Below are 222,444 nucleotides of genomic sequence, written 5' to 3' on the forward strand. Positions count from 1 at the left end.
GCGCCGCTGGAAGTATCCGCCGCTCCCCTCAAAGTTTCAGGCACACCTATATGTATATACAGAACGGTTCCCCGTCTTCTCGCTCTGCCGTTTTTTTAGTTTTCAGTTTGCCCAGCGGCGGCGCTTTTTTTCGGTACGCTAGCGCGGTTACAGATGACTCGAGAGAGTGATCGGGGGGAAAGAATTACGGTATCGTGGGTATAAGAGATACATTGAACTCCCCGAGGCCACGCTCGACCGATTTCGAAAGTTACACCGTGAATTGTATTTTGAGTCACTCTTTACACGTTCCAGAGATGGGCGAAATTGTACGAGAACAAAAGATGACTAACGAGAAAAAAAAAGAACCAATAATCGAACTTCAAAGTTGTAAAAATTTTTGTACAATTTTAACAAAATGATTTTGAATATTTTTACACGAGATAAATCGTGTATACTTCTTAAATAGACCAAAACCATGCGATAAAAAATTGTCTAGGCTAGAACACCACCATAAAAAGAGTCACAACCCTACTTTGCAAAGTAATAAAGAGGAAGTCGTGTCTATAGCGATTAATCTAGAGTGTGGCGAGTGGCCTCGAATCGATGGCCAGTCAATCGATTTTGTTCGAACCGCAACGCCCCCGAAACGTATAGAAAATCATCCCCCTGTTGATGATCGACGCTCGAGCAGCGTCCGAGTTCGCTGTATCTCTTCTACTCGCTACACGCGAATAACACCAGCCATTTACCTACGTAACAATTACTAACGGCTATATATACAACGAATCGCTAATGCAGACGCCGATTGCACCGGAACGAAAAATCGAAGGCGAGCCTTGTCCCGTGTTTGTACGGGGCGACGAGCGGAGAAGGTGTCGGAGAAATAGAGAGATTTAGAGTATAATAATTAGAGAGTAATATCACGGAAAACGTCCAGCCTCGAGAATTAAATAATGTGGCACTGTTTTGTTGGGCGAACCTCGTCCCGCCGACTGAAAGAGTGTCAAAAGCGGATTGGAATCATAGTTTCACGCGGTTGGGAGGGTACGATAGCCAACAGTTCGACATCTCCTCGACGCGGAGCGACGCTCTTTCTCTTAACTGATTCGTAAACGAAACAACAGCAGCGTAAAATCTAAAAAAATACGTGGTCGGGGGTCGACGGGGACCCACGCGCGGCAATATATTACACGGAATACTATAAAGTGGGAGGCGTAAATCCGAGAATAAAAATAAATACGTCTTCGAAACACCGGAGACATCGACGCGTGTCCGCGCGGTTCGCGAGCGAAGAGAAGAACCGAGTAGTTAACATATCTGTATACGTTTACGTTTTGTTTAGGACGTCGCGAGAGAAACGGGGTATTTAATTGCCTCCTACGCTATTCGATGTGGTTCCAAAAGAAGGAAATAAATTTTTGGAGATTGGTACCGGAGACCAGCGGTGCTCCGTTTCTCGCGCGACATCCCGTACATTAAATTGTACCTTAAACGATAGCGAACGCGAGACGAAATCAAATCGCTTTAGTTCTTTTGTACGTAACGCTCGACGCCTTTGGGGCCATCCTCGATCCGTTCGTCGAGGCGTCGAAAATTGAACGTCGAAGTCCACGCTATTAGTAACTACTGATCGTTCCGCGGACGACAAAGGAACCGTGAACACAGGCAGAAATAGAAGCGTCGGTGCGCGCACGCTGCTCGACGAATTAGGTAATATTTACGACGCGAAGCAACAATTTTTAACATCCTGATCGCTGACCACTCGCGACCACAGACGGGCAAAACTCTAATTTCCAATACAGTGAAATGAAATTAAAAATGGAAACGGATCGCAACTAGATCGTTCGATCGATCAAAGGTCGTCAATAAATTGCTTCGTGTTTTGTTAGTCGTTTATCGTTGGAATAAGGATTCTTGCCCAGCTCTGCTCGCGCAGTGGTCGTCTCGGAACTTTTGTATTTCTCGACTTCGCTCTCTTTGTACAGCTACGCGCGCTTAGCAGAACACCGTAGTCTCTAAAATCTTTTATCGACTAACGTCTCGCCTCGCTCGAAGCACGCTCGCGGGGGAATCATTGTGCTTCGACTTCAAACGGAAGAAAATACGCGCGGCTTTCGAGTCCTCGTTTTGCGAACGCGACCCCGACGCTCGTTCCCCCTTCTCAGGGGGCGTCTTACCACCCCTTTTCTCGCCCACCGTTTCAACGTTCGATCACCGTCTTGGAAACTGAACAGAGTCAACCTTGAATTTTTGCCAAATCCCTCGACTTTGCTCCGGAAAAGACGAGTTCACTCATATTTAATATTCATATAAAGAATTTTCTGAATGATCGAAGTTAGTTACCACCTTTCTCGAATATTAAAAATATTAATAAACTGTCAAGGAAATTATTCACAGCTTTGAAAATATGTTTCACAAGCCTTTGCTATCCAACTGTGTAAACTGTTGGCCCAATGTAAATGTACCTAAGGATTATTCAACCAGATCAAATAAAAAGAGGTTCACGGATGCTCACGTTTGGTCTTCTCAATTTTAACGCTGCTCGAAATTATCAGGGAATCGCGTTTCAATGATCTGTGTATTTTAAGCGATAATTTTTTTACCGCGCGTCTGGCTAATTAACATTACCACGGAAGTTTATTATAGAATTATCAACGCCAACTAATGAATACGAACTTCCGTTTATAAAACAGTTTGCATTAGATTATAGTTATTATTACCTGTTATTTCCATATGGAACAAGCGATCCATCAAGTCGTAGTCGACGATCAAAGTTCTACCATGTGGAATGTTAACGAATCCCCCCCCGGAGTCGCTTAGAAGGTGATCCTGTAATTATTTCGAGCAGCGTGTCGGTATAAATTACACGGTGCAATAACTATTGTCATTCTGGTAAACACTGCGAGAAGTCAAAACAACGTAATTGCGTCAGAACCTGTTCAACTCTTTTTGCGCATCTCGACAGTTGGTTTATCAATACCCTTCAACACTTTGACTGCCACGTCACCCATATGTGGGTAACAGTGAAACTAAAACAATTAATTCTCAAGTGAAAGTGTTAAAGAAAATAAATTTTAACAGGCTTCGTAAATTTTAACGAGGTTACGAAAGTAACTACTACAACTTTTAAGTTGTGTAATTTACAATTATCTAAAATCAAAGTTTTGGTCTCGTTGACAATTTTAGGATCTTAGACTGGCAGTCAACGTGTTAAGAAAATATCTATCTTTACAATTTCTTGAGATAACTAACTGCACCAGTGCTCGATCATACTCGCCTTTTCTAGGGATTTTATCGAGAGACCTAATCCACGGGTGAAACAGGAAGCGTTCCCAAGCTTCTAGGCGGCGAGGAAAAAAAAACTTAACCCTTTGCACTCCTATGTCGAGTCCAAACCAAATACATACACTAAAAATTATAAAATACAGCAATAGTGTAAATAAAACAGATATTCGATTGAATTTATTTGCTCTTCTGTTTGTTTAAATTGCTCTGTTTTTTAGTTTAAACAAAATTGAAATATAATTCGGAGTGCAAAGGGTTGCAAAGATGAATCGAGAGGAATCGGTGATCGGTTTCAACGTGAGCCAGCTACGAAACTGAACAAATGATAATTTGGGGGGTCAACGGGCGTCGGGGGGTGTAGCATTCGCGTCGTGTTTCGTCGGGTGTTCTCCGTCTCGACGATTCCCTCGTCCGGCATACATCGTGATCGCTGTTCCTCGTGACTACCGGGGCTCGCTGGCCTCGTAGACGAGCTCTGGCACCAGGGCCAACGAGAACGTGGCGCTGGTTTGTCTAGCGTACTGCCTCCTCGTCACGATAGCTTCGTGTTACCTATTGTTCTCCTCCATCACCACCTGCTTGAACACACCGGCGGGCATCTGGCTCTTCACCTCGTGGCTACCGAGCGCGGTCGTCCCGTCTTTCGCGATGAACAACTGAAGCCCCGTCGCTGCAACAACGCAATCACATCGAACGGTTACGCTTGGACCGAGTTATACAACATTACGCAACGTCTTTGCTCTTAGGTAACCGCAACCGGACGCGTTGGTCCCACCTCTGACGTTTCAGTGACTTTGAAAACATGTCATAGACTGTGTCTTAACCCTTTGCACTCCGAATTCTATTTCAATTTTGTTACCATGAGCTCCCAAACGCCTTTAAGTTATTAAATAATTTAGTACGATATCTCTTTGGTTTGGACTTGAAAAAATGTCTCCTAAGATAAAAATTGATGTCGAATCACGCTCGATATAGGAGTGCAAAGGGTTAAGATGTATTTTGGTACATATTATGGTAATTCTTATGGTGGAATCAGAGAGCAGAGTGGATGAAACGTACTCTCGGAGCTCTCGAGATCCGTCTGCTCCAGATTCGTTGCTTTGATCAGCTCGTCGATGAGGGAGTCCGGATTCGGCCTGGTGACCTCGACCCTGCATAGCACGGGGTTCCCCGTCCCGTCCTCGGCCTTTTTCCTGCGCTCCAGCGCGGCCTTTGCCCGGTCCAAAGATCCCGTCTCGCTGAGGCCAGAGCCGCCGGATGGATTTCTGCGAAAACAAAACGGCGGACCGTAATAATCGTCGGCGTTTTGACGTCTGTTTGCCCGGGCACTGGCGCGAAAAACAGGGTACCCTTGAATCAAAAAACCGCTGTGATCGCTCGAAACGACGGTGAATAAATTTCGCGCCAGTGCCCCCTGGGGGCCTCGCGACGCGGCAGAATCGAAATAGTTGAAATTCCGGGCGACACACCGCGTGCAGAAACGAGCACGTTCGAAGCAAACGGGGTAAAAAAGAACAGGGCACAAAACATAAAGAGATGACGAAAGGAGCGCGTTTTTGGTGCTCGAACGCGAACGAGACGAACGCAAGGGGTCGCAAGCGTGTGTGTGGGAGTCCTCGACGCACGCTGTTCGAGATGATTTAAGCGCCGTGGATCAAGCGGAAGAAGATTGTGCGCAGAAAGCTAGCTTCTTTTCTGAGCTCGTGTGATTCCCATGCAACGGCGTAGCCATTCATAATGAATTAATAATGAATCGTACCGGACCTGTCCATTTTTATCAAAGTCAATGTACATCAATAAAATTGAACGTAAATCGTCAAATGATGGGGATCCATGTAATATTTGACTTCGAGAATTTTCGACAGGTCCGGCCCAAATTCCGCTGCAAATTGCAGGAAGTTTCCACGAACGACCAGGTGAAAAGAAAAAATTGTTTATCGGTTTACGTGGACAGCGGGAGAACTATGAAATAGACTCTGACCGGTTGCACTGTTACAATGTATTTGATAAGGAACGTGGTTGGTCGTTCGTGGAATCGTGAATATGGAAATCCAACACCAAAAAAGAAACGCAAACGCAAAGAAAAAAGTTACGTGACGTTGTAGAAACCGTAATAAATAAAAAGTTCGGATCGTTGAGTCAGCTGTGCGCACAACAACAACGTAAAAAATAGATTTCCAATCACGTTTCGCGCTGGCGTCGATGGGTGGATTTTGTAGACCAGTCCCCATACGTTTTAAGAAACCAATTGTAATTTAATATATTTCATGTTATGAAAAAGAATTCGAAGCTGAGGAACCTGCTGCATTCTTCCAGTCTTTGCGTTATAGAATAATGATAAAAAGACTGGAAGAATGTGTGCAAAATGAAATATATTAAAATCATATGTAAACGCTTGTACTTGAACAAATGTACATGTACAATAAAATGTTTGTTACTGATTACGGTGTTCTTGTATCGATCTTTTACCTCTAGGGACTGCTCTATTAGACAGCTTGTTCATTCCAGGGGACATTTAACACTCCATTAGGGTTATTAATCACGATTTTTCTGATTAAAACGGTCAACGATTTCGCAGACATAAATTGCAGCGAACCTTGCACACGGAGACATGGAGGACGCTGAGATTCCTGAAAGCCTTTGGTCAAACATTGACACTATTTTTATACGTTCATTATCATTTCGTCAATTAACACTCGTCGTCGGAATTTGTCGGACAGTTAACACCTTGCGGACAAATTATTAACGATTCCTCGTTCTAAGAATCCCTCGACTATATGCACACTTTGGAACGACGTAGGATCGATGCAACTTGAAATATAATACAAAAATATCTTCCATTGTTCCGATCTGTTTGTTTTATGAATAATTCTTTCAACACGGAACGCTAAATATGGTCGGTGGATTCATAGTAATGAATTTCTAAGCTAATCTTTTCATTGCAAGTAAAATAGAATCATATGAAACCAATTTAAATCTATGTAATCTATTTTGTATTAATTGCAACCTTGTAAATTTTTTTTCATTGTCTAATAACAACTCGTAAATCTAAAACCTGTATCAATCTAGAAGTTTTTGTACTAATATATTCCAATAAAGTATTTACAATTTTTAATGATAATTGCTTTTTTTCGCTAAATAAAGCAAACCATGATTAACGACATGAGATCACAATTTTTCTAACCTTCCGACCTCTCGATCATTAAGAAAATAGCCAAGCAAACATACTTCTCTCGCTATCAATATTAATATTTTCTTTTCTTAGCGTGATAACAACTCGTAAATCCTCGACTCGTTATTTAGTCATTCCCCAAGGCAAGCGTCATGGAACTTTATTCTAATCCGAATGTACATTTTTAATTTTGAAACGCAATAGTCCGCAAAGTGTCGACGCGCGTCGTTTCCGTCCATCGTTCGATTCACGTGTCTCCGTGGAAAAGGGGGCGAAAGCTGAAGGAAAACACTAAGAGAGACAGACACACAAACGAAGGACAGATTAAGAGACGAAAGCATGGACTGACGGTGGGGTTATGCTGTTTCGGTGCTGGGAGCTCGGTGGAGCGACTTCCGGTACCCCCAAGGAGGACTCCTCGGAGTCCGCTGGGCTGGTGGCGACCGTAGCCAGCTTGCCCCCCGTCCCGTCCAGCAACTTCCGGTGGCCTCCGCCAATACCCCTGCAAGGATTCACAAAGCCATCCAAACTGGAAGCAAAGCTACACCTCCTCTCTCCTGCGCTCTTCGTTTCATTCTCGTTTCTCTACGTTCAACCACGTTCTGACCAGAGATGACAAAAATTTCCCAAAAATTTAAACAAAAACTCCAGTTTCGAGTCATTCGATAACAAAACAGTTATAAAAAGTTTGCTCATCTCTGGATCCAGGATGTAAGTCGCAAGACCGCTTCGACAGCTCCATCGCCGGAAGCGAGAATTGCTATACAAGGGATTACTATACTCTGACAGCTACAGAGAATGCTTCTAAATGGAACTCGGACACAATGATCAGAGTTTTACAAAAGTGCTATGTTCGTCTCAACTATTATCATCTCAACTATGGTCAGAACTAGAAACTAATGGCTACTACCATAAAAATGCAGTCTATAGGAGTGGTATTTGTTTCTATCATGAATATCGCTCAGATGCATTCTTCGTAGCTTCCTACAGGTGTCTTACAGATTTTTCGACAACCAACCGATCGACAGAGTTAGGAACAAATAATGCATCTTTTCACAGAGTTATCCAAATATTAACATTTCTATCAATTGCCCTAATATAATTTATGACCGGTAGTGTACGGTTTGAGGTACGATGAATCTACTTTGTTTCGCGACCGGTTCCATCAATTTCTCCTATCATATTTTATTGAACTGGGGACCCCCGTATTTCCTCCGGGTTCGGTCCCGCGCAGAGCACCGCCAGGCATAAACGGATTAAAATCAGCGGCTGTGAAAGCGTCATGCGAAATACATCCTCTCTCCACCTCCATAATATATTAACTGTATTCTAGAGTCACCCTCCACGCGTCTCCCTTCTCGCCACTGACCCGTTTCCGGATGTATTCCGTTAATATTTCATCGGGTGAACTTTTTCAAACAAACATTGATTCTGGCTCTGGCTGCCCGACAAGATATTGCACAGGGCTCTATGAAAACACAAATTTCGAAACTGATGCGTTGACTCCAATGGGTCCACCACGCGTCAACTGTAATTCATTCTTAATTGTAGATTTGCTATGTTTCTTTTTCAGAAATGTTATTGAGAAATTGTTTCATAGACTATATCTTTATTTAACCAATCACTAATTATTTTATTATCGAAAGAACAACTTAGCAGCGCTTGGACCCTTGGCGCCAACTCTGGAGCTCTATTGGCCACCATCTTAACGAATTACATCCTTTCTTAAGTGTGCGTGTTAAATACAGTTGCCCTTGCGTTGGACCTTAACGCGATACCTTACAGGTACGCAGCAACGACGGATCAACTAATCGCGGTTCCCACGAACGCAACAAAGCTTCCACGAACAAGGCGCAGCGTGTAGGAAACAACGGATTCAGACTCTTCTGAACGATCGTTAACTATCGGCAAGCAATTCTCTTTGACGTGGTTTCGTGAGGAATGAAACGCGTCGTAGACGATCGCGAATCGTGTGGAGTTTAGCAGTTTCTAGTAGACTCGTGGTTAACGGAAGCGAAGCGGTAATCTCGCAAGCTAGTGTGTTGTGTAGCGGGTGAGAATTCGACACGTTTGATTACGGAACTTTTGATCGAACAGGTCTCTGTAGGCGTTATAATACAAAGAGGATCGTGTGTTCCTGACAGAATATAAAACAAAAGAAAAAGGCAACGGAAAGGAAGCAAGTGGTTACTCGCTGAAACACAGAGAGAGGAAACGTTATTTATTCACCGGTTTATCATTTGTCGACGATCTACGGGGTACAATGCGATTATCGAGGAGCCCGTCGAAGCAATGGCGGCGAACGTTAACAAGGAACAAATAATAAGTTTGGCGGAATCGAACGCACAAAATCACCTCGAAGAGGGGGATACAAGGTGTGCCCCACTGGAAACAGACCACCATAAAAATACAAGAATCAAATACAAAGAAACTCATGAAACTCGACCTCGAACATACACTAGGGTAATAATATTTTCGAGCATCGGTGGTGGTGTTCGTTTAAATTTCAAGTCTCAAGAAATTTAAGGGTAAATACAATAAAGTAATAGTCTACCAGATCAATGCGTGAAAGGATTAAAATATCTTAAAGCTTAGCTCTTATTCTACGAACCGTGTACTTAACACTAGAACTACCGACAATTACAGTGTGCTTATTTGTACCAAAGAAATTAAATCAACAAATGTGTAAAGAAATGTATAATACAATGCTAATAAATGTTTATTCATTCTTTTATAGAAAATTATGGTAAATTTTTATAAACTCGGTAGAGTAAATTTTTTATAAGTTTTATTAGAAATTGTGAATGGATCATTTTGACTGTTTTGGTAGTTCTAGTGTTAAGAAACCGGATGTATACAAAGTACAAACAGCTGAAGGATTTTTAGTTTGTGATTTCTAGTGGGGCACCCTGAGCAGACCAGAGGGACGAGGGAACGTAGCGAAAAAGACTCGTAAGAGAGTAAGTTCGTTGATGAGTGAAACCTACCTGAGGGTTTGAGCGGTGGTCGCGGAACGTAGCGAGGCTCTGGGGTTATCGGGCCTATGAAGAGGATCTGGGGAGGATACAGCCCTGGCCTGATCCACCAGTCGCAAAACCGGGCTGGTCTTGCCCTTCTCGATGCAGTCGCAGGTCTTCGATATGCTTCTCCAACCTGGCTGACCGATTCTCGGCTTTGCGACCGGCGCGATCGCGACGCTACTGTTCGGTTGTTGGCCGTTTCTGTCCTTGGACGTAGACCGCGCGGCGTTAAGCTCGTTTCGCGCCTCGAAGCTGCTCCTCTCGTAATTCTTGCGCGAGTGTCGCGGCACGTCCTGGGCTCCGGGCACCCTGAACACGACGGCGCGGTTCTCGTGGACGTCGCCGGTGTCGTTCGCGACACCGTTTCTACGCGACGACGCGCGATCGTGTTCGTCGTCGTGTTCGTTGGACGTAGGACGAACGGCCGCGACACTCGTTCTCGACCTGGTCGAATTACGCACGTCGGACTTTCCATCGCGGGACGAGAGTGGACTCGACGCGGACCAGAACCGGTTACGTGGATCCAACAGCATCAGGGAAGACGTGGAGGGGGACTCGGTGGTTTCGAGACATGTCTCGGGTCTGTGGGGTTGCTGGCTGGCGGAGAGATTCTGGGAAGGGTTGGGGATGCGCGGAGCCCATACCGGCCAGGAGGGTGACCTATAAAGATCACAACACAAATATTCAAGCATGCAAAAATTATAATAAACTCGCGTGTTTGGCGACACGCCCGTAAATACGGAAGAGGGGGCCAATGCAAAGGGCGGAGGAGAGAAAAAAAATATGCACGGGACGCAGCCTGACAGCCATTTATGGCCATCGAACGAAACTTTATTGGGTATCGATTGTCATCAATACCAATAAATTTTTGTCCAAAGGTCCTTTTCGCGGTGCAGGATACGCCCTTGTATACGCGCGGGAAGAGAGAATCCAGAGTCTCTAGTCAAGGATTAATATAAGTGGTTAAAAAAATAAGTTTTCCTCGGGCAATCCTGATGCTTTGTCGGACGCGGGTTGGATCCGTGATAGTATAGTTGTAAAGTGGTGCAGCGTAGCGAATGGTTAAACGCGAGCGTGTGTGTGTACCTTTGTTTTTGTTAGGCGAGATTCTGCGAGTATCCCAGGTTTTAATAACCAAATTTTGCCTGCGTGCTCTATGGGGCTAAATAAGAAAAGGAATATAAATAAATCATCGAGATGTTCGTACAATATTCTTTTTATATTTATTCCTATAGAACCGATAAAGTTTGGCCATTGAAACCTCAGAAACCCCATACAGAAGAGAGACTATGGCAAGATACAGAGTCAAGCGCAGAGTTTTCGCAGCGAGATAGTGAACGCGACCGATCGATGTGTAAAATGGCGATTCGAGAAGTTGTTAGTTGCGACTGTTAAGAGCACGAACGTCGCGACGATCGTCCGCTGCGTCTTCTCACGGTTATCTCGCGATTATTGAGCCGGTCGTTCAAGCAACTGTATTCTTGTTACCGAGTTTCCTCCATGAAGATCCCATATAGAACACCCATGCTCGCTTATCGTCTAAGCGACACCGTGAAAGTTAGAGAAGGCACCGATCATTCTTAATCGAGAGAGCTCGACAGAACGAAGGCACTCATCGAACGGTGTAATAAGCGATTAATGGAGCCCGCGAGAGTACTCGAAATGTTCTGTGTTACTGGAAGTATCGAGAAGAGAACTCTGGACACGGTAGTTTAGGACGGTATCGGGCTACTGTTTCAAACTGACGTTCATTGATCTCTCTTAGTTCGGTTTTGGCTAACAGGTCCGGAGAGTTCAGTTTTCTTATAGAGTCCCGTGTACCCAGGAGGCCGCGGTGGCTTTACCTAATGTGGCCACTGTCACCACTACTGCTCTGCCTACTGTGCTGACTGTGTGAATTCAGTGACCCGTAGCCCGAGCCTTTGCTCAGCTGGCTGGTGTTGCTGCTGTTGCGGGAATGTCCCGACTCCGTGTGCGCTTCAACCAGAGTCTCCACTGGAAGAGCTGACGGTACGATCTCGCTCAAGGTCATGGGATCGTACGACTCCGCCCCGCTGAGGAGCTCTGCAAGAAGAACGTTCCATCAGACTTGGTGTCAAGCAAAAAAGGATCAACTTCGAAGGAGAGAACATGAGATGTTACCCGAGGAAAAGAGGGCAGGCCTCTTTTTGGGAAGACTGCCGAAACCGCTGCTGGCGCTGGCTATGCTTCCAGCCAACGACCCGCTGGAAACATAGTCCTCTCGGTTGGTGCACATCTCCGACGCGGCCACCTCGTCGGCTGTCACACCAGGAATACCTGGACCGCCTGGCACCGCTAGTTGCGTCTGCTTCAACGACGGGGAGGGTCTAAAAAAAAATAGGTTACGTTCAATCCAAGGTTCGATGTACGAAGAAGGCTTTCAACGAATTAATACTCACACTTTGAACAGAATGTCTCCCGACAACATGTTCATCTTAATGGCAACGCGTAGCATGGAGTTGTCCTGCCGATGTCTCGCGTCGTAACCTTCCAGAAGGCACCTCGTTCTGCAGAGTCCAGCTCCAGCGAATTCGGCGAGGTTCAGGTCGGTGAAGCCGAGCTTCTGGAAGGACCTGCCTCCCTTCAATTCCTGGAAAACGGATCGCTGGTTAGAGAAGGGAACGGGACAGAGTCGAATGACGCTGGAGGCTGTAACGGGGTTACCTTTCTCACGGATATCCTCAAGATGCACGGATCGAGGACTCCGGTGGACGCGTTGGCACTCATCTTGCACAGAAACTCGAATCTGGCATTCCACCTGACCGTGTGCTCCTGCACCTCGTCCCTGAAGAGCAAAAGAAAACAATACGCGTGAGAAAATGTTCTGTAACGAGACGACATGTATACTAAATCTCAATAAAAAATCTCAAACGAACTATTGGACTTTGTTAAACACTGCAATTCCCTTCCCGAAAGACTAAGATGCCTTAATAATCCCACTAAACGCACGGAAGACTTTTACGAGGATAGTAACTTGGCTCGTGGACGTTACACGTCCGCCATTATATCCGTGACCTCCGTGAGGTCCTCGACCCCAGATTAAAAACCGCAGAACTAGAATATTGTCTTCGCGGAAGCAAGAAATCCGACGAGGGACGAGAATGACTCACGCGTTCCGAGCGACGCCGTTTGATCTGGCAGGTTTTCTTTTTTTTTTTTGTCCACCGTGTCGTATCGATGAACCGTTTATATGAATATTCAGCGTACTTTGCTTCCGGCAATGGGGCTTCCGTTCGTCGATCACGCACGCGTCGCGTATCGAATCGTACAAAGGGCCGAATTATACGCTGTAATTGTTTATGCCACCCATGGTGAATTTCTGACGCGTTTACCGGCCGCCTGGCTCTTTCATTCGTTGACCTACAGAGGTCGTGGCAGCGCTCCTCGCCTCTGTTTACGCGTCGAGGTAATTTTTTAGCGGACTCTCGGACACGAAGGTTTCGATCCACGATGTTCGGGGTCTAAATAAATCTTGAAGGGTTTTCGTGGATTTTCCGATCCACTTGACACACCCGTGGTCGTAAATGTCATCACAGCACGCACCCTCCTCAACATGGAGTGCCGCAGTATCGACCTTGCGAGAAGACCAAAGAATTTCCAAGTACAAAACGCTGGGCGAAGAACGACGGAATAATACAAACACTCGTTCCAAGAAAGGACGTCTCGTATTACACGGGACTACTTCTTTTTCGTTCCAATCCACACACTTGGTCACTTCGATACTTATAGATTATGTTCTTTTACGAATTGGTCAGGTTATCTTTCGTCAAATCTCAGTTAGAAAGATCGTGTCTCGTGGCACTTTTTTTTAGAATCGTAGGAATGGTGATTATTGTTGCTTTTAAACGCATGATCGAGCCCGTGTTTTCCCCGGTGCTGGGTCCGTTAACGAGATTGGACAGCTTAGCAGTATTATACCTGGATGCATGCACCGACGAGTCGAAAAGTCACGCGGTTATTTCTATCTACAATGAGATTACCCATTAAATGCATCGTACACGAAGCTGAAAGAATTCCAGAGTCGCGCACGATCGAGTTGTACGAATTCGCGGAAAGCTTTTTCGACGCTAACGAGCTTTATGCTGCATTCGAAATTAATTAAAACTAAATCGAAGTACAACTTGCTCTGACAAATAATTGAACTCTTCGATCCGTCGAACGATTCTTGGAGTAAGCAGAGGGTAACTAATCTTTAACAGTACCACCCTCCCTATTCCAGGGAAATACTTTTACAAAGAAACCGTTTTCTTCGCGGAGCAAATTTCCGTCGAGTTTCAGCGAAGATGAAATTAAGCGAACACGACGGGCGGTGATTTTTCTTAGAAAGTTTTAATCGAAGAAGCATCCTGCCGGCTCGATTAAAGATCGGACAGTGGGTCACGAGGATGGGACGCGATGATTCATGCGGCTGGGATGATAACCGATAAGAATCCAAGCGTGGTTGCTTTTGTCGTTGTGCCAGGAATTTAATTTTTTAGCGGTTATTAATCCTTGAAACTTTTAGGCCTTATCATTTTCTGTACAAGCCTCTCGGTAATTCCATTTGGCATTCTGACTGTCGCAAATTTATATTTCATACTCATCGATCGTTGGTCATGCATAAAATGCACTTCATATACAGGGTGTTCGATCACTCACGGGAGAAATTTTAATGGGGGATTCTGGAGGCCAAAATAAGACGAAAATCAAGAATACCAATTTGTTGATGGAGGCTTTGTTAAAAAGTTATTAATGTTTAAAGTTCCGATAGTACTGAATTTTTTTCTCGAAAATGGGTAGGATTTCGGGGGTATGTCTATTCACCAAAAATGATTCACCAATAATTTTTTCAGAACGATTCGAAATTTTTTTTTTCCGTCGAGAAATTTCACTCCTCGAATTTTTTTCTAGAAAGTGGGTAGGATTTCGGGGTTATGTCTAATGACCAAAAATTATTGTAATTGACCCCCGCAACCGAAAATAATTTTTCCAGGACGATTTGAGATTTTTGAATTTAATTGTTAATAACTTTTTAACGAAGCCTCAAACGAAAAATTAATATTCTTGATTTTCGTCTTATTTTGATTGTTGCGCCCAATATTTTTGGCCAAAATATTCACCTGTACAAAAATTAATGATTTCGGGACAGAAATGGGTTAAGATCGAACGAGAGAAGAGTATTATTAACGACTGGATGTTTCAAAAAGTAATTAACCGAGGTCCGCTTGTACGAAGTTTCGTTGTAACAAACGTTCAAGGTTAATTAACTTCAACGTCCGTCCAGAAAATAGGAATTGCAAATGAGTTTGCAGGTAGCGAATGGGGGGGAAACTGGGCCAACGGATTCCAAGGAAACTTCGAAAGATACACGGGTCCATCCTTCTTTTTTTCACCCCTATAATTTTCGGTGGCGGCGCGTTTTTAACGAGCCCGAAGCCCAGAGCGAATCAGGCGCAGAACTTTTCCTCTACCTTCGGTGGAACGATGCTTTGATCTTCGCGCGCGACGAAAGAAGTCGGTATTTCCGGCCGTATCTCGGCCAACGAGAGAAAAAGGATTCGTGACGACGCACCGGGTCGACGAATTATCGACGAATGGAGGGAGACACGTCCGCGAGAACCCGTGAATATCGATGTAACGAGACCAACCTACGCCCCCTAGGGGCGTCAATGAGAAAGAACCGTCGTTGCATGGAACCCCGACGTGTAACTGTGTGTCTGCAATTCCGGCCGACCCTAATTCCACCGTATCTTCCATTTGCTCGCTCGAATTTCTCGCGACGCCGACCTCATCTTCGATAAACTGTACTTCGTTCCTGTAACTTTCATTCAACTCGGTGTCTAAATATATCAATTTCCGGACCCAAAACGAATTTCTATTTTGAGAACATTTATAAAATCGAGGACATAAATTGTTAGAATCGATCGAAGAGTCAATCGCAGCGAACAATGCCCTTTGTAAAAAGAGCGAAGGGCCAACAAAGTTTTGTCAGAAGATCGCAAACGAGTTCAAGGGCAGTCAGGCGATTCGATTACGGCGTCGATCGATTCTTTTTCGCGGATGGCGTAACACCGCTCTCTCGTGACACACGTACGTGGCCATTACTCGGCCAAAGAATTTGATTATCCGGACGTAACCGATGGATATTGTGGCGGCTCGTGAAAAGCAGGAGGGCGTTTAAACGAAAACCCTGTCAACACATTCCCCGCGAGGCGGCCCGTCGATCCACAGGATCTACCCGACGGATTAACGGAGGGCCAAGGACAAACTGTTGTCCAGCCGACCGGGACAAGCCCAATTACCGTGGGAAACCAGGACAACGTGTCTCTCGGCGTGTCCAAAAATTTGGATCCTCGACGAACGAATTTCCAAACCCTCCCCGCGTGCTTGGAATCAACGATACGATACTAGGGACATTTCTTTCGCGAACAAGAAATAAAAATGTTTGATTCGTGCATCGACGCTGGCTCCTTTCGACGTTGAGAACCACTGCGCCACCGAGACGTAAACAGAAGCTTCGCGAACGTTGGGAGTTGTAACATGACACCTCGGAATGTCCAGCCAGGACTCGACGTTAGCCTTGAGACACGCTCTCGATAGATTTTAACGGTTTTTTAGGAGAAAGCAGATGCATTTTAGCAGAATATACGCGATTACGTGCGGATCTTTGTGTCACGGAATTTCAGCGAGCGTGGTGTCTCGTGTTTTATCAAGGGCTGCGTGTCTCGTGGCAACGGCCGCACAACAAAAAGCACGCGCCAAAAGCTATCGATTCGTCGATAAAAGGCACGCGTATCCAGGGTATCGAGACGACCGGAAGCACGATTAACGTGTTTGCGCGCGTGTCTGACGATAGCCACCGCGAGTGTACACGAGAGGCGGTCGTAAAATGATATTGGCATTGCGGTGGTCGAAAATCCTAAACATCTGGCCACCGTGCTCCCTCGAACTTAAAAATCTGACAGTGGAAATTGCACAAGTTATCGATACGAGCTTAACGATCAGAGTCGATTATTTGGATCGGTTATGTTTCTCAAGTTGGCCATATCGATGACATTTCGAGCTTCATTAAAGTCTAGACTATAAAATAGGTATTGATCATATTAATTTCTAACTCTAGGAATGCCTATTATGGACACTTAGAGAGACTGTCTTCACACGATCAATTTCTTATAATAAATATAAAAAATTAGTTACCAGCGATATCAGTATTTTTCCAGATTTTTTGGGATTCCCGAACCATCTTGGGAATCCCCGAGATCGTCGAGCACGGCGATTACCGTCGACGGAAACTTTGTCCAGGAATCCATTTGCGTAAAACGAATCAGAGTTTTCATCTTGTCTCGCATTCAATTTACGGGAAGGAAAATTGTCGGTCGTTCGCTTTATCCGTTTCGCGAATTAAACTCCCCGCCCCCGGATGATCGTAATCGTTTGTCAACGACAGCCGTTAAGAAAGTGGCGTGTCTCCGACCGGGGAACTTCTAATTACCGCGGCTTAAGAGGCGGGGGCTTCTTTTCGCGACGGAAAGACCCCGGTAGGACCGTGGCCTGAACGAATTTCACGCGGGAACGACTCGGAACGGCGATGATTAAATTCAACCACCGTGCTCTGTAATTTGATCGTTGATCCTAGCCTGCGACAATTGCCACACGACTGCCATCAGTGTAGAATGTCAACAGGTCTTTGCCACTGCTAGGAATCTACGTGCTCTGCTTCGTTACGTCGTGCTTTCTTCCTCGGTGCTGTTCAATTTCACCCGATATCTTCACTCTCCTTTCGCGCAAAAGCTTTCGAAACTGTCTGAACGGATCTAGGACAATCTCTTTCCCTCGAATATTTCACGAAGCCCCACGGTTTTACCAATACATAATTGATCAGTTACAGAAATACAGGTTACAGAAATGAGACAGAAAATGAAATTACAGAGACACTTCTGGCCATACATTGTATTTGAGGTTAGGAATTTTTTTCTCGATCGTGCGTAGGATTTCAGGGTTATGTGTGTTCACCAAAAATGATTGTAATTGATCCCTGCAACTAATAATAATTTTTCCAAAGTGATTTGAAAGTTTTCGATTTTGTCGAAAAATTTGTTCATCTTCCTGAATTTTTTTCTCGAAAGTGGATAGGATTTCGGGGGTATGTCTATTCACGAAAAATGATTGTAATTGACCCCCGCAACCGAAAATAATTTTTTTAGAACGATTCGAAATATCTCAATTTCGTCGAAAAATTTGTCCACCTTTTTGAATTTTTTTCTAGAAAGTGGGTAGGATTTCGAGGATATATCTATTCACCAAAAATGATTATAACTGACCCCTACAACTAAAAATAATTTTTCCAGAACGATTCGAAATTTTTTGATTTCGTCGAAAAATTGGTCCACCTTCCTGAATTTTTTTCTCGAAAGTGGATAGGATTTCGGGGGTATGTCTATTCACCAAAAATGATTGTAATTGACCCCCGCAACCGAAAATAATTTTTCCAGAATGAATTGAAATTTTTTTTTCTCGTCGAAAAATTTCTCCACCTACTATTATAGTAATTCAGATATTCCGGATAACAGGGTGCCGGGGATAATCCGGAACTTTATTGTAATTCGAACCGGAGCTTTCGTGACAGACAACTGGCTGGTTTTAACGAGATAACAAGGGCCCCGGAGTCTGTTTTTTGTTTCCACCGAGCGAGCACTCGTTGGACAAGCAGCGTCACCTTTTTTTCGGCGTCGCGGCGCACCACATTCGTCGACGTTGACGTATTTAGAGCAACGACATTGCACCCGGTGGTCTGAAACGCAGCCTCGTGCGACCGAAATCTAATTTTCTAACATTTGCACTAATCAGAACGTGTTTGTCTCCCTATTAAGTTCGGATAATCGACGATCTTTTACCGATACCTGAGTAGATGGTTACACGTCTCGAGTGTTGAATAAACAGACATAGGTTATTCCGTGGCAAACACACTCCTCCCGTTGTAATCGTAAAATGATTTGAAAGCTTAGCCAAACAAAGGGTCCCCCCGGTCGCCCACGCACGCCTGACATTTTACCCTTCCACGGGATTAAAGTATTTCGTGAAATCAATTCGCAGACAATGAGCGCCGCGTCCTTGCCACGATTAAGCGCTATCCATGGAGACCTATTAAGCTGATTATAGTCACCGCTTTGGTGCAGACAGATTTACATGCAGAAGCATGAAGCGCAGCTATTCGTCCAAATCTGCAGAGAAATCTCATTTAAATATTCATCTGTTCGCCATTACTTGCAATCGTGATGAATTCGTCTATTATTAACAGTTATTATTCTCTTTGGTTATTATATCTAATCCCACATTATTTACTGCGTTACACAGACCTAGCTACTTAACGTTATCGGTCTAAACAATGTTTGAGGTTAGTTTCGTTTGGAAAGATATCGAGACATGGTTTAAATAGGTTAATTATAATATTTAGCCACAAAAAAATTCTCTGACACGCAGAGACGCGTTTCGAAGATCGGTGCGGAGTTTCTGCTGACGATTTCGCCGAATCGGCCATGGCGCCGATATTGTTGTCGTCCAGCCGCGGCGCGACTTTCACCCAGCATCACCCGGTATAATCTACGGATCACGAACGACTGCGAGAATTGCATTAGCCGTGGGCAAGGCTGCTCCAAGGCTGTCCGGATTGTGTGTCATTCGCGGTTTCGCAATCCGGTTCAGATGAAAACGTAGGCCTAGTCGGCCAGCGTGTGTGCACCTTGCTTTTCCTACGACGCGTGCACCGATTCTCGGCGCACTTTCACGCCTGCTCGTGATAACAACGTTCGCCAGGTGGTGTCACCTATTATCAGAATCGATCGCGTTTCCATTACGGCGCACCGAATCTAACCTTTCTATTTACTTAACAAGTTGCCAACCGACTGAGATCTCTATCTTTCCGCCATATTGGATTATGTCCTTACGAGCTTAAACCCAAGATTTAACACAAACTTCCGCGATGGAATTAATAATTATGCAACGAAACTGACGCTTATTTATTCGCATGAAAATTTCGACGAACGTTCATATCAGACCCAACTCGAATCACGGCTATTTTCGTTTCATTACCACCGAATCGTCGGAGAAACGAATCGATAGAAACCCGTGACTGGGAACGGTAAAATCCCAGCAACTATTTTAGATTCACCTTGCACGTGAACCTTCGCCGTGACGCGCGGCACAATTGCGCGATATTTCAACGTACTTAATTCCTGCCTTCGATCGGGGGCCTCCTTGGCCATCTCGCGAAATTATTTGACGTTATCGTACCCGTAACACGCCCTTATAAATTAATCCCCGAACCTTATCCAACCGTAAATCCCGTCCTCTCGAACCGGAAGTCTAACGAGCGTATCCAACGGCGCCGAACTTAAACGATCGATTACCAATATCGTGGGGACTTCCGTTGCATCTCGTACCGATCGAGAGTTTCACGCTTCCGTCTACTAAACGACAGAAATTAATTATTTAACTACGAGAAAATTTTTAGATAAATTATATTTCGATTCGCCATTGTGTGTTTGAAATTAGTAACGTTTGGAAAAAAGTGTGTCGGGGATCTCGTATTGACCGATGGCGACGATCACGTCTCAAGTTCACGTCTCGATCACGGGGATAGTCGAGCCATCGAGTTACGTAACCTCAAAGCGGTAAATTCTGTGCACAGAGACTCGCTGAACGGCACGGCCCGTTAACTAATGACACGGACAGTTTGTCACTACGCCCGGTGAACGCAGACACTGTCACTGGTTAGCGAGTTTATCGCGACGATTAACGGGGTCTATCGTCGAAGAATTCCGTGCAAAGTCGAGAAGAGACTTTAAGGCGGCCTCTGACGCGAACGCCGCGAAACGAAAAGCCACTGGACGCGAGGACCGCTCCCGTTGAAAGGAGAGTTTAAGTGCCGCTTCTGTCGGCGATAACCGGCTAATGTATGATAATTACAGGCTTATCTCGAGGTCGAGCCCGTTTTCTTTTGTTTTAATCCCTAAAACTATCGGGACACTTGTTTCGGCTCTCAGCCAGATACTGCAATTAGCATGCCCCTTGCATTCTTTATTGGAAACACCTAAATAATCGACCAGTAGATTTAGCATTTATTATTTAATAAATACTCCACGGTTAAAAACACGAATGATGTTTCTATTAGGTGGTGTTTGAGGTTAGGTCGTGAAACAGCCTTATTCGCTGAAACTCGCCCCTTCGCGCCGCTTGACATAGTTCCTTTATGCACAGTTTACGTTTTTTGGTTTTTATCCGGCGAATAAAGTCGTTAAGTAGAGAGAGAAAGAATTTTAAGGAATGCACAGCAGCGTGTAAACCGGCGCGATGCTAATCTCGTAACGAGATAAGACCGGGAACTTTTGAAACTGGGTAATAAAAAGATCTCCGGTGCTTCGAAAAATGCAGAATTGCAAAAGATAAAGGGACATTTTGACGTGAACTATACAGTAGTGGGCCATCTATCACCGGCAGAATTGGATAAAATCAAGGCTATGATCGATGGCGGTCGCCTCGTGACTTACGAGATTGCTATGGCACTGAACGTTGCTGTTTCGTGACATTTACGCAAGCTTGCGGTCGACAAGCTAGGATATTTGGGCGCCGCGTCGTTCGAGCGAAACGAATTTAATGGACCGAATTCCTCCGCGCGATTTGCTACTGAAAACGAGTTTTTTTTTCCTCGAGTCGTTGCAGGGGACAAAAAGTCTCGTGCGCGTAAACAACATTAATTGGATGAGAAAGATCACAGCCGCGAGCGACGATCGTAAAGACTGGAATGCATCCAAAGAAGGTCACGTTGTCTATCAGATATGTTTAAAAAAAAAATTTCAATAGCGATTCGATAGTTCGTAACGCGGAAACGACGGAGAATGTAAATGAATTGCGACGAATTGAACGCCGATACGCAACACCGCGAATAACCCGGCGTCGAGATGGCACGTTTCCGGTTAGCGTTGCGAGAGCCAATATGCATTATCTAGAAAGTGTTCTGTTGCATCGATAGCTGGACGCGACAACTTGACTCTGAAAGCCGATCGACGACGAACGTGCTCGGGCGAAAACCGTTCTGTACTTGGAATAATGCGACTAACTGTAAACTCGGAGCTGTAATGTATCGGGGATTCACCTGTCGGTTACGCAACTTCGACGACGCCATATTGGAAATTTCGAGAGACACCTACTCCCTCGATTAACGAATTCCCGGCGTGAAACAACCGAGAAGTCTAAACCGAGTGAAAACATCGTACGGTGATTTATTCCACACCTGTTCGTCTCTAATCGATTGAGATATGGTTTTTTGGTAGATCTTTCGTTTTCTGTGGTTATTGTTTGAACGTCGAAACGCAACGAAATACCTTTGCCTTTTCTAATCGTCGCGATAATCAATTTTTATCGGGTTGAAATCGATCTCGTGCTCCGACGATAAGTACGAACGAGATAATGTCGAGAAACGAGAAGAACTGGTTGCCGAAGCGAACGAGCGTTGCGTCACGTGTTCCGCGAAATGCACAGCCCCATAATAAAGCAGACTGTTTGCACAGACGGTTCGTGTTTGTTGGTCTTATTCAGGGAATGTTCCGAGGATGATCGAAAACACGCCGAAAAAGAATTTACGACGCATGGACGATCTCGTAGGGTCGGCAACCCGACAAGGGAAACGCAGGGATGTGGAAATCGCTTTTAGAACAGCATGTGGAAATTCTAGTGCACGTGCAGCGTTACACAGAAGCCTCGTAGGGCTTTCCTTTCTGAGATATTTTGATTTAAACGTTGCATGGATCTCGAAAGCAATGCATGCTTCGTTTTGCTCGTCTCGCTAATCCGATTCAATATGTCGAAAATGGCTGACGCTCGTGGATTCTATGCACGTCTCGATCGAGCAGGAAATGTAATATTATATGCGCGACTTGCCGAGAGCAGACTGCCCGTGAACCTAGCAACCACGTCTGCGAGTGATTATGTCAGTATTATATCATTCCTCGTAATCGATGCTCGCCCGTGCGAGAAGACGCACGCCGAGGAACGATAACACGCGTCGAAGATCGAACACGATATTCACTGCCCGTTTTATCGTCTCGATATTAATCTAGGAAGAAAAAAGTCCCTACATTGCGAGCAGTATCGAGTTTGACGTTACTTTTTACGTGCTCTTGCAAATGGGAAGCCCTGAATCTCGATTTGTTGCACAGATACATTCCTAACCTCACATTATATTCTAGGTTAGGAATTTTTTTCTCGAAAGGGGATAGGATTTCGGGGGTATGTCTATTCACCAAAAATGATTGTAATTGACCCCTGCAGCCGAAAATAATTTTTTGAGAACGATTTAAAATATTTCAATTTCGGCGAAAAATTTGTTCACATACTCGAATTTTTTTCTCGGAAGGGGATAGGATTTCGAGGGTACGTCTATTCACCAAAAATGATTATAACTGACCCCTGCAACTGAAAATAATTTTTCTAGAACGATTCGAAATATTTCAATTTCGTCGAAAAATTTGTCCACTATTTGAATTTTTTTCTCGAAAGTGGATAGGATTTCGAGGGTATACCTCTTCACCAAAAATGATTGTAATTGACCCCTGCAACTGAAAATAATTTTTTGAGAACGATTGGAAATTTTTTTTTTCGACGAAAAATTTAGGTATCTACTGTTTCCTCGATCGCGAGCAGAATTGAATTTGATGTTATTGTCTATGTACTTTTGCAAATGGGAAGCTCTGGACCCCGATTTGTGGTAAGATTCTGATGCAATTCTTCCAGGAACAGGACCTGTGACCGAACATAGGACGATGTCGCAAGGAAACGCACCTGGTGCGAGAAACTCGGCGATTTCGCGTGCCTTAGCAAAGAATTCCTAATCGAGGAGCAGTCGAGGAGGCAAATATCGAGCGGTGTCGCGTAAGTGGCGCGCGATTCCGGGCCGACCAGTTTCCACGCCACGGTTCGAACAAGGAGCGGACTCGATCTCGAACGACATCTTGGGAATCCAACAAACTCGAGAGCAACCCCGTAATGAGATCTTCTGGGCTCGTCTCGTTCTCGAAAATCAATTTTACGCCGCTGGGGCGCGAAAGAGAAATCTAATAATCCGATCCATGGAAACGAGTATCGATTGGACTCTGTTCACCATTATGGCCCTAATTTCGAAAATAAAAGTTACATCAAAATATTGATTCTAGCTTTTCCGAGCACCGTCGATCGAAGGTGTCAACCCTAATGTCCTAATGTAACCCCAATCGCTAAAAAGTTGGCGGCCCGAGCAGGAAAAGGTCAGGAAACGAGTCCTCGTTTGCGTCTGCCCGAAGAGGATCGACGGAGGAGGGTCTGCGGTTACCGGGGATCAAGAATCGTGGCCGAGATCGACGGCGAGCCGGAAGAATTCGAGTCGGCTCGTCGAGGACGGACGATTATCGAGTTGACTTCAATCGAATCGCACGCGTTTGAATCGCCGGGAGGAAACGCCGCCACGGAAGACCGTAGCAGTAGCGCGCCGCTCCAAGAAGCGGGACAATGGAGGAAAAGAAACCGCGGCCTTTGGTGTTCGCTTCCGCCGCCCGGTGAACACGTGTACGCACTAATAATAAGACGACGCTAATTATAAGACGACAATTAACCGAGACCTTACCACCGTCTCTCATGATTTCGAAATACTCAGGCCAGTGGTTCTTAACGCTGGATAGTTGGAAAGTTAAAAAATTCAACAAGTGTTACACATATTTATAATTTGCCCCAGTTTTACGACTCGCCTAAAATATGCAACCAACCCCTGTTGGATCAGATAATCCAGAGAGTTAAAATTTTAAAAAGAGAAAAAGCAAAACGGGGATTCTCTCAGTTAAATTCGAGATCCGTTTAATCATGGTTTCACCGTACATAAATATTGGAAAAGCTCGCAGACGACAAAGGGCGATTGCGTGCTTCCAGTAGCAAGCTTCAAAGGTTAAACGGCGCTAATTAAAAGCATTCGTGCCTCGACGCTAAAACGCGTGCATCAGCGTTGCACACACAGCTGTCCTTCCTGTCTATCACCGCGGCATAATTTATCGGATCTCTTCGAAAAACAAACCCCCTAGGTGCAATCACGTCGCGGCGATACGTATTAGATTTATTCCAGCGATTATTTACGACGTCCGACTTTCGAGACGATAACGGCGAAACGACGTTATTACCGAGGACGCACGCGTTTTCCGAGAACGTTATCAGCCGCTATCAGCCGGGCTAATTATCGGTAACGACGGTCGCGAGCCGCATTGTTCGAGTACGACCGATGTCTCGACGCCGAACGAACAATAATTACCATCACTTAAGGTACGTCCGCCACCGTCGCGACGGTTATGTGTTATTAATGTAACGTAACAATTGATCCGTGTGAGACATTGTTGTTCCCTTGGTTCGCACGACCAACACGAAATCTTTCTCACGACACTTACACGCTTTGCGACAACTCGACGAATCTTGGGGATAGCCCCGTATAATATTTTCTCGGTCGATTTACTTCTCCTGTGTCTATGAAACCATCGACGATAACAAAAAATGTTTCTTGTGCAAAGTTTAGGAGATGATCGAGTTCACGAATCCAAAGTTGCACGTCGAACGATAACGATAAGAATAGATTAGTTTGCTATTAGATCGGACGACGCACCTTGAATTTAATCTATTTCTGAAGTAGCAAATATTAGTTCCCCACTTATGGGCGCTCAACTTTCCCGACGACGAACTTCGGAGTATTTCCATGGCGGATGGACGATTAAAACGTTTTTCCCGTCGAGTCACGAATGTATATATTTTTTAAAATTTTAGGTTTCCACGCGATGGACGCGAGAAACGACTAGAAAGTCACGGGACATTTCTTCCGGCGAGGAGTCGTTGGAACGCACGCGCGCGGTTCCGAGCGGATCGTTTCGCTTCCGGTGCGAAATTCAGCCTCTTCTGGCCGGCTCGACTTGCGCAACGTCGATCACGGAACACGTAACAATGACGAGGAGAACGCGCGTGCACGCGGCCGCCCCGGGAACAGCCTCGAAACAGAACCAAAAGCGACGAAAAAAATGTTAATTAGGATGCAAGGGGTCCTACCCCGCGCTAGGAATCCCCGGTTTCCCGGTAGAAATTTATTAGAAAGCCGCACGTTTGGCACGAGGCGCGAAAAGGGAAGCGAGAACGAGTTCGAAACACGTTCGAACGGGAAGGGACACGATAATCGACTGGCCAGGTATAAATTACGAACGCAATACAAATCAGACGTTGACTTTGGGACCAATGCCAAAAACGGTGACATTCTAATCGAGGCTGAAAAGGTTTCTAAAAATGTCAAAGATTTTGTTGAAATAAAAAATAAAATTATTCTAGGTTTATAATATTTTACTATATGTGCTCTAGATACGACGCTTTTGTATTCTTTCGCGACGCATCTCAAGGTGATATGCATCGATCACGCGCAAATACGCAACACCGAAACGTCCCACGTGTCGCCGCGACATTGCTGCGTGCGTGATTATCAACGTCGTAACGTTTGTTTCGCTCCTTCTACTCCTTTTATGTCCCCGACGCACACAGCCCGTGATCTGTTTTTCAATACGTTTTCGAGAACGTTTCTACTCCGACGAGATAAATTATAATAGAACATTTTGTTTCTTTACGTGACAGACATGTGGTCCAATACGCCGTGGTCCGATCAAAAATAATAATGGGGCCAAACCTGCAACAGAAAACGAATAACGAAATTAATCAAAATTGTACGCGATCCGTAAATAAATAAAATTTTATTCAAGTCGGAGAGGTTAGTTTCTGATCTATTTGTTAGAACGCTTCTTTAACGACGGACCCCAATAATCTCTTCGCCAGTTTAACGAGCGAGGTAGCTGTTTTCCAGCAAACGCGGCTGCGAAACGGTAAAAATACAAGGGGGTAATCCGGCTTTCGTTCCTCTCTCGCGTAGTTCCCGACAATTTCAGCCGCGTCGAACTTCGTTCCAACGAAAATAACGAAAACGTACGCCCCTCGCCGCCAGCGCCAACGGAAAGTGGAGCGCACGATGTTGCTGCGCGCGCGTTCCCCCAAACTGTGTGCAAATTCTATTAAAATGGAAATACACTGCGGTTTCGCCAAGTGTCGTTGCCGCACGAAAAACTGCATGCGCACGCCCGGCAACAGACGCTTTGCAAACAAACGACGTGTATAAACAAGTTTGCCTTCGGACGTCTAGACTGGATATTCAATTTTTACGAAGGACCGCTCCTCGAGTCGAAGGCTCGATCGATTATTCGTCGTCGGTGAACCGTTCGTTGCTCGTCTTCGTTCGGTTCGACGCGGAATTATTTAGCTTCGTTGCCCCAACAAACACGAGGTTCGGGGGATCAAAACGTGTCCGGATCAGTAACTGATGAATCAGAATTCTTTTCCACGGAGGAAAAGAAAATCCGTAATAATAATGAAACCGTAATTCTTGGCCGAGGAAACACGCTCAGCCGTAATCCTTTTTAACCCCTTCGGCCTGATAAACATGACGTAACTATACCGTTCGTATTGTTCGACGGGTTAAGGCACTTTGCGAAGCAACACGAAGAGATAATGGGATTATTTTTTGCAAATACTGTTGTACACGGTTGGGAAAGAGAAATTCGATGATTCGTTCGAGAATAATCCACGCATCGCGCGGAGGATTGGTCAACCTTGCGAAGGTGAAGATTATTAGCGATCGGGAGTGGCGAGAAAAGAAATCTGCCGATTCAATTGCAATTTCCGCGCGGAAAATGGAAGATTCTCGCGCTAAGTATGATTCAATCGTTGCGTAACGTTGCCTATTTTCTACGTAGTGTTCAGCGGTCGGAACAAATTTTAAATTGCACGCTGACGAAAGAGTGCCTGAACGCGGTTACATCGGTGGCTGAATACGATTCTGGGTGAAGTTTAAACGAGACACAATACTATACAAAATAGAGAAAATTATTAAGTATTAATTAGCATCAAAAGTAAGAGACATATTTACGTGAAACGAATACAGAACCATAGACAAACTGTTGCAAACATGCAAACATTGCAAGAAGTTCTGACGCTATCAATGCGCAACTTGTTTGAGCAGAAGTATGGAGGCTATGTACTACAATAAGACAATGCTCCTTGTCGTACTTCAAACAAAAGTAACAAATGGCTCCCTGAGAAGACACAATACGTACACATGCTTAATGTTTTAAACACGTCTGTAATAAAGGAATAGATATGTAAGACAATACCTGTAACTTTGTTCCCTAATAGTTCTTCCACGCATGGTCGAGATAAGATGGCGGATTTATTATATCCACTATATCTGAATGCGACTGTTTTTTAAAGTCTGCACCGTGTTACGATCGAAGAGTAAAAATATGCACGCTAGATTCGCGATAGGAGCAATCAATCAAACAACGGGGAAATACAGCGACGTTCGATCCCCCATTGGCCCGTACAAACGCGATTATAATTCTATAATTAGCGTTACGGTCGCGCGCGTGGAAATGTTATACAATCGGGCTAACGATACGCCGCCATTCGACCACGAATTGAAAGGAGTTATGGCTTGTTTAACCTACAAACGATCGAATTAACGTCCATCTGGAAACTTCCAACGGTCTCTTAAACGTCAAACGTTGAAACATACCGTAGTTCGCGTAACGACGTCAAACTCTTAAGTACAGTTATCTTGCAAACTGATTCGACGTAAACTTTTGCTCGAGAAAAGCTGACACAACGCACAAGCGAAGAATTCAATTACCCCTTTTTTCAAGATTTCATACCGTGCGTGGAAATTGTAATAACGACCGTCCCCTGTTTCTTTTCTAGACGACAGTGGTATTATGTTCGTTACGGCTGAAACGAAAACAACCTCCGTCTCGCAGATGACCCTTCCACCGTTAAGACTGCAGCAGAACACTTGAAACACGACACCAGCGCTATCGACCATCGACGTCTGGCACGCCGAGGACATCATTGTTGCGTCTGGGGTATTCGTTTCGCTGGAATTCCCCGAAACGACTCGACGCGATGGAAAAATTTCGACTTGGAATCCCTCGACACCGTCCAAGTCGAAACATTCGCGGCGAGAAACGGTACAGATTGCCTTAAGTGCATTCGAGTGTCGAGCACAACGCGAACGGTGCAGCGTTTAAAGGCGACCCCCGTGGCGCAATGGTGTACAACTGGCCCAATTTCCAACCGAGATATAAACAAACTCTCGAACGCATAATTAACGAATCGAATTGAACAGAGCAATCGACCGAAACCCATTCGAATAAAATGTCGCCCTAACGATCGTACCCGATTATCTCGTTACGCATAGCCAAGCCGTCGTTTAATTTATCGGTACGTTTTCGTCGAAACGGAATAATCTACTTTCCACTCGTTAATTAACCGTTCCAAAGCCGGAGCGAAAATTTCGCCATTACCGATACGCAGACAGCGCCTCGATTCTTGCGTCGATCCGCGTTAGAATCATATTTGCTTACGATCGAGACCCCCCGTTCCATTTCCAACGGTTCAAGAGCAAACGGTGACCACGATGATCACATTTTTTTTTTTTTTTTTTTATTATCGATGAGGTCATAGCCGATCGACGAACATCTGCGGCACATAAAAGTGCAATTGTTCGCAGAAAATTCCAACACGATGTGTCAAGTCCGTAAACAAACTGTGCATCAGAGTGCAACCTACGTAAAGGTCCGCTGGTGTCAGTGGCTATTTAACGGCCGATCGTCATCGTTCGCGCGGGAACGAATGGACACGTGCAAAGGGGGATTCCTTCGACTCGATTCCGAGCCAATTGGCGAGCAGAAAGTATTTTTCTGGGATCCGTTAGAACCGACTATTTACACGCGCCCGCGATCGTACAAATACGTTTCGAATAACCCAGCTCGCTCACGGAAACCTCTACCGTTCCTGCGTTGGTGCATTTGTGTGTATATTTGTCAAATAAACGTTCTGTATATGTATACGATCAATAAAGTTGTTTCGTTACAACGCATTTATTGTTTTATTAACCTGACGTAACATTGCACATCGATGTTTTATATTCTTAATAGGTAATTGAGTCCCAATTTTTAGGTTAGGCGGTTCTAGGTTAGAACGCGCCACAGTCAATGGTTTAATATGTATGATAGGGCGATTAAAAGGCACTATTGTCTCCTGGAGGGTTCTTGGCCGTAAAAGGAGTATAAACAAATGAGGAGAGAATGAATCGAAGCGATCGTTACGCGTATGCGACAGTATGGGTAGGAAAATGCGCCAAGGAGAAATCACGATGAGAAACGAGCATCGAGAGAATTGGGTCGCGCGCTGGCTCGAAAAAGGAGCGGAAAGGAACGAACAAAAACGCGGCTTCGACGATGGATCGTTGAAATAGAAAGAAATAAAAGCGAGCGAGTAAAAAAAAAAAAAAAAACGGGGCCCCCCAAATACCGTTCGCCATCCTCGTATCGCCATTTACGCGCACAGTTCGCTCGTTGTACTCGTGCGTTTCTCGATTAATTAATTTTTCAGTTTTTTCTCGCGACGTCGTGAAATTTTATTTCTAGCCAAGATATTAAAATAGAGAAGCTCTCTTTCTCAGAGATCTCGCTTTTAACCTGGCCGAGCGAAAGGTGTCGAGGGTAAAGAACCTGTTCGAATACGTTTCGTTACGTGTCCGCGACAAAGTGGACGTAATACGTTACGCAACCTCGATAAAACGAAACTCGAACGCGCCGATACAATCATCGCCCGGTAGAATTAATTAAACGCTTTTTGCGAAACGCGTCATCCGTGACCTCCATTGTCAAAAAATTAAATTACGGTCCCGATCGTTTCTACGCGATAAACTTTTTACGCGGCGATTTATCAGCTCTCGAATATCCATCGGCAAACTTTCGAATATCAGATGACAATTGTAACGGAAAAAATCGATTTTACAATACGGCGAAAAGCAAAGCACTGTGTTCTGCTTCTGAGAATCGAATTGATAAAGCGATAACGTTAAGCTTGACTCTGATTTTCAACGAAAATAAAACGCTCATATTTCTTTACGAATCTACTTTAAGATTGATCCGAAAAAAGTTGACGACGCTGCAACACGGCCAGAAAAGTGCAACAAGTGCAGTCACGAACGAGCTAGGAGACGAGAAGAAGAAGTTCTCCATGGAAAATCGTTCCAACGACGCGGATCGAGTTTTGGCGTGTGAGTGAGAGATCCGGCAGAACGAATTAACAACGTCGAACCCGTCTGCCGTGCAAAACGATTATAACGCGTGCAAATTAATTGCAATAACATCAACGCCGACGCAATGCTGCGCCGCGACCAAATAATTAACGACGCGATGACGCAAACCGGACTTCTCGCAACTTTTCTCGTCGATTCTGGGTAACAAAGAAAGATTGACCAACAATTGGTGCTAATGGCTTTCAGTGATTATCCTTTTAATTGAAAGAGAACCGCCTTCGAGAATATTACGTCAGCTTCGCGCAATACCGCCATCTTGAACGAATATTAGATCAGACAGAACACTCCTTTCGTGGTTCGATTTTTAAGAGGAATTGAAGATTTAGATGGCAAAGGAATATTTACGAATTCTGTGTAATATAATCAAGAATATTAACTCTGTATCTTGATTTATGTTGCAACTTCGAATCCAAGTACCGTTGGGACCAATTGTCGATTGGCCTTGGCTTTGACTCTCCGCAGAGTATAAAGTATAGTCGTTATCAATCACCTAGGCACGGTTGATACCACGGTAAACACACACACAAAAGAAAGACTTGTTGCAGTTGGTGGGAAAGCACTTGTTATTTTTGGCCGAAGTGCAGCCACGCAGAATATTGCTGATCCGTTGCGGAGCTCGAGGACCCTTGCTATGGACCAGTGTTTCTCAAACTGTGGTCCACCCCAAGCCCTCGAACAGAAAAGATAGATAACCTTTAACCCTATAAATGCGACGGGCTTAGTCGCGAGTACGACGCTATATAATATTAAATAATTGTTTGACAGTGCACGCTAAATTTTAATGACAATAATCACTGTCAAATGGGAACGTCCAAGCGTGTCGAAAAGGGTTAACGATGTCCCGTAAATCTAAAACTGGAAAGATTCGTCTTTTTCGCGTCCTCTAAAAATACACAGGTTCAAAGATCGCTCGCCTGTGGTATCGTTTGGCTAAATCTTTCCAAACGCTCGGGGTCCGGCGCATAGCCACGAAGAAGGAAGGACAAGAATACGAGATATGAGAATAGCCGCGCAAACACGCGAAACCGAAAATAGCTTCTCGTTTTCATTTAAATACCGGTTTCCCGCGAGTCGCGTTTCCACGGCGAATCCCGCTCGATACGAAACACGCTTTGAAATGCGACGAGAGGTAATCGAAACCGCGCCGTGGTTTCAGCCCCACGGCGTAATCGACGTTCCTCGAATGTTCGCCGCGAATCAAAAGATAGAATACGTTGCATCGCGATAGCACGGTCGAGTCGGTTTTATCCCACCCTTTATCACTTCTCTTTTACGATGTTTTCTTTACCTTTATGAAATAAAAAATTATATCGCCAATATCGAGTGGAGGTAAAATTTTGTTTGCTGGTACCGTTCGGTGATATTCGTCTTCTAATCGTGCTCGTAACACGGAGGGTGCAATTGCTCCCTTGAGCGTCCCCTGAGCGCCCCACTGATCGACGAACTAAAAATATCTCCTTTTTTTTACGAAACGTGGCACGTCCAGTACGCGAGGAAACACCTCGCAGAAAACCGTCCCAGAAGCGCCTGCAATTCCGTTAAAGCGAAACGCTGCCAAGAGAGCTCGCAATTCCCTGAAGTGCGCCTCTCTCTTCTCGTTTATTTCACGGAAACGAACCAAAAACGGAACTCCCAGAATCGCTGCACGTTTGTTCGACGCCGTGTCCAGCAAACGTCGCTCTTGGTTCTTTCTTCGATAAAGAGTTCCTACAGGTGCGTGTTCGGCTGGCATTAAAGGCGATGCATTTTAAAGTGTGACATTTCCACGGAATTTAATACCGTGACATTTGTCACCAAGAACGTGGTGTTAACAACAATTCCCGTTTCAGAAAAGAATGGGGGAGAAAGAAAATATACACAGAAAATTAGAAAAGTATCTTTAATTCATTGGTAAATTTACCTTGTTAATCACTCACCTTGCACTTTAAAACTCGTCCCGATAAAACGAAACAGAGACACGAGTCCGTCGGAAAAATATTCGTGTCAACTTGTCCCGTTAACGAACCAAACAAAAAAAAAGAAGGAAACACGCGCTCCACGGTCGATTCATGGAAACGAACAGAGAACGACCAGTAAAAAAGATAGGGGTTATCGATCAGCGAAGACTTCGGGTGACGAACGGAAGTAAATTGCCACCGTGAAAGATTGTGACACGAGGAACCGTGGAAACCGTAACGAGGCTACGTCTTCCTCGAGATTCTTACCGTGCACCGACAGCCGCAAGGTTTTTTACTGATTAAAACGTCAGAAGACTCTTTAGTAGATACAAAAGTATTAAAAGAGACTTAGCGTCTCGCGCGACGGGAACAGGTTGCCATCGAACGTCTCCAGATGTCGTATTATTAGGTCTGGCCGAACCTAACCTCCTGCCGCTGTTCGAAAGGTGATAAAAAAATCTGCGTCGCGCCTCGTTGACCTTGTCGGTCTCGTGTTACAGACTCGACGAGATGGGCCGACTTTCTCCGGCGGAGATCGTTATTGAAAAGTTTTTTCGTCGAAGAAAACTCGTTATCTGTCGTCTGGGCGGGTTACGCACGGCGAGGAGGGATGCACGAGAGTTAAACGAAAGGAAGGAAGAAGAGGGGGGGAGGGAGCATGTGCGCGGCCGACACCGACGCTTCAAATCAAGTTGAACGGTGTGCAACGCTGCGTGTGCGTGTGCATGTGCGTGTCGTACTAATCAATAAGTTTCTCGACTGTCGACTAAACAATGTCTAGCACACCGGGTCGCCGTGGCTCTCAAAGAGATTTCGAGACGAGTCATCATCTCTCCTATCGACCGTCACGATCGCCACGAAAACGAGACGACGAGCGGACGGGCGATAAATTGCGCCAGAAACCGTTGTCGAAGCCCCGATATTTGCTCCCCCTAGCGCGAGGAAATTGAAACTGAAACCAACCGTCGGCCCCGTCTATCAAAAACGAAAACACGATTGTCGGGAGCGACTTCTTTGAGCCGCCGTCTGCAGCGTCCGACGATCGAACTTTGCCAATATGTTCCACGGCTAAAAACGACGGAGAAACGTTACGTAAACACAGCTGCGGAAGCGCTTTATTAAAAAGTTCTTTTTTTATTAGACGTTCACCCCGTTCCTCGTATTTGTCCTTCGTTCTTTAACCCTTTGCCGACACACAAAGTTCGAACACTTTTAACACACGACCTTTATTCAGAGAAGTGTAAAATCCTATTTTCTTATATTGAGGTTATGTTTGTAACGAAACATTTATATACGACGATAGCACCGGTCACAGTCGATACCATAGAATGTAGAACTAGGTCGACGATCTTATCTAATCTGTTTATTCTAGCCAAGTTTACTATTTGAAATCATTGAAGGTGATCAGTCCTGATGAAGTTCGTGAAAATTAAATCACCGTATTTTTCTTTCTTTTCCGAACGTAACACGATAATTCAATTTATAAAATATACTATCAGAGTTTGATCGTTTAACAGTGGATTGTTCTGTATGTATCGGGAATCGAGTTAAATAACGCACGGTGAAATATCAATCAGAGAAAATGGCGGGCCAGGGCGACATGATTGCGTTGCCTAGCGACGTATCACGTACCTATCCGTTGTGCATCGGGTATTCGAATACGAATTCCTCGCAGGTGAGAAGACAATTATCGATACCATATTTTACATACGAGAATAATCGTGGGTGCAGTGTTTTAAAAAAATATATACGTTTCCACGAATCGTGATACTTTCGCGGATTAAAAAAAAAAAAAAAAAAAAAATCTCTGCGAGAGACGGGATATCCATGGAAAGCGATTCCAAAGCAAATTTGTATCTCTCGAAGTCGCGCGAGCGTCGAAGGCCACCAGGAGATAGAAGTGTCGGTCAAGGTCAAGCAATCGATGCTGGTCCAAATGGTCGCTTGGCACCGGGCCCTGGCGCGGAGCGTTACACCCTTACGAGAAGGGGTTGCTTGCAAAACGACCCTTTCTTTTACGCGTATGTGATTTTACTATCTCTGCAAATTACGTCCAGACGAACTCTCGATATTTTTGCGTGGCAATGGCGATTTAAACCTTTGAATCGTTGCTTTTGGACGCGAGATGCGAAAGAGTGGATGGAACAGGAGCGAATCAATCGACGAGGGAAATTTCGAGTTCTCCAAGGACGGTTTCCGGGGCGCGTGGACGACGCTCGCGAATGTCCGGGAGCAGAGGCGAAACGGCCAAGGTCGGATACGACCGACACTGAAAATCCCTCTGACCCTGCAATTATTTGGCATTGCACTGTTGCGAGCCGCGCCCACGACCCTGGTGCGTCAAACTACCGACGTACGTAGTTTCCACGGCTCCTGGTCCGAAAGTCTCGACCGTAGAAAGACAAGTTTCCGGAGAACCTGCTTCAATGAACCCTAAAATATTTCTGAACTTTAATCGTTAGAAAGGAATATTTTCACGAAGTCAAAAAATCAATGGAATGTTTCCTGGATCCGGTAGGTACCGATTGTTTTAACTGCGTCTTCTAACGCAACAAATTAAGCTCAACGGAGAAATTGGATGGTACTTGGCTCGAACGCGTAGCGACGGATCCGATGAATATTCAGCCGACACGAGGATCCTCCAACGAAGCGAGCACTTTCGAAAAGTCGTTTTTCAACGATGGACGCGAACGATCTTCGAATTCCTGCGCTTGTTTGCCGATTTTTCTCTACTCTGCTTATAAACTCTATTTATTTAAGATCGTATCGATTTCGACTTTCTTCGCGGGGCTAAAATGAATTGCAAAAGGAATGATTTTTTTTTTCGCGAGGGTAAAATAAAATTCGTACGACGGAGGGTTAACCTTGGCTGGGCGAGTAACGAGCACGGATTTTAAATTTGAGGGAGAGAAAAAAAGGCAGAAGGAACTGCGATACGTTCAATGAACCGTACACGACTGACCCAAAAACGCTTCGCGAATCGTCGTTTTCCCGGTGCGCACGAGTGGACCGTGTGTACAAGGTGGAGCATTTAAGACAGGTCACCTGGATAACTCGTTTATATCTCAAGCTAGAACAGAATGTTCGAGACAAAAATCGTTTTACAACCTCCAAGGACACGGTCGTTAATTTTTCTTAGCCCAAAAGATTGTTTCCATATCTTGTATACATAATTTGGATAGCTTTCCTTCGAGACTGAACAGACACCGTAGAGCTGCGCGTATCGAAGCAATAGAATAACCGCTGTAAAATTAACGTCTGGTCTACTTCCGTATTACGAAGTTACGACTTTCAAAGGCGAACGAGCGTTTCCTGGGCTGGAGAACGGGAAGAAAACGAGCGCCGACTTCCTCCTCCGGCTGTCGGCTCTGCGAATTTCCAGGGCCGCGAGCCACGGAAAATGGCTAGAAAAGCGGAGGAGGATCGCGCGGCCTCGGCGATAGAAAGAATAAGACACGGTGAAAAGGGAACGTGAAAGAGAGCCGGGGAGGGAAAAAGTGGGGTAACAAGTTCTGCCTCGAAACTCCTCGCGCCCCGAGTATTTACGCCCAGCCAACGAAATACGAATCGCGGCGACGAGATGACGTCCACGACGGACGAGACGACAAAGGGACGAAAAGAACCCAAAGTACACATCCCCCTGGTAGACTAAAAACGAACCCGATAAAGAGAGCTGATCATTTTTCATCCGGTTCCGCTCGGTAATAAGTAAACGAATAAACGCAAAATCGGTGGAAAAGCGGAGAAATTGAAACGCGTTCGTTCTGGAATCGATCCAGACCCGGAGAAAATTTCAGTTTCACGCGAGTGTACTTGGTAGCTTACCAAGTATCCCGGGAACGTTAAACGTTCTCTTTCTCGAGCTAAACACGCTCGGTATTCCCCGGTTTCAGGAGCTTTTTCCGTTTCGAACGGAACGCCTCTGCTTTCGTCTCCGTTCCTCGTTCTCGAGATGCCACGAACGCCACTCGTTCGAAAAATACCACGACGGAGAGATTATAACGGTTAACGATCTTAAAAGAGCAAGTTGGAAACGGCGAGAACGAGACAAAGTTTTACGTCTCCGCTCAGGACGACTCGTTAGTAATCCGAGTCCGACGACGCTGGTCGCGCATCGAAAATAGCGACGGGGCTCGTTCCGAGGCAACAGTTCCGAGAAGCGTGGCGGGCATAGCTACGTGACGGTTATGGAATGGAGTTCTGCGACACTTATAGACGATTCATTCAGGGTAGCCGTGCGTGTTAATCGCACGGGTCCCACGGGTGCAAGCGTTTCGTCATCGCGTCCCTCGGGAGTTGCCAAGAAATCAAGTTTAACACGAAAATTCCGATAAACGTTGGGGGGAAAAAAAAGATCGAGCTGGTTCCACGGCCAACTGTTCTTCATTCTCCAGTCTTCGGGGCGAACGCGGATCGATCGAGGTCCGCCGATAAAGTATCCTGCCAACTCGGCCACCCGAACACACACACACACACACACACACAGAAGTCTCGGATTCGCTTGGAAACTCCAGCGTCGGTTCGTGAAACGGCCGAGAAATGTGGGCTAACCGTGTGTCCCGCCCATGCTTTTTTTCCTATCGTCGATAGACTCGGCGGCAAAGCTGAATGGAAGAGCACACGAGGGAGAGAAGCTCGGCTGTTCGCGCATGCGCGAGCGTGGCGCAATTTCAAACGATCGAACCGGACCACCCACGCACCAAACGGCTCCTTTTCGTCGACGACGACATTCGCTACGGACACGTGATTTCCTGAGGACAGTGTCAACGATAGTTACCGGTGTTGATTGTTACGATCATTATGATTAATGTCTCCCCCCGCATTAAATAATTCGAGGATGAACTTCGCCACGGGGTCGAATCTCGCGCGTAAAATCGTTTAATATAAATTAATTTTTGTTTCGATGGATGTCCTGGTATAATGTGCCCCACATAGAGTGTACGAACATGGAATAGAAAATCATGCGTCGCGCGATAGCGAACGTGTCAACAGGTTAACCGATAGGGACCGGCAGAAAGATATTTTCGAAACGTTTTTTCTCCCGTGGAATTGAATTAAACGTATCCCGCCGGTCTGTTACGTTCGAAACGAATTTTCATCGATTCGCAGCCAGCTGCAGCACCGTCCAACGATTCCACGAACGTTCCGACGTTAAATTCGCACGTGATAAACCTGCAAAACGCGAACACTATCGTTCCGTGATAGTTCAACCTCGATTTCAACTTCCGAATTTCAACGCGACCGTGGAAATCGTTGCAGTTGATTCTTTATCGAAATATAAAATATTATTAGGATATAATGATTTTACCACCGTTTCCAGGGTCGTGTTCAATGCTCGAACCCCGGGCTCTAATTTCAGCGTCACGTTCGATCATTCAATTTTACCAAACGCGGGGGTGGGTAAAGAGTAGCGGGTGATTCTTATGTATTTCGTTGTGGACGTGCCGTAGCCGCATTGTAATCGATTCCACGCAGCGCTCCGTCGCGTAGACGAGCACGAAAGAGAGCTTCATTCGTTCCCGTTACATAATTGCCACGCGAGATAGTAGGCAAAGTAAATAAAATATATGTAAGTGGCGTGCGTTGATAGAAGGTTTTCGTCCGTATCTCTGACCACATGAGATAACACGAACGTTAGAAAATCCCCGAACAAACAACGATCGTCGAGCAGCCCGTAGCAGGTGCGTGCGAACGATTAAATCGGCGGTATCGTGTTCCGAAGACACTCGTGTAACGCGACCCCTCGGCTCGACTCGACTCGATAGAAATCAGGGGTAAAAAGCTTCTGGGTTTGCACGCAGGATCCCCCGACGTCTCTCCGCCGACCCTAACGCGCGCGGCTCGTGCCCTAACCCACTTCTTCTCCGGCAAATATGTGCACGGTTATACGATCCAATGGCGAGCGGTGGGTATCGACGTAATCGTTCCCGTGGATACACGCAAAAATATTCTTGCAGCTCGGTGGTAGCCCGGAGCGTTGTAATCGGGTGTTTCCTCATCACGACACATTGAAGCGGTGTCAGGTCCTCCGCATTGGCCACTCCGCTTCCACATTGCCCGGGACACCGGACGACAGGACATTGTCCATTATCGTTCCGCCCTCTTCTTCCCGCCTCCTCTGTCTCACTCTACCACCCTCTTTTTCGCTTCGCCAGTGCCACGACACACGGGCTCTCCCCCCCCGACACGATCCGACTCTCGTTTTTTACCACCGACTGGGAACACGTCTCCCTACTTCCGACGCGCGATTTTCGCGCCTCGTGAATCAGGACGAGAATCAACGTACTTTCTAAGCGCTAACGGCGCCCCGGAGAATCGCGTTTACTCTCCAGCGACCGCTTCCCACTGTCGCTTTTCATCGCCGCGACGGAAACTTTCCACCAACTTTGCAATTATTTACTCGATTCTTAAAATTCATACATCGGGTGAAACACGTCCGCTGTCCATGACCCGTATATGGGTCACAGCATCACGCTTTGGAATACGCCGTTCAGAGACCGGACAGTGAACGCGTTAATAAGGAGATCGTTTTGTTTTATTTGTTCATATTCGCCAGTTTTCGAGTATTCAGCAGCTCGGTTACCCTCCGTACGATCGAGAAACGGCCGATTTCTAATTCGACGCTTCTTTGGCGCGCTCGTTCAACGAACTGCGTGTGCTCCTTTCGCGAAAAAGTCTCCGGTTTCCTTGCTTTCCACTACCCCCTGTGCGCGTCTGGAGAACTTTCTTTCGCGTTTTCTCCCACGCGACCCGAACCGTTTCGTATCAACGTCCCTCCGGGGGGCTTCTGGTTCTCCCCAATTTGCATACTAATCTGACCGATGCGATCTCCGGGGCACGTTGGCTCTCGTGACGAGACGCGCTTCATTTCGAGTCCCTTATTCGGCGTTCCACCGATGCCACGGAAGGTCATGGTTCAAGGCGGAGTCGCCAGCGAATCGACGCCTTGGATCTCAGGCTAACCCCTTTCATTCCCAACCCAAATTCGTTATTCCGTTTCGAAGTACAGTGAAAACTCGATAAATGTCCGCAAGAGCTGTTCCGTAAATGGTACACATTTTTATCCCCACCACTAGGGGGATCCCCCTTGAATTTAAAAATCTTTATTGCCTTCGTCGTCTTCGTTTAAATGCCCCTGTCGGTGTGACCACACTACCGTACAAGAAAATTTTTTATTTTTTACTTTTTTTTAATCAAAATTTTACCATCATGTGGTGGAGATTTTTCTAATTAAAATGAGACTAAACGCGATATTAATTTGTCAATATTTGTTAGCATAATATTGAAGTAAATATAAATATATACTTGAGAATCTTTCTCTCTTTGTTTATCCTTCTTGTGATGTCCTTTTCTATCTTCGGAAACATCAAAGAACGACGGATCGAGGTGCTCACTGTACCTCGTGTACCGGAATATTTTATGGACGGAGGAACGAAGAAAAATTAATTCCAATCGCGTTGTGGTATCGATTTTTTGGTATTTCGAGTACGAACGAGTTAAATCGAAATGCTTGTCGGGAGAACTGATAGCGAGCGGGATGCACAGAGCTCCCGGAGGATGAATCGGCCCCCGATGCTCGCGTCTAATTAATTTATCGTACTGTATTTCCCCTGGCGATGATCGCGCGACATGCATCTCGCGGTCGCCTCGATAAACCAGTTTCGTAATCGCGTGTGCGCGTGATTAAAATTCCCTGCAACGAAAACACGGGTTGCAGTCGCGTCGGGGAATTGCTACGCGACGAAAATTACGACACGAGCGAAGATTCTACGGATTTTCTTTAACGAATTTCCACTCTGGCGGGGGGAAACGATCTTCGCGCACACGGTCATTCCCAGCAACTGGGTCAAGCTGTACCACTTTTCTCAGCGAAGATACACAATATCGATACTACCTTCTGATATCATCTATATCGTCTCAAATCTTATAAAATTTTTGAGACGCCTCATCGTTTAATAGTATGTTAATAATATTCAGAGAAGCTTGCATCAGTGGAAAAGGTATGGGGAAAGACATTCGTGGAGGGAATACTTGGCGAGATATTTCAAATTCTTCGATCGCGTGGATCCCGTATTTACAAACATCTGGCCGTGGACTATTTTAACATCTTCTTCAATGAAGGATAAGATTTATCGCCGTACGTTACCAGCGGGAGAAGTTGAACGGAAATTCCACGGCCGGGAGCGAGTGCCCTCGATATTCAAGTTCAAAGTTTCGCTGCAACGCCAGCAATTAGCCCCGTTTTTCGTTGTGTCGCTATTTATGCTCCGCTTTGTGCAATCGAACGGAACTAAAGATCGCTCGGTGAATTTATCGGCTCCCTGTAACTTCTCGCTAAAATAATTGCTCGAAAATCCTGGAGAAATTGGAGGTTGCAAAGCGTACCATCTTTTACATTTTGATGCTCTTGATTTAACGGGTATAAAGTTTCTCTTTCTTTTGGAAGTTCGTAAAGAGGTATTGCCAAGGTTAATGGCGCGAACAAAAACCCCAGGATGCATGTATGATCGATCGCAAGAGGGGTACAAGTGTCAAGAACACCGGAGAGAAATCTCGTAGAAACTTATATCGTTCTCACTGACATAGATCCGGACGAATCGTGTTTCTCCAGGATGACTTTACGTTTTCACGAGCGCGAAACAGCATAGAAATCCATGCACGCTCTACGACTACTTTGGAAATGCATTTAGCCAACGAGCGCGACCCCCATACGATCCGAACTGGAATCATCTGGAAGCCGCCATTTTATCAATTCTGGCCAGTGTCCACCCATTGGCAAAACGAACCCCGCTCTTCTGGAAGTTATTAATCTGCACGGACCACCCGGATATTCAAAGTACTTCAAACCACTCTGCCACACTCAACTTGAACGGTTTATCCACGTAGCTAATGCCTCGCCGGACTTTCGGTCTGGTTTTCGTCAGGCATTATATGCTCGACCACCACACTCGCTCGCATCCTCGTTCCTCGCCACACAACACTTGTTACATTCGCTGGATTCCACGAAAGCCTTGATTCCGCTGGTTGCAAAATTACATTTTCACCGTACGCCTAGTCATAGATTCGCCCATACCTTACGCAATTCGACCAGCGTTATTTTCATCGACGTTCGCGATCCACGATTATCTAGTTTTTACGACCTCGTTGCTCCGTCCTCGGGGCTCGTATTATTCAACGTCCACGCGTTAATCGTGCATAATATACGCAACATTATTCTCTACCCGTTCCTAAATTCCTTTTGTACTATGGCCCTTGTCTTTCGCCCCCTCGCGTCGTAAAACTCTCGTCCCCGCGTCTCTGCACAATGATCGTAAATTCGATCACGTCTTTGAAAAGTCTGGCTCGGGGGGGGGGCTCGACGCTAAGCAGAAACGGATCTTCCATCTTTACTGCCTCGTCTATGAAACTCTTAACACCGGTTCCGTCCCTCCTTGGCTCGCCAATCTTATCCGCGCCAATCTTTCATATCTCTCCGGCTAACTCTCATCCTACTCGTTCACAGTTATCTATTCCAACTCCACTCCGCCATACTTCGAAATTCCAAGCCTCATTTTCCCATCTTTCTTCCCGATATTACAACTCCCGCCCACCTCGAACTCCCGTAATCTCTCATTCTTCTTCGCTTTCACCCGTACCCATCGGATCTTTTATTCATCGACTTTTTTATTTAACTTTTTCCGCCACGAAAACCCCTCGACTCTCGGAGTTTCGGTCATTCGCCGAGACTACCGATCCACCAAAGAAACGAACCAATTAATTTTATCCTAAAAAAGGGGAAATTTTCCAGCGCGACCTTTTCGCTGATAATTACGAGCGTCTGAGAAACACTGACGTTTCGATGTCGTGGTTATAAATCTAGTTACGACACACGCGATCCTCTTAATCGCATTATTGCCTCTGCTAATTTCCGCGCGGGCAACATCGATTTCTCCTTCGATACTGTATCGTCGATTCGAAAGCAATTAGCATACGATTTTATGTCATGAGCGCGGAATCGCGTCGTATTAATGTCAAGTTACGAAGCCAGCCTTCGGGTCCGTTGACGTTGCACAATATACAGGGTGTTCGGCATCACGGAGCAAAATTTTAATGGGACAAACTTTTCGACGAAATTACAAAATTTCAAACCGTTCTAAAAAAATTATTTTTAGGTAGAGTGGTCAATTATAGTAATTTTTGGTCAATACACATACCCCCGAAATCCTACGCATTTTTGAGAAAAAAATTCAGGAGATGCCCAAATTTTGCGGTGAAAAAAGAAATTTCAAATCGTTCTAAAAAAATTATTTTTAGTTAGAACGATCAATTACAATCATTTTTTGTTAATACACATACCCTCGAAATCCTACGCATTTTCAAGAAAAAAATTCAGAAGGTACCCAAATTTTTCAGCGAAAAGAAAAATTTCAAATCGTTCTAAAAAAATTATTTTTAGTTAGAGCCGCCAATTACAATCATTTTTGGTGAATAGGCATACCCCCGAAATCCTACCCACTTTCTAGAAAAAAATTCGAGAAGGTGTGAAATTTTACGACGAAAACGAAAATTTCAAATCGTTCTAAAAAAATTATTTTTAGTTAGAACGGTCGATTGCAATTATTTTTAGTCAATACACATACCCCCAAAATCCTACCTACTTTCTAGAAAAAAATTCGAGAAGATGTGAAATTTTACGGCGAAAAAAAAAATATGATATCGTTCTAAAAAAATTATTTTGAATTAGAACAGTCAATTACAATCATTTTTGATTAATACACATACCCCCAAAATCCTACTTATTTTCTAGAAAAAAATTCGAGAAGGTGTGAAATTTCACGACGAAAAAAAAAATTTGAAATCGCTCTAAAAAAATTATTTTTAATTAAAGAGGGCTATTACAATCATTGTTGGTCGATACACATACCCCCGAAATCCTACGCAGTTTCGAGAAAAAAAATTTCTAACCTAAAATTTCTAACCTAGTGTATGGCCAGAAATCTTCCATTAAAATTTTTCCCAGTTGTGGCCAAACACCCTGTATAATAATAATGTTATTTTCTATATTATTAAACGCGTAAAAAGGGGCGATAATCGTTCGTTCGGACACGGGCCGTCTGCCTCGGGTTACAAAACAATATTCCATTACGGCGGGATAAATGAAAACAAGAGTTTCGCCTCGTTCGATTCGCGAAAAGAGACATTACGCAATATAACCCCATAGTCTCTCGTTCTCTTTTCTATCTACCTTGTTTTTTTCCATTTTCATACGACGAAGCAATCACCGTGATCCGATTGTCCCTTCGCAACTCCAATATCCCGGCCTTGTTTCCTTGTAACCCAGTTGCCCCGCCATTGAAGGTCCTTCCCTCGAAGGTCGTACCTCGTCGACGCGGGAAACTCTCGTGGAAACTTCCCATGGCCGTAGTTGGGCAAATTCTGCTCGCGAATAACGAGCACAAATTCAATCGTGGGCAAACTTTTGCTCGCGATGTCTCTTTAAAAAATCAGGTTACGAATTCTAGGTTAGGAGCGAAACGTTAATGAAAGTCGCTTTGCAATTATTGCAAAAATGTGGTCGGTCGAATTAAATTTCAATATGAAATATATTACGTCCAAAATAAATACTTAAAACATCACAGAGAGCATTGGTATGTTCTTTAAATAATTTCTTTCGAGTGGACGAATCTTAACCTAAAAATCTATTACCGTGCGTCGAGGGGTCAAGGTATAAGAATCGTTTATTTGGACGACAGGAACGCAAAGGAATATCGTACGCGTGTACCAAGCGACCAGGAAGCAACTAATTATGCGTTGACCGGTTGGCAGGCTTGTGATTAAAGTTATCGGTCGAAAAAGCTAGCGGTCGGACCAGTGTAATTAGGCGCCTAGGGGCGGAAGCTTTCGTTTCGTCGACGGCTGTACATAAAGGGCGTAGTTCGCGAGACGCTCGATAACAGGACGATTCCACCCGCGCACGTTCCTATCTATCGTTCATCAAAGTTGCGGTGTACATTAGGTTTTTACTGCAACGCCGGGACGACCCGTCCTCTCCTGCAACGCGAAACAAAAAAAGATGTCGCGAGGTCTCGGCGCACGCACGGTTACGATCGGCGGAGCGACGCTAGCGACACCACCACGCGTTCTTCCGATTGGAAGTAGGGCCGACTTTACCATTCGAATATTTGACCTAATACAGTGGACTAACGGTCGATTTTTATCGTACAGTCGGTGAAAAGAACGACGTACAATGCGTGTGTAGGAATTTTTTGGACGCACCTCGTAGTTATATAATTCTGTCCCAACGACGGATATTTCTCGCGAAGAAGCACGTCTCTGATTTTGCATTCTCCCAGTTGGGACGTCGGTACTCGTATCACTTATCGTAGTGTAAATCGAGAAGTTTCGCGAAATAATAAAATCACGAAGCCCGCTGGCTATCGGGGACCTCCGTTCGCTTTGGCAACGGTCCAGAGAGCTTTCGGGGTATTCCCTTACCAACGGCGAAGGAAACGACGGGGAAGATGGTCCGAGCACTTTTACGAGAGAACAATATACCGCGTACGTGACTCATTTCCCTCGCTGATTTTCTTCTTCCCACGGGACGGACGTCCCGCGCCCATTTAATCCCGTGCCAAAGGATTTCAGATAAACTCGAAACCGAGCTCCACCGTGCAATTAAAAATATCAAATAATCACGAACAAGAAGAAACGTTAAAATGCAAAATGGTCGTCGCGACTATACCTACGACGTACGATTTAGAATCTAATTATGTCGTCGAAGAAACAAATTGTACTCCGTACTTTCGAGACACTTTTATCGGGTCGACGAACCCGTTCGCATCTATTATTGATTGCGGTATAGTGTGCTACACTGTTCTACAGGGTTGCCCCGCTAAAATGAATAAATAAAAGTAAAAGGCTATCTCCTTTAACCGAGACACGTCCGGTCGAACGCGCCATGATCGAAATGGTTTACGATCCGCGGTCGGAATTTATGTCGCGTGCAACTCGCACACGTGCGGGAACGTTATATTCTGTTCGTTGAAGGAAGCACGATATCGTACGTAACGCAGCCCGATGCAAATACCGGACGACTCGTGCACCTCGCGATACATCGCTGCTGGATATCGATCGACCGCGAAAGACAGAATGCAATCGATTGCATACGATTACGAAGCGTTAAGATCCTCCAATAAAACATCGATAAATATTGATATTAATTTAAAAATAGCAAAGCGATACCTTTTTACTTAACTTTCAAAAATGAAAAGAATGGCGGAACTTGTTCAGCTCTGAAGCGACGCGTCATATTTTAAAAGGTTCTTGGCGGAAGCGAGAATGAAAATTGAAAGGCTAAATTCAGGCGCATAGACGATCAATCATTTTCGAAGGAGTCAAGGGCATAAAGGTGTCGATAAATTTCCAACTTGACGTACCTGTAACTACGCATTGGCATCTGGTTAGGTGTGTTGAAGAGCAACAGTTGGTTAATCGTTGGATTGTTCGACGACACGTTGTTTTTTTCCGCGTACGAGCCCGGAGAACAATACTTCTACTTCTGATACTTTCATACGCAAGGATGGCCAGAACAATCGATCTATTTAACCCTGAAGCGCGCTTATATTTGTAACGCAAATAGACTTTGCGCTGGTCTGCGACGCTTTGCATTTGTTTTATTTTTTATCGTAAATAAACACGAGTACCACTTAAGTTAACATACACTGGCAATTAATTAAAATTAAAAGAAAATATTAACTCTGCGCGTGGTAATAAGAATGTACTATTATTATTATAGCGAGAAACATTATCGATTCCGCGAAACGATTTGAAATAGTTTTCCATCGAACGGGAACGAAATACGAAACGTAGAGATTTCGTGGAAAAGCTCGAGCTTTTCGCCAGCTAGAAATTTATTACCGTCGCCGGGACGACAACCGGGGTGACGGAAGATTTCGATTGCTTTCGCGATGACGCTTTGCTTCTGAGAATATTAGAGAATTTCCGGGAAATGGCGTTCCCACGAACGAGGGGGGAAAATATATACGCTCGAACGTTTGCGGTTGGCACGCGACACGTGCGTTTATAGCGCGTGCACGAGTCGAGCGCGCTCCGCGAATCGAATACGTAAGTACAGTCGCGAGCAAAAACTATCCAGACACCGTGTATACGTGTTGACCCTTTAACGACGGGTCCCATTGAAACGACCGACACAGATTTCACCAACCACGATTCATCGACAACGGTACTGACCGACAGCAGAGCATTAATACGTCAAAACGCGATGCCGGTTCCGAGGAACCGACGCCATATTTGTTACGTTTAGGTGGCGCCGGTCCCTGGGAACCAACGGTACTAAATTCTAAATACACGATTCACACGATGCTAAAAAATATTTTTTATAATTACAGTTACTGTCAATAATAAATACACCAAAATTTTCACAGATTATACAAAAAAAAATCGTCCTTGTTTCGCTTTCTAATGATTTCTGGACGTACACAAATTTGTTACTGGGAGAATTCATTCCATGACTAATGTTCGAATACTGGGGAACACGTAGCCGACTATATCGATGCTGAAACGGCGAATCTGAATCGACACTTTCACTCCACCGAAAGAGTAGCATGAGCCACTCCACTGGCCTTGAAAACAGTATTTTGTAGCTGGAAATATAAGAGTCGCGAGTCCGCGGGACCTCGTTACGGGCTTTCACGATATCTGCTTGCTAGGAACAATTAATTTTCGTCGACCGCGCATGTTTCATTCACGGGCGATCCCGACCGACGTAAAATCCAAGTTTAAACGAGCTTCCCATGCACTTTCTGGGACGTACTTTCAACAGGAGCTTAATAATTCAACGTACGCTTCTATCGTTCTTTGTACTAAACACGGATCCGACGTTTATAACATCGAGTGTCGTAAACCGCTGCGCGCTTAACCGCTTAATGCTCATTCCGCGGGTATACCAAGCATTTGAAAGTTACAAGCAACGGGAAACCCTGCTGAAAACGTACAAAAGAAGTGCTTGCTTTTTTGTAGCGTTCGTAACGTCGGTAACGTTATTCAGAAATTTACAAGAATCAAGATCGTACGAGCTTGTACGCGCGATACAAAAGTTGTACAAGTTTATTAAGTCTGTATGGATATCCGTGTTACGAGAGGGTCGAGTACGCTATGATCGCGTTCTTAAGAGATTCAAGATGGTGTCGTTAAATTATACAGAGGTACTTTCTTATCGAGGTCAATTGCTTTAAGTCGCATTAACCACCCCGCGCTGTATAGATCTGCAAACTTATTTTTAAATAGAAAACGGGACCAAAACGCTCGAGAGCGTCGACGGATAAAGGAACTTTCTAAAAATGAAATTAAACGCAGAAAAATGAACGATCGGGGAAACTTTCGTTCTCGTGAATACGAACGTCCTGTATCGGGCATATCGAAGCGGATGGTACGTCGTACACCGTGTGCGATTTAAAAGGTAACTCTAACGAGCCGCAGGGGCGTATAGACACGCGATCGTCATTAATGCGAATTAAAAAATTCACGGTGCTAAATATACTCGTGTTCGTGGTTCGCCAACGGAACTCTCGTTCCACGAATACGCGTCTCCGGGAACAAAGAAACCAATGCCTCGAGAACAGCGCCGGGAAAGTATTGTCCAAGCCCAAGGACGAGTTCGAGTTCGAGTTCGGGTGGGACCCCCTTGGACAAAATATCGTTCGTCTGCGATCGTAACTCTTAAGGGGTCATTCCCTCTGTAAAGTAATATCTGTTCCGAAGAACCGTAACCGGGGATATAACATGCACGGGGGGCGAAAGTTGTTTACAATCACGACCTTGATAAAACGTGTCAAGGTCGTTGAAATCGACGACGACTCTTTCAAGTAATTATCGAAGGGTTACGTAAAGCCAAAGAGGCTTACCTCGTTGAATGATCGACGAAGGAACCGCCGTCGAGGAGCCGTAGCTTCGCGAACAGAACCGCGTTGACGAACGGTACCGCGGTGAGCTCCTCCAGGTCCACCACCACCGAGAATTTGTACTTCTTCTTCTTCATCATGAAGGCCATCTCACCGAGACCGGGACACTTCACTTTGATCGCGTTTCACACGCTCGCGGGGGGCACAACAAGCTAACTCCGAACGGGGGGGGAAAAAAGGACTCGAGAACGCCCGGTTATCACGGTTCACCTCCAGCTTCGATCGAGAAAGCTCCTTCGACGCGCGCCAAACAGCGAGGATTCCGCGTCTAATCCGACCATCAACGCCGACTCTTGCGACGAATCGTCCCACCAAACGTTTATCAAAATACTCTGCTTTCGAGTTTCTATATTTACTTAAGGCAATTCCAACGAACGTCGGTTTCTTCGTTTCTCGTCTCTTCTGTTCTCTGTCGGTCCAGGAACGGTGGTCCTGGGTTCCCAAAGTCGTCGATCCTTTAACGCTGAGTTTCTTCGGACCTGTCTCCCGTAAAATCGTCGATCCAGCTACGAAGTCGAACGCTTTGAAGCCCGCAGAACAGATCTCGTCCGAAGCCTCGCCGACATCGTTCCACTACTCGCAGCACGGACGTGATGGTGTCTTCCGCGATCCTCTCTCTGTCCCCAGCGATCAAAAGCAGCAATTACTTTTGCACGCCATCCTCGCCGTCGAGAACTGGAAATTAAAGAGGCGTTTCAGTAACAAAAACTGGCGAGCCTCGAACGTTTCACGTAACGCGTGTTTACGTCTTTGAGAAACCGTCTATGTAATATAGGCCGCGGCGCGCGAGTTCTGGAAACTTTCATGAGAGCTGCAGAAAAAGCGAGACGATCGAGAACGATATACTGTTTCTGGTCCCCATCTGGCTAGGCTCTCGTAACAGATGGTCGCCTATCGGGTTACCGTTTCGTTTCACCATTCGCCCGAACGGACCGAACTTTGATTTTTACATCGGCAAACCCATTCGTTCCCACCAGTACGTGACCGGCGGTATTTACAATCTGCATCGATCACGCGTCTCCAACATTTTTAAACGATCGCCGATTCCGTTCCAACATTTTCACGATCGATTATGCCACCGTGAAGCAACGACGCTCCCGGCAACAGCTGTTTCCGAACGTAAATCTGAACCAGCGGGCCTAACTCTGACTTAAAAATAAGACGGTCGCGTCATAATGCTCTTAAGCGTAAACGGGAAGGGAAAACGAAAGAGTTATGGGAAACGGAAGCGAATAAAACCACGGGTACTATGTTTTGTCCATCGTTGCAGATGGCACTATTAAGAGGAGCTTTTCACCGTTTCAGTAATTTAAAAAATTAAAAATAATATTTTGGAATTATACTATAAATAGGTTAGATAATATTCTGCATATTTAATATATTTTTTCTCATAAACATCCGCAGGCTATTATTTATTAAGTAGCAATAGCTATTAACGTGACGCGATATTAAATAAAAATATGATGTAAAAACAATGATATTCAAGCGTAAATATGTCAAATGGTATATCGTGATTTTAATAACTTCCATAACTGTGACGATTCTTGCAAAGTTCCATTCCACCCCGGTGAACCCAATTTCCGTGTCTTTGGTGTCAAAACAATCCTTTATAGCCGCGCAGTGAATTCCACCGGTCGTCACGCGACTTTGAAAGTTGCGTTAGAACTGCAGCCGGGAGAGAGTGAACGGCGCGAACGTCAATTGTTTTGGAAACGCTAATTGCGGCTGGAAATGCGAGCAAAGCGAAAACGATCGCGGTCTTCCTGGTGTCGTGTTTCCAGCCGTAAAGTAGGTGACCGTAGCCATCGAATACGGTGACTCTAGAAGCGCGTTGCACTCGGTGAACGAATTATTAACAGCCCTCTACTACTCTTTCATGAATCGCACGATCATTGACACAAAATGCTCCGTCTACTACACGCTGTACACGGTGTAAAATCAAAAGTCTGATAGTCTAGCGCTTCTATGGACAGTTCGCGACTCTAGCGTCCCGCCGCCTTCGATTTTACACCTTGTATTACACGACAACCCTGGGAAAAATTTTAACGCGAGATTCTGGAGGCCAAAATAATACGGAAATCAAGAATACCAGTTTGTTGATCGAGGCTTAGTTAAAAAGTTATTAACATCTAAAGTTCCAACAGTACTGAATTTTTTTCTCGAAAATGCGCAGGATTTCGGGGGTATGCCTGTTGACCAAAAATGCTTGTAATTGACCCCTGCTACCAACAATAATTTTTTTGGAACGATTTGAAATTTTTTAATTTTGTCGAAAAATTTCACACCTCGAATTTTTTTCTCGATAGTGGGTAGGAATTCGAGGGTATGCCTATTCACCAAAAATGATTGTAATGGACCCCCGCAACTAAAAATATTTTTTCCAGAATGATCTGAAACTTTTTAATTTTCCCGAAAAATTTCTCCACTTATTGAATTTTTTTCTCAAAAGTGGGTAGGATTTCGGAGGTATGTTTAATGACCAAAAATGATTGTAATCGACCCCAGCAGCCGAAAATATTTTTTCCAGAATGATTTGAATCTTTTCAATTTCGCCGAAAAATTTCAATCAACAAATTGATATTCTTGGTTTTTGTCCTATTTTGGCCTCTAGAATCACCCATTAAAATTTTTCCCACAGGTTGCCGTACAAGTTCTAACAAAAATAATTGATCAATTCATAAGGTCAATAAATAATATTCACGGTTCAAACTGCCTCGTTTCTTATTTAAATTTGTATAATAATTATTTCCGCTCCTGTCCTCGATTGTATGCATATTTAGGCAGAGATGGTCAAAATTCTTACGACGGTGAAACGAGAATTAAATTTCAAGACGACGATAAAATATTTCACAATGAACTATCGTCTATTATCTGTATGAAATTTCCTGCGATTGTTATCAACATTGTCACACCTGTTTCCAATCTTGCTACAAGCCAGACAATAATTTCATTGCACAAACTTGTTTCTTTCGCGACGGAAACAATGACAACGTACGTCGAACGCGTATAAATTAAATTTGATTTGATATAAAAATTAAGAGGCCCGATAACGAGAGATTATCGGTAAGTTCAGTAAACCGGACGTTGCATAAAACTCGGAGAAAAGTGCGAGCATACGGTAATTTGTTTCTGATAACGTTATCGATGTGTCGTGGTGAAACTTACGCGCGTTGAAAGTCGAATGGAAGCGGAAAGGCAGCTGCGTTCGACTCGACGCTTTCCGTGTTCCTCGTGCGCGAAACGAGAGCAGACTGCGACGAGCAAATTTAACGCGATTCACCGAAATTAAGCCGACGCGCAAACAAACGGCCAGCCTTGAGCGCTTTAAAAACGCGAAACACGAAACACGAAACAAGCACGGTTTTTCTCCCCGGAATAGAAAATTGGACTGACGGGTATAAGCAACGTTTAGGATATTTATACTAGACACGGCGAGTGGAGGGGGAAGTTTGTAATTTAAAACGATAAGATAAGTGTTTACAGTAGCGAGATTGTTTGAAAATGATTCGTTGCAGGTTGCCTTCCGCGGGCCAGTCCCCGGGGATTTAAAAAAATGCAATAATTACGAGCAAACATTTTGTCGCGTCAACAGAACGTATCTAGTTTACTTTTAATTATTCCATTTTTTATGCTCGCCTACCGAGATTGGGTCTGCGCTTTTAATAATTGCCAATCTCTTATCGCTACTTCGTGTACAATAAATTTCCAGGTTAGCGTTCCGAGTGACTAAAGTTTCGATCGTCGGGATCGAGATAATCGAAATCGCCTATCGACGAGTCACGCAGATAAGATCGAAGGAATAATTGAGTCTTCGTTAACTGTATTAATTGACGGTGATAACAAAACGTCGTCATCTTCGTTACCTATTGTTCGATGCAGCTTCTTAGAATGCATCGTCGGAGTTTACTCGCGCCATTAATTTGTTCTGAATCGTTCTGAAAATTTTACGCCAATCGAACGAAGCTAAAAATGTTCAAAGACGGGCGAAAATTCTATCATTTTTTAAATAACGTATCACGTTTTACATTTTTTTTTTTATAATTATTTTCGTATATCGATAAAATATCTAATGAAGTTGTTTACAAACATTGCACACTCGTTACGGCACGTGGACATGATCGTGCTGATAACATAAAATATTTACTTTTCGTTTATCTAACCCCAAGACCAGTTACGCACTGTTAAACAAATCGACAGCATTCAAGATTAACTACCATTACAAATAATAAATAAGTCTTTAAAATAATATGCATACACCTTCCTTCGCATGGAATCGTTTATTTCGTTTCCTAGGAAAGTTTAAAAAATTAATATCTCGCGATAAATCGCGAACGTAAGTCATGTCAGAGATCAACGCACGACCTTTCAAAGACAGAAACTCTAACGATCAACGAGATTCAATTAGATACTAAATCCTATGAACTGTTTCTTATTATTAGACACGAAAGAACGAACGAGTTACTTCTGCTACGAAAAAAACGTAAAAGAATATGGTAAAAAAAAAATGGCTCGATGCATCGTTGTTGATCGAGCACCCTGTATAAACTAGAGGTCGATCCCAGTAGAGTTAAACGAACTCGGTTGTCCATAGACGTTTTATCGAAGACACGGAGGGTAATGCTTCGCAATTACGCGAATGGAAGGTGCAAAACAACGGCTTACGAACGAATCGATGAATTTCTCAACTTTTTACAGGCACTGTTTTTCAGGCTACAATTTTTCAACTTCCGAGAACATTGCAACGAACGCACTCAACATAGAAACATTCAAGGGGTTACACTGTCTTCGACACGATTTTAATTAAAAGCAAGGAAGGGTACAAACAAGTATGTTAACGACGTAAATGCGCGCATTTCCATCGATGCATTTCATTTGAATAAACCACCTATCACGTGTCTGTGCTGTGCTTCGCTGGTACAGGGTGGTCGACAATCGTTTCTAACCTCTAAAAACAAAAATAATGAATAATTTTTATGGCAACTTGTTGACGGTTAAAAATTTATTAATCTCCACCGTAACTTCTCTCGGAGTTATTTTATTTAATATCGTTACGATAAGCACTCTGTATATGCCTTATGAGACGTGAAATACATACAAAGGTTATGGTAACTATGAGAAATAAAAATGAAACGAACTTACATACGAAGGATCGAAGAGGCAAAAGTTTTTCAACATTATCGTAACTCTGCTGATAAATAAGAATTCGATTCATTTTGTGAATAGGTTTAACGTGCATACGTATTCCTGTCGCGGAACGACGATCGTCCGCGACGTTCAAAAACCGTCTGTTATTTATTTCGGGCCTAGACCAACAAGGAACGTGGTCGGCTAGAAATGACGCGTGAATAATCGCGATGACATTTTCGAACTGACATTGAGCTTCTTTGAAGATAAAATTACACGAGGATGAACCGCGCGATATATCGTTTTCACCGGTTCCATCCATTGCTATGACAGTTTCGGGGACAGCAATTTTCGGGCTCATCGATAAAAATTCCGCAACGACACTCGTTGCAACTCCTCCCCTCGAGCAATGCAACCTTATCAACGACGACTGAAACGCAACGATCGCTGCATCACGTATTTGTTGTCAGTTTACGTGCACCGCAACTTTTTTTTTTTTGTTGCTTTCTAAAACTATATGCAAACAGAGCACTCGAAGGAGCGCGTCGTAAAGTCACGATACTCTTTTGAACGATCGCGCACTGGTCCCGAGGCACACTACGCGGAACACGAGACACGCCGAGAGACGAGGAACGCTTCGAGAGTCAGCGATTCGATGCTTCGAGGAAATACAAAACTATCGTCTCGTAATGGCAGGTGCAGGACAATTTCCGCCTTTGACTTTATAACCTCTCGTCTCGTCTCTCGGTTGACGTTTCGAGCTAGTGGACGAGTCCGTGGCTATCGAATCTGTCAGATTTCACGAGGGAAACGGGAGGGACAAGGCGGTCCTCGATCTCGACGTGATCACGGATACGATCGCGAGATTATCAATGACGACACGCGACGCCCGCCTCCGAAAAAGAAGCAAAGGGAAAAAAGTCGTGAATTCTCGGTGAATTGTACTCACTCGTTTACGACTTGTTCTTAATTTCCCGCCGATGCTAGCCGACCTCGCACATTCTCACACTTTTCATGATCACCAGCTCGCCCTTCGGAAATCGCGAATCTCAACGACGTGTATATCCGATGCGAGAACCCGAAAATTTTCTACGGACAAAAAAAACTTCCGCTCACATTCGACGGAACGGAGGTCGTCTGTGAACTGACGCGTCTTGATAGCAGCTTGCTGTTCAGCGTCGCTACGCCACCTGTCGACAGTTCTGCACAGGCTGCGTTTCAGCCACCATTTTATTGGTTCCAAGATTGGCGCGCAATGAACGAGATGCGTTCTCTGATTGGTCGTTGTTACGTCGTTCCCAAGAAACTTTAGAGCTTATTGTTACTAGCATGAAACGACTATAGTTTCTTCGATAACGATGTTTTTTCCAATAGCAGTAGCTGTTCAAAAAGAAAACGTACGAAATAAATATAAATCGATCACTGCTTTTTTGTCGGATCGAATTTACTGTATTTAGCTACGAAACTGTAACTGCAGCGTCCTGTGTTTTATATTTTTTTTTTTGCAAAGATGGCCACCCTTCGATTCTATTACTAAAATTTGTCATTTACGAACTATCTCATTAGAATCTGGTAGGGTAAAAGACCCAATTATTGTTATCCAAATGATGAACCATAACTTCATGGAATTGTTTTTATTTATTAGACAACTACGGAAATATGACGAATTCTTCGTATTTTAGAGTCTTCACCGAAAAAGGAAAAACTAAAATTATATTATAATTTATAATTGCCTTCGTTAACGTATGATTGGCACTTCGAACATATTTCTTTGACTTCTGAATATTCGAAAATGATGTATACAATAACGACATGCTGAATATTTATACGTTTCACATTGCAATTTAGACAAACGTTAACGTGTTAAATGTAATAGTTATTCATAAAATTATACAATAATATATATATTTCATGTTAAATATATTACATGAAACATTTCTTTTCATAACTGGAACACGTTTCAATGCGAAAACCCAAGTATCTAGAAACGAAATATTTATGACTTACGTCACGTTCATAATTACAGACTAATTAATGTCGACGGCCAGTAGCATGCTACACCGATTTACACAAATCATAAATTAGCAACGGAAGTAGAAACACTATAAAATTTACCGCGCGAAATGTTCAATAGAGTAACCAAATGAAAACGTGTCGCGACGGTGGGCTACGATTTGGTTTGGTTAGATTATGATCGGACTTAGAAGCACATATTATTAACATATTCTCCGGTGATTGCACGAGGTTCGATCATACTCCGTCAGGGTCTGATTCCATTTACAAGTACCGCTGTTGTTTTGTCGGAAGGACTCGGACAGGATTCGAACATGTCTTGCGAAGGTTCGATACTGCATATGTACCTTGCGATACGTTTGATCCCATCGCTAATCGTTATGTCATGCATCGTGAACGACGGGAGCACTCTCGCTTATAAATAAATACAAGATCCACTCGGCGAAACGTTTAATCGTCGAAGCGGATTCGAAGTTGTTGCGCGCTTCGGGACGGTTTGTCCGCAATTCGTTGCAGCGAGGCAGACTTCCGGGGACCTTAGTGCTCGAATGGCCGACGTCAAGGTTGTCTTTTCTGTCAAACGAGATCGTTTCCACGATGAGTGAAATCATGTAAACGTTCACGGTTGCTTCGTTAAAAATCGCACGAACGTTGATAGATCGGTGTAAGGATCGCGGGTGTGGGGTGTGTCCGTGGTTTTGATGAACGGTTACGCGAGGAGAGGCACCGGTGTCCCCCGCAAAATTTTGGATTCATCGAGAGGGTAATCCCTGTTCTTCGCTGGGGGTGCAACGGGAACCGAGCGAATAAAAAATATATCGTAACGACAGGGAAAACCGAAGACACGATTCTCGGTCCGTTCGAGAATGAATTTCAGATGATTGACCGAAACGTACGACTGGCGATTCGACATTATGAATTCGAGTTAGTATGCTTTTCAACGACGTTGTGTCAAACCTTGTCACGCGCGAATCTTGCTTTACGTTTCGACTGCGAGCCTGTTAATCGTGTTCCAACGAATCCACGCTGATAAATCGCGAGGGTGACGCTCGATCTTTTAAGGAATTCCAATTGAAATCCTTCTCCCATTGTTTTGCATCGAATTCGTCGCTCAAATGGTACTGCGAGTCTACTAAAAATAAATGATTAAATTATACGTTACAGATATAGCATGTAAAGTGCAATCACTCGTGAGAAATACATTCCTCCTTTGATTCTCTGTTATTCCATAAATAGAATGCAAATGTTGTGTATCTTTTGTGTCTGCAAAGAGCTTCTTTAGTTTTATCATTGTATTTATTTTACAGTTACGTGTAACATCGATCGGATGCTTGTTTCTTTATGTCTCTAGTATTTAGTTTGTATTATAATTATTGTATCCAAGGTAAATACACGAAGCTTCCTACATGCATATAATTAACAGATAATATTTACACATACGTGTGCATTATAGATATAGTTATGGAGGATAGTATGAGTGTTAAGTCAATGGAATCAGTGGCAACGAGCGACGAATATGTGTTTGTAAATGACAGAGGGAATGGAAAACAACAACAAGCAGTACTTGAATTACCAATGTTAAAAATTGCTAATAACGGTAACCTGGAAGATCTACAAAACAATCTTCGCGAGGTTTGCATACATTGCTCCTGCTGTTGATTGCAGAGGCTCTAATCTTTTTTTATCTTTGTTAATTATGCGTTGGTACATGTTTAAGCAACTGATAAAAATCATAGGTATTATCAGAGGACTCGAAAATGGAAAGTAACGAGTATAAAATTGTAAGCAGCGTACAACAAAATCAACCAAAGACAAAAAATGTGGGATTCAGTAAATTTTATGATACAAGTTCTTGTATGGTTTCATCCGAAAAACAAGACATTATGAAACCAGAAGATTTTATCGACGAAGGTATAGATTACTGCTATTTTTTTTCCTTTAAAAACTAAACTTTAACTGTAAAAGACAGACTCAAAGTGCTATTTATACTACAATGAAACAATCCTTAGCTCATGTCCAACAAGAGTGTACTATTTTCAATGGTGTGACTTACTTGGGATCAACAGCAATAAATGCACCGAAATCAGAGTGTGAAATACAGCTCAACATGAACATACTAAATGCAGAACAGTCCCTTAATTTAGGAATCAAAGTGTCTGTATCTGTACCTAGTAGTTCTCAAGGTTCTGTTGTGTACGTATAATTATCGAAAATTAACGCAAATTGTCGAACAATTGTAATGCATTTAGTGTCATTGCTTTGTGTGATACAGTTTGTACGACGCTGGTACACAACAGCCAATTGCACATTACGAGGTGCAACGAATTTTGTTTTACGCACGCGGTGAAAATACCGGAGCGTGTGCGGCTTGCTTTGCTTTTACATGGTCTCACGGGGACACATTGGAATCTGCCATTTATCAGTGTCATGTTTTTCGGTGTGACATACCGGAAGCGGTATGTTTAACCTATAGTCTAAACGATGGTTGTTTTAAAATGCAATCAACATACCGTGGTTTTGATCTATTTTAGGTGGGACAAGTCTCTGCTTGTTTTTCCAAAGCGTTTCACAGAATACCGCGATCGATGACTAATTCTTTAACAGGGAGCGATTTTAATGGCTTTAACAATGGGAGCGAAAAAACGAATTCCCGTGTATTTATTTTCGAAGTGACAATGGAAATAAAGGAGGAGGATGGAAAAGGGAGCTTCAGCACGGTTCCTAAAGACAGAAATTGTTTTAAACTCCGAAGTAATATACCTAAACAAGTATGTTTAAGTATTCAGCAAGTATCTAGCAAGGAAGGCGGAATTACACTCGAACTTGAAAGGTGCTTCGGTGTTCTTGTTAGCCCCGGTCGCAACGTTAAGCACAGCGATATGAGACTGCTTGAAATGGTAATATAAAAATACATTCTACTCTTGTAACATGGTTTCTAACATTGAAATGATGTTTTCAGCAAATCAATGCCGGTCCATTAGTACAAGATAAACAATGTTACAATATGTGTGGGCTTTGGGATCCTGCAGATCCAGCTTTGGAAACTCTTAACGTAGAGACACCCAGGGAGGGGAAGATTTTCATAACAGTCGCCGTCGATTTAGTGATACATTGCATTCGGGAACCCGTGAGATTTATAATAGAGACGTCGGTTAAAGTGTTTCCACAGAACGAGAGGTTTTGGTACTTTAATAAACGAAGCCTCGTACAACAATTTTATCTTAATTCAAAAGAAGTAAGAAGATACGAAATAGTTTCGCATTAGTACGAACGGTATCCGCCCTGCGTGTCTAAATCATTAACTTCTAGATAATATCCGGGGATGGGACGGAAGTTCATTACGAAGTACAAAGTATAGAGACATCAGGAGAATTAGACAGAAACAGATTGAACCTTGCTCTGAATTTAGCGTCACTGATTCGATCACCGTCGTTAACTAGTATCGATACTCTCACGCCCAAAGAAGAAATAGATTCAGGTTTAAAAAAAAAAAAGTCTCAAATTTCTTGTATCTATGTTAACATGTTCGCCGCTGTGTCCGCACACGCTATCGTCGTTTTATTTTCGAATATTTTTATTTCTCACCGTAAAAGTCGTAAGTGTACCGGCAATGTCACAGCGTTGATGGTCTTTCACTTGGTTCACAGGGAAAAAGCAAAAACTTGTAAGCATGGAAAACAGCGCCACGCGCGGAGAAGCGGCTGACACGAAGTCTCGGCAGCGAACGTGTTAACAGACAGAAATTATGAGTGCACTAATTGTACCTTTACAATGTTACATAGATGGAGATGAACCGATGTTAAGCGGTACAGGTGAAGTGTCGAAGGATTGTTCCGCAGATGAGCTAGCTAATTGGGCGGAGGTTCTGATTAGTTGGTTAGTTAACGAACAACGCCCGAAACTTCTTATAAAACTAACGAAACAAGGCATTCCGGAAGCTCTACGCGGCGAAGTATGGCAACGTTTGAGCAATTGCGACAATTCGAAAGAAATGATGGACAAATATAAAACTTTAATCACCAAGGTAAGTTGATATAATGTACGAGGTAGTAAGTATGTTTTAATGTAATAATCGTGTTAATGGCGCATCTATAGGAAAGCAGTTGCGAAAGCGTTATTTTAAGAGACATTAATAGAACATTTCCTGCCCATGACTATTTCAAAGAAACTGGCGGTTTAGGACAAGATTCTTTGTACAGAATAAGTAAAGCGTATGCGGTGTACGACGAAGAAGTCGGATATTGTCAGGGACTTAGCTTTTTAGTCGCTAGTCTACTACTTCACGTAAGTTATTGTCATCTAGTTTGTTACGTTTGTAGGGAGCATACCTATAGTTACGATACATTAGGGGGTTGAAAGACAAGAAAAACGTCAAGTGTTTCTTGTAGATGCCGGAAGAGCAAGCTTTCTGTGTCTTGGTTAAGTTAATGTACGACTATGGTTTAAGAGACTTGTACAAGGATAGATTCGACAATCTCCATATGCGATTTTATCAGCTTAACAGATTAATAGAGGTAGGCGACACACGTTCCCCCATTCGATGCTATATAATTACGGTATTCGATCACTTGTAACCACTATCGATTTTTTTAGGATCAATTGCCAGAACTGTATAAACATTTCTGTGACCGTGGCGTGGAGACACACATGTTCGCCGCACAATGGTTTTTAACTCTGTTCACAGCCAGATTTCCACTTTATCTCGTTTTCCACATTCTGGACGTATTCTTTTTGCAAGGACTCGATACATTGTTTCAAGTCGCCCTGGCGTTGTTAATGGTAAGCCTTCGAAACATATTTCTTTAAATTTATTATTTTTTTTTTTGCATAGAAAATGCAACTGGAAAAAAAAAAAACTGTTTTCTTTAGTTGTGCAAAAAGGAACTGCTTCAGTTGGACTTTGAGAGTATATTGAAATACTTTCGGGTGCATTTGCCGAAACGTTGTCGCAACGAAGAAGTGTCGCGCTACGTAATGAAGTTAGCCTGCTCGGTTACGTTAAAGAAACTGAAGAAATATGAAGCAGAATTTATAACGTTAAAAGGTAACTTCATATTTTATGTTTGAACACACACTCACTAATGCCGCTGTACATCTGACAAAAAAAAATCCTTTGACACCACGGAGGGCAGTATTGTCTTAAAGTGCATGTGCAGTTTGCATAAAGAACGTGAAGACATTGTCAGGTGGTTGTAAATTTTATTTACGTTACACTGAAGCTTCACGCGATCAGAGCTTCGTTTTGCTGTTTTTTGAATCTCAAGTTTTGTAAAACACCGAACCCGACCGACACACACTCACTTTCTCAACGTTGTGTGCTTTTTACTTGGGAGTTAACTCACGCGACCCGTTCACGGATAGAAAGCAGAACAGACCAAATAGCTTACGGTTTCGATTCGTCCCGATTGCTTCTTCCAATTAAGTCGTAACCATTTATTGACCATTAGATAATGAAGATGCGTTGCTAGTTTTTTTTGTTACGTAGTTTGTATGCATGACACGATTTTGTGCTTGTATAACAAAGCATAAACTGTGTCTTTCTAGTCTCACGAAGGAACAATCATAATTTACCTTCGCAAAAATCACTCGATATTACAATGAAATTAGTTTTACTCTGTAGTTGAGAAATAATTTATTGCACAATACAGGTGGTGGTTGACCGCTATAAAATTCTCGACATTTTGCGGATGTTAGAATTCTATGGCAGAATGTAATTTGCAGTAAAATGGAAAAAAAAAGACATAAAACTGTTATATAATATTATTGGTGCACCACTGAATGAGATTCAGCATTGTTCGATAGTGATTGATAAAGTTTTCTACACATTGTTTGATGTGCTATCGAGCAAATTTATTTTTGCCTTCGCACGTGATATATTTCATTCGATCTCTTACGATTAATTTCGTCATTTCTTGGACATTGTCAGTCTTAGCGGTGACACACATGCGGTGCATACGGTGCTGATAAAACCGCGAATTCAGTGATAACCGTGTACGATTATGAGATTTCAACCAATTGACGAATATACACACATATATATATATATATTTTTGTTGTTATTGTCGTGTATTTTTATCGGTGTTCAATTCTTCTTAAACTTCGTTAAATAGGAAAAGCGTTTATCGCGACTAGATCTAGCAATTGCAATAAGAAAACTTTCATCGGATTAAAACTCGATTAGCTGAAGTCTCAGGAACCGTTACCGTGCAGAATAAATGCAATTCTTTTCGTTGATTGGTTGTGTTACGCTTAAGTTGTCGCAACTGCTAACTTAGCATAGAATTAATAGCATCGCTTTTTGTTCTAGACAAAAAGCATCATTTCCTGAACGTTGCGTTCAGTTGTATATCTTTGTTCTCGATCAGATTTCTTTATTGAACTTATTTATTTTGTAATATTTGTAAATTCCTATATGATTCTATGTTGTGTGTATAATAAAATATTTTCTTGCCTACTCGGCCGCACATTGCTTTGTACACTGTCTTGTATTGACTTTATATATATACATATACATATACCCAAGATTATTTATTATTTCTTTATTGGAAATAAATTGTCCGTTTAGAATATCGTTTTTCAGTTTTTTGTCAATTTACCTGTGTTCAAACCCTGTCCCTCGATACTTTTGGTTTCACTTCCTTGCTTCAGTTGGAAAATGCATGCAAATTACGGTAGTTGTACGAGAGTACAAAAACGCTTATAGCTTTTATTTTTTTTTTTTTTTATTTTATTTTACTAACTACTAACTGTTTTGTAAGGATTTCCAAGAAGTTTCTATCCGGGGGCTAACACTGTTTTCGCATAAACGCAAATATTATCCAAATGCTTGATAAGGGAGTCTGTTTACAATGGCTGCCGGGATTGGCGGGAAATTGTACAGAAATGTTTCAGCATCGGCTGGCAATCCATATCGTTCTTTAGCAACGAATCGATTTATATTTACGTCGCACGGTCACTTTCTCGTAATTCGAACGTGTTCAAATTTCATTTATCAGCGCTGTTACATACACATTTGTGCGCTATAGCAGGTAACAAGCGTATCTAAACAGCTGTGCCAGCAGTTTAAAATTGGCCATGGTATGTTTTGCACAAAGGGAGTGCGTAGTGGGACATTGCTATCTGCTTTTATAAGATATCGCACGTTCGCCAGTAACGTTGATGTTATCCGTTTTTAACATTTCATTGTCGCCACGATGAGCCATACTGTAAAGGCATCGATAAAGAGTAAGCAAGTACCACTGGAACTATTGTGTATCTTCAAACATAATATTCTACTCAATAAAGTAACGATACTAATGCAAGCATTTCTATACAGTCTGTCTAGATAGACACGATTATATAAACCTGTTTTATACATTCTGCTTTGTTTATGTCGTGCTGTATCTTGATGCAAACTGAATATTAATGCATAATATATGTCTTTATGATATAGAAGCGCAAGAGAACGCGGATGAGTACAGTAACGAGGTGGAACAACTACGTGGCACCGTGGCCAGGAACGAGGAAGAGAAACAAAGATTAGAAGCTGAGCTGGTTCAAGTTAAAGAGATGCTACAACGAGAAGTAGCCAGAGCGGACGCGGAGAGCCGACGCAGTACCGTCATTATTGCTGATTACAAACAGGTATACACGGATAGACAATTGTTCTAGCGTAATTGAACTACTTTATACCGTAAAACTACTTTCAGATCTGTCAACGTCTGGAGGATGACTATAACGCTGCGAAAACAACGCTCAGCGAATTACGGGTAAGCAGTAAAAGATAACTCTGGAGTCCCTAAGTTCTCACGGAGCAAAACTATTGTACTTTACAGTCCAAGGTCTCAAAGTGCGATCAATGTAGAAGTTTCATCGCGGACTCGTCAAACATACTGGCAGATATCTCGCATCCTCTAGAGAACCGGATAGATCCTATGCTGCACAGAGTACAGGAGAGGGTACGCGAATTGGAATTAGAACTGGCCCAAACCAAGCTGGCCCACGTCGAGGCCGAATGCAGAAACCAGGTACATAAACGTCCTGCTTATATGGATGATCCAAGCTAGAGCTTCTGTAAAATACATCACATTTTGTAACCATGTCCTCAACTTTTTTGGTGAGTGCTGTATGTACCTTGAAGCTTGGACCATCAATTTTAGCATACCTAGAACCTCTACAATTTTTTATGGAACCTCTGATCACATGTTCGACCTCTTTTCATAGGATTTAACGCATCAGTTGCACGCGACTGCATCTGAATTGCAAGCTGCAAGAAACAGCTGGCCATGGCTGAGCAAAACGCTGTCCAGCATAAAAGAGGCGGCGAATAAAAGAGAAGCCATGGCACCTCCTTCTTTGATGAAGGATCTGAGGCGGGACAGCGCGCCCGTAGGTGAAATGCATCACTTGATACATTCCCGCAGTCGCGAGACTCGCGAAAATCTAAAGAAAGTTGTGTGATGCAGCAAGTCCCTCGATTCGAACGCGTACGTGTACCTGCGGGTACGCGATAAAACGTACGTTGAATCGGAAGGGAAAACCCACGACCATGATATTGAAAAGACAGGCTGGGTCTACGTTTCAAAGTAATGGTTGCTTTTTAACCAGACAGAACGGCGGGACAACGTACTTTACAGGTGACTTATTTCAGACGCGAGACCGAATAAGCAATTTACATCCACGATAACACGTAGATTATTCCACTTGATCTGTTAAGAACACGCGTGCTCGACGCGTGCTTTTTAGCGATGGCAGCTTTACCCCAACGGCGCTGATATTCGATTTTGAGTTACGTCTTTGTTCAAGTTTTTTTGTTACTTTTTTCGAATATACTCATTTTTACCGAAACTTTCGCGGCGCGGAAGTTGGTCGTTATCGTTAAAAAAAAAAAAATGTTTTTGTTTATTCCTTTTGCGCTTCAGCGAAACGTTTCACGCGAAGTTTTAGAGAGTCATATCGATAAGCGATCGATTATGCAAGTAGGACGCGTTACGATAACACGAAGGACATCACACGATAGACGTTAGCGATAAGTACACTACGTTTTGTATGAAACTAGTCTAAGATGTGAACGATAGAAGTGCTATAGAATTCTACACTGTACATACACGATACTCTCAGGCACTTAACGAACATGACAGACTGCAGAAAATCGGGGATTCCACGTTCGATGGATCGCGAAACGTCTGCGGTTTCATTTACTTTTTTGTACCGATTCATTGCGACATTCCAATGTAACGCGAGTACGTGTTTTTTTCCCTTTATTCGAATACCCCTGATATTTCAAGCCAGACAAAAAAAAAGGCGTTTGTAAGACGCCTTGCACTAACTCTTTAAATCGCCACGAGTAACGTTCAGCCATTGACGAAGCTCGCGAGAACAGAGAGAACGTTTCTGTTTAATTTTTATACAAATTCTTGCTATCTCAACAGTGTTGATAAACGAACGATTAATATGGTAACAACGGTACGAAGTAACGTAACGCGAGACACGTAATCGTATTTTGCCACACGAGACATACATATCTTTTTGTCACTCGTTCTTTCGCGGACTTTGGTTATGTAAATTAACGGAGATTTCGAAAATACTCGGAAGCACATTTAACTTGCCATTTACGTTTCGACGGAGGGCCATAAATTACATTAAGGCACTAATCAAGATCGGAACTTAATTGGATACTTCCTAAACACACTTTTGTTACGCGAATAACGAAACGAAAGAACACACCCGTGAATGCTCGAAAGCACATTTTTAGGTTATAAATTAGTAATTAGTGCCATTCGTTCGACGAAGCTACGCGCGTTAATTCCTTTCGAATTCCTGACAACGTGAACCGTATTATCATGGTCCACAATTTCAGCAATTTCATATTACGTTATGCCATTATCTTTCATCGTAACGTTCACGGAAGAGACGTGGCGACGATAATTTCTTTCGATAATTTATTTTTGATATTTAATTGGATTTTCGTTCAAATAATATTTGTCGAATAATATATACAGGATCGAGAGCGAAGATTACGATCGCTCTAGAAATTCATACAATAGTTGAGCAATAGTCCTGCATCTTATATGAAACAAACGATATACTTTTCTGTAAATACTAAAAAAATAATATATCTATACGGATAAATTACTAACAGGTCATGTAAATGATTTAGAATTACTACGTATATATCACTGTACACCTTGTAATGTCATTCCACTATTATTGAAATAAAGAAGAATATCGTATCTGTCTACATTGGCGCTGGGCATCTTTAAGGTTAAGAACACATTCGCAACAACCCCTGTTTTCGTTTGGAAGATACATTTTTATTTTATTTGTCCATGTTCGGTGTACCGTGGAAACGGAACGATATGCAGAGTTTTCAGTCTTAGATAGATTTTTCAACGTTACAATGCAAAAACTTTCATCATAAATTAATGTAATGGTTTATTTAAATAGGGGTAATCGGGCGAACATACGAAAAAAAACGTAACGTATTCGATAAACTTCGTAAGCCATACACACAGGTAAAAACAGCACCTCACAAATCTTACGATGCTTAAGTAAACAACATGACGAGGAAGTCTTGAAAATCGTAAGAAAATATATGTATATATCTTTTTCAAATTCGACACCTTAATTGCTTCGAGTGGTAACAAGCGGATCTTATTAATAGTATACAACCGCGTGCAGGTATTATTGGTACTGAAACACAGTTTCGATTTTACCAGAGACGTTAATTCATCGATAGACGGGATGCAAAGACAACCTCAACGAGAAAAGTACATAAATAAAAGGAGATAAAAAAAAAAGATATATATATCGAGAAAAAAAAAAACAGAAACAATTCATTTCTTTCGAAAAACAAAAAGTAAAAAAAAAAAAAAAAAAAATATCTTTTTCGCAACTTTGCGACAATACTCGATCATTGCTCTTCGTAATAATATACTGGAGTTTACGTATTAAAAAAAACCAAAACAAAAAACACATTCACGTAACGAATAGAATGTGAAAAATATTAAATAAATACTGTCCACAAAGTATTACTCTCACATTGCTATTCGCAGATTCGTAAACATACGTGAGTACGATATGTGGGATCATCTAGATAATAATTATTTCAATAGTATCACGTATCACCTGTAGTCCACCGATCGCTTCCGCTATCACTGTGCGAACCATTTTCGCTATCCGTCGTCACTGTTGTTCTCGACCTCTATCTCATTGTTTTCTAAATCGATATCCCCTTCCTCGGAACTACTATCGAATCCTTCGTCGTGATCTACGTTGACGTACCTGACGTCGCCTCCTACTTGTACAGAAAATTAAATACAATGTCAGTGTCCTAACAGAGTGAAATATATTAAAAAAATACTAGCAAGAATGATCAATTACTATGTATCCCGTCAGGAAACCTCGCTTCTCTACGATCCCTGATTTGCATTTCGACGTCGATGGGGTTGGCCATGTCGAGGATTCTTAACAACCAGATAGGAAAATCATTCTCCATCGCGTAAATGTCATTCTCGTTTTCAAGATCGTTTTCTAGCACGTCGATCAGCAACAGGTCTTCTAACTCGTCGTTCAACTCCACAGCTATCATGTTATTGCCCTCTCCGTCTCTGTTGTTGTTCACTAGATCGCCATTTTCAACCTCAACCGGTTCGAGGACCCCGAGTCTCGGCGCTTCTGCTATACTCGGTGGTTCTGAATCAGATATGTGATCTTGTGCTATGCTCGACAAGTCATATTCCGGCGTCATATCCTGAGCGGAGGCTGAGTTCGGGTATCCGGAGTCCATCACTTCCGGGGACCTGCTGTTTGGCGGCGTTTCCACGGCTTCCGGCGAAGAAGGCTTTGCCTCGATGTTCTCCACTATCTCTAAATCGTTAGGACTCGCGTCTTTACATTTCAATTCACGATTGTTCGCGCTACACTCGGCTGGTCCATCCTGTCTCGATACCGACGTAGACTGAACGCGGTTTGGCTCTTCGTCGTACGCGTTGGACACGAGAATTATACTCTTTAAATTGCTAACATCTTTGGCATGGTTGCAAGAAATTTTGGTACTATCTACAGGTTCACGAGTATCCTTCTGCGATACAGACTTCGTTTCAGTATTAACGCCGTCGCTGGTTTCCGGTCGAACGATTACTTGTTGCCCGGCTAACTGAAACTTCGTATCACAATTTATCGACTGAATATTATTTGGGTTTATTGCAGCAGTCTCGTTTTGTTCGATCGTGGTGAACATTGCGCTTTCGTCCTTATTAGGAGACTCCGTTAAATATAGTTGTTTCGACGTTTGTTTGTCATCGTTGAACGAAGCGGTTAACGTTGACGCGTCGCTATCGGTAAACGTACTATCGTTAGAATGATCCACCACATCGTTCCCGCAATCTATCCCGTATACAGGATCCTGTTTTTCGTTGCATCGCATATTTATTGCGCTACAGCTAACGTTTGACATTGTACGCACATCGACATCGGTATTACTTTGCAAAGACGCGTTGTTAGTACTCTCTAATGAATTATTGCTACTAAGTCTTGTTAGTTGAAGTTGCTTTAACGTGCTTAACGAATCGCTATTGTTTCTTTGCTCGCTACGATCAGGGGACCTTCGCTTTTTACCTGTGGTATTTACCTTTACATCGATTTTCGGGGAGCTCGTAAATTGCGGCTGACTATCTATCGTAACACTATTAAAAGATACGCTGTTGTTTAATTGTAATCTATCTTCTCTTGGAAAGTTACCATCTTGTTGAACACTTTGCGTTTGATTCGTACTGGAACATCTCCCGCTTGCGTCTGCGTTACTATTTACATTTTTAGATTCGGAATCTTCGCCATTTCTATACGACGTATTTAAATATATGCTACATAAGCTATTAGAAACATCTAGATCGTTCTTTGGTGACAACTTCTTACCTTTATCATCATTTGCATCCGAAATCGTATCTTTCGATGCGTCTGACCGATCGAGCGAATTGTTCAACATCCAGTAACCGCTCATGCTTTCATTACACAGACTATCGTCCCTTAAATGCTGGCCCATTTTAACAGTTTGCAATAGGTATGGTTCGGGTGAAGTAGACGCGCGCGAAACGGACATGTGCTCCTGAAAATCTAACATACGACTTAGTTTTTGTGCGGTGTTCGACACTGCGCCGTCTTGCGCGCTCAAATCGATTGACGAATCTTTCGTGTCTTCTAAATTCATATCGAGAGAAGTACCGGACAACACCATCGATTTATTTAAATCTGGTGGAACGTTATGGCCCAACGATAAATCGTTCGAATCGTCTACGATCATACGATCGACGTTGCTCGAAAGCGAGGGTTTTGCATCTAGATTTCTTCTGCTGTTAGTTTCGATATATTTTTCTAAAATCTCAAAATCTTTCGTCGTGTCTGTGATGCTATCTAGTAACATGTTTTCTCCGTCGAAAAGATATGTGTTGTTTTCCGCGACAGAATTGTTCTGTGGGATAATAATACTTGGTTCCTCGTCCCAGTTCTCGTTATTCCAGTCTTCCGAAGACAGATTTTCTTCCCAAAGTCTGGAAGAGTTTTCAGGTGGACCAGGATCTCTGTCCCAGTCATCCTCGCCCGTGATGGATGAATCGTTAGACCAAAGTTCGTTTTCTACGTTATTGTAATCGGAGAATGTGGATTGCGGTGGCACTTGTATAACTGGTCCAAATTCACGGTTCACAACTGACCAGCCAGCCTCTTCCAAGATTGTTCTTAATATGTCTATTGAAATGTGAAATGATTTCAACATTTCCCATAATTTTTTCAATGGCACCTCTTCGTCCATGTTACAATCTTGAAACGCTAAGTGTCGGATGTAATACGCGGCCTCGTCGAGGATCTTTTGCTCGTCCGAACGATTATCCACGTGAAATGGATACTCGTGTCTGGCAACAGTTTTGAATAAACCTTCGATGCCTAAATTACAGCTATCTTTTTCGCTGAGACGATGAAACACTGCCATTTGAGTGCAACATCCTAAGTGCTCCGTACCCTCCGGCCCTTTACAAATACCGTGGAAAGTTACTATATAATCTGGGTATCTTAAAACGATATTATCAGCCCTGTTAATAAAATTATGTATTTAATATAGTCTTATATACCTAAAGTTCTCAGACGAAACTAATTGCTATTTACCAATCTTGAAACTGTTGTCTAGTCCATTCGAACTTATGATCATGATGTCTGAATCCGGAAAAATTCGGAAACAGTACATTGAAATCCGCGTTTGGCGTTGTTATGATCGCCACCTTTGGCTTTATAAACCCAAAAATATTGTAAGGGAGGTCGTTTAAAGTATCCGGATACAAATGCTCGATCCTGAAGCATCAATATATTTGTTGTACCTTCCATAGAAAAATATGTGTACTTTAGTTTTCCGATAGAAAACTAAAGCCAACGATGTAATAACTTTTCTATGTTAAAATATTGACTCACAATTCTATACAAATCACAGCATCTGTCTTTTCTAATTTTTTGTCATTATGAGTAACACTACCTTCGCACACTTCGATTACAAGGGGTGCCGTCCTGGTATGTACATATTCAGAGATCAATGGGATACTCTTATCTTCGTGAGCCTCTAACAATGATCTGTCAATATCTACACATAGTACTTCCTCTATACCATCCGTATTCTTTAGATAGACCAAAAAATTAAGATCTGCGCACCCAAAGTCAACGACCTATATAAAGAAATTTTTACGAAAACAATACAGACTATAGAGAACGAAATTTGATTTCCACTATGATACAATCGGAGTGACCCTAATAAACGGCACAAGTCTTTTACGGTTTTTCACGAAACATCCTATACAACCGATAAAATTATACGCTTTGTACAGAAACAATTCCTGAACATTTGCAAACGACAACACAATTTGCGAATTCGAAATGTTGTCGATAAGAAAAAGTATCTGCGCGGCAATCTGATCGGCGAGGGACAGTAATGGTGAACTAAGGTACCTTGCGTAATGTTCCTCGATACTTTGAACTGTTGAGTACATCACTCACGGCAGTGTATCTTTGCACGTACGCGGGCGGGAAGAATCTTATAGGTTTTTTGTTGTCGTCGTACTGAGGTGTTTCGGGATCAACCATCAGATAAATTCTCTCAGATATTTCGAACGGTTTCTCCGGGTCCATCACGGCATCATCCACGGCCTTTTGTTTCTTGGCACCGTAATTTTGATACACAAACTTTCCGAGAAGATAAAGTATGTGGAATACCACGATGATCATGTCAGTAACGAAAATTAATTATACTTTTTTGTAATTGCCGATCAGTCTTCAACAACGCATTCCGGTTAACACTCCGTTGTGCGTAGTAGCGGCCATGTTGTTTTGTTTTGATGAGCCGCGATCCGCGAGTACCCGATTGGCTCGAGCCTTTTGAAACGAGCCAATCAGGTAACGATACTATGGGAACACCATATTTTTGCTATTTACCTTGATCTTTGTCGTTTTAAGGAAATATAGACGTAAATAACAGACGATAGACCGGTGAAAATTGCATCTCTGCTTACGCAAACTAATGCACGAGTTTGCGTTTGTGAATTCTGCACTACGGACAGCTTCGGTGAATCGAGAAAGATGGCGAACGTGAGCATTTCTTTGTCGCTCTCGAAACATCCCTAGTTCGATTTGGCGGCAAACTGAGTAAATGGACCAATCACTAGATCAGCTTAACACATTAGGGCAGTCTATTTTAAATATTGTCGTGACACGACGTACTTAACTTTTAAGTTTTCGATCTTCAATCCTCAAGACTTCATTCCATAGCCCATAATTATGACTTACAACATCGAGGAATGTTTCGATCTCTTGATACTTCTTTTCTTCGTATTCCACATCAGCGGGACGGATGTGAGTCTACATAAAATCCAGAGATTAGTCCTTTATTGATATTTTACTCGAATTGTTCAAAGCAAGCCAAATTACATTTCTCTCTTGGAATGGGAGACCTTGTTTGAATAATAAGTTTAATAAGCAGAGACTTGTCGTTATCTTTGACGATCAGGGAATCGAGAATTTTTGGTATACGCGGTGCCTGAAACTCGAAAAGGGGAATGAGCCACGCGACAGGTTAGCATTATAATTTATTTAAGATTTAATAATAATTAAAATAATAATGCAGTAATTATTGATATCGGTAGCAGTCTACTAATTTCCTAAGAAAGCGACGGTATACACGTTACAATGTTTTACATAAATTAAAATAACGATCGACTTTCTTTGCGGCGCCGATTCGCGGCGTCTGTCACGTGTATACTTGCACGCATGCGTACCGATGCGATCGAGTACTCCATAACGATTCGCGCGTGTCGTTCACGATGTTCGTTCATCCGTTTCATCGTCGATAGTAGACTCAAGTACACATTTTTTTTCATATAATATTTCATATACATATATATATATATATATATATATTTATATATTTATATGCACTTTTATTTATAAGTATATGCATTTATAAGCGCGCAAATATATTATGCACGAGATCTCTCGGTGGCTGTTATGCAGCCTACAGGAACATAAAACTCGATTCTCTATCGTTAAAATTTATTATTCTCGCTAACGCGACCTATCTACATGATAATCTTGCAGAATTTCGAGGATTTCTTAACGTAGTTAAAATATTACATACGGGATTCTTTCGTCTTATTTACAAAAGAACTTGCCGGTTAGTTTTGTTTTTTTCCTTTTTTCCATTTTTTTGTTGTTGTTGTTGTTGTTTAAATATAATATATGTTTTCTCGTTACTCTGTTTTTATTTCAAAAAGTGGGGATTGTCGATAGCTTCCTTGTACCATTTTCCATTCGAGAACGCGGCGCATCAGGAATCGAAAAAACATTCACCTCGAACGGAACGCGGAAATAGAAAACGTTCTATCGTAGTTTTAAAATTAAGAACAGGTACCCGCAAGAAGAATTTTCCTCGCCTCGATAGAACCACGCGAAAAATTAAACGACGCGTGCGGAATTATGCATTTCTTCCTCTCTCTCTCACACACACACACACACACACTCTCTCTCTCTCTCTCTCTCTCTCTCTCGTACCGATAAATAAAAGAGTACGCTCGTGCACGTACATTATCGTACACGACGTGTAGAACGATCGAAAAATATCGTTACGCTACTGAGTGACTCGTGTCCCGCGAATAAATGTAATTGCATCGGAAGAGGACTTTCGTAAATTTCGAAAAATAATCCGCGTTATTGAATACCCTATAAATGCATCGTATATATAAATATTGATTATCTCCAGTTCAGATATTCATTCCACTGGGCTAGCCGGAACAATAACACTCTGATTAAACATTTGTTGCGTAAAATGCACGATCGAAGGTTTTCACAATTGTTTAAATAAATTAATGCAATACATAGAACGTGATTCTAATTCGATTGTTTTATATTAGAAAATAGAAGTTTACGACTCTGAAATAAATAATTTCGCTGTAAAATGTTAGTTGCCCCGATTAGTCCAGACGAATCGGTGAGCAAGTTCGCAACGAAATCTCGATAGAAAAGTGAAGAGTGACACGTTCCGTACCGAAAAACGCGCGCGATTTGTCCGTTGAACGTCGTAGGAAAGAACACGCACCCGAAAGGATATCGTTTTCGCATTTGATGCACCGAGAAGATTTTTCTTTCGCGCGTGGACATAGCGCGTAGGCGACGAAAAGATTTACGCGGAGCGATACACGCACGATGGACCGTTTAAACGAGACCGCTTAAACATTTCGGTTGCTTACAACTATCCAGGGTGACCCACTCCTTTCAGAAACCATTACGGATGGCGACAAATCGTTTTATTAGTTTCGTAGGAAGACTGGGAGAAAGGGTTAATTGAAAGTTCAACTTGTACAATAATCACTCTTACGCACGAGCATCGTAGATCTTACAGAGATATAGTTTATGTTGATCACAGAGAATTGTTTGTAATTTTAAAAAATATATTAGGAAGCACCGAAAATGGATTCCGCCGCTATCCCTAACAGTCATCTAAACAAGTTACGCACAGTTCCCTGAAACAATTCCGTGGTATGTTCATACGCAACCGAGACATTCGTATGTTCCCGTTCAGAACGATCCCCGGATCGGTTTGTATATAGCGTTTAGAAAAATTGAGCTGAGTCCTGTTCGACGATGCGACAGCTTGCACAAAGATCTTTCCCCATTTTACACACATTTGTACACACTTCACTCGGACACTGAGCGTTGCGTCGATCGACCATCGATCGTATAACGGTCGTAATTGACAAAAATGGGAACCATGGAAACGGTAAAGCTCTGGGTGTCATCGCGTGCGCGCAAACATGGCGTCGAGATGGAAACAAGAGAGAAACGGTTAATATATATATACATATATATATATATCACCGCGTAGCTCGCCGTATTAGAGAAAATAACACGGATGCTCGTGGCGAGAAACGCGACAGAAATGTTGATTGTACAATTTGGCAACGCGGTTTCGTGATCGACGCTGAGTTACGCTCGCGCGGAAGGAAGAGACGGGGACACGAGGACAGGAAACGATCCACCGATGGATATTCTCCTCTCCCGTGCCCTGGTGCCCTCCACGTTTCGCGCCATCTTCGATCGCGACAATTACTATCACTAATAACAACCGTGCTCGTATTACAATAGAATCATTATATATATCACAAGTGGGTGAAAATCGTCCACGCGTAACGCGCGATCGCGTGAGGTTCCATTCTAATTTTATTCTCGAGACACTACAGTAAATATCACATGGAGCGATGAGAATTTCAATTAAATACACCGCCGCGACGACGATCCCCGTACCGCGCAAGAGCGAAGCAGTTTGTAATCAGCGTTGGTCGATCGTGATCGCCGGATTCGAACAAAAAAAAAAAAAAAAGAAAAAAAAAAAAAATAACAAAAAATTCCTACAATATACTTTCAGGAGGTACGGGCTCTCGCTCAGGCGTAAGACTGATCCAACGATATAGCGATCTTGTTCCCCTTCTCCACCCAATTCCTCAGACGTCCCCTCAGCTCCTCCAGGCTCTTCGACTTCGCTTTGTTTATCCTCTTGTACTTCACGTCTTTCGGCTTCGTGACTGATCTGTGATTGCTCATTACCCTGTTGTACGTGACCTGCAACCCACCAAACCGTACGAACGCCATTTAGCAACCGATTTGAACGCTATTTCATCGGTCACTGGCAACTGTTGTGCGTTTGTTAGCGAGGAACACGCAGAATTCGCTTCTGCGTTTCTTGAAAAGGACCCCCAACGTTAGCGAAAGCGTTGCATCGAGATAGAGCAGTAGAGGATCAAAAGGAAAAATGCAACGGAGGACTCATCTATTATCGAGCAGGATGATTAATTAATTTCGTGTCTTGTTTGCAGGAGGGTCGGGATAGAAGGCTGCTTACTTGCGCCTGCTGGCTTTCATCCCTCGGCCTCTCGCTGGGTGGCGAGTCCGCCTCCTGTGCGAGTCTCTCGAAGCTACCGTAAAGATCTTGAAGCCTGCCCTTTCCGTTCCCCAAGTGTTTCGTCCGTCTTTCCTCGCACTCGGAGTTCTCCGTCGACTCGGACGGGTCCTGATTGTTCTCGCTATCGCCGTCCTCCTCCACCGAGTACACCGTCTCCAGGATTTCCGGCCTCCTAAGGAATCCGTTGCACCGTCGCATCGACGAGTATTTGCTCGACGGCTCCACCGCGTCCGACACCGACCGGATCACCGTCACGTCGGTGATGTTCGAACGAAACCTGAAACCCAAACGAGAGAACGTCTTTAACACTAGATTGCCCAAGGAAGTCATTTTGACTGCTTTTTAATTTCAATTAGAAAAACAATTATGTATATAATGACACAATTTCTTAGAATTTTGTGACTTTTTGTACAACATATAAATGCGTTTATTAATAATTTCTTATACGACCAGTTCGACTCTGTATTGAAATAACAGTTTTCATTTTTGTTACGATTATCAACACATGATAACATACAAGTACATGATAAATTGTCGATTTGGGCTTACCTAACCCAGACCTAACCCAGACCTAATCCAGATCTAATCCAGACCTAATCCAGATCTAATCCAGACCTAACCCAGATCTAATCCAGATCTAATCCAGACCTAACCCAGACCTAACCCAGATCTAATCCAGACCTAACCCAGATCTAACCCAGATCTAATCCAGACCTAACCCAGATCTAACTCAGATCTAATCCAGACCTAACCCAGACCTAACCCAGACCTAACCCAGACCTAATTCAGACCTATTGATAAATTACAGTTTCTGAATAAGCTAAAGTAGTACTTGTTATTCGAATCTTTATGCAGTGATACTTGTTCTAACAAGTTGTTTATTTTATTTCTGCGCCCTAAATTCATAATATTATAACATAATATTAAAAATTAATTTTAAACAAATTTCTTTACACATTAGTTATTCTTTCACGATGCAGTCATTTTGACTGCTTTTGGGCAATATAGGTATATACTAAGTTTCAGTCTTTCTAGTGTTAAAGAAGATTTACACAGGGCGTTCACCGATTCCTAGCTCGACTTTGAGGCTATCCACCTATCATCGATCCAGAGACTGATTCTTTAAATTTGATCAATTATTAGTCACTCCATGCGATTCCTTTGCTTTTGTTAACAGTCGAAACTCGTGAAAGATGAATTTGGGTACCGTAAAGCACTACGCTGGAAACGTGCCACATAGATCGACGATCATATTTCACGGGAGTGAAGTTGCATATGGTTAGCTAAATTTTCGACGGACTATTTGTTCGCTTTTCTCCGCCCCGAAGCAATCGTTAACAAAGTTAAAAAGCAATTTGACCGCCGGTCCTTCGCGTTTTTAAACGATAACGCGTTAAAGTTTCGCGCTACGCGAGTAGGGACGATGGTTAATATTGGAAAACGATGGCAAACTGCGTACTGTTTCTTCATCGATCTGAAAGCCGGCAGTTGGCCGGGAAAATGTTAAGGGAGACATCAGAGAGAGAGAAGATCGGGTGAAACGGGATCAGAGGAAAATGGACAATCGGAAAAATTATGGACGATCGAGGAAGCGAGCCATGGATGCCACTTAATCCTTGCTATCTTCGGAATACTAATAGCGGATATAGAAAGATAATCGCGGAAAGGATCGCGTAGAAGTAGAATTAATGCGGAAGAAAGAAGGATAAAAAAATTCGAGATGGAGAGATTGGAGAACCGTGTCGAGAAGTAGCTTAAATATCAGTACTTGAGATTTATCTTAACGAGGGAAGCGAGGGAATATTAGTATCAAAGCTGCAGGACGAATAAAACACATGTCGGAGGATGCAAACGCAATACTCGAGCAAATACGGAGGGGATTGGCGAAGAGGAATTTTAAAGATCGCCTCGAGAGAACACGCTATAGTTTTTTGGCCGTCTGATACTGCTGGTCATGGCATACGGTACTCGAGATCCTGGGTCTGGAAGAACGGACGAAAGTAGAAAAAGTACACGATCTATCTCTGTCATACTCTTCTGAATAAATTTGTTTTTCGTATTATAACGCGTGGTTTCATTTTAAAATAATATCCACGACCTTAACCCTTTGCACTCCCGAATTATATTTCGATTTCGTTACCAGCACCACCCAACGCTTTTAAGTGTTTTATTTGAAGTTTACGTTGACTAAAAAATAGGAAAATTTAAACAAATTCAATTAAATATCTGTTTCATTTACGTTACTGCTGTATTTTGTAATTTTCAAGTGTACGATATCTCTTTGGTTTGGACTTGGAAAAATGTCGAGTCAAAGGGTTAAGAAACCTTTTTTTCCTATTGTTATACACGATCCTTGGAAGGTTCCTTTTCCACCAGGTACCGGGTAAATAAAATATTTAACCAGTAAGGAAATGGAGGAAGCTCCAGAGAAAAACAAGCAATAAGAGTGATTTAATCAGAGGAGGTAACTAAGGGGGAGGTTCCGTGGAACGAAAAATGCGGAAATTAGATGGTATGGAAATGGAATAGGCGGAGGGATTAGCAAGGAAAATAGATTAAAGGAAAAAGTCTGGCAAAAAGTAAGACGCGGCTGGGGTAAGAATGGAGGAAAGGTTGTGGAATGCATGTCGAAACGAAAGGATACACCGGAATGTGTGCCAGAATGTTTTAATGGAATGGGTGTAGATGGGCGGAAACTGAAGATAGGACAAGTAATAAACAAGAAAGGGGGAAAAGGAACGATCGATGGGATGGGAGAAGCCAAGGAACAGAGAAATACGGGGGAAAACCGACGGAGAGAAATAGCGAAACAAATCAATCGGAAACCGACTCCTTGTTCTTGGCAATTGGCCGAACGATAAATAAATCTGGCTACCACCGTTAATAGTGGCCGCTGTGGTTGGGCCATATTCGTTAATCGTTCGTATAATCACGTACCAGTAAACTATCGAGCAGCTGAACGAATCCTAAAATAACTTTATCGAGAATGTTACATATGCAATATTAAAAAAAAAAAAAGACAACCCTAGATATGGAAATCTATCTTCTATCCAATATATTATTTACCAGAGTCTTTCTTAATGAACCGAGGGTCTCTAAACAGATGTGGTGGCTTCTGAAAGGAGAGTGAACCTTTATCGATCTCTGAGAGGTCCTGGGGCATAGGTGAACGAACCCGGATGGTGTCTCGAATTTGTGTAATAACAAATTCGATGCTCGACGTCTTAATTCGCGAACAACAATTGCCTCGAATTTAATGCGAAAGAGCCAAACTAATCTACGAAGATTTTAGCGAAGCTAGCCCGACTACGGCAGAAAGTTCGTCGTTTAAGAGGAATACAGGGATTGTTGCAAGATCATCCCGAGTTTATAGTTCCCAGTATCTTTCGGTGCATTGTAGAGAATAATCCGTTGCATAAACATCTCTACAAAGGTAACGCGGCAAAGGAGACTTCATTATCTATAGGACCTACGCGAAGTAAATTTGGATCACTCGGTGTTTCGGCTCAAATCCGATACAAACCTCTACTTCCATTACGCCCGGGATAGAGTTGAAAGCCCGGAGCTTAGTATGAACGCCATAATTTTCGAAAGCCTCCCCCGTACGCCTCCTACGTCCTAGATTTCGAAGCAAGCATCATCGTCGTCAATGTTACGCCAAAATTGATTAAAACGATCCCATTCTTGTTCCACGTTGTTCGATTGCACACAAGTCGCTCGAGAAAGTTGGGAGTCATAGGTAATTATACTCCTCCTTTCAGAATTAACGAGCCTCCATTACGAACTTTTCTTATCGTCAAAGGGCAACAGAGATATTCCAGTGTCTACGAAACACCCTATAGATTCGTTCTTGGCCTGGAAGGCTTTTAAAACCGTGCTGAACGTCGGACTTTTGTTATACGCCCGGTAAGCCAAAGTGGTCTGAATTCGTCTCGATGAAATATTAACGATAATGGAGTCTTCTTTGTACTCGGGGATTCAGAAGTTCTTAAATATTTAACAACCTGAACAGTGATTTGCGAGTAGCCTGAGCGAGGGAGAGCGAGTTCTATAGTAATTAAAAACTAATAAATAAACGATAAGTGTTATGTATTTTAGAGATAAGAAGTCTCTGGTATCTGTTTACCAAACTTTTAAGAAATATTTTTCGTTAGAATTGGAGTCGAACGAAGGAAATAGGAAGAAGAGTTCGAATACCTTGGCGGAGCTAGGTCGTCGGCTGTTTCCTCGAGGACGACGGCGCTGTCGCTGTCCCCCAGGCTGTCCAATCTATCGAGGGCGTCGCAAGGTGGCGAGTCCCTTGTGCCGGTGTTTCTTTCCGCCAATCTGCTCTGCAATTGCCGAATCACCCTCTGTTGCCTGAGAATAATGGACTCTCGTTGCGCGAGGCTGGCCTCGATCTCCTTCTGTTTCCGGCAGAGCCTCGACTCGAACAACAGCAGCTGCGAGGATAACGTACGTAGCTGCTCGGCCTTCTCCCTCGTCAGTCGGGCCACCAAGTCCTCCTGAAACGATCCCATTATTCTATAAACAAACTTACAACACCGGGAACTTCTCAATTCGCTAACGCGTACAGCCACGGAGACACCAAGTCCCGCCAAACGTTCATTAAAAACCAATAAATAAAAATACTTTATCCTGGTAATTACACTGGTAGAATATCTCAACCACCCAGACTCGAAAGACAAATCTTTTGCACAGTTTCAAGACGATAAAACTGGTCTCTGTTCAGCTATTAAAGAACGCGTTGTTTTCAAAGGCTAAACATTACTCACCCCGTGGCGTTCAACTACCCCGGCGACGATTAATCACGGTGTCTCGTTATCAATAGCCAACGGGGTACAGAAATTTTCGTGGAAGCTTTTTTATCTCGCGGATGAAAAGGCTCGCGAAGGAATATTTCGTGAATAGTCACGAGCTACCGCGTTACGGTCGCATAAATTTGCGGCTACGCGAGATACGCGCGGGTAATTAGCCGAAAGATCGCGTCGATAGGCGGGAAGCAATACGTACGCCGCTGCACCCCACGACCTAACTGTAATGCATCCTCACCGTAATTTGGAATTAATTAGGAGACTCGGTGGGTTTGCGCGCCGCCGTATTATTGGTACGGACTGTACTGGCAAACCGCTTTATCGCGTATGTTGCTCTTCCGTTTCAATTAGACCGAGTGTGTTTCGAACGCAATTAAACGAACCAAAAGCAATCGAACGACGTAAATAATCTACGGGCTAAATTGACGGCGAACGGCCGTCGCAATTTCGTGCTCGATACGAACGCAACATTTCGAGCAGCGCTCAAAAACAACGCTATCAACAAAATACAACAGTCCCAAGTTCGATTATTTTAACGTTTGGAACAATATTTCGTTGTAAGGTCTTTGTTTTCTCTGTCAACGCTAAATAAATATTTCTACGAAAATAGTACGAACAATTCCCACCACGGATCAATAAACCGTGATCATTCCCTTTTTATGGTTTCCAGTTATGGCGTGGTACGACCAAGGTGCAAGGATGCTCCAGAATTTAGAACCCTTAACTTTCCCAATAACTCTCTAACGTCTGGATGGTGGGTGTGATATCGCCGCGACGCGACGCCCAGAACGCTCGTCGTCAACAGCAGAACCGTCACCGAGGACTAGGATAATCGTTCAAGTTGGCAACTTCGTCGCACGCTAGATAAATGTTTCGATCCGGCCACGACGAGGGCGAGTTCGAGAAACGTTCGGCGATATCCATAACTCGAAAGTCAAGCGCCCACAATGGACATTAATACATATATAGTGGGCCTAAACTCGTAGATTTACTCTAAATGTGTATACTTGTTACTTTAACCTCGTACAGAAAATTTACAGACTATCCTGTACACAAATTTAAATTAATTTTCAATCAAATAAACAATTTATAGTCCACTTTTATCCCACATCAGTCGTCACGGCTTAATTTTCAATTTGAGAATACAGAAACAATTGTCTTACCCACCAGTAATTATACAAACACCCTGTATACAAATTTCAATTCATTTTCAATGAAATGAACAATTTATAATCCATAGGAATTGCTAAAACATCTTTGGGTATGTAGCGTAAAAGTAAATGTGAAAATAAACATAGAAGACAGCATAAATTATACAAGTGAGTATGGTCATAGGATAGAGGATGAAATGCCCTTTAAAATGAGCGTTTGTACGAGTCGATAGCGTAATTAGTTCCAGAGATATCGCGATTTTAATTTCAAGTCGATGCGGTGGCTAGTTTCGGAGATAAGAGGGTCCGAAGCGTTTGTTTACGTTCATTGACGCGAGGTGAATGAACTCGCGCGCGTAAGTAGTAGCGCGTAGTAAATTCTTGGAAACACTACGCGAAACTAGGTCACGACAGTCACGTACGTGGGGTAGGTCAGCGCGATGCACGTGCGAGCGAGAGGTCCGGCGCGCTAGACGAAGACAGAGAGAGTCGAATTAAAAAAAATTACCTTTTACATAAATTGCGATATCTCGGAAACGGAAAGTCCGATAGTCAAAAACCAAAAACCACTTCAAAGGGGAAGGTTCACCGCCGCTAACGGTGGCTCAAAAATGGATAAAGCACTGGTAGTTTCGGAACTGCGCGCGTCTAAAGTTTTAGTATTTTTAATACGCGTTAAATAGGCCTTTCCAAGCGGAGAGCGCGTGGACAGTGGAATGTAAAAAATTACCTTTCACATAAATTACGATACCTCCGAAACGGAAAGTCGGATCGATAAAAACCAAAAACCATTTTAAAGGGGAAGGTTCACCGCTGCTAACGGTGGCTAAAAAATGGATAAAGCACTGGTAGTTTCGGAACTGCGCGTGTCTGAAGTTTAACAATTTTTAGTACGCGTTCTTAGACTTTTCTAAGATAGTGGAAGCTGAAGATTCTGTCGTTTCACTTTTGTTACATATTTATTTTCCATTTACATCGTAAGCTAACCAGAATTTGATACAAAATCTTGTCTTGTCGTGAGTGCAAAGCCTGCAGATAGTAATAAGTGGAATAAAGACGTGGATAAAGGAGACTTCGGTGTTTCTAAAGAATCAGCGTTATTTATCAACGCGCAATAAAGCAAATGGCCGGCGTTGTAGCTTCCTGGAGGCAACGCGGGGGCCAACCAGCCTGAAAACCCGCATAAGCCGCGATGTGTGTCAAGTAACCAATCTGTTGCGAGGTATCTCGTTTGAGGGAATTGTTGGAAGCCGGGAAGAGAGGATACAGAAGAGCGGAATTACTCGCTGCGTGTCTCTGACGTTGCTTTTCCAGCTGTGCTTGGCCATAGGGGGTACTAGACGTCGCGAAAAGCATTTCATTGTCGTTTATAAATTCCAGCCGATTATTATGCGCGTGACGGGGGCGAGGGGGGACGAGAAACTCCGTCTCGGTGGAATATGTTGCCCGATCGAGGCTGAAAGGACCGTTCCGTGTACCTTTTTCTACGAGCCGTGCATAAGAAACGCGACCGTGCGCTCGCGCCGTGGAAGAATGCAGAGTGGCCGTCGCGTGGCCATTTCACGGGGCTGCCATTTACGCGAGACAATGCCAAGAATAATGGAGTCCTTCTTCGGCGGATGGGAAGGAAGGAAGATCGTAGTTCATGCAAAGCAGACCGGATACGCGTCGCGTTCTGCGAATATGTCGGTCGTCGTGCAGCTCTGCAGTCCAATCCCACCGAGAGCTTCCGCCATCTTACCCTTCTATCGCTCCGCTCGCGGCATAAATTTTACGACAATTACGTACACAGCTTGACGTTCGCAAATCCTGCTTCCTTATTTCCTCCAGGCGTCTCTCTTTCTTACGTAATCCATAAATATTGCAAAAATCACCAGTTTTGCAATTTCTCTAACGTGTGGAAAGTAAAAGTGTTCGGTCCAAGAACGAAGCCAAATCGTCTGTTTCGATGTAAGCCACTGGGTGAGGAGCTTTCGATTGCTCGTCGCGAGAAAGCGTGAAGCAGACAACACAACCATTTCCAGTCGCGAACAACTTCCGTCAGGCCTCGTTCGCACGTCCCTCACGCGAGCGGGTCGTTGCATCTAATAACGGGCCATTATGCCGTAATTAAACGCTTCTCGCGCTGTTTATTGGGACGTCGGCCTCTCGAGGATCTCGAGCACGTGACTGTCGCGTGCTGACTGCCTGTAACGATACAAATCATCGACAGCTCGCGTCGGTAACGAGCTTCGTGTTTGAACAGAGCGTGTAACTTCCGCGCGGTTCTCGAAAACCACGAGATTCCAGCTACGTGGATTGCTTCATCGAGCTGTAATTATTTTCTATCCAACGAGGAAAGCAAAATGTAGAAAATTATGGTCAAACTTAAATGCTCGAACGCCGCGTGCAGCTCGAATACGAGATCGTGAATTTATTCCATCGCGCGAGAGGGCGATCAGACAAGAAACAAACTGGTTGATCGAGAAACGAGCACCGGGTACCACGGCTCCGACGATTTGAATGAAACGTGACAACGAACACGAGCCAGGCATTTCGCCTTTTCTCTTTTTTTCCGCCATCCGCGATGGACATCTCGTTTCCAGAGCTATCGCGTCGCATTAATATTAAACAGGCTTTAGGGCATCTGGTGGTTGGTGGCTGCAGCGCCCGGGACCGGAGTTCAACTTATCTATACCAGCCAAGTCCCTTTAACGTCCTCAATATTAAACTCTTCAAAGTGCCAGCCCGAGGGATTCAGTTAAGGGAGACAATTCCGTATTCAATAAGCGTATCACGGAACATCGTTGAATATGAAGTTCATCGCAAGGATTATCAAAGTTTGAACGTGGGTGTGCTTGGCGCAATACAAGAATGTCGATACAATGTCGTCCAGGTTTCGACGACGAATCATTTTTACAACTTTTGATCAAATTTTCCCGCCTTCGACGCGACGCTTTTAATCGATTAAACAGCCCCTCGTTGCTCGATAGTTTATCAGCACATAATTAGTTCCCACAGATTACGCAAACCACTTAACCGCCGCGCACGAATTAACCCGGGGAATGCAGTCCGCTGGATAAACAAGCGAGATCAAGTTTAACGACTAAATTAATAAAGAAACTCGATCAAGTGGAAAGCTCGCCAAGTATAAAAATGCTTAAGAAATTCGCATCGAAGGCGAAAAATGAAAAATGGTCGAGACGAGTCGACGATAAACGCCGCTATTCCAGACATTTCTCGATTTTACGGACCAGTCGGTCCCTAAATCGTGTCCTCGGACATGAAATCCTTTAATTTATGGCGCCGTGTTTGTCACCTCGACCGCTCCAGACACCTTTGCACCGAGTCTTTTTCTCCGTTTAACCGTTTCCCCGCGTTTTGTTCTCCCAGAGTTGCTGTTTTCATTGCTCCACCGCACACACACCGTTTACCGAATCGATAAATTAATTAACGGAAACCGCAAACGCATCTCGTCGGTGGTTATTAATGGACGTCCTCGAGTGTATTTGAAAAAGTATTCCAGCATCGAGTACCTTGCTGATTTGTGGCCCGTTTGTAATCCGATGCTTTCAGCGTTCGTGCGTTGTTTCAGGCTCTGCAGGATCCGATTATTCGGATTTCCTCGAGGATATACAATATATAAGCATTTCGTAATTGCTTCATTAGCGAATGCCAAATGTATGGCTTTTCATGTTCGATAGAGGAGCGGGGAAATTATATTTTATTCGGTGAATACAGAAACACTGTTGCCTATCTGCGCGATTCGTTATTCGAGGGTCCGTCCTATTCAATCTGGTCAAGCTCCCTGGTTTTATACACGATCAAATTAGTAATACGATTCGAGGGACGCAATTAATATTTTTAACGTGGAAATTCGATCGTAGGACCACTCGTACGTGTGTATCTTTTGTTCTCGTTTTTAGTTAGAGCAGAGTGCATCGTTCGAATGCACTCGAACGGGGGCTATGTAATTCGGTGCATTGTCTTCCCCCCGAAATTCGTGTTAGCAAACGCGTTCGTGAGCATTTATTAATGTCGCGGCGCATTTAATCACGGGACAGAGAGCGTTTCAGGATGTATCTGGCGCCGAAACATCGATCGGTCGTAACCGTGGAACGGGGAATCGAGTACGAAACGTAAAAGCTCGAGAATTTGACGCACTGGTAAGTTATAAATTTCAATCGATAGAAAATATCTCCATCGACCTGAAAATAAAACCACACGCGTTATTGCATGCCAAATAATTTACTTCGCGGTCACCAAATGATTGAAAACCAAAAATCTTTTAAACGAAATAATTGCTTCACATGACTGAACTATTATAGAAGATCGAAGGAACATTGATTCCATCTATCTCCCTTCAAAGAAAAGTTATTCTTCGTGGGTGACACCGAGCTAATGACAGCAATCTTATACATCATGCAAGGGAAGAAAGACATCTCTACGTTTGCTAACTTTACCGATTCCATTAGTTCAATCGACCTCTGGTTTTTTATCAGCTCGAGTCCTCGTCGTGTCGGAACCCTTCGCGTATTTTTAGGGCCACCGACCCATCGACGCGTTGCGGACCCTCGCTGAATTTCGAGGCAGGTTATTTTTCGCTACCGTATCCGCCACGTTGAATCGTAGATCGTTCGCAGTCACGCGAAGCCAGAAACGAAATCGACGGGGGTCACGAATACCGTCTGGCCTGTCCCGGAAGCACGCGGACTCCTCTTCAAAGTTTTACCAGATAATGGTTTTAATCGGCTGCCGAGCCACCCTCGATAATTATAGATACGCCTGCATTTACCCAGCGTTCGTTAACAACGGCGTAGCTTACCTGCAATTTCAGGGTCCTCCGCCAAGCGAGCATCTGATGCGCCTGTGCCCTTTGCCTCGCTCGCAGAGCCGCTATCACCGACTTCGCCTCCTCCAGCGACGTCACTTCCGTCTCGATGCAGTCCTTCGACGGATCGCTCGTTCTTCCCTCGGTGATCGCCGACAATGGACAGCTGTCCATCGACGTCTCGTCGAAGCTGCAATCAGAATTTCGAACCGTCAGTCTTCCCTTCGAAGAGATTACGATTTTTACAAACGATATTGGACAGATGTCGCGCGATCTACTCGGCAAAAAGAGCTTAGGCATTTCGTTCGAGACGCGAGGGTAGTTAGCCCAACATACCAGAATTGCATATTAGCCCCAAATTCTTCACTAATTATTAAAGTTCCATTTCTCGTTTCTATGGCCTCGACTTTGTTACTCAACTTTGCCAGCGTAATGTGCAATTTTTATTTCTGTTTCTCCCTAGGTATATTCTGTTAGCTCAGCCTGCTCCGCGTATGGGGAATGTTTGCGAAGGAAAACCCTCCGCGGTTGATGGGGATCGTCCGGACTTCTCTGCGAGTTCCCGGGGACGTTATTAAATTACAGCTATGTACAGAATCTCTGTAAACAATACAGCGGAACCTCCAACCGGGGTTGGAAGAAAATCGAGCTCACGATTCCTGCAATTATCGAGATGGCCGATTCGATAAGAAGGTACTACGCTTGCACGGTGTACCCTAACTACCGATCGCCCATGTTTTATCCCTTGTGTAATTGTTGGTCTTTTGTTAGCAATTTGTCCCGCGTCTCGGGACTTTCCACTTGCAATCTCACTGGGTTACCTCTTACTTGTCCAACGGAATGCAACGAAATTCGCTGCAATGTCATAAATTTATTGCACCAGGGGAACGTCGAGATTGACCCCATCACCTTTGGGGTTAGAATATCGGAACATGTTCGACCCCCGCTGAGAATTATAATCGATCAATCGAATCTTAAATCTCAGAAAAATACAGGTCTACTTTCCCTGAAATTAAATGGATTTTCTATTTAGCGAACAAACATTATAAATGCATTCTTGAACGCAATAAAGTCGACTCGAAAAGGAATTCCAAGCGATCAATTGGCTGAGAAATTCTGTTTGGCGCGCTTCCAACGAGATCTCGGATTATATTATAGTTTACGTCTTCATAAATATTGGCAATGACCGTTCCGAGATCGCGAGAGATGCAATCTCCATGCTTGTAAATTCGACGCGACATTATACTCGAAAGAATTCTAAGAGGATTCCCACTGGGGAAACGATTCGGTCGTTTCAGCATTCAGAATTTCTCACGGAATGGTACCCGGTACTGTTGCTGGCGCGGATTGGCATAGGTTTTACGACGCTTCGTTACGATTCCAGATTGGAAAAGAGACTTTTTCGGAGCTCGTCCACGTTGGTGCGAAAGTGTGAAATTCCGTCCACGTAAAAATTTCTTCCAAGAACACTACGTTCTTTCTATACGTGGCTCGCATAGAAGATCCTCCAGATCCTCCTCGATGAGATTTTTAATCCCGATTCGTCGTTCGTGTCGATCTCGAACAGGTATTCGGGGAAGCGACCACAATGCAACGTTTTGTCCAACTTGTAAGCTTCTGCAAACATTCTATAGAAGTATCAGTTCGCTCTGATTCTTTGAGAAACTTTTAATTACGCTATATAACGTACACGATATCGATTCCTATACTTTCGCAAGTATTTCCATCGTTCGGAATTGGTTACGCTCGCGGCAGCAAGATTTTCAAAGTTCCCGTCCGATTTATTTATTTATTTCTGTCGTTCGAAAGCGAGCGGTGTTTCAGCCAGCTTCGAGCTCGTTCGAGGATCGCCGTGATGAAACGTAAGATGAACCGCAACGATCGATCGTGATCGCGCGCTTTCGTCGCGGCAAACCGAGCGTATTGAATATCCGGCGAAACTTCCGTAGCTTTCGCGATCGAGGACCCTGGTTTCTCCGCGCCTACGAGGATCTCCACGGCACAAACTTCGACGTTTTATAGCTTCCTCGAAGACGCTAACTGCTTTCGCCAGAATTCTGACACCGGGAACGATCCAACGAACGTACCGGAGTCCCCCGACGCATCCACGAGAGGTGAATTCTCGATTCTCTGAGACTCTTTTGGCAGGTTTTCAGATTTAAATGGCTAAACTTGAGACACAGAACTTGTAAATTTTTCTCTCGAAAGATTTTCTGATTTTACTCGGTGCCACGCGGGTCGTTGGCCTAGCTAAAGACCGGACTTAGAACGCTGGCTTTTAAGGGAACAGAGTAACGACGACATGGCGGGATTAGCCGACCTGGGGAATTCTGACTTTTTACTAGAGGGAAGCCCCCCCGGAGTCTTTTGGTTATTTTTCCTTTTAAAAGAGCGCCAGAGAACTCTCCGTTTTTCAGAAATAAATTCTTAAAAATGCATCTCCAGACGGGATTCCTCTTTTCATCAAAACGCGTTTACCTGCGCAAGCTACTCTTCCGTTCTCGATATATAAAACGAAAAATTCGGAGGGTAGTTTCACCTCCGTGAACTCTATCGTTAAGGGAAGCACCGTCGTAAATCTTCAAAGTCTCATAAAAATCCGAGTCTGTTAGTTCTCTGGAACTATTGCTCGGAAAAGCGTCTGGTCGAAAGGAGGGTTGTTTACGAAGTTGCAGATTCTATTGATAACGACGCTATACTCGATTCTATAGGCACTTGGAGGAGTCTTGTTAGCACAGGGAATACCCCTGAGAAATTTAGGCAGATGATCGTGCCGCTCAGTAATTTAACACGCTCAGTGTCCATCCACCCATAGACAATCCTGGCGTGGCAGAGTGTATTCAACTCGAGTCTAGCTGCTAAAAATTAATTCCTCAACATAAATAACACGTGCATCGACCAGCCTTCTAAACCAATAAAAAAAAAACCTCAAAGAATCTTCGACGGTACAGTTTTCGATGTTCCAAACTGCATTGTTCGATCGTGGAAATTCGCGAACCGTAATCCAAACACGGTTTGGCCCCCGCGGGACAACGTATGACGGAAAATACGACTTAATATCGCCGATGTAAATTCAAACGAACCGTATCGAATGCACGGGGCGACACGCGCGAACGCTTGTACACTTTATTTGCGGTCGATTCATATTCGAGATTAACGCGCCCGCGATTTCGAGAGTCGAGGATCGACTCGCTGGTACCACGACCGCGGCGGGGGGAAAGGGTAACGGTTTCATTTACAATTTCAGAGTACGAATTTGCATAACACAGCTGCACTGTGTTTATGGAAACCGCTGCTTTTTCTGCACGCCACCCCGGCACGTCTGTTCGCTAATTAAGTCGAAATAAATTATGCATGAGTCACGGAGTGACTCACCCCCCCCTCCCGTTCCGTTTGATGTTTCCCTTCCGCTCCTCGATCGATTCGCGCGCCGTCCAGCGACCGAGTGTTTCGCACGACGGTCCTCCGAGGCGTCGCGACGCCCGAGAAAAACGACTCGACCCTCGACCGCTGTCGTGTTTATTCATCCACGCTGCTTTTACGCTTTATTTCCATATTTACGAGAGGCGACGTCGGGCCAAACTTGCACTTGTTTACCGATCGGTTTACCGAGCGAACTTCTTCAGAGTGCACTTAAGCGGTACCAAAATGGCCGCTAAATGGTCGCCTCGACGAACAGAGTAATCGACGGTTAACGCGAAGAGACGGTGTGGTGCAGCGGTCTTTTCCTCGGTTCTGAGTGATCGATCGGTAAGAGCGAAATATGCACAATTTGTAATCGCGTGTACCTACGTCGATTTTATCGTCTCTATGTTTTTGGATGGAACGAACCAATGAATAAAATTAAGCTTCGTCTTGCAGGATAACCAGTCAACGTCTAAACTACTTTGCATACCGTGTCGGGTATGTGCACGCGATAGATAATAGAGCGAGGAAAGGGTACTAAAATATATTCAAAAAGTAGACGTTTGATACCACGAAGCTACGAAATGCAACGCGAACAATATTGAACATTCTCAAAGACGCGTCATCAATAATCCTTCTTTTATCCGAGAGTGACAGTTCCCTTGAACGTTCGCCAAAAAGCCTCGCCTCTGGGAAAGATACCTTTGAATGTTATTTTCAATTCCATTACCAGAATTCTCTGTAAACCACTATTCCCAATATCCATATTGGCTTCTGGAATTCTTCCGTTCTCCATAGCCATTATCCACAGCACTCGGCGCTATTATTCGCAAATAATAAGCGAATCTAAATTCCATTTTTCAAGACTTGGTACAAACGATTTCGACAAAGGAACTTCTTTTCCTCCGTATCAAATGCAAATTTCCTAGAAGCGAGAGCACGGAGCAGCCCATTTAACACGACGACCGGGTCGAAAACCATTAACTGCAAGGGCCCGGAGACCGAGCAAACAAAGTCGTTTCTCAGCAGCCCTGGCCCTCGACGCCATAATTCTTCCCTGAAACTGTCCACGGTGGTCGCGCGTGCATCGCGCGATTTTCCGCGCTGGTTTACGAGTCCGTCAGCCGTACGCGTTACGACTCCTGGAAATTCCTCTCAATTATCCGTTGACAATGCCGAGTCAGGCTGTTTCTTGCGCAGCCCTCCCCCGTTCAGCGGGCAAAGGGAGCTGATATCGCGAGGTACGCGTATTACGCGTACCTCGTTACTGCATCTGCACGTGTGTCCAGCTGCCAGACACCACCGAGCCTGGGCAAACCTTCACCCAGGAATTACGGCTCAGGTGATGTCAAATAGGGGCCCCCTCCGGTAACTACGAAGGGTTCTTTGAGTCGGGATCGCGATAACGACCGACTGATACCGCAACCCCGTGTATCGACCATAATGTATGCACGAATATTTGCAACAACTCTCCTCGGTCCCTCGATGACTAAACAGAGTCGGTCGATTTCTACTCAGGCTTTGTGCACGCTAGTTTTTGCAACTATACGATCCACGGAGAAACTATATTCGATAGCTACCGGTTGGAACTGGAGAAAAATGGCGTCAGAGTTCAGTTTCGTAGTATTTCAGTCGGGTCCCCCCAAGCGTGGAGCATTAACCCTTTGCACTCCGAATTATATTTCAATCTTGTTACCAGCTGCTCCCAATGCTTTTAAGTGTTTTATTTGAAAGTTACGTTAATTAAAAATTATTGTATTTTATAATTTTCAAGTGTATATCTCTTTGGCTTGGACTTGATAAAAACTGATGTCGAGTCACATTCGACATAGGAGTGCAAAGGGTTAATAAAAGGTAAAAAACAGTTTATTGACACCTACAAATGTAGTCGATTCTTCGATGACTAAACAGAGTCACTTGATTTTTACTTAGGCTTTGTGCACGGTGTTTTTTGCAAGTAAAAATAATGCACACAGAGGAACTATATTCGATAGGTACGGTTGTAACTGGGGAAAAATGGCGGCTCGTCAGAGTGAAGTTTCGTAGTATTTCAGTCGGTTCCCGCGAAGCGTGGAGCATTAATAAAAGGTAAAAGACGGTTTATTGACACCCACGAATGTAGACATTTGTCGGTGAAGCCTCTTTCCGGCTCAAGGAGGGGGGGATTCTCCATTCCTGACTCTCGAAGCGTATTGGCGGCACCAATCGATCAGACCACTTTACGAAAGAGGCGCAAGAAAGGGTACTTACTGTTGGATCCTTTCTCCTCCGGCTTTCCGGGTGAATTATCTCGATAATTTAATACGAGATCTCCGAATATCCCGCGAGAGAGAAATTGGCGTGTTCCGTGGTCGCGAATGACGGAAACGAAATCCCTAAATTTCTTCGATGTCTTTTGCAGTGTTCGGAAACCCTCGTGAGGATCGTATACTTCGCCGCCCCCGTGGCTCTAATATTAGCCTACCCTCCGGGGCATATAACACGCGTTAATTGAGACCGAGGAGAACGTCTGGATGTCGCAAACGTTGTGAAGAGACGATTCGAGAACCAGGCTCCGCAATGCGCAGTCGTAACAATCGTGAAAGGAGCTATCCGTCTTACGAGCTACCGAGAAATACGCCCAGGGTCGCCTAACGCGAACAGGGTCACCTAAATCATGCTCTTCGATTTTTTTCTCTCGTCGCACGAAACGGCTAATAAAAAGTTTGCGTCGTGGGCGGGGACCCAGATAGTTTTTGGTCGGGGAGCAATTTTCGTGAAAGAATCCCCCCCCCCCCTACCTTCGCTGCTTTCGAACCAAACAACGTCCCCGCCGTTAAAAGGTTCCGCGCGTAATAATAACCGCCTGGACGACGAATAATTTTCAGACCAGCTTGAAACGCTAATTATAAGCGGTACGATTTTCGCGAGTTTCCTTCGTGATCGTAGCCGGGGTACAGGACTAAACACTTAAGGGAATATCCGCGGAAACGGGCCGATTAACGCGAATGAAATACCGGTGCTCGTAAAAATTAAAGTTTCAGGGAGCACGAGGAATGGTCGTCTTGTGTTCTCCCCGTTTGGCTACATTAGTCCACCGTCCGACCACCGGCAGCTGCACTTAAATCCACGCGACGGCCGTGAAGACCGCGAAGTGGCTTTCTAAATACCGAGTGCTTCCCGGAACAATAAAGTTCCGTCGTGGAACGATCAATTCGCTAATTGTCTCGAGGGAGCTCTCGATCGCGCGGTCGTGGGCGAGAAAATAAATCCCGGGGAGACTTTTCAACGACCGGGGTAAGGCAAAGGGAGAGAGAGAAAAAAAGAAAACGGTTGGAAATCTGACGTGATGCGAGTTACTTTCGCGTGCTTTGTAATTGGAGCGGGAACGGACGTCGGGAGCCGCGGAGTAAAAATTTCAAAGCGTACGAAAAGTGCTTTGTTCGGCTGAAAAAGCTTGTTTGAAACGCTGCCGCGGCGCTTTTCGGAGTTACCCCCCGGGGGCGATGGAACTCTTGCAGTTTCTTGCGGGAATGAGGGGTGGGAGGGGGTGGCAGGGAACAACGGATGGAAATTATGTTTCGTCCTAGATAGTCCAACGTTATAATATCCATCGCTGTCAGCGGCGTCTGAGAGCCAGACGGGGAACCGAGGAATGCAATTTCACGATGATGTGCACGCTAACGTTCGATCGAAAATAACCAGCTGTCGGTCCAATAAATTACAACATCGAGGCTATTCAACCGCCTCGGGTTTTGCATAATTTTGGCCTTCGTGCTCTCTACCGGAAATAATAACGTCGAATCGCCGTGTAACGTTCGAAACGCGTCTGCGGTCGAGGATCTTCCGTTTCACCCCTGACGCTCGTTAACTTTCTTTTCAACCCTTTTTCTTCCACTTCCCTTCAAACTTTTGCAAACGTTCACGCACGCGTCTATACGCTCCAATTTGAAATTCTGTTTCTCATCAAACTTCTACGATCTTTTAAACACGAGAATCTAGGGGGCATTGTCTTTGGAGCACAGTTAAAATTGGCTGGCCGGATCGAGGCCGTAGTTTTTTACGTTTGCTGGTTTCTAGCCCATCAGTGCGTATCCCAGTAGTCATATGTCAGCCTCGTGCAGAGTTAATTACGACAGTTGTACGGGGAAAAGAAGTACACGGCCGTAAAGCTGCATTCGTTGACGCCGAAAAGTTTGTTCCCGTTTACGAGCAAGGAAATGGGCAAATTATCCAGGTGCAAACGGGGAACTGTTCACCGACGTTACGCCCAATATCGCAGCTGTCTTTGACAGGGCTTGAACAAGCTCTAAGTCTTCAACGTCAACGTGGCGTACACGCTATCGTTCGTAATTACTCGAATGGCCGTATCTGTTACCGTTTCGCGTTGCCAAGGTAGGACTACTAACAATTACATCGATCAGAAATTAAACGAAGCCAAGAACAATGGTTGTGATAACTAACAATTCTCCAGGAGCATAGAACGGAAGATTGGCGATCCGATTAAAAATTTTGTGGCGGCGAAAGATCACGTTCCGTTTGCTCGTGATATTTTCTGGCGACGCGCCAAAATTATTCTCGGCCTCGACCGGAAACGGTATTTTCTGGACGGCGTAAGAAAGCCCGTGGAACCGCGGGCCAAGTGGATTATGTTGAAAAATAATGTTACACGCTCTATTCGCACGGAGATAAAAGAGTATCGCAATTATTGACTCTCGCGTGATAAATGCAACGTCCTTATGAAAGTTTGCACAATGGCGGCGACCCTTGCATCGATCGAGCGCACAATGCACGAGGAACAGAGATCGATCGTCGACGGAACGCGAGCCTGAAGAAACTGCTAACCGAGGGGCAATGGAAATAGCATACTGCAGCTGCAACGTTGCACCCAACAAAAAAATTGTATCGTCGAAAGATGGCTTAGAAAGCTCTTCGACTCTCATCAAATTCAAACTATAGACACCAGACTGTAAAACTAAACCTATAACGAACAGATCGAATCTATCGTGTTTCATCTTTGGAATTAATTATTCTCTTCGCCGTTCGAGAAAAGCGTTAACAAAGCCGATCGGCAGCTACGACTCCCCAAACTTCACCGATACGGAGATATCGACGTAAGACGAACCGGCTGGATCGAAGTTAGAAGACGATGTCGTTAGTATAATTATACACCGGCGACGTACGCTTTTGGAAAGTCTGGTAAACTACGAGTTTCATTACGATAACTGGCCCGAGAGACGAAAACTTCACCCGTTCGTGGAAGAATTGCTCGACGAGACGCGATCGTAACCGATCGATCCGTACGGCTAAATATCCCTAACCGAGTTTCCGAGAACGAGGCGGGTACGTCGTTCATCCCTGATAACGTCTTCGATAACCGGCAATTTTCAAAGCCTACAATGTCGCTATTCGCGAAAGAACACGCGGTCAGTTTTAACGATCGTCGACGAATCGCCGGTGGAGGCCGATTTCGCGTAATTTCGCGTGCCGGAAATCATGCGGGTCGTTCGTTATTCCCGCGAATGGCTCGTAAAAAGGCTCCCGGTTACGATTGCGATTAACATGATCACAGAGGTTGGCCCGCAACGATCGCCTTCGAGACGCTACAAAATGGCTTATTTATCGTTACGATTGGCCTGGTTCTCGATCGCCCTCCGACCGACTTCTGACTTCGCGAACGTCCCCCCCGACCCCTCGTTCGGGTTTTCGGGCACGAGGACGCGGTCGTCGAAATAAATCACGGCCGGAACGACGCCGGATATCTCTTAATAGGACGTCGTATTTGCCAACTTCGACGGCCTCAACAAAATCGTCCTAAAACCGTCCTCCGCTATCTCGTTCCGACGGACACGTGTATTGTTTTTGCTTCGAATTGTCCGGAGAATTGCTTTGGACGGCTAAAACGGATCGGTGGGATATTTGTCTTACTCGGGTCCGGTCGAACAGCGGTGTACAATTGTTTTTTGAAAGCGTCCACGGGTCCTCGACGACCGAGATTTGTAGATAACGTGGTTTTACGCTCGCCTGCTATCAATTCGAACGTAAAGTGGGGTTTGCTGTTATTATTTATTTACAGGCAAAGAATCAACGCGTCTGACCATCACCTGCTGTTTCCACTTGCTTCGATGTATGTAAACATCGATGGCGGTATGGTATTATCTCTTTTCTCGTCGATCTTCCAACCATGTATTTCCGACCAGTTCCAAGAGATAATGGCGGTCGTAGTCGACGTTCCAAAACGCCGCTGCAAGTAGAAACAGTGCGTAATGGTCGGACGCATTATCGAAATTGTTCCCCGGTTGCGTGTTCGTCGAACGTTTCGAGACCGATTTGCACGAAATCGATGCCAAGAACGAGAAAATTTCATTTCGCGAACGGTTTAAACGGGGGCTCCTGAGGGCGAATTAACATGTTGCACTTGTTAAAGGCTTTTTTTTATAATATACATAAATAATACTGTGTATTTATTACCGACACACGTTGGAAGAAAAGTCTCGCTCATCAGGATCTAAAAAGACCAAGTTTGTCAACGAGAATTTTCGATGAATGATAAACAGTTCACAGAGAGCTTTAAATCAACACCGCGATTGTTATAAATATTGAAGCCCCAGTCTACTGTTTGCGATCGTCCCGTATGATTCGAACCCGATATCGTTTGGATCCCCGTCCGGTCGACGGTCGTCCAAATTTGATCGCCGAGCTATGTATTCGTCGAGTTTCGAGAGATCGATTCGTCGGCAAACTGGTAGTCTGTTTGCTCGCGAGTTATCGAGCATAGCCGACGACGAACGGAAAAGGGAGCGATAAAGAATGTCGCGTACGATTTTTCCGGTCGTTTGACGTGCGATCGTAATTTTCAATGGCACGACGGTCCTCTTATTTATCTCTGTGGCCCCCCCTTGAACCGCTCGTGATTGCCTTTGGTAAAAATAACAGAGCACCAGGCTTCCGTAGAATAGATTCGATTCCGAAAAGATGGGACGACGAACAATGCTGCGCACGTAACATTAAAATCGAATCGAACGTTTGTTTCTCGCTAAGAAACAGAGATGTTAATAATAACATTCGTTAAGAATTCCTGATTTAAGCGTCTCGTCATCCCGATCTCTCGGAACGAAATTTCCCAATAACATTCCATAGCGGAGTTTCCGGAAAAGAGGGGGAGAATGTATATTGATTCAGGACGAAACATTGTCCCCGTTGCATTGACGCCGACGCCGAGAATTAAAGAATTCGGCTACGTGCTTAAAGAATTTCATTATTGCAGAACGAGGCGAACTCTTTGGACGGTAGCGAGCGATAAGATCGGCCACGGTGGCGTGAAAACGTGCTGAAATACCGTGCACCGAATTAATATATTTCTATGAAGCAACGTGTTAAAGGAATTCCTGAATCAGATTAAAAAGAAAGGCCGCCCCCGCGAGGTCGAGGATTATATTTACAAATAAATGCATTCAAATATACCTCGAGGCTATCTTGGCTATTTGTATTTATAAATGTAAACGCTGTGAATTATTTGTTCCGTGCAATTATAATTAACTCCCTGTAAAACGTCGATCAGCCCCTCGAAAACGTATCGAAAGAGATTTCCTTTCGAGGGCTGGACCCACCGTGTTTATTAACTTTGCGAATCAATTTGGCAAATTAATCGGCATGCTGCGTTCCCTGGCACTGTGAATTATTAATCCAGCCGGGTGCCAGCGTTGATCATAATGCAATCGTCGCTGATTGCCACGAAATCGATCAAAAATACGTCCTTGCGATTATTAAAGTATATTGTTCCTCTCAAGCACTCCATCGACTGTGTATTCTCATATGCAATTTGAAGAATCCCCAAGGACTACGACGAGTGAATTAATTACAAGAAAAACTGTATTTCAAATGTATTTTAAATTCCCCCCAGCATTGAGAAAAGATCCAACAAGTTTCCCCAGGACGCGTGAATCGCGGGAAATATTTGACCACCAGGACGATAAAATAAATTCCAGGTTAAACGGAGCGAAGATCTATCCTAACGGCGATGGAAATAAACAATCCGGGGAGTCAAACGGAGGATCCTCTTTCCCAGGAAATCGTTTTTCCGTCCCAGACTCGAATCCGTTCACGGGTAATCCATTTTGTAGGTCGCATAACCTAACCGCGAGGACGGTTTTACGGGGTGCATACACGCCCCCCGGTCATATACATTTCGAGCACGATCTATCAATTACAACCCCTCTCGTTCGCGGGATACACGGGAAATCAATAACGCTCGATCATACACGCGGCCCGGCGGCGTTAAAAAGCTCGCGTTTCGAATTCTTCTGCCATCCGATTTCCCGCGGACTGCTCGTCGAATTAATAACGATCGTTTTTATTAAAATATATCGCGGATTGGCAATTTCGCGAAAAGAAAAAAAAAGCGGAAGAGAATTAAATCTACCGCCGTCGAGGAAATGGTTGGACGTGGGTGAACGAACTTTTCGAGCGATCTGACCGAAGATTTACCGTCGAGTATCGATTACGAGAGAATCCCAATTAAACATTTTGCCCCAGCGGCTGCTAATATGGCCGCGTGCTCGTACAATTGAATGAAACATCGTGTCTGATTCCCCTGTCAGGGAATTCGCGGGCCAAAGGGAACGTGGGGACACGCTGAAAAATAATTTGCAGTGATTAAAAACATCAATGGGAACCGCGGTTCGACGAATGTTTCGAGTTGACCCTTCGCCGGGGAACGAGCTCCATGGGCACTCGAGGTCTCTGACCAGTTGAGGATTTACCCTTCGCGGATATTCTCTCTCTCCGACCTTTCGTTGCCTTTGCGGACCTCTGGGTACTCGCTTATCTTGTTCGGCTTCGCGACGACACCTATTCCACTCCTCTCGACTCTTTCCACCCACACTCTGCGCCTCTAATTCCATCAGGCGCCCGGGTCCTCCCGTTAATCGCGCATCTTTTCTTCCGAAGTCGTCGAAACGCCGACGCCAGGCGTTTTTTCTCCGCTCGTTATAAACCAAAGGTTGGCGACCTGCCATTCTCTGAATTATCGCAGCATCGATTTATTTCAATCGCCATTTTTGCCGCGAACCCTCGAATATTAAAAATATGCAACTTATATCGGTTCTATGCAGTAACATAAGTTTTATTTTATCCATAGAATTCTGGCACCTAGGAGCCTTGAAAGGCTGCCAACACTTCGTCTTCCCCTTGAGATTCACCGACGATTGGATTCGTTAATACAGGCCATTCCTCAGAGCCAATTTAGAAGGTCGTCCCGAAAGATTTATCTACGAGCTAGTAGATCTCGCGGAGATTTCTTCCATCTGAAAACCCTATTCGTTTGTTAATATTTCCTCCCCGACGCGTACAAAGGTGAAACGTTTGAAATTGAACAGATCTCGAAGACAATGCGCAGACGTTTGCAAACTTCGACATCTTAGACAGCCTTTCGAACAGAACTCGCGTACGCGTGTCGTTTCCGCCTTTGAACCCCTCGACGCTTCAGACACTCTCGTTTCGTGCTCGAACCGCCCTCCAAAATCGACGCAAATATTTGCCAACGAAAACACATAAGTTGAACGTTTGAGGGACACTCGTCGTGTTTACAATACCCCGGCGACAGCCAGACTCCACGGGGGACACGGGATGAGAGATCTCGTCGACGAGAACGTCTTAATAAACATAACCCCCCGCCTTTATTTCGCGCCCATTGTTTCCAGTTTCAATCCGAGCTACGCAAGGGTCCGAGAAAACCCGGAATATTTCGTTCGTTGTTATTTTTCACGCAAACCTACCCGCGAGTGTCGTTAAACGCTGCATTTCGGGGACAAAGTTCTGCGCCATTGCGGTAGATTCTTTTACTTGTTAAATTTCAACGCCCGCAACAGACAACTGCTTCCTTTCTCTACCAAGTTTCCATAAAGGGGAGCTCGACGGGAATTTTTAATAACAATTTCGAAGTCGTAGTCTTCCTGGACCCTTCGCTGCTTTACATTTTTATGAATTGCATTCGTTCCGCATCGATTTGCAAACATGTATGCGCGACAAACGTTGTTCGTCTCTGGCCAAAGATCGTCCAGTGACACGCAGATCGACCGACCAAGAGAATACCAAATTGGTGCTCGAATACGAACGAAATCCCTTTCCAGTGATTTCTCCCTCACCGAGTTGGATCGGTTGTTCGGTCCGTTGTAGGTGTAAACTCGTTACCCGGTAATCGGGGTCTGTTTTTCGCGCAACCGTGTGTTAATTAACGGGGGAACTCGCTCAAGGCCAGGAGCGCGTTAAACGCTCTTGTCCGGTGATTTTTCCGAGGGGGGGCGTGCAACAACCACGGGAGATTAATGGAGGCCGGAACGCGGGCGGGTTTGGATGCAAAACGTCCGTACAGGGTTTTGCAATTATCCTCGCCCGCGGGCTGATCGTCCAACGGACGGATAAAGGAGCCGAGTGGAAAACACCGGTTTGGCTTCCTTTCGCGGACTCGACGAAAAGCCTTTGCCCTCTTGCCAGCTGACGGAATCGATAGCCGAGAGGATTACCTTTGCACGAGCTAGAACCGGCGTCCCGGCGACGTGGTCCGGAGGTGAACCGACTCGCATCCTGCGCGAACGAAAAAGGAGAATGACGCGTCGTCCGTGCTCCGTCTCGCGGTCCGAGTTTCGACAAACGATCCCTATCTTTGTCCGGTGACAATCCCTCGTTCATGAAAAGAAAATCAACGAGGAACGAAGCAACTCCACGGACAGGGGGAACGATTATCCACTTAAAAAACGTGCCGTTCGAATAACTCGCACGCTTTTAACGAAGGGAAAGAGAATTGGGAGAGACCAATTTTACTCTCGACGGGGGACGTTATCAGACATTGATTCGGTGTAATCGAGAGAGCAAATTGTAATGGGTGGCGTTCCATTCGAGTCGCAGAAGTTACCAAAACAAGCTGTTGTAGCGTACGAAGTGTGGAGTGGCTGATAATCGAACGAGTAAAAAGAAAGAGAAAAAGAGCCCACGCAAGATTGGTCCAACGAATTCTTTTTCTATCGCCAGAAGCGAGCGAGTTATTCGCTCGAGCCGTTTTTAAACGACGTTTGTATTCTCTCGAGGCGACGGAAGCACAAAGGAGCGCGATGGCGAGGTGTCGCGCGAGCAGAAAAGCGGGGAAAAATGTGCAGAAGCTCGGGGCCCGGTTGGCGCGATATCGCCGTCAGGCGAATAAGCGAGAGACAGAGAACGCTGAGATGCAAACACCAGGCGTGCGCGATTCGCGAGAAAAGTCAACGGAATGTGAAAAAATGTAGCGACGGGACCGATCGACGCGAGTAATTGATATTAACGAATTAATTAACGAACGTACCGAAGAGAACCGGTAAATATTTGTCTTATTTACATATTTATGACGGACGCGTGGCAGGAAGCTAGCCCATAATAATGCATGGGAGCGAGCGAAAATTGTAGAGCCGCGTCGAGCGTAATTTATTTACTCGACGTCACCGGAGACTTCGAGTACAAAATTAATTAAAAACAAGGTTCAACGTAATTACGGAGGCATCGATCAAGCAGCGCGGGTTCGAGTAAACAAGTTAGAAAGGAGAAAAGTAGAAAAATTGCACAATGGTGTAACGATCCAAGCGAGTACTCGATAGAGCGATTATTGGAATTAATATCGACGATTCGATTTAAATTCTGCCCGATGCTAATTGACCTTATGCCGATAATCGCTGTAGTTTGGTTAATATCTTTCCAATTAAATTCAACTTTCTATTTAATTAATTTTATACTCGAAGGGGGCCTCCGAGGAAGAGAGCCGGAACGTCGACCAAATAAATTACTCTCCACGGCTGTGCTTTGTAAACTTTTCACTCGCCCCCTTCTCTTTCGACCTTTTCTACGGGATAAAACTATTAACGACCTTTGGTTTTATGAAATTCGTGGATAATGCGAATTCGAGCAACGTACGGCGCGTAATTTCAGGAACAATGCAACTGTATTAACGCTAAACGTAATAATTCACCGTATTCGTATAAACTTTCCACTCCTTGGTTCACGGTTATTAACGCTAACAAGAACGAGCTCCGCGATGTACGAAATATCAAAGATTCAACAAATTCACGAAACTCTAACCTCGGAAAGAACTAATTACGGTCGCAGTTCGGATTGATCGCTGCCTGCAGTTCCCGATAAGTTCGGGGCGCAATTAACCCTCAGACGGCCGCGCGGGGTCCGTCAGCGGGCTCATTAATACGTCAACCGACGCATTGACTTAATCGAATCGCTACTCGACGTTGTAAGTAATCCTCAACTTTCAACTCCTTCGACCTCGTATTCCCTCGAGTCGTCTTAAACCCCCCAGGACTCTCTATACATAGAAATATAAAAATAACAGAACCGATATTCTCGATAAAACCAATTGCATTCCGCGTTTCCAAGTCCACGTGCGCGACGGCGTAAAAAGCGAGGGGTCCCGTCGCTAAACGGAAGATAACGAAACGAGGCATCGAAGGGGGTTCCGTGCCAAGGATCGTTCGGTTTTACGGGCCTCGATCGATGCGTTTTCGGTAAAACGGTGAGACGCGTGAGACGGTGAAGGATTCGAGATCGAAGCTCGCGTGCGTCCCGGTGTGCGTCGCGGTGCTGTTCCCTCGAGACGGTCCGAGACTCTCGGCTTCGTGCCAATGGACTCCATTCTACGGGCCGGTTTTTCTCTCACGTCTGCTTTCTCTTTCCGTTCAGGCATCGCACCTCGGTATTGTACCGTTATCTCGCGACGATAAAGCATGGTCGAACGTTGCATTCGGCGGCTTCAGTCCCGTTCCATGCGCAACTCCGATACGGCCTGAACGCTCGCCCACCACCACCACCACCCCCCCGCCGCGTTTATAAACACACTCGTGCTCTTTCGCGCCGCTCGTGAATTCCGTTTGTGCCTCCGTTTATGCGAAACGATCATGCACGCGATCCACGCCGGTCCCACCAAAGGGATACTCATCTGTTGGTTCGCCAGTCTCCCAGGACGTTCTCCATCTTGCCTGCTCCGCGTCTCCTCTTCGACCTCCGGGGCCAAATGGTTCACCGAACGCGCCTCCTCGGAACGGTCACGCACGCTGCAACTTTCGACCATTGTTTTTCTCGAGGGGATGTTCCAGTCCGCGACTTGTTCTTGGATCACTTCACTGAGCAGTGACACGGAGTGGTCGCTAGAATTTGGAATTGCCAGCGAACGGATTCTAGACATTTCGACCGCTCAACGCCATTCATACGCGACATTACTTCTTGGATCTCGGGGGGACCACGGAACGGTCACTCCAATTAGAAAACGCGGCTCGCCTTCTCGCAGAAACGGCGAATGCTCGACGTTCAAAGTGAATTCGACGGGCCAGTGAACGAATCCCGGGAGTTTCGACCCTTCGACGTCGAGATCCACCGTTAAGATACAGCGAAACCGACTTTTCTGGTCATTTTCTGGAACGACAGGTCTGGAAAGAGCCACGGAATGGCTATCCAAAGCGGAATCCAGCTCGTGTTTTCAAAGAAACGAACCGAGAAGCTAACTTCGAGGGACGCTTCGTTTTCGAAACACAAATTCGTATTCTCGAAGAAACGATCCCGGAATTCTAAAAAGTTCGACGGTTCGACGTGCTTCGCGGGCGATATATCGCGGGAACTATATTTCCGAGTCCCTTTGTTGGAAGGATGGGGACGTGGAAACGGATGCTCCAACTTGGAAATGCAACTCGCGTTCTCGAAGAAACGAACCGAACACGGGTCAGTCAGGCTGGTCAAAGTCGATTCGACGAAAACGACTTCTTGATTCCCTTTGTTCAACATTGCAGTGCCTTTAAAAAGTCGTGGAGTTGAACGATTCAATTTTTCGAACTCCCGTTTCCGAACAAATAAATCGAGATGTCGCGCGGGCTGTTCGAATTTGACGTTTTTAGGGGGGGGGGGGGCAGAAATTTCTGGAATTCCCTGCGGTCAATGACGAGATTGATCAGCGAAATATCGAGTCGACTGCAGACCATTTCACGCCTGATCACTTTTGTATCTGACGGGTCAGAAATTTTGGACACTGAAATATGTAGTCCATATGAAACCAGCGTTTGTTCGTTTATCCATTTTCGTAATGGAACTTTGAACTATGAAGTTAGCAGAGATACGATCGATATTCTTTTTTATTATTTATTTTAGATAGATTACAGCTGACGTTCGTCGCAGTGTCCTTCTTAATGACTGTAGTCGAGGCACGGTGCCAAAAGCTGCGATACATCTCGCCCCAAGTAGATCGAGTGCCTTGGACGAACGAAGTAACAAGCGTTATAAATTATGTTTTTTTTCGTGAGATGGAGTTCCGGTCATTTCTCGCGATGCTAAATGTTCCTTGAAATCGTAAAAGCTCCTCGTAGAAGCTGTTAAACGCGACAACAGATTGATACCGACAGATGAAACTCGCCACGAGTTACGAGACTATCAGGATACGAGAAAATAATTCTATTAACGATAATGTTATTGCCGCATCGTGCTTGAAGTACAGCTTTGTTAGAACACGATTCTTTCACATTTGTCGACACACGTTTTTATTAATTTGTATCGGGGAAAGTATCGGTAAAATTCCATTTTTTAAAAGGAATTAGAAAGAAGAAAGTTGCAATATGTTCTGCTATAATTTCTTGGAACTTCAACGCGAGAGGAACGCTTCTTCGAGTCATAGATCAAACTGTTTGCAGTTCGTTCATTTCGCGTAGAAATCGGAGGATCAAAAACTCATTTATAACGCATAGATATGCTAATATTGAAATACGGCGTCGATCCACGAGACAATAAAGGAAGATCCGTCCACTGTTCCAGGATCATCGCGTCCGATAGGACAATTTATACGCATTATCGAGGCAAGAAGAAATCTACGGGAACATTGTGTACCGGTCACTGTAGGAAATATTCCGTTTCGCCAACACGAACGACAATTTATCAACTTGTCGTTTGACTTCTGCGGAAGCTAGTCGCGAAACGTCGGAACAATTCCTCCAAAGGACACGGCTTACACCTGGAAATCTCAATCAATAATAACTGTCAGAACTCCGGGGCCGCGAAAGCTTCGATATTGCGCGTTGCACATCCGTCTTTACATCTTGACGTGAAAAGAATAACAAAAGAAGCACGACTTGCCTTCTCTGTGTTTTACAACTATCGTACGAAAAACATTCGCCGATAATTGCACTATAAATTTCAACGATACGACAAGCAGTCACGAAACAATTTCTTGCCATTTTGGACCGCGAGAAAGTTTAAAATGAATCGACGAATAGCAACTCTAACTCGGACATGCAACACGCGTTTCCAACGAAACGAACCGCGGAGGCGCGTGGAATTTTCTAATTTTACGTCGGCGACAATTCGAGCTTCCGGAAGAGACTGTCCACTCTATTGCTCGGCCACGAAATTGGAAATGCAACGCTCTCGAAGAAACTGACCAGAAATTCGCGCGAAATTTAGACTCGACGTTGGTCGGGCGAAATATCATAAAAAATGCAACTCCAGATCGACAAATACCAGAAAAGCGTCTTCTCGATTCACTTCACTGAACACCAGTGGGGCAAATAATAAATATATTCGGTAAACACTCTGGATAAACACTGGGATTTAAAAAAGAAACGTCAATTTCGATTGTTCTCTTCACTGATCACTGGAAACCGGAACTCGCGATGAAAGACGAATGGCGAGCGAGTCCTGGACGACGTCGTCGAGCTGGATATCGTTGCTCGCGACTCCGGTTCGCCGCGTTTCGAAATTCGCGTGGCCAGGAAGCGAGAGGAGCGGATGTGCCGCGCAGACGCTCGAAAGCGAAGTAAATCCGAGGAGCTGGCGGCGGGCAGATTAAAGCTGCGCGGGCAGACGGTTCGCGAAACGGCGCAGATGGGATCGCGTCCGTAGCTAGGGACGCGCGAAACGCAACTGCGGCCGGAATTCGCGGGGCTCGTCGGCTCGCGTCGTGCAACATGCTTCCCCGAATCGGCCACGTGTCGTAATAACAGGCGGCGGCGGCAGATCACCGCGATACGCGATTCCCCGGACAACGGAATCGACCCATCGAACCATTGGATCTCGCCACCGGTCAATGGACGAGCCCCACCACAGTGTCCGGTTCCCATCCAAACCATGGAGGAATGGGCGAAACAGAGTGCCTTCTCGCTTTCCTTTCACGAGTATCGATATCTGCGATCGCAAACGTAATAACAGCAGCGTTTCCCAACCCTTCGCCAACTACAATCTTCATTTTATAATAATCATGCATCTCGAGGAACTTTGTCTAGGATGGGAATTACCAATTATATTTCCATTTTGTTACCAGCAGCTCCCAACGCTTTTAAGTGTTTTATTTGAAATTTACGTTAACTAAAAAATAAAGCAATTTAAACGAATTCAATTAAATATCTGCTCAATTTACACTGATGTTGTATTTTGTAATTTTCAAGCGTATCATATCTCTTGAAACTTGTTTCGCAAAAAAAAAGATTGATTTCCTTTCTTCCTTCAGGTATTTCTCTGTTTGAGCAAACTGTACAAACTTTATGCTTTCTTTCGGAATGCACGAAAATGAAATTGAATTCTATTGATTTGAACTTGAAAAAATGTCAAGTGGGACTCGACAAAGGAGATCCTGACATAAGAACTGATGTCGAGTCACGCTCCACACAAGAGTGCAAAGGGTTAATGTCTATATAAAAGAATAGGGGGCCTAAAAATTTTCAAAATAGTTTACGAAATATACATCGAGATTTCTAGGGAATATGCCGGGCCAAATTTAATAAACGGAAAGGGAATTTGTGGAAAAGCTGGGTTTTATCGACGGACCGGTGATTGAAATGGGTATTAAACCGGAACCTACATGGAGGTTGCAATTTCTGAAAAGCGACACGCCTTGAAAATCCGTCCCGTGGATTTGAACCTCGCGAAATTTGAATCTCGTGGTAATTTGCGAACGAATTTGGTGTACGATGCAATCGCGGGGCCGATTACACGCAGAATATCGGCTGAAATTTAGGAGATACAATAGCAACGGCGTCATTAACTATGGATAATTGGCAACGACATTACCGCGTTACGTGTTACGCGCGAACGTAAATCAACGATGGCGCCCATGGACGCGAAGAGACGCTTGGAAATAGGTCGGGACCGAGTTTCGAGACGAAACGATTCTCGTGAAAAAGTTAACGATAGCGGAGGACGCGGGCATAAACGTAAAACACGATTTATTAGACCTTGCGAGCAGATTTTTCGAAATATTCTTCTCCGTTATGCAAAGCGCGCTATCTGTGTTAATGGCTGTTCTCGATAACGAGGAATAAAAAGATATTCGTTCACCGATCGCGACAAGCCGGTTCTCGGTATTCGAAGAACTAAAAGTTTCCGCAAAAATATATGTTGGAAGCACGATACGAAGCACAAAATGCAGAAGAAATTTCTAAATGCAGAATGGAGTTGTTATTCCTCGAAATAACATATTATCCTCTTAAAGTAATGCGTGTGCTCAGCGCGATGACGAATATGTTTTCGTTTCCCTCCGTCCTGGCTATCCTCCTTCCACCGAAAACTGAAGTTATTTTCAACCGAGTACGTATGGTTCATACTTCAAGGAGAATTTAAACCAGCGCCGTATTAATTTCGCGTATATTTCACGACTCCATCAAGCTGTATAAATATTATCGCACCACCAACACCGAAACGTTCAATAAATTATACGCGAACGGGGTATCCGTTGGTAAGTTGCTAAAACTAAACCGTTGTACCTGCATACCGCTCGTTCGGAGGTGGTTTTGCCAAGTAGGGTCCGGGATACCTGGGACTCGTCAATCTTGTTTCACTCATAGGAGCCACGTTGCAGAAAATAAAACGAATGACCTTACTATCCACTCGAAAGTATATCAGATCGATTGGTACTGGCAGAAGAGGAAAAATTGTAAGCGCAGTATCGCGGATCCCGGTACTAAACATTGATCAATAACAGTTGGAAACGAGAACGTACCTAGAAAAGTAAGTCCTTCCTGCAACCGTCAAAAGGAGCTACGGAAAACGCGGTGTTTCGACGGAAATTCAAATTCTTTCACCCCGGAGAGACGCTGGGGAGAAAAAGATCGTGCATCCGTTAATAAATCATATTAATGGAAACCGTGTAAAAGGAGGGTCAGGTGTAAATCAAAGTGCAAATTGGCTCTGGTGCCCCGAGCTTAAACATTTCCGCGCTGCTGGAGAGAAGCGAGAAGATAAAAGTTGAAATATAGGCCAGAGGTCGTGGATCCCAACGCGGCTGGTAAAATCCGGCGAAACAAAGGAGCGGAAACTGAACAATTAGATGCGGCTAGGCGTTTTTTCCGCCCGGTAATTTCGCGTACCTGCATAAGGGGAGTGCAACGTACTGTGCTTACGCGAAAAGAAGCCTGTGTTGATATCCACACGCTTGATAATCTAGTCTCTAATTACGAGATCGACACGGACCGTCAGGACAGAAATAAATCGTTGGACGTTGGTCCAGACCCTTCGCCAACAACGTACACCGAAACTACGGGAGTTTCAACAAACCGCTTAACAGAACCCTCCACTAATTTCCTAACTTTCGTCCTGGGCGACCAACGTGCAGAGAAACGCGTCGATTGCACGACCATGTTCGTCTAATCTAGCGAAATTCTGGCATACTTTAATTTACTCGACTGGTATTTGCACAAAATCGTCATCTGTCGGATGAAACAAATTGAAATCGTTGCTTCTTAGGATCTCGAAAGAAATTCTGCGGAAAGGGATAAAAATATTCCATTTATCGGGGAACCCGGCTGCAATAAAATCCGCCCGCTAATCGAAAGCAAATTTTATCCAGAAGTTTGGCGGATTTGAATTCGGCATTCGATTAAGGTCGACCCGCTTTGCGGCGTCGAACGGGGAATTTACTGCAAGGGATCGAATAAGAATTTTTGAACGAGCCTCGATATTTCATGACTCGAAATCGAGACACCTCCACCAAATCGTTTCGAGGAATTGCTCCATTTTCTATTTTTCCCTTTTGATTCGCGAGCCTTTGGGAGCAGTGCAAATATTATTCCGTATCACTCCGTAATTTCAGAGTCACGTAAATACGAATGGAACCGGTGGCTGTGGGAGTAGGAAATTTCAAAAGTCGAAACGTAGTCTCCGAGTTGGGCAAAAGTTCCAACAAAATCCAAGAGTTGGCGACGTTTCTTGAAGATACTACTCCCCAAAGTTGCAACGTTCTCTGCTCAGTTTCCGGTCATCCGATTTCGTTTAATTAAATTTTGTCAAGGTTACATTGTGCGTGACATTGTTCGTCAGTTTTTAATTTGCAGTGGAAGAATCTTACTAAAAAACTAGACGATGGATGTTTAATTGTTCCACGTAATTTATCAACGATATTATTATCGAAACAAATACGCGTAATGCTAGATACGGTGTTCGTAATCTGAATTTCAGGAATTCCCAAATCATGGGAAACAGAAAATCTCAGGGGAGGTGCAATCGTTAGAGGCGAGGAGTGTCGGAAACTAGGGTAGTTTCTCGCATACTCCGGCCAGAGAATATTAATAGAAGCCACCGGTGTCCGATTGGCAAATTAGCGGAAGCGTACACGGCTTGCAATTAAATTCCCCGCAGGAAGATGCAATTTCGCGTTGGCGATCGTGATCGTGGCAACGAGGTGCTTGCAACGACGCGTGGAACAAACAGAAAATGGAGTATCGACCGCCTTACAGTTTTCTGAGTGAGAACCACAGACGAAATACACGAGTAGACCTTACATCCAATGCATTTTTTTGCCCCATTTTTATGGGGACTCCAGAACCCCATTTTGAAAGTTTAAAATCCTCCAATCCGTTCCAGAGTTATGATTTAAACACACAAATTTCAGGGGAATCATTCGTTCATGGTCAGACACTATATTTGCAGTAACGAATTTTTTTCTCGAAAAAGGGTAGGATTTCGAGGGTATGTCTATTCACCAAAAATGATTGAAATTGACCCCTGCGACCGAAAATAATTTTTCTAGAACGATTTGAAAAATTTTGTTTTCGCCGAAATTTTCAGCACCTTCTCGAATTTTTTTCTCGAAAGTGGATAGGAATTCGGGGTATGTCTATTCACCAAAAATGATTGTAATTGACTCCCGCGACCGAAAATAATTTTTCTAAAACGATTTGAAAAATTTTGTTTTCGCCGAAATTTTCAGCACCCATTCGAATTTTTTTCTCGAAAGTGGATAGGAATTCGAGGGTATGTGTATTCACCAAAAATGATTGAAATTGACCCCCGCAACTGAAAATAATTTTTTCAAAATGATTTGAAATTTTTTTTTTCCCTTGAAAAAATGAGGCACCTACCCCCTGTCGATTTATCTTAGAAATTCGTTTTTCATTTTTAACCAATTTGTTTGACGCTGTACGGAAATATTGTTCAATACTTTTTTGTAGGTATCCATGAGCTCTAGTTCCCCTGAAAATTTCATTGAAATATATTCACTATTGTAGGAGTTATGAACATTTGAAAATTGGACCACTTTCATGGGGTTTTTTTGCAGTTTACGGGGTTAAGGAACGACTTTTCGAATATTTTTGGAATTTCTACATATTCTACACTAAAATACGCGTTGTTTGCCGTTTGAAACATTAAAATCGTCCAATCCGTTCAGAAGTTATGACATTTTAAAGATTCGCATGAAATTTCGGGAGTGCATTTCTGGCCTCACATTAGATTTTCGATCAGGATTTTTTTTCTCGAAAATGCGTAGGATTTTGGGGGTATGTGTATTCACCAAAAACGATTGAAATTGACACCCGCAACTAAAAATAATTTTTTTAGAACGATTGGAATTTTTTTTTTTCACCGAAAAATTTAAGCACTTACTGAATTTTTTTCTCGAAAATGGATTGGATTTCGGGGGTATACCTATTCACCAAAAATGATTGTAATTGACCCTTCCAACTAAAAATAATTTTTTTAAAATGATTCGAAATATTCCAATTTCGTCGAAAAATTTCTCCACCTTTTTGAATTTTTTTCTCGAAAGTGGATAGGATTTCGGGGGTATGTCTATTCACCAAAAATGATTGAAATTGACCATTCGAACTAAAAATAATTTTCTCAGAATGATTTGATATTTTTTAATTTTGTCGAAATTCTGCTTGCTGAAGTGAGAACTTTTTAACGAAGCCTCGATCAACTATTCTTGATTTTCGTCTACATTCCTGTTACCGAATGGCTAATAAATGATATTCCCGAGTTCCGTAACCCTGAAAATGGGGTTCGAGACCCGTGAAATCGACGACTTCCGTAAATCTAGCGCCAGAACGAGTTTCCTCGACGGTGTTCCGTGAGTTTGCGATTAGAAAACGTGTCCTTTCTTCGGGGAACGCGTGGGCGAGTTCTCGCCCGACGGCCGGAAGTTCATCAAAGTCGACAGAACCCGCGCGAACTTCCCTCCGTTTTCCCGAGCGGTTCGTCACGTTCGCGGCGCCTCGTAATCTTATCGCAGCAGCCCCGTTCAATTTTCTCCTCTTCTCGCGCCTCGATTTACACCTCCTCGTCTAGACGCGCGCACGATCGCCGGGTACACGCGAAGAACAAGACCCTCCGTCGTTCGAATTTACGTCACGTTCGCGGCTCGTGTTCGTTTTTGCGAGGGCACCGCACGGAACGCAACAGCCCGCCATAACGCGGGCTTTTATAAAAAATTCACGAGCCAAGCTGCGCGCATCATCCTTTCGAGAGGTTCTTGGCCGACTGAGATTCGTCCAGACCTCCCGCCATTTCCGTTTCGTTCCTTCTTCGTGGCCGTCGTGAATAATCGAAATTCCAGCGGACGCTCCCGGCTCTCTCGGTTGCCATCTTCGTGGTTTTTCGACGTCCCGACTCGTGCATCTCAAACTCGAAAGAACTTTTAGCTTTCAAGATCCTCTTGAATCGCGCGGTCCCTTGGGGCGGAGGGAAGATCTTAGTTTAAACGACTGTTTCGTACGAGTTGCCTCCCCGAAAGCTATCGTTAAACGCTTGCGGTTCCACTGGATGAAGTCCGCGTCCAAACAAACGGGAAAAATGGCATCTTATGCAGCTGGTCGTTCCATTTCCCGGTCACCAATCTCGTCACTTCGTGCCTTTCACCCTCGATGATCTCAACGTCCCGCGCGTTCCACGAACGTGTCTCATCGGCGGGGAAGCAACTTCACCTTGTTTCAAAGGCGAATGAAAATTCCACGAAATTTCTGAGTGCAAACACGGATGCTCGACGTCCGTCTTCCAGTTTCCTCGCTAAGTAGCCTCCATATTGCATCGAGAAAATATTTCGTACCGCAGATGAACGCGTTGGGCCAATAATAAGAAGATCACTGTCGATAGTATCCATTCTACATCGTCGATACATTTTCATTTTCTCGAGGAGCTATCAGCTTCGTAGACGGCGATGGAGTGGCTGCCAAACTGCGTTTCCTCTCCTTGAAAACCGAACAACGTACCGAAACTCCCCAGCGACCATGAATTAAACGCGGCTCAGGAGTCGAGGTAGCCGCGATCGTAGCACAATGGATCCACGTCAGAGACGGGGAATATTATATTCGTCTAATAAATTACGAATAAAGCCAACGTGCAAGCGATCCATTCAACGGCTAGAATTTTTATTCGTTCGTGAAATATTTCGAACTTTTGCATTCTGCGAAGAGGAAAGGCAATATCGCCAAACTCTGTTAAACGTTCAGGCTTTTTGGTACTCGATGAAAGGGAGTATGAATTAAATTTTGCCAAGAGACACGGAATTAATCGACCACTGGCGAACAGACTTGGCGCGAAAGGTCCGTTTAGCTTGGCATTCTCCGCGGAGTTTCTTTCCCGTTCTCTTTAGAATACTAAATGTAAAGTATTCTCGTTGAAAGTATAACAAAAAAATGACCAACGGATGCTTACAGCATCGTTAATGGAAATCCAGCCCCGTTGGTTATCAGTTTCTGGACAGATCTATGGTTCCCCGGCGAATCGACGCTCAAAATGCAAATATTTCGCGGATTCTCCGCTGTTCAACGGTGTCATCGGTCTGCCACAAATGGCCACAAACTCGCCACCGTGCGCAGAAACGATTCGACCAAGATTCACAGCCCGATTTGATTTACGATTCCTGGCGAGGCGCTCGATCTTTCCCACCGAGCGTTCGTTAACGATTAACGAGGGATATTGTTCCGTCGAAACAACGATATCGCACGGTAAAACAACGCGAAAATAACACGGGACGAAATATCGCGCGAAATATTTCACGAGAAATTATAACAGCCAAACGGACGGGAAGATTAACGAGTCGAGCATAAATGTGCCACGAGTCCTTGCCCACGTTTTGCAATAATATTCACCAACAGTATCGAATCTGTGCGATTCAAACACTATTCGAGAATATTTTACGGGATAAACGCGAGCAAACGTATTTTCTCGACGTTCTTACAAGTTTTAAACGATAGTTTCTTTCGTCCAGACCGTCTGCAACGGAAATACAAATATACTTCTCTTCCTTCCAGTGTTCCACGCGAGCTGTTTCCCGGTCATTAAACAACAACTACGATACGAATCGAGCGTAAATCTTCCGTTTTAGTTAAAACTTCGCGAACCGGACCATCGTCGAAGCCAAATTCTCCCACCACCATTTGCATTTTAATATTCTAGTCGATTGCACCGACTGCGAGTTCATACCCGACGATTTCGAAGGATTCGAATTCTCTTGGTTACTTTTCAGGCGTTTAAATTCCTCGAGTCCTCGGCAATTATCGTCGTAAGTCCTTGGAATTTCAAGTATTTGGGTGATCGTTCTCCAAGTTTAAAACAGAATTTAATACCTCCCCGCGTCCTCCCAGGCTTCAAGTTCCGCTCAAATATTAACTTTCGAACGCGGCGTTCATTTCTATTATTGACACTTTTAAAAGTCGATAAGTTGGACGCACTTTGATTTTCTCATTTGCGTCCTCGATGCGTTCAAGCTCGACAGAGATAACAGTTAGCAATTAACAACCGCCTAGCTGGCGAACGTTAACGAGGGATCATTGTACATCGAATCGATTAGGCGGCTCTGCACAGATACCGCACCCTCCGTCGTCGTCGCGAGAGTCGTATAATCAACGCACCCGGATCCGACAATTCTCGAATTAAAATCAACAAACGTTAAGGAGGGTGATTTTCCTCGTGGAGAAACAGATTCCCGTAGACTTCTTTCGATCGATCTTCGTTGACGTAACTCGCAATTATCCGGCTCGTTCTCGCGAGTCGGATCATTAACGCGATCCGAGTGGTGAAATTAGGGGTCGTTTGCAAGACCGTTCTCGTTAAAGTTGTAGGGAAACGGCGCGATTGGAAACGACGTGGCTATCACGAGATCCTACAACGGAACGCGCAATTTACCATCGACGCCGTGTCTACCAACCTAATAAGCGAAACGCCCCGTTATCGCTTAGGCCAAGCAGGCCGGTTCGATCGACCGTTGCGCGATCCTTTCGAGCTGTTCGAGTCGCGCATGGATGCTCCACGGTTTTATTTCTTGGTTCGCTGGTCGACACAGGGTGGCTCGTGAATTGATCATCGTACTTGGCAATTTAGAAAGAGAAAAATAACGATCGAGAGGAATTATTTTCTGTTACGCGATTGGAATTTTCCGAGCTTTTCTAACGAACCGTAGGGAGGTCGAGGATCGAGCGGGACATCTCGTGACCACCAACTCGTGGATCGTGCTTTCACTACAAATTAAATTACTTTTCGGATCAGATAATTTAAACGACGCACGATATTCCATTACCGAATTGGTATTTTGCTATTTAAAGAACACGAGATCGTTTCGTGGAAAGAGGATATTTTGGTTTTTGCCAACGAATTTCCGTTCGACTGCGCGAATCGTCTCGAATATCGTGACGGTCGATACACCCTGTTATTGTGTTTTCATAACGAATTCGGATGAAAATCATTCAGCGGTAAATACATTGTGTGGCCATTCCGTTCGAAATAAAAACACGTAAATATTGCAAGCCAACGCGTATTTGCCGAACAAAACCAACCTTTTATTTTAAACGGATGGTCGGCGGGTTCCCTTCATTATGGTCCCGTTTTAATCCATCATGGCGGGATTATTCTGTCCTGCCCTCCGGTTTCCTGTCACTTTCGGCGTCGAATAGTTTTTTGGAGGAAAGGAAATATCGACGAACGGCGCTCGTTTGGAAGTCGCGTCGCGGGCGCCAAAACGGACGCTTTAAGAGGATTTCGAGCGGCGGCTGTTCGCAAGAAAGGAAGGGATTCCTGGCATTCGAGTCGCAATTTCGAGAATGTCGATCACGCGTGACGTGCGTGTGCATGCTGGATGCGGCTACCAGACACCGTGAACGTGTTCCCGGGAGTTGGCAGCTGATTGATAAACATCCTCGACACGCGCGATGTTATGTAAATCAGTTTTTCGTATCGACGCGCGCCACTTTTCGACTATTTACGACCGACAGCGACCCTCATTTTCCACGCCGATCGCGGGACCTCGTAAAAAGATCAGCCAGGAATTCCACGAGACTTCCGATAACCAAAGAAACGATCAATTTTTAGCCTTCCTCGTTGCACGCTAACGTAAAATTGTTTCGGTGTGAAACACCATTTAGAATCGCGGAAGATACAGTTTCGTTTCGGTGGGGGTGTCTTTTGTTGAATACACTTTAACGGTTGCCAACGTTCAGGCCATTATCCTTATCTAAAATGATCAAATCGAAGGCCATTTTGTTCGGTAATTTATATTTTATTCCCATTACCACGGATAATCGAGTCTCCAACGAGCTTCCAACTTTTCCACAGATTACACTTTATGTTCGAATGCAGCTCCGTTGATGAGAAGAGTACACCTTTTCTACACTGCTCGTTACTCGAAACGATCAACATTTTTTTGCATTTTTTGCGATACCAAAAGGGGCAAACTTGCATTGTGTCCGTGAAAATGGGAAAGTGGACGCGTTGAATTCTTTCGAAATAATTGGGTCCAAGGATCCGCCATTTTACGGTTACCTCGATGGCGGAGGACGGGTGTATGGGGACCAAAGCGACACTTAATTACCGACCGTTGTTTCCGATTATCGTCGTGGAGAATCTGGGGCTTCGACGAGAGAAACAAGAGGTCTGGCGTGAAACGAGACGTAAAAGGACGCTTTTATTTTTACGCCCCCGCGCATCGTTTCGCCAGGGCGTCCGGCTAGCACGAAATATTTACTCGAAACGACGTCGCCCTGGCTTGGAGAGGAACGTGGAAGCGTAACGACGTGCGAGGGAATAGCGAACGCCAACAGAGATTTCTGCACCGGGGAACGACGTCGCTCGCTTCCTCCTCGAGACGCCATTCTCGTGGTCGTGTATCCTACGAACACAGCCACGAGGACATGAAATATTTTCGACCGGTTAAAAAAGCATCGTGTCAGGAGGAACGTGCCACCACGATCGAAAGTTCGTGCCTCGAGTGTCCTTATTCAAATTCCTCCGAACACTCCCTTACCCTCATCTTGTTTCTACTTTTGCACGTTGGTAATTTTCTCCGTAGATTACTGTTATCAAAAACAGAGTATAGTTGCTGATTATTTTAAAATATTGCACGGAAAATAACATCTCCGACGCGACGGAGAACTCTGAATGGACGTGGGTGGCTGTAAAGTCGGAACGATCCGAGGTTTTCTCGGGCCGTGAGAGGTAAATGCGCGGAAAAACGAAAGAAACGAGCGCTCTACGGTGGAAGGAAGTTATGAATCACGTATCGCGGGGATCGCGGAACGTTTAGCCTCAAAGAAAGAGCCACGGTTGAAATCGACGATGGCGGGGAATAAGCCATTCGTAAAGTCCCGGTCAAAGTAATTGAATTTCCCGCGAGGCATTCAAAGACGTTTCTTGAAAAAGCTTTTCACCAACAAGTTTTTTATGCCGTTTCCCTCGAGCCACGGGGATGATATATCTTTCTATAAAAAATACCATCGAGTCATAACGTATCAAATTGCATATTTACCGGCTTCTTTCGATTCGACCGGACATCTCGGGAAACCTTAAATTTTCATTGTACAGCTTCGCCGATAATAGCGTTAACGACCTCCGTACTTAGGAGTTCATTTCTAACTCGACTGTTTTTTACGTTCTTAACCATAGTTCGCGCCATTTCCATTCATTCGAACGCATAGTTGTTAACTCCGGGTAACGTTTTCGAAACGGTTAAAATTGCACGGAAAAACCTAGAGACACGTCAAACCCGACTGGCCATAAATCAAAAGGTACACCAACCACCATGAGAACTTGATTAATTACTATGAACCACGCTCCCTCCCTTCCCACGATTTTTCTCCGCTGCTTCCGCGTCTCCTTCGCGCGATTTCTACAATTTTCAGCGATCAATCCTGTTGCCTGACCACACCCAATATTTTCCTGCGTCCCGAGTCTCGTCCGCCGATTAAAATCGAACGAAATTTAAGATAAGCGTTGCGTCTGCGATGGAAAAGTAAATGAAAGACGCAGAAAGGATGATCGCGAAACCTTTTTTTCAGGTGACTGATCGATGCTCGGATGTCGTAATTCCTGCCTCGCGGAGCGTCGAACTTTACCGGGTCTGACGAACGGGAACGTCGATATTCGAGTGTCTTCCATCCGTCGTGTCGAGGAATTTTGCCCGATTAAACGTTCGTATTTGCCACGTTCGACGGCCGTTATCAATCAGCCGTCCTCTCTAACCGATTTGACGGGGCTTCGATCGCGATCTAAGTCGCGCCTTTGACGAGGCCGGTCGCGCGAGAATCCCACTCGAAATCGTTAATGTTTTCGGGGATCGCTGATATACCGCGTGGGTGATTTATGGCTGGCTAGATGCGACCCCGGGCTCGTAAATCAGGCGAAACCTTTTCCAACTATGCACGCAGGTTCGTTCGCCGTGTTTGACGAAGAAAACGGGAACACGTATGCGCGATTAAATCGCGAACACGCTCCTGCAACGTCACGCCTAATCGGTCATTTTTGTTTAACGACGAAACCTCTGCTCGATCGAACACGCGAGGAACCGGGTAACTTTCAGTAAACTATGTTGGACTTGCATAATTTCTTTCGTTTACAGCGAATCACTATTCCTATTTCTTTAAAGAAATCGCTTGACGATCTTGCGAACGGTATTTTCCGCGCAAACACGCCGTCGATTGAAAATTGTTGATTAGACTCCGCTCTGAAATCGAAGCTGAAACGATCCAATCCCGATTTACATACGCTCGAAACCTGATACAGAGTCAACAACCTCGAACGACGTTTCTCTCGCCAGCGTCGATAAATGTAAGCGAAGTCGGTGTAACGTTTAATACTTGGCACACCTTTTTCCATCGTTAATAAATCAATAAAAAGTTTAGGATCCATAAGCTCCGTTACCGTCGATTTTATGCACCCCCTCGAGCACACCGATGCTCTTCGAACAATCCTCCCGTGCCTCGTACGATACGAACGATTTCCGGGGCTCGAATTTTATTACAAAAGGTTCGATATAAACTCTGATTGGCTTCGAATTAAGCTGCACCGCCAGTACGACCGAGCATAATTACGATCTTATCCGTAATGGATGCGATACGCAAACACGCTGGAAGCTCGCGGTAACTTCACCGACGTTTATAAATATCTACGCGATCAAATAAACAGTTATTGCAACCTCGAACTAATTTTACTCGGCGCTTGCTCCGGGGCTCTAAGACTTTCTTCGGGCCAAACTTTATCACAGTCGGAGGAATACTCGCGGAAAACTGCTTGGATTGCAAACTTTCGTTCCGTTTTAAAAATCTCGGTAATTGCTTCCTTTTTTTAAATAGTGCAGGATACGTCTGTTAATTTGAACGAATAAATATTGTATCTCGACTTCGTCTTTGCTGTTACAGTTATTGTATATGCGCACGAGCACGTTAGCACGATTCTAATCTGCTTAAACGCGACGGTGAAACGTAAACAGTCGCATGCAAGTATCAGACAACGATAACGATAACGATAACAATAACTATAACGATAACAATTCACTAGGCGACGCTGGGAACCTCGTATCCTTGCCTGGAGGTGCTGTTTGGAACGTTTTGTAAGCTTACAGCAACTTGACGACGAAATATTCGTAAATCTATATTTACGTGATACTTTCTTCACAATTTATAATCAGTAAAATTAGGGGAGGCATTTCAGAGTAATTTTGTATCATCGATGAAAGTAGATAGAGCGAATAATGGTCAGACAGAATCGCGTGCCCCCCAAAAATTCAAATCCAATTATCTCGAAAACTAAGCATCGTTCGAACAAATTTTACACCATATTTTGAACTAATTTTTTCGCGTAGAATTCCTCTGCATAGATAGATTTCTCCTTCGGAGAGTCAATTTAGCGTTATTTATCGAACGTCGTTAAAATTCGGCGGTCGGTGGATCCGGAGAGGCTAATTTTGTGTTTCCAACTAATGGAATCGAAAATACCGCGTGTTCCGCGAGATTGGATAAGCAAACGTTCCTCTGTGTACACGAATCAGCGAGCCCGAGTGACTGACAGGTTTGCACAACCGCGGAACGCGCGTCTCGGCGCGGCCGTTTCGCGGATCTCGTCGAAAAAGAAAATTGCCGGTTACGTGGCGCAATTTAAAACTGCGCCCATCGCGAACCTCGACAAATTTAATTCACCGTCACGAACAGAAATTAGAAGCGACGAATTCTCAGCGCCGACGGAATTAAATTCTTTGTGAAAATATTTGCGCGCCCCAGAAGAAAGGGAGAAGGTTTTCATCAGACTGCAGGAACCTGAACGAAAGCAGTGATATTGCTCAACACAGAGTTCTGGTATTTTTCTCGCTGGTATCGTTGATTTTATTCCACGATCGTTATTTATATTTTGAAGTACACGCTTTTGACAGAAATTCCGGAAAATTGCGTTGAAATGTATCTGAAAATCTTGCACACACGGCGGCTCGTGCGAGTCTGGTGATCGAAAGGCAACGAACAAACGCGCAGCGGATACGGACAATTATCGAAATTGAAAATTCCCTTGCAACACGCGGGAGGAGGGGAATTAGGATCGATCGAACGAAACGTCAGCGTTTGTGGACAGCCCGTAATGCCCTCGATATCGATAATATATCGATACGACGAACGCGAAACAACGAATTTACCATCACGTCGAATTACAAATACGGCTCGAAGCGGGGGTGGATAAACAGAGAGACGGGGCGGGCTTTGGTTCGCGTCGAAAATTAAAACAATACGGTATATTTGATATTTTTCACAGGAATGGGAGGGAGAAAAAAAATGGTGGTGTTTTTCCGGCGAATATCGACAAATTATTCGGCCTTTATTTGCGATGGCCGACAAAAAGGGGGATCGGGAACGGCCCAGGAAACGGATGCGCCGACATAACAATTAATGGAGCACGTCCCGTAATTAATATTCCGTTGTGCGCCGTGCCACGTCCACGACGCGTGTTTGTCCGCGAAAAATAAGGGCGACCACGCTCGCGGGTTTTCTCCGCTCGCACAACGACGAGGAAAAGTGCAAACACGCGATCCTAATATCGTAATTAACCCTCCTATGGTCGTGTACATTTTTCCAACGCTGAAACTTCATCGTTACCGTTATCCCCCGACGTGCATGAAAATGTATTTTTAAGTTCCACGGTGGAAGACGCGCGTTCATTTTGGAACCAGTTCCCTTTTTTGTCCCTTTCGCGATGGCGAACTTTCTGGATGACTCGAATCGATGAAGCGAACTGAATATTTCAAAGCGTACTATCTTGGTAACTCGATTGATTATTAATTTGAAATTCGTGTCGAACTGTAATCCGCAAGGTTACGCGCCACGGAGCAAACAGCGCAGTTCGCGAATTTCCGACATTGTTTAACCAAGACGGTTGTCCCTGGTGTTCGGAACTGTGTCCGCGGTGCGCACCACTTGCTAAATGAAATTTGCCAAGCAAAGCGGAGTGCATTACGCCGATGAAGCTGGCCCTAATTTCCAAAGCACTTCGAACCTCAGGCACCAGACCGGAGAACCGTTTTTCTTGCCGATTGTCTTCCGCGTTTTTAGTTTTTAATCCACTCAGCCATCTTTCTTTTTGACGAAACAGACATTTTAATTGATCGTCTAGTCGAGGAAAACGAACAAAAAAAAAAGGTAGCTAAAAGGGTTTCTCAAAGTTTTTCACGAAAATTACTAGACATCGAGAGTTTCAACTTTTCATCGATCGTCTTGTCAGAATTGTATTTGCATATGGTAGGAATCTTTTCTCAGTTTTATATATGATATTGGTCAATGCACATATAGAATTATTATTTCAAATATCGAAAAAAAAATTGAAGTTAGAGCAAAAGCCAATGTGACTCCACGGGTACCAAATATGGCGAATCGGAGCAAGGTAAAGGGGTTAAAAGTTTCGGTTCACCGACGACTATCGCCATCTAGCGGCGAGGAGGGTGAACTCCGGCGATGGTACCGGCGACGCCCGGCGTCGTGGTGGTCGGTGTCGGCCGTCGGTTCGTTTCGACCGCGATGACGACGACACGGTGCGCTACCGGAAGGGAGGCATTCAGCGCATCAACGTTTCCGGGCGTGCACGCTCCCCGTAGTTTCCTGCCCGTTATGCGCGCTAAGTTGTGCAACGGAAAAAAACCCGAGCCTCGATGCACGGGCGTAGGCGCGATCAATCGACTGTTTACCACGCGCCTACTCCGACCATTCAGCGAAATTAAACTGTTTCTAGGTTCTCTTTAACCCACGCGGTTCGACCATTCTAGCGTTCGAACCGTTATCCGATACCAGGCATCGAAACGAAAATAACTGTTTCACATTATGATCGAAACTGGTTCCACGGAACTGTTACGGAGTACAGAAATTTATGTAGGTCTTTCGAACCTCCGCGATTGGCTAAATCGAGAGCCCCCAAGGTTCGTTGAACAAAGGAACTGTGTTTCGCCGTACCATACACCTATTCCACCACCGAAATGGCTGTTAAAAGTTAATTCGAGGGCCATTCACGACACTTCGCTCTGTACATGCTACAATTGGAAAAGTTTCGTCGCTATCGGCGAATGTTCCTTTGTCGGGGAGGAAGCAAACTCGCGTACAGCGTGGACAAAGACCCCCCCATTAATCAGATCGGTAACGCGCGAGTTCGAGTCGACGACGAAATGATCAAAAGTGACTCTGAATTACTTACACCTGCCGACGCGGCCCTCCATGATTCACCTCGACTCACCTGTAACCAAAAAGAAAAGGGACATTGTCATCACCGGGAGTATAACAAATGGAGGATCGAGCATCGGTCGCGTTATTACCAAAACACTTTTTTATCTTGCAACTTTACAAGCCTTTACGTTGGTATCGGTACCAGGTGGCGCAGCATCGATCCCGATCTCGATCTCGAGGGACGTCGTCGCGCGAATAAACGTCGGAATAAAAAATGGCCGACGAGTTTCTCAGGGAATATCAAGATTCGCGAAGCAGGAGGCCGTGGAACGACCCTGACACGCTTCCAGATCTCATCTAGCTCGTGCTAGTCGCGCGTTACACGGGTCCGAACAGTCGTTTGCACGCCGCGCCATAAACAACGCTCTGCTCTTTTCTTAATCACGCGACCGTGTCGCGTCTCGGTTCCCTATGGGGAAATCCTGCTCCTGAAGGAGGAACGAATCGGAACAATAAAGTTGTTCGCCGGATTCGCGAACACGAGACCCGCTCGTTTCTGGAGACTTTATGTCACGCGACATCGCCGATCGCCGCGACGATTAACACATTCGCCACGTCAGCCATATATGGGTTGATTTTTCATGGAAAACGGGGTTTGATACGGAAGTCATTCGTGTCTTTTATAATCGAGCTCTTTTCCTGTTTGCAAATTTGGAAACTGTTTCATGCATGTGTGTCTGCGGGACGTAACGAACGACGAGCGTCGCGATTAATCATCGCGTTTCGTTTCAGAGGCTAACGACACCTCTCCAATGAAGATTTATGATAGAAGGAGCACGTCGAGGGAAGACGTTTCCAGGGAAGATCGAGGCAATTAGCCCTGAGAACTTCTCGAGGATCGAGCCTCCAAGTTTCCACGGAAATCTTCGTTTCCGATCGACGACTGACAGCGCGCTTGAAACGAGATTTCGTAAGTTTCGCGAGCATTCGATTCCTCGTTAGCAATTCCCTTTTAGGGATTTCGACCGTATGCCGAAGTTCCGAAGACTTCCATTCTCCTGCCGCTAGGAAAGAAGACCTTGGAAATGGATTTGAGTTTAAAAGTACCAAAAGTATCGTTGTTCGTCGATTAAAATAGCTCGAGAGTTAGAAAATCGAGGACGTCGATGTCCGTTCTCGAGCTCGAAGCAATATCTCTCGCGATTTCTCTCGCCTTGTTCCAACAAACGGAACGACGAAGAGTTCGTGACAACAGTTTCCGATAAACACCGTCAGACACCGGACACCGGACACCACGAGAGCCAATAAAAGCGCACGGCGTGAAATCTTTCACAATACAAGCCAGAAATAAATGGAAATCATCGGAGACGCGAACTCCCACGTGATGAAAGACGAGAAAACTCTCGGTTTTCACGCGATTCTATGCTCGGGTTCGAAACAACGACGAAACGAGGGCGTGTTTCAGATGCATCGACGTCGCGAAACGCGATCAAGGGGCTCGCGTTTCCTCCTCGATGGCTGAAAATATCGGAGCAAAACTCGGAGACCGTACACCGCCTTAATTTCCTTCGTTACCTTGCCAATTATCCGGCGCTTTCTTCCGATTTTATCGGGTTTCCGGGAAACGCCGTTGTTTCCAGCCATCGTGGAAAATTTCGCAATGCTCCAAACGCTTGGTTTAGATCTAATCACTATTTGGTTCGAGCGTACTTTAATTTTTTTTATTGCTATCGTGGCGTAAGAGACATACTCTGATAATATTGTTACATAAGCAATAATGTTTGACTATGTAGATCCATATTTGTAGTTCCTTGCTTATTACACGTTAATAAATGAATAATAATAATATTTTCTCTAGTATAATTTTTAAACCATCCCCATCGGAAATTATAATATACAGATCGAGCAAGACTTCGTGGCGGTTCCAATAATGTCCCGACGCGTTTGCAGCACTCGATGCAACGATGTTTCGATGTCTGTGGGCGCTCGTGCATCGATGAACGCGGCACGAACGCCCACGAATGTATAATTTACAAACATAACCAACTAACCGCCTCCCCCCCCCGCGGGATATGTTTCGACTCCCAGCACCGAATATCCATTACGCTCGCGTTAATTCCGAATCGTCCACGTCGTATCAGCATCGAAAACGTTACGAGCGACGTTAATAAATAGTTCGAAGTCGCGAGAGAGCTCCGTAATGGCGTCCGTTGTTCCGGGATCGTCGAGGAACTTCGGGAATGTCGGAAACTCCGCGCGTTTGCGGCGTCGGGGCGATAAAACGAGCCGGAAGTTCCATCGGGAATAGCAACACAAACGAAACGCAGGTGTGCGCCACGGGGCGATTTCACGGTTGCTAATTATCAACACACTCTATCGAGAGTATTCAAATGCTTTGAACTTAGAATCAAGTACAGAGTTTGCAGAAGTTCTGCGACAAATCGTGGACAATTTAACGCGAGAAGCTTTACAAAAATCGAATCAAAGTTCAATGGAGGAACCGTTCTTGATATTGCCCGCCACACTGGCCGTATTTCCGTTCGAGTAATTCCTTCGTCCGATCGTTACCACCCAGTCGCAGAATGCGACTCGGCTACTTCCCCGGGATTATGTAAGATTATTGGAATGCACGTGTAACCGGATAACGAAGTCGATCTGGAAACGCGGCTGCGTTTATCTCGATCCAACGACGTTCTTATTCCTCGCCATTGTCTGTTATTACAAGGGGACAAAGTGGCTGTCTTTTTAAACCGGTCAACGCGTCCTCGGTCTTTGCTTCTCTTGTTCGTAAAATTCTATTCGAGACCCGTAGACAGCCGGATCTACATTTTCTACGCGAACGTTGCTCAGCGTCGGATTTATCATCTCTGTCGCGCGCAGGTCGCAAAGTTCTCTAGGCCAGGCTTTCTAGGAGATGTACAAGCCACTGGTTGACTCGTGTACTTCTTGGCAGCCGCGACTCCGGTGGTCTCGCTTAATTTCCCGGGAAAAATTAGCACGACGACCCGCGGCAGAGTAAAAGAAAAGTAACGTTGCTCGAATCGTTGCTGTAAAGCGAACGCAAGACCGTCGGTTGGTGAAAATGATCGCGAATCGAACGGAAAACGGTGCAGGTCGGAATGGTCGGATCGATCGTCGATCGAAGTAGAGCGAGGCGACGATCATCCTTCTCGCGCGAGTGCACGCGGAAATAAACGCACGTTCGCGCACCAATACGAAGGCGAAAGAGTGCCATAGCCGGCGGCTAGGCCGTTTCCCGACCTTGCCAAGCGGGATTCCTTAGACGCGAAGAACTTGGCCATTTTTATCGGTCGTTTCCTCTATCCTCCTTTTTGCCCCGCTTTTTCTTCGCGCTCGATCTAATCCCCGCCGCGACAACCGTAATTTATTCCGGGGCAGAAATATCGTCCGGCCAACGTCGCGTTCCCCGGCGCGTTTAATCGCGAGACCCGACCCGCTCGTTAAGGAAATTAATTCCCCCCGCCTTCCCCCCCGGCCGCCCTTTATTCGCGATTCGAAACGAAACCGCAATTAACGACGCGCGCCGCCTTGGCCGCTTTTGTCCCGACGACCAACTCCGACAATCGCGATCGCTCGCTGGCCGACTTTCCATGGAAACTGCCGCTGGGATCATCCGGGAAGTAATTAAAACTAAGCAACATGGAAGGAAAGACGCCCACCCGAACGGACCACCCGTCTCTCGACCCAAAATATCAATTTTTATTACACAAACGGAGATCTACGTATCCAAAGAAAGATCGAGTAAAAACGTACGAGCCGCGAGTATTTTACGTATCAGTTATAGCGAATTAAACGATGGAAATATCACCGTAGGCCAAAACGCCATTAAGCAAACCGTCTGGTTTGTTTCTCGATTTCGTTCTCTCGTCGAGCACTTTTCCGGAGGGATTTTCCATTTTTCTCGCTATCGTGCCATCTGCCCCGGAGCGGGAAACCGGTGAAACGTGAGAAATTCGTTTTGGACACGAGGAAATAGACCGGAAATAAAACGGAGAATTTCTCGCGGCGATCCGTCTTGTCGCGACGCAAATCTAAGAGAACATCTTCCTCGGTCTGAAACATTTAGCGATCAAGAAATTTGGAAACTTCGGAGGAGAGTAAGCATTCTGAATAAAATTTCAGTTGCACGAAACGAAGGTTCGATCGGCATTGGAACGTTAAGGTGTTAAGAAACGGCGTGTTTTATCGTGTATCTGAATCCATGACGAAATAACGGGGCCGTGTTGTGCGGTGGAAACGGAGAACCGGTAACGCGCGACACGCGTGTAGAAGCGATAAGGTAGGGGTACGGCGCGAAACCATCGACCATCGGGCAGCGATCGTCTATAAACTGGGGTAGCCGCTCCGTGGCGGTCGGCCGTCGCGATACACGTCGATTTTACGATTCTAATCACGCTTCGGGGCCCCAGAGATATACGATCGCCGATCTGAAAGGGAAATCGAGCGTACGACACGCTTCCAACAGATTACTTGGACGATCGAGCAGCGGTTTTGCGCCGCGTCGTGAGCTGAAACCACGACTAGATATCCCGAGACCGGTACTCGACCCTTCCCCTCGCCGATTTCTGCGTTATTTATAGCAACAAATTCAACTCTCGAGTCCGCCGTTCCGAGGAAAAACCAAACTCTTCCTCCTCGAATGGAAGACATTGAAATGACGCTCCTAATTTACTAATTCTAGTCTCCTCAAAATCAAAGGAAGAATGGACCGAATAGGCTACTCTTCATGGCTGACGTCTGGTTTCAAGCACAATGTGTCTTTCGCGAACTTCTGAAACTCGCGGCCTCCATTTCGGGCGGCGCGTTTCTTGTTTGGAAAACACTCGACTGGCCGATATTGCCCTGTGTACCGTTCCACGGAAATGCTTTGCACGTTTCGAGGACTCTCAGCGCTCAACGAGAGCACGGGTCATCGGTTGACAAGCCGTTACTTCTGCCATAGCCTGCGGTAAACGCGTAAAGTCTCGAACGCAACCACGATAAACCTCGAACGCGTCTGAATCTTAAACAGCCGTTCCGTTTCTGGACGAACTGGCACTCTGGGTCACGGGAGCTCGAGGAATCGACGCCATTTTGGCTCCGCGCAGCCTCCTTTACTCATTCCTAGACTCGATTTCCAAATATTTAAGAAAATTTGTCTTTGAAACAAAGTTGACGTTTTGAATTATCGATTAACACGACGAAGAAAGTTCGAACCGAGAGAACTTGGAGGAATCGACGGAGGAGCGACAAAGATGGCCGCGTCTACCCCGAATCGCGTGGTCGAAAAACCGAGCTCGATACTACGGCCCGGAGCGTGTTATTGCTTCATTATTCGGCGGAAATTCAAGCCACGGATCGAGCCCCGAGAGTGCAGCTATTTATATAAAACCAGATCCCGGCACAATAGCAACTTTCTACTCCTACACGAAGAGCGGCGGGGCACGGTGCACGCGTGCGTTCGCGCGCTTGCTGGACCGTACGACGGCCGAGAAGCCGCGAATGAAGTTGTGCGAAATCTCCAGACACCTCGGGGCTCCGTAATTTCCGGAACACACCGGAAGATCAACCGTGGTTACGTTGCGAAGTAAAACGATCAGAGACCACCTAACCCAGACCTAACTCCATTTTCCGGGCCACGTAGGTTACAGAAGTTGCTTTTCAAAGCGTTAACAGTCGATGAATCGTATTACACGAGGGATACCACCGTTTTCTTTCACATCGAATCGACGATAACGCGTCCAGTCCGACCACAGAGAGAACGATGAAAGAGTGGAAATGTAATTTCCCTTTGATCGCGAGTCGCAAAGAGCAGACGGTTTCCGTATCCGCGACAAAGGACGAGTCCTGTGGGTACACCTCAAAGAAGACCCATTCTTCGGCGGCGGTTCAGCGCATTAAACGCGGACGAAAGGGTGAAGATCGTCGCGGCGACAAACGTAAAGCCGTCTGCGCTCGCACGGAACATTACTCTCTGGTCTTTGTTGATCCGCTGGAACTCCTTGCTCCTCGGCACGGAGGGGACTTTCAGCGTCCAAGGGGGAAAACGCTGCACACCCACACGAGGCGATTCGCACGCTTTGATATAAAGGGCGAGTGGGAGGGCCCCGGGGTGGCAGAAAAATGCGCGACACCGACGCGCATAAATTTCAACCGGACGCGGCGAATCCGCCATCCTTGCGTCGCTCGCAGCAGATACCTGAACGGAAGAGCCAAAGCAAGCGTCTGGCAACTACCGAACACCATCCCCCGTCGAGACACGGAACAGCAAAGAAAGGGTGACCGTGCAACGCGTAAAAATTCAGAGGATCCTCGACCCTATAAATTATACTAAAATTGCTACCACAGAAACTGCGGACGAGTCTGTATTTTTGAAACACGGAACGGTAAAGAAAGGGTAACGCACAACGCGGAGGATCCCCGAGGGATTAAAAATGGAGGCTGGTACGCGGAGGAAGAGATGTGGGACGAGTCCGGACGATCAAGGATTCAACGCTCCGCGTCCCGTGAATGCGGTCGGCGCAGTGGAGCGTCGTTTATTATTACGTCAGGACGAGACGCGTCTTCGCGCGGACAGCCGGCGCTCGTTTGCGTATTTTTTTTGCTCGACCGTGGACCGGTACATTATGCAAGAGACCGGGACGCACGGCGATCGTCTCGGTCGATTCAGCCCCGCGGATACATTCTCACGCGCGAGATGCTCCGCGGGCCCTTCGGGTGAAAATCGCGTGTCTCGGGCCCTGCACGTACCACCAGCCCTCGAGCAGGGCCAGGGTAATTTTAGCTTAATGCGCTGTTTCCCAACTTTTTTCCCCCCCGCGTTCCTCGATCGACTTCTTGACCCCCGTGGATCTTATTATTTAAATTATTCGATATTTCGAAAATAAGTGGTAGGAATGACTGTGCCTCTCTTGGTACTCTTTTTTTTTTTAAAAAGCAGCAAGAGTTGGAATTTTGGGAGACAGCCCTGGGTATTTTAATTAAAAGTGAATCGAACCCTTGTAATTCGGCGTGGATACGCACGAGAGGAACGTTCCGCGTTTACTACCGCGGCGGACGATCGGAATTACGCAGTTTCGTCTCACGGATGGCTACTAAGTACCGTCATTATCGACCATAGAGGTTGATCCTCGATCGATCGCCACGGGTGAAGTAATATTTTCGTTATTAACGGCATCGAGGACGCCCGGGTTCGGCGCAAAAGCTCGCACGCTGTGAATAATTGCGCAGTTATCGTAAAATTATCGTACACGCCCTTGCAACATTCTAGCCCCGACGATTTCCAACGTCTGACGAATTGCCACGGGCTGGGTGGCGGGAGACGTCCATAAAAATTCGGATCGATGCTATATCTGCGGTAAAACTAACAGGAAACGTTCTCCAAAGTGTTTAAATTACGCTAACTTCACGTGGAATAGATTGCAACGTTGTTATAAATAAACAGTTTCAAGAGAGCGTATTGATTTTTTCCAATAGAGGGGACTAGAAAAGGTGCAACATATTTCTACATTATTATAATCATCCCTTGGACCATAAAATTAAAGAGAAGAATTTCGTATATTTTTTTGGAATTCTTAAACAAAAGGTTGTTCGGCATAAATGATTCAACGGGAGGGTGAAACGATGCTGGAGGATCCTAGTGTAGAGGTCATCCGGTGGCCAGAAAGGGAAATGGCTCGGGAGCCTAAAAATGCAGTTGGGTCAAGGCACATATAATAATTCACGATAAGTCGTGCTGGTCGCGGTCACTTAGGCCCTTATCTAACTAGGAAGAGCCAAGGGCGGCCATTATGCGCTCGCATTATCGGTCGTGTCTCTACGTTTTGCATTTACGACCTCGTGTCGACCCTTCCCCTCACCTATTCCCCGTTCCCTTTTTATTCCACGACGACGTCGACGGCTCCCTCGCGTCCTGGTGTTCTCGTCGTGCCAGGATTTACCGTAACGAGCGACCTAGAGGGTCGACCTAGTGTCGAGAAACCTTAGATCGGCTCGACCTCGTCGGTTGCCCTGATAATGGCGTAAATAATTTAGAACGAAGCTCGATCGAAAACCAGTGTAAAGCGATTACGATCGCCGAAGGGATGCCGATGGCTCCTCCGATCGGGAGAAAAATATTGACGCGCGTTGAGCAGCAACCACGGGATCGAAAGTGATGGCAAATGAAGCTGTTTCGATCCGAAACGCGAGGATCCTCGATTTTAATGGACTGTCAAGCGTGTAAAATATGGGCCAACGGTAATTAAACCGTATACAGGTTCGCGGGTAATTAATAAACGTCCGACTGGAATTCGATACTCGATCTTCCAGCGTTTTCATCCTTTCGTAACGAAAGATCTGCTCGGGATCTTCCTTATGGGAGCTCTTACGGGAGTTTTATCGAAAGCACGTTTGCTTTTAATGGGAAACTTCCCTCGACTCGAGCGCTCCGATCGGATCGGGGAGGATATTTCGGGCAAGTTCTCCGCGTACGAGATGGCCTCGGCTATCAAGGGAAGTCGGAAAGTAGTTTACAGTCGGCTAAAAAGTGTTGAAAATGGCGGACGGAAAAAGGTAGTGGCCGGCCATCAGCATTAACCGAACGCGAAGAAGAGCAATTTTCCGTGCTGCGTCGAATTCGTGCCTAACAGCGAGGTAAATTGCTCCTGAAACAGGCATGAAAACCGGCGTTAGAAACGTGCGTCGCCGTAATTCGAACGTAGGAACACCGTGTACGGGAAAAAGATTCAAAGGACACCGCCGTCGGCAGTACGCAACAAAATGGATCGTTTAAGCTTTTCAGAGGTACACATTCTGCGGGAGGAAAAAAATTCCCGGTATGCGGTGTTCTCGAACGCGAACAAAATTTCATTTTTACGACTCGGATGGCTTTCGCGGCGAGCCGTTTAAATCACACTGGGACGCTGAAATTCGTTGACTATTTATCCTTCTAACGAGCAACCACGTTCGACCATATCGCGCGTAAGCTAACATCGAATAAAAATTGCAACGCGACAGAAACTTACGGCACGAATCTCCGAACGGTGCTGGTAAAAATGTTTCTCTCGAAATGCTGGGTATGAATACAAATTGAATGAAACAAATTACGGGAATACCGAGAGACGAAAAATATGGCGCACGTTTCTCGAGTAACGGCGAACGACGAGGAACTGCTCGTAATTTTTGGAAGACGACTTCCCGGGGTCGTCGTTAAATTATGCAACGGCGCTCGATTTTCAAGGAAGGAGATCCGGGAACCCGACAAAGGGACCTTAAAGGCGTCCATAAAGCTCGATCCCCTTCGTTATCTGTCGATCGCGCTTTCCCGTGCGCCGCGTTAAAACCGTCGATAGCCATCGCATGCAAATTAATAGAGGCTGGAGTGACCGTCGAACCCTCCGACTTCGCCGTCTGCCCGTGGAATTGCTCCCAAGTTTACGACCCACTTTGCCAGGCACACGTCAATTTTACGACACCGAACCAGCCGCTCTAACTTGGCGACCGCGCGTTCCTCGCAGTACGAGGGACGAACCTCCATTTTGCCTCCGAACGATCAAAACTGAAACGAGGAGCGGAAACTTTGACGTTTCAAAGTCCCCTGGCCATCGATTATAACATAAAATACAGCCTTTCGAAGTGGAACAACGCGTTAAAAAGTTGTGACTTGGCGATGGTTTTAATGAGGCATTGGGGATGGTCAACAATGGTCATCGATGATCATAGCCAAGAGGCCAAATCTGATAGCCCAGTACAATGGTCCCAAACACCCATTGTAAAGCGTAATCGCATTAAAGAGTCCCGAGACCTCATATCTCTGTTCAAAACGCATCTTATCTCACCGTTGCTGGTGTATGCAAACAAGATCGGATCGCGTATAATCTAGGATCATAGTAATTTGCCACGCGGTATCGGACGTATTCGACAACGGAGGATCCTCGATTCACGAGGCGTTCCAAGTACACGAGCCACGGATTAGCCGAGCGCTTAATCAACGGCTAATCGACCGTCCGTTATCAACGACGTATTAATCAACGATACTAATCGATCGTCCGTCGTCCATTATATCCTGTATTGACGAGATTAATCGATGGGGGGGGGGGATCGGTTTCTCGTTAGCCCCGCGACATCGCGGATAATCGTGGATCGCGCGCGTGGATCCATAACGACGCGATTTACGCGCGTCTCGCGAGATGGAGGCGCTCGGTGATTCCGCGCCGGGAAGAACTCATTCGCTCCGTCCTCCATTCACGGCCGCCTCGTTTTCATTCATCGTTTCTTATTTCCTCCCCGTTAGCGTTTTACCTTTTCTTTTTCCACGGTCGCCTCCCGGTAACGAACCAATTAAAACTCGAATTCCGGGACGAACGTTTCCCGAAAATCGCCGATACAACGTTTCCCGTTCTTTCGATTGGTAATTAACCCTGGAAGGGCAATGTAATTCTCCACCCCTATCTATAGCTATATATAGATCGCTTGATTTAATAATGGCCAACGAAATCTCCGATATTTTCCACGACGAACAAACCGCGCGCGAGTTAAACAAAAATGTTTGCGTGCCAGTTTCCTGCTCGGTGGTTTGGCGTTTCGCGCAATTAAAACATCGTCGTGCCCGCGCAACGCTCCAGTTATCCCATCCTTCCTTAAAAAGAAAGCTTTCCGGGAGATACAGTTTTTACGCGGCGCGTTATATTTTCAGTTCTCCGGTTTTCGAGAGATCCAACCGAACACACCGCGAGCGTACCGTTTAATCGAGAAACCGAAATCAGGGCACGCTCGAGCGCCGCTGGGACGAAGTTTCCCTCGCCAGACTCGGTAATGTCGCGTACAATCGCGTATAATCGCGTTCGAGCACGGGTAAACGCGATTATTTTCACTTACAGTCGGCGGCAAGAACTAGGCTGAACGCTATTATCGCCATTTATAATCACTCAAACGCGATTATTTTCGCTTATAACGGGTAAACGCGACTAGTGTTACTTTTAATCGCGGACGAACACTCGAACGCGATTATTTTCACTTTCAAACTCGATCAAACACGATCATTCCCAGCTTCCAGTTTGGTAGACTGCTATTAAATGCACGCTGGTCGGTGGTAGTTCCGTGTCCCTGTATCGAACGGCCCGGGGAGAATTGGTAGCTTGTAACCTGTTGATAAATTCCCGACCCCCTCGTTTCGACTGGCCGCGTTCGAAACCACCGCGCGTTGTACAAAGTTCCAGCGAACCGTTTTAAACGCGGGCAATTATGCCCGCGGATCGATACCCGATCGGGCCACCGTCGACGAAACAATATTTGCTCCCAGGACGTTCGTAACAGGTGGCAGTCGCAACTTTCCCCGATAATAGCTGCGAAACACGGAGCAGCGCACTCGAGGCCCCCGGGACCGTAAACGTCAAAGGTTTTCATTATTCGTCCGAGAGGATGGGGGAGGAAGACGCTTCGGCTTTACGAGAGGAGCCTAATAGACTTTGCGTCGCCTTCAAACGCAACTCGATTTCGAGGACGTCAGACTTTTCCCTGAGCACGATTTTGCATTCAAACGAGCTACCATGGATTTAAAATAAATCATTCTTTGACTGTACTTTATCGGTGTTTACGTTCGGTGACGAGACGTAAAATATTTAACGAAAATTCGTAACGTCAGCGGAGGTCCTTTGGTTCTCTGTTTCGTTCGTAGTTTAAAGTCTAACGACGTTGGACCGTTTCCCTGCCACCTAATTGCGCGAATTTCACCGGTGGCCCGTCGACGGACGGATTCAATTACTCGTTCCGTAAACGTTTTCCAGGCTCGCGAGTGCCCGAGCGGCTTAATGAAACGATAACGGAGCAGGAAGCTAATAATTTTATCTCGCGTTCCGGCCGACGAGCGACGAGCGGAGAAACGCGTCGGGTTGCATGTCCCGCCTCGCAATTCGCTTCGTTTTGGTTTTCTTTCCGCACGCGTCGTAACCATCGTTAATATCCGATAATATCCAGCTCGGTAACGAACATTCCGGGCTGTCGATAACAGAGTCGCGGGGTTGTTTCGTTTCGCTCGAACGTGCCCGATGACAATATTAATCAACGTGGCGTGCAGAGCTCCGCGAGGCGGACCGCTGGGAAACGACGCGATACACGGGGGTCTGCGGTGAAATGAAACTCGAACTACTGTCGATATCGAATCACGCTGAATTACATCTCGAAACTACGGAGTTTCTAGCCGCCGCGGCGGTGTCCTTCGACTCGAACTGTCCTTATTTCACGAACGCACAATGCTTCGCCACAACCTCCCATTTTAATCCAAGCGACAATCGATAGAGGCTATCGAGCTTTTTTTTTATTTGGTTCTCACTTTCCAAGTGCTAAACTTTTCTAGACACTGACGATCCAAGAAAGAGCGGAGGAACAGTGGCCTCCATTTTGGTATTGGTAACAGTTCTAATACTCCGAAGAAATGTTCAATTTGACCTAAACAGCGGGTTAATTAACGGAGGTCGTTCTCATCCTACGCTTATCCGGTGCGCGAGTAATCGCGATTTCGTCACAATGGTAATTATTATTCGAGGTAGAATGCGAATTTCTGGGAAACAACTGTTGCGCCAACGAATCCGTTACGCGCGGCGGTGAACAAATCGTTCGTTCGTAGAAACGTTGGAAAAGGTGAAAAGCGTGAACGGTGTGTGTGGTTGGTTGCCTACGCCGCAGGAAAAGTCGTGGGTGTGTAATATCGTTCCCCGAACGGAGAGTCGTCGTCCCACGATTCCTATGTCGGTAATTAAATAGGTCGGCGTAATTGAAATTACCCGACCGGCCTGCCGTTCGCAGTTTCACGTGACCAAAGACAATAAGGCACCGAGATACGAGGAGACACCGTTGTCCTGGTTTCCAGGATCCAACTTCCGGCCTGGAAGCGGCCGCTGTCGCTGAATCGAAAGACGCGCCAGAGAAAACAAATGGCGCCGCGAAACCCGATTCCCCGCCATTTTCATTGCTCGATAATTTTTATTTTTGACAAATTAACTATCAGAGAAATTCATTCCCTTCGTTGAAGCTTTTGAAGCTCGTGTTATTCAAATAGCTTTTGAAAATGACGATTGCAGCGGTGATAATGAAAAAACAGTATTAAGTAGGAGCGTAATGACTCGCAGCGACCGAGGAATGACTTTTTAATAATAGATTTCATGCTGTTTCGCGACCTCGGCCATACAAGAACGCGGTTCGTTAGCCAGCTAAATACTAGAATTAGTGGACTGGCTGTTAAAGCAATAAGCTAATGATGGCACAGTAGCAACGGATTAGCTGACCGGAAGTCTGCCTTACAAGGGGAACCTGCCACGGCGCGAGTATTTTATTCACAGAAAGAATAATCATTTCTATTAACACAACCTGAAAGCCATAATCTACGGTCTGAAACGTTCGTTAAAAAACAATAAAAGCGAAGTTAAAAAATTGTTAATCCCTGCCGAGGCTCTTTCGCGCCGCCGAATTATTCCATCGTCGAGATCCACGATATGCAAATGCGTTTTATTTCCGGAAACAGGGCTGGATTACGACATAATCGACCCCCCCTCCGTGTTGTGTACTGTTACGTGGTCGGTTATAGGTTCGCTAGACACGGATCTCGCTACCCAAATTCCGTTATATCACGTCGTCGAATAATTGGCTTTCCTTATACGGCTAATATTTCGAATTCCCCGCGTCGATGGTGCTTTTTTTCACCGACCCGGACTGAAAGTCGGCTTCGTAAATATTCATGGAAATCGAGAGGACGCCTACGCGGATGTGGATCGGCGACCTTAACCCACTGACACTTTCTCCTTGCTTCCCTTTTTCGGAAGGATGCGGTAGAAATTCGAGTGCGCTCGTATTGGTCGGAACAAGGTAATAACTCTGTAATAACTCCGAGCATGTTGCTGGCACAAATTGCCTCCCTCGACTTCTGTTCCACTCTCTCCCTCCTCTTTGCTCTTTGCCTCCCTTCCCGATCGTGTCATATCGTCAGCCCACACGCAACGGAAAAGAGGAACTCCGATTTATGGGCCGATTTTCTCCGTCGAACCGGCCTCGAACGTCCAACGAAATTGACCGTGCATCGAACAAATACAGGATAAATTCAACGATTACGGAACAGCTTTATTAGATACCATCCACCAGAAGACAGACCCCGCAGGTAGTGATTTTATTTCGTTCCTCCGCGTCACGGTCTCGCGACACGACCCACGAACCGTGTGGTCGACGAGCCTGTTGCATCAGGTTCCACCGATGTTGCATAATCAACAAACCGCCTGGAACCATCGCTCGAGATCGTTTTGAAGGAAGGACTCCAAAGTTTAGAGGCAGTAAACAAACTGGACCAGTTTTACGAAGAGAAAGTCTAACCCTCGACACTGGTCTCTCGAGAACGAGCACGACCTTTGACCAAGTACGAGTTCAACCTGAGAATTCTTTATTTTCAAGCTCGGGGTACACGTTCTAGCGAAAATATTAAAATTAATAGTTCGACAGACAGGAACGTGACAAAATGGCCGTAGAAATTTAATAAAGGACGAGAAGAAAGAATGCGAGAACGACGGGCTTATGATTTCTGGGGCTATTCGAATAATTTAATATTCGAATATTTTTCAGGTACTCCGAATATTATTTCTATATTTGCGGAGTTTGCATAGCGAAGAGTAACGGTCGGTGCATTAATATTTCAATATTATATCTCGTTATCGGGCGATTCGGGTCACGCATACGGATGAACCGTTGCATCGAGTGAAATCGATGATACTTAGAAGATGATCAGTAACCTCCATGCATGCGATTATAAATATATTAAAAGTTGGTCAACGTAACCTACTTGACTCGCGTGTATATATTTAGACGGTCTAAGAAACGAATCGATTACGAATAGAAAAAGTGTAACAGTACAAAAATAACCTTCTTTTAGAGATTGCAAAATGTCCGGTTTCCAGTCTGTGTTTCAGGCACATTCAGGCCAATTTTCTAATTTAATTTTCGTTTTTGCAATTAGAGCCACCAACGGGGACCACGATTGATCGCTCTGCGTTACGTTTCGGTGCTTTATATCGCCGGTGGCCCCAGAGATTTATTCTTTGCTCGCCTATCAAGATGGCCGCTACTTTATAAGAGTCCGGACAGAAAATACAATTCACTTTTCTTCCCCGTGGCCTCTCGAAGCGCAATAACGTTCGTTCGCCACTCGTTTCTCATCGTTCCACGGTGGCCGTATATCTCTTCCTGCCCCAGGATCGAAACGACCCGAACGGGAAACCCACCCCCCGCCTCGGATATCCGCTTCTCCGCGTGTCTGAACCGGAACCAGCTCGCTTCCTTGACATCCGATCCGCCAAAGAACCTCTGGGAACAGCTCGACAGGATCCCGACAGACATATTTTCGTACAGAGTTTAGTCCTTCCCGCTCCATCGAAACTACCTCGTTAGCGGAAGCAGGAAATTCTCCTGGAAAACTTCCATTTAACCGTCGCGTAGAAAACATCGTGAACAAGCTAAAGTTCCAAAGCAAACGTTGTCAAACTCTCATCGTTTCGAAATTCTTCGGAATTCTTAAAACTTATATAATATCTCATTGTTCTTCGTCTTTTCTTAACGACACGTTTAACAGTTTGTTCGTACAACGCAGGTATGCGTGCACGTTCACTCTCCGGTCGATCAAGAGTCCAATAATTACACTCTGAACTGAAAATTCTTCGCAACTTTTAATAGCTCTGTTTTTTAGTTCGATAGCTGTTACATCGTAGCTAATCGGTGCAAAACAAATGCCACCGAACTCGATCAAAAATACAAGACTTATAAAAGATTCTTTGGAACGGATCGTGAGAGGCCAACAGCGCAATAATTCGAAAAAGATCGACGATAGGGACGATTCATCGAACAACACGGATCTCTATTTATCAGTCAAAGGCGCCCCTATTATTAATATTCCCGTGACGTTCGAATAATTTCAGGATGGAAGGGTTAATGGGTTCGACGTCGCCGAATGTAGGTCGAACGCGGAGGGTTAAAACAATGACTGGTTTCGATTAAATGGTAACGGAACGGGCCGATTAATCCGGACGCGGAGCGTGACTCGGATTTCTCGTCGAATTATTCCCCGGCACGAAACAGCAACGAATTTCCATTCGACTTTCTTTCGACGATCGGTTTTTTTCCCCCCCGTCAGATAGAATCGCACTTTGTCGGCGTTTCTCGCGTGCTGGTTTCCTTTCGTTCGTCTCCGGGGATTGTTTAGCTGCATTAACGCCGGGATTTTATTTGGCCGCTTTTGAAGCGTCTCTCGAGCCCATTGTGCTCACTCGACCTCCTTGCGCGCAGGTGGATATAGCGTCGCGGCTTCCTCGTATTTATGCGACGTTCAATCCGCGATCGTATATGTACAGCGGTACGCGAGTATATTTAATGGGACGTGTACCGACTGTCGATACGCCGATGCTCCTACGCCACTGGCACAACGCGTCTCTTCGTTGTCCAAAGCTATACAAAACGCTAGGGAACATGTCCTCGAAAGTATACACTTCAATTTACACGAGAATCTACTTGAACTTCTAAACTAGGGGACTCTGTACTTCCCATCTTCGAAATAATGGTACCTATCAACAGATGGCAATTTTTACATCCCCCAAGTTTCAAGATATTTCAATTACGACGAGCGGGAAAATTGGTTTGGTCGACGATGAAGATTTCTAAGAGACGCGCGAGGTCCTCGGGGTACGTCGAGGGTCCTCCGGTCCACGGGTAAGGTGTCTACCAGGAACAAGAAAGGGGGAGGGACAAAAGGGGTCCTATTAAAATTCGAATAAACAGACCGCCTCTCGTGAAAGAGACCCGGCCAGGATAAAAAACAAACGGAAGAACCAGTCCGTCGGGTTTCTTGCCTAACCGAGACGCGGCTCTTTCTCACCGGGATGGTACATTCTCACGACTTTTCGGGCCTGGCTCCGGCCACGGGATTCAAATAGGTTCGAGTCGGCTCGAGTCACGAACCGAAACTCGAAACTCGAGCCCTCTTGCAGAGTTATCACCGACGAGCTTCAAAGTCACCCAACACTCCCGAATACCCATTGACTCCGGACGCGATCTTTTATGAACTGGACATTTTCAGGCAATACACTTTGTCGCTGACGCTGGAACGAACCAACGGACCATTGTTAGATTTTCGAAAGCGTTGAACTCGGTCCCGGAGACCCGGAATCCCGATATTTCGAGGTACGATAATTCCCGTCGAACGAGGAAGAGCGGAAGACAATCGAGAGATATCTTTCGCCTCTTGTCCCTCGTTTTTTTCCTCCGCCCTGTTGGTCGAGTTGTCCGAGGGTCGTTTTAAATTCTGAAACGAGCCGCGTACAAAAACTTGCCCGGAAGACCAACGATCGCGCCGAGCGTCCCGGGTACTTTCTTCGTATTGTTTCGAGGCTCATCGCCGATGCGGCTGGGCCCCGCCATTAACCGAACGTTGCGTGTCCCTTTGCCTTTTTCCGTTTTCACCGCTGACGCGACCGGGAACGAGGATTTCAGCTCACGCGAAACCCGGCTCGCATCGCGTGGCTCCGGCCGGAATCGATTATCTTTTTTTCGCCGCTCGAAAATCGGCTCCGCGAACGACGATCGACCGACGATACCCTCGGCTTCCTCTTCCTCCGCGAAACTGGTTAATCGGTGCGTTGGCTCCCACAGGGGTTCGATTATTCCGCGGGCAAAAAAAAAACCCCCGTTTGCAAACACAATACGAAACTATATCGTAAATACGACTCGACGTCCGCGATAAATAAACTGTCCCGTTATATTCGTAGCAAGGCGATTCCTCGTGAAAAAGGAGGAATAAGATTATTCCTTCATTCGATCGTCTTCTAATATAGTGATTCGCAAGTTTCAGATAGTAATCACGGGCCAAAAATCGTTTTGTTTGTTATTATTCCGATGAGACACGCAACAGGCCGTGCAGCGGCGTAAACGATACGATTTTTTGCTCCAATAATCGCAGGCCCGGTCGCATTTACAATTCAAAATCACTTATCCGGGCGGCGGGCTGCAGTCCGCGTCCGAGCTAACGGAGCGTAAAATTTCTCCATCGAAGATCGGACGGGGCGGTCGATGGATCGTGCTGTCGCGCGCTCGACTTTCTAGATCCTTTTTCCACCGCTCCCGGTAGCCTCTCGAAACGTGAAGAAAGAACCGGAACGCCCCGGCGACAACCATTTGCGAACGATTAAACCAACGTTTCCGTTTCCATCGACCTTTCCGCGAGCGAAGAAACTCCGCGCGTTGCTTTCAGGAATCACGAAACCGATCTCGAAAGAATCGCGAGACACGCTTGGGAACTCGATAGGTCTCGGTGTACGCCGTTTAATCGCGAGCCTTGCGCGCTTTTATTTCACTGGCAATTTGAAAATAATTGCATCGATCGCGTCGACTTGGATGGAAATTCTAAGCAAAAGAATTCTTCTTTTATCAATTGAAATTTATCGAGCTTGTTAAGGAGCTCTCCCATTGTCGACGTTCCAGTTGCGAGTAGAATTAATATTCAAGGAAAAGAAACCAATTATCGGTTATACAACGTTATCGTAATTCTTCTCGTGGAATAAACAAATAATGCATTCGATAAATACTAGCGAATTACGGTTGGATAACGTATCATTGTTTCGTTCTCTGTGTTCGAGGATGCAATTAGAGGAATAATGGGGTGGTTGGTCCGAGGGGCAATTAAATTCCAGATATACGTACGTTTTGGTAGAATATGCTATTCAACAAGAAGGTAAGAGAATATTGTAACCGTTACGCTACCCCTAAACACGAAATAAAGTTTCATACACTTCCCGGAGTTCGCTATTAATTAAGTGCCTTTGCCAGTCGTTCCAACAGTCTTAACCCTCGACAGAGTGGACAAAGTTGCACGATATTTGCTAGCTGGCGCAGAAAGTTCGAGCGGAATGCGGCAAGTTGAGCGCGGTTGACCAGAAGCATCCCCGAAGCCGAGGAACGCTCCTTGGAAACAAGGTCGAAGGAAGCATATGTTCGTCCGATATTTGGTTCGTCGTTCCCTGGGTCCCGGGGATTCGTCCAGTCGACGCGATACCCGCGGGTTACGACGCCACTCTGTATAATTGATTTCGTCCGGGCGCTATACGCTCGAGCTCAGTATGCAGATGCGTCGCGGCCATTTCGATTACGTCCACCGCGAGAAAACCTGTTCCCGGATCTGTTCCGGGACGGGTTTCCGTTTCCCGACTCGTTAAGGGGTTGTCGAGCCGCGGCGTTTTAAACGTCGACCTTCCTTAAACTTTCAGACACTTTAAGATCCTTTGACGTTACTTGGAACGCTATTTTTCAAAAGTTTTCAGACAATTAAACTTCCATGCAATCCCCTTTCTATAACGGAGACTACTTTAATCCCTGGTACCTCGTCGAACGTTCGACTCACCGCTAATTTGTCTCGTCCGTGTTAGTTAAATCGTTAGATTAAGTCGATTTATCGCGACAGTTCGAGTAATCTCGTAGTCGGTTCTTGTAACAGAGAGGAAATCGAAGCCGCGACGAGACACGAACGACGCGGTCTGATTAATTTTTAAAACGATCCACGGCACGCTCGATCTTCGCGAGTCAAAAGGAGAACAAGTCCCGTTCTTCTTCGCGGAATATTAGAATACAGTGAATATTTATTCGATAATTCACACGTTCGTGCACTTTTTCGACTTTCCTAATAGTTACAAATGGCCGAATGGTGTGCAATTTTCATGCAGTCGAGTCGATTTACTTCGTATGTTCCATTCCAAACGTTTCTGTCCACCGTAGGCCCGCGTCCTCGACCTTTTCATTTTTCAAACGAACTATAATGCGTTCTGCAACCGCATCGTCGCCTCGAGCTTTCTGTACACCGCGCTATGACCCAGTTTGGACTTGTGAAATATCGCTATAAAAACGGGGGTGCAGATAAACGTCCCGCGGAGTAAAAACCCATGATTCCGCGAGCAAAATGAATAGAAAAAGACCTCGCTGTAATCGATCGGCGGAGAAGAACGAGCATGTAATAATGTTCTTTGGAATTTATCCAATACTCGGACTACGAACAGCGGACGGTGGACTAAATGGCACGTTTCGATCGACCATTTATTTCCATCCGAGCTAAAATACACGAGTTTCACGGTCAAGGCGTTCGCGTTGGACGACACTCGTCTCGAACGAAAATTTCTGGCGCAGCATCCCGAAACAGAGGCACCAAGTTGGAAGTTCCAAGGATCCGGGGACTCGTTGGTGGGAAAGTAGGTTTCGGGGAAGTCCGTGGCGCGGCGCGTTCGATAACGGAGCTGCATTATCCGTGGCGATGAACGTGCTTAAAAGTCGCGGGACGGAGAGTCGACGGTGGATAAGGGACGCGCCTCCCGGGGTTATTGGAGAAACGACGGATAAACGGAGGGGACGCGAGAACGCCCACAACAGGCTTACGCACTTTTCTGCACGCGGAACAGCATCCGCTTAAAGGGACCCTTTCGGTTTCGAATTTCAAAATCGTTCGTTGTATCGTTTTAATTTCTTTGCGAAACGCGAGCCTTGAAATTTTGCAAAGAACAGGGCGGCTCGCGGAATAAAATACGGCGCGAAAGTATTTACGCGGCTTTTCCCTTATCTGCGCGATCGAAGCGCGTACAATGGCTGGACGATGAATTACGCTCGGCAGTAACGCGTAATACCAAGAAATAACGCGGGGGTCGGCTCGTAGGCTGGTCGTAAATAATAATAGAGTTAATGTTCCGTCCGGCTAGCCATGGACGATTTATCAAAGCGAGCACACGCGCGTACAGGCCACGGTGTAGCCGCGCGGGTAAAGACGACAACCGCGCGATAAATCCCGTATTTCGAGGCTGAGTCCGCCTCGAACAGGAAGGAGGCGAATTCCCTCCGGGAGGAAACGGATCGAAAAACGTACCGTTGAATAATCAAACGGGTCGGCAATTAAAGTATCATCGTCTTTCCCCTGGAGCGAGCGCGATCTTAAATTTTGCATCCGCCTCGGACGGGATCAGTGGGTCAAGGTCGACGACAACCGTTTATTCGCGCCACGGGCTTTCGAATCGATATTATTTACTCTCGAATCGAACCTCCCGACAGTCGAGAGCCCGTCGAGGTCGACGCGGCTGTAACACCTGGACAGTCTCGCGGCTCCGAGAATAGAAAAGAGACTAATAATCGAAATTTCTTGGTCGAAGCAAATTAGATTTCTGCTCCGGATTCACCCCCTTGGAATTAGATACGAAATATTCCTTGGACCCGCGGGTAGCAAACGTTTCAATGAAACGGTCTATTATACAAGCGATGGAAGCAGTCCCCCTCGAATAAATAAACAACGACGAGTACCGGTCGCGCGTAAAGCTGCCAGCCGTGCCGGGAGTAGCGTAAGAAAACGAGGGAAGGAAGCGAGCGAGAAAATAAACGGAGATTCGAGGAGACAGCGGCGACCCGCAGAGACCAAAGACAGCCTGGCGTTGCAGTTGCAGTTGCAATTGCGGCGACCGCGGATCGGCGGTTCGTTCTCTCCCACAGCACGGCGCTAGAGAGTGGGTGTTCGAGCGGCAGGAAAAGTGAAAGCCGCGGCGCGTAACGATCTAAACTATATCTCGTTTTAGAGATAGGGAGACCGAACAACGGAGACGGCACGATGCTCGAGCGGACCAGAGAGAGAGAAAGGCAGAGGGAAGAGAAACGAGCCGACCGACACACACACAGCGAAAGAGGAAGAGGGAACGATCTGCACTCTTGAACTATCGGGACGAATGTAGACCACGGGAGGGTGTCGCAACGTCTGTCTCCTTCACCGACTCCTACGCTTCTTTCCTCCGCGTAGATCTACCTTTTATCGAGGCCCCGGTGTGCTCCGTTCCCTCAAAACTCGACGAGCTTCGGAAATATTCCCGATATATACCTTCCCGACCCTCGCCTTACACGCTCGAAACCTTGAGCCTTGGACTTTGGCCCAATGTCACGACCCACCCTCGCGAAGCTCACTTAAAGATTGCAGCGAACGCGTCAAAGTACTGCGAGATGCCTCGAACAGAGAACTGTATTTTATTTGCCCCAAATTATTTTATATCGCGCCGCGGGAAAAGTATCCGGTTCTTTTCGCGGGGATCGTTCTCGACCGAGTAATAAGAGGTTTCGTCGGCACGCAAACACGAACCGGCGGCGTTGCAAAGCAGCCACGAGGTACTTATGCTACTTGCACGTCGGTGCAGGGCACGCACGTGCGAGTAACAAAGGGGATTCGCACGGTCCGGTTGCGGCCTGCCTTCCGGAAGCCGCGCCGTGGCCGGACATTGGCTTTCTCGGTTCAAGCGCGATCAAAATCGATCGAAAAATCCCTCGTCCTCGTTCCCGGGGACACAAAGAAACAAGGATCCCCCCCTGGGTGTCCCTTCGTGAAAGTCAAAGTTGCTCGGTCGACTTGCACGAAAGTCTAAACCGCAGCTGCGGTATCCGTACACTTTCACGGGGACGTACCTTTTCTCCAAAAATGTCTTTTCTATATTCCTTTGCTCCACTCGCGTCGAAGGGTTATCGGGTCTTTTCCTACCCAAGACACAACGTCAGGGAAAAGAATCCTGTGCACAGTCGTAAGACCTCAAAGGGTTGAATAATGAAGAGAGCAAAGAAGAAAGAGCCCGGTCGTTTTCTAGCCGGTCGCGCGCTCCGCGTACAAACGTATCGCGATCGCAATTAAGCCGCGTTCTCTTTTAACGTCTCGGGGCGATAGCGTCGATTTCCCTCGATGCGTTTCGCGCTCCGGCACCCGGTGTAATTAACGCCCGTCTCGCCGGGAAGAAACGGCCAACGGCGCAACATTTAAATACGCGAAAGTGTCGCTCCGCCGGAGATCTCCGTACGGCCATCGAGATCCAATTAACCGAACGATCCAACACTTCCACAACCACCGCCGAACGCTGTCTCGTTTCAATATCTATCGCGTTCGTTGGTAGCAATTTAATTACTCGAACGGAACAAAATTGCAAATGTAATCGCGGAGACGCAAAATGCGCAACGATTCGGAGGTTCGCCGTGCTCGCGTGGTCGAAGGGAGGTTTCCCGGGGCCGGATAAAAATCGCGAACCGGAACAACGACGCCGAGAGATAGAATCGCGACGTTGTTGAACGCTATCAGGCTTATCCAGTTTATCTCCGGCGGCAGGAGTCGGCGCGCGCGTGTACGCGCCGCGGCTGAAGGGACAAGATAATAATAAAGAGAAGGAGATTTAACACGCCGGTGCCCGGCGTGCTCGAGTAATACAGGAACCGATCGAACACGAGTCCCCCGGTTATTTATGACCGGTGTTCAGCGACAGCGAATCTAGAGGCGGCTGCATTGAGATCTCAAACCTGTCGATGGGCCGGCGCAACGAAAAATCGGTACAGTCAGGCGTAGAATCTCGTGGAAACGAACTGCAAACCGCCCCGTAGGGTCGAAGGTTCTAACAACCGAGAGCATTGTAGGAATAATTTCTACGTGGCGATAATCTGCTCAAAATACGAGATATTGAAAACCAACAGACTCCCAAATGCGTGGCTCGCCTTGCAAACACACTCACCTACTCTACTAATTTCTTCGTGTATTGCACTCCGCTTACCAGCAACGGAAACGTTGAGACACAATTTTAAAACAACCTCCGACGACGAAATCGTAAAGCTGCAACTTACAATGTACTGTACGGTTTCCCAACGCCTATAACCGACTCGTATCGTGAATGACATATTAAGCCGCTCACGCTAGCGCGACGGACGGCGACAGAACGACATTTACACGCTCGATATCCTCTCTGTACTATTTCGAAGAAAATTCCTGATTTCGTTCGCGAAGAAGCGATCGACTGTATCGGTTTAAAGAAGAAACGATTTCGTAGAATGTTTCTAAACGCGCCCGGAGCCGTACGAACTGTTAATTATCGTTAGTCACTCGACTTCCTCGACGCGAGGCGTCGTAAACATACGCAACGGACCGTGCAATTATCGCCTTTGTAATGCGCTTTCATTAGCGGCTGCAAAACGGTTCGCGGTCCGCATTACGCGCGTTAAGCATCGGGGGATCGACGTTTCTCGAGCGCTATTTTCCACGGCTCGACTCGCGAACAGGGGAGCAGAGAAGAAGTCGAGGACTCCGTAGCAGCCGAAGAACGATTATCCGGACGACGTACGGCCACCGGTGATCGATGGCGGTTCATCTCGATCCCCGAAGAAAAACGAGTGTTTCAGGGTTTATTAAGGACTCGTTCGATGGCTATCGGCTTGCTAATTGGACGACGAAACGTCACGATAACTATAACCGATCGTTCGTCAGGCAACGTCTTGCCTCCCCCCGTACACTCGGACCGCCTTCTTCCTGTTCCATGCTCGATTATTCATCGCAATTAACGACTATTAATAACGTTTGGTCCGCGTATTTTCCCCGCTATTAGAGCACAAATAATACCAGCCGTTTATGGCTACCTCATCCGCCATTCGCGGACGAAAACGCGCTTGAAAAACGCTCTCGAACATCGACAAGGACGACGCCATTTGCATTCCCAGCTAGGATTTAAGTCCCGCGGACGGAGAAAATATTTCCTCCTGTTCCGCGCGAGAACTTTTATCCTTCTTACAAATTTTATTCAAACTGAAACTTGTATTTGCCCGTTCCCGCCGAAACTTATAATGCGGCAAGTTTTATAATAAAAGTTTTGTCTCGATCGCTTCAACGGGACCTCTCGAAAAGTTCCATAACTGTTTCGACCCCTTTGAGCGTATTCCGTCCATTCCGGGAACAAATTAGCAGACTGTTTTAACGAGGACTAGTCTTCCGATCGACAGCTTGTAGAATCAGAGGAATTCTATGCGCTCAGTGGCATCAAATAAAATCGGTACGCTGAGTTTACAGCAACGGAGACCGTGGAAATTGAATAAATTAAAATACTTTGATAGAGTTTCTCTTCAAGATTCTAATTATCGTACACGCGAGCTTGTGTTCGCATTGAAAATTTAGAAATTCGAGCTTTTGAACCAGGCCACCCTCGTTTTTGCCATTCCGCTTTTCACAGGAAGTTATTACTAGAATATTCAGGGCGCAAATGCTATTTTTATCCGCCGTGGGCCGACGGTGAAGCTAGGCGGAAGCAACGTTGCGAATCTACGTGGGATTTACGCGGGCTCGGTCCAATGCATCCACTTTCGACTCCATAAAACCGTGCTCTTTTTAGCCGGTCGGTGCTAACATCGACTGGTAATCTCCCTTCGACCGGATCGCGCTATTAAAATGTTTTTTCGGCGTCCTCGTTCGTCCGACACACGCTTTGCATTCCGCGCCGTTTGAAGGGCTAATTGAAAATTAAGAATTCAAGTCGACCTCGCATTTTTCACCCGGGCGCAACACCTTTGGACGGCGGTCGCGGGGAATCCCGTCGAATCGCTGCAATTTCCGCCGCCGAGTGGAACTTTATTAAAAACTCCAAGTTTAAATTAGGTTATCTCGTCCCACCAGCGCGGCACAGTTTCGCGAAAAATTGAAGAAGCTCCCCTTTCGTTCTCTTTTTCGTCGTTTACACGAAGCTACGGACGTTCGATTCATTTTAATTTAAATCCCTTTTCCCCCGTGGGTTGCTCGAGAAACGACTGAGAGTAAGATCCGAATTTCTTGAAACAAAAGAGACTATCTGTTTCTAAAAATGGCGCGTGAAATTCCCTTGTACGGTCGGTTTTCCCTTTCGCCGCGGTTTGGAGGAGCGTACACGCGGAAGACGGTTCGGGGAAAAATGACGGGATATACCGAGGGAAGCGAAAGGATAAAGAAACGAGGATAGATCACGTATGAGGGCTGATTGCGGGGTATGGGCCAATCATGGAATCAGGTACACGCGCAGTACCAGACGGTGTACCGTAGAATACGTCTTATTATAGAACCCATGGGGTTTCCAGCGGCCGTTCCGTCGACGAGGAACGAGAATACGCGAAACGAGGATGGAGCCGGGATGGAAAAGAAACGACCGAGGAACGAGCGAGAGGAGAAACGAGTATATTGCAAGGGTGTGTCTGCCGACCTACGAGGTCAACATTGTTACCATCATTATTGGTACCAGGGTCTGGACGTTGCATTCGCTCCTCTCTCTCTCTCTCTCTATCCCTTTCTCTTCCTACGGTCTCTCCTCTCGCGTTAGACTTTTCCAAGAGGCATTCTCCGGCGGCGCTTCCACCGACACGATTCAAAAAGAAGAAACAGAGATAGCAATAAATTTTCCCGGCTCCGCGAGCTGTCCCTATATTTTCTTTATCCATCGCGAAACCGATACACACCGACCACGTGTATTTATTTATATATATATATATATATATATATATATATATATATGTCTACCCGCGGCGTACAATGATACTGGAAAAAGCGTGGGATGATATATCCGCGCTGCCGTGCAATTAATTATTCGGCTTTTTCCTATACCGCGCCGGGATTAACGCCGCTATCTACGCGTTACTATCTAATTGGTGAACGCAACGGAAACGCTTGCGGGGCCCGCTGTATACGCGCCGTGTGCGTGGCGTTTAACCAGCGGAGCCCGCGACTTTCGATTACACGCGTCGCGTTTCTCGCGATGTTTTCGTCGTAATTGAAATCCACGAACGTCCCCAGCGTTACCCACGACTCGTAGATTCGACGACATCGTCGCTTAACCCCGTTGACCTTTCCTCCCTAGCCCCCTCGATCCAAGATGGACGACCAGCAATCGACCACGAGGCGGTTGGCGAACAAAAAAATGGCACCATTTACGAAAACTTAAAACTACGCCAAGCGTTCCATATTCTTCCAGAAACCAGGAAGCAGCGTTTTATAGCGACGTTAATTCTTCGTTACTCTTTCTAGGCGGCTCGGGGAGATATCAGGGGAGCGGAGGCGTCGTTAAACATTTTTCATTTCCGGAAGATGCGGACGGCCTCGACTCCGAAGTCTCGCGGCCAGCGATTTATCGTCCACGCGGCAAATACATAATCTATCACGGCAGATAAGCCCGGATTAGTTCCCTTAAGTCTTATCCGAGCCTCGTATCTCTACGGTGTGTGTGCAACGACGAACATTCTACCCGGTGTTGCTTGGATCCCTCCACCTCCCCGTCGACCGGATCATCCTTGCACGCTCGTCGCGCGTTGTCGCTTTCCGCGCGAGCCCGTGTAATCCCGTCGCGCGGAAAGAAAACGCGGAACGAACACTTTTTTCCGCGCGAAACTTTCGACCGCTGCGCGGGCAACCGTCGGGGCTAATTAATTAACTAATTAACGCGGAGCGCGGAAACCGCGAGCGTCCGAAATTGATGACGGCTGGTCCGTTGTTCGTAGCCCCGGGGCGCCCTCGAAACGTCGCTCGAACGGACCGTGAAATGGAAATCGAAATGCAAAAACAACAAACTGTCCCGCCCACGCCGATAAACGGTTTCGGGATACGTACGCCGTTCTCCCGTTTACTCGTTTATTTGTTTCCTTTGCCGATAAAGGGGATGAACTCTTCCGGTAGCCTCTTCTCATATTTACATACGTATATTCCTAAGATGGAACAAATATAGGGGTGAAAATGTTTAAAGGAATTACGCGCGTATCTCTGGCAAAGTCGTTTCTACGCCTCGAAATCTGCGAGACCGCATTCCGGTGGGGAAATATTGACACGGAGTCGCGTGTGCTTCCACGAAAATTGCAACATCCGTAATCTTCAAACGTCTGATTTCGCAATCGTGTTCAACTTGCTGCGAGTTAGCGTGCAATCAGAGACGAACACGCAACGAGAACTTGCGAATATCTACATTTTCGAAGCACCTTGATGCAACATATCGAGGACGATAATTCGGTGTAAACGAACCGGGGGACGTCGTTTATCTGTTCGTCGCCGTTGCGTAAACGGGACCGAACTCCTGACCGGAAGAGACCAATTAATTTAAGCGCTCGGTGGGTGGTTAATAGGGGTAAGTGCCTGCAGCCCCGTAACCTCTATTCTCCGCTAAACATCCTCGAGTCTGTTCGACTATGTAGAACAAACGGCCCGTTTAATGCTCTAAACAATTTACGCGGTATTATGCGAAGCTCGTTTACATTTAGCGCATCGAACGAAACGTAATTATCTCCGTGGCGGCGATCCTCCCTCGATTTCTCGTGGGACAAAAATTAATAAAATTGAAACTTCGAACGCGATGGGGGAGCCGGGGGGTTTTATCCGCGGCCATGATCGAACGATCCCGTCACGAAACCGATATCAGAATGGCGTTGCAATTGCAGGAAGTGCGGTACGCGAATCCGCGAAACGTTCGAGCGGTAGAAAAAAAAAGGCGGGGGTGATTAGGGTACGAAAGGAAATTCAAGGTTGAGACGCGATGGAAGAAGCACGCGCGAACGTGTGGGTAGGTAAGGTCACGCGAGGCGTGGAGAAATAAAAGAAAAGAGGAATCTCGCAGGGAATGAAAGCAAGCCGGCGAGAACCGCGGGAAGGTAATGGCGGTGGGTGGTGGTTGGTGGTTGCTGCGCCATGAACTTTAGTGGCTATATCGATTGTGTGTGCACCCGTGGAGCCAACCCCAGGCGCCTTCTGGTCTGTCGCCCTTGACTCCCGTTCCCAGACGACGACAGTTCCAAAAAGAGCACACGCGAAACGGGGACGGGAACAAAGACGACCCGAAAAACGAAGCGACCAGGAGGGCTGGCGAGATCCGAAAATAGAAAGAAACGCGGCAAAGGATGGCTCCGTATATCAAAGGAAAACTCTATATGTATAACTGAAACAACGCGCATAGGTGGACGCGTTTCAATTATTTTTTCTATCGTAACCAATTTTGAATATTGCATAGACGGATATAGAAAGCAAGGTGAAAGGGCGAGGATCGTCGGGGCTCCCGTTTTGCAACACTAAATTATTAATGATCTCACCGACAGAGCGCATCGTATCTCGAGACTAATGGTCTCTAATCACTGGCCAAGGCCTTCGCGTAGCGCGCCGCTCTTTCATTACCGATTACGTAAATCTAATCAGGATGAAATTAAAATCCGGACGAACGGCGACCAACTTGTACCGAATAACATCGAAATGTCTTGCCATCGACTGGGAAATCCGTTCGAGAGCTGCCACCAGGAATCTTCCCAGCGATTATTCCCTCCCCTCGAGGTCAATTAGTCCGTTAATCAACGACTCGGCTCGCGTATCGCGTTATTACGCGTGACACTTTCGAAGCCATTTCGAATTCGCCGCACGGGATAATAAATGGTGCTTCGTTCGCCTAAGCACGGTGCGCGAAAGGCACAGAGATAAAATAAAAAAGTATCAGCTTCCGATGGTTACGAAGGCGTGTGCTCTGTACGCGATTTATGACCCTGGTAAATATGAAATCGATGAGGGCTGCGTCCGGTGACTTCCCTTTGGAAAAAGACGATCGATCGGTGCGGTTCGTCGTGCAGTTCCTGGTCAGAACCGGGAAAAGAAGGCGGATGATCATAACCGCGGTCGTAATTCAAAGCTAGTAACGCTAGGAACGACAGATACGATCAACCCGTCGCTGAAACGAGCTCGAGTAGGAAACGAAGACGAGTAAAACGGACGCGCCAGCATAAATCCCGTGGAATCCTCGCAGCGGTATTCGCGCCAGCCTCGGAACGATCCGCGTGTCTCCGGAAAAATCGGCTCGGAAGGCAACCGCCGGGGAACAAGGATCGGCGAACGGGCAAGAACCGACGCAAGAAAACGTATCGAATGACCGACGGTGATCGTAATCCACCGGGAAGCGCCAAGAAATTTGCGACACGATTATTTTACAGGCGCCAATCGCGCGTTCCTCGGAGCATCGCTTCCTAGCCGGGGATCGAACGATCGTTTCTCTATCTAAATTTCATGGGACCACGATCGAAATACGATTACGTGATACAATCGAATTATGGCGATTCCGAGTACAACGATCCCTCGCCGAGAGTTTGTTTATTCTATGGATGCACGTCTAGCTTTTCGAATATCTTGAGACGTTCGATCGGTGGAGGGTCAGAAGGCAGAGATCCCCGGTAATAATTCGATCGGGGGTCGTGCACGGATATCGTAAAACGTCTCGTTACCCGGCGAGAAAAAAAATCGTCGTCGAAAAGCAACACGAGCGTAACGAATCGCGTCGTTCCACGGCGACTGCTCGGACGTTTTATCTCTCTCCGGTTACCCGGCGACGACGATTTCGTCGCTACTCTCGTATATCAGGGCCCGTGCTTCGTGTGGGAGCGTCTAGAGCCGCGAAGATAAGTAATGCACAGTTTGCTCGGTGCCGGAGAGTTACGGAGGCAGGACACCTTCGGTGTACGGGAGAGCGGAGAAAAAGGATCAACGAGAGAGGAGGCGAGCCGAGAGGGAGAAATCGAAAAGGACGCCGTGCCAGGACTCTGCCTCGGCGAGGGCTTCGAACCGTGGGGCACCGTCGGATCGAGCTATATAAGTCCTCGACGACCTTGCTGCTTTTTCAATGCAAGGACGACGTTCACCCGGTAAAGCGACAGCGACGGAGAACGAAGATACAGGAAGGAGACGGAAACCAGCCTATCGGCGGACCTTCGACGTTCGCGTGAGACGCTACGCGAGTACTATAAACCCCACCGACCAGCGTCCTCTTGGTCCTTGCACCCGACGCGGAACCGACACGATACGACCCACTACATCCTGGAAAGGCGAATAGGATCCGCAAAGGGGTTGATTTCGAGCGAAAAATTGGTGAAAATTCTTTTCTTTCCGGAGCCACGAAGCTAAACAATCACTGATCCCGAGGATAGCGTGTTAATGAACTGGCTTGCAAGGAAGGGTTAAATCAGAACCTTCCCTTAAAGGAGCTAACGACTCCAGCGAGCATATTATTAGAGAAATACCCCTTTGGGAAGACTGCGGCGTATCCGACTGCGATCGAAGGCGCGTAATTGGAGAGCAGGCGAGCGGCAAAGCAGCCCTTTCCGAACTAAGTCACAGCTAGGCGGTCTAACCAAACGGAATACATATTGTAGCCGTGGAATCAGCCGGCAGGCAGAGACCTTTGCCACGGCACGGGTTTACGAGTGGACGGGAAGGGCTATAGCTCATTAACCCTTCGGGCCCGCGCAAACTCTCTTCCTTGTATGCTTATGTTTATGAATGGAACGTTATTGCTAAAGGCACCGTTGCACAATAAGAACCGTGCAGTATATGCAGGTTTTCTATTAAATAATCTCCGCGTTCCTCGAAGATCATGAGGAATAGGAAGCAAAGGGAGTCATGACACGATTAGAACCTAATTTGAAGATCGTGGAACGAAGACGACTTTTTGTTTTTGTTTTCGATTGGAAAAGCTACCATCGATCGGCGAACGGTACTAATGGATTCTAAGTGAACTCTTTGGCTGTTCGCTTTGTATTCCAGGCAATTACTCGCGCCACGACGCCGCGACGTACAAACGATACTTGGCGCGAGCTGCCCGTTTTTTTCTCTTCTCGTTAAACCCCGCGCGTACGTCATCCTCGCGCCTCGTCCGTTCGCGCGAGAAATATTCAATTACGAAAAAGCCGCCTGGAGCGGGTCGAGTAACGTCGTCGCCTCTATCCTCGACCCGCGTCATCCCCGATGGGAGCTTCGACGACGCGGGAAAGAGCACTTTTGCTCGTACGGTAACCACGAAATTGTTGGTTTATCGCGTACACGGCGGCAGAAACGTTCGTTCGTTCGAGGGACAGGAATAACGACGCAAATCCCCGAACGGCGAGCTCGTTAAAATAATACTATGAAGAATCGCGGAATTAGCAATAATCAATTTGCCCGCAACGCGAGGCTGAAATATCGTCGTCCTTCGCAACGAGAGCTTTATTACCCATATTAAGCGATGCAAAACCTCGGTCGAGTTTAACGGCGCATTAACGTCGAAATGGCTCGACTCTCGCCGACGAAAGGTACCCTCTTGGAATTTACGTCGCCCCTTACATTGTGCTCCGACACGCTGCAGAAAACAGATTCGAAAATAATAATATGTTTCCACGCTTGTTCTGATCTAAAAAGTTACTAGGTTTATTGGCCTTAACGAGCAAACGATAAATCTTTCCAACCCCTATAAGGGGGTGGTCGTTCCCTTGTCAAAAAATCCAACAATTTCGCGTCCATAAATCCAGCGACTTAAAGACCGTGGCACTGTTTAATTTTTATTGAATTCGAAGGTCTCAAAAGTCTAAAAAAAAGTAATGTTTCGTCTCTGATTTAATTTCTGCACTATCGAAGACTTCGACTGGGAAACACTTCACCACCGTTTAAACTCTCGTCTCCGGGTTACGAAACAACTTCGAGGATTAATCCCGAGCAAATTGGCGGCTAACTTCGCCGATCCACCGACCCAGTTCGCGATCCACGGCGCACGCGACCAACAATTAATGATGTATCGACTCTGGGAACTCCATTCTGCGCGGCTTGTATCGCTGACAATGAGCGATCCGGGAAATTGTTCAGGAAATACTAGGCCATTCGGTCGACGAGGTAGTTAAAACAATCTAAATAAAATTAACACGACGCAAGTCCCTCTTTGGGGCCCGACGAACACGATAGACCCAGAATGGGGGAAGTAGCGCGTCCAGCGACCTTGAGCGGCCAATATTTCCGCGCGAAGCTCGATTAAGCACCGTCCACACGCGCGACGCGGGTTCGTTATGCAAAGCAACCGATTTGTTCACCGAAATTCGTGGCTTTCGAGGCTACGAGCGACGACTTTCTCGCGCAGCTTGCGTAAACGACGCGCGAATACATTAAAGCCAGCGGGAAACCCGCGGCAAAGAAGGGCCGAAGCCAGCAGGGAGCTTGCGAAGCTTCCGCGGACGAAGAGAAACGGCTAGATTGAATCGGATTTCCAGCATAATTAATCGCGCCGCGCAGCGGGGATGGAAAAATACGATCGACCGTCTTTCTTCCACCTTTTCCGCCGTCCCTGTCCCGATCCCGCGTGCCGCTATAGTCTATGCACGCAGTGGTATATCAGCATTAGAGGCAGAACACGTTCTCGAGGACTTGGCATTTGCCGAGGAAAAGGTGAACGTATGAAATCGTTCGTGCCACGGATCGGTACGCCGCCGCGGAGACCGATCTCGACCAATCGGGACCTTCGCGCGGGACGAGGAGGGGCGATCGAAGGTGAGGACGATTAATCCTCCCGCGCGAGTGATTATTTCGTAAGGCGAAGGACGATAAAGGTCGACTTCGACCGCATTCGCAATCGGTTGCACCGGAGCGAGACTCGCAGACTCGTCTGCCGATGCATTCACCATATTGGTCATTTCTGTTACGCTCGAAAGTGCCTCGAGTTCGGTCCAAAGCAAATTGTTACGGAAGAAATGCAATTTCGATGCTGTGGTGCTTTTAAAGAAGCGTCCTAGCAAACGCAAGGCGAGATCGAACCCGTTCGTCGCGGTTCCGAGGGAATTCATCGGTGAAACCTCCACGGTGACGCGAGAAAGCGCGACAATTAACCGCCATTTTCGGATCAACGCTCTCTCGCGCGAGTCTTTCACTATATCGCATCCGCGATCGGCTTCGGAACATCGCCGACTTTTACTTTCCGCTTCTGCCGCTCTGTCGCGTCTCGTCTCGTTACGCTCGATCGGAAAGTCCTCCGTTGATTGCCTTCTGAAAAGGTTCGTTTCGACCGGCTGACCAGCTTATCGCGACTATACACCGGGAGAACTGGAGCGGAGTATCATTGCCCCACACTCCCCGCCGCCTTTTGACCGAATTGCCCGCCCACGTCGCCTCCCGCAGTCCGTCAATTTTATATCGATCACGTGTAACAGATTGGCGAAGTTACCCCGTATTTTCAAACAAACGCAACACGCTGCAAGACCATGTGTACCAAAGATCGGGTTGAAATGTTTCCTACAAGGACACCCAAAAGAGCATGGAAATGGGTTATTTTAAACACGTGGCCTTTGCTAGAGAAATCCTGGCCCCTGACCCGGGAGGACAATGCTCCGAAATCTTGTCTGGCGCTTTGTGAGCGCGTCCGGAGGTCGAAAAACGTGCGGAGCATGTGACGTTTGCGCTTTTCTCGCGCTTGTTTGGGAAATATTCAAGGACGCGGTCGTGGCGACGGAGCTTCCTGTCCTTTGAGGAACGGTCGCGTTCATAAATCGAACAGGGTCGTGAAATCTTTTATTGGCCGACCACCGTGGAGGGCGAGACGTTTAAAATAGACGCGAAAGTCAAGGCGAGGACAAGGGAGGCGAGAAGATCGACCGGGGGAAAGCAAAGGGAGAAAACGAGAAGAGAGGGGGAGGGGGGATCGCAGTAAGTTACGATAATGGCGAGGCATCGGTAAGTTATGTCAGGATGACGAGAAAGAAAGGAAACGCGAGGAAGAAACCGGCCTCGGCAAATAGACGGGATCGACGGAGAAGAAGAGGACGAATGCCGAGGAAACGATGTCGGCCATTGGCAGGTTCCACCGGAACCAGAGAGAAAAAATACAAGATGGCCACCCAAATTCCTACGCGATTGTTAACGCTGGATGGAGAAAAATGAACGGTGAATCGTCGCGACGCCGGAAGATCTCCGTTTAAGTGCAGGTTACTCGATCCAGGGATCGATCGTGTTCCCTGGAGCGGCGAGAGTACCCTCGTTACTCGCAGGTTACGCTAATTATCCACGGTTCGATTTTATTATTACGAATGGGACTCCATCGTGCTATTTTTCACGCAGATCTATTGGCGATGCAATTTTGATTCTTCAAAAAACTGAGATTGCAAACGAACAGGGTAAATAAGTAAAAAGGGTGATGTTCGAAGAAAGGGGGTGGAAAGAAATACGAGGCAGGAGAGTGGGGAAACGGCAGCCGAGAAAATACCGTGGAAACGGTGTTTGGGACGTCGTTCCGGTGTCTGGACGGGAACAAAGGGCGCAGGAAGCCGGAGAAAGCGAAGGACAGCGAGAAGATATAAGGGACAGGGACGCCGCGGGGGGGCCCTCTGCGACTTTGGAGAACTCATTTGCGAGAATCGTAAAACGATTACTGCCCGTTGCCTCGCTCGGCGGCGAGAGTCAAACAAGAAATTGCATAAAATCGCTGTCGGCCGTCCCCGGGGGACGAGCAAAAACCGCCGCGGAAGAAAGAGGGATTCCTAGAGAACTGGGGACGGAGGGTAGGGGGTGAACGCGTCGACCGAGATCTCGGAATAAACGTCGCGAATATGGATCCGGGGCGAAGAAACGTGGAAAACAATAACGAGGTCTCTCGTAAAGGGAAGATAGCAACGCGGACGGTAAAAATGGCCGCGAGATAAAGGAACGAGAGGGACGCGCGAATGGAATGCGAAAGAGGCTCTGAAACGAGGTCGGAAAAAGGCTGGATATTTTATTATCGTCGCCACCTTTCGAAACGAAACTCCGAGACGCGAAATTTCTCGATCTGTCTATCCTTTTTCTTGGCATCGCTCTTAGTAGCGTTTCACGCGCCTGATAATATCGCGAGAAGGCAATTTTCTCTCGCATCGTTTGGAATATTCCGGTTAATAGATGAAATCGAATCGATTCTGAGTTTAATAATCGGTAGCATTGTCTCTTAGGAGGAGGCCTACTTTCTCCTCGCGTGTCGCGTGTAAGGTCACGATCGCGCTTTTCTCGTTCCCGGTGCAAGTTCTTCCGGTCGTTCGAGCTTTTCCCATCTTTCCCGGTCGCTTTCACTCTCGCCTGGGAAACGAGTCAAGTGCGTCGCAGATCGATAGGAACGAACGCCGCGGCAAGGTCGCGCGTGCTTCCTGCCCAACCGCTTCCGGTTTGCCCTGCCTCGTCCTCCCTTCCCTCGTGAATCGTAAAAATTGCTACTTGTTCGGTAATTTCCAACTTAAAAATTCTATCTACGCTTTCCTAACGCCGTACCCTACATACTTGACACGAAAAAAATTTCCTCCCGATCACCAGTGACCACCACAATTTACCAAGAGCCGCGTATCGAGTAACTTCCACGCCGGTGCTCGTTCGTGGACGAAAATAATCATTAAAATGTAAAATTCGCGACTGTAGAAAGTCTGGCGCGGATCGTTCGGCGCTGTTTGGAAAAGTTATCGCTTTCCATCGCTTGAATTTATTCATGAGCGACAAACGGGAGCACCGGTCGTTCGCCGTGCGACGCGTCGCTGCTCGAGAATGGGGTTTACAAGATTTTCTCGACGCAGTGGGACCTTGAATTCGCGTTTACAACGCCGTTCGCCGCGACACGGATGCCTGATAATTCCATTCCGGACGCGACCGTTCCGAGAAATAAAAACTTCCCTCCGTTCGTCGTCGGTTCCGCATCTTTTTCTCTTCCTCTCGTCGTCGTGCAAACATACGCCAACCACGGAGTCGCAGAAGCTCGCGGTCGGGCAAACTTTACTCCCGAATAACCGATATAAATTTTAGATTCGTTCGTAAACTATTATATAGGCTCTTCGTGCCTTCCATCGCCTCGGAGGTCGGTTTTACCCTAAGCTCGACGACTTTGATAAATAAATTATCCAAACTGTGCAACTTTGTGTATCGATAATTTATTTCCTAGGTTTACACCTGGATCGTTTTCCAACTACAGCGGTGCAACTTATTTACTTCTACCTGGTGTTCTACCGTGGAATTTCTGAATAAACTGTCCGAACGGAGTGACTTTCTATATCGAGGCGAAGTCTGTTTGCATAAATACATATTCTATAAAGTCTGCAAGAGCGTAGCGATATTTTGATAATGCACCCAAAACGATAGGACGTAAAAATGGCGTCCAGAAAGGAGACATCGTCGAGGGAATAGTTTAACGCGTTGTACGCGCGCGATAGGCCGGGAATACGGGGATCTATTAAAGCGGAATACGCTCGGGGAGATCGAGCAGCGGGCGAGAATCGACGTAGATCGCGAACATCGAACGCAGGATCGCGGACAATATCGTTTGGCCGGCGCTTATTGCGATGGTAGCCTCTTTCATAGCGTCCTATCGCGATCCTACGGTGCTTCCTTTTACGAAACCCATTTCCAGCAAGCTCGCGTTTACATGTAAATCAAACGCGCATACCATTCGACCGGCCACTTACATTGGAACACTATTCCCTCGGATATACATAGTTTGACCAGCCATCAAAGTCAAAGGAGGCCTAAAGTAATCTGATTCACGCGGAACTGGCCGGCCACGGTTGTTGTTTAACGGTGTCGAGCTATCGCGACGGTCGATTATAAATTCCTCGCCGCGCGTACCGCATATTATCGGAGATTAACCCTCGAGATTAATCCTTTACCGCTCTGGTCGGCGAACTGTAGTCGCATCAAACTAGCCACGTAGAAGCCTCGAGGCAAGCTTTGAGTTCGAACCTTTCAGCCTGAATCCCCAAAGCTTGCATCCTAACCACGTCGCTTATCCGACATTCGAACCATCTGGACCAGCTCCCTGTTTCGACCACTTTTATTTCCACGATCTAAATACAACCTGATTATATGTGAATGTTTCGAACTAATAATTAATTTATCACGTCCGTCGAGTCGCCGCTAAAATCGTAACGTTAAGCCCCCCTCCGGAGGTATCGCGATTCCGAAGGATTCTAGCGTTTACGGCTCGAGGCGAGAGCCTATTTTAACAACGTCGCGTCAAACTGCACGCTGGCATCGTGAAATCGGAGATTCGCCGTGATCTCGACAATGTCGTGTACAGGAACGCGGGATTAGAGAAATTCCACTACGGTGAAAAAATGATCGCTCGCCGTGGAAGGAAACCTCGAAGCTGTCTTCTACGCCCATCCGACGCGGGGCCTCCCGAGCGAACAAGACATTGTCGCTCGTTCGTTTTGCTCGTTGCACGCTCGTTCGACGATCGTAGTCGACGGGACGCTCGACCGAGGGGAGGGGATCGATGGATCATCGTGCGCGGCCGACTCCGCCGGTCTCTCGATGGAAATGCCCGCCGCGAGAAAATCAAGCGTGGAGGTTTTCGCGCGACACCGAGTCACGACGTTTAATTCCGTGACATCGAACGTCACGATACTCCGTCGCCGCTCCCAGGGAGGCGGCAAGACGGCAATTCCATCCCGCTGCGCCGCGAATAACCTGACCCACGCCACTTTTTAACCGTCGAGATCTTTCTACGCGCAGAAAATATTCCCTCCGCCGGTTCGACCGCGTTTCCTTTACATTTTTTCTTTGTATTCGCGTGAAAAAGGAGAGCTCGTGGTTGAATTAAACAGGCCGCGCCGAAGTCGCGGGCAAAGGAGACCCGTTAAACAACGAGCTATTATTATTATCTCTCGCGAACGACGATCGGTCGGAATTTATAGATAGACGTAGACTAATGCGTTCCCGGGCCGCTTTGATCGAGACACGACGAGACACGAGGGGAAGGAGGAAAAGAATCGAGACAGCGGGCAGAAGAAGAATATAAGAAGAAGAAGAAACGGTCTCTGTATGGTCACGGATGCCGAAGAGCAATTAAAAGCAATTCCTCTTGGTTGTATATCATTCTTACGTGCACTACTGCCGCGGCTAAGCCCATTAAAATCGACCTTCGACTCCACCCGCCGGCAACAACGGGATCCTGTTGTTCGTGTTGTTTTCGAGAAGGTTCCATCGGGAGGAACTCGCTTGCCACGCAACGTTGATTTCCTCGACGCAGACCGCAGAGACGCAATACGGCGTTATTTAACGAACAACCCCGAATGGTCGGCGACGAATACGTTGAAACCGAGACTGCTGCTCGAACGGCGAGGAGCAAATTGAAAGAGCGGATATAAAACGAGCGATAAAGTGTTTGAGCAAATCACCGGATACCTAAGCGACTCGCATTAACTCGACCGTATCGCGGCGTCTCGTTCGTTCGCGCGCGTTGTAAAATCCACCCTCGTTTGAATACGTCCATAAATCGGGGTTGGCCGGGGAATCGTGATTTCGTGGAATCGTAATCGTGTGACGGGGAAAACGCGAATCGGCACACGAATCTGCCGCGTGTACCGAGGGGGATCCTGGCAAATGAGGAAGAAGCAACGAAGAAGTTTCCAAAGGCACGCGGATATGTCTACACGTGGGAGAATCTGCGTATTTAAATTGTAGATGATCCCTCCACGCTCGCGAAACCCTACGGCCCCGCGACGTTCTTGCCTCGAGGAACCTTTCGCGGGGATCTGTTCCTACGATCCTCTCCGTCGAGGAGGATCTCGTGGAACTCGAATACACCTAAAGACACGGGGCAAAAATTACTGCAGTCGGTATAACGGTTGTTAACGAAGAGGCAGATCTACCCGATAGACGCACGGTTGTCTCTTTGAGTGAACATTGTCGCAAAAACTTAAACAGGGCTTTTAGTTCTTATGGAATGATTGCCACGCATCAACTGTTAATTTATCCTTCCGCGAGGCTAAACTGAAGATAATTCAGGGGAGAGGATGAAGATCGCGTGAGCGGGGACTGTTGGGACGATGGGATATCGCTACGAGGAGCGCAATCGGAACCATAGGTAAAGTGTTGAGTGGCTAATGGACTCGCGAGAACCAAAGGAAAAAGTTGAAATTCTTTGTACCGATACAGGTACAATAATCAGTCTACGTAAAATAGAATTGAAAGCGTCATATTTTGTTATTATCGAATGATTTTTGCACGCTGGAAAGGGAGCGGGGTTAATCCGGCCTGATGGAATAGGTGGTTCTGTCGAATCTGCGGATAATGGCGGCGGAGGTCGGGCATCGATACGAAAAACGTTTGGCGTTTCCTGCGTGCACCGATGCGTGTGAAAAGTATGCCTCCCGCGTAACGCGATTTCCTGAAAACGATTGCATTCCGTCCGACGCGACGCACACGCCGCCGTTTTGTTCGCTTTTTCGATCGTCGATTTCCGCGTGCGTCGGATACCGGAGCTCGGGGACGGGTTCTTTTGCTTTTTAACGACCCATCGATCGACGATCGAGTCCATCGGTGCACGGATACCTTTTTTTTTTTAGATTCTATTAATATCGGATATCAGCGATCGAATCGGTTCCAAATCGTTCTCTCCCGTTTCGCGGGGATTTCGAGGGACGGACGCCTATTTTCAGTCGAATCGCGTTAATGACTATAAAGGCGGAGAGGCGGCGCAGAGAAAGGGGACTTTAGCCAGGCGAAATGTCGACGTATCGATTCCACTCGAAAGCGAAGCTGGCTGGCGCAGTTTTCAGGTTTCACTTGGCCGCCGAGCGTCCCAGGAGCTCTCCTGCACAAACGCATTCCAAGTACGCGAACTGTCGCTGAAACGGGAATAAAACTCTGGCGAGAGAGAGCCGTCGAGATTGCCGGTGCCATCGACGCGGAACAGAATTTATTGTTCTTCCCGAACCTTTCCTCGCGGAGAACTTTTCGAACCTGTTATCGAAAAAGGACGACCGCCGCGAGATTTGTCGTCGAAAGTCCGTCCGAAAATTCGTCCTCCGCCATGGAAAACTCTCATAAATTCCGCGAGCCGACCATACACGCGTTCTCCTCGCCCTTTTATCCCGATTCGATCGTGCATGATCCGGTAGCTTATCTTCGGGAACGAACCTCCAATATAAATTTTTCACGCAGTCACGGACGCTCGTTCTGTATACGCGTAAACTCTTTAGAACCGGCGCGATCCGGGGGGACGTTGACGAGAATTTACAGCGAGCTCGAACGATTTCAAGCGTACCGCAAAAACCACCAAACCGGAAAATGCCTAACGCCTGAATCCAACTGCGTTTTCTCTCTCGCTCGACTTACGAGCAATCTTTTAACGGACGATCGCAGAAACAAGCAGAACGAACGGACACTTAAATCATCCTCGAGATTATTCCGCTTTTTACTTTCCCGGGAATAGCTTCTTCCATACATTTTCCGAGGATATTAATGTTTACTCTCGCCCTTTATTCCGGGTACGACTCTGTTCGCTTTACTCAACTTCTACCTTCTCTGTGGACGCAAAAAATGGATTCGTATCAGTTTCGAAAACGATCGTTGCAAGGTAAAGGGCAGAAAACACAACAACGGAGATTGTCAAGCGGATACGGTCGTGTTCTAAGAAAGAAATATGGCCGTGAACCGGGTCGTTAAGTATCGAAAACATCGCGGGACCGATAAGAGCGTTTGCAAAAAGCTGGCTCGGAGGCGAGCGGCCCCGGAGGAAATCAATGAGCGCGAGGGCGCTCGACCCTGAAATTAATCGATTCAATATCGAGATATCGCTGTCCATCGTACGACTTCCGAGGGCGTAGGAAGGAAAGAAGTCGACCGGTCGTGAGAGAGGAGAGATACGAGAGGGAAACGTTAAAGGCCATTCTAGGCGCAAAGAGTCAAGTAGCCGCAGGTGGTAAACCAATCAGCCGCGAGCGAATCGCGCGTGCATTTATGCCGCGGAGCCTAATGCGTCTATGGGATAGAGAACAGTCCCGAGTGTTTGCGGTCCACGGATCCGAGGATCGAGGATCGAGGATCGAGGATCGTTCGTCTACGTACGGCGCGCGTCCATCGCCGATTTATCCGGCATATTTTCTACCATTGCTTCGACACGCCGTTGAAACGAAATTCAAAGGCAGCTGATCGCGGAGTCAATTCCGCCGTTCCATTTAACCCCCGAGTATATATTATATACCGCACGAGTTACACGGCTGCCAGGTTGCTCCATTATTAATTGCCGGTGGCAACGTATGGCCGTTCGACCATGGCGAGGTTGCCACGCTCGCCTCGTTATTATTTCCAGGGGCTCGTGGATGCGACTGCGTCTCGTTACCCCCGATACAGGGTTAATTAAATCTTAACGCGCACGCGCGCGTCGCGAAACCTTTCCTGGACACCCAAGATATCAACCCTTGCGCCAATAATAGAAATCGTAGTTGCTCGATAACCGGGCTTTTCAGGTACCCCCACGTTTCTTTCTCACAATTGTTCCGTAAACCACGGTACAACGTATGGATCTCGAAATTAGTACACGCAAAAATCTAATCGAACGATCCTTGATCCGTGGAGTTAGGAATTTAGGTTGCAGCGGTTTTCGCGCCCGAAACCGACCGGGGCACCAAAGTTCGTAAATGTCAAGTTTTGAAGGAGTGGACGACGGTCGCGGATCGGCGTCGCTTTTCAGCGTTTAACGAGCGACGTTTCGTAATTTCGTGGATCGTTAAACCGGCACGCATACCGTTTCGGAACCGATCGTTAAATATGCGAGACAGTATTGCCCCTCGCGAAACGGCCCTAGCGTCGTGAGCACGGTTAATAGAAACGAGAAAGAACAAAGCGGCTGAAAATGGAGGGCGCGAAACAGCGTTCGGAACGCCTCCACGAAACAGCTTGCTAAAAAAAATTATTTTTCTCGCGTAAAATCTCATTTTTAATGTACAATTTAAAACACCGTGTTTGGTCGATCATCTCTGTCGACGGAAACAAAGCTCGAACGTGGGTTCGAAGTTGCAACGTTCTATAAACCATGGACCCTCGGCTGAAACGAAAAGACGAGGAGGCGGACAGGGCAAAAAGAAATTCGCGAGCCTCTCACGATTGATCTCGCCGAAACGTGGCTGCTAGGGACTCCGGGATACCCCTAATCGCCTTCTACACATATGCATATAATCGTGCTCTAGGATTGGGACTCGAAACAAAAGGCTCCGAAGGAAACGACGGTTCCTAGTCGACCTCGCGATCGACCGGTGATTACCGTCGAGCTGAACACTCCCGACTACCTGCTTCATTTTTTACGATCCCTGGTACCTCTGGAGATCTCGGATTCGGGACTGGACTCTATGTAGACCGTGAGTCCTCCCGGTAGCTCGATCAACGCATCGACTGACACGATTTTGCAAATTCTTGCACTGTTATTGACGAGTCGCATACGTAATCGCTAAACCAAGGGTTAATGGAATCTTGATCGAAATCGGATGCAAAGAACGGACTGGAAAAACCTTTGAAACGCTGGGCTGGCGAAAGTTCATTATCGAAAACCGATGTGCCAGCAATTTGGAGCAACGACTTCCGAGAGAAACACACACGGCGGCGACGGAAGTCCGAGGAAAAGAGTTGTTCCTTGAACCGGACGAAGCTCGACGGATATCCAGAGATCGCGCAATGAGCACGGCATTCCGGTGACTCGCGACACGGATATACCTAATTTCCGGCACGCGGAAGGATCCCCTACGGTCCCCGAGGCGAGATCGACGGGACGCGAAGTCGCACATGTGCGACTCGCGTTCAATTTTTCGCGCGTACTAAACGTACACCCGATACGTGGATTACGGGAAGCCCTACCGACCGGCTAGCGACGCGTAATTCCCAATGACATTCCGAATATCGCAAATTCGGTTTAATCCGATTTAACGTCTGACGGTCTTATCGTCGAACGGTCACCGCCGGGGATCGAGGATCGAGGATCGTTAATCGTCGATCTACGACTCTGCGCGCGCAGATAGAGTGTTAGGAGTATATTGGGGGCAATTTTTATGGGCTGATATTCACACCCAACGGGGTGGAAAATACCCCTATTTCAGAATTTTACTCTTCAATATCGGTATCAGTGAGAAAAATCTTTGAAAACATTACAAACAATTTATTTCGATACTTGTTCAACGCCTGAATATAATATATGGAAAAATTGATTATCGATTAATAAGTATCATCAAGCAGCCGGAATCTAAATCGCGAAACGAATCTGACGATCAACGTTTCGCGCCGGGCGATACTTGGCCCAAGCTCGGGAATCGATCGACGTTGATTGACGTCATCGCGAAATTTCACGGTTTCCACACACATCCACACGCACAGCCGTATCCGGCAACGAATATCACCAGAATTGCACCGAAAGAACGTATTGGAATCTCTGAAATTTTCACCCACCGATGAAAGGGTGAAAATCTCCGCTTGTGCTGTCGAGCATTCCGTTGGCAAAAAAAAGGGGAACAGAAGGTAAATGGAAACAATGGATTTCGAAAATCCGGGGAAAAAATCCTTACGTTCCGGGGTCAGCAACGAATCGGCTCCCGATCAATTTTCCACCGTGTACGTGGATTTTCTAAAAAATTGGAAATCTTTGGTAACAGAACGCGGAGAGCGAGTGATATCAGAAATACGTATTAAAGAGTGGAAAATTTCGCCGGAAACGATATCGTATCAAAGGCAAGCAAGATTATTGAACGATGTTATGAAAAAATGGTAGAAACGATACTTGTACAAACACCGGAATTATCCACTTGACTCGATCGTTTCTAAAAACTCCTATCCTACTTGAAATTGCAAGATAAGCGTTACGGATTCATACTAACGTCGCAGAATCGAGAAACAGAACTATCGCGAGGAAGCTCGTGGAATCGAATCGAATGGAAAAATCTGACGATTATAACGTTCGATTGGCCACGTAACTTTTATTGTGTCGGCGTGTGACTGTGTCAAGGCTGGACACGGCATCGAAACGTGACTGTACAAGTGCACGGATACGTGTCTGGGATCCGTTTGATACAACCACTTCTATTGTTGTTGCTATTTAACAATGGAAGAGAACAAATTTTGACGAATAATATATTTAATAAAAATTAGAAAAGCAAAGCTTCTTTGTTAACAGCTTACGGAGTATACCAAGTTTAAAAATGTGTTCTCCAGAATGTATATTTATATTTGTGTCGCTGCTCGAGAAGAATCGACGACAAAAGTGGGTGGAAGAATGCTTGTAAAGTGGACCCAGCGTCCCCCGAAACGGAAGTGGTCGGACCCCGAGCTCGATGAGCACCTGTGAGAGGCGGAGGACGAGGTTTCACGCCGCGTGTCCTGCGAAAGACTTCTCCCCGAGCGAGGATATCGCGGGATCGCCGCTGAAATCGCCGCCCGTCACGGATCACCGGACCCCAAGGACGAAAAAGGAGAAACAGGAAGCGTCCTGGCGGCGCTTTCGCGTCGAAACGGTTATTTCACGACGACGTAATTTCGCGCCGCGGCTTTTTCTGGCCAGCCGATGCCTTCCTAAACCGGTAAACACGTAATCTTATTAGCCAACTTTCTGAAATCCGACCAGTCCCCGCGGCGTGCAATTTTTATATGCATATAACGTTATATCATTATACGATCGCGTCAACGTTTCACACAACGATCCCTCGTTAGCAACGGACTGTTCTAACACGGCTCTTTTCAAACTTCGAAAGAATTTTTCCAAACAGAATCTCGCATAGGAAAGAACTTCACACGCTAAAAGTGTACCCGTTAGGGTTTCACGAACCCGATTGGCTATCGAACGGTATAATCGCGGACGCATATCGAACTTCCCGCGTTGATTACAATTCCAATGGGCGGCTACCCATAACGAACCCAGCGGAACATCTTAACGAACCGTTTCCCTCGTTCGACGCCTAATCAGACGTATCTTATTAGCACGGTATCGGGTTAGCCCATCGGATTATGAAACTGTCTTCGCCATTATCCGATCGACTACGGAACGATTCCGTTTTAATCAGAATTAACGACGCATTCTTTCGCTGGAACGGTTCGATGTTTCTAATTAAAGCGAAAGATTCGAAAGTTCCTTAGCCCCCGGGGCGGCCTTTCCGAGGCATTTTTACGCGAAGCGGAAGATGACTCCGTGAAAATCGATAGCAGGGATTGCTACTGAAAACGTTCTCGCGAACAATGCAACGATTCTGCGTCGACGAGGCTCTCCTAACGAATCCCCCCGGGGGGCCGAATGATCGCATAAAACCGTGTCATGCTTGCAAAATTTCGGGATCTGACGCAACACGATCGTTTCGAAACGAGTACGACGCCTATGCTGAATTATCCGTTGGTTAAATTCGCGCAAAGTGCATGAAAGTTGGATCGAACGGAAATTACGCTCGATCGAGCCTTCCTTCCTCCGTAGAACGTTCGTTCCTTGGGATACGTTCGATCCAGCATCCAATCAACGCCCGCTGCGACTCTTTTATTCGCGCCCAGCCATTTTCCACCGAGTTTTCCGCCCGACGAAGCGCCCAATTCGAACGCATTGTTCGGCGTTTATCGCCGCCGATGACACTAAACAGAAACAATACTTGACCTTCCATCATGCCTTCTGGATTTTCTTCGTGCTACATTTTACGATAAAATGGTCCCGTAAACTTTATCTACCGCTTCGTAGAACTACGAAACGAACAAAGACTGTAATCAAACGTTGCGAAGCGAAGACCTTGTAATAACTAAAGAAATTCGAGTCTCTCGGCGTACGAACGACACCCGGAGACAACCGCAAACGCATCGAAGACACGATTGTTTCGACCCCGACTTCGTACGAACAACCTCGTAGCACGTACGTGATTTCTCTGCTAACAGGTTCCCCCGACGAGGTGAATCACTTATGACTCACGCACGAATTCATATGCGAAACCGAGCTGGAAGGTCCGTGGTTTTCGAACAACCTGGACACAATGTTATCGCACCTGGGCATCCTGCCTTTTATCCGCCGGAAATCGCCGCGAAACGAATTCGACTTCGATCCGAAAACGGTAATACCTTCTTTCGACTGGCAAAACGTAACCTTACTGCGTTCGTTCCGAGCGTAAATTATAATATAGTCGTTAGAGCATGTATAAATAACAGAAGACGGTGCACAAATTAAACGTGGAAGGCCTCTACGCGAAGCAACAGGTTAGCGTTCGACAACCAGAATACGAGGGTCGTACAAAATTATTTTTAGTTAAAGGGGTCAATTACAATCACTTTTGGTGAATAGACATACCCTCGAAATCCTAACTGGTATCGAGAAAAAAATTCAGCAAGTGCCTAAATTTTTCGGCGAAAAGAAAAATTTCAAATCGTTCTAAAAAAATTATCTTTAGTTCCAGGGGTCCATTATACTCACTTTTGGTGAATAGACATACCTTCGAAATCCTAACGGGGTTCGAGAAAAAAATTCAGCAAGTGCCTAAATTTTTCGATGAAATTGAAAAACTTCAAATCGTTCTAAAAAAATTATTTTTGGTTCCGAGGGTCGATTTTAATCACTTTTGGTGAATAGACATACCCTCGATATCCTAACTGGTGTCGAGAAAAAAATTCAGCAAGTGCCTAATTTTTTCGACGAAAAAAAAAATTTCAGATCATTTTGAAAAAATTATTCTCAGTTGCATGAGTCGATTACAATCATTTTTTGTCAATAGACATACCCTCGAAATCCTACGCATTTTCATGAAAAAAATTCCAATAGGTGCTGAAAATTTCGGCGAAAACAAAATTTTTCTAATCGTTCTGAAAAAATTATTTCCAGTTGCACGAGTCGATTACAATTATTTTTGGTGAATAGACATACCCTCGAAATCCTGTCCACTTTCGAGAAAAAAATTCGAATAGGTGCTAGAAATTTCGGCGAAAAAATTATTTTTTTTGGCCGTTGACAAACGAAAGTAACTGTCGTCTATCTCGCGCGGTGGATAATTTCCGCGCAAACTGTTGTCGGATTTTCTTTAAATAATATATGACGAGAGCGGCAACGGGTCGCAGTAAAATGTAATGCACGGCGTAACGTTCAAAGTAACGCGCGCAATAACTTGCGCGTGTTATGGCCCTTAACTCTCTTTCATCGTGCCACGTGGAAATACTTGGATTAATGAGATTTGCCCGAGAGCGCCTATGATTTAGGATTAACGGACCGAACAACGGTGATCCCGGCTCTTTCGTACTCCGTGCGACTCATTATGGCGGCCAGAACCAGTTTGCACTTTGATACCGTGTCGCCGACCGTGGCCGTAAAGCAATTTTACAACGATCGATGGCACTTTAAAGACGATCTTTCGCCAATGCTTATCGCGAAAATAAAATAAAATGTTACTGGATTCGATGCAGTTCGATTTAAAGCGTCGGAAATTGCTCGACTTTGCCGGCGACCTTATGGCGCTGATTCGGCGAACGAGGCGGACGGAAATATTCCGCGGAACGGAACGAGTCAGGGCCGCGACCGACCGGGAATAAAATTAGACAAGAGTGACTGTTCTACGTGGAGGAATGCGCAACAAAGTTCGATCAATTAAGAGTTAACGAAGAAAGAAGAAACTCGGTTGTTTCTCCCGCGATGGCCGAGGAGGGAACGAGAGAAGCGGCGCACGGAGAAGGAGGGAGCGAGAGAAATCCGCTTTCTGCAATTAATCGCATCAAGGACGACTTTCCCAGGCCCCGAAGAGACGTCGAGGGAAAATTCATCGAATCGAGTCGCTCGAGAGGCACAATGGCCGGTTGATCTCCTTAATTGAAATGCTTTAATTAGAGCCTCGTCCGAAGAGAGAACACAAAGGAAACAGAAAGAGGGGCCGAGGGGAGGAAAAACAGAGATGGAGGAGGATCGAAGGAGTCGTGTCACGAACAGCCGAAGCTTCTTTTTCGCGAAACGAGGAAAAAGAAAGTTCTTTCCCAGGCGCCGCTCAACGGATTCCACAATGGGCCGGATTCCCGCGTTCATTAGACGCGGATGCTTAATTTTAATCGGCCTCTCATCGGGCGAATATGATCTCGAGAAGGGAACAAATTCGTTGCAATTTCCTGCCACCTGAAGACAATCAACCGTGGCAAAATCCGACAATTGGCTACGAATATCCTCCAATTAATTAGCGCCGACGGGTTTCGACAAACGAAAGAAAATATCTCGAAAGAGAAATCCTAATTAACGCGACGCGAGCTATCAATTAAAAAAAAAATATCGCCACTCTAAAAACCCTGCATTTTTATTTATTCATCGAATAATGCGTTTGACCGAATTACTAACACCCCAATTACTGTCCCCTTAATCAAGCATCTAATTCGTTATGCAATGCATTTTTCATCGATATTATCTGTAATTTCTGCGAATATTCCATTAAAAATACATTACCGATAAACTGTTAATTTTACGCAATTACGGCGTACGCTAATAGGGCAAATACGTCGAGTATATTTATATTGGTACGAATAAAATATTCTGCATACGGTTTCAATATTTTTCGCATCGGTACACTCTCTGCGAGTGCATAAAATTCACGTGTTTTTCAAGAACGTTGTCGACAACGTTAATGCTTGCATTTCGTACTAATTAACGAAAAAAGAGAGCAATTATGGGAACATGCCCGAAAAGTCCATTTGGCAAGAACGAGGTAGAAAAGAAACGCACGGTCGGCATTAAGAAAATCTAAGCAATCGCGATAATTGTTAGTAACCTTGCAAACTCGTGTAAAATGGTCGCTTATTTCGTATCCCGAGGTGCGCTGCGTAGGTTTAAATAACGGGAATTTGCGTAATGAGCCCGAGAAGGCATTTAAACGCAGCTGACGTAAACAGGACAAACAATCTGACAAATCCCTGCAGGTATAGAGACTCGCGCAATTATCGAGGCAACCGGTCCGATGAAAAGGAACCCCACTTACGCTACGTACCCCAACCGTCTGTGGTTTCTGTTTCTCCGACCTTTTTATGCCAGCGGTTTCCAAACTTCTTGGAAGGCAACCCCCTTTTCACGTTCAAATTATTCTCATTTACACCTCTAATCGCCTCGTGACACCCTCTCGCCTCTAATTTTGAAAAAGACCGTGTTACGCAATCGTCGTTGTCTCGGCAACGATCTGCTTCTATCTGAAACGGAAGACTTCCACTTTCACTTGTTACTAAGCGACCGCTCATTCTGCTTGTCAACGCCACGCAACGAACAAGTCACGCGTGCAATTATCGAGGTTCTACCGAATACATCGCGTCCGTGCACGTACAACGCGTAATTAGGTAATCAAGATTCGCGCGCGAGTCCGATAATTTATTCGGAACGCGGAATTTACACGTCTCGAGATTCACGCTCGATAACCGCTCGCGTCCTGTTCGCCAGGTGAGTTTTGTTCGATTTTGCAACGCGATCTGGGAAATCAATTGTTCTTTAAACCGTTTCGTGACCTATTGGCGGGATTTTCTTTCCGAAAGCGGACGTTCACCGAGTCGGTCCGCTCTGCATTCTCATCCGATATTTTTTCCCCGCTTTCTATTCCCTTTTTCGGGGGAGTCCCACTTTCGGATCGTTTGCGATAACCGGCCTCTTTCGTATGCAAAGACCCGGTCGCGATACTGTTATTGTTTCTAAACGAGCGTCCAGCCACTGCGTGCCTCGGGAATTTAATCTTTCGCCGGAGAAAGGTTGCTCCTCGCCGATGAAACGTTACGCGGACATGTTTGGGCGACGGGAAAAAGGCAACGCGTACATACAGGCTGGGAAAAATTTTAATGAGGGTTTCCAGAAGCCAAAATAAGACGAAAATCAAGAATATCAAGTTACTGATGGAAGCTTCGTTAAAAAGTTATTAACAATTAAATTCCAAAATTTCAAATCGTTCTGGAAAAATTATGATCGGCCGCGGGGGTCAATTACAATCATTTTTTGTCATTACACATATCCCCGAATTCCTACGCAGTTTCGAGAAAAAAATTCGAGAAGGTGTGAAATTTTGCGACGAGAAAAAAAATTTCAAATCGTTCTGGAAAAATTATTTTTACCTACGGGGGTCAATTACAATCATTTTTGGTGAATAAACATACTCCCGAAATCCTACCCATTTTCTAGAAAAAAATTCGAGAAGGTATGAAAGTTTTCGAGGAAAAAAAAATTACAAATCGGTCTGAAAAAATTATTTTCTGTTGCGGGGGTGAATTACAATCATTTTTGGTGAATAAACATACCCCCGAAATCCTACCCATTTTCTAGAAAAAAATTCGAGAAGGTATGAAAGTTTTCGAGGAAAAAAAAATTACAAATCGGTCTGAAAAAATTATTTTCTGTTGTGGGGGTGAATTATAATCATTTTTGTTGTATAGACATACCCCCGAAATCCTGCGCATTTTCTAGAAAAAAATTCAGTACTGGTGGAACTTTCAATGTTAATAACTTTTTAACGAAGCCTCCATCAACAAATTGGTATTCTTGATTTTCGTGTTATTTTGGCCTCCAGAATCTCCCATTAAAATTTTTCCCAGGGGTGGCTGAACACCCTGTATACTGTAAAGCTTTTTTGCATATAAATCAAAAACTACCACAAAAATCTAAAAAAGGAACAATAACGGAGGTGTCGAATTTAAACCGATGTTTCCCCGGGAGGTAAAAAACGGCGAAGCGTCGGCGCGACGAATTTTTATCGGGGGTTTTTTGTTTTTATATTCCAACGAAAGAAGACAAAGAGGGGTCGCGAGCCGAAACAACGGGAACTCCGCGGTGGAAGCTTCGAAATTAGCATTTCAATTTGTCCGCGCAGGTGTTTCGCAGGCTGCAACCGCGACGCGGAGTCGACGACGATCGACGAGTCGTGTCGTGTTGCGTCGCGTCGTGTCGCGTCGAGTCGAGTCGTCAGCCGGCGAGCACCTGACATTTTCAATGCAAAGCCTCCGCACACAATACTCGAGGCATAGCATTTACATAGCCGCCTGCACGCTCCTATCCTATCTTATCTGCCTTTCTACACCGATGAACGAACGTTATTACGTTCGCGCACGCGAACCGTCGGTTATTTCTTTCCATTTTTTTGTTCGCGATCGAACTCGCGGAGAAAAATCGGATCGCGGTCGGCTTTGCCCGCCGCGGCATAATAGCGGTTTAACGATACGAGGCAAATTTCAAAGCTTTTACGAGGCCCCCGCGGACCGTTCTACGCCCTAACGAAGATGCACCGACGTAATTGGCTTTCGATTGTAACCCGGCTACCTGTTAATTTATCAATGGACCCGCGCGCGCGAGCTAGCGAGCAGATGGCGGAGTTAATCCTGTGATTGAACGCGGCCTCGCGGTTCGCTACGAGCCAAAAGAAGCGAATCCGGACGGTTCTTACGAAACGATCGCATTAATCATTTCTCAGCACTCTTTCTAACGAAGCCCGAAAAGAACGAAAACAAAAACCCGTTGACGGAATCTTTTCGAAGACACAACACGCCACACACGCCCTTGTAATTGCATTTACGAGCGCGGATGAACCATGGAAAAAGTATCCCGGAGACGTTACAAAATGATGCAAATGTCAACGCTGACTACCGCCACCTACAGACATTCTTAATAAATGAGGTGTCTCGTTTACGGCGTGGAAAAGGCAACGCGCTCGTCCGCCAAAAGAAATTGTGTACTGGAAACAAGCTGCTTTCCCGTCCCCGTGTACTATACCCACGTTACCCGTAGCCTCCTTCTCGACGTATTCTATGGCAACATTTTTCTTGCTCCCTGTCGGGAAACAATATGTCCGCCGCGGCGCGTGTTCGCGCGGGAAAGAAACGAAAGATTAACGCCGTAACGCCGAGGGAAACGGTCCCGTAACAGATCGTCGGCGAACGTTTCTATATATGCCCGTTAAAGCATTAACGCGCCGTAACTTTTCAGCGGTCCGAACAAACGCGGCTCGTTACGTTCCTCGTTAAACGAACGAGCTTTTATTGCGAGCTACGACGCGTACTGTTATCGTTAACTGTACAAGAGAACGTAAAGCGTAACTAGATACATAGCGTGATCCTCATCGAGGAACTTTCACAGCGGTATTTACCTTAGAGCGCGTTGTGTGGTCTTCATTTCTGGCTGTTTCCCCGCAAATTCTTCGAACCCAATACGTCCCCCTCAGCGTCGATCCATCGGTTCGTTTCGGGCGTTCGAGCGCACACCACGCGTATCGACGAATAAAATAAAAGACAGCACACACGGGGGCACAGCTAGGCACGCACAACGCGGGGAAAAAACCACTTTTCTAGGTTACCCTCGCGAGAATCGAATCAACGATGCTGGATCGAAAGGACTCGACGAGATCACAAACTGCATCGATCACTATGGAACAACTTCTCCGGACACGACCAGGGCGGATCGAAACCTTCCGTGGATCGTTCTCGTTCCCAGATCTCCAAATCGACCGGACAGTTTACACGTTACTTCGGCGCGAAGACAGATTGCACTTCCATCGAGTGCGCAACGATAAGACGCACGAATTAGATTAGTGGGACTCGCGACCGAGACACTTGGAGGTTAGGTCGAGCACGGAGAGAGCCACATAACCTCTCTTTCACCAACCGGACGATCCTGCGACCGTGGCGTCAGCGACGAACTCTTCCGCGCCGTCGAAACACCCGACTCTGTCGTTCATTTTATTTTCACGATGCATGCTTCGACGACTGCCATGTACCCCGGTAGAGACGGTTACGATTGTAACTAGCACGTGTCACCGACTCGGATCGATTCACTGACAACTGTCCTCGTCACTCGCGAAATTCTTTTCGTCTTTGCTCCTCGGTGTCCTCCGAAAACTAGATCGCAAGAAATCGAGTGACGCGAGCATCACGACGTTCGCGCGTCGGTGTACGGATCGGTTTCTTGTTATCGTCTCGAACCCGACAAACCTTTGCCCCGAACGCAAAAGCGTGCCACTTAACGAATGACCGATGCCTCCTTCCGACCGGCAGGACTGGTTTACGCGATAAACACGCGGCCGGGCCCCGGGTTCGCGAGAAATCGATTCGTGGCTCGCGACACGATGAAAAACAACCGCGTACGTAAATCCACGCGCGAGCTTCCTGGAACGGTACGCGTGATACGCAGAGCAGATACCGACGATCCGGGGTTTGGAAAGCCGAAAAACTTGGAATCGCGCGCGGCAGGTGCAAAAGGTGCCGGTTTACACCGAGAATCAACGACCACCACTCTTTGCCAGGTCCCAACCGAGAGGTCCACCGTACGAGGACTGGTTCCACGAGACTCCCCGTGCTCGACCGGCCAGACTACTTCGGACACGATAGAAGGAGAGGGGAAACCGCACACAGAAAGAGAGTGTTCGGCCGAGCGACGACGGAGGGGCCGAGGAGCGTGTGGAGAGCGGACTCGTGGAGTGTGGGTCCCGTTCTTCGGAGAGAGGCTTGTTCCAGCGAGCGCGAGGAAGTACTGTTACTTAGACAGAGCCTTCGGGGCCCAGAACGTGCTGCAAAACGCGATGCAGACCGGGACGCGGTGCATATAATTCCGGAGACGTTCGGTCCGGCAGATGGGAAAAACACGACCGTTTTCGCGAGACTGTCTCTCGCGTACCAACCGAGACACGGAACGCGCGTATCGACGGAGCTTGGGTTAACCGATTCGCTCCCGTCTTTCCCTTTTCGACCACCGTGCTTCAAGGATGCATTTATTTTTCTTTTCGTTACGAACTTGCAGCCGATGGGATCCGGTATCCGGTATCCGGTATCCGTCGATGTCTCGATAGCTCCGGTTTCGTCTCGAGGCCTACACGGAAAGTCCGACGACGACGCGACGCGGACCCGTATTTATCCCCGAATTACCAAACTCGTGAAAGTCGGGTCGCGCGAAACGAATCGTACGATCGCTAGAATGCACATTGCGGTATAAACGTATCGCATGTAACGTGTACGCGTGCGTGGACACGCACCGACGAATCGCGTGTCCTCGTTCACCCTCTGTTTACTTCTGTGCACGCGAGATTTCAGCGAAACGTAGGCAGACCTTCGCGCAGCCAGCTATATCACCACAGCCCTCCGCGCTCGAGCAGAAATACATAATCGGGGTACGGTGACAATTTCGAATTCCTTTCCTAGATTTTTTTCTCTCTTTTGCTTTCTCTCCGTGTCTTTCTTTTACCGTCGAGGCCGGAATACAAGGTACGACGGATACGCTCACCGCTCGGTGGTCGCGGCTCGACTGGACGACTGGCCGCCTCCGCGCTATTACCCGCCGTGCTCACACCCGTACCAACCGAACCGGCGCACCCCGCCTAACGCGCTACTACCCAACGTGCTCGCATCTTAACTCCTACCTGTGCCCGTGTCATATGCACCACGTATGTGTCGTCGGTGGCCACTGATACTACAACGATCGGGTGTAACCGGTTTCACCGATTTTTTCCCGAAAAGCCCTCGCGACCGTTTGTAAAATTGTTTGCCCTTTGTCGTTTCTTCGAGCGCGCGTTTGCTCGTGGAAAATACACCTTGACCCTTACTTTCCTACCCACGGAACAGGGGAAACATCGAAACCGATCCAGAATTCTATCCTCCCTTTGTTTTAACGAAGGGTTAATATTCTTTCGAGGAAACTACAGTTTTCGGTAACAATTTTAGTGAAATATCGTAGGAGACTAAGTAACCGACGTTTCCTGACTCGTAAAAAGATAAGTGAAATGCGTTCGAGGGGAAGGAAAAACAGTGGCTACCTGTTCGAAGCTGCGTAACAGGAATGAATTTTTCAAAATTCCGAACCTATAATCGTCATGCACTGGATAATGTAAGGTGACACCAAGGCAGTCCGGTACGGAATCGAGATGCAATACTAATATCGCCGTGACCAAGCGCGATCGAACAGAGATTTCCCAGCTTCGATGCACCGTCGAACTTCGTTCGTTTCGCGACGTTTACGTAATGAATTCTTCGTGATAAAAAAGCATCGTCGGTACCGTAAAACCGTAGCAACGAAGCCCGAGCGCGATTACGTCTACGGCAAAAGTAGGAAGTTCGATTTTTGCTCTACTTAAGAAGCAAAATGATTCCCGTTTCTACCAAAGCGTGGAAACCACTCTATCGAACGAGCACAACTCAAGGGATTGTTCCGTAGCCATCGAACCCCCCCATTTCACTTTCCACGGGATTTTTTCTCACGGCGTTTTCGATTAATCACAGCACGAATTGAATAGCTTTGTACGGGGAATGTTAATTACAGAAAATTATACGATTCACTGACTCGATTGAATTCCGAGTCGACTTTCCCCGACCGGTAGCCTGTTGCTCTCGATTCGGCGGACGCGGTTTCGACTTTTACGAGTGACAAAGTCTCGCAATTTGTTTACCGAAAAAGCAACTGCGCGTTCCTAGGAAAATTCCCAAACTCTATCCGTAGTCGTAAAACAATTTTGCTTCGATTATGCCGCTATTATGTTCCCGTTGAGAGTCTCAATAATTTATGATCCCCGTCTGCACGCGGCCATAAATAAAACGAAAGCTTTGAAAGAAAAGAAAAAAAAAAAAAAAGGCACGATCTCTGTTAATCCGATAAGATAGAATAATGAAATTGCGTTTAACCGTCATAAATCTCTGTCGAGGGTTGCGCGTTGCATGATCTTTTGAAGGTGCAATATCAATGCGACGAAGCCTAGGGAGGCGAGCTTTTGAATCGCCGCTTAATAAATTGAGTCATTAGGAGCACGAGGCAGAACACATAGCGAATGTAATCCCTTGACGCTGTGCAGCAGCGATCGCGATGCGACTTTTAACAATAAAACCAGAAACCAGCGTGTTTTTGCGCTCCGTAACATGATGTACGAGTATATGTATAGCACACGCGGTACATTTCTTTGTCGAGTACTCGCGGCCGGAGATATTCTTAGACACGGTTTGATATTGCAATGCTAAATTACAACTTTCGTGTCAATGTTCCGATTTAATAATTTCTCTCTACACGGCCGACCTTTGATTCAGTGTGTCTGTAAAATTTCAGATTCGAGTGATACAAAACGAAGAAACGATTACGACAGCTTTGGCTCGACGGTCGAAAAAACAGAACTCGCGCGCATCGACGATCTGCAGCAGTGCAACCACAACAAGTGGCGCCTGGGCCACTTGCGGAGGAAAACTCCCTATGCGTCCTAGGGTATTTAAGTTAGCTATAGTTTCTAGTCGTAGGATGGTTAGTTTTAAAATCGTTAGTTGGTAAACCTAGTTTTAAGCAGACGCGTACTGTTTTGTTACCTCGAAAGATTCACTTACTCTGTGGCGATCGATTACGATAAATGTAAAAATGTACAAAGATGAATAAAGTGGTTGTATATCAAGGAAATAGAAATCGTTTCGATAAGTCTCCCCCATTTTGACCATAGCGGATCGTTACAAGATTAAGATTGCACCGTCATCTGTGCATATGTTTGGCGTATTATGCACTATTTCTCGATAAACTTGGACGTTCTGTGTATAGATGGCGGTGGAATCTCTCTTATAGTATCACTTGCAACGTTGCCAACAGATTTAGAAATGAACACAAGAGGAAGTGAGACAGAAAATGAAATTACAGGTATTTTTTAACGGAACGAAAGCTGTACAGTCCAGAATTGAGCATCAATCGATTAATTTCGAATAATTGGAGTCACCAAGCGATTAAGATTATTTAAAGCTATCAAGACTATTAAAATGCGTAAGGGGATGTACCTCATTGATAACTACACCGCAAAAGAAGAAGCTACGTGAGACTATAAGAAGAACGCAGCCATTAGCCCATATTATTTGCTATGTAATTAATAATTATATTAATTATATAGTAAATAATATGACCCGGGTCTCACCGCGAGGAGGTTGCTGCGTATGGAGACCCGCCCTAGCCTCGCCCCAACCACCCTTCCTTTGGCGAGGAATTCGAATACCTATCCAAGAGAGAAGCTATCGAAAAGTTAGAAATGAGCTAAAAAGGAACAAGTTCTTAAAAGAACTGTCCAATCAAGAGATGAAAGGCCTAACGAAACGTCAATACATGTGAGATGACACACATGTTTTCTAGAAACGAAATTGAAATGTGCCTAACAAAATGTTGATACATGTGGGATAACCCAGCACATGTTTTCGAGAAACGAAATTGGAATTGTGCAACTGCACGTACGAACTCTGATCGATGAAGAGATAAAAAACCTAACGAAATGTTGATACATGTGAGATAATTCAGCACATGTTTTCTAGAAACGAAATTGGAATGTGCGACTGCACGTACGAATCCTGATTACTAAAGTATCAATGTGTACTTTATTCCTAATTGTTCCTTCTTAAATAAATACTTGCATTATGACAAGACACTCGTACAAAACGAAGAAAGGATCCTGAAGATCCAACCATAAATGTGCAACTGCACGTATGGACCTTGCATATTAGAATACTAATATGTATCTTAATATTAATCATACCAACTTAAATTTACGCACCGTTTCGGTAATACTTAACAAACGGCAGGAGAACGCTTTTTTATCTTATAATCTATATACATTTGTACTTATATTCTAACGCAATCCGTAGAAACATGAAGAAATATTCTTCTTGGTGTCTTCATCAATCCCACGATGTTTTTCTAAAACATACACCCATATACAATAAATATAACCGATATAAAACGAAGATATGACAAGATATTTTCTACTTGGTGTCTTCGTTACTCCCACGATGTTTTCCTGAAACAAAAACGCATCCAATAAAATATGTAACTCATATAAAATAAATAAATATGAAAAAACATTTCTTCTTGGTGTCTTGATTAATCCCACGATGTTTCCCTGAAACATAAATCAGACAATAAATAAAATTGTATGAAATATTTCTTTAAGAACGATCAAGATGGAATCCGTGTACCATTTCAATTCCATTCTTCAATGATTTTATATCCTGTAACAAGAACTTGTTCAAAGGATTAATAGCTGAAATGAAAGTGTATTAATGGACACAGAAAAAAATAATATTATATTATGAAATTAATATTTGAACTGAAGTTTCCACGAGCAAAAATTGATATTAAAGAATTTAAAAACATAAATACTATGTAATTGAAATTAAATGAAAAGTTAAATTCGTCTCAGTGTTAAGATAAATACGAAATATTCATTTATCAAATAAAAAATTTTTCAAGACGTATACATTGCGATAATTATATTTTACTGTATTCAAAACTAAATTAAGTTCATACAGAACAAGCAATAGCGAACGAAAATGTCGATTCTACGCGGAAATTAACTCTCAATATGAAATATCGAATTGCAATTTGCATACCCTTTTGATACAAGCATTCTATTTTCCATCGATTAAAACAATGATCGCGAGCAAACTTTGATTTATGCAAAGAATACAGAATATTTATAAAAAAAATCCACTATTTATAAATAACAATTAGGTCGAAAAGGTTATTATATCCCGTAAAAATGATCAACTCTAATAATGAATAATTGGTGATATATATATGAATCATGAATTTAATCTATGACACAATTAATTACAATACAGCATTTTTAAATGCATCACAAATCTGTGATCAAAATATATTCATAAAAATTACAGGTTTTAACACGTTTTGAAAAAGAAAATAATTGGTCTATTTACACCAGTACTTTCAAGCAGTGTTTTCATTGACAAAGATATATTTTCCACTCATAAATTCAAAAAACAACCCGTGAGTGGATTTCTTTCGCAACGCTAATTTATAAAATATAAAAGTATACGCGAGTGGTGCTTATTATTCGCAAAATGAATCACACAGGACTCCTTTATTAATTAAATCGCGTGCACCCATATTCAATCATGCGCAACACTAATTTTAATAATTATGTAGAGCCATTTGAGGCTCTGTAGAATCCCATCTTGCTTCTTGATGATCTTGAAACAGTGGCCAGCGTTTTGGCTAGCTTTTGGGCATTGGATCGCAACTCTAATTGATAAAAAAACGCGACAAGTCAAGATCGCAACGCTAATTTATAATATAAAAATTCCAAACGCGATTTATAACAATAAAAGCAACCGCGAATGGTGATTATTCGCAACGCTACCCTGAAAAGTAAACGCGAAAAATAGTAATTCGCAACGCTAAGAGCAAACCGATCGGTTCATTCGCAACGCTATTCTTAAATAACGATAAAAGCAATCGCGTATGGAATTCGCAACGCTGACCTGAAAAGGAAACGCGAAAAATAGGAATTCGCAACTCTACAATCAAACGCGATTATTGTATATTCGCGACTCTATCTTTAATGGAAATATATATGTTTCGCAACGCTAATGCAAATCGCGTTGCCCAAAAACGCTGGATCAGGTGCTGGCGTCTTCGGTTGTAGATAGAAACATACATGCACAAAATAAACTAACTACATCAAGCTACTTCAAACTACTGTAGAGTGGCTCATGTGGGGATGAATTTAGATGTTTTAAATATCGCAACACTACGGGCAACAACGCGATAAATCAACAATCGCAACGCTAATTTATAATAGAAAAATTCCAAACGCGACTTGTAACAATAAAAGCAATCGCGAAAGGTTATTATTCGCAACGCTACCCTGAAAAGCAAACGCGAAAAATAGTAATTCGCAACTCTAACAGCAATCGCGTTTACTAATAATTCGAAACGCTATTTTTAAAGCAAACGCCCAGTTCCTAGGTTTGCATAAAGACAATCGCGAATCGTATTTACTCGCAACACTGATATATCAACGCGATAAATATTTGTTCGCAACTCTACGAGCAAACGCGAACATTGTATGTTATTCGCAACTCTAACTTTAATCAGGGGCTATTGGTACATGTACATAGACATGTACTGGCCACAAAATAAACTAACTACTACTAGTACTACAATTGGGGTAGAATTTGGGCATTGAAAATATCGCAACTCTAAAGAAAAAATCGCACGATTGATCAAGATCGCAACGCTAATTTATAGTATGAAAATTGCAAACGCGGTTGATGTCCATCATATGTATAAAAGAGTAAAAAAGCAACGCGAATCGTGATTATTCGCAACACTACCCTGAAAAGGAAACGCGAAAGATGGTAATTCGCAACTCTACGAGCAATCGCGTTTATCGATAATTCGCAACGCTACTTTTAAAGCAAACTCCCGGTACCTAAGTTTGCACGAAAACAATCGCGAATGGTAATTATTCGCAACACTACCCTGAAAACGAAACGCGAAAAATAACAATTCGCAACTCTAAAAGCAAACGCGATTATTGGATATTCGCAACTCTATGTATATCATAACCGCGAGTTATGGGGAGGAATGGCTGGCATGTATGGTGCAATCATGTACCATCAGGTACATGCATACGTGATCCAGCCAGAAAAATAAACTAACTACAACTACAGACGAGTTAAGTGACAAAATAGTAAGAGGAATGACTTTCCATTCTCATCCGAGGATGAAGATGAAAAGCCATTTGTTGTAGCCCGCTCTTGAAACAATTTGTCAGGGCCTCTTCAGCTCATCGAGAGCCTTTTCTTTCTTCGGCGGTCCTGCCGATGCCTGAAACTTACTTAAGACCGGGCTCGAGATTTTGTGCAATACGTAGTCTTCCAACAATGTACGAATTGTTGGTCGAGCGTACGTGGTGAATCTCGAGCGGGACGAACGTTTCGAAAGGGACCTGATCACGACCGCGAGCGCGAGAGAGCGACTTTAAGAGTCGCGCGATTCGAGGAGTCGAAAATAAAGCCGAAACAAACAGCACAAGTGCACCGTTTGAATCAGCAAAATTTCTACTCTCGAAATCGTAACTACAGGAACAGAACTGCCACGCGAAAACGCGCCTACCCGAATTACTAATGTGGACAGTTCTGCCCTGACCCTACCTACTTAGATTAAGCACACATACACACCAGAAAGTTACCTACCTACCTAACCCTATATTTAAAAAATTGCAAAACTCAGTCTCTCAAACAAACACTCCACGGTTCTCATTCTCTATGTCCGGGCGCGACCTAAACTAGAGAGGACTCCCCGGGGTTCCTCCGACACCCGGACACAACCTCATTCACACTCTAATTGTGTACGTACCAGTTTTTGCCGTGGACTGACAAAGCTAGTGCGTATTGCGTACTTTTATTATTTATGTAAAACATTTTGATATATCTAATATAGTCTTTAGTAAAATATACTCTATAATATACTCTATATAAGATTGAAAAGCTAATTCATTATGCATTTTGCAATATTATTGACTAATATGCAATACGAACAATTGCCAAGTAAATAATAACTATAAGTTTAATATTATTATTGTGACTGTTATGAATCTAATGTCAAAAAATTCTGTATCTGAATTGTAATAAACTTTTGCAACGATGCACTTCCACATCCTAACCACAAACACACATATGTGGACAGTACATCGTGCACGATACACTAGCATTGTCAGTCGCACGGATGAATTATTATTATAAATGTTACAAACTAAGTCATCGTGCCCCGTTGCCTTCGCTCGTGCAAATAACACTTGGGCATGTGCATGAACTTAGGCAACGAACACGGAAAAGTATCCTGAAAATCCTGACTAGAAAACTGATTATTAATAATTAACTAAACGGTATCTATTCTCAATTAAAATGACTCGACTCGTTATATGTAATATATCAACAACAGACTACGTTAATAATGAAAGATATTACTATTCAAGAAAAATTTGTGACTGAAATTTAATTGTTCAAAATGTAAGACTCTAATAAAAATATCATGATAAAATAATTGACTTTGCAAATTGAAATAAATTTGTTAAATTATTATTCAAAATATTCAATTAACCTTGGTCGATTTTGTCGTCAAAGTAAATTTTAAAAAATATAATTAACATGCATGTTCCTTTGAGTTCAAAATCGACCAGTCGCGAAATGCCTTCTTGCACATAAAATACATCGTATGATGTATTAATTAATAAAACGAATATTTAATAATTATACTAATAATGTAAGATATTTTACTCAATCGTACGATTAATATAATGTTTTCACATTATATTAATTCATATTCTACTCGATTATTTAATTCATATAAAGGTAATAAACATATTTCATATATTGTATCAAAACCTGTGTAATATTTATTGATAACATTAAAAATCGCGAGTGCAAGAAGACCCTAGCCTGCACTAAAAATATATAATTCATGGGTATTTTTCATACCCGCGGTCACTTAACTCGTCAAAAATACTAAGTATACAACTGGTCACCCGTGTTGATTCGGATCTTTCATCCTACAACATGGTTGGGGACCAGAGGAACACAAATAGCATGCAACTCACGAGTGATGAACTTGTACCTCTGGGATGACTGCATAATGATGCTGCTGTTGTCCAGTGGAAGTCATCAGAGCCCCCTGCATGGTCCTGCTATAAAGAATAAGAAAGCAATTATAATCTATTGTCAAAATTATAGAGATTTTTAATTAACAAATTTCAAAGTATAATTTTATACTTACGTTGTTCGCTCGTGGTCCACCGCCCGAAACCCCCGGGTACTGCTGCTGCATACCGAGATCAGGTTCAGAAACTGTAAGAAAACTGTAAGAAAACAATTAGAATCTATCGTTAAAACTGTAGAGATTTTTAATTAAAAATTTCAAAGTATAAATTTATACTTACATTGTTTGCTCGTGGAGCATCGCCAAATAATCCTCTTCAGTGATGCACTGACTCTAATTCCGATAACGAGGAGTTTAAATTTCAAATTGAAAAAATAATTAATTTAATTAGAAAATAATAAATTAGATTACCGCGACCGAAGATTCATATCGGCGAACAAATGATTCTACTATCGCGATTCAGAAAACAGTAAGAGCCACGATGCTCTGGAAATAATTTAATACTGCGTAAGAAACACTGCTTCTATTCTCGCGTTTGTCTAACATCGCGAACGATAACGTGCTTGGGGTCACTTTGCCCCGAAAAACAAACTTGTTGCTACGCACAATCACTGACTCTACCGGCCGCATTGCGCTCGGCCAACAAATTTCCTGGAAAGAAAAGAGCTGAAAGAAAAGGGACGGGAGACAAGAAATACAACAAGCACGTCTGTGCTTTGCCTATCGATTTTTGTTTTTCTTCTTACTAGAGGTCGACAACGAAAACACTGCTTAACTTAGTACTGATGTATACATAGTTTGTCCCGTACAAAATCAATGCCACGAAGGCGAAATATTCTCAATCACTGAGAATTTCAACGACAAAATATTATCTACAGAAATAATTATTCAATTTATAAATATATCACCAAATTTCATAATTAGAGTTGTAAGCATGATTAAGTATACTTTATCGAACGTTAGAATATCCCGTAATTTTTATAAATATTCCGAAATTTGCAAGAATTAAAGTTCGCTAGTTATTTATGCTCGAATAGCATATTTCAATTTCGCAGTTACTACGTTTTCTGAAACTTGTATCGAAATATGTATGCAAATTGCAATTACAACAATTCATAAAGAAATATAAACGATCAATTAAATAAATAAAAGTCGGAAATAGTTAATCGCGACCAGAATACAGTCTAATATAAACTATTCCAATGTATCGTTAATATCTACCGACGCCATTACTGTATACTTCGATATGTATCGAAGTAGATAAAAAGTTTGTTACTGATTTTAATATTTTATCTTAACAATGACCGATTATAAAATTAAAATCATGCTTGCAACGAACGTAATAAAGTTACAATAAAAATGTATAAATATTAATATGAATGTTAATTTTTGTTACAATTGTTTGAATGTTACCAATATTCCCTCCACAATTGGTCGACTCGTCTGCCATCTGTTATGGTGTCCTTTACGCGCCAATAAAACTTCCCATGGCGTCGAATTTCAATCAGAGACTGCAACAGAAATAAAATACAAATTAAATCATAATTAAACAATGATTGATTACAATGAGGAAATAACAAAAGGTTAGGAATACGTACTTCGTTGGTCACAAAACGCCGACATGTCTTGACAGGTTTCAACAAGTCTTATTATTTCTTAACTTCGAGTTCCGATAAGACACTGTAACAGAAACGAAATAACGATGCATTAAAGTACACAAACGATTATTATAATTAAGTAGTATGATTAAATCGGAATCGTATTGCAAGAGATTGTAATTAAAACGCGAGTAGTAATAGTGGAAGGATCAACAGGTTAGAAATACCCACCTCGCTCGCGGAACACCGTTACGTCTCGACGTCGAAGGAATGAATGATGGCCGTCCGCTGTGCTCGGCAATGCTCGCGAACTAGGCGGCGGAGTGGGGAAGCTCCGACGTCGCCCGAAGCTTGTATTACGAACCCGTGTCTCGGGCATGCCTCATCTAGGAACCGCGGATAGACTGATTTTAGCAAATTATTTACAACTTTAACTAGTCAAGGAATCGCGAATAATTTGAACTTTTCAACTCGTATGCATTTACACGCACTAGCTGCTGCCTATCACACTAATTCAGTGAGTTCCTCAACTGACCGCTATCCATGAGAAGAGGTCGCTAAAATCACCTCTGAATTTTCAGGTCGGTATGGCAGTGAAGGTCTACTCGATTCCTCGTATGTGGCAGTAGGTACATCCTTTTTAAATATAAAAATAATCCTGTTTGAAATCTGCCAAACCCGATATTGCATGTTACTATTGCAATTATATAATATTTGTACCTAGATCTGTAGTCTCGTTCTGTAAGCCTAAGAGATCTCTATTTACAACCGAAGAAACATAAGTTTGAAGTACAGTATGGTCTCCACTAGATGGTTATACCATTTCGTTATCCTGTGGAATACGCGCGAATGCTGAAATGTTTAATAATATTCCTTTTCCCCTGTTCTTTTTCTGTTACTACGTAACTTGTCGTCCAAGTTCTTTTCCACAGGAAGGCTTTTTTTTTAAAGAAAGCGTAAGCTTCATCCAGGTTTGCTTCGCGATCAGATCATCGACGATCGACTGGTAGAAAAGGAAGCGAGATAACGCGTGAAAGTATCCAAGACACGCGGTCGCATCATATGAAAAACAACCAAGGCTGATTTCTTATCTGTTAAGCGTAGATGTCAGGCTAGCGAACGTATTATCGGTCGAACCTTTGAACTTTGAGAGGGCAGAAAGAAACAGTCATACTGGTTCTCCCTCGTCGACGATAATGGTCATCCAGTCGCATCGTTCCGTCTGCTTAGACACCCATGCTCGAACCGTGACGTCAATTAGACGGCTATTAGTCGTAATTCGACTATACAGCGCGTCCAGTCGACTCACCTGACTGGTCAATGCACCAAAAACAAACACGATCATTCCCGCATTCGGTGCAACTGACCTGGATCGGATCTCGCTAAATACAATTATAAAATACGATTTAAAAAGCGACCACGTTTCCTGGGATTAAAATTAAATGAAATTCTCGAGCGAAGATCGAGCATGATCTAAGATGGCGTTCGTTCTCGCGTAATCTGACCGCCAGAAAAATCGATTGTCGCTCGACTGGACCAATCCGGGGAGCCCGAGCGCGATTATTTACTTTATAAGGCGAAAGAATCGGCGTTGGACGTTCGATAACGGCCTCCCTATCGGTTCCACCTTTTTCTCCGTCGGTTGGTACTCGTTATCGGTCGGTCCGGTAATAACTAGCGCGCGTTACGTAGAAATTGCTAACCGCTAGCCGATATACACCATCAATTTTGCGCACAGCTGCACTCGGTGGCACGTGTGTAAGACTTTGCGCGTCTTCTCCGACACAGACTGACCCGATAAACGAGAGGCAGCGATAAATTTGCGTTGCAAACACCGCCCGGAGACCAGCCAGCCTCCCGATAGGGGGTGAAAATTAAAACGATTATTGGCAAACGTAATGGAACCCGACCACCCACGATCAAATAACATCCCTAGCTTCGAGAATCTCTGCTAATTTTCTGTATAGACGCGCGCAAGATTCGTCGATGCACCGTTTCGAAAGGCTATTTATACAAAACTGTTCGCGGACGGGAATCAAGATGTCCGATTGCCGAGGTAAACAAGAATTCCCACGCGCTAATGGGGAATTAATCTGGGGTCGTCGATTCGACGGGTTTATTCTTGGAGGCGATAAACGGTCAAGGAAAGAAGAAGAGGGGAAAAAACGATCTGGTAATCGCGGATCAATAAGAAGGAGAACGGTTGGTATCGGGAGACAAAAGAGGACTCCGCGGAGTAGCAGTTGCTATCTTTCGAGAGCGTCGTGCTAATCTGCGCGCAACAAAACCGAATCGGAGTCGGTGCCGAAGTTAATTGGCGAACGATCGCGAGGGAACGAGTACAAGCCAGTTTTATCGTGGGTTCAAGACACTTTCGATCTTTTTCGAGCTAGCGATAACACCTTTCAATTATAGTCGCTTGAAATCCCAAAGTTTTTCGGGAATCGTACATCGATAAGCTATCGTGGCCTGCTCTCGCAAAATTTCGATTTCGTTCGTTTATCGGTCTCCACGAGCCTTGGAAAAACTATCGTTTAAGAGAAAAGCAAACCTATGTATCGGCTATTTAAAGTCGGAGGCGAGGAGGTCAGAGAACGCAGGATCATCGTCTGGATTAGCATTTCTTCGGATCCTCCCTTTCGACTACAAGATTCTTCCCCCGTATAAAACACACTCGGATGTAGCAATGTACTTGGTATAGACTTGGTCTCTTCTTCCATCCTATCCCGTTTTTGACCTCGTTTCGTCCTCGTTTTCGCGATAAAAGCGGGGCCAGCGAGAGAAGAGGAGGAACTATCGCCGGGTATAAAAGGCATTTCATCCGCGACGATGTCGACTGCAATAAAAGCTTAGGTTATACGGCAACCTTCGACCTCGGTAAATGACTCGCAGCTATCTTTACGTAAGTCTCGACGGCGGGCAGCGCGACGGCTGGGAATAAACGACGGGAATCTATGATGTTCGACGAAAGAAGAAAGGGGAGGCCATCTTCTTGGAGATTCGAGGGAAGCAGCGGTTAATTAACACGCCGAAACGGAGAAGCCAAGGAATCCCGTCGGACGCTGTACCCGCTGGCGTGGTCCCTACGCGGCAACCATAATTTTCGACGTTCCTCGCTGTAATTCCCGATGTTTTCGGAGTCAATGGCCGCGCCCATCGAACTCCTCGATCGTGACAGGATCGAGTTTCCGGCTGGGATCGAAATTCGAATCCCTACATTCACGCGTTCGTTCATTTATCACGATTCTCTGTAAAATCAGTTTCATTATAAGCAGGGAGATGAGTCTATGAACTCGTAGAGTAATAAAAAAATGCTTCACGCGTCTACGCGCCATCTTTTCCTTTAATTCCACGTTCACGTTTTTATTAGATACGGAATCCATGCTGCGACTCGTGTCTTTTGAGAATAAGGCGAGGACACGAAAAATAAGCTACGACTTAATCGTCGACGAATTACGCAACGACGTTGGAATATTTGATAGGGAAGAACCGAACGGTGTTTTATCGACGCATCGATCACGCGATGCTTATATGGAAGCAGAAAGACGCGAATGTGTAAATTGTCTTGCTAAATAATGCGATGTAAGCGGAAATAGATGAGGACACCTGTAATGGGAGAAGATAATTATACTATAGAGAACGATAAAGCCGTTGTTACGAATTGGTAGGCGTAGCGAAAAATGTGTTTCTAATGGGAAGAACAAATGACAGGTGTTGCCTGCGACGTAAAAGAAAATGGAACGTCGCTTGCGCAATAGCAAACGATATCGACTCTCGATCCCGAAGGTAGGCCCTAGCGCCGAAGAAATTCCGTTTTTTGGCTACGCCTACCGATTCGTACCAAGTTCTATGGTATCATTATCTCTCCCTTTACTGGTTCCCTTATCTACTTCCGTCTCATCGTATTTTCTCGCGTCCTTCTATTAGCTCGCAACGTATGAAATATTCCTTCGATCCGTACACGCTCGAACATTTCAACCGTCCTGTACGATCAGATAAAAAAATTACCAGTATATGGCGATACATAATCGAATCAGATACGTGTATCGGGCAATATATAATCGTGTCAAGCAGTGCACGTGCCATATCGGCGTAATTATATTTCATCTTCAGATAGTAACTGATACTAAAATTAATCCTGGTGCCTTTATACTATTTTCTATATTAACAAATTGGTCGATCGAAAAGTATTTATCGAAGGGTAGGTGAAATATCGAGCAGTTTTCTGGTATCGGGAGTGAAAACGGGGTCAGAACGAGCGGTGGACGCGATAGGAACGTCACCGCGGTGTGTATGAGCCGCCACTTCCGGTCTCCCCGGTACCGGAACTGCACGCACGGTCGACTCGCCGTCGCGACGAGGTCGCCACGCTCGCGGCGGTACTCGCCCAAAGTCATTTCACGCCCGGCGGAGCGCGGAAACGGGCGTTTACTCGAGATTTTCGTTCATAAATCAAGTCTAGCAAGCTTTCATGCTTTTCAGTGGCCCCTCGATTCGCCCTCGGGGGGTTTGACCCCCGCCATTCAGGGCACAATCGCGTATCGGGCTCGCGCATGGAAATCGCCGATACACCGGAAACGGAAGGGTTGGAATCACGGCGCGATTCCGTCGCGCCATATGGACGAAACCGAGAAAACGGAAGTCGCGTGAGCCCGGCGTTCGCGTGAGTCCAAGATCTTTGGGAGAAAGCGACTCTATGCGGTCTAACCTTCCACGAAATTTACCAGATTACCGACCAAACGCGACCAATACGAAACAATATCGACGGTAAATCAAATTTAGTACAGAGAAAGCTGTCCATTATCGCAACACGGACGCGTCCTTATTAGTCCTGGACAATGGAGGTTCTACCGAGACGAAATATACGGTAAAACATTGATTATCCGAGCACAGGAGTAACGGAATGTTCGATCGTCGGAACACCGGTTAACGGAACTCGTGTGCTTTATCTTTTCATCGTCAGTTGTCATGCAAGATGTCTTTGGATCCTCGCTCGGCATTTGTAGGTCAGTTTCCGGCGTGCCAAGTATGTGGTTTTTGCATCGAGACGCGTCGGTGAAACGAGAACAAGCCGTTGCATCGTTTGGAAACGGAATACGAAATAATAGAGTTTCCTGCATACAATTTTGATGCAGCACTGAGTTAAATTAAGTCTCGATAGTCTTTTCCAGCCCATTTGTTTTCTATTCGAAGTTTCGGATAAAAAGATCGACGTTTGAGTATCTGAATGGATCGTTCCCATGGTGGTTGACGTTCACGCTTCTAACGAAGGAAAGCCCGGGAGTACCGGTTACCGAGGAACCGTGGAAAGCCACGTGTATTATTTTGATTTAAAGGAAATCAACAGGTGACCGCCGACAGACGGGTAGCGAGTGTCGAGACTTAGAGGCTCCTCTACCTGTTTCGGATCATTTTCGATGTTATCCCCGCAACATATGCCCGACAAGGGGCAGATGGTAAAAAAGTGTTGAGCAGAGCGGCATCGTGCGACACGGGACAGTTTAAAGGGACGTTGTTGCATCGGACCAGCCACCAATCGGTGCCCCTCGATTCGACTTGGACGCGCCACGAACCACGAACGACCGTTCCTCCCCGTAATTATCACGATCTTCGAGCCGCGCCATCCGCGGCGAAACGCGCGCTTACGGAGCCCTCCAAACCGAATACGCCACCAGGGGGGCGCATCTTCGAATGAAAAACTTCAGGAAGATTCATTGTTCAGCTTCGGGCGCAGCTGCCACGTAATTTACTTCGTCGCTTAACCCTTAAGTGGACTCTCAATCTCGACTGAATTATCCTACCAAATTGGTTAATGGAAATCAGCTTTCCTTTAAAGTATTTAAAAAACAACGGAGGATCGCATAAATTTAAGGGTTAACGAGCTCGAGACTTCCACATCGTCTTAAAATTTCGCTTAGATCAATAAAATGTGATTGGGTACCAAGATGGCGTCTCGCGATCAGGGTTCGCCGTTCGGTCCTCTTTCGATCGTATCGTGAACGATTCCTTAGACATTTTCGTTCGAATAAAATATTGCCTGGTACCAAGACGGTGTCTCGCGTCGCGTGCACCTTGAAGGGGGACGGAAATCAGTGCCCCGCGACATCTGCGCGAACGGTCTCGCGTCAGGATAACGAAGACGTCGCGTTCTGCGAGTCTGCGGGGCCCGAAAAAGGGGCCCGTTACGGCCGTCAGTCGACGGACGCCGCGCTTCTAATTTGTACGACGGTCCAGCGGTCCTCTCGGGCCAGGAAACGAGAGAAAATTTATGATAAGGACGGGAAGATCGAGCGGGCTGCCCGAAGAGAAGGATGATGGCTCCGTCCCACCTGTACGTACACACTGCCGTACCGTGTGCGACACGCGCTCGTTCCCAGCTGCCATTCCCCGCGTTCTAGCACGAGGAGAAAGGAACGTACAGGTGCGATCGTTAACTCAATTGAACTTTGATACGTAAAAACCCGCAAACGCGCGTTTATCGACGCGATACGGGACAACTTTATCATCGTCGTCCGTTACCATTCCGGTCGACGCGATCAATTATCAGCCGCGAACCGCCGTTCGTCAAAACTGGATACGTTCCTCCACGCGTTCTCCGGATGATATGTAATCGGTGGTCCCTGGAATATTAAGTTGCCTCAAATGGCACCTCGCGACGAGACGTTTGCTATCTTTACGTCGAAAGTTAATCCTTTGCACTCGACTGCCCCCTCTGAAGCGTTTCAATTAATAGGTGGTCGAAGAAAAGTCTCCAAGTGGAAAGGGTTAAAGTTCGTTGGACTATTCTATCGTACAATGCAAATTTTTAGACCTTCCGGTATTTACAAAACTAGAACGTCTTTAAAAAAATATATTTGCAACCTCCCACGAGACAGTAGGAGAAGAGGAACGTATCCCGAGCGTTTCTGCGACGGATAGTCCGAGAATTTGTATACCGGGGGGCGTTGGAGACGCCGTGCAACGGAACGACGAGCGGAAATCCGGGAAGACCGCGAAAGAAGAAAGGCACCAGACGCGAGGAGCGCGTGTGTGTGTGGGGGACAACGTGTCATTAAATCGAGAAAACACTTGCGCCGCCTGCACTTGCCGTCCAGGAAGAAGCACCTGACAGCGGCCACGACACAGGGTGGATTCTCAACGGTCGGAAACGTACCGGCACATAGTGATTCCCGAGGGTAGCTCCGACTGGAGGCCCTCTTCGATAGATGATCGATAATGAGACGCAGGTGCTTCGACGCTTTGTGTTCGCGCGCTCTTTTCGTACACCTTTCTTCTCCGCCCTCTCACCGCTTCTATTCTCTCCCCCACTTTCCTCTACTTTTCGAAGATTTAAATATACATATTTATAGAAACTTGTAAGTTTGCTAGGTGTAAGTACAAGCGATATTTAAATTGAATTTTCTCGAAAGCCCAGGGTACGAGGAATGATAAACTGTCAAGGTGTAATCGTAGTTAGGAGGACTTTAGAATCGTTATTTGGTTTCTAAACGTGGGACGTCGATTAAGATTCCCGGGGCTCGTGTCTTTTGGATCGTTTTTCGGCGCCCGTATGAGGTACGATCGGAGGGTTTCGCGTTTGGCCCCGAGAGGTGCGGGTCCCGACGATTCCAGGACGTCGAGAAGCGTTTAAAAGACGAAGAGGACGAGGCTGTCGTCGCGGTTGACGCAGAAGGCAGCGGGTTCGCCGGCTCGGAAATATTCCAGCCGGGTCTACCGACTGTTTCTTTCTTGCCGTATGGCATTGTGCTGTCGCGGGAAGACGGAGGACGGGCCCGTTCCTGTGTGCACGCCGAGCGTGGGCCAGCTACGTGGGGTGGGAGCCGGAGGGGTGGTGGTGGTGGTGGTGGTGGTGGCGCTCGAAGAAAACGACGGTTGAAAGTCGCCCGGTTTCTCGTGTGGGACCTTCAGGTGGACGTGAAACTTTTTAGCTCTCCACGGCACTCTCGAAGCCGCTCAGGGTGTGCACCTGCTATACACCTGTTGGCCGTTGCTGCTCCTGCTGGCCGCCGTGAAACAAACGCGTCCGCGGCGTCTTACCGTATTCGACTTCTAGGCCCGTCCGTTAGAAGGAAATACGCCCCGACCTTCTACGGTGGACGCGACACGCGCTATTTTTCAAACGATTTACCTTTGTTTCTAAAACGGTTGGACGAGCTCTGAACGGGGGAGTGGTATCGATTGGAAACGGTCCGCAGATTCTAACGGTGTTGCGTCGTTAATCGGCTGTAGCAGATCACCGTATTTCGCTAACTGTAACATAGTTGGTCATTAATTCTGGAATGGCTAAATTTTCAATCAAAGGGGACCTTTAGATATTATCAACGAGTACTTGGAAAATTTCCATATTATCGGTTACTCACCAAGGATCTCGCCACGGTGAAGTTTTATTCGTTATCGCTACGTTTATTAGCGACGATTCCAAGGTTCCCCGAAGCTGTAGATCGTTATTGCTTGTCGAGGATCGGAGACCGCGGAGAGGATTCGTCGCTAGATCGTTGAACCCTCGCTGAACTCGAACCGTAATCGTGCGGTCGTCCCTGCTTTGCATGCACAATGTAAGGGAATATCAAATGCTACGACCGCAAATAAATTTTTATTGGCATTATTACGTCCGTAGTCGATTTTCGACGAACCGGCAACGTCGATCCGAGTCGAAGTCGTCGGTAACCGCACGGGGCAATTATACTTGGATCAACTTCGAATCAAAGAAGCAACCCTGTACTTGCTCACGACGACTCGGACGAGTCCGGAGCGCATTCCAAAATGCCCGATCATGCCAATGATAGCGCAATTACCGTTCGAGTTATCCACGGCTTCGTTTCGGTCCATTCCGTCGATTGACAGCCCGTCCAGCGCCAGATCTTAAAAAACGGACGGGACCAGATTAATGCAAAAAATCCGGTTCCCGTGTTAGCGCCGTTCTCGACGAGGACACCGTCGAAAGCGGACCGTAATGACCCGTGGTTTCCGGCCGCGGAACGCTGGCGCGCCCATTCTTAGACCGTTTCCACCCGAAGAACAGTCGCTTCGAGGAGCAATTATCCTCTGGATGGCCGTCAGGTATTTTCTAACCGAGAACCATGGATGAGCAGCTCCCTGAAACGGAAGATTAATATCGTTGGTATCACAGCGCCTTTATCACGCAATATTGGGGAAGAAGAGTAAAATCTGGTACCAAAATTTCTGTCGCGTAGACGAGAAGATAGAATTAATATTAACCCCTTGAAAAGAATATTATTCTTAAAAAGAATAGATTTGTTTAACGAATACCTCGTGAATGTAAACACGCGTTGATTTCAATTTATAAGACTCGACGACGAGTGAATGGCATTGTGATTGCGAAGGGGTTAAGAGTGTAGGTTGAAAGAATCTCGTGGTGTTTTCGAGAGCGTTGAAGTAGCTTTGAGAAGAAGAGGAATCTCCGTAGGAAGGGGGAGGATCCACGGGAAGTTGAAGTTTGGAATTTAACAGTACGAAGACGGGAGGATCGCGAGGATCAGGACGAAGAGCGAGTAAAAGAAGAAGGATGAGGAGGAGGAAGGCCTGATACACTTTTAATACGGGACCGAAGGAGCCCCCTGCACAGCAGGTGCACCGCAGGTGATTCTGCTCGTCCTTCTCTTACCGGGCGAGCTTCCTCTCACGACTCCACGACCGGCCTGCACCCTGCGTACGCGATCTCCCACAGTGGTGGACTCGTCTTTTTTTCCGCGAGGGGCACACACAGACCGATCCTTTTTCGAGTCCGCCTCCCCCTCTGTCGCTCTGTCTCTCGGAGATCGAGAACCAAGGGTTCGATCGTGACGGTTACGTCGGCCGCTTAGATCTTACGCGGGGAGCCCTCGATCCCGACAATTGCAGATTACTATTATTCTCGATATTAGTCTGCACCGGTGATTGCAAATCCATCGTACCGATTCTCACAAATTTTTAATACAAGAACGATATAAAGATCTCGTAATCGAACGACCAAGATCGCGAGAACGAAGCAATTACGTGATCCAATTTAAATGGCCGCACCCTCCGCGATCGGTTAATTGCGACGCAAGAATTTCATTTCGTCCGCGTTTCGTCTAGATGCGGCGGAAACCTCGACTTTTAATAAACGTTGGAGAGCCCCGTGCTCGGGCGAGGGCCCGGAAGGAGTCGGCCGCGACGAAAGTCGTCTCGTCGGCGACGCGTGGGAAAGTCGAGGGGCGCCAACCGTTTTCAAGACGCCGACCAGAGACGCTGGGGGTGGACGCGTAATTGATACGCTTCGTAAGGTCGTGTTTGAATTTCATTATGGTCACTGACGCCACCTCGGGATCCATTCCGCTTCACCGGGCCCCGTTCACTCCGACGACCAAGGAATCCGCTAACCGGGTCTTCCTCGAACGTTAGGCGAGCAAAAATCGCATGGGAAAGCGCGGACCGAAGTTCAAAAGTAAGAATTGCTTTCCACGAAACGCGGAGAGTTTCGACAAAAAAAATTTTATATTCCGCGTTCCAAGTGCTCGATACCTTCTCCATTAATTTTTATTAACCCGCAGCGAGAAGATTAAATTACTTTTACCCTAAAGTCCAGCGCCGTAATTTCTACGGTTTACGAGTATAAAAAGAATCCGTGGGTAGCAAAAAAATAATAATAATCGTCGAATGCTTAATTACAATATACTGTTGGACTCGAAATTACGAAAGTTATCGATACCGGACTGACGCGCGCATAAAAAATATCGTCTAGATGGTTATTATGAGTTTCGCGTGCAGTCGTCGATCGAGGCTACAATATCATTATTATCGAACGTTCCTGGTACCCTCTTGTATCGTCGTTGTCGCGTACACTGTCGCGCGTAAATTACAAGGAGCGTTTTACGACGGAAATATATAGTACAGTTCCGCTATCGACCGCGTAAAACGCGCGTGGCACTTAACGTTTAATGAAGTCGTGGTGCAAACGGTCGTGAAAGCGGTCGATTTTCGTCCGTTCGCTAATTGTCGATTCCGTGAGGAGCGCGGAGATCGGATCTACGGGCCCGTTCGAGCCACCGACGCGAATGGGCATCGGCCGAGGGCGAAAAAGGTGGCACGATTACGGAACGGGCGCGTGCTCCAGCGAAATTCCGTGGGTTTTCTTTGGACGGGGACCGAATTACCGTCCCGGTGCGCAGGAACGCGACCGCCGCGCGGCATAAACGTCCGTTGCACGCGAATCGAACGACGCCGCGGCTCATTGTCCGTCGTCGGTCACCTGCTGCCCGATGAGGAAACCCTGACAAAGAACCAACACAGGTGCCATTCCATCTTTTTCGACAATGTTGCAGAGCCCGCCTAAAGCGTGCCAATTTATAACCAGTTTGTTGTCGCGTTGCGCAACGCGAACCGATCGGCGAGAAAAAACGACCGTCGCGCGGTGGTCTCGCGCGTTTCGCGATTAAACCAATACGCCCGCCAGTAATTGCGTCTTTGATCAAGGGAACGGGGCCCCTCCCGACTCCTCCGCGTTCGCCAGGGCTAAGCGTCGGCTAATTACAGGCAAGGTCAAGCGGTGGCGAGGCGAAACGCAGTCAGAAACGCGCAAGCTGCGCTGGACGAGAGCGCAGTCAACGGACCCCCATAAAAGAGCGGCGCAGCTGGGTTTTTTTCGAAAAAATCCCGACCGTGTGTGCGGGGGCATGTGGTCGACTCGAGACGGTCACGAAGAGGAAGAGAAGACACCGGGGAGGAGGGTGGAGGAGGGTGGAGGAGGGTGGAGGAGGAGGCGGCAGAAACGGGCGACGAATGGAGAAGGAAGGCCAAGTACCCGGGGCCCGGAGAACCGACGGAAGAAGAAGCGAGCTAAGACGCGGTGGAAGAAGGCCGACGGAGGTGAAGGAGGATAGCGATGCGGCAAGGTGCTGCCAAGGTGGCGGTTAGGGCAGCTGATCTTCGAATAGCAGCAGGTGAATGCGAAGAAGCTCGCGCTGCTGGACGGAGCGAGACAGGAGGCGATGGGTTGGTAGTTGCGGTAGATGCGCCGCTGGCCCTGCGGAGGAGGAGGACGAGGAGGTGGAATCCACGCGTGCATAAAAGGTGTTTCGTTATTGTTACCAGGCGTGCGCGAGCTGCAGGTCCCTACGGATTTATTAATCCTGTTCTCGTGGCAACGGGTTCTCGCCGTGCCGACCGACCAATCGAAAACCAACGCCCCGAACAGCACCCCGCTGCTTATCCTTTTCGATTTACATCTCGTCCGGCGACAACGAAAATTGTCCGCCCGGCGACTTTACGACCTGCTAATTTACCCGGACTCAGAATTCCAGCCGGAGGAACGGGATTATCCCGCCGCGACGGAAAACCATTTCTTTATCCTCGGAGTCCAGAGGGTTCCACTTGGAGACCAGAAAGACACTGTATCGAACTTTGATCGAGAGAATTACACACCTGTAAGAGTAAACACGTTTGCCAGAAAATAAATCGTAATGGAGGGACGAAGGAGATTCGAATCATTTTTTGAGAATCGCCCCAGGAAGAAAGGTACCCCCGAGAGGGTCTATCGTCGGCAGTCCCGTTAGCGTCGTCGCGTTCAATGAAATACGCGTTTCGCGCGAGCACGTTGATGAATTTATGACCGGTTTCGCGGCGCGAAAAGGCCCTGGACGCTCTGGGCGCGCGTGCACGTACTCGATCAACGACATTCTTTCCCATGCCGCGAGTCTTCCGTGGACGTCGCGAAGGACGAAGCCGCTAGCAGGGATGAGAAAACGCGTCGATCGCCGATCCTGGAAGCCTTTTTTCCCCCCTCGGTTGCGGTTTCTGGCCCCGACGTTGTATCGCTCCGAAACTTATCTGTTACGCAATCGCGGCCACTGAATGCACCGAGCCCCCTTCGGAGTTGCGTGTCGGGGTCCCCGTGTGCCCCGCGTTCTTCCTCTCTTTTTGCGTCCCGTTCGAGCAGAAACGGTTTTAAATGGACGTCGAACCTTTTCTCCCGGAGTTAATAAACGTCCGCTTATCCGGCGATAAAGGCCGTTCCCACATCGCGGCTTTCGCGCGGTCGCTGTCGAGCTCGTTGCGGTTCCTAACAATCGAGGGCTAATTTCATGGGTAAAAAGATCGATTCTTCTGCATTCCGTCGAGAATCGTGCCCGGAGCGAAGTATTTAGGTGGAATTCGAGAAATTGAGAGAGCCACGGGTCCTTGCTCCGAACGTACGTGGAAATATTCGAGGACCAAAAGTGTCCACTGTGGGAGTCTGAGGGCCGGAAAAGGAATCTCGAGGGAGTATCCACTCGCGTCTATTTCCTGGTGGTCACCGGTTCGCACCTACGCCTTTTCCCCCGTCCGGAGAGAGATGGCGAGGGGGGAAGGGAGGTCGCGCGTAGGACCGTACGACTTCCTTGCGAACGCTCGTTCCCATGTCCTCCGCCGTTTATGGGGCTTTCCGTTGTCGCCGCTTCCCATGGACTTCCTAAACATTGACTTCCTCGAAGGAGCTGGCAAGAAACGGCAGATGGCCTATTAATTCGACGGCCACGAAGGAACCGCCGCCACCTTCGTGCCGGGGGCACCCTATACGCCGCAACGTGCGCCCGGGAACACCCCTGGCCTTCTTCCCACAAGTGCGTGCACTTGTTCTGTCCGTCTTCGACCGTTAAGTTTCACAGATTCCCCCATCTGACCACCTTGCGTTTCGGTAGTTTCACGGCAACGGCCAACAAGCGGTCTTCCCTCGAACACTTTCGACCACTTCGATTTAAAAAAGTTTTGTTTGCTCGCGTGACAAGTATGTCGCAATAACGATAGTACCCTCCCAACGTCTTCGCAGTATTTATTCGTCAAAGTTCAAGCAGATATCCGCGCGGAATGCAGATGTCCGCCAGCTGGGAAGCCGTCGATACTGACAATAACCTTAAATCGTGACGTCTGTCTTTTTCTAGCTTCGTTACGGTATGCAAATTATGAAAGATCGTCGCGTTTAATGGCCCCGCGACGGTTACGTAAGGCGGATAGTACATAAAGGCTAGAAAACATCGGTATCCCTGTGAATTTTACCCCGTGGAACGCGACGCGTTTCTTTGCACTTTCTCGACGAGGACCGTCGCCGGAGAGACGGCGACCGAGGAAGAAGGAGGACAAACCAGCGGGAAAAACTATCGATAACTTCAGCGGAATTCGCGTTAAAGGTTAACCGCGAAACGAATCGCGTCGCGCGTCGATCGGAGAAATCGTCGGTCGCCTCGCGAGCGTTTATGCAATCCGGTCTACTATTATGCAATTACTTTTAACGCGAGTCGTTTCGTCGGCCGCGATCCGCGAGGCGTGGGTCAATTATGTCCTCGCTGGCGATAGGATCGATCCATCGACGTACGTACTCGTTAATTCCGATAGGTGTCGATTCTCGAACGGGTTTCGAAACGTGCTGTCGTCAATGTTAGCTAAATATACCTGTTGACAGTCGATTCTATTGCAGGTGTCATCGACGCTGTTAGAGTCGAGGATCGTTCGAACAATTTCAAATTATTTGCTATACTTCTTGACTTGGACTGTATTCTGTTGGCAAAGGAAACAGTTCCAGGAATACAATTTTCCAAGACGGAAAAATTCGATGTGTGATTCCCATGCAACGAAACGTGATTACTCTACATTAATAATCGTATACTGAAACTGGTCATTTCGCTTGAGAGTGTATAAACAAGTTATTGAAGTTACTGGAAATCGTTTTCACGTTATCACGATTAGCTAGAATCGAGTAATTATAAACAAATGGATATATCATCGACGTAATTCTTGAAAAGATAATTCCAGCTTGTTACTCTTTCCACCAGTGGTTTCAGAGTCAGCGAACAAGGAAGCCAAAAATGGCGGCGGAGGATCGAAGGTGACCAACTCGGCATTTTTAGCAAGACCGGGTTTTACCGAAAAAACGACCTCAGCCTCCGACTGCGTAAGATCCAAGATCAGATGCTTAACTACCTGGCGCCAATATGTTCTTCCTCCGGATGGAGGAGCCACGGAAGGCCAGGGCCGTCGGTTGTCCCCGACAATCCTGCGGTTGATGGAAGGCCCGGACGAATCGGTGGAACGAAATAACGCGATCGGTAGGGAGCGGCCTGTTAAAGGGAGAAAGGGCGAACGAACAGAGACAAAGAGGGGAAAGGGAGTGCATTAGAAGGGTACGCGATAGGATCTAGCAGGGCTCCCGTCTTCAGCGTGACTGGTAAAGGGCTTGGACCTTCGGGACACCGGTCTTTGATAATCGCCGACCGGCCAGATCGCATTTACAAGTATACACAGCCCTCTTTCGACCATTGTTTTGACGTACAATTACGCTCTTTATTTTTCCTTCTGCTCTGCTCTGCGGTCGAGGGAGGACTGTCATTACGGGAACCGGCTTTCCACCAGCTACGGGAAATTGGGACCGTTCGATTCCTAAACGCGTCCCTCTAACTTCTTTTTAATGGAAGACAGACGCGGTTCCCAAATATAAGAGAAAGTGAAATTGTTCGTAGAAATTGAAATCTCCCGCTCTCTTTTGCCCCGTGGATTCATTATTTAAAGAGGGCACGGTTCGGTTATCTTGTTTGTATCGTGGCAGGTGATAACTGTAAACAAATTCGACGGATACGTTTATCGAGCGATCGTCGATCGCGTTCGATGACAGATAAGAGGGCCCGGTCGAATAAAGGAAAGCGCCGCCCGCGAAAGAAATCGATCGTAACGAGAAGAGGGGGGAAAAAGCGAGGGAGACGTTCGAAACGTGTTACACCATCGCGCTTCCTTGACCCTGAGAACGCTTTTTATAATTGAAACAAAACTGGTTATCGTCGACTCGCGAAGGCAGACGAGAGAAAGAGAGAGGATCACGGTGAATATCGAGGAAAACAAACGAGGCAGGTTCGTGAAGCTCACCGGAACAGGTGTCGCGCATCAAACGATATTGCGTTATTTCTACTCGCGTGACAGAAAATTGGCACCGATCGACGGCGCGACGGTATTTCATTTTTTAATGCTCTTCAAAATTCACGGAAACGCCTCGTGCGAGCGACCTATATAATTATTCGGTTTGTAGCGGGGATCGTTAAACGGAAATGCAAATGGTGTTTTTTTTTTTTAACGCGACACTAAAAACTGCGGTATCGCCTCGCCGAGTCCATAAAATTTGACGACTCCAAGGTGCACGAACGGTGACAGACATTTTTATGTCGTTTCTTTAGTGGAAAATTTTTTCTGCTAGCGGGCAATTTAATACGATTATTTCTACCGATGGCGTACGAATCCTTCGAAGTTGTATCTAACGAATTTTTTGGTGAAACGCGATAAAATTTCAGGATACAGTCGACGGGTGCGGCGTTCGCGTTCGAGTTTGCGGCAACCCGTCGGGAAGACCGTGAAAAAGAGCCTCTGGAAGGGAACTGGTTGGCGTCACCGTACAATGGCGGGTGGGATTACGTAGGCGCCCTTGGGATCCCTATTCAGGATCAGTCTCCTCGAATAGAATCTCGAAAAGGATACGCGGTGTTCGCGTCTTCGCGCGCACCCACGCGTGCGGTACAACGTTTTTTTTCCAAAACGAAAGAAACGTAAAAAAAAAAGAAAAAATACGGAAAGGAAAGGTAGAAATAACGGTAAAGGAAAGGTGTCGCGTAACGGCGTGAGTTTCGCCTCCGCTGTTAAGTACACCGTTCCAGCGTCGTTTACGATAAATTCGCGTCGATAGTCGCGAGACATCGAAAGTAAATTGATATCGTTCGACAAGTGTATCGATTACCGGTCGGAGGCGACGCAGTTTAAAGCGATTGTTGCGTTGCAATTAAACGCGGTGATTGCCGGAGTTTCGACGATATCGCCAAGACTGTAAAGTTTCTCGTAATTTACTTGCGCGATATCAAACGTCGCAGATGCTCCGTTGCATGTCGCATTTTTACGAAGAAGGTTTAGAAAAAAACTAGTACTCGTGAATTGGAAACAATGTGCCAGCAGCTTCCAAATAAATTCCCAAACACTGATCAATACTTTCCGAGGCTCGTAAAAGCCAAGTTGACACGGAGACGCTTTTTCAGGGCCGTCGTTTATAAATAGCGAGAATAATAACGCGGTTAATATTTAAATAAAGATCGCTACCGGATACGCGGTGTGGGACGAGTCGACTGATTAAATTCGCCGCGGTTGTCCGAGTCCATTAGACGCGAGGAGAGATGACTATGCCGTTCGGGATCGTTCCCGATCGGCGCGTCAGGGCCGTCTCCGCAGAAACCGAGAGCAATGTCGAATTAATCGTGGCATCGATCGATAAATCGTCGAAAGGCACAAGTTGCGCGACTCGGCCCTATTATTCGGTTCACGTACGTGCTCGTCCACCTGTTGCTCCCTCCTCTCGGCCGCACGCACACCAGGAGACTCCTTTCCTGGAGGCAACGCGGGTCCTGGGCCCGAGTGAACGTCCACGAGGACCACGAGAAAGCAGCCCGGGTGGGGGGGACTGCCGCTCGACGATCAGGCCCAGAGGGACGAGCCACGGAGGGGGAGAGACAGAGGAACCTGGAGGGGGGAGAGATGAGTGAGCCGCCCCCAGCAGAGCACGCAGCCTCCGTGGCTCGTCCTGTCCCACGCCTGGCTATGCTCCGCTCGAGCCGAGTTCCTTTCTCTAATCTGATCATTCTTAACCTTTTTAAGCTTACGGTACACGCTTAATATTCTTTCGACCTCGCGGCACACTTTACAAGGACAGATTCAGATTCTTTCTATTGCTAAAGTCACTCTATCTTCAACATCGATCATTCGCAAAGCTAAGAATCGACAGTGGTACCATTAAACTTTGAACTTTCGAATTTAGGAGTACCTGCACTTCCTGGTCGAAAGCCGATCCGAAAACGGAAGATACTTCACGAGTTTACAACGCAGGAGAAAACGGAATCAGGGATCGATAAGACGTTATTGCTTTTTAAGGGAAACCAGGGCCATAATCGCGGCCCGATTAATTCCAGATAAACATTAATCGAGCAGCTGCTGCGAACAAAACTTCCACCGCGAGTTACCGATCGATCGACGATCCCGGGGAAGCTCCCTCGTGCTTTCTCTGTCCTTAATCCTCCGCACGTATCGCGGCGCGTTCGTTGAGCCGGGTGAAAGAGTTCAGGCTACCTAAATCGATCATTTCACGGGCATCTCGAGAGTCCGGCGCGCTCTTTCGTTGCTTTATTCGTGGCGAAGAGGGTTCGCGGGGGGAAGGGACGCGAGAGAAAGACGGAACAGCGGGATGAAAAAAAGATCAAGACGAGGGGAAAGAAGCAAAGGAGCAAGAAGCCGCCCCCAGCAGAGCCAGCAGCCTCCGTGGCGCGTCTTGTCCCACACGGTGCTACGGTACGCTCCACCCGAGTTCCACGATACTCTTCTCGCGAACGTATTTACGATCGAGAAGCCTAACTCGATCTTTCCCGACTGGTAAATCTTTAGAAAATAATTTTTAAGACGCTCGAATGGATTGCAAGCTGGAGGACGTTCCAGTTTTGTTAACAAGAACATTTTGGGAGGTTCCAAGCTGACCGTACGAGGTCAGAAAATCTGGTGAACCGATACCGATGACCGATCGTCAATTGGTTCGTCACAGTCCCGGAGGACGGTAACGCGAGTCCTTTTTCGGCGTCCCGACTGACCTAATTGGGACCACCGTGGTCGAGCCAGCTCGTCCACCAATCGCAGCACGGCGCAGCTCGCGTAATTAACTCGATTTGCTGCGGTAGGTCTTTCCAAATTTTTAGCGACACGGCGGGCGACTATCATCGACATCCTTCTAGACAAGAAACGGTAACCCGGTTCGACGACTGGGACATTAACGCTTCCCGTCATCTCCGTATATGGCCGGTTAAAAAACAATTGAAAAGTCCTAGCTGGTAGTTAAGATAGGTATTAAGAGTCAAAGAGTGCGAGGTTGCTTAATAGATTGACAGACTTTCCGCGAAGTGTACTTAACGACTCAATCTTACGGGGCTCCTGCAACGCAGGGATTAATCACACGACATTTATGGGTAATAATTAGTTCCTGACGGTTATGAAAATATTCGCAAGGAGTGGTCCCCAAGGTGCGACATTCACTTTTTGATCCGCTTTCGCACAGTCGATGGTGGTGAGGTACTAAAGTTAATGGTGCCCGGTTTTTGGGGGCAGACGGCTTATCGATTCGAGGTTACGGTTTCTCTGATGCATGCTTGATGAATTATCTCTACAAATCTCGAAGACGAAGCTGAGTTTGGATCCTGTTTCTGTTACTTTCAAGTACGCGTATGTTTAATTTACGACTAACCTTCCTATATTTTTGTTCAAACAGGTATTTAATCCCTCCTTTCGATACAGGAATTGCACGAAGGAAGATAATTATCATAAAAACATGCGGAACATAAGAACTGTAGGCACCATGTGCATCGAACGAACGTTCTACCTTAACAGCTGCACAGTATTTCTTTCGACCAGGAGATCAAACTGTGGAACAACCATCGCTACGTTTCTATGCAACGGTATGTTGATAAAAGAAGTCAGTATGGGATCGAAACAAAAATTAAATCTATTTATTCTCGTGAGGTATTAAAAGAATGGCTCGATGTTATTCACTGTGCATATATCCTATATTCGAGATCTGTTCCTGGACCAGTCGTAGCAGAAAAGAACCCCGAGAGAAAACTGGGGGTTTCAGAGATTCGTACCTTTGTGACCGGGGTAACGATGAGACGGCTAGTTATTCCGAGCCCTTTATCCCTCCCCCTGTCCCTCTGTAATCGTGCACTGAGGTGGGAGAGCTCGGGTTCGTGATCTTCGTATCAAGGATCGTTTATACAAAACCGAGACCGGGCTGAATTCGAGCCGATTTTTTCTGGACGAACTTCTCGATTACCTGCCCCCTCTTTGAATAATTTGGGAAAAGGTTACAAGCTAACGTTACTAAATCTCTATCGGTTGCGACTGAAACCTATTATCGCTGCAACGATAAGGGTTGCGCTACAAAACCTGAGACAACCACGTCGAGCTGCCTCCAACGAAGAGGACACAGCCGCGCCCCGAGCGGCTCACGGATTGCCCTAATCGTCGATCTGCACCATCTCCGGACTATTGAATAAAGATTAGCTTCCCAGGCGTGGTCGGAGATACGCGGCGGCCGGCCGATAATTTACGGCGCTCCGCGGACAGCGAAAGTCGAGAAATAAATTTCGGTTTCGTCAGCGCGGATGCGCCGCGCCGTGAAACGAGCCTCCAGCCGGAATAAATCTCCGGGGGCCGCGATCGTCGTTGGTTCGCGAATGACAAATGCGCGACCGTATAAAAAGGGAGAGGTCTCCCCGATCGAGCAGGCGAATCGATGCCTGGGATCGATCCCGAACGCTGCGCCCTGACTCTCGGATCGAATTAAAATAAACAAATAGACGCGCTACCGAGACGCGAGGCGCGCAGCACGCGAAGGGTACGAGGAAGAGGGAGAGGGCACGGACGACGGGGACTAACGGTACCATTATCGAGCGCGTAAATCGACTCGGGGGCCCCGCGGGGCCCGATCGAACGAGATCTCGTCCGCTGAAACGCGGTCCAAGATAAACGAGCCAACGTTTCCTCGCCGGAAGAGACGAGGAGGGCCGACCGATCGATTCCTGGATCGTTTCGAAAACGCGGCGGCAAATTGGCGTCGATTTGAATTTTAACTCGACCGGCAAATCTGTCACGGTGCTTACGCTTTCGGTTCGATTCACCGTCTCGTGGGCCCCATTATCGGTCCCATTTCCGAGCGATCGTTGGTTAAAATTCTCATTGAAATCGCCGCCGTGGGGACACCGTCGAAGAAAAATCTCCCTGGCGCATACAAAGTCCGGCGGAGGCGCTCATCCGTCACTCGGCGACGGAATAAAATTTCCTCCGATTCCGTTACGGTCCCCGTGTGCGATACACGTCGTATCGCGCACGCGCACGCACACCGTCGCGGTACGAAACGAACGCAAGAAGGCGATGTCCCTTCGCTTCGATCGTGTGGGTTGCCCTGTGGGAGTCCCTCGGAGCTTTCTTATTCCTGCTGCTCCTTCCTCTCTCTCCCGGCGACCTCTCCTCCGGAGACGTCCGAGGCGAATAATCCCCGTGTGCGTGCGCGAGACACTCCGTGCGAGCCAAGCTCCCGGTTCGTACGAATATATTACTACCGCGTTCGAAAAAGAACGCGCAACCGCAATAACTCTTTCGCCGCGACTCCGCGAACGCGCCCGTCCACGTTTCGTCCGGGGAATCGAGTAGCTCTACCGGACAATGGCCGCCCGTTTTTCGACCATCCGCCGCCCCCGAATTAAACCCTCGTTATTCTCTTTCGTACCAATCTTTCATATCGCTTCGCCTTTTCAACCGGTCGTCGGACAATCTATTCCAAACTATCGAACGCGCACCGATAATCTCACGTTCCTGCATTGTTCCATTAACCGGGAAAACGCTTTTGAGCGGCACTGTAGCTTAATTTTGCATAGCAGTTCCCGAGCAATGACAAATGTATTCGAGTTATTAGCAATGGGTTAAAAATACATGCTGTCACATTCAGTTACTTAGTGATCATAGAGTTCATTTATCATCGTGCAGAACTGCTGCGCAAAAATTGAACTACAGTACCGTTCAAAAGTATTCGATCGCTCGTTACGCGATCGACGAAAGAGTAAGAGTTTGTTGTTTTCAAGAGAATCAGAATCTACGTAAAATTACTGTTGTCAAAAATGTTCGAAAAATAGGAAGGAATTATTTTTGATACGAGTACGCGTGAAATTACTGCCCCCGCAGATATAAATATTTGTAGTAAGAATACAAGATCGTAGACTCGATTCTTTCAGCGAATAAAAGTATACTTTTGTCGTGTTTGATGGGACTATGAAATACTTTTGAATGATAGTGTATGCGCGAACACGCAGCGTTCGCTTCGATTAATCTTCGTACGAACAATTTTTAAACGTCACCATTTTTTTTAATTTGTCCACAAAGAGGACAAACAAGCACTATATTCTCATTTTCTTCGAATTCTCTGTTATTAAAAAATGGTTATAGAACAATTTTCAAATTTCAAGAAAATACGAACACTGCTCCGTGAAGACCGATGGACGCGTATTATAATAATAACAGTGATAAAGTCCAGTCGATGGAACGGAGTATGGCGAGCATAGTGCTACGACGTTCACTATCGAACGATTGCCTCGCGGTAGGTCCGCGACAATGACCGGTGAACTTGGAATTCATGTAAATAGATTCGGCGGACTTTAACCCTGCTTCACCGAAGGTATGCTTCGTAACTCGACTGTCCGTAAAAGAGCATCGCGTTCACCGACAGATATTTTACACGTACGGCCGAGAAAATGTATCCAAATACGGTCTCGAGGAGGAGAATATTTATTTAAGCGGTTGAAAGGTGAAAGAACGGATGTATTTTTTCTGTTCGACGCTTCTGGCGGAGAACTCGAGTCGAAAGAATCGAACGAAGCGGAAGTTACAGGTTGCAGGAGAAACGAGCGGTAGGTTTACCGTAGGCAGGGTCAACGACGACTTTTTGCGTTCCGCGGACCGTTGACGGTCGGTCGTTTAGCACAGCGCAACGTTTCTTCTGGTCTCGTTCCAGGGATCAAGTCCGGTGCGAGGCGTTTCTATTAATTGCTCGTGATCGCGACGTTCACGGTTCCCGGGGGCGTTCGGGTCACGAAAAATGGTTCCGGCCTGCGAAATGATTCATCGTCGTTGAAGGAAGCTGAAGAAGAGGAAGAAGAAGAAGAAGAGGTGGTCCCGTCGTCGCAGCTGCACCGCTTATCGGCAAAGCGAGACGCGATCGCGATCGGTACACGCGACACACGTAGAAACGCCTCGGTCCTTCGGTGGGATCTAAGCCATCGTGAGAGAAGGAGAAACAGAGGAGAAAGAGAGGAGAAAGAGGCTCGCGAGAAGGGCGGAGGGGATAAGGGTTGAGGGTGTGAGGTGGTGGGGGCTGTTTGGTCCGGGTTAGGTTAGGTTAGGGGCCTCCCCACTCTTAGCGGCTGGACGACCGCCTCCCAGGGGCCCTGGGGGCCCACAAACGCCGCACCATCGTCGGCCCTGACGAGAGAGAGCCCGCGAGAGTGAGGAAGATCGAGGCGACAGGAAGGAGCGAGACCGCGATCGAGAGAGAGACGGGGAACCCACGAGACCCACGTGGAGAGAGAGACGGATCGAGAGCGCAGGAAGACAGAGACGGAGGGAAAAAAGGGAAAAACGAACCGAAAACCCACACCCGAGGCAGGGACTCGCGAGGAACCTCTTGGTGCTCTCAGTTCGAACCGAGCATCCTTGGAAACTGGTGGTTCGATTCAGAGACTTTGACTCGCCCGTGACTCACTCCCGTCGCGCTCTTCTCTCCCCCGTTTACCTCCTTCTTCCTCCTCTTGTCATCGTCCCTTTTTATTTTTCTCGTCGTTTCTTCTCGCCAGCTCGTACGGTCGCGCGGTCGCGTAAGCACGTGTTCCTCGAGCCGAGCCGTGAAATCCGCCGTTTACCCGGACGCTCGCGACCAAGTTTCAGCACTCGGAACACGTGGTGGCCGCGAGACGTCGTCGACGGTGACCGGTGTGCCGCGTAACCCGCTCAGTTTATCGTCGACGATTACCGGGACTCGAGTGACTTCCGGTTTCGGACGGTGACGTTAGCCACTCGACTGCCCGAGGGATTTTTGCGCCACGGTCTCGCTGCTGCTCGGGCTTGGGACGCGGATTCGTCAGCCTGGGAATACCGGCGAACCGGTCGACTCGTCGTTGGTGAGTTTCCACGATTTTCCACTCTTCTTCTTGTTCGCGGGACGCGCACGCGCGCCTCCTTTTCCGGCGATTCGAGGTCGCGGCTCGAGCTGACGGAACTTTTTCGAGCACTCGTCCCGTTTGTAGATACCGCGACGAAGGTTGAGTTCCCCGACTTCCGTTTTCGTCGTATCCACACGAGCACGTTGTACGATATTGCGTAACGTACGCGGAAATATCCCGAATTCGCGTATTCTCAACCTTGGACGCGATTCTTCGCTCGCGGGGGCCTTAAGGGCTCTCGTCGATCGCTGCGGGACAAAACGATGGAACCATACATTTCGCACACCCTGTACATCGAACACTTCTCGGGATATAAACACGCCAAATCTCGTGTTTATACGGTGTTCGAGGAAGGAGAAAAAATTGTAAGCAGAAGTTGACGTTAGACCAAACGATGGGACACGTTTGAATGTTTCGCGATTTTCAAATTACCTGTCAGTTGCTAGTTTACAAGAATTCGTACCCCTTTTTCACACGTTTTATACCAAATAAACAGTGTCGAATCGTTTTGTCTCGTACGGTGGATAGCTCGACCAAGTTCCCGAGGATCGAACCCCCGATCGAGATCATCGAGGTTGTCGTTTCTCGGCCTCGATCTGTCCGTCGTCCCGATGCTCTAAAAATGATCCACGGGGAGTTTATCGCGATCGAATTTTCGGGAGGAGCTATCGATCTCCCGCAGATTCTACGAAACGACAGCTTCGAAGGACCTTTCAAACCAGTTTCCTAAACTCACGCGGACGTGAGAAAGGTCTCGAAGGACGAATCGCCTTTAAAATGTTTCGCGGTACCAGCAAAAATCGACCAGAGACGCGCAAATTATAATACTCGCTCGCCTTCCAACGCGGTGCTTAATTTATCGCCAGCGAATAAATACTCCCGAGGCAGTTGTACGAATTAAAAACCAAAGGGGGAGGGGAGGGGGGAGGAATTTGCTTCGAAGGGACCTCGTCGTTGGATTCGGTTTTACCGCGACGCGATGCTCTTCTCGACGGAAAAAGGAATAGGATCGTGGAGAGTCGGATATCTCGGATTAGATTTTAAAGACCACGGGAACGAACGAAGGTCTGGACCCGATCGTGTCCCCGCTTTAATTAATGAAGATTGACAAGGACCCCTCCGGCCTCGCCCTCGGCGCTCCTCGAGATAAGACAAGAGGAAAGGCCCAAGCGACCCAAAGATATACGAGCCGCACCGCCTACGCGTTTGATCGTGATCTAGAATCTCCCCCGCGTATTAATCAGTTTGAAAACACTGCGTCCCAGGCCGGTTATACGCCCCACGATTTCCTCGGATCTAATAATCGCGCTTTCAAGATATAATAAGAATCGAAACCATTAACGTCGCTCCTATGAACGAACCTCGTCGTTATTTGTTCCTTCGTATTGTTTTTCTAGAATTATAATTGATAAATCGTTTGTCTCGAGCTACTTTTCGAAACCACGTGCAGTTGTATTCCGTGAGGAATTAATGGACCGATGGATCCACGACTTTTATTCTTCCCTTCTTAATTTCTAGAACGATTCGGTCGCTTCGCGAGACCCACGGAGTAAGCGTAAACATTCACGGGAATCCCGGCGGCGACCTGAAAGCGAGCCGCCGAATAAAGGACCGCCCGCGATACGCCATTTCCGCACACGTGCTAATCAGGTCGGGTGTCGGCAATTTCCTTACGATTCAAAAGTATCCGTGCACGTGCCCATCAGGCCAGATGCCTGATACACCCTTACAATTCCGAGATAATCGAACAACGTTGATAAATATTTAGTTTCGGTGGCATCTGGGGGAACGCGGTTTTTATCGCGTATCGAAATTCCGATTCCGAAAAGTCTGTTGCAACGTCCGCGCGACCCCGGTTGGGACCATTCACCCGAATCCGAAAAGGAGACGATCTTCCCCCTCGTGTCCCAGCGCGAGAAAAATAGGGGGTGAGAAAGATCGTGGCCGCGTCGTGAGATTCGCTACGGGGCGACAATGACGGGCGAGAGGACGGATGAAAGAGAAAAATCGGTCGACGGGGCAGGAGGACGGATACCCACCCTTATATAGCGCGTGTATTTTCGAGTCCATGGGGGGGACGAGGTATAATGCCCCCATGCTCCCAGGATGGGATTATCTTGGGTCAGGTAGGAGGATAGAGGAGGACCCGGGCCCGATTCGTTGCATCGGGCGCAACAATATGACCCGCAGGGATGTTCAATGGAATTGCGTAAGAATCGGTGCGTTGAAAAGTGTGGGAGTCCCGGGGACCGTGCGCGCTCGAATCGACGACCAGGAACGAAAACGACGAAAGGGCGGGGATCGATCCAAGCTCCTGTAACGTACTTTTTTTCCGCGACCTCCTCCGTAACAGACGCACCGGAAACCGACCAAGGATCGTTCGACACCTGCAGCCTCTGCGGAACGGGACGATTCGCTGTGTGAAAAAGTCCGGATCGATCGTTTCTTTCGGGGAGGAAGCGTACCGTGAAACGGAAGATCCGGGTGATCCAGGACGCCTGGAGCATTTTTCAACGTACTTTTCCGGGCCCATCGACCGTTGGTCAGAAGCTTGCAAAGCCTTTCCACGGATCGATGTCCGTCAGAAAAATCGTTTAACGTACTTTATCCGAGTCCAGTCTCCGGGCCCGTTTGCCGGTCGCAGAAAAAAACGAACGCATCGAGGAAGTTGATCGGCTGCGAAGTTAGACCCGCTCGGACCGTTAGATCCGTCCTTTCGGGAGTCAGTTTCACGGGCCTAATCTCCGCTAGACAATAAGGACACCTCACGTGTCCCCGACAGGACGAATCGTCCCGCTCCGGAATACAGGAGGAACCGGTATCCTGTCGCAGGACCGTTGGCAGGAGTTCGCTCCTCTCGAACGAAGGCAGGATAACGGAGCACGTGGAAAGGGAATCGAAGGAAAGTTGGGCCCCGGAGGATGCATATGTATGTCCACGTAGACTCATAGGAGCCCTTTTGTGTTCCGCCGTGATTGTTCCATTGTTAGGGGGGGTTGGAGGAGACAGGTTTCATTTATGGTCACGTATGGTAATGACTCGATGGAAAGAGGAGCGCCTCTTTCTCTCTCTTTCTCTGCGGCATAGGTGTTCCGGGGTTCGTGCAAGTGGGTAAAGCAGGCAGCCAGTCGGGCAGGATGAGGAATCGTGTCCCGGTACGCGCATATAAATTTGCATATTTTCGGCCCGCATCCTTCGACTCGCGTCCCACGTGGGAATCCACGAACTTCTGGCTAACCGGTGCTGGCGGAGTCGTGAGTAGAGTGACGATGTTTTAACGGTTTCTTTTGTCACGGGGATCCTCGGTCCTCGCGGTCTTTTCCCCGTTTAATAATGGGGCTGCCTACGCATACTTCGCTTCCTACGGATCATTCTCCAGGTACCCTGGGGCCCCGTCTATCTCTAACAAGGAGACTACGAGGCCCACCTTTTGTATATCATTTGGAAACGCAATACTCTTCGAGTTTCCATATTCCAAGTTTCGTATAACTTGGAAGAGGCCAAACACAAACTGGATAATATTCTGCGTAAATGGAGAATTGCTCCTTATTGAAACGATTATCTAGATAATTGCCGGTTTACAAATTCCATCGTATCGCGATGTAAGATAAAATCGAAGGAGGATTCCTTTCGGAATCGCGTGATGCAAATGAAATTCACCGCCGGAATCGGTATGCCCCGGTTTGTTTGATTCGGAGCAGCGATTGCGCGCGGCGCATCCTGCGTTCCAGTGACTTTTTGCGCGCTGTCTGCGTCGATTGCGCTCGAATATGCAGTTTCGGGCTGCGGTGGCCTTCGCGGCGGCCGGAGGTCGTGAAACACACCGTGAACGAAACAATGTGCCGACCGACCTTTCTTCTTTCCGGTGATCGGACGATCCAGAAAACCGGAAAATGTTTTTCGATCGTTTACCTCTGTTACGGAGTCTGTCGGTCGACCTCCGTTAAAAAATAATACAATTTCCATTCTACGCCAGTTTTCAGAACTATTTGTCAGAGAGAAATAGAAAAATCACACTTGGAGAATGCGGAAGCAATTCTACCTGGGCCAAGATGTCGCGTCTCGACAAAGGGGTGAAGCATTATTAGAGTTCTAGGTACTGGTTTTGTTTGCGGTGAGCACAGAGTTCCGGGAGTTCATAAAACTGCCAAAATACACCATAAACCGAACAATGATGTGTTTTGGTGACCGGGGCCATTCCTCTTTTCTTCGTCCCGCAAAAACCAAGTCCGTGGCGACCGAGAAGCTCCTTTGTCGAGCGTTTACGGGACGACCTTCGAGGATGGCGGCTGGTTCCTCTGTCGTAGGTGGCCGTAGAGCGTTGTCATTGACGCCCGGCGAAGCTCTCTATAGTCTCGAGGCATAATGGACCACCACCGAGCCGACGTTTTCACCGTCGAGACGCGCAATTAGCAACAATGCGGGAAACCCCCCGCCAGGAGAGCCGCTGCTAGGCGACGACCTTTTTAACCCGCATAAATCTTACAGGGGAAGCCTGTTCCGTGCCTCGTCTCTTCGATCTCTACCAGCGACACGCTGTCCTCTGCCCCCCATCGACTCTATTTTGCCAACATAGCAAGTATTTAGGAAACGCGTTCGAACCTACGGTTTATTCGCTTTTTCAAGCTTCGAAACTAACATCGCTCGAGGCCGAAAAGAGTTGAAATTGCTGGCGGTGGACGTAGCTACCTGATATATGAGAAACGGTGTACACCGACTCGAGTATTACTTTTCGAACGACCCAGTACTCGCGAGCACGTAATTTCGGAGTCGAGCGTTACGCGTACCATCTGCCAAGGAAATTGGCCCGACCGGTTGAACTCTGCGAATCGGTGAAACGGTATCTCCTTTGTCGACCTCCGTTTAACCCGGCGAGGAGCAGCATGGGGCTGCATTTTTATTCGTTTTATACGACTCGCCAAATTGGAAAATGAAAACGAAATGCATCCAAGCCCCCATACATGCTCCTCAGCGTATCGAAACGAGAGGAAACTTGGGTCAAAAGGACATGGAAAGATTTAGACGGGCCCTGGTGATTGCAGGATTATTGGTAGCGAGGGCAGACGAACAGAAGACTTTGGGGCAAAAGGGACCTTGTAAACAAGGTAACAGAGACGAAGAATAATCTGGCGTGTATTCAGCCAGCCAGAACGTCGAAACGGTGGAGTAACGAGGTCGAATTTACGAGACCGGCAAGAATAACGAACACGATTTTCGGTTACGCCGAACAAGCAAGGATAGTCGAGAAAAACAGGGCCCATAAAGCACGTCGTGACGAAACGAGGAAACCGAGAAGAGGATCGAGAGAGCGAACGGGATACCAGAGTGGGAGAGGCTGTCAGGAAACGGCGGTCTCTGAGCTCCGTGCGTCGTTTGGAAGGATCGTCTCACCTGGAAACGGTGTTCTCCGTAGCGGTCGACGCCCAATGTCGCGACCGATTTCGTAACGAGCGACGCTGCTTCCAGAATGCGTTTAATGGCGGTTAAGCGATTCCTCTCTCGGTTCTCCGCCGTCGTCCTTCCCTCCCCCGGTCCTCCTTTTCTCCTCTTTTTTTTTCGTAAGTTTCGCGCGGAAGGAGGAGGAACGAGGAAGGCCAAGTTGCTCGGAGAGAGAAAGACCAAGAGGGAGGGGGCGTCCTTCGTGTGTGGTCCTCGTGGAGTCCTCGAGTCGGAGCCGAGGTGTCGCGTTGTGTGTGGCGCGCCACGGTGTCTTGCGTCGCGGCGAGTCGTCCCACGTGAAGCGCCATAAGCATCGAGCAACGTCGGCCAGTTCTATGCCCCGGTATACACGATGCACTCGCATACGATGCAACCGGGGCCCTGGTTCGTCCCTTCGCTACGCACACCGACCCCCTGCGGAGCCCGGACCGTGTCTCCGTTCAATCCTCGTCGCGCATCGAATTCTCCGATTCGCACGAAACGCTCTCGAAAAATCGCACCCGGCGAACGAGAAGAAGCCCATCTGGTTACGGATACCTTGCCAGCTGGCGTGCGACCTCTTTACCGCACGCCGTTCTCATCGTCGAGCCGATCGAAACTGGGATTCGCGGTCCGAGGTGCCAGACAGATTGGAATTTCTTTCTAGGCTAATGTTACCATTAATATGTACGATGGAGTTTAAATAAAATGAACACTACGAAAGGTAATCTGGTGTTCGTTGTTTTATATTCCCTGATAAACCCACGTAAATCAAGTTGCACCTCATCGATAACACGATGTTTCCAGAGACAAAGCGATAGCTTTGCTTTCGTGGTTCCTCTAAATTTGTATCGATTCAAGTTCGATAAATCCTTGCTGGTTTCGAGCGCTGTTACGTTTCTTTGGACACCGCGAGTCAAAGGATTGCTCTCCGTAGGCGTCCGATGGGAACAGTGGTAGGAGATAGCTCATCCGTAAGGGACCCCTAAGGAGAGGCTGCGTGGATCTAAGGAGTCCCCGGCGTGTCGCGCGAATTTATGAATTCCTGCTCCCGGGTTTCCCCTATTCGGATCGCGCGAAATTTACAGATATCGCGTACACACGGGTCTTCTATTCGCGCGCGGAACGAGGCGGGAATAGCGGAGACGAGGAGTCCGAGTTCGTCGCCGGGGCTATTTTTAATCCGGGAGGACCGTGTCATCCGGGAACGTTCGTAACCTTGAGGCCGTAAAGTAAAAAAGAGAAAAGGAGAGACGGGAGAGGAACCACCGAAAGCTCTACTCGGCTCGAGCTCGGTCTCGCACGACGTGGGAGGTCCTTCGGTTTCGTGGCTACGAAACCGTTCGAATCATTTGTCAATGCAGCCCAGTTTAGCGATTCGTTTCACCGGCACCGAACTTCCACGGTTGTTGAACGCCGCGGAACGTTTCCCCCCGACGCGACCGCGCGTTCCATTCATTGTTCGGGACCGCGTAGAAAGAAACGCCCGTGGATCCTCGACGGTTTCCTTTCCTTCACGCGGTCGAATCGAGGTGTGAAATTCGTGATTAATTATCCAGACACCGGCGGGGCGGGGAACCGAGATTAAAGAACCGCGACTGCCCTTCGGACCCATATGGCCGATCGAAGGTCCGAGTCGATTCCCAGAAACAAGCTCTTCCTGCTTCTCGATCCTCCCGGTATTACAGAAACCGAGGACTCGAAAATTAAGATTGTTTCTGTTCGTCAAATGCTTGAATAAAATATTACTTTTCGGGGGTCCGCGATTCTCTTTTGCCAGATGCTCGGTGTTCCCCGAAATTTCGGTCCGTTCGCGGAAACTCTCGTGCAACGTCTCCGCCGCGATCGGCACCGTGGAATTTCTGCGCGACGACAGTGGACAAACAAGGGGAAAGTCCGCAAATATTTTCCTTCCTATCGAGGCTCGCGCGGGGCCCGCGTTCCTTCCAGAAATCGAGAAACGTGCGAAGGGCGCGCCGCAGCGGCCCGGCGGAACAGAGGGCCCCGAAACGTGTTTGAGGAAAGTAAAACTTCGCCCGGCGGCCTGTTTATTTTTGACCTCGTGAACCATCCAAGGGGTCCCGTCAGGTTGGGACAAGGTAAAACTCTCGCCCTCCCCCGGATCGCCGACCAACGCTCCCCACGGACAGAATATTTTCGACGACCGGGCTCTATTTTGAAAACTACGGAACGCGGCTCCGTAAATCTCCGAAACAGTATTTAATTAAATACTTTTATAATCGTTAACAATTGTTATTTGGAAACACGAATTCCAATGATTTGCTTTCTCGTTGCCGCGAGGATACACGCGAGAATATCGTCGAGTATACGAATGCTTAGAGAAAATTAACGAATCGGCAATAACCTATCGGCGAACCGTTAACCGGCCACGTGGTTACGACAGCGAGGAGGTTTACAACTTCCTGCTGGCGTGCCGCGAGCTGATCGAGGATATTAAACGCGTAATGAAGACGTCACCGGGGTCGCGATAAAGGGCAACGGAAGTTTAAGTGACACCGTGTAGTCTCGACGGGGGTCTGGTGGACCCCAAGCCGACGACGGTGAGCCGGGTCCGCTCGGTCGGCGCCAGGGGCCTATTAAAAATGATGCTTAAAGAACGAATTATGGAAATGAGCCGTTATACCAGCTCTCGGTTCCCATATTACCGGCGACTTAGTCCGCTCGCGTTGAAATTACAGGTTGCGCTCGTCTCCCTCCTATTTCTCCCCTCCCTGATCTAAGTCGGGAACTGGACGGGCCCCCTCTTGGGAGGAATACATTACGTTGATTTTCGGAATCGAAGATTAAAACCGCCCGCCGCGGGCTCCTACGCTTCTTCTCCGTCTTCCTGCATCGACCCTGTGATCGAGTACGATCTTTTTCCTCCGGTCTCTGCTCTCGATCTTCGAAATTCAATCGACGATCGAGAAAACGTGCTCGAAACTCGGGACGAAGTATTATAACGTTTTGTACAAATAACGTTACGCGAGTCGTAATAAGTCGTAACTAGGATCTCTCGAAAGATCACCTAAAAGTGTTACATAGCCACCGTTGCTCGAACTGTTACGTAAAACGGAGACGAAAGTATTACGCGGTTTTACGATCCCGACATAGAAATCATTGGCCACGTTCGCGTCGATGTCGGAGCAAAGCGTACCGATAATGCGATTCGGTTCACGCGCGATATTTAACACTGAAGCCATCGCGCGTGAGAAAATCTAACGGTCGAGAGCGTTGCTTGCGGTGCCTCGCGAGCGTCACGCTCGCGTATCGTAAACGATTTCTTGCAATCTCGTAATAACCTGAGACCTGGAAAGGTCAGCATGATTTCCGAGAAGCTCGTTAGAAGAACGCCCCGTCGAACCGCGAGATCGGAAACAACGACGCTGACCGGCTTTTATTTTTATCTTCGGAGAACAAAGTAAAGTTCAGTGCGTCTACGTTTTCCACGATCGACATTGTCCGCAGTTTGGATGGGACTCGATTTCCATGTCGCTTCTTATCTCGCGTCGATCGTCTCGGTCGCAACGCAAATGCACGCTGTTCCAGAAAAATAAAGCCTTATCTTTCGATCGAGCACTCCAGATACCTCGGTAGACGATCGTACACGGCAAACAAAGAATCATTACCGCTTTGTTGTGTGTACATAGAGAAAACGATAAGATAGATCGTCGCTTTCGCAATTTTCCCCGAAGGCGATCAACAGCGATCGTAGGATGCGTGCATTTCTGCAAATCATACAGATTAAAATTGCACACGGCTTATTTATTATTTCGCTAGGCAAACTCTCTTTTAATCCTGATCGATCATCGGATAGAACAGAGGGCGAAACCGTGTACGACGAGATTTCATATTTAAAATTACAGAATTCGATCGATCCGATTGTGAAAATTTTTAAATATCTGCAAGTGTTTGTAAATCTAGTATCGGGGAAGTGGGAAGCAGTAACTGCCGGGACGAAGTGCAGCGGACGAGTGACGCGATGTTGGGCGCCGCGTTCTTTATAAATCGGTCACGTGACTGCGCGAACTGGGCGAATCAGCGGAGACGGTAGCGCCGCCGGTGGCGGGCGAGCACGAGGAACGCGAACCGGGACCAAGACAAGAAGAAGAAGAAGAAGAAGAAGAAGACGACGAGGAAGAGGAGAGGAGAGAAACGAAAGTTTGCTTCTTTCTCGGTAGCAAGGTTCGAGTCGGCGGAGAGGTAGAGGACCCCCGGCGTGCTCTCCTGCTGTGACCGGTAGCCATCCTCTGTCCCGTTCGTAATACCTATCGGATCGGTGTGCGTGGCTGCATCGAGATCGGGACGCACACGTACGATCATCGTCGCTCGGTGTGCGATCGAGGATGGTCGCGGTGGCTGGAAAAGGACCGGAGGCGCACGCCATGCCGATATTAATATTCCATCCTGAAACGTGATAAATCATCCAAGGATACGCGTCGTTCATCCCCAGCAGCGACCTCGCCGCCGCTATCGCGTTACCCCGCAAGGTCGCCGCCAACTATCTTTCGCGATTTAGAGGGTTTCTCGCGATCGGACCACCGTAAACGATAGATAGAAACACCCTACTCTCTACCTAGAGATTTCGTTCATCAACGCTGGAACTACCAAAGTCAAGATGGCTGTGACACTCGAGGGGTTGGGTCCACTTGGAGATGGCTTTGTGAGAATTGTGGGAAAGAATCCGTAGAGCTCGAAGGCGAAAGTTCGCGGGCGAAGAGAGGAATCGAAGTAGGTTTGGAGGGCCATCGAAGGGAGCCGCGGGGGTTTCGAGGGAATTCATCGTGCCGGGTTTCGCGAAAGACACCGGTCGGTCTTCCCTCTGGAGTCTGTTTCTCTCACGGCACTCGAGGCTCGCGCGTATCGGTTACCGTCGAGGCGACGGGGGTAAAAAAAGGAGCATAACCACGTCGCTGCCGGGCCCCCCGACAGCGCGATCGAATAAAAATGCGCGTCGAGAACGTCTACGCTAGATGACGCGGTGCCGCGCGCGAACCGCGGGAATTTCAACCCCCGCTGCGCGCTCGACGAGCCCGAGGATCGTGCACCCTCGTTTCGCAGGGTATTTCTGTAGTGGCAGCCACACGCAAAGCGCCACGCGTTCTATATACGCGACTCTTCAGACGGCGAACGCGCACCGGGTGCCGTGTAAATTCTTGCTCGGAGGTCCCTGAACATCGGGGGGTTGCTACACGTTCTCCCCCTCCGTCTACGACTCGCAAACCCCCTTCTCGATTAGCCATTTCTTCCGAGGCAAAATCTGAATTGTCCAAACTAGTAAACTCTTTAATACGATTGTCACGCGACTCGAATCTATTCCGTTTCACGGAAGACGCGGTCGTCCTGGTAGCGAACGGGTTAACGAAACAAAATAAACGACTCGGGCTACCGAAAACGAGCGACTCGTTGGCAAGTGGGGTCCCGGAGAAGTCCCAGCACGACGACACACCGGCCAAGGAATACCGAAATCAAATCTAAATGAAAGATCGTAGGATGCTAGGTGGCGAGGGGTCGAGAGAGGGGGCGAGAAACCTCTTTCGGCGTTCCACGGAGGGCAACGCGAGCAGGTGAGGAGGAACCGAGACGGAGATCGAGCAAGAGGGAAAGGGCTATCTCCGCCGGATCTCAATCTAAAAACTCCGAACATATTTTCTCGAGTTTAGAGCCGGGCTTGGATCTCTCATTGGTCGTCGTGGAATCTCCGTCTCCGGTTGTTCGTCTTTCTCCTCCTGCCTTCCCGCCCGTTCCCCGTCCTCGTCTCGGTCGCCTCTACCTGTTCGCCGCGTTCCACGAGATCAAAGCGAGCCGACACCGGCAGTTCGGTTCGTGGGGTGTCATGCGAGACGGGGGGTGGGAACGCACCAGAAGAAAGGGAGGAGTGAAAGCTGTTAGTACCATATTCATTAATATATCTTCGGGGTAGGGCCGCTGGGGGTACTCGAACACGGGAGGCAGCCTCGCGGTTCCACCGATCGACCCAAGACCTAAGTCCCCGCTCGAGGGCCCATTCTCTAACGCTGCCTTTCGAACGATCTTGATAGAAACACGAACGCGAGACTCTGCTATTCGAATTTTGACGCGTATTAAGATAATTTACTAAGCCTGAGATTGTATTATAATCGTTGGTACGTATGTAGGGGTCCAGGGAAGAATTTAGAGCTACCTTGAAAGTAACTGTGGGGGGAAGGATCTTGGTCTTTGGTACAGGAAAATGAGGATCGACAGGGCGGAAAGTTCGATCGGGTGACCACGGGAACCTGGAGAAAAATCTCAACGATGGTATCTTTATCTCCGGAGCGAGCAGGACGAGACTACGGTGGTTGATCATCTTCGAGTTAAGGACGAAGAGACAATGGCGACCGTGTTCCTCGGGAAATCCTTTATTTTTTTAAACGTCTATCTTCCGTCTGGCATCTGCCGTGTCGCCACAAGGATACCGTGCGCCTCTATTCCACGTCGCCTTATTATACCGAACCTCTAATGCCTCTTTGATCGTTCCTTAATCTTCCAGCGAAGCGGCGTTCTGGTCTACTTCGTTTACAATATGGCCCCCCTTACGTAATTCCGCGATAGTTGGCCTCGGATCGGTCTAATTTGAGGGACGACACGCTCGTAAATCGCCAGGCCACGCGTATCTCTGACGAGGACAGAAAAAAACAGCTTGGGTCCGAGAGGCGCGTTAAGAACCGGATCTATCAGCGATATCGCGGTTTGATAACGGCAGAAAATAACAGCGGAGCGGCGTTAAAATTTATTCGTATCTCCGTCCCGAGCAGACCCCCTCGATCGTCTTATCGAAATGTCACAAGAACGACGCGTGAATGCGTCGGTGCTCACCGTGTCGTGCAACGCTCGTATCGTTGCTCGAATCGGAAAAATCGCACGCAATAAGAATCGTAATCGTAATCGTTTCCGCGGCGTTTATCGGGATTACGAAGGCGCTTCTGACTATCGCAAACTTTATCCGCGAGGCGTAAGCCGATAAGTCGCAGGAAAAAAGTAAACGAAAAGGGGGGAAGAAGTCACGCGGCGCCATTCTTTCTAAAAGAAGTACTGAGAACCACTGGCGCTGATAGCAACGGGTAGATCTTAATTTCTGCGCGAGCTTGTTGTTTACCGTTGCCATTCAGACGAACGAAACTCCGTCTCCCGTTGAGATTAGATTGATGGTTCGTTTAGCATTCCGGTGACGAAACGACGATCGTCTCGCGGCCATTATCGTCGCGGGAAATAAAAATAGAGAGCGGATACTGTTGAATGTCTTCGAGGAAAAGTTTCGAGGTTCTTCTGGATTTATGGAAAATGTTTAAACGCGGTATTCTGTAATCGTGTCTTTGTAGTTCGTCCTTAATACCCTCGACGCCCTCGATTGTAGGGCAAACGAC

At 46.1% G+C, this 222,444-nt stretch overlaps 4 protein-coding genes across 9 annotated transcripts; 1 reads left to right on the top strand and 3 right to left on the bottom strand.

The window, feature by feature from the left end:
* Positions 1-3,074: 3,074 nt before the first annotated feature.
* Positions 3,075-54,855, bottom strand: LOC122398619 (protein FAM102A). Of its 3 annotated transcripts, none has more exons than XM_043398687.1 (9): positions 54,679-54,855; positions 48,549-49,280; positions 12,145-12,265; positions 11,880-12,070; positions 11,602-11,807; positions 11,304-11,523; positions 6,789-6,941; positions 4,327-4,532; positions 3,075-3,937 (listed from the first exon to the last, which is right to left on the bottom strand). In XM_043398687.1, exons 2-9 carry the CDS (start codon positions 48,692-48,694, stop codon positions 3,816-3,818), a joined length of 1,365 nt encoding a protein of 454 aa, XP_043254622.1. In that variant the 5' UTR covers positions 48,695-49,280; positions 54,679-54,855; the 3' UTR covers positions 3,075-3,815. The 3 variants fall into 3 exon arrangements, with proteins under 3 accessions (XP_043254622.1, XP_043254621.1, XP_043254623.1); XM_043398686.1 differs by lacking the exon at positions 6,789-6,941 and adding an exon at positions 9,427-10,119; XM_043398688.1 differs by lacking the exon at positions 6,789-6,941.
* Positions 54,856-56,215: 1,360 nt separating this feature from the next.
* Positions 56,216-65,874, top strand: LOC122398196 (rab GTPase-activating protein 1-like). Its single transcript, XM_043397870.1, has 17 exons — positions 56,216-56,666; positions 57,196-57,374; positions 57,479-57,659; positions 57,743-57,935; positions 58,015-58,198; positions 58,274-58,639; positions 58,702-58,977; positions 59,052-59,220; positions 59,525-59,766; positions 59,838-60,026; positions 60,131-60,256; positions 60,336-60,521; positions 60,612-60,786; positions 63,175-63,365; positions 63,431-63,490; positions 63,557-63,748; positions 63,945-65,874. Exons 1-17 carry the CDS (start codon positions 56,657-56,659, stop codon positions 64,179-64,181), a joined length of 3,156 nt encoding a protein of 1,051 aa, XP_043253805.1. The 5' UTR covers positions 56,216-56,656; the 3' UTR covers positions 64,182-65,874.
* Positions 65,875-66,022: 148 nt separating this feature from the next.
* Positions 66,023-71,070, bottom strand: LOC122398197. Of its 2 annotated transcripts, none has more exons than XM_043397872.1 (5): positions 70,707-71,070; positions 70,179-70,426; positions 69,879-70,061; positions 67,104-69,805; positions 66,023-67,017 (listed from the first exon to the last, which is right to left on the bottom strand). In XM_043397872.1, the coding sequence occupies exons 1-5, from the start codon at positions 70,980-70,982 to the stop codon at positions 66,896-66,898; spliced, it is 3,531 nt and encodes a 1,176-aa protein (XP_043253807.1). In that variant the 5' UTR covers positions 70,983-71,070; the 3' UTR covers positions 66,023-66,895. The 2 variants fall into 2 exon arrangements, with proteins under 2 accessions (XP_043253807.1, XP_043253806.1); XM_043397871.1 differs by having other exon boundaries at positions 66,023-67,020.
* A 1,017-nt stretch (positions 71,071-72,087) lies between these two features.
* Positions 72,088-176,168, bottom strand: LOC122398268. Of its 3 annotated transcripts, none has more exons than XM_043397979.1 (5): positions 173,957-176,168; positions 85,974-86,169; positions 79,402-79,709; positions 75,145-75,481; positions 72,088-74,864 (listed from the first exon to the last, which is right to left on the bottom strand). In XM_043397979.1, the coding sequence occupies exons 1-5, from the start codon at positions 173,980-173,982 to the stop codon at positions 74,688-74,690; spliced, it is 1,044 nt and encodes a 347-aa protein (XP_043253914.1). In that variant the 5' UTR covers positions 173,983-176,168; the 3' UTR covers positions 72,088-74,687. The 3 variants fall into 3 exon arrangements, with proteins under 3 accessions (XP_043253914.1, XP_043253916.1, XP_043253915.1); XM_043397981.1 differs by lacking the exon at positions 173,957-176,168 and adding an exon at positions 121,563-121,598; XM_043397980.1 differs by lacking the exon at positions 173,957-176,168 and adding an exon at positions 99,887-101,612.
* Positions 176,169-222,444: the final 46,276 nt, after the last annotated feature.

This window comes from Colletes gigas, unplaced genomic scaffold (genome assembly GCF_013123115.1).
Source record: "Colletes gigas isolate AHSC1104 unplaced genomic scaffold, ASM1312311v1 Colletes_gigas_Sc00011, whole genome shotgun sequence".
In the NCBI taxonomy this organism is placed as follows: Eukaryota; Metazoa; Arthropoda; class Insecta; order Hymenoptera; family Colletidae; genus Colletes; species Colletes gigas.

What these genes read in the sequence shown, in the direction of transcription:
- LOC122398619 (XM_043398686.1), bottom strand. Translation starts at nt 48,694, where the DNA reads ATGGCCTTCATGATGAAGAAGAAGAAGTACAAATTCTCGGTGGTGGTG. An exon ending in TTCGTCGATCATTCAACGAG is followed by an intron (nt 12,266 to 48,548) that starts GTAAGCCTCTTT and finishes TTTGCTCTTCAG; the next exon opens with GGACGAGGTGCAGGAGCACA. An exon ending in GGTGACAGTGGCCACATTAG is followed by an intron (nt 10,120 to 11,303) that starts GTAAAGCCACCG and finishes TGATCTTTATAG; the next exon opens with GTCACCCTCCTGGCCGGTAT.
- LOC122398197 (XM_043397871.1), bottom strand. Translation starts at nt 70,982, where the DNA reads ATGATCATCGTGGTATTCCACATACTTTATCTTCTCGGAAAGTTTGTG. An exon ending in ATCGAGGAACATTACGCAAG is followed by an intron (nt 70,427 to 70,706) that starts GTACCTTAGTTC and finishes TTCTTTATATAG; the next exon opens with GTCGTTGACTTTGGGTGCGC. An exon ending in AGACAACAGTTTCAAGATTG is followed by an intron (nt 69,806 to 69,878) that starts GTAAATAGCAAT and finishes TTTTATTAACAG; the next exon opens with GGCTGATAATATCGTTTTAA.
- LOC122398268 (XM_043397979.1), bottom strand. Translation starts at nt 173,982, where the DNA reads ATGAAGACCACACAACGCGCTCTAAG. An exon ending in GACGACCTAGCTCCGCCAAG is followed by an intron (nt 75,482 to 79,401) that starts GTATTCGAACTC and finishes TTTGGGTTTCAG; the next exon opens with GTTTCGTTCGAACATCACCG. An exon ending in ATGAAAGCCAGCAGGCGCAA is followed by an intron (nt 74,865 to 75,144) that starts GTAAGCAGCCTT and finishes GGTGGGTTGCAG; the next exon opens with GTCACGTACAACAGGGTAAT.
- LOC122398196 (XM_043397870.1), top strand. An exon ending in AGTTCTCAAGGTTCTGTTGT is followed by an intron (nt 57,936 to 58,014) that starts GTACGTATAATT and finishes TGTGTGATACAG; the next exon opens with TTTGTACGACGCTGGTACAC. An exon ending in AGAATTTATAACGTTAAAAG is followed by an intron (nt 60,787 to 63,174) that starts GTAACTTCATAT and finishes TTTATGATATAG; the next exon opens with AAGCGCAAGAGAACGCGGAT.